This window comes from Callionymus lyra, chromosome 5 (genome assembly GCF_982586985.1).
Source record: "Callionymus lyra chromosome 5, fCalLyr1.hap1.1, whole genome shotgun sequence".
NCBI classification, from domain to species: domain Eukaryota; kingdom Metazoa; phylum Chordata; class Actinopteri; order Syngnathiformes; family Callionymidae; genus Callionymus; species Callionymus lyra.
In genome coordinates this window covers 10,668,102-10,956,459 of record NC_141822.1, presented here as the reverse complement: position 1 = coordinate 10,956,459, position 288,358 = coordinate 10,668,102, and the positions used below count along the sequence as shown (strand labels likewise).

General features: G+C 38.3%; 19 protein-coding genes across 27 annotated transcripts in view; 7 read left to right on the top strand and 12 right to left on the bottom strand.

Annotated features, from left to right (window-relative positions):
* The window catches only part of wbp1 (WW domain binding protein 1), a 7,563-nt gene extending 2,592 nt beyond the window's left edge, over positions 1 to 4,971 (bottom strand). The window contains exons 1-4 of the mRNA XM_087790773.1: positions 4,800 to 4,971; positions 3,342 to 3,444; positions 3,102 to 3,269; positions 1 to 640 (exon numbers count right to left, since the gene is read on the bottom strand). The exon at positions 1 to 640 is cut by the window's left edge and continues 2,592 nt beyond it. Of these exons, the coding sequence (XP_087646899.1) occupies positions 168 to 640; positions 3,102 to 3,269; positions 3,342 to 3,444; positions 4,800 to 4,862 (807 nt within the window). The 5' untranslated portion in view covers positions 4,863 to 4,971 and the 3' untranslated portion in view covers positions 1 to 167. The remainder of the gene's footprint in view (positions 641 to 3,101; positions 3,270 to 3,341; positions 3,445 to 4,799) is intronic.
* Positions 4,972 to 29,785: 24,814 nt separating this feature from the next.
* On the top strand, positions 29,786 to 41,904 carry pax8 (paired box 8). 2 transcript variants are annotated; one of them, XM_087790772.1, is made up of 12 exons: positions 29,786 to 29,875; positions 31,492 to 31,600; positions 34,286 to 34,427; positions 34,504 to 34,701; positions 34,760 to 34,836; positions 34,967 to 35,092; positions 35,665 to 35,840; positions 35,952 to 36,066; positions 36,180 to 36,416; positions 37,711 to 37,812; positions 38,703 to 38,792; positions 41,168 to 41,904. In XM_087790772.1, exons 2-12 carry the CDS (start codon positions 31,579 to 31,581, stop codon positions 41,233 to 41,235), a joined length of 1,353 nt encoding a protein of 450 aa, XP_087646898.1. In that variant the 5' UTR covers positions 29,786 to 29,875; positions 31,492 to 31,578; the 3' UTR covers positions 41,236 to 41,904. The 2 variants fall into 2 exon arrangements, with proteins under 2 accessions (XP_087646898.1, XP_087646897.1); XM_087790771.1 differs by having other exon boundaries at positions 34,262 to 34,427.
* Positions 41,905 to 54,463: 12,559 nt separating this feature from the next.
* LOC148079277 (PH and SEC7 domain-containing protein 2) lies at positions 54,464 to 71,617 on the bottom strand. Of its 3 annotated transcripts, XM_087790768.1 has the most exons (18): positions 71,450 to 71,617; positions 69,551 to 69,632; positions 69,348 to 69,449; positions 65,931 to 66,412; positions 63,949 to 64,030; positions 63,659 to 63,872; positions 62,312 to 62,884; positions 60,438 to 60,518; positions 60,265 to 60,377; positions 58,208 to 58,266; positions 58,058 to 58,147; positions 57,935 to 57,978; positions 57,688 to 57,860; positions 57,493 to 57,563; positions 57,076 to 57,224; positions 56,851 to 56,995; positions 56,593 to 56,739; positions 54,464 to 55,617 (listed from the first exon to the last, which is right to left on the bottom strand). In XM_087790768.1, exons 4-18 carry the CDS (start codon positions 66,336 to 66,338, stop codon positions 55,336 to 55,338), a joined length of 2,631 nt encoding a protein of 876 aa, XP_087646894.1. In that variant the 5' UTR covers positions 66,339 to 66,412; positions 69,348 to 69,449; positions 69,551 to 69,632; positions 71,450 to 71,617; the 3' UTR covers positions 54,464 to 55,335. The 3 variants fall into 3 exon arrangements, with proteins under 3 accessions (XP_087646894.1, XP_087646895.1, XP_087646896.1); XM_087790769.1 differs by lacking the exons at positions 69,551 to 69,632; positions 71,450 to 71,617 and having other exon boundaries at positions 69,348 to 69,532; XM_087790770.1 differs by lacking the exons at positions 69,348 to 69,449; positions 69,551 to 69,632; positions 71,450 to 71,617 and adding an exon at positions 66,954 to 67,073.
* A 119-nt stretch (positions 71,618 to 71,736) lies between these two features.
* LOC148079276 (uncharacterized) lies at positions 71,737 to 75,760 on the top strand. The gene is made up of 2 exons (XM_087790767.1): positions 71,737 to 71,926; positions 73,388 to 75,760. Exons 1-2 carry the CDS (start codon positions 71,737 to 71,739, stop codon positions 74,737 to 74,739), a joined length of 1,542 nt encoding a protein of 513 aa, XP_087646893.1. The 3' UTR covers positions 74,740 to 75,760.
* Positions 75,761 to 77,626: 1,866 nt separating this feature from the next.
* Positions 77,627 to 78,508, bottom strand: LOC148079275 (proteinase-activated receptor 3-like). Its single transcript, XM_087792277.1, has one exon. The coding sequence runs from the start codon at positions 78,506 to 78,508 to the stop codon at positions 77,627 to 77,629; it is 882 nt and encodes a 293-aa protein (XP_087648403.1).
* Positions 78,509 to 83,365: 4,857 nt separating this feature from the next.
* On the bottom strand, positions 83,366 to 84,366 carry LOC148079274 (proteinase-activated receptor 3-like). The gene has a single exon (XM_087792445.1). It carries the CDS (start codon positions 84,364 to 84,366, stop codon positions 83,482 to 83,484), a length of 885 nt encoding a protein of 294 aa, XP_087648571.1. The 3' UTR covers positions 83,366 to 83,481.
* Positions 84,367 to 89,931: 5,565 nt separating this feature from the next.
* On the bottom strand, positions 89,932 to 90,795 carry LOC148079273 (uncharacterized). The gene has a single exon (XM_087792276.1). The coding sequence runs from the start codon at positions 90,793 to 90,795 to the stop codon at positions 89,932 to 89,934; it is 864 nt and encodes a 287-aa protein (XP_087648402.1).
* Positions 90,796 to 93,616: 2,821 nt separating this feature from the next.
* Positions 93,617 to 94,708, bottom strand: LOC148079272 (proteinase-activated receptor 3-like). The gene has a single exon (XM_087792444.1). It carries the CDS (start codon positions 94,595 to 94,597, stop codon positions 93,710 to 93,712), a length of 888 nt encoding a protein of 295 aa, XP_087648570.1. The 5' UTR covers positions 94,598 to 94,708; the 3' UTR covers positions 93,617 to 93,709.
* A 5,876-nt stretch (positions 94,709 to 100,584) lies between these two features.
* On the bottom strand, positions 100,585 to 114,192 carry sapcd2 (suppressor APC domain containing 2). Of its 2 annotated transcripts, none has more exons than XM_087790765.1 (6): positions 113,283 to 114,192; positions 108,937 to 109,067; positions 103,835 to 103,981; positions 103,653 to 103,754; positions 102,589 to 102,711; positions 100,585 to 102,514 (listed from the first exon to the last, which is right to left on the bottom strand). In XM_087790765.1, exons 1-6 carry the CDS (start codon positions 114,049 to 114,051, stop codon positions 102,386 to 102,388), a joined length of 1,401 nt encoding a protein of 466 aa, XP_087646891.1. In that variant the 5' UTR covers positions 114,052 to 114,192; the 3' UTR covers positions 100,585 to 102,385. The 2 variants fall into 2 exon arrangements, with proteins under 2 accessions (XP_087646891.1, XP_087646892.1); XM_087790766.1 differs by having other exon boundaries at positions 102,589 to 102,654.
* Positions 114,193 to 121,095: 6,903 nt separating this feature from the next.
* tmem141 (transmembrane protein 141) lies at positions 121,096 to 122,456 on the bottom strand. Its single transcript, XM_087792443.1, has 5 exons — positions 122,317 to 122,456; positions 122,162 to 122,228; positions 121,422 to 121,505; positions 121,244 to 121,354; positions 121,096 to 121,175 (listed from the first exon to the last, which is right to left on the bottom strand). The coding sequence occupies exons 1-5, from the start codon at positions 122,368 to 122,370 to the stop codon at positions 121,114 to 121,116; spliced, it is 378 nt and encodes a 125-aa protein (XP_087648569.1). The 5' UTR covers positions 122,371 to 122,456; the 3' UTR covers positions 121,096 to 121,113.
* Positions 122,457 to 123,024: 568 nt separating this feature from the next.
* Positions 123,025 to 125,255, bottom strand: LOC148079269 (cyclin-A1-like). Its single transcript, XM_087792442.1, has 8 exons — positions 125,167 to 125,255; positions 124,462 to 124,660; positions 124,277 to 124,392; positions 123,974 to 124,200; positions 123,700 to 123,901; positions 123,515 to 123,628; positions 123,303 to 123,436; positions 123,025 to 123,225 (listed from the first exon to the last, which is right to left on the bottom strand). Exons 2-8 carry the CDS (start codon positions 124,658 to 124,660, stop codon positions 123,153 to 123,155), a joined length of 1,065 nt encoding a protein of 354 aa, XP_087648568.1. The 5' UTR covers positions 125,167 to 125,255; the 3' UTR covers positions 123,025 to 123,152.
* Positions 125,256 to 129,588: 4,333 nt separating this feature from the next.
* Positions 129,589 to 138,451, top strand: LOC148079268 (uncharacterized). The gene is made up of 16 exons (XM_087792275.1): positions 129,589 to 129,728; positions 129,876 to 129,942; positions 131,477 to 131,558; positions 131,623 to 131,732; positions 131,818 to 131,871; positions 131,929 to 132,040; positions 132,098 to 132,187; positions 133,601 to 133,739; positions 133,807 to 133,879; positions 134,485 to 134,605; positions 134,739 to 134,823; positions 134,945 to 134,998; positions 135,084 to 135,194; positions 135,260 to 135,363; positions 135,432 to 135,640; positions 136,748 to 138,451. The coding sequence occupies exons 1-16, from the start codon at positions 129,589 to 129,591 to the stop codon at positions 138,449 to 138,451; spliced, it is 3,255 nt and encodes a 1,084-aa protein (XP_087648401.1).
* Positions 138,452 to 140,182: 1,731 nt separating this feature from the next.
* dnm1a (dynamin 1a) lies at positions 140,183 to 194,667 on the bottom strand. Of its 4 annotated transcripts, none has more exons than XM_087790758.1 (22): positions 194,344 to 194,666; positions 185,817 to 185,890; positions 185,089 to 185,238; positions 184,810 to 185,013; positions 183,742 to 183,840; positions 182,288 to 182,448; positions 182,074 to 182,216; positions 181,874 to 182,009; positions 179,681 to 179,748; positions 179,064 to 179,202; positions 173,131 to 173,217; positions 171,738 to 171,808; positions 171,625 to 171,676; positions 171,329 to 171,340; positions 167,753 to 167,866; positions 149,779 to 149,888; positions 149,065 to 149,176; positions 148,386 to 148,400; positions 147,775 to 147,945; positions 147,465 to 147,706; positions 144,961 to 145,155; positions 140,183 to 142,742 (listed from the first exon to the last, which is right to left on the bottom strand). In XM_087790758.1, exons 1-22 carry the CDS (start codon positions 194,502 to 194,504, stop codon positions 142,712 to 142,714), a joined length of 2,547 nt encoding a protein of 848 aa, XP_087646884.1. In that variant the 5' UTR covers positions 194,505 to 194,666; the 3' UTR covers positions 140,183 to 142,711. The 4 variants fall into 4 exon arrangements, with proteins under 4 accessions (XP_087646884.1, XP_087646886.1, XP_087646887.1 ...); XM_087790759.1 differs by lacking the exon at positions 140,183 to 142,742 and adding an exon at positions 144,704 to 144,740; XM_087790760.1 differs by lacking the exon at positions 148,386 to 148,400.
* A 1,073-nt stretch (positions 194,668 to 195,740) lies between these two features.
* ciz1a (cdkn1a interacting zinc finger protein 1a) lies at positions 195,741 to 207,969 on the top strand. Of its 2 annotated transcripts, none has more exons than XM_087790756.1 (16): positions 195,741 to 195,875; positions 196,127 to 196,369; positions 197,506 to 197,633; positions 199,397 to 199,638; positions 199,863 to 199,968; positions 200,034 to 200,121; positions 200,735 to 200,826; positions 200,905 to 200,978; positions 201,057 to 201,239; positions 201,326 to 201,456; positions 202,507 to 202,600; positions 202,668 to 202,778; positions 202,849 to 202,974; positions 203,684 to 203,759; positions 205,111 to 205,232; positions 205,304 to 207,969. In XM_087790756.1, the coding sequence occupies exons 2-16, from the start codon at positions 196,194 to 196,196 to the stop codon at positions 205,961 to 205,963; spliced, it is 2,409 nt and encodes an 802-aa protein (XP_087646882.1). In that variant the 5' UTR covers positions 195,741 to 195,875; positions 196,127 to 196,193; the 3' UTR covers positions 205,964 to 207,969. The 2 variants fall into 2 exon arrangements, with proteins under 2 accessions (XP_087646882.1, XP_087646881.1); XM_087790755.1 differs by having other exon boundaries at positions 199,848 to 199,968.
* A 103-nt stretch (positions 207,970 to 208,072) lies between these two features.
* Positions 208,073 to 209,431, bottom strand: bbln (bublin coiled coil protein). Its single transcript, XM_087790757.1, has 2 exons — positions 209,175 to 209,431; positions 208,073 to 208,456 (listed from the first exon to the last, which is right to left on the bottom strand). Exons 1-2 carry the CDS (start codon positions 209,248 to 209,250, stop codon positions 208,209 to 208,211), a joined length of 324 nt encoding a protein of 107 aa, XP_087646883.1. The 5' UTR covers positions 209,251 to 209,431; the 3' UTR covers positions 208,073 to 208,208.
* Positions 209,432 to 210,265: 834 nt separating this feature from the next.
* Positions 210,266 to 213,142, bottom strand: tdp2b (tyrosyl-DNA phosphodiesterase 2b). Its single transcript, XM_087792440.1, has 7 exons — positions 212,976 to 213,142; positions 212,801 to 212,895; positions 212,047 to 212,184; positions 211,864 to 211,955; positions 211,060 to 211,175; positions 210,823 to 210,993; positions 210,266 to 210,768 (listed from the first exon to the last, which is right to left on the bottom strand). The coding sequence occupies exons 1-7, from the start codon at positions 213,108 to 213,110 to the stop codon at positions 210,487 to 210,489; spliced, it is 1,029 nt and encodes a 342-aa protein (XP_087648566.1). The 5' UTR covers positions 213,111 to 213,142; the 3' UTR covers positions 210,266 to 210,486.
* Positions 213,143 to 213,772: 630 nt separating this feature from the next.
* On the top strand, positions 213,773 to 217,341 carry surf2 (surfeit 2). Its single transcript, XM_087792439.1, has 6 exons — positions 213,773 to 213,945; positions 214,057 to 214,208; positions 215,199 to 215,302; positions 216,392 to 216,574; positions 216,645 to 216,775; positions 216,833 to 217,341. The coding sequence occupies exons 1-6, from the start codon at positions 213,871 to 213,873 to the stop codon at positions 216,923 to 216,925; spliced, it is 738 nt and encodes a 245-aa protein (XP_087648565.1). The 5' UTR covers positions 213,773 to 213,870; the 3' UTR covers positions 216,926 to 217,341.
* Positions 217,342 to 218,152: 811 nt separating this feature from the next.
* On the top strand, positions 218,153 to 226,187 carry surf4 (surfeit 4). Its single transcript, XM_087790754.1, has 6 exons — positions 218,153 to 218,340; positions 220,999 to 221,185; positions 222,287 to 222,363; positions 222,428 to 222,471; positions 223,334 to 223,520; positions 225,084 to 226,187. The coding sequence occupies exons 1-6, from the start codon at positions 218,293 to 218,295 to the stop codon at positions 225,348 to 225,350; spliced, it is 810 nt and encodes a 269-aa protein (XP_087646880.1). The 5' UTR covers positions 218,153 to 218,292; the 3' UTR covers positions 225,351 to 226,187.
* Positions 226,188 to 227,052: 865 nt separating this feature from the next.
* ass1 (argininosuccinate synthase 1) lies at positions 227,053 to 272,102 on the top strand. The gene is made up of 15 exons (XM_087792438.1): positions 227,053 to 227,160; positions 228,694 to 228,804; positions 231,527 to 231,595; positions 237,656 to 237,844; positions 238,845 to 238,901; positions 239,002 to 239,076; positions 239,900 to 239,970; positions 240,052 to 240,082; positions 249,373 to 249,463; positions 255,945 to 256,029; positions 256,817 to 256,881; positions 261,815 to 261,946; positions 264,354 to 264,510; positions 271,808 to 271,873; positions 271,960 to 272,102. The coding sequence occupies exons 2-15, from the start codon at positions 228,703 to 228,705 to the stop codon at positions 272,006 to 272,008; spliced, it is 1,239 nt and encodes a 412-aa protein (XP_087648564.1). The 5' UTR covers positions 227,053 to 227,160; positions 228,694 to 228,702; the 3' UTR covers positions 272,009 to 272,102.
* The last annotated feature ends 16,256 nt before the right edge of the window (positions 272,103 to 288,358 follow it).

Genomic DNA, 288,358 nt, shown 5'->3' with positions numbered 1-288,358 from the left:
TCCATGAGCGTCTGCTGGTTTCCCCCAAGAAGCCGAAAGAAAGCGAAGCAGAAAAATCAACCAGGAGTCATTGTTCGTCCTCTCGCCGTTCGACAACGACGGCAACATTAAAGCACCCCGTGAGAAACAAGGCGTGGCACTGGTCGGCTGGTTCCTGGACCAGCGACTCACACCAGGTGGTCTCCGGCGCCGGTGTCGGCGGTCTGTCGGGCCGGCTTGTGTCTGCTGGCGCGGTGATGCCCGGAGCAGCACTGCCCGTCCGCCGCCCTGCACGTCTGATCCTCCACGTCCTGCTCCAGCCCGCAACCCTCGTCCATGTCCAGCCGGCAGACGCACACCTCGATCCCCGAGTCGCCCGTCACGTGGCGGCGCCGGGTCACCAGCTCCTCCTCGTCCTCCTCCTCGGGGTCCGGAGCGTGGGCGTTCTCCTCGGCCTGACCCGGAGGCCCGGAGGACGAGCCCGGGTCGGACGCCCCGGGCTCCTCTTCTGGCAGGGGCTGCAGCACCGGGACGGTCGCGGGAGGGCTCACCTGTGGCTGGGGGGCCGCTTCCGGGGGGTCCTCGGAGTACGGGGGCGGCGGTGTGGGAGGGTGACCCACCACCTCCTCGTAGTCGGGGAGTTTGCAGTCGTTCCAGAACCCTGAAAATGAGCGACACGGGTTTAGTTTCTGCACAAGATTCAGGCTTCCTGTCTGAGGTGCGTCGCCATCTTCAGTCGACTCTTTGAATCCATTCAGAGCCAGAAATAAAAGAAATAGAAGCATCTGTCGTTCTGTAGTAGCTTCATGTTTAACTCTTTTAGATCAGGTACCTTAGGGAGATTCTCTCCAATAGAATCACTTTACAGCAAAGAAAACTTAAGCTGAAACACTCCAGACAGAAGAACTGATCGACAGTATATTTAAAATGGAAAAAAATACAAATTCACACAAACTATGTCATAATATATGTAGGAAATGTACGCATTTAATGAGTTAAGAACATAATAAGAGATCCTTCGTCTTGATTTATAATGTTATATCGCATCAACCACTAGACTTTTTAAGTTCATCTCTTATACTGTCATGGATTATAACAGTAAGTTTGAATTCATTAATACAATTAAAACCGTTATACATATATAGTGTTTTATTTTTTTCTTGCTCTAACATTTTGGAAAGGTTTTTAAAGAGATTTAGATTTTCCATTAACAAAATAAAGAATAAATGTTTGGAAAACTTCAAATAAAAAAAACAACCTTTTTTAATGTTATCCATTTTTAACTGGGTTTTATTTGCTTTTGTCAAACTTGAAAAATACACTTTATCAGGAGCTACATTTATATTAAGTAAAAGTTGCAGATAGAAGAGGAAAAAAAAGAGGCAGAATATTTAGTTGAAACTCAAGTCTTGAAGCTTAAGATGTAGATCCAATGCTTGAAGTATGGATTTACAAATGCATCATGTCGTAACAAATAAGCAAAGAAAAGCGATTACATATTAAGTTATTTCATTGAATATCAATATTATACACATTTAACAGATTAAAAACACAAATAATTCTAATGAAAATGACAAACGTAAAAGTGATAAAAGTTATAACTTTGGGAAATGATGGATCTTAAACATAACCAAAGTACATTGTATTAATGGTAACTAGTAAAAGATACTCAAAATAAGAACAGCTTTTAACTGCTACCGTCTGACTTGTTAAAAACATTTGCACGAGGGTCTGAGAATCATGTGAATAAATAGACGCAGATAACGTTTCAAATCCTGACCCCAAGTCAAAGACTTCCGACCGTAACAAGTCGACACCATGTCACACTCATGTTCAGCTCGTAGACTCGTTATTAAGTTTCTGTCACCGCCTTGAAAGCAGCCACGAGGATCATCATCGTCTCATCATCGGACATGCGATCATGGGAATGCTCGGCCCGGACCGGAGCGCGATGATGGGACGTGACTTCACCGTCTCTCAATTAATGACATGCACTCGAGTCAAGAGCAGCTGTGGACAGAGTGGGGGGCCGGGGGGCTGGACGCCATGAAGCAGGCAAAACAAAAGCTGGGAGGGATTTGTTGAGGAACTTTGTGACACCACAGATGAAAAGAATTGATTCACTTTAAAGTTGCATCTTTCGTCATGTTCAAGAATCTCTTCTATAAAGTCAAAATTTGAACTAAAATTCTTGTTTGTCTTAATCCTTCCTACAGTGGATGTATTGTTATTAACAGACAGTTTGCTTAGTGCTGAGATTTAATATAAACTTTTAACTTCCTGTTTTCATGCGGTAACTGTGCTGGAATCACAGTAAATGTTCAGCTCACTTCTGGTGGTTGTCGACAGTGCAACAGTTCATTAATCCATGAACACTTCCATCATACATCTGGAGCACTTTCATTAAAGCAAACACCTCAACATCTGGATTGTAACTTTGAGCTTGATCGGTTCCTATGCTTACGCTTAGTTTCTTTGTTATTTTTCTTTGATCTATGTTCTTTACCTTTAGATTTCGATTGTATCATCTTGTTCTTTCTCTTTATTTCTCTTTGTTCTTATGTTATTTTGATTATTTTTTATGAAAAATTGCTGTATTTGCTGTGGCTAATTGGAAAAAAAAAACATTTCCTGAAGTAGACCTCCTGAGGGATCAATAAAGTTCTACCTATCACTAACCTACCTAGAGTATTCATAAAAAAACACAAGAATTACTGGACATCACTGTACAGGCAGAGTGTTTTAAACAGGTGAGCACATCTTTCAGACTCGTGGCTCGGGGGCCAAATCCAGGTCATCTTATGTGGCCCACCGGGAGGTTGATTCAAAAATAGATTAATGTTCATGTTGCTATGGAGACTTATAAAGATGCCAGTGTTTAAGACACAATCAGGAACATAGATTATGTCAGCAATACTAATACAACTTTCAGAATCATAAACTTTTATTTTTTGGTGAAGTAGAACAGAAATAATTCAGATGGATTGAAGACAATATCACACGTCCTCTTTTGTTTAGTCCAAGATAAGTACTGCTAAAATGTTTTGGCCCTTGTGTGACCGAGTTTAAGCAAAGCAACAAGTCAAGAAGTAAGATCGGCGCAGAGAAAGAGTTGTACTCACTCAGGTTGAGCGGTGGAGGTGAAATGAAGGAGGTGGACGCTCCCTGGTACGCCATGAGGCTGATCTCTCGCTGCCGCTGCTCCTGCTGAAGACGCATCTTAACCCTGCGGTGACGGTACGCACAGCAGCAGCTCAGCATGATGATCAGCGTCCACACCAACCAGAACCCTGCAACACGCACGCCGTCGTCTCGTCACGGAAGTGACTCACAGGTTTTGAATCCACGCCAGCGTCACTTACACCACAGCTCGTAGTAGTAGGTGCAGCACTCCGTCTCTCCGCAGCAGTAGCCCATCTCACAGCGGTACTGCTCATTGTTGACACCAAAACAGAACTCCTTCCCCTAAAACGAGCACTTGGTTAGAAGAGAGGAAATCTGACTCATATTTCAGCTAAAATGGTGCACAGCACATTAAAATGGAAGCTGAAAAAAAAACAAAGAAGGGGGATGAAGAAATCAAGCTCTTTCCATAGACAGAATTCTCTGAACTAAGAGGGTCTGGAAGGTAAAACATGGCAACCATTAGTAGCACTTTATAATCGGAATCGGAAATTTTTATTGCCAGTGTTTTGGGTGTCAGTAGAGAATAAAATAATGAAATAAAACAACACACAAAATAAGCATTAGAAAAACAGACCCGAGCACCAGTGCAGCCGTTCTACATATTAATATAGTAGTATAGATATTATTTGTCACTTTTTTGCAACCTCACTGTCTCAATTTAAACTAAAAGTGTTATTCACGATAATATTAAATACCTTTAAGTATGGCTTCAACTCACTTTAAATATATATAAATAGGTGTTTATAAAGGAAAGTGGTGAATAGAGTGGATAAATAAGCAGGTTTTATTCTTCACAAGAATGAAAGGAAGAACATTTATTGGTCATGATGTAGGTCAAAACTATAGTAACGTAAGTCCATTTGTTTTTGTTTGGTCCAATAAAAATATGCGATAAGTACGACTTTACAATTCAAAAGGTATAAAGTAAAAGATGATAAAGACAATAACAAGGAAATGGATGTAGTTGCTGAGGAAGGAGGTTTAATAACAGGTAGACAAAAAGTTTGTTTGTCCATTAGACTCCACTAAAATCCTAAAATACTGTTCATTTAAAGAAGAAGAATATTTAAAGTCTGACATTCACCAATGCAATGTTCTATCACTGGACCATGTATTGTTACATCCTACTTTGTCGAGAAAACAGTCAAATATTAGCTCAACAAATCAGGGGTTTTGTAAATAAAACAAGAATAACTGATAGAAAGCGTTATTTCCAAAGGCCTGTTGGACTCATATTTGTTCACACCAGTTATTTTTCGGGAAGAAAAACCTCTGGAATCTGGTGCAGTCCCAGCAGTTACATCAACAAGCAGGAATAAACAGGTCAGTGTGGCGGAGAACATTAGCAGCAGCTACTAACACTAGCTCTAATCTTCATTGCTTTTAAACCTACAACTCGAGGGATGAGGAAAATGTGAAAATGTTGTACAAAGACACGCATGTTTTGGTGTTTACTCGGGGAGTGAAAACTCTGACTAACTGACGTCATCTACGGCCAACACTCTCCGACCGAGTCGGTTTCTTTTGTGGAGGAGACAAAAAAAAAGGACCGGATGAAGGCCTTCACCCAGCCCCAAAGCCGCGACCTCTCGTACAAGCGGCATCCGACTCGGCGACCGCTCGCAGCGGCTTACCTGCACCAGCGAGGTCCCGGTGCAAAGAAGACCTACAAGGGATCCCAGCGCTTTCTGCGGCATCGTCCTGGGTTTTCGGCCGGTGGCGCGACGGGAATCATATAGTACGACGGATGTATGGATTTACAGGAGCCGTTAGCATTCAGACATGTTTGATGTCTGTGGACCGAGAAGCGGCGGTGGGAGTAATATAAGAGCGGATCCAGGGGGCGCTGTTGAGGCGCACGTCCGGGGTTCATGTCAGTCAACTTCGTCCAGTTCAATACGGAAGCTGCACTGTTTTATTCTTTATCGCTAAATATATATATTTTGATTAAGTTCAAACTATGTGTTGTGGTTAAAAAGTAAATCCCGGAAATGATGCCTTAATCTTTTTGTTTCGAAATTATGATTTGTTAGTCTTTTTTTTTTATTGAAATATTTATATTTTATTTGTATTTATATGCATTTTATGGTAAAAACTTCCTATTTTATTTAATGTATTCTATTTATGAATATCTGTTTGATTCCATCAATATTATTTTATTCTTCAACACTGGCAATAAGTGTTTTATGATTCTGAAAGTCAATATTTAATATTAAAACTAAAACAAAAAACGTCAAGAAAAGTCAGGCCTTTTACAATTGACCAATGATAAGTAAAACATCATTATGAACATGTTTTAAATTTCGGTATCGATCAATTTTAATACGGTATTGATCAATAAAGTATAAATCCATCATTCTACATAATACTTAATAATCATCAACTATCTAATAGTGCGTGAATGCTCCTCCCATGATGCAACACTAATAGACTCAGGGACTCGTTCGTTCCTCGTGCAATTAGATTGTATAATTCTGAGTTTGGGGGCAGGAATGTTCTATTTAGATCTTTTTATAGTTTTCTTTGTGTTATTTTTCTTTGATCTATGTTCTTCATACTTAGATTTTTGTCATTTGTATTTTTGTTATTTTATTGCACTTTGTTCAAATCTCCGGAGGGATCAATAAAGTGTATCTGTCTGTCTTTCTGTCTATTGCCTTTCATTACAACGCAATAAAAAGAGAATCATGACAGCTACTTCCTGTTACATCACTTCCACTCAGATGTTCTTGATATTCGTCTCAAATAACCTAATATCCTCTTCATGTGTAAGACATTCTTGCATCTCATTGTTTTTCATTCTTCGTCTCCCTTTTCCTGGAATCATCGTCTTCAACAATAAGTATGTCTGGCATGTATTTCCTGTCGATGCACAAACTAGAAACAGGTGAGAGACCAGCACTTAATGTTAGATCTATTTAATAGTCATTAATAATGATTAATTAGTAAAGAAATTATGAGCCCAGGGACATGTCACTCATCTCAGCATTGAATTCACTGTTTTGAAGAAGATATAAATATTATAGTTAATCATAGACATAATCCACGAAAAACGGATTTTATTGTTGGACGCTCTAAAAACATACACAATGATGAATCAGAATAATTGATCCAGATCCACTTATAAATGAATATATTGGATATTACAAACTAAGTCACTGAAATCAAAATTATTTAAAAACTTTAAAGCCATGAAAAAGAAAAAAAAAGAAGAAGGTTTTAAGGATAAGGCTAAGGTCGTAAACGTAAGCAAATGTTGTTCTTTATCGTTGCTTTAAACCCTAAACTAAATCTATTTAATCTATCTATCTGTCTGTCTGTCTGTCTGTCTGTCTGTCTATCTATAGCTATGTATCTTTACATTTTTAAACGTTAAATAGATTTACTATTGGAGCTTCAACACCAGAGGGCGCTCTTGTACCTTTATCCCACCCCGTCATCCCGATTGTTTTATAGTGTATGTTCGTATTTGAACATAGGTTTGACGTTACACTTGTTTTTGTTAATGGTTTTTGTTAAATATGTTTACCAATAATATAATTATAATATAAATACTATTTATTTATTTATTTAACTTAACGTACGTTATTTAGTTTGTTTTCTCCTTTCCAATATTTTCTGTAGTAAACTACATTTTCTCGTTTTACTCCCCGTATTTTGAAGATTTGTGTTTTTCTGCATATTCTTTAACTATAATATAAGGATTTATCTTTTCGTTTGAGATGACTTTTGATAACCAGGACTTGAAATCTACCAATAGAATCACAACAGTGAGTTTGTACACCATAGTTTTTAAAAATGTTTTTTTCTCCAAGAAGTATCTGCATTTTTAAAATTTAATGAAACGAATCTCCATCTCAAGTAGGACAATATTCCACTTATTCCAGTCTTTTTATGCAAGTTTGTTTGTGTCTTGTTGTGTCAAATGATATATATTTGTGATCCACAGGTTGATGGGGATACAATGATTCTGTGTTTGTGTAACTAAATAAAAAATATGATACTTTGTATTAATGCTAATTAAAGCAGACATGCATCACATTTTCTCACGAGTTTTTCCCACAACTATGCGGTAATAAGTAAGTAAATAATGAGGAGATCTGAGCAGCAGAGCTACACAAATATATGTTCTGTTGTGTGAATAACAAAGGCCACAGAAGCCCCGTGGACACTTCCTACCTTGTTCACCATGATTTACCATGTCGCAGTTTTCTCTCCCTCTGATTCTATTTTGACTTTTTCAGCACATTTGCCACACGAGCCACTAATCTGTACTGGCCGACTGCTCCGCCATGGTTCTGTGAGAGCATTTACATACAAACCCTTTCCAGGACTAATGGCTCTCCAATACAATTTGCATTTATATAGCCCCTTCATACCAACATGATTTGGCGCTTTTGCCCATGATAAAAATAAAACCACCTTTGGCCTGCACAGTTTTTGTGCTGCTGTAGATGTGTGTGTATGAAGGGACGTTTGGTTTCAAGCCTGGAACTGACAATGGTTTTTGAAAGTTTACTTTATACCAGTGTAAATATTTAGAATCTGAGGATGGATTCCTGCCACAAGGTCATTGTATGTAAACAAAGTATTAGCTTATGTTCAATCTTAAGACAACATCTTGATACTTTATTCGGATTCTATCCCATAACAAACAGTTTAAATCACTGGAAGTTGTACCATCACCAAAACTTTACCACATCAACCATCTGAGCAATATTCTAGACCATCTCAAGACCCGGGGGCTATACCTGGCCTGTTAAGTCATTTCATGTGGCCATTTTAGACAATACAGGTTAAAGTTCATGCCATTATAAGGAATAATTCAAAACCCAAAGAAGGGAATAAGTAGGAAATGCTGTTGAAAAGAATACAATAAAGATGTTGTTGAAAATACAGTATGTTGAGCATGTTAGCTAACATAGGACAAACAGATAGTTATTCTAGCAGCTAATATTGAAAACATAATGTTGTATAAGAACTTACATTTAATCCTGAAGTGCCAGGTAAAGATGGTAACATTATATTTAGGTTGACCATGAATAATATTTTGGCTCTTTTGTTGTGATGGAGTTTGACTCCACTGTCCTAGTCTGTCAACACCATCATCTGTACATGTTCTTTAAAAAACCTACAATGGCTTGTAAATCAAGTGACATATCAATTAAACACACAATTGTTTTGTGATTTGCTAAATAGTGTGTGTACCGAGGACATATTTTCAGTACAATAAATATGCTCATTTCATTTTCAGTATTATAGAATTAGATACAAAGATACAAAACCATGGAATGTTTTAAATAAAAAATGCAAAATCCACATAATTAAGTCCCTTTAACTATGGAATATTTAACCACTTAAAAGGGTGCGAGTGCAGTTTTTCGATCTATTGCAATGGATTCTGAAAAGTGTCAAGGGGTAAGAAAAAAAGACCAACAACTTTGGAAGAATTGCGACTTTTAAACTTGCTTAATATTATTATATTATCTTAATAACGATATTGTTATAATAATAAGCAATAATTATAAGTGTGGAGTTAATGCACAACAGATTCAGCCTTTTTGCCCTTTGCAGAGTGTGCAAGAGTGTTGTGTAGAATTCTCGTAGCACCCCTAAAATGGTCACCAAGCCAAGAACATGGTACGACTATTTAACTGCTGAAATGTCCGTCTCTGGTGGGCATTAAAAAACGTTCTGTTTCCATGTTTTTGTGCAATAATCACAAGGATGTTTTTGCCCCAGTGACAAGTGTTGTAGGGAGGATAGATGTTTGGTTAACAAGAGTCTAGACTCTTACACAGTTGAAGTAGATTTTGGATCAATTTATCAAAACTAAAAAATCAATGTTTTGAAACAGCTTAAGTGAAGTCAAATAAAAATCCTGTTTGTCTGTTAAAAAGGTGTTTTCGTTCCCCGCCTTCTCTACACACTGCCTGGTGAAACTTGAAAGTAATGAGTAAGGAAATGAAATTCTTCCATGTGAGACAGAGAAGGAAACTTCCCCTCCGACTGCTTAATCATTAACACCGAGTCCGATTCAATAATGGCCCGACTTTGTAGAAAAAACAAAAACAACAAACCCAATTACACACGAGACGCACCTGAATAAATCTCGCCGCCGTCACGAGGGCGTCGAAGTGGCGTCGATATCACGTCCATTAAAAGCTTTTTTTTTTCGGAGGGTTTTTATCTCCGGAGGTGAGAGTCAGTCAGGCCTGCAGGGAGGGCCGTAAATCACGGGACTTTCCCAGAGACCGGGTCCCGGTGCTGAGGCCTCCCACACATGAGAGCCACGAGACGGATGTGACTTCATTACGCTGGTGTTGCTCTCTTGTGTTCACCTGGTGTGCAGTGAAGCAGCGTCGCTGAGAAACGCTGTCAGACTCAATCCAAACCAGCTAGAATGTGTATTTATTAAACATTATACAAGTGTCTCTATGAACACGAGGTGTCAATCACACAAGGGGCCAAACTCTTATAGATATTGTAACAAAGTAATACAAAATAAAGGACAACATTATCAGGGACACATGTATTCTAGTTAATTGCACACAACACATCAGAAGAAGAAATGATTTTCAAGTACTTTGCAAGTATTCAAGCCACTGCAGAGACAGAAACGTGATATTTATGGAGACCAGTTAGTAAGAAAACGAGTAGACAACAGCGAGGGGAGACGACCAGGATGGTGTCAGTCGTAGTATCAGCCGATAGCAGACATGAGAAAAGTGTGGCCCTTTCGTAACAATAGATGGAAAATAAAACTGATCGTGTCTAAATGTTTCAGAGTTCAACAGTTTTATAATAGTACTTTATATTGAATTCCTCCCTCTTTCAAAAACACTTTTTTTTGCCTTTGAAAATAAAAGTAATTTAATATTTTTTATTGCTTTTATAGGGAAGTATTTCAGTTCCATCAGAATATTGAATTAAACTTAAACTTAAAATGTTATTGAAATGCATTCATTTCTTTCTTTTTTTATATAATTAAACTTAATAATCTCTATATTTGAAGGTTAAATTCGTTTTATTGACACATTCATTGTAAAAATTAAAGTTAATTGTCTGAAATAATTCGATCAACTACTGTAGTCTCTTAGTATTGTCTTGTGGCACGAGTACACCAACATTTTATATTGAATTTAAATGGCTTTGAGTAAAGAAATGTGAAAATATATAATTCAATTATTTAAATCAGACAATCAATCTCTATGTGTAAAAAATGTTATTTTAAATGTAATTATTTATTTAAAAAAAATAATCAAGTAATAGTCGGACGATCAATTGATTTGGACAAGGAAACATGGTTTAATTCAGGGGTCTCAACTCAACTGGCCAGGAGGGTCACCAGAGGTCAATTCTTATGGGGGGTCTTTAGCAGTTTTTCTCTGAACATATTTTAAGGATTTTTGTGGGTTTTACTTTTAATTTATGTCTAATTTTAAGTGTTATTTTATTTAATAAACCAGTTCCATCTTAACTCAATTTAAAAATATATATATATATATATATTTATAATTGACACTTGAATGTACATCCTGTGAAAACTTTTAGTCTCATTTGTATTTGATTCAATCTTTATTTTTATTTGTTATCAAATCAGTTTGTATTTAATATTTCATCTTTAATTCCATATGATTTATTTAGACTTAGGATTATATCCACTTTATTAGTGAAAACAACATGTTTTCATACTATTTTTATACATAAAAAATGGATTTAAAGTCTCTTCCTTAAAGTATAAATCATTTAATTTTGACACATTGAGTGACTGAATTTCCCACCTTTTTTCACAAAACACATATTAACCTAAATAATTTCAGAAAAAAAAATGAAGTCCTTTGCTCCGCCTGCACTCGTAGATAATAACTTGGGAAAATGTTGTTGGGTCTTAAAAAACCCAGGGCCACGGGGCTGCAGAGTTAGGGGCCACAAATGGCCCACAAGTTTGATACCCCTGCTTTTAACTATTTTGAAGTGGATTCAAAAAAGATTTTATAGTGACTCTACTAAAAGGAAAAGAAGTGGTGAAATCATTGGTGGTCAGATTGCAGACACAGCAACACTGCTCTGGGATCAGTTGACAGCTCATCCTTCAGGACAATCCTTTATGATTGAAGCAGATAAAAGTGCTGCTAACGGACGATAAAACCAACAACAAATGTCCACATTCCTCTCATAGCAGCTTTGATGGCCGGACCCGCCGTGCTCTAATCAAACTGCCGAGTCATAAAGCGCCGGCGACCAGGACTATAAAGATGATCAGCAGGACCAGGACTGAGGTTCACACCTCGGAGCGGGACCGCGAGGGGCGGGGAGGGGCCCCGGCCCGGTGGGGGGTCCGTGCTTGATGCAGCCAGATGAAGGGCGACGTCACGCTGGGGCTTCTTTGCTATTTGTTTTGTACTCAAACTTACTGGCCAAAACATTATGACCCCTTTGCGTTGTTTTTTATTTTTCTGATTATAAAGCTGATGTCATCATTTTTTAAATTACAACACCTTTTAATACAGCATGTTGAGTTTACAACACATGAATAATTAGCAAAACAAGAGAAACTATTTATCATCTCAAGCAGGAAATCATCCGCATGTCTGTCCTCGAGATAATTAAAAATAATGTATTTTTAAGAAAATGTTGAAGGAACATACATCAGTGGTGTTCTTGACTAGCATCTGGATCCATGGATTCTTTTGAAGGATTTGTAACCCTCAAACTCAATCACACAATGGGCTAAAAATCTTCGTTGTGAGGGCCAAACTAACATCATTGATTTTGATACTAACTTTTCATTCTTTGAGGCTCAATTTATCTGATTTATCTCCATGTTTGTCTTCCTTCACCAAACTAATACCGGTTTTACTATTATTGTTGACATCCATTACTGCGGTGCCTTTATCTTATCTTGAACACTGACATCTTTATGGCTCACCATATCAACATCAACATTCACATGACATGGTGTACAGTCAGCTTCATCCCGTGAGCCTCGATCCTACTGTGCATGTTGTGTGAGCGAGTTGTATCCATGATATTTCAAATGCTTAAAAAGTTGTCAGATTATACCGGTAATGTAAACATGAGGCAATATCTCCAGCAGCACCAAGATCCCCCAGTGGCAGTGACAGGTATTGACGTGTCTCTTCTATACCTTGGTCATGATGAACACAAAATAAAAGTATATGGTAAAATTCTTCTTGTTCCAGCGTGTTTACTTATGTTTCAGTGCACATTTGCTACGTATTATTATTATACAAATATATATTTAAATTGGTCCAATAGTGTAATATGAATGTAAATAAGTTTAGATTCTGTACTTCTCACAGTGGCTTCTAGTCCCGGGCGAACCAGAGTGTTGGCACGATCAATGTAGGAAAATAATTATAATCAAAAGAATAGTTTTGGAACATGGAGCATCGGAAACCATGGAGTTTAGACTAGATTTACCTTCTTTCTTACTTACTTACTTACTTACCTAACCGCACAGTAAAAGTAAGTAAGTAAGTAAGTAAGTAATTTTTATTTGTATAGCGCTTTTCCAGACCAGGGTCACAAAGCACTTGAACAATCAAAACAATACTCAATAAAGTATAGCTTGTTGGGCTGAGTAAGAGGTTAAATCAACGCAGTTGACAACCTTTTTTTTTCGAGTTTGTTAGAGACTTTTTTTTTTTTTTTTCAACTGCAATACTACAATTTACTAATTAATACTTTACCTTTCTTTTCATTTTGGTTAGAACAGTGTTGGAAATATTGCTAGTATGAATTTTAAAAGTATCTTAACATTAAGACTTAAATACAAAAGAGATGCATATATATACATGTATACATACTTCCTTTTTATATACATATATAAAATGTAAAAAATATATATATACAGTATATAATATATATAGTCTATCAATCTATCTATCCATCCATCCATCTATATACTGTTCCTATATATGTACATACATTTCCTGGTGGAAGTGGGGAAAAAGTTTTCTAAAGGTAATGTGGCCCCGCCTCTAATGGCAAGCAAGTGGGTTTAGACGAGCTGCTTGGCGGAGGTCTGCGCTGTCATAGTTCTTTTCTAGTTATATATATTGACAGAGACAATAACTGGCCAATATATTATAATACTTTATTGTATTATTATTACAGAGATATGAGCAGTTGCACGGCCTTATAGTTACCACATTCACTCATTTATTGACTGCCTTAACAGAGTAAAAGCGAACTGGGTCTAATCCCAGCTTCCTGGGGCGTAAGGCAGAGGACACCCTGGACATGTCACGAGTCTATAGTAGGGCACATATAGAGAGACATACACGTATGGTTTATTTAAAGTCATCACTTAATGTACCCTGGTCTAGAAAGGCGCTAAATAAATAGAGATTATTATTATTATTATTACTAAATTTGAACTGTGGGAGGAAACCAGAGTTCCCAGAGCAGTGGTTTGTCGACTTCCTCATTCAAAAAATGACAAAAACAAAAGCCCAATATTCATATTATACTGAAAACAAGTAATGAATGATCTTTAGTTTCTACATGATCGGTCCCACAAGTTTTTCTTTCACCTTATGAGGGCCACACAAAACATTCAAACCCTGATAACATGTTATTATGAATAATAAAGTGTCTACATTTGAAGTGTTTGCAAAAGAGCAAAAGGTTGAATATATAATTAGTTTCTTCTCTGACGACCTCAAACCACCTTTATCGACACCACGCCGAACAAGAACTCGAGCGATCGCCTCCAATCGAGGGGCGCATCAACCGACCCGAGTCTCCAGTAGATAATAACATGTAAACCGGGACGAGTCAATATCTGTGTGACTGGTGTTGGGGGTCAGAGGTCATACTCTTGACCCCCGGCTCACCCCTGACACCGAACCGCGGCAGGGAGGAAATAACACTTTCCGTCGTCCGCAAACGTTCCAGGCTTGACTGATCGCTCCCTTATCACTCGACGGTCCGGGTCTTACTCTCTCGCCCCCCCCCCCGCCATCCTCCCCTCACACACTCTCTCGCGCTCATAATTTGACTTTTTATCACCTCTTACTGAACGAGACCCGGGTGCCATTCGTCATTACGCCACACGCCGACAGCTCCTCGCACATGCATGGATTTTTACATTTGACTCGAACCGGCGACTCACTTTACTGTAACCGATTCAATATTCCTCAAATGAGCCGGCAGATCTATGTACACGCGGCGCGCCGCGATGGGATGATCTATGGCGGGGCCTTAATAGATTTCACAGGCTGGAGGGCCCCGCCACTTTAGCGGGAGGAAGTTGTAATTTGTGCAATGAAAACACAATTATTTATCTCACTTGGCTAATAATTTATGTTCTTAACGTGATGCGAGGAGGAAGGAGAGACTGGTGGAGGACGCGGGTGGTGTTTGAGTACAGCTCACATCACGGAGGATTATTGCCTTGCTCAAGGGGCGTGTCGGCGGAACAGATAACTTCTCGTCCTAAATCTGGATTATCGCACAAACTCGGGAGAGAAAGTTGAAGCGGGGGGAATATCACATTAAACTCAAGCACGTGTTAAATACAACATCTTGGTTTTTTTTATACATGGAAAATGACATTTAATAAGTCGAGGGCCAAATCTGACACTTTGGTTGAGGATGTCTGACAACCTGGAACATATTCTGTCCTTCTGAGGGAAATGGAAAATGGTTTGTGTCTTAGATTAACCAGTGACATGTTTCACATTAAGAACATTTTAACTGCTTTTATTCTGAAAAAACACCCCTGCTGTGTGAACTTCCTTCCTTCATTAATTGACTCAGTGTCTCCTTTAAAAAGAAATGTGACCAAAGATGACAAAAGTAGAAACAGAAAAACTATCAGTGAAATTAAATGAAGGGATTTTCATCATCATATATAACCATTCATTCTTTATCCTACAGAAATTAATTTTCTCTACATTAGACATGTTTTAATATTTTACCTCAAGTGCAAATGTTAAAAAGGTATTCATATTTTTGTGTTTTTTTCATTTTTTCATATATTTAATTTAAGTTAATCATTGCCAAGCAAATAATGCACATCATGTAACAACTATTAGTTGTTTTTTATTACGTTTATTTTAAATTGAAAATGACAAATACTTTAAATTGTTATTTTTCCAAAAAATATGGTGTATTTTATATTTTAATTGTAAACACATATTATTTAATTTAGATTATCAATTATATCTCCTATATTAGTGTTGCACATATTGACTGAAATAAAGAGGTTTTAATGCTAGTTTTATATCTTTACAAAAATATCAGAGTGGATTATAATCTCATTCTAACTGTATAAATCATTTATTTGGACACATTGACGGCGGTAATTTCCCACAAAACACATATTTAGCAAAAATAAATTCCGGCGTTACGACTAAAAACACCTTCCCTCCTAAATCTGCGTTTAACAGCGCATTTGTTGTGAGAATTCCAGCCATTTCCTCGTGAGCGGCGAGAAATAATGTTTGTGTTTTTATTCTGTTTATCTCTCCTCCTCCCTTGCGTTTTACTGGCGAGAGAGAGAAAGAGAGGGAGGGAGAGAGAGAGAGAGAGAGAGAGAGCGTTCTCAATTTCCTTCTAAAAAGAAAATTCATTTGCAGTTGCTAATGTAATGTCATCGTTGTGTTTACCGAGCGTGGATGATGTATAGGGGATGTTGCATTGAGTGAGACTGCTTAATGATGCATAGAATTAAGTCTGTGGCTTTCAGCTGAGCTCCACTCTCTCCCTCTCTCTCTCTCCCACACTCCCTTCCTCTCCTCCCATCCACCTCTCTCTCTCTCTCTCTAATCCACGCTCTCCTCCTTCTCCCAGCAACCAACCTCTCTCTTCCCCTCTTCAGTCGTGGACTGTTGGCCACACGATGCTCTGTGCTCCGCTGCCTCACTCCATCAATCACTGCGAAGGGGAGAGACGAGGGGAGGCGGGCGAGCGAGGGGGGAGGAGGAGGGAGGAGAGAGAGAGGGAGGTGATAAAACAGAATAAAAATAAGATATGGTAAAGGAGAGCAGGGGATGAAAACACACACAGAGTGTGAGACGTTGGTTTTGAGAAGCTGCAGGGAAGAGAGCAACAGTATCTCTCGCACTTAATGATCCGCTGTTTTGAAGGAAGTTATTCCTGATCATCATTCCAGTGTTATTACCGCGGAGATGACGCTCCGGAGGAGGGGGCGCCAGGTTTACCCTGATAAATAACAGCTGGAGGTAAAACACACGACAGGCTTCGCCACGTCATGACGGGGAAGATCAGCAAAGTCACAAAATAAACTTTGTCTCTGAGAGTTTTGTTGCTGTGAGTCAGTGAAATGTGGGAGAAATAATGAGGGGCCAATAAGTAGAAATAGTAAAGAGGGGCCGAACACGTTGCACACCAAAGAAAAGATCCAATTCCTTTCCTTCAACCTCAGTTCTACTATTATTAGAAGAGTATAATTATTGACATTGGCCCCCACACATGCCCTGGGGCCAAATCCAACCATCAAAAGTCATTTTATGGGGCCTCAAAATCAAAGTAGATTAATAAAAGGAGATATAAAGAGAATAAAAACACAAACATTATTCTGAAATCACTGACTTTTTACAAAAGAAATCAGCAGATTTAGGAGGGAAGGTGTTTTTACTTGTTATACTGGAATTATGTTGGTAAATGGAAATGACTTCACTCAATATGTCAAAACCCATCAAGACTACAAATCCACTCTGATATAGTTTTAAATTTGTATGACTAGTATTAAAACATATTTGCATATGTGCAACACTAATAAAGGGGATTTATCCAATAGTAAATACAATGGACTTAAAGATAAAATATGAGATAAAAATGTTTTTTAACCCTTGTGTTTTCTGTGGGTCAAAGTGAGTACCTAAAACACGTTTGTTTTTGGGTCACCTTGACCCACAGAACCCTCTTTTTTTAAATAATTGAATTAAAATAAATGTAATATTTTACAATCTTTCCAATAAGGAGGGAACACATTGGTTTTCGTGCCACCGGGTCACTTTGACCCAGAGATAACACAAGGGATACCTCAAACACATTTGTTTTCGAGTCACCTTGACCCACAGACAACACAAGGGATACCTCGGACACAAAGGTTTTCGGGACTTTGGGTTACCTTGACCCAGAGACAACACAAGGGATACTACAAACACATTTGTTTTCAGGCCTTCGGGTCACCTTGCCCAGAGACACTAAGATAACACTACGGTGAATGAAAAACAGTAATAAACTCCAAGTTATCACTGGAGTACATTCTTTAATTTGCCTTAAAGTACTTAAAATGTTATTCAATAGTCAACTTGAGCCGTTATTGAACTCTGGGGGATCAACGAGTTCAATAAGAGATTTGCTGAGATGTTTCTCATGTTTAAAATCATCTTTAGGAACGTGGTGTTGAGTGCAGACGTCTGTGAGACACTCAGAGTAGAACTATTAGTTACATCTTCAGTGTGAAGGAGACGAGAGAGATGAAAGGTGATGAGGGAGAGACAGGGGAGGGAGAAGAGAGAGAGGGAGGACAACATAATAAAGGAGAGAAAGAGGGAAACAAGAAAAATACTAAGTGGAATCAGATGAGAGAAGAAGGGAAATCAGATTGGAGGAAAATGGAAATGGAATCAGGAGAAGAAAAAGTAGTAGAAGAAGAAAAGAAGAATCAAAGTTGCAGAAAAGACAAGACAGGAACAAGTAGTAGAAGAAGAGAAACAGGTTAATGTTGTGGACAAGTAAAAGAGAGGAGGACAAATTAGAGGGAAAGAAGGGAAAACCCGGAATAAGCAGGAAGAGAAAATGAAGTAGTTTGAGAAAAGAAGAATGAAAGAAGAAGAGGAAGAAGTGGTGAAGGAAGGTATATGAGAAGTTATATGAAAAGAAAAATAACCGAGAAGGAGAAGAAGATGGAAGGATGAAAGATGAACAACAAGGAGACAAATAAATAGTAGAAGAAGAAAGAAAGAAGTCTTGTTGTCCAAAATACTGAAAACGTGTTTATCATCCCTCCATCATTTCACAAAGAAGCCTCTGCTGAACATTCTTCATCAGACTAATTCCTTCCACAGAAGAAGAAGAAGAAGAAGAAGAAGAAGAAAAAGAAGAAGAAGAAGTTGTGCGATCGATCCACGCCGGACTAACAACGTCCGTCTCTCAACTTCCCCAGAGAAACATTCTTCACGTACTTTTGCTCATAAAGTGCCTGGTGTTGTCCGGCGTTGTTTGCTTGTTGATTTTTACACTTTGGCGCTCCCATCCTTCATCTTCTCCTCCTCTCTTCACTCACTCCAGCGCTCCATTGTGATCCAGCTGTCCGGCCTATTCATCATCCCGCCACTCTCGCCCCGCCGCAGAATTATTGTTTCTGTGATGTGTTACTAGTTGAAAACAAATCCATTTCTCTGCCCGTCGATTCATCATTTGGAACGCGGAGTCACACTTGAGTTGTAGGGCGAGCGCCTTCTGCTGCCGCTCCCCACGTGCACGGGCGTGTGTGCGTGTGTGCGTGTGTGTGTGTGTGTGTGTGTGTGTGTGTGTGTGTGCGAACAAGAGCCATCGTTTCACGTCGTGCAGGTGATTTCTTCACAACAGCAGAAGAGACTGAGAAATATATATTCAATCGAAACTAATAACATATTTAATGGTTAATATCAAACTTAATCAAATAAGTGATCAAAATATTAAAATAATAAATGTCATTTTTAAGCAATACGTGGAGCCTTTCATTGCTATCGTGGGCTTGAGAATGGGGACACCCTGGAAAGGCCACGAACAAAAAGGACAACTTGCTACGATCCAGCAGTTGCACTTCATGTTTTTGGACTCAGAAACTTCATAAATATATTTTAAATGTAATTAGGAATTGCAATATTGAAAAATGGCAATACATTTAAAAATACATAAATAATGGAGATAAAAATAAAAATCTTCATATCAAAATGATTTCGTTTTTTTTTTTTACACATAAAGTTTGATATTCCAATTATTTAATTAAAACATTTTCAAAATTCAATATTTTTTAAATGTCATTGCTAGACAAGGGATACCTCAAACACATTTGTTTTCCCATGCCACCGGGTCACCTTGATCCAGATTTTGGTGTTGAGAATGTGGTTCTGAACTGATACAAACATTGATCCAAGCTCTTGTCGACCAAAATTCTATTTTGGAAAATCTGCTTCTTCTTTTGTAGATTTATGAATAAAACAAAAACATAACATAAATAAATCTACAGTTGTGTCATCAAAGTGATTTTTAATTTCCTGGCTCTCGGTTAGTTTGTGTTCAGGGATTACAGGTTAATTTTTATGTTCCGGTTCATTACCGTGAATCAAAGTAGATTAAAGTGAGCGATCAAGACGCTGGTGTTTAAGATAAGATAAGGAAGAAATCATGGATGTGAACAAAGACAACAATAGCAAAAGTAATGTTTTAGCTAAACAACATGTTGTTAAAGACAGTTTGATGAATATAAATCTGAGTTGGATTGAAGGATATTTAACTTCACATTTCACAAACAAATATATTAGATTTTCCATGTGTGCGAGGGGCCAACATTTTATTTGCACTCTTGGTTTAGGGCCAAACAATTACTGTTATTTTAAGTCCATGTGTTAAACACACATCATCTCTGTTCATTATATCATCTTAAACATTAGCATCAATAAAATTCACAATATCCTAAAAACAGTCTAGTTGCACATCTGCAATCTGAGGCCCCACCATCCGCTCTCTCAGGCCCCTACGTTCGAGACAGCTACCTGCTCTCTCAGGCCCCTCCACCTGCTCTCTGAGGCCCCTCCAGCCGCTCTCCAACATCAACATGAACATTTATTTACTTTGATTTTGAGCCGATCATCCAGGCGTCAACATAAGTTGACTTTACAGGCCAGATGTGACTTTGACACATATGAGTTGAAACTATGAAACAAATGTTAACCCCCTAAAAATATATATTTTGAATGTAATTGAGTCATTTCAATATTGAAAAAGGCAATATATTTTTTATTTTATTAATAGCAAGAAGGTTGCTGGTTCAGTTCCAGGCCGAGACAACCTTTCTGTGTGGAGTTTGTATGTTCTCCCGTGTTGCGTGGGTTTACTCCGGGCACTCCGGTTTCCTCCCACAGTCCAAACACATGCAGAGGTTGGTTGAGAACTTTGGGAAATTGTCCGTAGGTATGAGTGTGTGTGTGTGAATGGTTGTCTGTCTTTGTGTGTCCTGCGACAGACTGGCGTCCTGTCCAGTGTGTCCCCTGCCTCTCACCCTATGATACTGGGATAGTCTCCAGTCTCCCCACGACCACGACCCCCGGTATAAAGCGGTAGACAATGAATGAATAATGGAAATTAAAAATCTTAAAAATAAATTACTTAGTTTTTTACACATAAAGTTTAATATTATAATTAAAACTATTTAATTTATACATTTCTAAATTCAATATTTTTTTAAATTATTAGCCTTTAACATTTAATATTAAAAATATAATAATAATAATGATAATAATATTAATAGTTAATCCTGACAATACCAATAAAATAGCAATTATCCATATATAGAAATGATTGAATTAAACTATATAAAAAATAATATATATATATATTTAAAAAGGCTTCAACATATGTAATGTTAAATTCAAATATTGATGTAAAAATACTTCAATATAGTGTTTGTGTCATGGATCAGAAACACTAAATGATTAAACCAACAGTTTGTATGTTTCTGCTTAATTGATAATTCAAAATGTAATATCTACGACCGACGGAAATCTTTTGAAATTGTATAAAAGAATGAAACGTTCTTTTAAGAAAGTACGAGTGAGGAAGTGTGTGTGTGTGTGTCGAGGGGGGAGTGTGTGTGTGTGGGCTTCCCTCTTCTTTGAGTCGCCCTTCTTCACCTAACGTCTGTGATAATTTATCACTCCTGCTAGCTCGGCTGACAAACTATTTGCAGGAAAATGAGTTTTTCCGCCACGGATTTGTCCTCTGGGAATAGAAAAGGGCTGTGTTTTTACTCCATCTCACACACACACACACACGCACACACACACCAGACACACACACTGACTGGGGTCTCCAGTATTTATTGGGGGGAGGAGGGGCCCTTAAGATAAATGAGGTAAATTAATAGAGTCACTGAGGGAAGAGATCTGCTTCCGCACCAGCAGATCCGCGACTGACACGCAACAGAGATGAGCAGCAAACACCTCGTTCTCTCCACTTCTTCCTCCTTCACCTGCCTCGCTCCCTCTCTTTTCTCTCGCTCCCTGCGCTCTCCCCCCTGATCCCTTGCTTCGCCCTCCCGCGGATGACAAATGTAAGACTCAGACAACAGCGATCAGGGCCATACGGCATAATGTCAGCTTAGATCAACACTGGGACAAAAGCAAATATCACAACATCAACACAGCTTCTCTCTCTCCCTCTCCCTCTCCCTCTCTCTCTCACCCTCTCTCCCTCCCTGGGTGTGTGGGAGGGCCATTATTACAGCGGCGGGCCCGGGTCACTGGATTCCAATCTCACTTTCAACCTCATCAACCAAGATATTGACAATGTGCTTGACGGAGAATTACACGACAGTAAAGGCCTAATTACGTTGCCATTACCGTGGGCCATCCATAATCGTCCAACATGACATCATCAGCGGGACCTCGCGGCGGTAAATCTGCCGCCGCCGCCGCGCGAGCCTGTTAGCAGCGCGCGTGATGGCGCTCAGTAGCACGCCGGTTGACAGTGAGACCAGACAACGTCGGATACAAGCGTGTACACTCGAGGCCCCCGGGGGGGCCGCTGTTCAGCCGGTTAATCATACATGGATGTCACCTTGTTGGGAACCTTATTGCAAGCCTGTTAAACACTCAAACTACAAATGCACTGCAACAGATAAAAAGCTGAGCGAAACAAAGCTTCCAATTTCACTCAACTAATCTGTAGATTTAAGTGTGTCTAAAATAGATGTTGGAAATGATCTTAAGCCCCACCCACTTAAAACATTTGGTTTCATAACCACACCCACTCTGCTGTGATTGGTAAAACAACAAGGTTTGTCACAGCCCGTCATCAATCCGAGAAGTGTCTGCCTCCAAGGGACTCGTGGTATAAACAAAGCGGGGTGTGATTACATCTGGCTGGAGGAGGAGTGGAGTCCATTATGACGTCATAATGGACTCCACTCTCGTAACCTCTCGTTTGCCCAGATTTCAGATGCTTGAGAACTTTATAAAGTAATAAGGTCAAAACATGGTCATGATGAGGGACTTACTGCAGACTGTGGCCCCTGATCTGGCTTCATACATGATCGTTTTTCTGCATGTCCATCCTCTTAATCACTTCAGTATTTGCAACTGTGTTTTTGTGTGTATTTCAACAAGAGTATGGATGATTCTTTAGTATGTTTTTTTTTAAACATGGTAACATTGTTTTTATCTAAAAAATATTCTATGTTTCTCCTTTTTATGAGCTAAAGCTGTTTTACAACAGTATGCAATGTGCTTTAGAAATGAAGTGAACTTTAGGTGTGCTTGCAACAGAGAGCATGTGTTAAAAAATGAAATTGTAAAGTTATCTTTTTATTCTTAGAGGTTTAATCTATCTTAACCATCCATGTTTTGACTCTTCCCCCAAATTCCTTCCCTTTGAAATGAGCTTTACCGTTATTGGAAGTCTGTATAACTGTCGATATCCATAATCTACGGTATGTTCCTTATCTTATCTTAAACACTGGGGTCTTTATAGGTCAACATATCAACATTAACATACTTTTATTTGATCTCCAATGAGCAACGTTAAATCATTTAGAGGGCTGGGTTTGGCCCTTGTGTTCGACACGTGCGATAAAGAATTCGAGATCTAAATAATAGTCAAAGATTTACAGAAAGATATATAAAAAGTTTTGCACTTAATCATGTCTGGTAACATCAAAACTGAAAGTGCAGTTACACATTGAAACTCCAAAAATGTTGTTTATTGTCGAGTATTCTCTGATAAAAGCTTTTTAAAAGTCAATTATTAGAGGTTAGGGCATTAAATATGAAAGATACATTTAAAATGATGATGTAATATTATAATGCAAAAGACAAATCTTTTATATTCAAGAAGAGAATATAAGATTACGAATAAAACAGAGAGAGAGAAAACCAGTCAAAAATGTTGAATACGCATCATGGTTAATGGCTACAATAAAGTTTGGTCAAAAATAGTAAAGGTGAAAGGAATAGCAAGTGTGAAAGAGGTGAATATTTAAAGGTGAAAACTATATAAAAACATGTAAGACAAGTGCTCATAATTATTGTAATAGGTTTAAAATAAAAACCCTAATATGGACAATAAAATGCTTTGACAAGAAAGTCAAATTATGAGACACCAGGTCAGAAATATATACAGGTCAAGTTGAAAAACCAATAAATAAAGATTAAAGTGTGGTCTAAAGTTGAAACTGATGAAGATGTTTAATTTCTTCACGACTTTTCTGAGATCAGGTGTTGAAATCTGTGAAGGAACTCTCGCCGATGTTCTCACTGCGGCGATGGGCGTCTCCGTGGAGACCACCTCTCACCGACTGGCATGAAGACAAGGTCCAGCAGTCGCCTTGATGCTGCGGCTGCAATTACCGGAGTGTGTCGACGAGGACGTTGTGTTCCATGTTTTTGTGTCGTTGGATGCGGACGTCGTGAGGCCAAAACTTTCCGGGTCACAACGACGACGACGATGACGACGACACTGAGGAGGAGAACGAGGGATGATGGTGGGTTGAGAGTCGTGCCGGCGTCGACAACAGACCACCAGTTCACCCCGCGGTCCGAACAAAACAGAGCCGGCCGAGCCTCTCTGTTGCTAATGGCCATTACAGCCTGTATGCTTTTGTACGCGCCACAATAGAAATCACGCTGGGATGTTGTGTGGAGCTTGCTGGCAACAGTTATTAGCCCCCAAAAGACTCAAAGGGGGGGAGCAGTCAAGAGAAGAACAAGAAGATTTGGGGGGTTCGGGGGTGGCCCGGGCGGCGTCAGCAGGAGGGACGGGGGAGGACAGGGCACCCGGGTCAGAGGGCAACACCAAAGCGGAAATGGGAGGCACAAGGGGGGGACAATAGAAGAGGCAGGGCCGCGGCGAACAAAGCCGGAGGGAGGGTGGACGGTGCGCCGAACACAGGAAGACCAGGAGAGGAAGATGAGGGGAGCCAACACAGATGGTAAAGGCTGGGAGAAGAGGAAGGGGCGTCACATGATGGGAGGGGGGGTGGAGGGGCGGGGGGCTAAAAGGCTATTGGCAACACATGAATCATGACAGTAACAGCGAGAGTGGACAACCGAAACATGACTGGCCTCCATATGGCAACAAGAGCGGAGCATTGAAAGTGAACAGATCCTCACAAGAACAGTGGTGTCCTGTGGTGACCTGCATGCTGACATATTGGTGGCCCAACAGGACCCTCTGGAGCAGCACGTTTCTCAGCAAGTGGAAGGTGGAGAGGACGGAACAGGAACATCGATTCAATGCCATCTAATTTCAAGTGGTAAATCATATCTTATCTGAAGATGTCAAGTTAAAATCAAAGTATATAAGAGAAACTGATCTCAGGTAAACACAAGGAGGAAGCGTTTCCTTATAACAGGCAGAAACCTCAAGCAAAATCAGACTCAGTGTAGGCTGCTACGATATGTTCTCTGTACACTGAGATAACATTTTTAAGGATTAAACTGATTTTATTGATTCATGATGTCATAATTTTCTTTAAAGCAGCCACCAAAACACATTTCTATGTTGTGTTGACTGAAATAATACAATATACTGATTATTAATTATATTGAATACGTGGAATTAAATAACTTAATTATAATTTACGAGGTCCAGAATCTTATTTATCTTATTCATTGCCTTTTTTTTTTTTGTTTCCAATAATTATTGTTTTTTTTTTGTGTGATTATAAACATCAAGATAAATGCACACATCATCTGCATAAAGAACAATTCTGATTCTTGTTGTCCATGTTAAAAAAAAAGTTTAAGGCATTAAATCTCTTGAGATCCGAGGTAAATCTATTAAACACAGACTAGGACCAGTAAAAATAAATTAACCAACAACTGGCACTGCTTCACTTCCAGGTCTGATTGAGATTTTTATCATTAGGGGCTCGATCAAGCATATTTAACAAAATAAACTAAGGAAGCTCAAACATTCACTTGGTTTCCATTGAATTCCATCTTTTTACATCACTTTTATTTTATTTTTAAGAAGAGTTAGTATATAAGTTGACCCAAATAATCTTTGTTGCTAAGCTAAGCTTAAACATCCTTAATAACATAAATTGATATTGACTTTAAATTTGACAAAAAACCTCCAAATTAAATGATTCGAATGGCTAGAACACGTGCGCTATGATATCGTTTTGCTGTAGGTTTAGACTCGTGAGTTAAAAACAGTTAAAAAAATGCTTGTCCATGAAGTCAGTTTTAGCACAAATTGAAACGCTAACCTGCTATAGCTGCTGATCGTCAAACTTGCTATGGATGACACAGCAAAGTAACGACAACATAAAGTTGAAACATGATTTCATAAAACCCTAAAACAGCCCATCCATGCACAGAGCAACATTCCAGCACTAGGATCTGCATAGCAAAGACGGGGGACTCTTGGAGATGATATCTGACGTAGAGGAAATGGAGCTGTCCAAGAATTGACCCCTGAGGCGCACCAAAGTTAACGAAGCAGTTCGCAAACATTTGATGGAAGAGATACGCCGAGCGAAAAAAAAACAATGACGTTTGCTGTATTTTTTAAAACTGTCATTATAATCATAAAAACAAATAATAGACCTACATGTTGCCAGGTCAACAGGTCGGGTTGCCAGGTTAATAAGTTACCGTTTGTTTCCTATTATGTTAAAGTCGACCTTGTTTGTTCTGTCGTTTTACATTGTAAGTTTTTATATAACTTATTGTTCAACTTGTTAAGGTCAAACATTTGTATTTCTATTGCTTTAATAAGAATACTTTAGTTTTTTCCCTAAAGTATTTCTACATGTATATTCCAAATATTTAAATAAAGTAAATTTTATCGTTTTGTCTTGTTATTAAACGCTCTATTATACAAATATGTTTTGCAAATTACCTTAACTTATTTTTTCTATGGATTTTTTTTAAACTTGTGGTTGGACAGTGAAACTAATGGAGCGTTCCACTTGTCATCAGAGCTGGCTTGTTTGTGTTCCAGCTGACGAGTTGAAAAAAGGAAACACAAGTGTTACTCACTTCATCACAACCACCGACTAAAGCTTGAAGAGAGACGGACACAAGGTTTCATGAACGCTTTGATGCCATAATACAATAGAACATTAGGCACTTAAAATTATTTTTTAATACAAAACTTCACAACCCTTAACTGTAAAAACCTCAGACGAAGGTTGGCAAACGACTTTCAAGAAGAAAAAAGCTTCTTAGCTCACCATCCGGACTATTTCTACAGCTGGCTCTTCCAGTTCCATTGAGTTATATTTCTATATTCCACAGAAAAGAAAGCGAAGAACGACATAATCCAAACTAATTCATTTACAACTACTAACAACACTTAAATTTTCGACTCTATCTTAAGTCAAGGATGAGTCTGGGTACTGGTTGGGGGTTCAATTCTCTCAAATTCAACTTGACTGATATTGCTAATATGTGTTGGCTGACATGACAACTGACGGTGTAACAAGAAAGAGCTTAAGAGTACATTCGTAAAGGTGGTATGAGTTATACTATTGAATAAAGTGAGTAGTTTTCCGTCTATATATACAAGTCCCGTAATCTCCCCTGCCTCTCGCCCTATGTAGCTGGGATTGATTGCCGCCCTTCAGGAATAAGTAAAGAAGAAGAAATTAAATAGTTAATTATAGTAATAGTGTTCATTTATACTTATTTATGAACATGGATAAATACATTCAATACGTTAAATCTCAAAAAGTATTTTTTTCCAGTATTTTGGACCTAGAAGTTTTTAATGTCGCCATTAGTACGATTATCAACACATTGCTGAGCTCATCTCGACTCGTGTGTTCGCATGAATTTAGTAAAATTATCAGACGAGTTTTTTTTAGTTCAAGTTTCTTTAACGGAGGATGTTCTTCACCGCGTGAGCGTGCGCGTGCGCGCGAGGCACAGACGCGCATCTAAACGTCACACCTGCGACACAGTTTTCCTCCAGTTCAATAAATCGTATCATGAAATGACAAGTTTGATTTTCTTTTTAGAATTTTAAAAACGACTCTCTTGACGGAAGTTTTGATTCACACAGTGAGCAAGTACACATTCTAGCTACACATTTTTTTGTTTCAATAAAACATCAACTTAAGACAAAACCCTTTTTGCATAATAATAATAATAATAATAATAATAATAATAATAAGTGAGTATTTTTTAGTCACTACACTCGTGTTTATCCCCCTGATGTGTATGTTATATACGTGAACATGTGTATTGAACTTGTGCTGCATTTTGTGAGTCTTGAAACGTGTATTTAATCTCTTACACGTCCTTGCTTTTGAAGTATGTCAGTTTTAGTTGTTGTACTACAGTTAATTCTTGTGTCACCTTCATATATATTTAATCGTCACATTTTGTGTTTTTTTCTCCTTCTTCACAATGTCATCGCTGGTGTCATTTCTGGCTATTTTGAGTGTGATGATCGTAATGTGTGATGATGATGATGATGATCATCATCATCATCTTCCGCCTGTCAGCTTTGGATCGATGGCATCTGACCATCGTTTTCCTTAATTACACAATTAATTAGATCTACTATTAGCGGCCTAATGACCCGCAGTATTACCTGCGCCCGCGCTGTCGCCCTGTGGAAATGTTGTTTTTGAAAATCTTGATCAATGACGTTCGGCCGGATTCGGGGGCGGCCGGGACTTGTGGCCCCTGGCGGAGATGGGCCACATAATTGCGTGTGTGTCACAGAAGAGGTGAGGCTGATACCGATCTGCTGGGTTTTAATCCCGTGTTAAACTCTGCGTCACCTCTCGGCTGCTCTCCCCTCCGGGCGCTGGTCCCGGTCCAGAACCTTCACAGTCCTGTCACTTGTATTTATTTGGAAACACTCGCTCTTTTGTGTTCGCTGATCAATCAGAACTAGATAAGGATCCAGCCATCGGAACCACCTTCCAACGCCACTCTGTTTTCAGAACTATTTCCCCGTGTGATTGATATATGAAGTTTTTTCGGGGCTCAGCCCGGGCCCGTCGCTCGTGGTTCTGGAGGTGTTTGTGTTTGTTTAAGCCCACTGGGACGACAACAAGAGGAGCGTTTTAAGTGCGGACCCCCTGCTGAGATCACAGCAGCTCCGATGGGACACTTTCCACAGGCTCGCATTCTTAGCGCTGTTATAACACACGTTTCTTTGCGCAATTTTATACACGAATGACGTCACCCTAACAAAACAGTCTGCGCATATAGTTTCTTTTTAATTTTTGTGGGACAAATATTTTATTTTTGTCCTTTTTAATCCCCCAAAAATACACATTTGTTTTATAATTCTATAAATAATCTCTGAGTCATTAAAAAGTGTATTCTTGTATTTAGTAAACATGGCTGTTAATACCTTAATATTCTTTTGAAAAATAATATACTATTATTATTATAATTTTAAATAAATAACCTGTTTACTTATTACTAATCAAAAAAATCCCATAAGAAAATAAAAAATACCACAAATGCGTGTTAATGTCGTGAAACATTGACCCACATATGATAATAAAGTTTACATTTTATTGTTTTAGAATTAAAAAAAAAAATATATATATATATATATATAGTTATTCAGAGAATAACGAAGGTGGTAAAGTAATTTAAAATATGTTATAAATAAAAAAAAACATACAATATTGCTGGAGTTAATACTAATAAACTTCATAAATACACATGACATTTTCTAGTCAGTTATCTTTCAAATAACGGTGTAAAGAGCCTTTTAAAAATAATATTGTTTTTATTTACGTTTAAATTAAGTTTAGTTTTATCGTGTATAATGAGAATTTTAAAATGACCTGAAATAAATTATTATAATTTATTTTGTCATTTAACACGTAGAGACTAAAAAAAATGAGGGATTAGTTTGTGTACGTTTACATTAACGAAAGACCTTCAGCATCTTTGTTGCATTAAAAACATGATATTATTTCGGTTGATCTCACACACACACACACACACACACACAGGATGAACTACAAAACTGAGTCGCACTCATTTTAAATTAATATGCGTGTAATGTTCGTGGCCAAAGAATTTCAATGCGCCTCGGTTGATTTCCAGCCTGTCTCGAGGCGATATAATCCTGAAATTAATCTGTAATTTTCCTCAAGTGCGAGCCGTAATCTACCTGTCAGCGGGGAAACTGTGACGGATCGCAGCGAATCAAACATTCAACTGTGTGTAAAAGAGAGTTTAGCTGTGGATGGAGACAAAGTCGTCTACCTGACACAAGTGTGTGTGCGTGTGTGTGTGTGTGTGTGTGTGTGTGGCTCCTCCCACTGACTCTCCTCCTCCAATAGCTTCAGGCCTGCGTCCAGTGCGCAGCGCCTGTTGGATAAAACCTGGAGCGCACACACACACTCGCTCAAACACACACATCAGCCGCTTCTCGTAACACACACACTCTTGACACGGAGTGCCATCACTTGGATATTAGCAGAGACATCTTCCGGAGTGAATATTCTAGCGGGGAAAAGGTAAGAACAACCGTTTTATTAACGTCGGATCGATGCATAATCTCAATATTAAATGGTGGAAGAATGAGATTATAAACCGCGACTCTCTCTGCAAGTGTAACGGTGACATACGAGATTAAAAACACGAGAAAATAAACGAAATAAAGTGAAGGATTACGAATATCAGAGGAAGGTGGAAGACGTCAAAATTGGGATTATTTTTTTAATCCATTTAAACGACAATCAATACTGAAGTGCGTTTCGCGGGAAAAACGTTATTTTATTTACTTATGTTTAAGCATCATTTTCAAATTACCAGAAACATTAAATAAAATACAAAACAGGGTTTTGCTAAAGTACGTTTGTCTAAATAAGAAAACGAAGGAAGAACTTGAAGGAAATAAACGTTTAATTTAAGTACCAGAAAGTGACGCGTAACGCGATTTAACAGAATTCAAATAGTTGCTTAAAATAATGTGAATAAAAAAAATACGCATCAATTACAAATATATAAAAGCGAGAATTCAACAAAAGCGGTTTTATGTGACGCTGAAAGTGAACTATAAAATAACATATAGCGCAGAAACAAAAATGTAATGTCAAAGGAATATCAAAAGTTTAAAAACAACTCAACAGACAGTAGTGGATTTTAGATCATTTAATTTAAATTATATATTTAATTTGAATAAAATCCAGTTCAATAATCGTTGTTACTTTGCTTTGAGAGAAAAGGAAACCTCATTTTTCTTTTAATTTAAAACGTCTATCCGTAATGAATATTAATTGTTTTAAATTAATTTGAAATGTGGGTATTTTATATTGTCTAAACAATTACCTTCATGTATCAAAACTAAGAAGAAAAAAAAGTGATTTTACAGAAATGTAATGAGTACAATTCATTGTTGCTGGACATCACCATGACAAAAGTTAATTTAAGCACAGTTGGATTTAGCACTGGGGAGTTAATCTTGTTAGCAAAACATCCACACAGTCGGAGTCCAGTCAAAACTTCCGCTCTCTGGATTTTTTTTTTTAGATCACACACATACATGGAATTAACAAAAAAAAAAAAAGAAAAAAGATATATATTATATTTTCCTGTTACAACATCCATCCAGGGAAAGAGTTCTTATATGCAGATGATACGCTAGTGTTGCCGTTTTTCTTAATAACATGATTTATGTCCCTGTCGGCAGTTTTAGTTACACATGGAACAGGTTGGAGGAGCAGACGGAGTAAACAAGACTCACAGATGCACGGCAACAATTGACAGAGATCATTTATGTCACATATAGCTCTATTGATAAGATATTATTAATGGTGCCTAAATTGGAAGAAGATTTAGGTCCAAAAACAACTAGTTTAATAAAACCACTGATGAAATAATGAGTAATAACTGTTATTTATAACATATTTAACTCCATTTAAATACTTTAATTTCATGCTTATTATTACTACAATATTTTGAAAACGTGTTTCTCTACCAATATCCAGGAGTTTTAATTGAATAATATTTAGCATTTATGAACATTAGTGGGTCCCGTTAAGCGTAGAGTCTCCGAGACCAAGCGAGGACCTCCAGCTGTGAGTTGATCTTTCCAAAAAGTCAAGCGCACTCATTGGTTTCTCTCCCGCAGCGTTGGCGCGTCAAGGCGGCAGAACTGATGCCAGAGCAGGTGAAGTGAAAACACTGTGTGACGCTCTAGACCCCAGAACTCAGGGATATGTCCAGTAACTCGGGAAGAGGTAAGTTAAGGGAACAGATTATCTTGCTTTGTTTTTTTTTTTTTCATTTAGTTAATACCTTCACATCATCTGGGGTTAAACGACTACTTTATTCTTTACATTTTTAAACTTTTATTTCTTTTTTTGTGCTTAAAAGTTTAGCATTTGCCCTTTAAAAGACGTCGCAATATTTTTAAGCTCTGGGACCGAGCGAACCATAATGTTTGTCTAGTTGTCGTTGCTGTGTAGCAGGTGTATTTCAATGCAAATAGTAATTTAAGTATTTGATGCATTGTTGCAAGACATTGTCATTAAATGAGAGACGATATGTTATACTCAAGTATTTGTTTCAACAAATACTCGTAGTCGTGGAGTTTTCAGTCACGCAGAATCTTATAAACTAATGATATATTGTTTCAATTACACAATTAGGAATAACATGATTGTATTTATTTAGTACCTTTTTCACGTATTGTACATATTTTAACTCGATATTTGTTGATTTTAGTTTACTGCAGTTTCTTATGATATTTTGAGTGTAACTAAAAAATACAGAGAAACGTTTCTGATATTCGACACATCTGCCGATGACGTCACCATCATTGTGCGACTGTGATTTTTCTTTCCAGGTATAATATCATGGTATTATTTGGCACATAGGTTTAACACATAAAATCGGTATCTCCGTATCTCCAGGAGCGTCTGAGCAACATGTGGTGTGTTTCTAAACTCTCGTGTTTATTGCGTTCATCTGTCAAATACGGATCCGAAAAAAACTTAAAAAAGAATTAAATCTGTATAATTAAGAATCTGTCTAACGAGTATATATTTAACTTCTGGTCTTCGACGATGTCTGGCGTCATTGTAGGTCCTAAAGACTGATCGATCTTTATTTCTACGCTTTGAAAGGGTGCTTTGTTGAAGTGTGCACGTCAGTTTTGAGCACGTGCACATCCCCCCCCCCCCATCACCCCCCTTTCCATCCCATCTCCTCACCCCTGGGGGGCTGCTCCTCTTTAATATCCTGCAGGTTGATGAAGCTTGGCGGGGAGATTTTTTTGCACACTCGGCTGGCAGCGTTAATAGACGCTCCCTCCTTCTGCCTCCACGTTTGATGTGGAAATGAAAGCTGGGGAGGAAGAAAAAAAAAGGCAGCGGCCCTCAATGGGTTAAATGAAAAGGAGTCGCCGGCGTGCGCGGGACTGATAGTTCAGGAAGGCTGGAGCTGCTGTGATGCAGCTGCTCTGAAGGCTTCGCTCAGACACAAGCGTGTTAGAGAGTGTTTCTGATGTGCCTTCAATACTGTTCCAGAACGTTCATGCTGCTGTTCTGTACTTCGGGTGATGGCCCCGCTCAGGGGTCAGCGGGGTCACGTAACGACGGACTTTTAATTATTATATTCCCACCTGAGGAACATCTGAGCTGGGAGTAGCTCACGTGCATCGTTGTGTAGGATCAACAACGTACAAAGTGACACGTTTATGCTGCAACATTAAAAATCCATACAACATTCTGCCAGAACAACATCACAAAAGGTGCTATAAGTAGTCATGAAATTAGATATCAGGGAAAAAATATGTGCGTGGGCTTAAGAATATAATAATGTTGTTTTTAGTGTAGTGATAAACAATTTAAAAAACAGTTTAAAGTTAGAGTCAATAATAAAAGATACATATTGCGAGAGATAACATTAAGCATAAAACATCCAAACAGGAAATACAAATTATTAATTATTAATTTAAGGAGAACTTACTCATAGCAAAAGCAATTTCTTTAAAAGCAAGAGCTAAAATGATGAGGGAAATTGTGCCTAAATATTTGAAGAAACTGAATTAAAATGGATTAAATATCAGGGAATTTTATTTTTTAAACATGAGCACTTAATTTTCGATCTTACAATAAGCCTTTTTAGATCAAATAACTCAAACTGAAAATATGCCTAATATGTTCAAAAAAGATTCTATTACGTTGTAAAAGACTATACTTCATCCTAAATTAAGCAATATTAGCGTCACGCTTTTCCAAGCCGCTATAAAGAAGGTCTGCGTATGTTGAATTTATCCATTGCATTTAGATTTTTGATTCAATCAAACAAATTATTGAAAAATAACCACAAACCTACATTCCAACATAACATTGACTCTCTCAGAATATTCAAAAATGCATCTAAATTATCATAATTTTCACAATGTATTAATCTAAGAACATGTTTAAACTCATGGGAGGAACCAGAATGACCACAAAAACACAGGAAACAAATAAAAATGACCAGAAGTAAATGGATTTGATAGGACATGATGTATTCTAGTTTCTTCTTCAATTATTTCTTGGTTGTTTTAAACAATTTTTTAAGAAGTTGATCACAATGACTCCAATTAATATTTAACCTTACCCGTGATCCGTCTTACATAAGTTGGTCAAAAGTTCAACAGGCTGCTCTGGGACACTTAACCTTGTCAGTCCAAAAACATATTTTTAAACAAACCATTTATCTAGTGACCCAACAGTAAAAGAACAAACTCATTCTCCACTGAGAGTGAAGAAAGATTCATTAGAATTCCACCGCACTGGTCGTGGAACATGAACGCGTGTCTTAACCTAGAGGGCGTATCCATGTGTTTTGAGTATCCGGAAGTCTTGTTCCTCGACATTTATAAGTGTTCATCCCCCCTTCCCCCCCAGGTCATGGGGGACTTAACCAACTAGGTGGAATGTTTGTTAACGGACGTCCACTCCCGGAGGTCATCCGGCAACGCATCGTAGACATGGCCCACCAGGGGGTCCGGCCTTGTGACATCTCGCGGCAGCTCCGGGTGAGCCACGGCTGCGTCAGCAAGATCCTGGGACGGTGAGAGACCACCCCCTGACGTTTTGAGGGTCTTCGACCGGTGCGGGTTCTGACCGAAGTTCACCGGCTCTTTCAGATACTACGAGACCGGCAGCATCAAACCGGGCGTGATCGGGGGGTCCAAACCTAAGGTGGCCACACCGAAAGTAGTGGACAAGATTGCTGAGTACAAGAGGCAGAACCCCACCATGTTCGCCTGGGAGATCAGAGACCGACTCTTGGCAGAAGGAGTGTGCGACAGCGACACGGTGCCCAGCGTGAGCTCTATTAACAGGTAACACAATCAATTATTTCTCTCCTCAAACAAACTCTAAATGTAACCTCTCTTGCAGAATAATTCGAACAAAAGTCCAGCAGCCGTTCAACCTCCCAGGGGACGGAAAAGGCCTGAGCCCCGGACATACCTTAAGTAAGCTTCTAGCATCAACCAGAACCATCACGCTGAAGGATTAAGATTAGAAATAAAGCGTGCTCACCGTTCAGTGGGATTAAACCTGTGACATTCGACTCGCTGATATCATTCTTTTTTTTTTTCCTAGTTCCGAGTTCAGCCGTCACTCCCCCAGAATCTCCTCATTCGGACTCGTTGGGTTCAACGTACTCCATTAACGGCTTGTTGGGGATCCCCCAGGTCAGCACGGAGGGCAAGAGGAGCCACGACGACAGTAAGAGTTACATCAGGATGATGTTCTGTCTATCGGTGCCTCGTTTATTAGCCTGTTAGCTTCACTAAATCTTACGATGGTGGTCGGAGAAACTACAATTTCTAGTTTGGAGCAGATGGACAAGGGATAGTCGAACACATTAATTGATTTAAGGTCTTATTTATTTATTTATTTATACTTTCAGTGAGACAAAAGTGTCAAACTCAACCATGCAAGGGGCCAAAACCCTTTAGCAGTCAAGAACTACATTTTCCTTTACCAGGAAGTTGTAGTCTGTTTGTAATTTTTTTAAATTTTGGAGGTTTTGATACATATTAATAATTTGTGTTCGTCCTACTTTACCAACCACTCCCATCAAATTCCTTTCCCTCGCCGTCAGTTTTAGTCATCAGGAATCTACAGTAAAATTAGTTACTTATCTTAAACACATATTTATTACACATGTGGTATAAGAGGTCATTAATCTGACATTTGATGGCGGGTGGAAATTTCGTTGTCGAGGTGATTTTTTTGTTGTTCTTTTTATAAACGAGGGAATCAAGTCATCATCGCTTTCCTCTTGTGCCTCTCAGGCGACCAGGAAAGTTGCAGGCACAGTGTCGACTCTCAGGGAAGTGTTGGCGTTCCCAGAAAAACCATGAGAGTCGATCACTTCTCTTCCGCGACGCAGCACCTCGACTGTGGCTTCGATCGGCATCACTACCCCCCGGATTCCTTCGGCTCCGCGTCCGGCAGTAAACCAGAGCAGGTACTGGATCGCTGAGAATCCGTGTTATTGTTGAAAGACTTCTATAAAAAAAAAAAAAAAGGCTTCCTTTGCACTTTTGCCAAATAGCTAATCTTTTCTCATCCCCTGCAGACTTTGTACCCACTGTCCCTCATTAATGGCAGCTTAGAAGAGGCCAAAACCAGCCTCTCATCATCCGGCTCCGCTATTGGACGGAACCTCCACCAGAGTTACGCCATGGTGACCGGTAAGACTCCGCGGACCTTTGAGCCGACCATAGTTCATCACTTTTTTGTTTATCACGCCACTCATCTTTCATTTCTGTTTCCTCATACGTCGGCACGCCATGCCCCCCCTCAGACTCCCTACAGTCCCTGCCGCTCTGTTTGAAACAGGAACTGTCCCCCGAGGTCACGAGCACCAGTCCGTCACCAAACATGGTGTCGTCCAACCTCGCCTTTTTGGAGATGCCGTCGCTGCAGAAGCCCGTCAGCAGCAGCTGCAGCAACTCCAACCACCATTTCACCAACGCCTTTAACTCATTCTCCCATCATGCACCTGTTTATGGGCAGTTCAGCAGTCAGTCTATCATCTCAGGTAATGATGCCATCCATGTCATTCATGTTCATACGAGAACTTGACGCTACACAGTCCATCAGCAAATGACTTCCATGTGGATTCTATCAGTGCATTCATGGGTGTTCTTTGTTCATATACAGCAAACTGAATTGTGTGTGCATGAATATCAATTCTGTATATGTTATGAAGCCTTCTTGTAGCTACTGTCTAGCTACACAGTCTTAGATAGCATGGAGTCTTAAATCCTGATCTAAATCTTTACTATACTATTAGCAGTTAAATCTTGCCAGAGTCATCATAATGCTTACAGCCTTTCTTAGGGCGTCTCCATACAGGGCACTGGTATGTTTTAATTTCTAAATAAACTACCACTATGTGGTCAATATCATATAAGAATTTGGTAAGCACTGAGCCAGTGCATACCCCTGCCAAGGTATGCTATACAACAGGGCTATTCAACTAGGATTTCCAAAGGGCCTGATTTGTAATAGGATGTCCAGCTTGTGGGCAAACACATTTAAAGTAGATTATTAAAGTTATAAATCATTTAGCATGTATTGAAATAGCAACAAATAAGTCTCTCCTCACATAATACTCCTTGTTCAATGACACGAAAGGCACATGGAAACTTTTAGGATTTGTTGTGTAGACATTTTCCTGTCCATTCACCGTTAAATATTCTGTTCCCGTGTCTAACTTAACTCACTTCAAGAAGGACAAGTTAAATTATCTATACTAGAGATCCTTGGATTACTGTACAATGCGGCCAAAAAGTGCTGCATGTCAGTGAAACTACACTTTCGTAACACATTTATTATTAATAGGTAAATGGGCTGTGGGCCGGTGCAAATTGTTTACAATCAAAAGGGTAAAAAAATTCAGAAGAACAATTTAAGAATACAAGAATTGCTCACAGATGTGAGGACGAGTGCAGCTTCACTACACAGCCAGGTAGAGTAGTTAGCTTCAAACTTTGAAACCTTCTTCAATCCAGATGGAATTTAAGAACACTAAGACCATATTATGGAGTCAACCTTAAGAGGACAGTACTACGTGGGGATGAGTCGTCCCAAAATTTGGAGGAGGCTACATAGGAGGAACAATAATATAGGCGTTAAACGTGTACTTTAGATTCCCGAAGAGACACTTAACCAAGGCTCTAGGAAATACTAAACGAGACAGACTCCCATAATAGGATGAATACAGGTAAAATAGGTCGTGGCTTACTTGCAACAATATTTAATCTCTTCTCAATTCAGATGTTGCGCTTGAATTTTTCGCGCATAACGATTTGTCTCCATGTTTTTTCAAGGGCGTGACATGGTGAGCTCCACCCTCCCGGGCTACCCGCCTCACATTCCCTCGCCTGCTCCGACCGGATACTCTTCTTCGGCCATAAGCGGCATGGTAGCAGGTAAGAGTTCAATCCGGTCCAGACAGTGAAGAATGGCGGGGATGAGGAGGAAACCCTGGCAGAGATGGAGGCTTGTAGATAAAGAAGGAGACAGGCAGAGTTAATGAGTAGCCTTACCAGGTTGGTGAAGTGTGCAGTTGTGTGTGTGTGTGTGTGGGTGCACATGGGCCCAGGGGGTACAAGGAACAGGCTGGGGGTTCCGCCCTGCTGCCCACACCCCCCACCCAGACACCTCTGACCACACATCGCCATGGGAACCAGGGGGCCCGAGAGGGAGATGCAGGGGTGGCGGAGGGGCTGTAAGCCTGGTATGAACGTATGGGAGGAGGTCTTTGTGATGTGTGTGTGTGTGTGTGAGCGTGCATATGAAGCGTATGCCAGTGTGTGTGTGTGATGTGCAGTTTTATTTGAAGTCTGCCCTTCGAAGCGCGAAATGAGAGGGTCTGATTTATTATTTTTCTGGTGGGCTCCGCTGTGTGGAAGCGTTGATACACAATTACTGAGGGAAAGGGGGGTTAAGGACAGGAGGAGGAGGTGGGAAGCACAGGGATTCATTCCAGCCAACATAATTACCAATTAGATATTGGAATGTTAAAAAAAAAAAGGAGTACCAACGAAAGGCTAAAGCAGGAAGTGGACGGGCAGGGAAAGAAGGCGGAGGGCGAAGGGTTTGAGCGATGCGAGGGGCTGGGATGCATGCACCACTGAGCTCCTGGATCTCGCCCTCCACCGTCCACCTGCACCACAGATTAATGGTTTACAAGCTCCACTAACTGTTGGTGAATTATGAGCCAGAGCCGTGCAGACGCCCCGACACAAAAATAAGCTCGCTCGCACACCGTCCAAGTAACACGTCTTTGGATCTGAAAGTGTTTTTTTTTTTATCCCAGCAGGTGCAGACTACTCCAGCCAGACCTACAGCCACTCGCCCTACAGCTCCTACAGCGAAGCCTGGAGGTTCACCAACTCCAGCATCCTCGGTTAGTATTCGCTACCTGTGAGTGAATGTGACCTTCGAGACGGAGACCGCGGCTCAATGACACGTTTGAATGTCACGCAGGAAGGAGATTAAACTTTATGACTCATGCGGTCAAAACTGGATTATGAATAACCAGCTGCAGGAAGTGACCTCACTTTAAAACCAGGACTAGAAACTATGAGTCACTTTACTACGATCATGACTGTATATCAATTATTAAGTTTAGCAAGAGGTTGTTTTTTGTTAAATCCTAAGTTACGTATAACTATCAAAGCATAACAGTGACATCAGAAAATTGAATAGTTGAATTTTAACAATAAAACATTTTATTTGAATAATTGAAGAAAATAATATGTACATTGAAAGGTTTGTTTTATTGAATTCATTAATTAAATAATTATACAAGTTTTATAGTATATTGAATGGCAGAATTTGTCTTTTTAAATAATTAAATAAAAAAAATAAAAAAATGAATTTATTTTAAATAGAGTTTGATACTCTAATTCCTATATATATATTCAATATTCAAATTTCAAATCTTTTTTTTTGTATTTGTTGTGTTTAAAATTCAATATAAAATTGACAATACGAAAAACACAGACGTTCAACCAATAATGCAACGGACAGACGACCGTATCATCTGTGTACTCTTGAGAATATTAATTTATTAAGTTAAATTATAACAAAATTTCAACGCTTCAATAAAAATACTACTGAATTTAATCAATAACCGAATTATTCAATTCGTAGTTACCTACATAACTAGTTGACATTAACTTTAACACGTGATACTAAATGGTAAATAATAAATATATGTATTGAAATATAATGTTAAAAGCTTCTTTAACAGTTGAGTATTGGTTGTGTAATTGGAAAATGTAAAGAAAAGCTAGATGCAACATGCTCTTTGATAACTAGTTCCCTCAACAAGGATTCCTTAGTCAGAGTTGGCTGAGATGACCTGGTGTTAAAAGAATAAACAAATTGAAAATGAAGAGGTGTGTTGTGGATTCCCAAACAATGTCCCAAAGCGTCCAGATAATTCCAGCGCCGACATGTCTTCCTCTATCGAAGCATGGTAATTATCATTTAAACTTCATTCAAACTTTTCAATTCAAACATAAACTGCGTGCAGAAATAATTTAAAGTAGCAATTAACTTTGCTTTTCTTTGCTAAGGAGCTTTTTTTAAATTAATTCTCTCTGGTATTTTCAATAGCTGGAGGCAAAAAATAATCTCTTTAATTAGAGAAAGAGCAGATATACTGTACATTTTAGAGGAGTAATTGCTTTTTTGCTCATTAGTAAAAACAATGATGGTGAAATTAGAAAGCTGTTCGGGTAAAACTGCTGTGGGCTGAGATTACTTTGTTACGTGGTTCCATCGCACGACAACATAGTATCAATATATATATATGTCTATATTAGGTCATTAAGGTATTAGTGGGAGGAGGGAAAAAACTGTAACTATATGGAAAATTTTAAGTATTATCACCTTCTTATGTACTTTCTTATTCTCTGATTTGTATGTGGTTAAGAAAAAAACTTTTAAAAATGCCCTAAAGTGCAACAAAAGCCTGAATGGTTGTTGATATTGTGATAGAAATCACTGTCAATCATTGTGTTCAAGCTTCATGTTCAACCGTTTCCTATACAGAGCAGATTAATCGGTTAATATGGTTACAAAAGTAAATTGATGGATATATATATATATATATAGTATATAAATAAATGTATATACACACGTTTGTCTTTCTTTTTAATGGTGTTTCAAATTAAGATGTTATTATTTATTATATATACAGAGACTGTGAGGAAAATTAGTTTCAGAAAGGCCAACAAATACGAACATAATATAGATAAATCGAGCCTCCGAAAAAAACATAAGGCAACATGATCAGAGTTATACTTCTGTTACAGAACTTCTGGTAAAAATTATTTTTGTTCAAAGTCGACCACGACTTACAAAATATTGTATCCATTTTGTATCGTGTAATTTGAGGTATTAAATAATTATTTAAAATTGAACAGTTCATAAACACATTTTACATCAAAAGTGCTGTTTTGCGTTACGTTGATGCCATTAATTGATCCTAAACAATCGCGTCAGTGCCAAGTTACGTTTGCAGTTTTTTCACAAAATGAACCGATTCAATCCGTAAAGAAAATTGTGTTTTAGTAAAATCCAAAACACTTCTGTCATAAAACAAATTGCGAGAACTCACGAGGCCTTCATAAAACATTCACATTGGAAAGTCACTTAGAAGGACCAACATAAAGGGAAAAAAAATAGATTATCCACCATTTTGACGATTACGAAGCACAAAAAAGTTGTATCCATAGACTCCTCCTAATCACTCTCTACCTCCCCCTACAGGTTCACCCTATTACTACAGCACGGCGTCCCGTACGGCGCCACCCTCGGCCGCCTACGACCACCTCTAGTCTCAGCTGGAAACGGGGTCAAAGAAAAGACGCGAGACACAAACGGACTCCACAGTTCCTGCTCATTATTTATTTTTTTGGGGGGATTTCCATCCACGTTCCAGGTTTACACATCAGCTGAACTCCCAGAAGCCTTATTTTTCACACGGTGCATATTCTTCTTCACGCAGTTTTTTGGCCAAAGACTTTTGTTTCGTCAAACACCCACAGCACGACGCCGGTGAACTTGGGGATATGCAACTTTTGTACTGAACTATGCCTGCTTCTGTTTACGATGTTTTCCTTTTAGCGTTTGGGTTGAAAATGATTTTTAATGAGTGTCTGCTTGCAAAATTCACCGTTTGACTTTCTAAATCTCAATCCCCGGACGGCCGACGCTCCTCCGAACGCCCTCTGAGGACCACGTATACGTTGAGCAATATGTAAATATTGTAAATGATCGATGACCTATAGAGGCGTGTTGCGCTCGTGCTCAGAGGGGGGCCCGGAGTGATCCGGCCTCACAGGACCGACTCGTCCGGGGTTCCATTTCGTTGTCATGCTGGTGTGTGTTTCTGATTTCTGGCAAGAACTGTGACTATTTTTTGGTAAAACTGTTATTAATATTGTTGCAGATGTACATAATGAATTTCTAAAGAATTATTTTAATTAAAGCATGAGAAAGGAGAAGTATTTCTGCGGTGGTGTCGTTTGTGGTTCCACAGTTCTCACCCAATGACAAACTTTTTACAGAGTAAACATCTCATCCTAGCACTAGAAATAATCACCTTTAAATTAACCAAGATCACTGTTTGTGTTTACGGTCGCTGATCACAGGTGTGTTTTACTAGGTTTACCATTGATAAGTTAGCACAAGGAACAGTTCACTCGACATGATTCATCCGTCTGTTCAACCTTCTACATTCAACCGCGTGATAACTAAATATACAATTTCCTTCTCCCACAAAACACAAAAGTAAATGCCACAAATCGTATATTAAATGTCAATATATATGTTGAATATATTTGTTGACTTTTGCAGATATGAAAGAAAAAAACTTCTTTTTTTGGCATTAGAATTACAGGATTACATATGTTTTTTAATTAATTTTTAACTTGGGGGGAAAACAATACTCAAAGAAAAATGACAGAAATTAAATATATATATATATATATAAAACATTGTTTCGTTTTTTTCAAGCAATATTTAATAACTAGATGTATTAAATATATAAGTTACAATAAAACAGATCCACTTTTAATATTTAAACTTAAAAAAAGAACAATAAAAACAATATTTCTAAGTACTATAGTATCATCAAGGCTCTTATTAATACTTTCAGTTTTAAGTACCTATAAAGTGGTTCACAGGAATTCTAGGTAAATTGTATGTTTGATTGTTTTTTTAAATAGAAATAACTATTATATATTGTTATTTAGGAAATGTTTCATTTATTTTACTGTCAAATAAAGAAGAAAATAAAAGGTCAAAGTAGGCTTGATAGTTAAAAATAATAACGGTTTATCACTCATTTCAGACTTTTTAATAAAAAAAAATAAAATGGTGACAATGGTCAGTCATTATGGTAAAGTTGATATTCCTCCAAATAAACTATCATTACCACTCGAGTCGTATTTTACGTGGTAACTACACAGTCATAGTTTTAATGTCAGTTTGAGTCAAAAACAAAGTGTCGAGAATCACCGGAAATGTTTTGGCTGCATTTGCGCTGTTCAGCGATTTGAAAGGACGAAGAAATGATCCAGAAAAAGTGCGCATCTGTTTAATTTCTCTTGTATTTTCTGCATCATGTGCTTTTATTTCAGCTCCTCATTACTGCGCGCGGTAACGATCCTCGGTTCGATGCCGCCGCGCACCTGCTGCAGGCTCGCGCGAGGCCGCGGGGACGACCGGAAGGAGGCAGGCGCGTGACCCGCGCGGCGGGGGCTCGAGCGCTGACACTCGTCGTTTACAGTAATGCGTCGACGCGAGTGTCGGCTTCGTATCGCTTCAGCACTTTCGTTATAAATTACTCTGAATTAAGCGTTTTCTTTGATTTTTTTTTGGAAAAATACATTGAATATGTTTCGTGCAGAAAAATACATATATTTGTATATAAAAAGAAAACTTGATAATTACTTCACCAAAATTCACATTCATTTTTTCAGATATGATTAAATTACTAGTTTTTTATTTGTTGCCTTATATATATCTTAAGACGTTTTTTATTTGTTCAGGCTTTTCCTTGATTTTCTGGAACTCCTGTTGTATTATCAGTTTTATCTTGACCTTTAAAGTATATACTTTATTGAATATTGTTTTGATTGACTTACTTATTTACTTACTTATATCCTTTATATTGTGTCAAGTCCGACCGGATTCGAATAAAGTTTTATTATTCCCTTATTGTAGATGTTTGTTCAATCTAACAACCATTTTATAGATGGAAAAAGGATAAAAATAGTGTACGAATAACATTTAAAAACAGCATTGTACGAACAATGTGTAACTTGATATCTTTATATGAAAAAAGGACGTTTTGTTTAAATCTACAAACTCCATTTTAAAAGACTTTATATTATGGTTTAGGATACAATATTGTAAATTCTTAGCAGACTTTAATGTATGGAGATCTATATTATTATTTTACAAATCCTATACTTAATTTAAAGCGTTTTAATCTTTTAATAAGAGATTTAACATATTATCTTCACTAATCAGATCAACTTATTTTGTGTCGGGAAACTATTGATCTAACCGCTGTACAAATATAATTTACTTACTTACTATTTAGTTTAATAAAGCAGCCTTTTGCTTTAATTGTTTTAAAATTGGATTTTTCCAGAATATGTACAAATCTTTAAACAATTTGACACTTGAACTTGACTCACTGATATGCGTCATACTTGTGTGTAACACTGTTGTTCGGTCTCATTAGACCAGTGTAACCTCGGACGGTCAAGGCCTGGTCAGTCATTAAAGAAGCTCTCAAACCTAATTACACAACACTTGAATCCTTAAAAGTTCTCCAGATGAACAAGACTTGTTATCGGTTTGCTGATCTGGATCGCCTCTGACGTCTTTTTACTGTTGACACTCACTTCATCCTCTCCTCGTGTTTCGCCATTTCCTGCCCGCCGCACACACAGCGTACCTACCACGCTGTAAACTTTAAACAATAGTTGCACTTCATCCCATTGTTGTCCGAGTGTCCTCAGCCGCTCGAGACGGCCCATCAACTGACTGGACTCTCATTCTTTCCGGTTCCTTGCTCAGGCATGCAGAAACACACACACCATATACATTCGGCACCAGATCCCGGGGCCTCACAGGGAGCCCGGCACACCTTTAAAACCGAGGCGGGTTTTTTCCCGCGGCCAGCTGAGCGCCGTCCAGAGGAGTAATGTCAAAAAAAACCCGTCAAACATTAACAGCCGAGCTGCCAGAAGAGTTAAAAAATACAACATTAAAACGGCAACATGGAGGCCACAGCAGAAATGTGTTTCTCTCACTGGGCCTATTAGTGAGGAGGAACCGGGCCACAGTGCTTCTGGTAATGAGCCCGGCAGTACAATACAGGCACCGGGCCGGAACAGCTGAGGGCAGACAAAGCTGGCAGGACAGGCGACTGGGAGTCACTACATTTACCACAGCACTGTGGAGAGGAGACAGGAATGTTGGTGTGATATAACTGCAGAGGAGGCATGTGTGCCATTACCATTATGGGGACCTGCTCCAAGACAGAACAAGGGGCCCCTGGAGAAATCGCTGCCAAAAAGGCAGCAGAGGAGTGTGTGGCAATCAGTGGGATGACGGGTCCGGGTTGTCCTGCGCCAGTCATCTGGAAAGTTCGCCACTTATCTCCAGGACCGAGACGTCGGGCCAACCAATTCAGGCCGGCAAATAAGTATTATGTAGGCTGACAGAGTTTGTCAATCCAAATGAGCTGCGGAAAACATCGTCGTTATAAACTCAGAATGGCAGGCGGCCCCGCCCTACATACGGGCTTTTGTGGGCTTTTGAGTGCAAGCCGTCTGTTTACAGGACACTGACATTTTGTCTTTGGACAAAGCAACTTTAATTGTCTGAGCCTTTTATTTGATTCCATCAGACTGTTTTTGAATTTCTTCAGTCTAAGGATTTCGCCGCACGTTATCAACAACAAGCACAACTGCACCAACATCGTACTGCGATCAAGCCTCTTGGCGAATGAGCCGCAATTGGCCTATTTATGGTAAACTCTGAAAGAAGTCAAAGTGAAGAAGTCCAAAAACATACACAGGTTGATTGAGAACTTGGGAAAAATGTCCATAGGTATGAGTTTGTGTGAATGATTGTCTGTCTTTTAGTGCCCTGCAACAGACTGGCGTCCTGTCCAGGGGGTCCCCTGCCTCTCGCCCAATGAAACTGGGATAGGCTCCAGGCTCCCCGCGACCCCGATAAGGGATAAAGCGGTAGAAAATGAATGAATGAAAGATTAGCAGCGCATCAGCACAAACTCTCCTTCTGCCTTGTAATCCTCAATTATCGAAATTGTACCGTTTAAAATGCACTTGTGTTTTTCATAGGGTCGTATGAATTTGAACAAATACAATTAGTAATCCTTTTTTCCATTCAACATTCTAACAATTCTCGATTCCGATTCTTTAGGAGGCAGGGTCAGAAAAATGTACGTTGGTTGGCTGATGCATTTTGGACACGCTCAACTCGCTCAGTTATGATAACACTTCCAGTGGATACTGTTCAGTGGGTTTCTTCTTCGGGTTCGTGAACTAGGCATCGATAACAATTTAAAAAAGCTAGTCCTGGTTCCAATCGTTACTCAATTCTCAGTACATGACCCTAGTTATTATTTTGTACCATATCTATTGGTTGATTAAAACTAATTTAATTTAGATTTTTACCCAGTTAATAGGTTAAAGATAATGTAAAGATCTGATAAATCGATACGTTCCCTGAGTTATCGACTGCCATAGATCTCTATTAGAGGATAAAGTCTACTGTTTCACATACCATCATAACAATGTATCATAAAAATGTATAAATTCACAATTAAATCGTTATATTTTAAACCAACATTAAAAAAGGTCAACTCTTTCTTGAGAGCGTCTCATGAAACTATAACCTCATTTTTATTTTCTGAAACTTGGCATCCCTGTTGCAGTGCTGTTGAGAACTAGTGTTCACGATGGACAACAACTGGAAAAGTATTTTTTAAAACTGTCCAAACTATCTGGAATGCAGACAACGAAATTCTGGATTGATTGACGAAAGGTGTATTGATATTAAAATTCAAGCAGGATTTACTTTGTCACCATAAGTGATCTGGTTGACTCATCCGAAAGGATCTTGATTTCTCCACCACAGCAGGAGATGACGCCGGAGCGATCTTATTCACTAAAAAGATGAAGATGTTTGTCTCTTGGGGGTCGGGTGAAAAGACACCTGTGTCGACTTCAAATGACTTCCTACCTCAGATTTCAATGGGCTCATCTCATCTCCCCCACCTCTAACCATAATGCACCTGGAACAAACGTGCCAGTCAAACGGAGCAAAGTGGTCCAACAGAGGATGTTGCTGTGTGGGATCAGCGCCGGGGAAACACAGGTGCCCTGTGTTGGACCAGCCTATTAAACAACACACGGGCCCTGCAGGCAGGAAGCTACTATTGACTGGGAGACATCAAGAAAAACGCACCTTTCAAAGCACACACAGACACACACACACATCCAAACACTATACACACCGAGGTGGATACAATCTGGCAGGTATCAGGTACTGCCCCGAGGGAGAGGGCTGACCTGCACAGGCCAGGGGAGTCAAACACCACGCTGACAAATAGCTCATTCAACATCCAGATAGTGCTGGTCTATCAAGACGGTTAACGATTACTAAGAGTTCCAATTATTCATAGACTCTCAGTCGAGACTCTTAAAGGGCCAACAGCCTTTTCTCCGTAAAACTGATGAAAACATGTTACATATTTTTACGTACGAAGTAGCTTCCATGAATCAATATAGCATAATTCAGTATAAGGAAAAGGTATGAACTTAAGAAATGGCTGAATCTTTAAGTAAGATGGATCCTATTTGTTTGGTCATGTAGGCTTTAGGACACAGTCTCAAACTTAAAAAACAATTCTTGTGGAGACCAGAAAAAGAGGCATTTTTTTGGAAGCCTTGGATAAATTTGATTTATATTTTGTTTTGTAATTTGTTATTGATTTTAATTCCATGGATTTTGAGAAAGATATACTGTGTAAATATCTCAAAATCCATTAAATTAAAAAATAAATATACATATACCAACTGACATTGAACCAAAATGTCTGTTCTCTCCGTTCTCTCATAAAACTTACACAATAAATGGAGGGTTAAAAAAAATTAATGTTGAACCAGTTTGACACGCTTTAGAATGACAACACACCTATAATCGTAGTTTGATGTCAATCCAATTTAAATGTATTATAGTTGATAAAGTCAATTTTGTAATTTCACAAAAATATGGTCATAAACCCCATTTTGGACTTTGAATGTAGATCGTCAACTAAATTCATAAAGTATACCAAGTACCAAGTCAAGTATACCAAAAAATAAAAGCTTTAAATTGATAAAAATCTAAATTTTTCATCACATTAACTTTTTTCTTTCCCAAGTAAAAACAATAATTAGTGTTCATGTCATATTTTGCCATAAAGATGCTTGTCTTTAAGATAAGACAAGGGTGTGATATTACCAATGTCAACAATAACACCAGTTCTTCTAATAAGAGTAAAACTAACATTGAAGTCCAAGGGAGCGTTTGATGAAGATAACCAGGAAAAATTGAGCCTCAGAAATTGAAAAGAGAATATCGCACTCACACTTATACTGTTGAACAAAGGTTGGAAAATATAACTTGTTTTATTTCTATAGCAACGCTCTGATCTGTAGCTACTTATCCACCAATGCTGTATGTCCTCTGTTCACTAAGTATAAAAAACGTGTTTAAACCCATTAAAGAATCAGTTTAAAAAAAACAAACTAAATTGAGCAGATTTCAATTAAAAAAAAAAGAAGTTTCCAAAACTTATTTTAAACTATACATTTTCTGAGTAATTTGTTTCACACTGAAATTGAACCTTGGACCTGTTTTATTGTCTAATATTTAGGTAAAGAAAGTTTTCATTGCAATGTTTAAAAGCATTTTAGATTCATGTAATAGTAGACAAGATGGAGGGAGCAAACATAGGCGCTCTGAAGTTTCTCTTCCGGTCCAGTTAGGTTTGTTTGTCCTGCATCTTTAAGGTACCGAGTCTGTGCCCGAGGAGAGTGTATGCATGTGTGTGTGTGTGTGTGTGGAGGGCGAAAGGAGGTCATGCGTTTGAAATGCCCTTAAGCAAGGCACTTGCTTTAACTCTTACAATGAGAGGTTCCTCTTCTCCGGTAAAGGAAAAACACCAAAAGCTTTCATAGGCGGAGGCTGTGATGTCATCTTGACGGGTTTGATATCTGGGTTCTAGTGGCTTAAACAAGAAAGAAATAGTGACTTTAGATGTAATGAAAGATAATGAACTGACCAGAAATGCAAAGTACAAATAAAGAAAGTGAAAGTAGACAACGGAGTAGATTTGTTTTGTGTTTTAAAGCATCTCTTTTGGTTAATGTTTTACAAATTGCAACATTTGAATGTAAGTAAGTAAGTAAGTCATTTTTATTTGTATAGCGCTTTTCCAGACCAGGGTCACAAAGCGCTTAAACAGAATGTCATATTTTTTTTTTATAATACAATACTGTTTCCAAAGGTTTTGTATTATAAAAAACATGCACCTACTAGAACTTTGCATAGAGCTCAGACCTGTCAGGTTTTACATGATAAATAAATAATAATAAAATAATAATTGGATTTATATATATATATATATATATATATATATATATATATATATATATATATATATATAATATTTAAATACGAGTTAGTTGTCAGAAAAATACATTTTTCAAGTTTATAATTACATTTTTAGAAAATAACTAATATGAATAATTGGTTAAAATATAACAGGAACAGAAAGAATACATGTTTCGTTGTTTTTTTCAATTATGAAATTGTTGATGAAAGGACCTAAAAAAGTGTTGTTTTTTTAAATTAAATAATATTTTATTCTTTCTGAATGAAATCTAATGTTGTTTTAATGGAATACTCACACTAACTATACACCAACTACATTTTGTCATATGATTATATGTGTCATATTAAGACGATCATTACTATTGCAGATGGTTCTATTCCAAATAATAATAATTCAGAGAGAAATTAAAGAAATATTTGATTCTAAACACTAAACAACTGAAACAATCACAGGAAAAAAAACCTTCAGTGAAGTCAGTGAGATACCGAAACAAATAAGTCTATCACAATAGCGCCACCTGATGTTTCTAGTCAACGCACAGCAAGTTAAAGTAAGGAGGAAATATTTTCTTTCATAATCACAAAACACAACATCCTGCGTCAAGAACCTTCAAGTTGAAGAGGAAGTCATGTTCTAATGCGGCTGTTATCACATCAAGACTCGTAGTGATAACATCCGTCAATCATCAGATGGATGAATTCTAGTGAGGAAATCAATGAACCCTTCAGGAACACACCTGTCCACATATATGATATAAAAACATACCAGTTTCTCCATAAACAAACTACTTTGTGATATTTCTGTACAATTTTACATCAGGTTTTACAAAAGGTGATTAGTCGTTACTTTGTCCTAATTCAGATTTATTTTTAATTGTATATACCTGTGAAACTACATTTATACATTTGTGGTGCAGTTTATCTTGTGCACAAAAACAACATTTTATTTTATTATCCTTAAAGCAGTACAACGTAAATATTTGCCTTTTTCATATTTTCTGAGATGATTGGTTTATTTTTTTAACAGTCTGTTCTTTACGATTTCTTTGGGTTTTTATATAAGTTGATCTTTACAAAACCCATTTTTTTCTTTAGCAACCAAGCAAACTGTTTTACAGCAGTGGAGATGGATGTTGCATTTATTTCCACCATGACTTCAGCACTGAGAATACCCTTTGAAGATCCCAGGAATAGAAAACAAACGCAAACTTCTGTGGCTGAAGATGACCCTTGAGTTTTCAAGAAATTTACACTGATACAGTTACAACATTCTAACAGCATGGGCACCATAAACTAACATTCAAAGTTATGAATGTTTTACTTTATCTACTCTTCTTTTGAACTATTTTTGTTGTCTCTCAAGAATTCGGTTCAGAGATCACCTGGGGGATCTTGATTTCTCCACCACAACAGCAGATAATGCTCAAGCAATTGATCTGCTTTAAAGTTGTTTATTTTTTTTAACACATTTCTAAAGAAAATTATAAAAAACAACAAAAAGCCACTATGACAGCAGATCTCTGTGACCAAACCATGTCAGTTTTGGCCTCAATATTGAGGTTATTGTGAATGTATTATTATTGTAGTCATGGTAACAGACCCTTTTGCAAATGATGCACCAGCTGTCTTGCAGAAATGGTCAATTTCAATTCAACAACTATCTTTTTTTTTGTTACTAATGAAGGCTTTTTGTCCATTTTTCCTGAAGCACACCCTGCTGTCATTCCATCAGGAGAACGGGAACGACTGTTGCAACAAACACCGCGAGTGGAAAAAAGGAGTTAATATCATAGCAAGAGGGAGAAGAAAACAACTCGACGCTGAAGAGGTCCGCTGAGATTTCAAGAGTGCTAGATGTCTAAAAGACTGCAGAGGACGAGGAGGAGGGAGACGCCAACAAACGTTATTTGAATAGCTCAAGTGGGAGAAATCAAGTGTAAGTGCAGATAAGAGATAGGGAAGTAGCAAGTAGAGCGTGCGAGGCGTCAGCGGCAGCAGATGGAGAATGTGCGTCTGGAGTATTGTGATGAGGAGGAGAGAGTTTGTGTTGTTGGCTTATATTTGTGCCCCACCTAAGATGTTGCCCACTTCTTTGTTGTCTACAGCAAAAGGAGGAGCGGACGAGAGAAAGAGAATAGTAGAGCGAAGTGACCTTATATGTCGGGGTCTTTTTAGGAAACAGGGGAAAAAGAAGCCCGGCCCGGACAAGCCCCTAATGATCACAACTTGAGCTCTGGCCTTTTTAATTACCCAGCCAGGCCTGACTGAGTCTCACAAAGCTCTCCGTCTCTGAGAATGGAGTGGCACAGATGGAACAAAAAACAGGCCAATTCCTTGGGAAGGATGCCCTCTGAACCCAGCAGCTAATGCAGCCCCTGCTGCTCCAGCCGCTCATTATTGTTGTTGTAGAGCAGGAGAGAGACGGTGCTCACAACAAGGCCACCGTCGCTGAAGTCATGCTCCGCAGGCCAAGTGAAGAGTGGAGCTTTTTTTTTTTTTTTTCTTCAATAAAAGCTGCTTCAGATGTTGAAACACTATTAAACGTTACGATCACACAAACAAGGCCTTAGATCAGACCCGGGCAACGTGTGGCCCTGGGGCTCTTTTAGTGTATTAAGTGTGGCCCTTTATGATGTCAAAGATCATGTAAAAACTCACTTTTTATGTATATTGTGTTAAATTTCTATCATTCATTACTAGTTTTTCAATATGAGTTTGTTTTGGACTTTTGACTTTCTGCTCTTTGCGAGTATTTATATATATATATATTATATATTATATATAGTAAGTAAGTAAGTCATTTTTATTTGTATAGCGCTTTTCCAAACCAGGGTCACAAAGCGCTTAAACAATCAAAACAATATTCAATAAAGTATATACTTTAAAGGGCAAGATACAACTGATAACACAACAGGAGTTCCAGAAAATCAAGGAAAACTATAAACATTTAAAAAAAAATACATATGTTTTTAAATGAAATTGCTGTGAAATAATATTTCTTAGCATATTTAGCATGCTTTTATACTGTATAAAATGTGGCCCGTGAGGAAATCCAATGGTCCACCACTGCCTTAGATGGCCACCTAAATATGTCAGTGTTAGCCACACCCTTTCCTCTCAAAGGTACAGTGAGCGCCCCGGGGGGGCCCTGTCACTCACCCGCTCCATCAGTCACCTTCATCTGCAGAATCTGACTTTATCTTAATGAGCTGTTGTTATTCCAGTGGACGGGGACAACTTCCTTTCAGGGAACAACAAGCCGGGCATTATCACGTTAACTAGGCCCCACAGCGGATCAGTCATCATCGCCCGAAGTCCACGGTAAAAAAAACAAAAAAAACCTCAGACAACTCCAACTTTGCTCTGTTCAGACTCAAGTGTGTGCGTCCGAGTCCAGGCTTTGTCGTTTCATTTCCCGTCAGAACTTACCCGAGTTGAACGCCTGCGGCTTCTTTCCGTAGGTGTGTTGGGCGGTTTTTTTTTTTCAAACTTTACACTCCCGTTATGACCTAAAACATACAAATGGATGTTTTAAAACATGTATTGCTCACACAGACTTTCAACGTTAAGATTGGATTATAAATAAAAATATTTCTGATTTTATGTTTTAAATGATGCTCCTGTAATTTTGTATAGACAATGATACAGTGCAACTAAATATACTTACACTTGAATTATAGAAAATAACGTTAATGAATTAAAAAGAAAAGTGCACAATGTTAAAAAAGCACTGTTAAGTAATGCTATAATTAATGTTTTTTTAGTTGTAATTTGTTTCCATTGCCATTTGATTTATTTGTATATGTTTTTAATTATAACATTTTATTTCATCCATTTTGTTTTTATTGTAAACTTCATGTTTTGCTGCTACCAGTGTGAAGCTACAGAACCGACTTTAATTTGAGAATACTCTGACAAAAACGTTGTTCTTTAAAAAAACATTGAAATAATCTCTTTATTGTAAAGAAATTAGTTACATTACAATAATACTACCTCTGAATTGTTAGGAGTTATATGTATTTTATATTTATTTTGCATTACTTCCATAAACATATTTGTTTAGTATTAAAATGGCTGCATTCTTGAATCATTTCACATTAATATTGTGAAAGACATATTGTAACTTTTGTCATGAAACACAGGTTAACGATAGACCTACAAACTATTAGTATTAGTATTATTAATTTAAACCTTCATTCTGACTTGAAGGAGAGGAAAGGTGTGAATGTGTATTGGGAAGATAAACAAGCAAAAAATACTTCATAAGATACAAAAGTATTTTTATATTTGCAAGAAATACAAAAATCAACGTAAATTGCTTTAAATGAAATCAAAGTATCACTAATACGTCAACAGATGTAGCATGAAGCTAACAAAGTTGCTAAAGGTTTTACTCACTTCTTCAGACGCAATACTTTGAAGCCCTTGAAGAAAGTTACTTCTTTAACTGTAGAACATGCAGTAAATTTGTTGTCAGTTCCAACAGAACGTTCTCTCTGTAGATATTTGATCAAATATATGAAGATTGACAGGCTATACAGGAAGTATACAATTGCACAGCTTTTTTTCCGCATTAGCTTAACTAGCTAAACGACTTTGTATTGAAAAAAACTTTATTTAAAATGAAACGTAAGACAGAAACACATGTTTACCGATTACTATATCACAATATTACCGTATTTCTTGTAATACCTTAAAACCCTGCGTTACGGCAAAAAATACAACAAAAAGGTAAATAATAGTAATGCTTTACTTTAGTTTAAGTTAACTTACCCAACACTGTTAATCAACCCAGGTAGTTAACAGCAGCAGGTGATCGACGTCTTACCTGTATGGACTGGAATGTAGCGACACCTACTGTTCAAATCAACGCCAACGCTAGTAACGTTAAAAAACACAAACACACAAAAACATAAAAAACAAAATAAAGAAAGTATCAATAAATCGCGTGTTCATACATAAACAATATTTATATTTTAAATTATATAGAATAATAGTACAGTCCTTTTGAAAAATAATGAAATAATATCACCAAGCTAAGTATAATGATGCTATTGAATTAAAAGGTAATTAAATATAATGTAAAACTTGATTAAAAACACATGAGAAGATCTTTTTTCAACAAAATAACACACTACTTCAATAAACACATTTAAATAGTCATTACATTCTGTATAAGGTAAGGTATGTACTCGACTGTAAATGTATTCACAATCTGTAAAAATGTATTTAAAATAATTTTAAGTCACATTATAAATATCAGTTTTATAAAATACATGATCATTCTTCCGAAGGGATTAAAGTAATAAATGGGATCATTAAGATTTATTACTTTTATAGAAAAAGAGAAACAACTAGTTTAAGGATTTGAGATGTTTTATTGTCGGAGGATGATTCAAATCTTTACAGATTGAAGCGTTTTATTTTGGTGATACTTTTGATTTGGATGATTGTTTTGACGTGTCTTCACATCACGAGTCTCTCAACCTCAATGAGCTGATGGTAGAGATGCCAGGAAAAAAACAAGAACTCATGACATGACATTATGTAAAAACAGCATTTTGAGTTTACCTGAGGAAAAATGCTAACAATTCTTGACACGGTTCTAACGTCTAACCCTAATATGGCTTTATGTAACCCCAACAGTGTGAAGGCATCTTTTTAACACGCAGAAATCCTTCATGGATGAACAAATTTAAACACGAGATATTGTAACATGGGACCTCAAGATGTCAGTTTGTTGCATATTACCTGTGAATTAAGACATTTATTATTATTTACAGGCTCTTTCAGGAGAAATGGGAGATTTTTCAAGTAAACAAAAAACATCTTTAACAGCATCATACAACAATAAAACAAACAAAAGTGCTAATGACCTCTGACTAAAACGTTTAGCCACAACATAATGACCTTCTTTTTTTTCTAAAATCAGGACCTAAAACCGCTAACATGGTCTCAACGTTACTGTTGCCTTCATTAACAAGTCCGCTGCTACTACGACCTCTAGTGGTTGAACATTTTACAGCACTTTCGGCCAAAAAAACAGACATAAAAAACATAATCTCAAATTGACTGAAACAAATACAAAAAAAAGGTATAAATTACAACACAATAAAAAAAAAGGACTGCTTGGTCCAGAGAAAGTTTGGAATTTCCTGAGGTTTGGTTCGGGAAAAGTGCACTAGAAGTAAAAGGAGGAAGCTAATCAGATGCGTTTCTTTCGCCAGAGCTCATGCTTCTTTATTCCAGCGGGAAACCATGGGCCTGCGGTACGTCCTCCTCTCCGATATGTTGCGTCTGACGCTGATGACGCTGGGAGGCACCATCTCCAGCTCCAGAGACGGACTGGAGTGAGACTTCTTCAGTCCTCCCTCGCCCTCTTCGCTCCCCAGGTCCACGGAGACGACCTTCTCGAACAGATCCAGATCCTCGGATGTTATCGTGCCGTCCTCCGTCTCCTTCACCTTCTTCCAGGACTCCAGCACGTAGATGTAGTTCTGGTACCGACACATCTGCCAATGAAGAGTCAGAGATGAAGTCCACGCTCCAGCTGTTCGTCCGATTGTTCGTCAGTGAACAGTGAGGCACAAACTATGCGAGCTTCTACATCAACGGGTGTCTATTAAATAATGTTAACGGGGCCACCAAGAAGAAAGATACATTTTAAAAAATACATTTTTATTAAAATATAAAATATTTAAAAGTATAGATGATGAACAAAAAAACAATTAAAAAAATAAGTAAAATGGACAGATGGAGCCTTAAGGCTAAAATAAAATAGTTATTTTATTGTATTGTACGCCTTTGTATATGTTTATTTGAATATGAATTATGGACTAAAGTAAAAATAATAATATTAATATTGGTCACTGAATCTAAAATCTTATCTTAACTAGACCCATTTAATATGATTGTGATTTAACTTATGAAAAATAGATTTATTCAATGTGTAAAAACACATTTAAAAAAAAGGAAATCATTCTCTTTTTAACTTCCTCCTGAGAGATTAACGCTCGTGTATAAACACTTATATCGAGCAGCATGTTCGCATAATAATCTGCCCATTACTCTTATTTGTGCTTTTCCCTGATTTTCTGGGACTCCTGTGTTTGTTTTATGTGTCTTGATCTTTTAAAGTATATATTTCAACTATGTATTGTTTATGACTGTTAAAGCGCTTTGTGACCCTGGTCTAGAGAGATCTTTACAAATAACCATTACTTTACAGGAGAAATAAACAATAGGAAACATCCAGTCCAGAAATAAAGAATGTTTACTAAGAATTATCAAAATAAAACAATAAAAAGTAAAATCATTCAGTGCAATTTCTTGTATTAATTGTTGGATTAAAGCCTATTTCACAAGCAAGAAAACTACCAACAATTGACATAGTTGTAACTATACCTTTGTAATATTTTCTATATTTTTATATCCCTTGTTTTTTTTTTTTTTACTCGATAAAATTTCCGTTTTTGCGGCGCACTTACCTCATGCTGCAGGTACTGCGCTCTGACTCTATTCTCCTCCAGCTCTTTCGCTTTAGCTCTTCTGCCCTCTGGTGGCGGCTGCTGGAGGTGCGACAGGTCGACCTGGAAGGACTGCAACATTCCAGCTGCGGACTGAAGCTGACGATCCTGCACAGAAACAGTCACTGGTTTAATCTTCATAAATGTGTATTAAATTGTACATTCTTAAAGAACATTTTTTAAATAAATTCAGATATCGTCTTAGAAAGTGTTTTGTACCAGAGTGTCGGCGCACTGAGACGCCGGCAGGATCGGCCGACAGAACCTCCTCTGTGACCCGACGGCTGCGGGGAAGGGAGGCGAGGAGCGAAGCGCCGAAACCAGATTTATCCGGCTAATCCAGGAGTTCATCTCCATCTTGGATCTAAAGAAAAGAAAGAAAAACTGTGTTTGCTCAAACGCCCACGACAACAAGATCCTCGAGGAGACGAACAAACAACTCACGAGGCCTGGAAGAGGAAGACCCTCCAGTCGGCCGTCTGCAGGCGGAACACGTGAGGTTTCTTGGTGTAGTCGACCGCCTGCTCCGCCAGAGAGTGATGGACGCTCACCGCCTCCTCGTTCACCTGCTGCTGCTCCGGCTTGTAGTCGTCCTGAGGAGAGAGAAACAAATGATAGGGAAATTAAAAAAAGCACTGAGAAGGTGCATAACTCTGCCAAGGAGATAATTTGGGATATGTTTAAAAAACAGAAAACAACTTTCATTATTCAAGACTTTATCAACATCCCCTGATCGTTTCACTGAAAACATTTGGTTATTTTCATAGCAGAGAATGTGACATAATCTCCTTGGCAGAGGTGATAAAATAAAACTACAAACGAGGTTTTAATAGTAAAGACGCTTGTGACAGTGCTACCAACCTTTTTCAAATAAAGCACCATCCCCTTCAACACTCCATAGAAGGTCCTCCAGCTTCTCTTCCCCCACGGTGCTGAAACATAAACACCATAAACTCCATGAATAAACCGCAGGAATTTGAAGAGAAAAAAAACCCAACAGGAAGTGGATGAAAACGCCATTGAATGAACTATCGTCGACCGGAGCGTCTCACTCACTGCGTTTCCCATCAATGTCGGCGTGGATCTTCCTCAGCAGGAACCCCTGTTTGACCTCCGGCGCCGTTTTGTCGTGTGGAAGGTCCTGGAAGGGGTTGCTTTTGGAGCGGAGCGTCGCATCCTCGCCTGCTTCTTGCTCGCCCAGCACTGAGCTCTTCAGCTCATCGTCATCGCTGGAAAAAAAACAACGACTGTACGATCAGACGTGGAGGAGAAGATGAAGGAGGCGTGAGGGACGTGAACTTACACAGCCCACTTCAGCGGCGAACCCTTGATGGCGTTGTAAAGACTCTGGAACAGGTCGAAGTTGAATCATTTAAGGTTATTTTCGCAGTAAATTAAAACGTTATTAAGTTAAAAAAACAACTACCTTCAACATATCTTTGCTGAAGTTCTCTCCATTGTTCATCCCGTCCAGGTTGGACACGAACTGAGACGAGGACATGGATTTCCCCACGTTCTGTTGAGCCACAAGTCAACGGGGTGTAACAGTTTCATGATGGATGTGTGCGAGGCTCACCTGCCCGTGCAAGTCCGTGTTCAGCAGCATCAGGGCACACGTCAGAGCCAGAACAGCGCCTGAGGACACACAGAGGTAAACACACGTCTGGCTGCATCAACACAGTTGGGATTCGTGCGGAGAAAGAGACTCGTTCAAGTTCAACTAAACAGATGTTGGACTCTATTGTATCATCTGTGTCTGTTTGTACAAAACTCACTTTTCATTAAAATATTGACATTAGAAAATGATCTTAAGCCCTGCCCACTGAAAACACTTTGTTTTCCTCTACCTCCAAGGGACTTGTTTTATAAACAAAGCCGGGCGAGATTAAAGCTGGCTGGAGGAGGAGTGAAGCCATTATTACGTCATAATGGACTCGGCTCTTGTAACCTCTCGTTCGCCCAGATTTCAGACGGGGGAGAACTTTATAAAGTAATAAGTTGAAAACATGGTCATGATGAAGGACTTACTGCATCTTGGAGAGGAAGATTCAACATTTGAAACATGTGAGAAAGTCAAGACAGTGCTGAGTTTACTGAGAGGGAGTGGAACAAAAAGAGCTTGGTTTATTGAGTGAGAATGTGAGACCGAAAAGGGACTTTATTCTAGTATGAAGGGCCGTTGGGCGATCAGCCTTAGTCTCGCTGAAAAGCAATATTAGTTTTAGCTTTCCTGAAGAAGATCTTGAATTTAATCTAATCTAATGTAAGATTTGGTTCCAGAACAGTTTTAAGTCATGTCCCCTGCTAGACAACCTGTAGATGACCAGTTGTCAGGAAAACCGAATAATAAAAGGTCTGGAGAGGAAGTTTGATCTTTTCAATTTACTGCTTCATGACGGTTCACTTTTTTGCCAATAATTGATGGTAAATCAATAACATTAAACCTACATAAGGGGAAAAAAGGACAAAATCACTTACTTATGTCACTTTTTTTTTAAATAACTCAACAGCAAAATAAAAGGACAATTCTATAATGTGTATGTATACAATAGCAGAGGAAGAAGGGTTGAAAATAATAAATTAAATATTAAATGATTTAATGTTCTACGAAATAGAAGAATTTAAAATAGTGACACCAAATGCATATGTACCAAACATTCTGTAACAGGAAGTGTGGACTTCCTTAAATTTCTTATTGTTCAAACTCTTTGACAACACAAAATGATTTCCTTTGTTGTTAGTTTTACTCTTGTTGGAAGTCCCTCTGTAATTGTTGTCATCCATAATCTATGTTCCTTATCTTATCTTTAACATCTTTACAGTAGTGATGTATTGATGAAGCTTCATGAAGCAGTGTCATGTTGTTCAGAGGTCAGTAGGTAAGTAAGTAATATTTATTTATATAGCGCTTTTCGAGACCAGGGTCACAAAGCGCTTAAACAATCAAAACAATACTCAATAGAATATATACTTTAAAGATCAAGATAATACTGAGAACAACACAGGAGTTCGAGAAATTCAAGGAAAAGCCTGAACAAATAGAAACGTCTTAAGATGTTTCTTAAAGGAGTCAGTAGACTCCATCAAGCGCAAAGAGAGAGGAAGATCGTTCCAAAGCTTAGGTGGCGCCATCAGTTTAAAGATGATGTTTCATTGGATTACACTATTCATTAAAATAGTGCACTGACACCATCTAGTGTACTCTGAAGATATTGACACTGCTTCATGAAGCTTCATCGAACCATCACAAACGGTGTTTTACTTTCAGTTATCGTGATCTTTTTATATAAATAAAGATAACTTACTTACTTTACAAGTCATGACATCAACACTGACATGAATCTACTTTAATGCCTTGAGTTCTAGATTAAAGTGCAAATCTCCAGCAATAACAGGCACATACAGTAGAGTAGAAGTAAAGTTCAAAGTAAAAGTTAAGTAGGTCAAATAAAGTTTGTCAATGAAGAATGTTTTTATAATTTCACTTATTAAACCAGGGTTGTTAGAGAGGAATCCAGCCGGAGCAGATTTTAAACCAGATAATTCCTCAAGGCCAGATGTTTGAAACATCAGGAAGGTTTGTGTGAAAACTTTGTTTTATTCAGTTTATATGAACTTAAAAGGAGAGTTCACCTGAAGAGGAGAAGGCGTCCGGGTTGCACTGATGGAAGCGTCCGGAGAAATGCTGCAGCACCCGCTCTCTCTCCTGAGTCTCTCCGATCAGTACGATCACCTGCAGGAAGGACCTGACGGCAGAAGGTTGAGTCAGACGTCTGACAGTATAAACTCCTCCTCCTCCAACTCACCTGAGGGCCTGATCCAGAGTCTCTCCCGCAAAGTCGAAGAATCCCAAGTATTCCTCGCCCACAGCTCGGCTGTAGTCGTTGCTGAGGGAAAGAAAGGTGTCGTTACAAGTTGTTACAAAATATATATTTCATTAAACAAACTTTGAAAAATGCCTTCACATTTACTATCGTTGTTATCGTGAAGATGCTCGTGTTCAAGACAAAATAAGCGACAGACACGATGGAAGTAAACTATACGAGTGAAACTGATGTTGAAGAAAATACATTTGTTTAGTGACTCAGTAAATTATTATGACTGGAGCCTCAAACAATTAAAACGCAATCTTAATATCAGACTTGTGTTTCCTGTTTGGTTAATAAACATTTGTTTGGCCAGTGACTAAGACGGCTGTGTGATTGGATTTAACCCACATGATCGTAACTCAACTCTTAGCTGGTCGAGAGCATATTTTTCCATTTTAAATAAGCATCTCATTTTTAAATATATATATATATATATTTCTTCTAAAATGGTTGTTGTAGCTTAATTTTCTGTCTTCTTCAATGTTTGTTTTTTAATCAGAGACGTCATTTAAGTCGTTCATGTTGTCAAAAATCTTATAACTAATTTCCATGTAGCTCTGAGCGAGGGATACGAAACAAGTGTGGCAGGTTTTCTCCCGACAACAAATCCATTAAGTCAATCAAATAAAAAGATGAATTAATGCAACTGATACTTTCTTCTGGTCGCTGTATTTCAGGTCTTTCATAGTCAACTGACGTCATCATTATTTAGTTTCTTCGATTCCATCTATGACCTTCAGATCAGTGACTTTGGACAGATTACAACACGTCTTGGTGGTTTTTCAAGATATTTGATAAAACCAAAGATTACATGTAGGAAACAGTTTGATCTGAGGTTTTATCCAATTCCTGAACTTTTAAAAAGGTTGCCCAAAAAAAGTGTTTCAACAATTTTGATGGTCAAATGAAAGTGACAAACATGTATTAAGTCAATGTTGTTTTGGGGCTAATTTTTGTAGAGCACTTTTTCTAGACCAGGGTCACAAAGCGCTTAAAAAATAAAAACAATACTCAATAAAATATATACTTAAAAAGATCAAAATAACCCAGAGAACAAAACAGGAGTCTCAGAGAATCAAGGAAACGCCTGCACGAATAAAAGTGTCTTAAGATGTTTCTCGAAGGAAATTGTGTGTGTGAGATGGTTTGCATGACCAAAATGTGTGTTTGTTTTATCTGATGTTAAGTTCTGTTAATGTCGTGAACATTTTCTGTGTCATTAACCATAGTTTACACAAGACAAACTTCAGGTCTGGGGGCCAAATCTGGCCTGTGGAGTCATTTCATGGGGCCCGTCGTACGGCTGGATAAAATCAAAGTAGATTAATGTTCATGTTGATGTGGTGACTCATAAAGATGCCAGTGTTTGAGATAAAATAAGGAAGAGACATTGTGTATTTCAACAACACAGAAGTCCAGTAATATTAAATTTAACGTTGAAAAAGCGTTTGATAAAATAATGAGGATGAACTGAGCCACAGGGAATGAAAAAAAAGATATTGTTGCAATCAAACTCATACTTTCTGTTGAAGACAGTTTGGTAAATATATACATCTCTTAGATAAAGATTTTTCCCCTTGTGTGATTAAAGATTGACGGTCCTGCTCTAGTCATAAGTTGCTGAAAGGCCTTGATCTCCGTATGCAGAGATAAATCCGTGTCAATGAGTTCCAGTATGTAATGTGACCTGATAAGAAGGTCAAACAAGGTCTTCTCTTGTCCTGAAATATACCAACAGACGACCTCCACACTGACCCATATGGCTCTCTACTCACATTAGACAGTAAAATGATCTGTAAATCGATCCTTACTCTTTGTCCATGTGCTTCACCACATCCACCCGCCGGACGCCGTCCAGCTTGAAGAGCCGCTCGGCGAGACCTCGGGCCGACTCTCGGCCCCCCTCGTGTCCGTTCATGTGAGGGACGTCCGTGCGTTTGACGGTCCCTCCGTTCGTCTGCGCTGAGTCAGCCACGGGGTCCACCTGCTTTGAAGCGTCCATCTGCGTGACCTCACTCTCAGAAGACAGATGTTTCGACGCTCCTGACTCATGCGTCTTCTTTCGTAGCTGCTCCAGGGGCTGCTTCGGTCCCACCTGAGCCGACTCAGCACTTTTATCTCCTGCGTGAACGTCCTCCAACTCCAGGTAGTCGGGTTTTATCGACGCGCCGGTCGACCTGTTGCTGACGTCTTTTGCCGTCTTCTGGTCGCCAAGGTTTCCTGTCATGTTGAGATAAGTGTCCAGAGAAGAATCGCCCTGAACTCCGACGGTCGGGTTTCCCGGTATTTCACACTGAGCGAGAGTCTGTGAACCTTCCTCTGACCCGGACTGGCCGACAATTACAGCCGGAGCTTCGCTCGTGTCTTCTTGTTGTGGTGATTTCCTGGGAAGATTTTAAATTAATTAAACTCTACAGTTTTACAAAAACAACAACAATATTATTTGCATTACAAAAAAATCTGATATATTATGATTGTTTTGAAATGATCATATTTCGAAGAGACTTGTTTTATTAAAGCAAAAGTTAAATACTACCAAAGTGAATCGTTTTTTTTAGTTTGAGAGAAGATATGAGTTGAGAGGTGAACGTAAATGTTTATTATCTAATGTTAAAAAAGAAGTTAAAAGAGGAAGATTTCATTTAAAGGGCCTCAAATGGTTCTTTTGTTATGTCCAAAATAAAGATGGCCGGTATGTTTATTTATATTGAAAAATAAATAAGAGAAAACATGTAAGTTAGTGCTTGGTTCTGTTTATCTATTGTTTATTGTGTTAGTTATTTTATTTTATTATTTTATTCTGTACTGACAGCAAAAAATCCTATGGTGTGTTTACAACACTGGCAATAAATATTCTGATTCTGTATTTATGTGCTTGTATATGTATTTATAAATTATATGTTGTAGCTAAAGTTGTATAGTAAACGGGCATTAATAAACTTAGCTTCTGCTTGAGCTTTTTTCCAGTCAAAAAGTTAATTATTTTCTTTTCTGTTTCTTAAAAAACCGGAACTGAACTAAAGAATCATAACATTTCCAGTATTGTAAACACCTTTTTTATGGTATGGCTACATAATTAATAAATAGATAAACTAATATAATATTATATTAAAGCTGGTACATAACAATGAAAGCGTTTAAATGTGATCGAAACTCACCAAGTGTTCAGAATGCCTCCTTCTTCGTCCTCACTTTCTCCACACGTGTGGACACCATTAACTGAAATCAACTCCTTCTCCGCGTCACTCCTTCTCTTGGGTGGAACATCTGCTTCCTCTTCAACATCTGCCTCTTCGAGAATGTCAGCCAGAAGCACCGTCTCCACGTCACTCAGGCGACCCCTCCTCTCCCACGTGTTCTTCGGCCAGACTCCTGAAGCATCGTTGTAGACGAGAGTGAGAAACAAAACTTCAAAACACGACACAGAAGGTTTCGCTCGGATCAATACCGTCGTCGTCGTCGTCGTCCGTCGACTCGTGAAGCAAACCTTCCCTTTTCTGCTGCTCTTCCTCTTCCGCTGCATCACATGTCTGAAAATTGCAACATCGATGGTGAACTTGTGTTACGCGAGTAAGCTTGTGACCGCTCCGGTGGGAAGATGCTGGTCTGATATCATGAAACCAGCCCTTCAGAGAGGAACACCTCAGGAAACATGAGAATAATGAGACATATTTATCACCACAGTGGTGAGTGAGAGTTGTACTCGTGCTCCGGCTTTTATGATGTTTTGAACAAGAAAAAAAAAGGAAAGTTTTATTTAAGAAACAGCAAGTTTACATCTAGAAATAGATGTGTGTATACAGCAGTAAACAACCACATCATCGGCAAATATCTTCCCCGGGGTTGTTTCAAAACATTTAATAAACCCACGCAGCTGTGCAAACACATGGTCTTATTTCACAAGCTGTGATTTAAGACCCCGTATAAATAACGTTTAAGCTAAAGAAATGAGCAGATTACTGACTTATGTGGTGCCTGCAGTGGTCAGTACCTGATGGGGTTTATTAAATGAGAGAAAGGAGAAGCTCCTGAGACAGAAGTCATCGGTACGGAAGCCCAAACATGACAAAACACAACATCAAAATTAGTCAAACCTTTTGTTCTGTAATTAGTTTTTTCTATTGTAACTTTATTTTTTTTTTATTAATGTCCGACTGGTTTTGGAGGTCAACCGTGAACCAGACATTTATTTACCAGATCAGATGAACTCTCTTGAGACTCTTATGTCATCATACATGTATTATTTATTTGCCTTTCAGCCCCACAAACCCATTTCAGTGAAAAAACAATGGCAGGAATGTCAGCAAAAGACTTCTAAAGCAGCTTCTTAATTAATGGTTGAAAGATTAAGTCCCAATTTACAGAAAGAAAATCAATCTATTAATAATAAATTAGTAATAAAAATAGTAATATCTGTGGTGATAAACCAATTGTCATGTTACATAAAGACATTTGATCTTTTACCAAATACTAGTTTAATTTATTCAGTAATAGCAACTTCCTTTTTTGGCAATATTTTGCATTTAAACACGACTCTCGTCTTAAGTTGGCACGAGATTGAATGAGTCACTTCCTGTGTTAGCGAGTGTTGAATGAGAAAAACAGAACAAATACAGAAACATGCAAATGAACCAATGAAGACTGGCGACGATTCAAGGGACCGTCCTCCAATTAATAAACGTGAAAAGTGAGTAGAAATGGTTATACGTCTTAATAAAAAAAATAAAAATAAAACTAATGGTCGCTAAATCCATGTTAGGTATCTTCCTACTTTAAATAGTACAAGTTTTCCTTTTGTATATTTTTAGGAAAAAGTAAAATATAATATATTATTAATGACTGATGGTCACACTTACTGGATTATAGAAAAAGTTTTTTAAATGAATCTGGTACTTTTTCAGTTTAGTTTATGTATTATTAATACTCAAAATCCCCCACACATAATTCCAGTTACATTGAAAATAAATATATCTTATGTTACAACACAAAAATAATCAAATTTTCAAGAAATATTTTCACTCAAACCTTTGTTAAACACTTCTCAATACCTGAATATCTTCATTTTCTAATTTGAAATAAACATTATTTATCGTTTCCTTTTTTAAAAAAATACTTTTTGTTTATCTTTATGTTTTGATATTCATCTTGAAACTATCACTGCAAATTACAATCACACATTTTCTTTTTTTTTTTAGAATCCCTTATTTGTCCCGCGAGGGGAAATTCGGTAGTGCTTTTTACAGCCATTCACACATACTGATGGGAGTAGGCTGCACACCTGCGCCAAGTCTACCATCAGGAGCAATCAGGGTAAAGTGTCTTGCTCAGGGAAACAACGACACAAGCTTGTCTGGAGCTGGGATTGAACCTTCCAATCCTACATAAATCTCTCAATAAATATATACGTTTAAAGGTTTAAACTCGACTCACCTTGATGTGGTCGCCGTTCATTTCAGTCGACGTCCAAAAATCGACTCCATCTCCTTCTGTCGTGGGCTGCGAGTGAAGCTGAGAAAGCAGGTTTTGAGGTCGCTGCAGCGGCACGTGGCCGGCGAGGATCTCGTGAGACAAGATGCCGTCAGCCTCTGAATCTGCGCCGGCGTCGGGCAGATTCCACTGCACCGTGGCGAAGGACAGCGACGCCGCGCTGCCGGTCAGAGGTCGCGTCGACCAAGGCGCCTCCTCCCACCGATCGGCTTCATGTCCGGGTCCTTCTCCGTTGGATTTGTCCGTCGTCAGTTCTGGGTCGAACGGCGTCTCGAAGCTCACGTCGTCGTGATCCCCGTTTTGTCGCGGAGAATCGGGAAAAGCGGTCGAGAAAGATCTCTCCTCCTCCATGAGTGAGTCAGGCTTCTAGAGCTGCATGGAAGATCATCTTCTTCTGCCTGGAGAACATCACATCCATGCTGAACCTGGAGAAGGAAAATGTAGACCGTTACGTTTGTGGCCCAGACATAAAAAAACAGAAGAGACAAGAGCATAAGTGAGACGAGGGACGGTGATTAAGAAAAGTAAACCCTCACAACAAGAGACAAAGAAGATGATTATTGAAAATATCAGACAAAAAGACTGGAACAAGGAAATGCATTTGTTTAAGTATCAAATTGCACATTTAACAAGAGTCATCTTTTATTTTTAGAACCAAAGCCTTGTTTTTTAAAGTAAGTAAGTAAGTAAGTAATTTATATTTATATAGCGCTTTTCCAGACCAGGGTCACAAAGCACTTAAACGATCAAAATAATACTCAATAAAATATATACTTTAAAGGTCAAGATAACACACAGAGAAAACACAGGAGTCTCAGAGAATCAAGGAAAAGCCTGATTTAAGAAGCTGCACATCTTGATCTTAAAATACATTATTATTATCTTAACAAGAAGGATGTGTCTCGCCTGCAGTTCACTCAAAATTCTGCAGCGAGAATTCTGAGCCGCTCTAGTAGAAGAACTCACATTTCTCCGATCCTTAAATGTCTTCACTGGCTGCCAGTTTCTTTCAGGATCAACTTTAACAAAGACTAAGAATCTTCTCAACACTCACCCGTCAACTTGTGAGAGTTTGTGTTGCAGTGAGAAGGTGTTGACCACAGAGAGACGAAGCACGTCAGAGAGAGGATGTCGGTTCGGATTCTTTTTTTTTTTTTAAAGGAGGTGGAGTCGTTTCTGTCGAGCAGTTAAACTGTCTGCTGTCTGTGTTTATCATCGAGCTACACCGTGACCCTGCCCCGAGGAGAAGATTCTGAGATCCTTGATATCAATCCAGGGGCAAACGCTAACAATTCCAGAAGAGATTAAGTTTAAAAAAACATTTCAAATTAAACTTTATTTATACAAAACTAAAGGATAGGATAATTTTTTTTGAAGCTGGAGATATGAAGGAACCAGTGAAGCCTCGCCCCTGCATGATGAATCAGCGTTCACTTACAACACGACACACAAATATAGAACCTTCAGACCACATTGAGATTTAGCTTTGAAGCCACTCATCCATCACTGAAATCCTCAGATTGCGTTTCTGCACGAGCTCTGTTCTCAACAGAAAGAATTAAATTACAACTTGTCTCCAGGTTGACACACGATGCCTGCATCGATTCTCTCCGTCCTCGCTCGGCGCCGGCCGAAGAACGCTCGTCCTTGCAAAGACAGACCTGGGCCAGGTGTGGTGTTAGCGCACAGGAGTGACAAACCTTCTTGAATGTCAAGGTCAGCCTGAGATTTTGAGGTTTGGAGAGATAAAAAAATAACATTTTCTTTTCATCAAAATGAGGAAAAATATTCCTGTTATGTTACACAACCTTGTATAGTGAGAGGCTCAAGATTCCGAATAAGATATGGGGAATATCCCATGAGCCTCTTGGTCAAACTTTTCTTATGTAGCCAAGGGACTTCTTATTGAGAAAGATCAGATTAGTGTTTTTCTTTCCTTCAATTTCCCTTTTTGTTTAACCCATGTCTGGTGCTGTCAAGGTTTCTGCTTATAATAGCTCAACACCACTGATCATTGGGGTGTTAGAAAATATCCATACACATAATATTGCCAAATCACATTTTATATTTATCATAGTTATTATGGTTTATATTTCAATGAAGTGTGAATAACATGAATGATTATTTTTTTATTTAAAATTAATTAACAAATATTAATTTAACTGATTTTTGATAAGAATAGGAAGTCCGAATTAAGAAGAAATAAAAAAGGCCTTATTATGATAATGTTGTCAATCATTTTTAAAAATGCTATGACGTCACTGAAATCATATACATTCAGCTGCTTAAACGTATTTTTTTTTTCATAAACATTTGATTTAAATAATCATTAAACAAAACATGAAGAATAATGGGCAAAATATTATTAAGATCACCACAAATCATTTCAAAAATAGGTTTTAAAACGAATATCGAGGAATATTATTATATGATTAATATAAAGTTCTATCTATCTAACTATCTATTCACAGGAAATACTAAATCTAAATACTAAATTTAATTGTATAATAAAATAAGTATTCAACTAAATAACCCCCATGGCCACACTTTGAGTTAGACTAACACAAAATCAACCAACAGATACTATTTGGTCTTTTGCTGCCTAAAAGTAAACAGTGTTGCGTCTTCACGAGTGTGTGCACGTCATCTTTCTTCTGCACTTGTGTTTGCTTTACACGCACGTGCAGCTCCGTCTAGCAACTCTCATCATGTTAGCAAACTTGCATCCGCCACAAGTGTCGATTTCCTGTGTGGGTTCACTTCTCTCGGTTCCTGTGCCGGCCCGGAAAAAACTGCCGTGTCTTTAGACTTTTAACAAAACCATCAACTGAGAGAATAATTCTATTTGAATTCGGATTAAGTTGGATGTTTTTCAGTGTGTCTGTTAGGTTTGGACAACGTTCTGAGTCCATGAGTTCGTGGATATATTTAGACATTTTAATATTCCCGACCAGAAGTGACTAATAAGAGGGAAACACCAGAAGAAGAAGTCGGGTCTAATGGGAACTTCAAACTTTACATCATGAGCTGGTTCCGATGGTCGACGCCAAAGGAGAAGTTGCATTTGTCGAAAAATGAAAGGGACTTTAACTCACGAGGAAGTGATGTCAATGAAGGGAGCGATAAATAAAAGACACACGGAGAACCATGGGTTTAAACCACGAGGCATGACTTACCTCCCTGCAGGCTCTTTACACCATCATATGATCGAGCAGCGTGTGAGAGCTCTGACACACACCCTACACACACACACACACTAACACACACACTAACACACACACACACACACACACACACACACACACACACACACACACACACACACACACACAACATAAGAGTTGCTGAGAGATCACTCACGTTCGTTTTCTTTCACCAAAGTCCTAGTCTGGACCTGGTTCTTCTTCTTGCTTCCGGTCCATAATCATCGGAACATCAGTCTCTCCCTCTCAGAAGATCCGTCTGGACGAGGAGGAGAAGAAGAAGAAGAAGAAGAAGCAGCTGAGTCGTGACAAGTAGGAAGAGAAGACGAGCGTAAAGATCGCTGGACGGCCGAGAGCTACCTGAGAGGACCTGGGCTCCGCCCCCGGACTCGCAGGCATGCAGGCACACACATACAGGTCTGGTGAGGGGAGTGTCTCATTCCTGCAACCAAGATGTGGTGAAACCAGAAAAGAGTGAAGCAGGCGACACATGCATTATGAACAGGAGGAAACACTTTGTAGATGGTCAGAAAGAAGACTTATGTTCATCAGTTTGAGATGATTTCTTTATATAGTATTTCTCATGTTTGATTTAAGAAGCTGCATATCTTGATCTTGAACTTAAAATACATTATTATTATCTAAACAAGAAGGATCTGTCTCGCCTGCAGTTCATACAAAATTCTGCAGCAAGAATTCTGACCTGCTCTAGTAGAAGAACTCACATTTCTCCGATCCTCAAAACTCTTCACTGGCTGCCAGTTTCTCTCAGGATCAATTTTTAAATTCTGGTTCTTACTTTCAGATCTATTCATGGTCAGAGCTTCCAACAGTAGATCCTGATCCAGACTTACACCCCAGCTCGGGCTCTGAGGTCTGTGGATCAGAATCTACTGATGGTTCCTGAACACGCTTCCAGACTGTTGCTCCTAAGCTTTGGAACGATCTCTGTGTTTGATGATCTACTGACTCCTTCAAGAAACATCTTAAGACACTTTTATTTGTGTTTTTCCCTGATTTCCTGAGACTCCTGTGTTTGTCTTATGTGTCTTGATCTGAGTATTTATTTTAACTGTGTATTGTTTTTGATTTTTAAAGCGCTTTGTGACCCTAGTCTACAAAGATCTTAACAAATTACTATTACTTAATAAAATAATATATATTTCAATATTGTGCATTTTCATTCTTTGTTTTTCATAATATTAACTGAATTTTTCAGAGATTATTTTCTTTTTTTATCCTGAAAGGTGTAAATAGACATTTTTTCTTTTAATAGTAATGATCTACATGATCTTAGAGTGTTTTAAGTTAAATATATTTGGACAAAAATAACACCTTTTCACACCTTATTTCAGTGATTCTTTACGTCTCTACAGCTTGTTTAAAAAAGTTGCAGTCACATATATGTATAAATATGAAGAATAACATGTAAATTGTCCAGATAGAACTCTAAGAATGACTAGAACCAGACGGAGCATCGATTTTCAAAAGGTACTGACCACTGCAGCCTGCAGTTGTGGAGTAAATACACTGCTTAAAACAAGGATCTTAAAGCTTAAGACAGGTTAAGTTCAAGATTTCAATACCATTTGAAATTTAAGACCAACTCGACAATAAATAAATTAAAAAAACATTATGATTATAAATAAATATATTTATAATAAATTAAATTATAAATTATAAATCTGTAAATATTCAAATAATAAATATACATGTAAAAAATAAACGTTACTCGATATCTTGAGATTTTAAACTAACATAACATTACTGGTTAAGTGTTTATTTTTATGTAAATTTTTATTTAATACATTTTAATGCCGATCATGGCCTTAGGTTTGGATTCATGGATTTTAATGTATTTTAAGACTTTATCAAAGATCTGAGGAAACCATTTGAAAAAATATATATAACGTGCGTTTTCTGACGCACTTGAAAGAGCAACTGTAAATGCATTGTTAAGAAACACTAAAGGTTTAGACATAAATTGAATTACACTTATATTTGAAACAACAGAATATGTTGTTTGCGAGACGTAAAAGTAAATAATTTAAGCTTATTTTTAATTCAAACTTTAAAAAAAAGAGAGCTTTTTCTTGCTTTGGAATGTTTGGAATTTTTACACCACGTTACGGGAAACGTCGAGTCGTGTTTAAGGTTAAAACAAATAAAAACAGTCACGTTATGTTTGAAGGAAACAAACATATTTGAAGATAAAAGTGAGTGCATTAGCATCATTAGCATCATGGTACACAACATTACCTCCATCCTCGCAGCTTCACGCTCTTCTCCCGCCTCTCCGCGTTCCTGTTCCGTCAACAGAAAACTGCTCACAATCGCTTTAAAATTCCCATTTTTATTTTGTTTTTCGCTTTAAAAAATCATCACCGTTGATGCTGATCGACATCTCCGGACAAGAGTGTCGCGTCCAGTGTGTGTGAATGTGTGTGTTCACACTCCCGGCCGGCAGGGGGCGCCACCGGCCACCTTCAGTCACGGGAAAAAAGCCAGCTGTGTTTACAAAGCAGAGCGAGCAGTTGGAGTCCAACATGGCCGAGCCGCACCAGCTCAGGGCTGCCCTGGAGCAGTCGCTGCACGAGATCTTCCGGGCGACGGTGAACGATGTCCTGGGCTCGGTGGGGAGGACTCTGGAGGAATACGAGGCTCGCATGCGGAAGATGGAGTCGGAGAACGAACATCTTCGGCGGCTGCTGGTCGCGCAGGAGGCATCTGGCCGAGGTGGGTCGAACCTGAGCCGAACCCGAGCCCGGATCCAAAAACAACACCTTTGTTTTCTGAAGAGACGTGGACAGGAGTCACGTGACCATCACTCTAGACGAGATAAACAAGGGCGATCACTTGGGTTTAAACTCACTTGAAACCTGCTCGAACGACAAAATAGATTGATATTGTTGTTATAAATGTTTATTCTTAAAATAACATTTTATTAATTTGCCTTTAATCTATTACTACCAGTTGAAGAAGTATATTACTCAAAGACACTCATCTTTGGGCGTCTCATGCCCCCATGGAGATCTAAAGTTGATTTGGGGTCAATAGGTCAAATGTCCTGGAAGCTATTGACGAAAAATGTTAAATAATTATTCAGTTATAATAGTAATACTGTGCTGTAGTATGAGTCAGTGATTTTGGTGTGTCTCATGTCCCCTGAAGATTCCAAGTTTATTTGGAGTCAACGGGTCACATTTCCTAAAAGCTATTGACGAAAAAACTAAGGAAAATATTAGATACTTATTCATTAATAATAGTAATCGATATTGTGCTGTAAACTGAGTCAGTAATCTTGATGTGCCACGTGACCACTCAAGATTTGAAGTCAAAAGGTCAGAAAGAGAAGCTATTGACGAAAAACAAGTCAATTATTAGGGAATTATTAATTTATAATCGCATTCGATCTTGATGTCTAACGTGTCCCGTGAAGATTTGAGTCCAAAGGCGACATTTCATGAAAGCTATTGAAGAATTATATTACCAAAAATGACTAAATTTACCCGACAAAGATGCACTTCATGTGAGAAACTCTTCCCACGATCTGTGAGCTCTGCTCGGGCTTTGATCGGACAAAGAGTCGGATGATATCCGTTGAATATCTAACATCTGACTAACTTCTTCTGGCAGTTATTCAACACTACAGTGAGTCTTTGACCAGGAGTGTGAGAAAAATATTTATACCTTGATATTCAGCAGCACTCAAATTTAAAAATTAAAAATATATATATTTTCTCTTTAAAATCCTAATTTATTTTACCATAATAAAACTATACTAATTTTATTTTATATTTACAATTAAAATGCCAATATTCACTGTATTTGCTCACTTTGTTCCAATTTAACCTCAAATGGCATCACTCAGGAACAATGAATTTCTGTGAGATCCCGGTGATGACTGAGGACAAGAGGATACAGTGACTCCAGCAGCTTTTTAGGTTTGGCATATTTTGGTTTCAAGACAAATGAAGCAGTTACTGCATCAAATTCAGCAATACTACACATGTATCCTTGATTCTACAGTATCAAGTAATTTGTATTTATATAGCGACTCCAGGCCAGGGTCGCCTATGCATCGTGATATGTATTGTAGCCCCAGATTCGTGACAATACACACCTCTATCGACAGGATGGTCATTTAAAGGGTTGTTGTTTCACCTCGCTAATGATTTTCTGTCCTTATTTCTATAGATGTGATGGAACAAACTGCACCTGCCGAGAGTTTGACTACAGATTGGAACGGTCTTCCCATCAGCCCCTCGACCGGCTTGTTCAAGGTGTCGATTTGCAGCAGCGACAAGAAAAGCTCCAGGAGGAAGAACAAGGACAAGTTGAGGGACAACATTTCTGCTCTTCAGGCCAATCGACTGCTGGAGTCCTCCACTCCACCAGGGGCCGACATATCCACACAAACCAGCGAGACTATTAAAGTGGAGCCTGTCTTTCATTCCAGTGCTGCGGTTGAACATTCACCTCTGCTCCCTCTGAAGACAGAGGAGATCATCTTGGACTGTAAAGAGGAGTTTACTCCAACGTTTACTATAGAAGACTTTGTGGATCCTTTGAGGAGTGACGATGGGAAGACAAACGACTCAAATGAAGAGTTATTGAAGGCAGCGGACGAGGACAGATTGACCAGCAGCCCAGAGTTAGAAGCACCTGGTCAGGAAGAAGTTCCAGAGAATGTTAACATCCAGGATGATCTCCTTCCATGTCCTCACTGTCCGGAAATGTTGATGAACAAAAGCTCATTTGACCTGCACGTGGCGAGCCACGCCGGCGAGAAGATCTACACCTGCGGCTTCTGCGGCAAACATTTCAAACGGGCGAACGTCCTCAAGTCGCACCGACTCACCCACACGGGGGCGCGTCCGTACGTCTGCAACATCTGCTCCAAGACGTACGCACACTCCAGCCAGCTGAGGATCCACAAGCGCGTGCACACCGGGGAGAAACCGTACTGCTGCACCCACTGCAGCAGGAGCTTCAAAGAACTCAACCAGCTCAAGGTCCACCTGCGGACCCACACCGGCGAGAGGCCGTACAACTGCCGGGACTGTGGGAAGACCTTCAGCAACTCCGGGAACCTGCGGATCCACGAGAGGATCCACACGGGGGAGAAGCCGTACAGCTGCACCCACTGTGGGAAGAGGTTCACTGGCGTGGGGGACCTGAAGACCCACCTCAGGATCCACACCGGCGAGAGGCCGTATCACTGCAAGCTGTGCGAGAAGACCTTCAGCCAGACCGGACACCTGACCATCCACATGCGGATGCACACGGGGGAGAGACCGTACGGCTGCAAACACTGCGACAAGAAGTTCACGGTGGCCAGCAGCCTGAAACTGCACGAGAGGATCCACACGGGGGAGAAGAAGTTCATCTGCTCCGTCTGCGACAAGAGCTTCATCCGACTGGCCCACATGAAGCGGCACGAGCAGGTCCACGCCAAGGACAAAGTGTATCTGTGCAACCAGTGCGGCAAGAGCTACCGCGACCAGTCGTCGCTGAACAAACACATGAAGGGACATCGTCGGGAGTGAAGTGAACTCCTTCTGGATCCTCGACTCCTTAAAAAAAGTATTTTCCTGTAGAAACGTATTCTACACCCATTACCATCTGACGTTAATTCAAAATGGTTGTTATCAGAATGATTAAAGAAGGTTTTAGCCTCATATTAAAGCTGCAAAGTTGAAAGAAATGATTTGTGATAGAAAGCAAAATGGTTCTGAAGTTCATCACCCTCTTACTCGCATGTGTGCACATCCGGGCCGCTACTGCCACCTGCTGTCTCGTTGATATCATTGCTATAAACAATATTTCAAATTCTTAAAGAGGTTTTGAATTTTAATGAATCAGTAAAGGGTTAAATGAGTGCCTTGGTGGCGTGATATCTAGTTTTAAATACAACTTTTAAAAGTACAATTTAGACTGAAATAAATCTGCACAAATGTTCCAAATTCTCTGAATAATAATTCATCTTGGCCCTTACTGTAGGAATATTTAATCACATTTTTAACCATAAACATCAATAGCTTTAAACTTTGGTGTGAATCATGCCCGAGAACAAACTCCAACTGTTGCCTTCACTTCTTCACTGACATCCGAATTCTCTTAATAATGTGAAGAGTGACTCTTTGTTCTTCTCTCGCTCAATATCTGACAGTCTACCTCCAAATCCGCGCTGCTCTGGGATCTGTTGATATTTCACTGGGAGCGCAGAACATAGTAGAATCTCTCAACTTTATTATTGAAGCTGATCGTACCTGTGACGAATGTCGCTGTCGTCACACGTGTGATCATTTCCACAGCCTTACTGCTTATTATCTCAACGGTACATTCACTTTATTTTCTGTTTTGACATGTTGTTTATAAATTCAAATTCTATAGTAAACAGTTCAAGCAAACTGTTTTCCCAGAAAGTATTTAATTTATGTGATTATGGTCTTTAGACCTTTTCAAGAAGAACTGGAAATAGTTTTGTCTGTTCAATTTTCTCGACACTTTAAAGAAATAAACCGTGAATTGTGATTCAGTTTAAACAATAAAGTTCAATTGAATTGATTCTCTTGCTTCTTGGTTGTTTTTTTTTTTCTTTAATCCAATAAATGAACACTTTGATATTATAGTTATAAGTCCAAAGTAAAATGCTGCAAAGACGCCATCTAGTGGACTCTGAAAATAAGGACACTGCTTCATGAAGCTTTATCAACACATCACTAGTTTTTACTTTAGGAAAGACAGAAGAGAAAAAAGGATTTTTTTTTCAACCAAACCATTACAAGCCATTAATAAAAGCTGGAAATAATAATACATGTATATAAAAAATTGTAACAAAGTTTCATTTTTATATTGTTTGATTTTCATGATTTGTTTTCGTTCTGGCTCTACTAATATAATGTCAATATTGCATATACATTAACTAGTAGTAGAACCAAAATGAATCATCAAAATATATTAAATAATTAAGAAAGATAATATTGAAAGCCTGCACAATATGGTGACCGACACAAAAATTATATATTGGTTATTTAATATTACACTGAATTAAAGGCCAAATCTGACACCGTGGCTGCCGAATACTCCGATATCTCATAAAATATTCCTGGAACATCATGATTTTATTTTCATCAAGAGTAAAACTGATGTTGAAGACAGAAGATGCGGTTGTTTGAACATTTGGGACTTAACAACTGGCTGTTGGACCTCCTGATGGGGAGACCACAGACAGTGAGGGTCGGCAGTAACACCTCCAGCAGCATCACACTGAACACAGCCCCCCCACCCCAAGGATGTGTGCTGAGCCCCCTCCTCTTCACTCTGCTGACCCATGACTTCAGGAGAGTGCACACCCAGCATCGACCACTAACCATCGACGGAGCTGCAGTGGAGAGGGTGAGCAGCACCAAGTTCCTGGGTGTGCACATCTTCGGAGATCTGTCCTGGAGCCACAATACAGCATCACTGGCCAAAAAAGCCCACCAGCTCTTGTTTGTACCCTGCAGACTGAGGAGAGCAAGAGCCCCACCACCCACGATGCTCACCTTCTACAGAGGCACCATCGAGAGCATCACCGTGTGGTACGGCGCTGCAGCGCATCGTGAGAGCATTATTTATTTCATTTTGTTGGTTATTTATTTTAATTTATTTTCTTGAATGTCTTAATTAATGTCCTTTCAACCGTATTCATGTTTTACATCGAGGGTGTTGAGAGGACCACAATTTAGTTTATGCTGTAGGTCTCTATACATATTTTATTTGGGTAAATTGGGTTTCCAGTTCGGTACAGCAAGTTTCATATGAACAAGAACAAAGCACAAATAAAAGAACAAAGTGCAAGGGATGACAAATTCGAAACATAAAGAACATAGTTCAAAGGAAATAATGCAAAGAAAAGGATACACAGATTAACATACGAATAGAATACATCATATTTTCTACTCCTGTCCCCAAATTCAGAATTATACAACCTAATAGCACAAGGAATTAATTAGTCCCGAGTCTATTGGTGTTGCATCATGGGAGGAGCGTTCATGTTGTGAAAAATATGAAAATATGACTTGAGTTATACACTATTTAAAATTTGATGTATTTATTCTATTTATAACAAATTAGCACCACTGTTAACTTATTTATATTTATACTTTATATACAATATTTATAACGTTATCTATTTATTCTGTTTATACTATATTGCACTATTTTTAACTTATTATTTTTATATTTATACTTTTTATATATACATCTCTCTGCTGTGTTGCAACTAAATTTATTTCCAGTTTCACTGCTAGGTTTTCTGTGCGATGACAATAAAAGAAAGTCTAAAGTCTAAAGTGAATCGAGTCCAACTTCATCACCAGCATCTTCGGTACCTTTCGTCGACTTTCTGTTCTGACAGGAAATGAATCCTAAACCTTATTTGCGTTTTTTCTACGGCTCATGGCTGGTTCCAGTCTGGCAACTACACGGCATCTTCTCCTTGGACAGGTACAGCATGGGCTGGATGCTGCTGCTGAAGTCCATCAAACCAAAAACCGCATAGAGGACATAGCAGCGAAACACGTCCGGATGGAAGTGGTGCTGGAAAGGTAAGAGAGCGACAAGAGGGAAGTAGTGGAACACAATGATGGCCAGGATGACCAGGACCATCTTGAAGGCCCTCTTTTTCACCGGGTGCATCTCGTCTCGGCCCGGCCCGGACTGCCGAAGGGCCCATAGGATGGCGATGTTGCAGAAGACCATGAAGGCGAAGGCGGCGAGGATCAAGGCGGTGAAGACCTTCTCGAAGTTTAAGATGTTGTTCGCACTCTTGGCGGCGGCGTAGGGCAGGATGACCAGCCACACCACCATGACCAGGACGGTCCTGTGGCGCCGGTCTTTGAGCTTGGTGAAGGTGATGGGGTGCACCACCGCCATGTAGCGGTCCAGACAGATGCAGGAGAGGAAGAGCGGCGAGCAGTCTTTGATGCCGTAGAATAATTGCAAGACGTACCAGGGCGCGCTGCTGGTGATGAAGACATAGGTGGCCAGCTCCAGAGGAGGCACCAGGCAGAAGAGGAAGTCCAGGATGGCCAGGTGGAAGGTGAAGATGTCGGAGGTGCAGGAGACGACCTTATTCTTCTTGATCAGCCACAGCACCCTGATGTTGGCCGGGATCCCCAGGAACATGTTGATGAACTGAAGGCACAGGTAACAGATGAGAGCGGCCGGCCTCTCCTTGCAGATCTCTAACATCGTCTTCTCCCCGTCGGTCTGGTTGAAGGGCTTCTGTGAGACCCATGACATGGAGCCATTGAGGTGGAGTGTCTCCATGACGACAGTGCTCGATCTGTGAGAGGAGAAACTGTTATACTGTTATAAAATTAATATTTGAAAAAAATGAATGATTTTTTAAATGCAAAATTAAAAGACATTCTATGTTTATAGATTTTCTTTCAGTGTAGCAAACTTTAGCAGATTCATCACAGCTAGGATCTTCATTATCTTTTTTTTTTTTTTAAACATTTAATTTAATTTTTTTATTCAATTATTTTTATAAAGTTTAATTTAAATAATTAACTCTTTTCAAAATGAAACTATTTCCACAAAGATTCTGATATTCTAAAAGTGTATTTGAAAAAAAATTATATTTTTTTCAAAGCCTTTTGAGTATAATAATAAATAATAAAATAAAAAAAAGTTGGTATAATAATATCAGGAAATACCAAAATTGAACCGAGGTACTTAATCCAACTTTCAGCCAATCATGTTGCCGCTATTATACCAACAATTTTATATTGAATTTAACAGACAAATTTAACTATTTACTATCCACTGTTCTTTGTTTGTTTGTGCTGGCACACAAACTTACATCCCATTATGTGTTTTTCGAATCTTACCAAAAAGATTCAGTTTAATATTTTAAATGTTTAATTCAACCATTTAATATTCTGATGTTACTAATATACTTCCATATATCCTCGTCTACATATTTTCAAATAAACAACAATTCTTAAAACATTCCCTTTTTTAAGTAACAGTTTATTTGTATTTCCAATATTATCACTAGTTACGATTTTGTACACAGAGTTATAAAAATGTTATTAATAAAACGATGCTAAAAAGACATGCTAACATTAGCTACTTTTCATTTAGAGCATTTAAAAAATAACAATCACATTATTTAATTCACTTATTTGCTTTATTTATTAAATAGGGTTATAAGAATTCTTTAAAACTTGCTTAATGTGAATTTAATAACTTAGAACCTGATTAAACATGAGCAGCTTCAATAAATGTCATAATTGCTTTATTAAATTAGCTTTAGCCTAACTGATAAAAAGTATAAAAATGTCTTCATCTGTAGTCCGAAATATAACCAATAATATAGTTTTAGTTCATCAATGTAAGCGTCAAAAATAACCTTTAATGCTTGAAAAACACAATGATGCTAATGCTAACTGCTAAACCGAAATTACTTCCTAAAATACTTTTTCTTATAAGCTTTTTATCTTGTAAGTTAATATTTATTATTGTATTTGTGGGTGGCAGGTGCGTGATGAGGTTTTTTCATGTGTCTCATCTTATATATATATATATATATATTTAATATTATATATTTAAGTTTGAAAAGGAAATTAATGAAGAATATTTTTTCCGATGAACCCAAAATAATCTATGGTGAGAACCAATGAGGAACCATTGACTTAGAAAAAAAAAACCTTTTCTTAGAGCAGAAATAAGTTGTCGTTTGCAAATAAAATAAAAATGTCATGGTCTGGAGACGCCTCGTCGTAACCTGAGTATAAATGACTCAACGTACTCTTGTCATGTTGATGGTGTTGATGATAAAAGTTGCTGAATTCAATTTTATGTATTTTTAGAATCTTGAGGAAAGTCCCTCGAAGCTTCTTTACGTTTTTAATATATTTCTTTTATTCAATAGAATTGTCTTTTTGTCATAATTACCTAAAGTCTTTGGTTTATAAAAAACAATAACGTGAATTTTATGGAAGTGTACTATAAGTCTGCCATCAGAATATTTATTTTACATTATTTAACTCAATAATTTAATTTAAAAATTGTATTTGACATGGTTTAATTTTATTTTTTGATATCTTTGTCTAAATATAATAATTGATTATTTTTAATAATACATAAAAAAAAGTTTTTATTCTCATTCCAATAGAAATGTTCATTTTAATTGAATATTAAATTAAATATTCTGAATATCTGATTCCAATAATTCAAAAATACATTTTCAATTTTTCTTTTTTTTAATTCGTTGACTTTTAAATTAAATTATTCACCTCCTCTGCAGTTATGCAAATGGACTAAGTCTCTCGAACTTGATCTCTGCTCCGTGTAAAGTTGTAGTTTTTTATATTTCTGATCATAGTTTGGTGATCATTGAGCAGAAATGTTCGTTTGAACATGTGCATTTGTGTCGTCTTTTCCTATTTTGACATCAGAGTCATATGCAAATGAAGCGATGCAAATGTATCATTTCTAACATGCAATTCTTTGTTCTCTTATAGCAGAAACTTCTCTTCTATTCCTCATTTTCATTCAAAACTCAATGCCTTTTTACACAACGTTGGAATAAACATTCAAATTCAACTGACACTAAAGTTTTCTGACCAGAACTCTGAAGCGGTCAATGTCCACCATCACCAGCATTTCCAGGGTTAAAACCCAACACTATAAATTTGACAAACCTAGAATATGTTTATGGCACTGATTACTTCCAAAGAATTGTCTGATTCTTGTGTTCAACATCTGAAGGCTACTTGTTATATAACGATTAAAAAATATATATTATTAGTTATCAGAGAATAATATTCTTAAATTGTTTATATTCTTAAAATATGATTCATAAAAAGACTAAACTAATGCTGATCATTTTATTCATATAATTACAACAAGAAAATAAATAAATATAATATCATAAGATTAAAAAACATCTACAATATTACAATCGTTTTCTATTTTATTTGATAGATTTGACTTTATATAAGATATGTCTCGTCAAGATACATATTAGTTGTTGGTACAAACAATCAAACGATGACTAAAACATGTCCACGATAAACGAGTATAAAGGAGTAAAAGGTCAATATAAACAGCTGACACTCATTTATTCTGACACAGAAAACTTCTCTAAACAGTTTTAAAATCACAAAAGGGAAAGTTTTCACCAGCGAAGAGGAAGTTTCAGCCTCACCTATCGTCGCCTCATCTCCTGCACTAGAACCTGTTGCTCTCCTGCAGCCTCGGTGGATGTTTGCATGTCGTCCGCTGTGTTCAAACTATCTCCAAATCTCTCAAATCGGGCGTGTTTTCACCTGGCTGGCGGCAGAGTGAAGCTATTACGATGTCATAATGGACTCTGCTCTCATAACCTCTCGTTCGCCCAGATTTCATAAAGACTTTAACATTTCAAACATGTCAGTTGGTGTTTGACATTAGTTTACAGTTTTAAACGTTGAATTGTTTTTTAAAACTGTAATATAATACAATTAATGTTGATGTTTTGATGAACAATTTTATTCAATAATCTGTATATTTAAGGTTTAATTCATTTAAAACAATAATAACAAAAATAGTATTTTGAAAATGAATGATTTTTTTACACATAGAGTTTGATATTATTATTCCAATAGTTAAAAAAAATGCATTTTGAAATTCAATATTTTTTAATTCCTATGCTTTTACATTCAATTAACATGTTTATTTTGCATTTAAAAGGCTACCAATTGAAAATATTGAATTGCATTTTTTTTTTTGAAATAAGAAGATACATTCAGTATTTGTAAAAAAAAAAAAAAAAGGAAAAAAAAAGGGGTGTCTCATGCCCCCCTCGAGATCTAAAGTTGATTTGGATTCAATATGTCACATTTCCTATAAGCTATCGATGAAAAAAAACTTTTTTTATGAAGGGTTTGTGAGAAAATATTGGTACCTTGATATAATGCTATGTTTTTGGTCACAATACTTTATGGATATTCAACAGCACTCAAATTTAAAAAGGAAAAAAATATATATTTTCGCTTTAAAATCCTAATTTTATTTTACCATCATTTAATGGTTTAGATTTATTTAAGTGTGTATAAAATAATACACATTTTATTTTGTATTTACAATTAACAGGCAAATATTCACAGTATTTGCTCACTTTTGTATTGCAATTAAACCTCAAATGGCATTAGTCAGAAACAATGAAATTCTGTTTGATCCCGGTGATGACTGAGGACAAGAGGATACAGTGACTTGTATGTGTCGTGTTATGTATTGTAGCCCCAGATTCTTGACAATACACACCCATCGTGACAGAATGGTAATTTAAAGGGTTTTTGTTTCACCTTGCCAATTGTTTTCTGTCCTTATTTCTACAGATGTCATGGAACAAACTGCACCTTTCGAGGGTCTTCCCATCAGCCCCTCGACCGGCTTGTTCAAGGTGTCGATTTGCAGCAGCGACAAGAGAAGCTCCAGGAGGAAGAACAAGGACAAGCTGAGGGACAACATTTCTGCTCTCCAGGCCAATCGACCGCTGGAGTCCTCCACTCCACCAGGGGCCGACATATCCACACAAACTAGCAAGACTATTAAAGTGGAGCCTGTCTTTAATTCCAGTGCTGCGGTTGAACCTTCACCTCTGCTCCCTCTGAAGACAGAGGAGATCATCTTGGACTGTAAAGAGGAGTTTACTCCCACGTTTTGTGAACATCCCTTAGCATTAATTTAAGTATGGCGTATATGTATATAACAATTTTAATCTAAAAGAAGTAATTGTGTTAATAACTATAAAAAAAACATTGTGGTTAGTTATAGAAGAACTTCATTTATCGAAAGATTATCCAGATCCACAGTGGATGGAACGTTTCTCTTCACTTTATTAACCCCTCTGGAGATCTCCTTTGGGAAATTGGGTTTCCAGTTCGGTACAGCTAGTTTCATATCAACAAGAACAGAGTGCGAACAAAGGAACAAAGTCCAAAGGACGACAAAGTCCAAATATAAAGAACATAAATAAAAGGAAATAATGCAAAGAAAAGGTTTCAAAGATTAACATACAATAGAATAGAATACATCATACTTTCACACTGCTCCTGCCCCCAAAATTCAAAATTATACAACCTAATAGCACAAGGAACGAATGAGTCCCTGAGTCTATTAGTGTGGCATCTGGGGAGGAGCATTTGTGTTGTGAATCCAGTCCAACTTCATCACCAGCATCTTCGGTACCTTTCATCTTCTATCCTGTTCTGACAGGAAATTAATCCTAAACCTTATTTGTGTTTTTTCTACAGCTCATGGCTGGTTCCAGTCTGGCAACAATTCGAACATGGTATCTTCTCCTTGGACAGGTACAGCATGGGCTGGATGCTGCTGCTGAAGTCCATCAAACCAAAAACCGCATAGACGACGTAGCAGCGAAACACGTCCAGATGGAAGCAGTGCTGGAAAGGGAACAGAGCAACGGGAGGGAAGTAGTGGAACACAATGATGGCCAGGATGACCAGGACCATCTTGAAGGCCCTCTTCTTCACCGGGTGCATCTCGTCTCGGCCCGGCCCGGACTGCCTAAGGGCCCAGAGGATGGCGATGTTGCAGAAGACCATGAAGGCGAAGGTGGCGAGGATCAAGGCGGTGAAGACCTTCTCGAAGTTTAAGATGTTGTTCGCACTCTTGGCGGCGGCGTAGGGCAGGGTGACCAGCCACACCACCATGACCAGGACGGTCCTGTGGCGCCGGTCTTTGAGCTTGATGAAGGTGATGGGGTGCACCACCGCCATGTAGCGGTCCAGACAGATGCAGGAGAGGAAGAGCAGCGAGCAGTCTTTGAGGCCGTAGAAGAAGCGCAAGACGTACGAAGCGATGCTGGTGATGAAGACATAGGTGGCCAGCTCCAGAGGAGGCACCAGGCAGAAGAGGAAGTCCAGGATGGCCAGGTGGAAGGTGAAGATGTCGGAGGTGCAGGAGACGCCCTTGTTCTTCTTGATCAGCCACAGCACCCTGATGTTGGCCGGGATCCCCAGGAACATGTTGATGAACTGAAGGCACAGGTAACAGATGAGAGCGGCCGGCCTCTCCTTGCAGATCTCTAACATCGTCTTCTCCCCGTCGGTCTGGTTGAAGGGCTTCTGTGAGACCCACGACAGGGAGCCGTTGAGGTGGAGTGTCTCCATGACGACAGTGCTCGATCTGTGAGAGGAGAAACTGTTATACTGTTATAAAATGAATATTTGAAAAAAATGAATGATTTTTTTAATGCAAAATTAAAAGGCATTCTATGTTAATAGATTTTCTTTCAGTGTAGCAAACTTTAGCAGATTCATCACAGCTAGGATCTTTATTATCTTTATATATATTTATATATCTTAAGCGGTTCACCGACAAATCCAGTTCTTTTGTTTGTGCTGGCACACTACATATTTTCAAATAAACAACAATTCATAGTACATTCCCTTTTTGAATCACAGTTTATTTGTATTTACAATATTATCACTAGTTACGATTTTGTACACAGAGTTATAAAAATGTTTTGTTATAAAAATGTTTTATTAATAAAACAATGCTATAACGACATGCTAACATTAGCTACTATTTTTTATTTAGAGCATTTTAAAAATAACAATCACATTATTAATTTCACTTATTTTCTTTATTTATTAAATAGGGTTATAAGAATACTTTAATACTTGCTTAACGTAAATTGAATAACTTAGAACCTGATTAAACTTCAATAAATGTTATATTTGCTTTATTAAATTAGCTTTAGCCTAACTGATAAAAAGTAAAACAATGTTTTCGTCTGTAGTCCGAAATATAACCAATAATATAGCTTTAGTTCATCAATGTAAGCGTCAAAAATAACCTTTAATGCTTGAAGAACACAATGATGCTAATGCTAACTGCTAAACCGAAATTACTTCCTGAAAATACTTTTTCTTATAAGCTTTTTATCTTGTAAGTTAATATTTATTATTGTATTTGTGGGTGGCAGGTGCGTGATGAGGTTTTTTCATTTGTCACATCTTATATATTTAAGTTTGAAAAGGAAATTAAGGAAGAATATTTTTTCTGATGAATCCAAAATAATCTATGCTGAGAACCAATGAGCAACCATTGACTTGAAAAAAAAGTACTTCTCTTAAAGCAGAAATAAGTTGTCGTTTATAATAAACAATAAAAAAAAATGTCATGGTCTGGAGACGCCTCGTGGTAACCTGAGTATAAATGACTCAATGTACTCTTGTCATGTTGATGGTGTTGATGATAAAAGTTGCTGAATTCAATTTTATATATTTTTAGAATTTTGAGGAAAGTCCCTCGAAGCTTCTTTACGTTTTTAATATATTTATTTTATTCAATAGAATTGTCTTTTTGTCATAATTACCTAAAGTCTTTGGTTTATAAAAAACAATAACGTGAATTTTATGGAAGTATACTATAAGTCTGCCATCAGAATATTTATTTTACATTATTTAACTCAATAATTTAATTTAAAAATGTATTTGACATGGTTAAATTTATTTTTTGATATCTTTGTCTAAAGAAATTATTATTTTTAATAATACATTAAAAAAAGTTTTTATTCTCATTCCAATAGAAATGTTCATTTTAATTGAATATTAAAATATTTTGAATATCTGATTCCAATAATTCAAAAATACATTTTAAATTTTTCTTTTTTTAATTCGTAGCCTTTTAAATTCAATTATTCACCTCCTCTGCAGTTATGCAAATGGCCGAAGTCTCTCGAACTTGATCTCTGCTCCGTGTAAAGTTGTAGTTTTTTATATTTCTGATCATAGTTTGGTGATCATTGAGCAGAAATGTTCGTTTGAACATGTGCATTTGTGTCGTCTTTTCCTATTTTGACATCACGGTCATATGCAAATGAAGCGATGCAAATGTATCATTTCTAACATGCAATTCTTTGTTCTCTTATAGCAGAAACTTCTCTTCTATTCCTCATTTTCATTCAAAACTCAATGCCTTTTTACACCACGTTGGAATAAACATTCAAATTCAACTGACAATGAAGTTTTCTGACCAGAACTCTGAAGCGGTCAATGTCCACCATCACCAGCATTTCCAGGGTTAAAACCCAACACTATGTGTAAAAATATCAATTCAATTCAATTCAATTCAATTCAATTCAATTCAATTCAATTCAATTTTATTTAAAGTGTCTTATCATAACAACGTTATCTCAAGACACTATACAGTTAAAATAAGACTATAGTTGATTAAGGAAAAATAGATCCCAGCAATTCAACCAAGAGCAAGAAGCGAAACACTGTACAGCTCACTGTACAGTGAGCTATGGCGAGGCAACTTCCTTTTAGAAGGCAGAAACCTCGAGCGGAACCTGACTCATTGTTGACGGCCTGCCGCTTTGACCGGCTGGGAGGAAGGATGGGGGGGTAGACAGATGGATAAGGAGAGGAGTGAGGGAAATTATAATGAGAAAAAAGAGGAGAGTGTAAGAGAGTCCATGGAGGTGCCGGGAGAGAACTCGGGATCTGATGACGTGGTGAAGATCCTGGATCAGCAGCAGCTCTGGAGGTGGAGCCCTGGGAGAAAAATAAAAAGGTGTGGGTTTAAACTGCACAGGTGATGTATGGAATGTAGAAAAGGAGGATAAACAGAGCTCGGTGTCTAAAACTCCTCCAGCATTCTCAGCCTATAGCAGCTAAGATAAACAGTTAAGTTAGTTATAGGCTTTATCGAAAAGTAAGGTTTTAAGATTGTTTTTAAACATAGAGAGCATGTCTACCCTCCAGACTGAAGCCAGTAGTTGGTTCCACAGCAGAGGGGCTTGAAAACTGAAGGCCCTGGCTCCAAATCTACATTTACAGATTTGTGGTATAACTAATAGATCAGAGTTTAAGGATCGTAAGGTCCTAGAGGGTTAGTAAGTTTGGATTAAATCTTTGATGTATGTTGGTGCGAGACCATGTAAGGCTTTATAGGTTAGGAGAAGGATTTTAAATTGTATTGTAAACTCTTCAGGAAGCCAATGTAGGGAAGACAGCACAGGGGAAATGTGTTGGCGCCTCTTAGTCTTAGTCAGGACACAAGCTGCAGAGTTCTGAATGAGCTGAAGAGTTCTGAGAGACTTTTTAGAACAGCCTGACAGAAGAGAGTTACAATAGTCTAGCCTGGAGGTAACAAAAGCATGGATGAGCTTCTCAGCATCTAAAGGAAGGAAGTGCCTGATTTTTTAGATGTTACCAAGGTGGAAGTAGGCAGTCCGTGAGATTTGTTTTATGTGTGAGTTAAATGATAATTCCTCGTCAAAGCATACACCCAGATTCTTTACAGTGGTGCTAATAGCAGGAGCAAGTCCATTATGTAAAGCTAGATCATTAGTTAAAGATTGTCTGAGATGTTGCAGACCAACTAGTAAAACCTCAGTCTTTTCCGAGTTCAGTAGGAGAAAGTTGTTGGTCATCCAGGACTTGATATCTGTAATACAGGACTGTAGTTGTGTTAGCTGATTTCTTTCACCTGGCTTCATGGACAAGTAGAGTTGGGTGTCATCAGCATAACAGTGGAAGTTTATAGAGTGTCTTCTGATCGAGTCCCCTAGTGGAAGCATATAGATTGTGAATAGTATTGGACCAAGAACAGAACCTTGTGGGACACCATAGCTGACCTTAGTGTGTGTCGATGAGAGGTGGTTGACATGTACATAGTGCGTTCTATCCGACAGGTAAGATTTAAACCAGTTAAGAGCGGTTCCACGTATGCCTATATGGTTTTCTAGCCTCTGTAGAAGGATTTGGTGGTCGACAGTGTCAAATGCAGCACTGAGATCTAGAAGAACAAGAACTGAAACATGGCCCTGATCAGAGGCCATCAGTAGGTCTTTACTAACTTTTACCAGGGCGGTCTCTGTGCTGGGGTGTTCCCTAAAACCAGACTGAAACACCTCAAATTGATCATTGTCCTGGAGATAATCACAGAGCTGACTTGTTACCACTTTCTCCAGAAGTTTTGAAATGAAGACAAGATTAGAGATCGGCCTATAGTTAGTGAGAAGCTCTGAATCAAGAGTGGGCTTTTTAAGCAGAGGTTTAATTACTTCAACTTTAAAAATCTGAGGCACATAGCCTGATGTCATTGACAAGTTAATAATGTCAAGTATGAAAGTGCTTAGTAAGGGGAACAGTTCTCTAAGTAGCCATGTGGGAATAGGATCGAGAAGACATGTTGTGGACTTTGAGGAGGAAACAACCCGGCACAGCTGTCGAGGACTCACTGGTAGGAAGGAGTCAAAATATGTATCAGTCATAGTGTCTGTGACCGGTGAGGCTGCACCGGTTGTATTAGAAGAATCTAGGAGGTCTTGAATCTTTCCTCTGATTACAATTTTTTCATTAAAAAAGTTCATGAAGTCACTGCTACTGAGATGAGGAGGGATGGACTGATGGACTGATGGCTCCGTGTCAGCCTGGCTACAGTGCTGAATAAGAACTTGGGGTTATTCTTATTTGCTTCTATAAGTGATGAGTAATAGCTGCTCTGGCTTTCCGAAGAGATGCCTTGTATATTTTTAACTTATCCTGTCAGTCCTGGTAGAATTCATTATGTTTTGATGAACGCCATTTCTTCTCTAGTCGTCTAGAATCCTGTTTTAATTTACGTGTTTCCTGAGTATACCAGGGAGCAAGACTACTTCTGTTAACAGTCTTTTGAGTTAGTGGTGCAATTAAGTCAAGCGTGTTATGCAGCGAGTCTGTACAACTGCCCACAAAGTTATCAATGTCTGGGTGACTATGGGTAGAGTTTCTTGACACACTGAGGCTAGGCATTTTACTGAGCACTGAGGGAATTGTTTCCATAAACTTGGTTACGGCACTTTCAGATAGACATCTTTTGAGAGTGCTCCTGCTCTGTAGACTTGGGTCATTTATGATAAAATCAAAGGTTATTAATTGATGGTCAGAAAGAACTGAATTCTGAGGAGAGACAATAACATTTTTAATTTCAAGTCCGTATGCTAGGACAAGATCTAACGTGTGCTTAAAACAGTGAGTCGGTTCATGTACGTACTGAGAGAAACCAAATGACTCTAGGATAGAGTTAAACCTGTTAGCTAAGCTATCATGGACCATATCAACACGGATGTTGAAGTCACCAACAATAATCACTTTATCTGATTTAAGCACCAGGCTGGTCAGGAACTCCGGGAACTCAGACAAGAATTCAGAATAAGGTCCAGGGGGACGATAGACTCCAACAAAGAGAAGTGACTGACCTGAGTATAATACTTTCAAAAGAGTTGAAATCACATTGTGGTCTAGTAAAGGTTGACAGACATGAGTTGATGATGGCTGCGACTCCACCTCCTCGACCAGAGCGTCGAGGGGCGTTAAAGTTAGTGTGGCTGGGTGGTACTGATTCATTTAAAGATAGGGAATCATCTATAGACACCCAGGTTTCGGTTAAGCAGAATAAATCAATGGTTTTATCTGATATAAGTTCATTAATTAGTGCAGCTTTTGAGGACAGGGATCAGATATTCAACAAGTAATTCTCCTGTCCTCTACAATGGTAGTGCAAGTATTTATTTGCTTTAGATTTATTTGAATTCGATTTTCTTTACCAGCTCTTCTACTGACATTTTTTCTTGGTTTTATTAAGCGGGTCAGATTCACCCTCTCTATGTGGTTAAAGGCGGGTGGCTATTGTAGGAGAAGGGCAGAAGAGTGTGGAAGACCGCAGTTCTGCCTTCTGAGTCACGTTACACTAAAACTGTCAACACTGCTAGACAAGAGAGATGCTCCTTCCAACGTGGGATGGATGCAGTCTCTCCTAAGCAGACCAGGTTTTCCCCAGAAGGTTTTCCAGTTGTTAACAAAGCCAACCCCATTTGCGGGGCACCACTCCGACAACCAGAGATTAAATGATGAATAGCAAGTAAACATATCATCATTGGCCATATTGGGAAGGGGACCAGAGAACACTACGGAGTCCGACATTGTTTGTGCGAATGCACACACCGACTGAACGTTTACCTTGGTGACCTCCGAACGACGTAATCGGATGTCGTTGCTGCCGACATGAACAATTATCTTACTGTATTTATGTTTAGCTTCAGCCAGCAGCTTTAAATTTGATTCAATGTCTATCGCTCTGGCCCCAGGAATACAGACGACTGTCGCTGGCTTCGCTAGTTTAACGTTCCGAAGTATGGAATCGTCTATGAACAGAGCAGGTTCCTCGACCGGTGACTTGTCGAGTGGAGAAAATCTGTTCGAAACGCTAAGGGGTTGGTGGTGCTCCGTTGACTTTGGCCCGGAACTACTACTCCCACAAACAGTCACCCACTGACCCTGGTTTCCCGGCTGCTCGGGAATTGCTGGAGGACTACCTGCTAGGCTATGTGGCTGTGCACTGTCTACCTGACACTGGCTAGCTAGCGCTTTAGCTTCGACAGCGCACAAGCGGCTCTCTAGTTCAACGAGCTTCACCTCCAGTCTAGCTAACAGGCTACACTTCACACAACTACTGCTATCTCTAAAGGATTTCGAAGCGTAACTGAACATCTGACACACCGAGCAGGAAAGAACAGAAGAGGGAGAGGGAGAAGGAGGAGACATAGTGAGAGGAAAGTTTGACGAAAGCGCTCACCGGGAAGTTTTTCAAACTTGTCCTCGGCCCGATTCGACTCCGGAGGATGTTGGTCAAAAAATAAATGTAGATGTTCACGGATGCTCCAGAAATAAGGTGAACAAAAAGAGAAACGATTGTTCTGCTTGGAGCGAGAGAGACGCTGCACGGTGCTGCACTACGATACGACAGGCGCTATCTTTCATTTTGAAACAGATTTGACAAACCATACAATATGTTTATGGCACTGATATACTTCCAAAGAATTGTCTGATTATTGTGTTCAACATCTGAAGGCTATTTGTTATAGAACGATTAAAAAATATATATTATTAGTTATCAGAAGATAATTGTTCATATTCTTAAAATATGATTCATAAAAAGACTAAACTAATGCTGATCATTTTATTCATATAATTACAACAAGAAAATAAATAAATATAATATGATAAGATTAAAACAACATCTACAATATTACAATCGTTTTCTATTTTATTTGATAGATTTGACTTAGATATGTCTCGTCAAGATACATATTAGTTGTTGGTACAAACAATCAAACGATGACTAAAATATGTCCACGATGAACGAGTATAAAGGAGTAAAAGGTCAAAATAAACAGCTGACACTCATTTATTCTGACACAGAAAACTTCTCTAAACAGCTTTAAAACCACAAAAGTGAAAGTTTTCACCAGCGAAGAGGAAGTTTCAGCCTCACCTATCGTCGCCTCATCTCCTGCACTAGAACCTGTTGCTCTCCTGCAGCCTCGGTGGATGTTTGCATGTCGTCCGCTGTGTTCAAACTATCTCCAAATCTCTCAAATCGGGCGTGTTTTCACCTGGCTGGCGGCAGAGTGAAGCTATTACGATGTCATAATGGACTCTGCTCTCATAACCTCTCGTTCGCCCAGATTTCATAAAGACTTTAACATTTCAAACATGTCAGTTGGTGTTTGACGTTAGTTTACCGTTTTAAACGTTGAATTGTTTTTTAAAACTGTAATATAATACAAATAATGTTGATGTTTTTATGAACAATTTAATTCAATAATCTGTATATTTAAGGTTTAATTCATTTAAAACAATAATAACAAAAATATTATTTTGAAAATGAATGATTTTTTTACACATAGAGTTTTATATTATAATTCCAATAGTTAAAAAAAAGCATTTGGAAATTCAATATTTTTTAATTCCCATGCTTTTACATTCAATTAACATGTTTATTTTGCATTTAAAAGGCTACCAATTGAAAATATTGAATTTAAACTTTTTTTTTTATTATTGAAATAAGAAGATACATTCAGTATTTGTAAAAAAAAAAGAAAAAAAAAGGGGTGTCTCATGCCCCCCTCGAGTTCTAATGTTGTTTTGGATTCAATATGTTACATACTTTTTTTTGAAGGGTTTGTGAGAAAATATTGGTACCTTGATATAATGCTATGTTTTTGGTCACAATACTTTATGGATATTCAACAGCACTCAAATTTAAAAAGGAAAACAATATATATTTTCGCTTTAAAATCCTAATTTCATTTTACCATCATTTAATGGTTTAGAATTCTATTTTGTATTTACAATTAACAGGCAAATATTCACAGTATTTGCTCACTTTTGTATTGCAATTAAACCTCAAATGGCATTAGTCAGAAACAATGAAATTCTGTGAGATCCCGGTGATGACTGAGGACAAGAGGATACAGTGACTTGTATGTATCGTGTTATGTATTCTAGCCCCAGATTCTTGACAATACACACCCATCGTGACAGAATGGTAATTGAAAGAGTTGTTGTTTCACCTTGCCAATCTGTCCTTATTTCTATAGATGTCATGGAACAAACTGCACCTTTCGAGGGTTTTCCCATCAGCCCCTCGACCGGCTTGTTCAAGGTGTCGATTTGCAGCAGCGACAAGAGAAGCTCCAGGAGGAAGAAGTCGAGGGACAACATTTCTGCTCTTCAGGCCAATCGACCGCTGGAGTCCTCCACTCCACCAGGGGCCGACATATCCACACAAACTAGCAAGACTATTAAAGTGGAGCCTGTCTTTCATTCCAGTGCTGCGGTTGAACCTTCACCTCTGCTCCCTCTGAAGACAGAGGAGATCATCTTGGACTGTAAAGAGGAGTTTTGTGAACATCTTCAGGTGTGGTTGCCAGGCAGACAGAAATGTTTATTCTAGCGGTGATTTGACTCTAACCTGAGTTGAGCTCAGTAGTCAGTATGCATGTATGTTGATGTTGTATGTATGTATGTATGTTGTATGTATGTCCCCCGCTCTTAGCTTCAAGCAGAGTATATTTTATTATTCTCTTACTTTGTATTTGATTATCTTTTAGCATTAATTTAAGTATGGCGTATATGTATATAACAATTTTAATCTAACAGAAGTAATTGTATTAATAACTATAAAAAAAACCATTGTGGTTAGTTATAGAAGAACTTCATTTATCGAAAGATTATCCAGATCCACAGTGGATGGAACGTTTCTCTTCACTTTATTAACCCCTCTGGAGATCTCCTTTGGGAAATTGGGTTTGGTACAGCTAGTTTCATATCAACAAGAACAGAGTGCGAACAAAGGAACAAAGTCCAAAGGACGACAAAGTCCAAATATAAAGAACATAAATAAAAGGAAATAACTCAATGAAAAGGTTTCAAAGATTAACATACAATAGAATAGAATACATCATACTTTCACACTGCTCCTGCCCCCAAATTCAGAATTATACAACCTAATAGCACAAGGAACGAATGAGTCCCTGAGTCTATTAGTGTGGCATCTGGGGAGGAGCATTTGTGTTGTGAATCCAGTCCAACTTCATCACCAGCATCTTCGGTACCTTTCGTCTTCTATCCTGTTCTGACAGGAAATTAATCCTAAACCTTATTTGTGTTTTTTCTACAGCTCATGGCTGGTTCCAGTCTGGCAACAATTCGAACATGGTATCTTCTCCTTGGACAGGTACAGCATGGGCTGGATGCTGCTGCTGAAGTCCATCAAACCAAAAGCCACATAGTGGACATAGCAGCGGAACACGTCCGGAGAGAAGTAGTGCTGGAAAGGGAACAGAGCAACGGGAGGGAAGTAGTTGAACACAATGATGGCCAGGATGACCAGGACCATCTTGAAGGCCCTCTTCTTCACCGGGTGCATCTCGTCTCGGCCCGGCCCGGACTGCCGAAGGGCCCAGAGGATGGCGATGTTGCAAAAGACCATGAAGGCGAAGGCGGCGAGGATCAAGGCGGTGAAGACCTTCTCGAAGTTTAAGATGTTCCCCTCGCACTTGGCGGCGGCGTAGGCCAGGATGACCAGCCACACCACCATGGCCAGGCCGGTCCTGTGGTGACGGTCTTTGAGCTCGGTGAAGGTGATGGGGTGCACCACGGCCATGTAGCGGTCCAGACAGATGCAGGAGAGGAAGAGTGGTGAGGTGTCTTTGATGCCGTAGAAGAAGCGCAAGACGTACCAGGGGCTGCTGGTGGTGAGGAAGAGGATGCTGGCAAGCTCCAGAGGAGGCACCAGGCAGAAGAGGACGTCCAGGATGGCCAGGTGGAAGGTGAAGATGTCGGAGGTGGAGGAGTCGCCCTTGTTCTTCTTGATCAGCCACAGCACCATGATGTTGGCCGGGATCCCCAGGAACATGTTGATGAACTGAAGGCACAGGTACCAGATGACAGCGGCCGGCATGTCCTTGCAGCTCTCGAACACCGTCTTCTCCCCGACCGTTTGGTTGAAGGGGTTCTTTGAGACCCACGACAGGTAGCCGTTGAGGTGGAGTGTCTCCATGACGACAGTGCTTGATCTGTGAGAAGAGAAACTGAAGTTAGAGGTTGAACCAAAATGGCGGCAGATAGAGACTTGTACTTAAGATCCAATTTGACTAAAATCAATATTTGAAAAAATAAATGATTTTCTTACTGCCAAACATTCTATGTCTATACAATTCTTCTCAGTGTAGCATACTTTAGCAAATTCATAAAAATTCAAATTCATGAAACTAAGTTCACAAAGAGTTTGATATTCTAAAAGTGTATTTAAAAAAAAAAATCCCTTTTTTTATAGCCAAAATTAACATTAAAATATCATTTTAATAAAAGTTTATTTTAATATTGTTGGTAAGTATTACAATATCAAACTCTATATGTATTGTATTATTTATTCCCAGGGATGGGAAGGTTCGTGGAAGGTTCAGGAAGTGGAAGCACCAACAAGCTGTGATCGATGCAGAATCCCACTGGAAACACCAGGAAATTGTAGGCGTGGTATGCCAGGGACACCTGGGCCTTGGTCACTACAGAGGGAGCAGGTGGGGCAGACCTGATGAGTCTGGGAGGCAGCAGAAGAGGATTGTCGGATGAAGGCAATTGGACTGGCCTCTTAGGGTTAATGGACTCAGTGGGACCAGGCACAGGAGCGGCCACTGTCTTGGAAGGAGCTGATGCAAACCGACCAAGATAAGTTGAGCTTTCTCCTGCGTTCTGTGACCAACCTGAAGACCGTGGGAGTCATCAGCACCAAATGGCAAAAGCTCATTTTGCAGGAAGCACGGTTTCTGACTTCCTTTTCATAGTGGCCATGAACCTGCTACTAAAAGCAGGAGAGACGCAGTGCAGAGGCCCGAAAGCAGACGATGGCACAAGACACCCAGCCTGTCGAGCCTTCATGGATGACGTGATGGTGATGACCCCATCCATCCAGGGGACAAAGTGGGTTCTGAGCGTACAAGAGAAGATAGCAACATGGTCACACCTACAGTTCAAACCGGAAAAGTCGCGGAGCGTCAGTATTCTGAAAGGGATGCTAACCCAAAACACCTTCAGTATCCAGGGCTCCGAGATCCCAACAATTAAAGATCAAGGTATCCGATGCCTTGGAAAGCAATATGACAGCTCCTTAAAGGACCGCCACAATCTCAACACCACAAAAGCCCAGCTGAACACCTGGCTCAAAGCTATCGAGCACAGCCAGCTTCTTGGGAGATTCAGAAAATGGTGCTTTCAATACGGGATCATACCGTTCCTCCAATGGCCCTTCTTACTCTACGACTTTCCCATGTCCCAAGTAGAAGGATTGGAAAGACTGTGCAACAAGGAAAATGGCTGGGAGTTCCTCCATCCTTTAGCGCAGTCAACCTGTATAACAAGACATCCAAGCTTCCCTTGCCTGTTTCATCAGTGGTGGAGGAGTTCAAGGCCACTAAGGCAAGGGCAGTCAGTACACTCCTTCTGTCCAAGGATGGGAAGGTTCGGCATGCAAGCAAAAACATCAAATGTGGCAGGAAGTGGAAGCCCCAACAAGCTGTGATCGATGCAGAATCCCACTGGAAACACCAGGAAATTGTAGGCGTTGTATGCCAGGTACGCCTGGGCCTTAGTCACTACGGGGGGAGCAGGTGGGATAGAGCTGATGCTGGAGCCAAAAGAGGTCTTGTCGTGAAAAGAGTCTGGGAGGCAGCAGAAGAGGATCGTCGGGTGAAGGCAATTTGACTGGCCTCTTAGGGTCGATGGACGCAGTGGGACAAGGCACAGGAGCGGCCACTGTCTTGAAAGGAACTGTGGCAAACCGACCAAGATAAGTTGAGCTTTCTCCTGCGTTCTGTGACTGACCTGTTGCCCACCCCAACCAACCTGAAGATCTGGGGCAAAGAAGAAGGCTTATCTTGCAAGCAATGTGGAGCATCTGCCTGCATGCTTAATCACAAAGGCGCTGGCAGAAGGGCGCTAGAGAGGCATGATAAGGTCCTGGAAATTGCCAATTGGGTAGACCAGCAACGGGTCAATGCCAACAACAAACAAGCTTGTCTGCTTAAAGCCATAACCTTCGTAAGGGAAGGGGAGTTGTCTCATAAGACCAGCAGAATGGTAAAGCATCCACCGTCTATTCTGCAACGTGCCTCTGACTGGGAGATGAAAGTGGATTCGAACAGGAAGCTCGTCCTTCCACAGGACGTTGCAGCAACCCCACTGCGACCAGACATGGTTTTTCTGTCCAAGAGCAAAAAAACATCATAGTGGTAGAGCTCACAGTGCCCTGGGAAGAAAGAATGGACTTGGCTCATCAATTGAAGCAAGCCAAGAAGCAAGACCTGATTGATGAAGCCGTCCTAAAAGGATGGCACGCAACAAGCTTCCCCATTGAAGTCGGCTGCCGCGGTTTCCCCACAAAGTCGGTGCGTTTCTTCCTCCAGAGGATGGGGCTGGAGCCCAAACAACTGAAGAAGGCCAGGAGGGATATAGCCGCAGTAGCCGGCTGTGGATAAAGATGGCTGTGGATAAAGAGAGCTCACGGCTGGAACCCTTCCGCCGGCGAAGCCTAGTCAGTCTTGACTATGCCTGCTGACTATGTGGAGGGGTTTCACATGTGGCTGCTTGAAGGAACACCATACCAAAAGGACGACCTGCACCTGTTTTTAGACTACGGTAGTTCCGCAATAATAGCTTGTGGCAAAGCATCCTCAATGTTTACTTCACCTTCATCTTGACAAATAAAAATGACTTACTTAAAAAAGGTTTAATTATAATAAAAATGGTTGAAATCAATTTTACAAAAAAACAGTTTAATATTTGAAATGTTTGATTCAACCATTTAATATTCTGATGCTACTAATATACTTCCATATACCCCTGCTACACATTTTCGAATGTATTTCTTTTTCTCTAAACAACAATTCTAAGAATATTCCCTTTTTTAAGTAACAGTTTATTTGTATTTCCAATATTAACACTAGTTACGATTTTGTACACAGAGATCTAAAAATGCAGTTAAACACACTGAGATACAGAGTTGTATTAATAAAATGTTGCTAAAACGACATTAGCCACTTCTCAATTAGTGAATTTTAAAAATAACAATCACATTATTAATTTCACTTATTTGCTTTATTTAATACATGTTTTACTTGAATTTACTAACTTGGAACCTGACAAAACATGAGCAGCTTCAATAAATTTCATATTCGCTTTAATAAATGAGAAAAGCGCTATATAAATAAATATTACTTACTTACTTACTTTAGCCTAACTGCTAAAAAGTATAAAAATGTCTTCTTCTGTAAATATAACCAATAATATAGCTTTAGTTCATCAATGTAAGCTTCAAAAATAACTTTTAATGCTTGAAGAACACAATGATGCTAATGCTAACTGCTAAACCGAAATCTTACTTCCTGACTGAAGAATTTTCTATTTAAAATACTTTTTCTTATTAGCTTTTTATCTTGTAAGTTAATATTTATTATTGTATTTTTGGGTGGGAGGTGCCTGATGATGTTTTTTCATTTGTCACATCTTATATATATATAATATATTTAAGTTTGAAAAGGAAATGAAAGAGAAGAGATTCTCTGACGAACAAATACTAATCTATGGTGAGAACCAATGACTTAAAAAAATACATATATTCTTAAAACGGAAGTTAATTTGTGGTTTGTAAATAAAAAAAATAAAATGTCATGGTCTCGAGATGTCTCGTCGTAACCTGAGTATAAATGATTCAACGTACTCTTGTCATGTTGATGGTGTTGATGATATGCTGCTGATTAAAATGTTATGTATTTTTAGAATCTTTTTGTCATAATTACCGAAAGTCTTTGGTTTATAAAAAAAACAACAACGTGAATTGTATGGAAGTATACTATAAGAATTCCATCAGAATATTTATTTTACATTATTTAATTCAATAATTTAATTTAAAAAATGGTACATAAGTAAGTAATTTTTATTTGTATAGCGCTTTTCCAGACCAGGGTCACAAAGCGCTTAAACAATCAAAACAATATTCAATAAAGTATATATATATAACATGGTTCAATTATTTTTTTAATATAGTAAAAAATATTTATAATAATTTATTCTTTTTAATAATACAAAATTAATTCGAATTTCCTTTTACAAATGTTTTTATTCTAATACAGATGTTATAAAATTCAATACTTTGAATATCTGATTCATTGAAAAATACATTTTCAAAATGTTCTTTTTTAATTCGTAGCCTCTTAAATTCAATTTAAAATGTTGGTATAATAGCGACACCAGACTTTACAATCATAGTACAAAGCTACTTGATTAAATTTAAAGGGCCACGAATGATGAAAAGATATTGAATAGAGAACATTCATTTTCGAATAAACTGAACTAGAATATCAAACTCTACATGTTGAGAATTCCTCTCAGTCTAACTTGATTTATATACCGTTGAGAGACGGAAGTTACGCAAGACGACGTAGACGCAATTGTGAGTACAGACGGAGTCGTGGTTCTTTTCGATCACAACAGAAGTCAGAGACGATGTAAGTTTCAGAAGAAGAAGAAGAAGAAGAAGAGGAAGTTACAGCCTCACCTATCGTCGCCTCATCTCCTGCACTAGAACCTGTTGCTCTCCTGCAGACTTAATGAAACGCCGGCTGGATGTTTGCACGTCGTCCGCTATGTTCACACTATCTCCGTATCTAAGGGCGACACGTGACGGCTGCTCAAACAGATCGTCCGTCCTCGCGTCTGACTCGCCACGGCCTGTAAGGTCATCAAAAAAAAGACTCACCTGCTCGGGGTACGGTTCCCTCTGATGACAGCCGACTCCAGCGACGGAGAGGAAGACGATGACCTCTGCAAAAGGTCACTTGTCAGGCCTCCTCCTCCTCCTCCTCCTCCTCCTCCTCCACCCCTCCCTCCCTCGTGTGCTTGAGTATCTTCATTTAATGATCAAGGTTTGAAAACCTCGGCTGCGATCGGCAGTGATGCAACAAACCGTCAGTGCGGTGACGGAAAAAAAATCGGCGGTAAACAACTGATGCAACGGTTCATAAAAGAAAACATTTCTGATTCAATTCCGTGTAAGAGTGTGTAACATGTTGGTTCACGAGTGGGTCGCAGCCATCACGATCAGACTGTCTGTCACCATGGTTCTCGTCAGGGCGAGGGGGTGGATGTTGAGACGCGGTCGCTGCAGTTCCCAGGACCTGTAGGTTCTACTCCGAGGCTCTCACAGAGTTCAACTCATGAGGTGATTTAAGTGTCTAAAATCGATCTTGGTCAATTTAAGAAACAGGATCTTGGGTCAAGCATCAAGGTTTGTCACCCCGCGTCATTGATCCTGGAAGTTTCCACCTCCAAGGCACTCGTTGTATAAACAAAACGGGTTGTGATTACAGCTGGCTGGAGGAGGAGTGAAGCCATTATGACGTCATAATGGATTCCGCTCTCGTAACCCCTCGTTCGCCAAGATTTCATAAAGACCTTTTAATGTTGACATTTTTTGATTTAAATATTTATTTTTTAAATGTTGAATTGTTTTTATTTAACTGTAATAATAATACAATCGAATAATTTCAAGGAAATATGTGATGAATAATTTAATTAAATAATCTGTATATTTAATGTTTAATTTTCGCACATAGAGTTTGATATTCTAATTCCAATAGTTAAACAAATAAAAAAAATAATCCTATGCTTTTTCATTCAATAAACATGTTTATTTTGCATTTAAAATGCTACCAATTGAAAATATTTAATATATATATTTTCTAATTATTGGAATAAGAAGATCACATTGTATTTGTAAAAAAATAAAAAATAAACACAAAAAATATTTAAATTCAGTCGTTTAAAAAATAATTCAACTTTAATCTGACCACACATATCACCTTATCTCTCTCAAGTGTGACATAGAAGTGTGTCAGTTCCTTTAAACATAATATCAGAACACAAAGTCAATTGAAACTTCACACAGATGTTCCGTTTTCCTCCAAGAGTTTAAGTTTGATAAAAACAAATGAAGATACTTTTGGTTATTTATTATTTTTACATGTTGATTTGAGAAATCTGGATACAAAGCAAAAAGAAAAAAAAAAGAGTTTCACTCACAAAGTTTGAGCAGCATCAGAACAAAAACGTAAAAGGGTAAACATAACATTCGACGGTGTAGAACTTTATGTGCAGACGTACCAGCGGTACCGATCAGGTCCAGCCACACTTCCCATTTAAACCTGCAGGTGTCGCCAGAGAGGCGCGAGTGAGCCCCGAGCGGAGGATTCTATAAACACACTTTAACCTTTCGGACATTCACGAGACTGTCTTGAACGTGCAAACTTCCTCTTTCCCATCTTTCAACCACTTCCTTCTTTTTCTTAGTCTCACTTTGAATCTCCACACTCTTTGTTTAAAACAAAAAAACATCACTTTCATATACTTTTCAAAAACAAACCTTAAAACACTAAAACATTTACAGTACAAGCAACATCTTTTTATATATGTACCTCAACTCTTTGTTTTCCTGATGGTCAACTTCTGTTTCAAGACGTGTTACTCGTTATGCTAACAGTTAGCAAGTTTTATGTTGGATAAACAATGTTATCAATAAAAAAAAAGCTTTATTAAAAACTATGGAGTGTTTAGTTACATACTTCAAACTTTTTTTTTCCTATAAATGTTGGTCTGTTGTCAGTAAATGAAAATCAGTAAATACTGGTTAAAAAACACAGTATTTCTTAACATATATTTAAGGTTAAATGTATTTGAAACCTTTAAGGTTGTTTACACAAGTGGGACATACGATAATTTCCTTGCATTTTGATCTCACACTTGCATGAAAAACTACTTTTAAAAACACTTTCTATATTTCTGAAAACAGAGTTAATGTGTTGCAGTGTAAACTGAAAGGAACTATCAAAGTTTTAGGTTAACAAACATCACTTTAGAAGTACAACATACTTGTTCTGTAAATATGAAGTAAAGTGTAAGCATGTCATCAGGCTCTATTGCTGAACATAATTAAATTAAATGTATTTTTTATGTGCCCACTTAAATGTTATGTTGTATATCGCCATTTTATTTTATTAATCTTGTTTCATTTATATTTATGTTATTCTTCTTTTTTTTATACTCTCACCACAAAAATTCCTGTGTTGTGTTTACAATACTGACAATTAACATGTCGTCATTCTGACAGTAAAACTCAGGCGAAGGCTGTTGCTAATTGTTAGCATCAATAGCAATGTAAACAACCGATAAATGTAATAAAGAGTGGAATAAAAGTAAACTGAAAAGTATAAAAATAATTATAAATAAATTGTCATCAGAAAAAAAAGAAGGTCAGATCAGCTTTAGAAACTACTTCCCGCCTCCCAGATAACTTTTCTAGCTTTTTTCTGGAGGTGAAATGAAAGACTAACTTCTCTAAGATCGGCTGTGGTTCTACGCCGAGTCTCTCCCGGATGACTGAACACACTCTGAGACAAGTGGAAACAAAAATTGACCCTCAGGAAAGACGGACAGTAAACATTACATCATACTTCTGGACTTATCATCCTGGTACCGCAGGCTCAGGACGTGGACAGTAATATCTGATGAGGACAGGAAGTACGAGTAGATGGATGAGAGAAAAGGGGCGTGGCCAGGAGAGGAGCAGCAACAGTGACGTCGTTCCAGCAGGAGCTGGTTCTTGTAGGTAGTGCACGATGTGGTGTTGGGGTGGATTGGTCACGCGGTGGGTCGAAGAAGGTGCGTCGCTGACCCCCCTCGGCGGGTCAGTCGGGTAAACAAGCGTTCAGTCTTTGAGACTTGAACCACAGATGAGGTCTCAGATGAAGGTGGAGTCCAGGGTGCTGGTGTCCTGGGCTCCTCGCGCCCGGGCCTCGAACAGCTGTTTGATCAGAGCCGACTTCTCCTGCTCCAGCTGAGTGATCCGCTCGCTGCGCTCCGTCACCTCCTGCACCGGGAAAATAAGAACACCATCAACAACTGGACCTGGAGGCCGCGAGTCTGCGGCGGCGGTGGACGGACCTGAGTGAGCAGACGGTTCTGGTCCTTCAGCCTGAGGATGGCCTGGGGGGGGGCAGGAACTGGAGGCTGAGAAGACGAGGACAAACCTACAGGATGAGTGCCGGTTGGAGAAAAGGACGACGACTAGGAGGAGAGGAATAGTGTTACATGCATTTTAGGGGTCTGAGAAAATATTGATACAGTTTTTTTTAATGCTACGGTCTCAATTTTCAACACTATTTTATTGATGTTTTTTATAAATATTTATTTGATTTGAAATCATATCATGTTTTTTTTCATAGTTTACTTTTTAAAAAAGTGTGCATAAAATAAAATAATTCGTTTTTTATGATTTAATTTACAATAAACATGCAAATATTCACGGCATTTGTTCATTTTCGTGTCACAATTCAACTAGATGGCAGCAGTCATTACGTCCTCTGCAGTTAATAAAATAATGAAATCTGGCTATATCTCTATGATGACTGAGGACGAGAGGATACAGTCACCTGTGAAGCTGACGTTTGCACATATTTTGGTTTCAAAACAAATTCAACATTTATGATTTTCTCAAGATCTGACCAGGGCAAAGCCCGGGGGCCACATGCGGCCCTTTAACTGCATTTATGCGGCCCTCATGAGATCAGAGTAAAACATTGCAAATAAATCCTGTAGGACTGTCTCCGACGCAACTAACAAGATTAATTTGATTATTTTAATTATTCATTACAGTTACAACTTTACAAATAAAATTCTATAATGATATTTCTATCTCCTTTTTGTCAGTTGTTTCCTGTATTCATGTGGTCTGTAAATTCTGCAACGCCAGAGTCAAGTACTAAGACAATACTACAAATATATCCTTGTTACTACAGTATCACTTTATATTCTATTGTGATACGCATCTCCTTTTATATTTTTACTTGACTACATGTTCATACGTAAAATCACATCATAGTAATAAGACTTGTATTTAAGTAGAATAATTAAGAACTTTCCGCACTTGTGTTTAAAAAAAGAAAAAAGTTCCTGGCTGCAGTCTGATAAACGGACGCTAGAGGTCAGTGTTACGAACAGCGACTCACCACTCCTGTGCAGGTGATGAGCTCGTTCAGGCACCGGTTGACTTCCTGCAGTTTGGGAATGAGAACATTCATGCGACTCTGGTTGGCCTCCGTGAAAAACTCCTAAATAAAAAAATAAAACAACATAACAAGTCAGATGAAGTTAGTTACAAACGGATTCAAATAAAGGTCCTGGTTCTGACCGTGCTCTGGGAGTTCTGGCCGACCTGCCGCTGTCTCTCCGTGACATTGTGGATCTGGCCCTGGTACCAGTCCCTGGCCCGCTCCACCACCTCCAGACCGGCCAGCAGGGAGTCCTTCTCCTGCTCCAGCTCTTTCATCTGCTTCAACTGCGTGCAAGAGATAAATATTCAGAACCCGAGTCGCCCTTGTTCGTCCGTGTCCAGCCGTGAGTAAATCCAAGTCACACAAAGTCCCGTCTCGTCGCTCGGACATCTGCGGCGAACTCTTTTGTGCCCGAGGAGACAATGGCCGCCCGGCCATAGAGCCCAGCAGACCCCTTTCCCATCCCTGAACAATGTTGAGAGGAGCGGGCGCCGTGGCAACCGCACAGCAGCCCAAGAATGGCTGGTAAACATCCACTTCAGCCAGAGAGAACACAGAGCGCCGGGTTCTGCTGACTCAACGGCCCGACCCGATGCCAGCCTCCTGCTGGATCTCACACTTCCCAGCATTCCTCACTGTGTTCATCTGACATGTGGGCATCAAATACAGAGATGATGTAGAAACTTCCCTTGAGAAATACAATCATTCAGAATGGTTTAAGAAGTCAATTTATTACTTCTGTACTTCTGTAATCTGTGTACTTGTACTAATGTTTATTGTTTTTTTATTCACGAGTCGTTGTTTTATTTATTATTGTGTTCATTTTATTATAAGTTTATTTATCGTTTTTGAATATACGCACTGTATGTTTAATCTAATGTGTATGAATGTTTCTTTTTTTTGTGAATAAATGTCCGAAAAGTGGGAAGAATAAAGAAATATATTATCTTATATATTGATTTGTTGGTCACAAAAAAAAAAAATCCAGGTAATTCCAAATCTACAGAAAAAAACAAGTGTAGCAACTATTTATTTAATCATGGATCTCTGCTGAAGTTGACTCTTTTCTAGATATTTCTTGCCGTCTCATCATTAGTAGGTGAGTAAGTAAGAAATGGTCATTTGTAAAGCGCCCTTTTAGACCAGGGTCACAAATTACTTTAACAATAAAAAACAATACACAGTAAAAATATATACTTTAAAAGATCAAGACACATAAGCCTAAAGTTGTCGTTTGAATTGTGTTACATCGGTTTCAATACGGTCAGAAATGCGTGAAAGGATTTACAAATATATACTTGTATCTGAATTAAATGCTAAACTCCAATTTATGAATTTGAAATATGTTGATCCGGATCACAGAGGATAAGGTTTTATCTAAACAAACGGGGCGGTTCTGCCACCTGCTGGTGGAACTGTAACATCGCAGCACATACATCGATAGATCCACGAACCCAAATTAAGAACCGGGACATGAACATAAACACTTAACCTGTGTTACTTTTGCAAGTAAAGTCTAAAGTCTAAAGTCAGTGGAATGTCAAAACACAACAAAGACGTAAGAAAGGACCACAAATAGATGGGGTTTGCTATGAACGCACATTACCGTGCTCCTCCACTAGAGGTCCCAGGGCTACAGTGAATGGCAGATGTTTCAAACTTGTGGCTCGGGGGCCAACCCAGCCCCGCCAAGTCATTCAAAGTGGCCCGCTGGATGGTCGGGTTGAATTAAAGTATAATAATGTTGATGTTGATATGGTGGCATATAAAACTGTCGGACCTATAAAGTGTCTCCTATAAAGATGGAACATTCATAGGTAAAAGTAAGAGAATTCGCTTTTTTTTATTTTTAACCAATATCAGGAATATAATAAATGATCAATCACAGAATAACAATAACATCAACCCATTTATCAGCTAAAATAAACCAACTAAAATATCTACATTATCACGTTAAGCAACTTTTGTAAAAACAGTAACATATTCAAACACAATGTATGCATTTTTGGGGCGGTTTTCAAATCATAGACTATTTTTATCATAGTTATTTTATGGTTTATACTTTAATAAGGCGCGTTTAACACAAAATAATTTGATTTTTTCAATTTACATGCAAAAACACCGTGAGATCCCATTGATGACTGAGGACTAGAGGATACTCCAGCAGCTTTTAAAGCATTTTTTGGTTTCAAAACAAATGAAAGCATTTACGACTTCGTCAAGAGTCATGTGGTCTGTAAATACTACAACACCAGAGTCAAGTACTGGACAATACTACACATATATCCTTCTTACTACAGTATCACTATATATAGTATCGTTGATCCTGTATCGCAACACCTATGGTATCACCATGTTCTTGCCAATACACACTCCTCCTACACTAGAGTTGTCGTTTTGTTCTCTGCGACAAAACGACTCATCTCTCAAGAAGCAGTGGCGGTCTAAGGTTATTGGAATGTCAAAATGACTAACAAGAGAGGCAGAATTGTACCTTTGGTCGACGTAAGAAAAAAGAACTAAAGAAATCGGTGTTTCCTGTTATTACACAAAGATCCGTGCACTTCACAATCGAGCAGTCAAACCCACAACTATCAACTTTGTGAAGGGTTTACAAATAAAAGAAGTTTCAGAGAGTTTCCTGTTTACATTTAGGGACGGCAAGAGTTTGGGGCGAGGGGCCACGTCTAAAATAAAACCCCGACCCCGTGGGTGTGGGGAACCCCTGGACGGGGGAAACAAAACACACGTATGGAAAAGTCCTAAACATGCGTGCACGTTTGGTGTGTGTAACAGTGCCCCCCCGAAAAACAACAAACAGCGCACATACAATAACATGAGGCACAGATTGTTTGGTGTGTAAAAACACAAAGAAGAGAAAAGCTTTCCTTTCACACTCCGGCAACAAAAGCATCGCCCGACACCGGGCGCACAACAAAACAGCAGCTGGTCGTCCAAAAACTGCCGCCGGAGATCATTTAGAAGGACTTTTGAAAAGTCAATAAAACAAGAGTCGGAAACAAGGTTCGGATCAGGACCTTCTGGACCCTCTCTCTCCGACTCACCCACAAGAAGAAGTGCAGAGCTTCGCTGCTGTACAAGCTGCTGCTCAGCGGGATGAAGACGGTGGTGTAGGCCGCCCACACGGCCGTCCAGGACGGATCGGAACCACCTGGCGAGTCTTCCACCTCCACCAGGCCCCTGGGCCCGACCCGGCTCACTACCATCGGGGCAGCGGCGGAGCAAGAGTGGCCCCGGTGGGAGGGACGGAGGGAGAGGGAGGGGAGGAGGAGGAGAGGGAGGGCGAGTCGGTGGAGTCAGTCAGGGTCAGAAAAGGTGGAGGAGGAGGAGGAGAGAAGAAACGAGAGAGCAGAGGAGGCCGGAGGAGAAGTGGTGAGTCGGGGGGGGAGTCGTGGGGTAGCAGACTGGAGGGTGGGAGGGGCGGAGGGAGGGGGAGGGGGTGAGGGGGGAGAGAGGGGCTGTCGGCCAAAGTGACATATACTCGCCCAAATACTCACTTTCTGCCTCATTAACCATTCATTTCTCAAGAGAACGAACCTCGTTGACTCTCACAAGTATCTCATCATCAACTTAAACTGTCAAACCGTCCACCAGCAGATCGTTTTAGGTCCGACCGAATCTTTGAGCTGCTAATAATAAGAGTATCGTAACAACAAAGTTTTTCAGGCTTCACGACAGATCAAAAACAAGCTGCCTCTCTTTTTTGGCATTCCAATAACATTAGAGTGTGTATTGTTAAGAATATATGTGTAGTATTGTCAAGTACTTGACTCTAGTGTGGTAGTATTTACAGACCACATGACTCTTGACGAAATCGCAACTGCTTTCATTTGTTTTGAAATCAAAATATGTCCAAACATCAGCTTTAAAAGCTGTTTTAGTCGATTGTATCCTCTCGCCCTCAGTCATCGCCAGGATCTCACTGGATTTCATTGTAGCTGTAGCGGCGGAGGGCGTTTTGACTGCTGCCGTCTAGTGGCCGAAAGTTAAGTTGCAACACAATAATGAACAAACGCTGGAAATATATGTGCATTTTATTGGTATATCTAAAATGAAATAGATATTTAATCCATACTTTAATGAAATAAAAACCATTAAAGAACTATGATAACAAATAAAATATGATTTTAAAGCCAAAAAAATAAAACATAAAATAAAATAAATAAATAATAGATATAGACTGTTGAATATTGACAGTACTTTTAGTTGCAGTCGCTGCTACACATGCTTTGGAGACACTGACCTTCAAGAAACATCTTAGGACACTTTATTTGTTCAGGCTTTTCCTTGATTTTCTGGAACTCCTGTGTTGTTCTCCGTGTTATCTTGGCCTTTTAAGTATATATTCTATTGAGTATTGTTTTGATTGTTTAAGGGCTTTGTGACCCTGGTCTGGAAAAGCGCTATATAAATATAATTTACTTACTTATTTACTTTGATTAGATTCTAGAAAATATGATTCCAACATCAAACTTGTTATCAAACATGCGAGCTAGTTCATGTAATGAATTAATCATGTTTTTATTTAACTATGTTTAGGCATTAATGCAACTTAAACTGTATTTATATCTACGTTTACGATGGTATTTGTTACATGTAACTAAGCAAATCCCAATTAGTGGAACCCTCCACTAAAACTGAAATAATTCTAAATTCTGGACAAATAATTCTGATTTGTTTTTGTATCATTTATATTAACGTTGTTGTTTTATTCTTTTTTTATAACTGTGTAATGTGTGTTTTATTGTTTGTGGGAGGCGAGTGTTTATTCGATATTTCTTTTAAACTAAACAAAAGTTAAAAATAACATGTTAGTTTGTGACTTCTCTGTGGATCAAATCAAGTGTTTCTGAACTTAGACGTTTGCTGCTCAATATAACAACTACTCTGGTTCCATTTATAACGTCTGGCAACATGGGTTAAGTTTATAAATCAATGATTTAATTCACTCGCCCGTCACTGACGTGGTGAGAAACCCCAGTTATTAATTATCACAGATGTCATTTAGTTGTGACATCATCACCTGTGATGAATGAGTTTTGCATCACAGTGTGATGTCATCAACAAGTGCTGACCCAGCACCACGAACAGGGCGGCGACACCGGCTGAAGCTCCAGCAGTGAAAACACTCCCTGACCTTCGGCCCGGTTCGTGAAAGGCGTGTGAGCTCGAAGACAAGATCGAGATTGTTCGAGCGTCGACTCGCAACAACACTCACCATTTCATAATCCACTCCGTTGGAGATGGTGTGACGCCTCTGCTCGTCCCGGCTCCGCCCGGGTCTCCTGGTGACTCCAGAAAATCCCGTCGCTGACTCACTCTGAGATCTGGGTAAACCTGCTTTCACACCTGGAAAATAAATAAAAGTCAAACAGTCAATTCAGAACTATTCAGAAAAACAAACATTTGGTCCGACAAGTTTTAAATAATCTACTTTAATATAAACACCTTTAACGTGTGGACTAACGGAATTTGTTGAAAGGAAGAAGTTATTGTAACATGAAGTTGCCACACTCCACCGCAAGAGGGAGCCACCGTCTTCAGTCCTGTCCTGTACAAACAAGTCAGTGTTGATCCTAAAAACAAGCTGCTCAGTAAGTTCAACATATTATTTAAAAAAAAAAAAAAAATGGAGCGTGAGAAATAAATCACAGAGCAAAGTGGAAAGTTAATGCGTTTTTATCCACAGTTCTGGTTTGATTACTGGACCGGGTTCATTAGAGCAGAAGGAAAAATGTGAAGTATTTGAGCTCGAGGCGCTAAAACATGTTCGGTCCCACTAACACTGAACTGCCCTGAATTGTCAGAACCAAAATCCTCTTAAGCATTTAAATCGTCTGCACTAATAGTTTAGGTGTTGGATAAGGAAGGAAATATGGTTTCTTGTACATTTTCCTGTACTTTTGATTTATAAAAATGAATCAAAATATACATAAAGGTTGTTGTTGTCATGGTAACTTCATGCATGACGAAATTTAATCGTTATTAGCAAACCTAAAGTCATTAAAAAATATTAATTAAATGTGTTAAAAGTTTAACTATGACTGAAAAAAATGCAAAAAGTAAAAAAACAAACAAAAGAAACAGTAAACATAGTTGTAAAATATGACATGAATAATTTCAAACAACGTTTAATTTTGTTTTTAAACTGTTTTTCCAAAAAACTATAAGTCTTCTCATTTATTTTAAATCTTAAAATATTAAATATAGTCAGGATGGAATATGTTGGGATATTCAGACTCGGTAAACATTTCAATAGTTTATCTTTTTCTATATATATATATTTGTTTCAAAATGCTTTTAGTGGAATCCAAAAAAAAAAGATTTATTTTAAATATTTTGTGTATGTAACTCAATTACACTTATTATTAAATTATTTCAAATATCTTAATATGTCTTTAGTGGCAAGTAAGTCAAGACAAAACAAAACAAAAAATCAAAACTAGAACCAAACATAAATTAAACATCCAAAACTAAATATTTTATTCCATATCCGTGTTGACAGGAAGCTCGTAGAGACCTTGAACTTGTCTGGTGAAGTCCGAGGGCCGCGTCAGTGGTAGGACTTGTGTCGGGGGTGTTAGAGGAGGATTTCACTGCCGCTGTGATTTCATGAACCCCGGCTCTCTGGCTGTAATCTGGACTAATCCAGAAGAGAGTTTGGCTGCGGTTGAGGGGATTACGAAACACCACTGGACACACAAGAGTGGACCCGCAATGTGTGGTCGTAATTGAAGACAGAATTCTGCTTCAGCTTTTCTACTGCGTTTGATTAAAAACGTCAATTATAAGTCGGTCAGAAGTCAGTCTTGTTTGTATCACAGTCTGGAACCTTCTCACGAGAGCATCAGCCTTTACTCGACTCTATCTTTGTTAACAGCCTCTGATGAACTGATTTTTTCTTGCTGTAGTTCAACTCCCTGACTTGCTTTATTGTCTGCAGCTGGACAGAACTTTCAAACTATTCAAATAGTGTTTTTAATCATAGTTCTTTTTATGATTCATGCTTCAATAAAGTAAGGTAAGGTAAAACTTTATCTGTGTATCATGTAAAGTAATTTACGATGAACATGCAAATATTCACCACGTTTGTTCATTTTTCTGTTGCAAATAAACGCTCATTATATCGTCTGCAACTAAAGGAACAATGAAATCCAGGCGATGACTGAGGACAAGAGGATACATCGACTCCAGCAGCTTTTAAAGCTGATGTTTGTACATATTTTGGTTTCAAAACAGATAAAAGCGTTTACAACTTCGTCAAGAGTCATGTGGTCTGTAAATTCTGCAACACCAGAGTCAAGTACTCGACAATACTACACATATATCCTTTTTACTACAGTACTTTATATGCATGTCTAGGCATGTTATCCCCAGATTCTTGCCAATACACTCCACCATTTGTTTCTCTCCCTTCATTTTTGGCAAATGTTTTGAAAACTGAAGCGTCTCCTGCCCTGTCGACCGAGTCAAAAAATGTGGAATAATAAAATAAAATTGAATGATTCAAAGAACCTTGACACACTATTCTGGGTTACTTTCAAATAACATTTTTGTTTCCTCCATCAATTCTTACTTTAAAGTATTATTATATGTATTTGGTCTTTAAAGAGAATAAGTTAAAAAAGTGCTTTAATTATAGATACATTTATAAAGTTTCCCCCCCGTCTGAAACATGGGCGAACGAGAGGTTACGAGAGCGGAGTCCATCATGAAGTAATAATGGCTTTGTTTATACAACGAGTCCCGAGAAGGTGGAGACTTCCGTGATCGATGACGCGTGGTGACAAACCGCCACGCATGACAACGTGGTTATTGTGAACAGGATTTCATCTCCAGAAAGTTTTCAGTGGGCGGGGCTTAAGATCATTTTCTAATGTCAATATTTCAATGAAAAGAGAGTTTTGTACAAACACACACACACACTGATGAGCACAAAAGAGGTCCAACGCACATGCCTCACTTATGGGACCAAAAAAAGTGAACTCCCATGATGCTCTTCTACCCACTGCTCCATTAAGTGACGGCTGATTGGTCGATACAATACTGTATTTAAATTATATTTCCATGTTGTTGTGTCAATCATCACAGCTCAGCATAGAAAGGGTTTTAAAGAGCGGTGACATAATAATACTAATATTGAATAATATACATATTTATTTGACTGCTCTCAGGGAGGATAGTTGGAGAAATGGGTCAGTCATGGACTCAAACTCAAACAAATTAAAAGTAGAAGAAAGTGAATCCGTCGGCTCGTGTGTCCGTCGACGTGAAAACTAACGCATCCCGAAGTGATGTAAGAAGTTAAGCCCGGAGAAGTGGCCCGAGAAGGAGCCGGACATTCTTCTGGCTGATGGCTTCGGACAGGCCTGGCCGTCGTGGACTCCAGTGAGCGCGAGTGCAGGACAGTCGTGGCGAGAGGAGGCAATAATGAGGTTTATCTGCTACATCTGGGTAAAGAAGTGACCACCGGTGGGGGTTGAAGAAAAAAAAAAGAAACCCCCTGATGTGTGGCAAATCTCTGCAGGAATTTCTGACCTGGCCTGGAATTCACAAATGTTTATCTTGAGCCCAAGAGTATCAGAGAAGGTTTTATGACTCGAGTTCTTCCTCAAATCAAGTATGTTCTCCGTCAAGACTCGACCCTTGACCTCCGGTCGTTGAAACCGACACTTTAACATGCAAAAGGACGAGCCAGACTTCTTGTCATTCACGCCGATAGAATGAATTAAACGACAAAAAGAGTCATTTAACGGCTGCATCTACATGTCGGTTCTGGTCGGACTCGCTCATGTGTCGCAGCAGACGACGGGAGAGACTGAAGTTCAGGAGCGTCGAGGGTGAAATCCGAAACCAGTCACATCTGGTCGGAATCTCTGACCGTTAAACTCCTACGACGAAGAATCAATATCGCATTACCTTAAAGCTTTTAGTCAATTTTAACTACCCCTTCAACACCCTCACCCCGGGGTCAACGCAGACACACCCCGGGACCCAGGCTAGCTGGGATAAAGATTTAGAAAACGCTGCCTTTTCTCCGCAAAATACTTAATCAAATGGTTTAATGAAAAATAACTACTTGAACTTAACACATTTCAACATGTTTGTCTACAAAGTTTTTGCCGAACAATACATTCGTTTATGATGTATTTCATGAGTCAAGTCATGTGAGCAGCCGCAGCAGCAGTTAGAAGCCATACAAGTGACAACTTTTTTCTAAATCCACATAAAATCAGAGTCAACCACCAAAATTGTAATATAAACTTTTGCCAAGAATTTCATCCAAACGTGTTCATTACTCGTTTACTACACAGACTAAAACTTGGATCATAACCTCCTTGGCAGAGGTAATTGACTGTTTTGTACACCTGACAAGCAGCAGTCTAGTTCTACTCCAGATCTCTGCCATAACGGTTATATTTTTAATCCAATCTTGTACCATCTGTGCTCAGAACATCTGTCCATGTTATACAAACTTTCAATCAAGAAATCATGGATTAACAACTTTTAAATGGACTGTTTTTGACGTGTTTTAGTTAATTTTGATCAACATTTGACACTCACCTGGTCCAGGGAGCTGAGATGACTCCAGAGCCAGAGACTCGATGGATCGGACCCGACTCTGCGGCTGCAGCTGACCCGGTTTGCCAGGGTGACCCGGGTCCACTCGGTAACCCTCGGGCGCGCCAGGAATCCGCTCCAGACTCCTGCCGGGCCTCTCGAATCCCGCGCGGTACTGAGGCGGTCCACACGCGGTGAACCCGGGTCCCTCCTCGGACCGGGTCCGACTCTGGAGAGAAGACGCCCGGAGCGGCTGCGTGTTCATCAGGTTGCTGGGACCCAGCGGACGCACCTTGTTCTCGGCCCGGGTCGTCCCGACCCCACATGTGGCCAGAGGTGCGGGCTTCATTTTGGGCGCCTGTTGCGGGTGCACGGCGGCCTGGGCCTTGACGCCAGAACCGTTGTTCTCCGGGTTGAGCATGGAGTACCTCAGCCCCGCCACGAACCTCTCGAAGGTGAGGCAGCCGTGCGGCGGCGTGACCCGGCGCAGGCAGGTCAGCACCCCGCCGGGGAGACCCCGGGTGTCCGCGCCCTGCCAGCGGCTCTCGATCTCCGAGATGTGCACGTAACCGCGCGCGCTGTCGTCCAGGATGTCGAACAGGGTCCGCAGGCTGTGCAGGAAGGCTTTGGGGAGCCCGTCCGTGGAGAACTCCGGGTCCCTGGGCTGCATCTTGTCACTCTTAAAACTGACCCCCTTGACGGGACCTCCCTCCCGGCGGACGCGGGCGTAGATCGCCTGCGTCGCGTTCAGCTTGTGATCGATCAGAGCCATGAGTTTCTATCTTAACTTTCCCATGAACCTCGACACGAACGACGCCCGCCTCCCTCAGAGCCGCACAGACAATAGAGCGACAATAAAAAGCCACTTTAAGAGAGTTTAATCTGCTCCGCTGCTCTCACTGCTGCCGCCGCTCCACTCTCTCTCTCGTGCTCTGATAAGCCCCGCCCCTTCAAACGGCTGGGGGGACGAACGCCTCCTGAGGTTTGATTGGCGGAACGAGATTCGCGCTCGACGCTGATTGGCTGATCGTAGAAGTGAGCCGCAGTTTGAGTTTGTGCTTTTGTTATGAGTGTTTCAGCAGAGACGTTATTCATAAACCAGTGTGTTGTATATGATATATATGTGTGAGATAACCTGATCAAAAGGAGATGTGAGATCTACTCCTTTTGTTTTGTTCCGTTGTCAGAAGGAGTTTAACCTAAAACTGAGACTAAAACTTTGAGCTGTTAAAAAAAGTAAAATAGTTCTAGAGATCAACTTAAATCACTCTTTTGTCTGTATCTAACGACTGAAGTATTTTGAGATATAAAATAATATTCTAAAAGATTACTTAAATCTGCCTCACCAATTTTTATACTTGTTGAACTTATATTACTATATATTGTAGATTATTTATTTGTTATTTACTCTAAATGTTTGGAGATATTGAATTAATATCCTTAAAGTTTACTTGGGACTAACCCCCTCACGATTTTTATACTTGTTGAAATTATATTACTGTATATTATAGATTATTTATTTATTTACTTTAAATATTTATAGATATTGAATTAATATCCTTAAAGTGTACTTGAGACTAACCCCCCGCGATTTTATACTTGTTGAACTTGCATTACTGTTTATTGTAGTTGATTTATTTGTTATTTATTTTCAATATTTTGAGATATGGTCTAGAAAGGCGCTATATAAATAGAGATTATTATTATTATTATTATATGAAAATAACATCCTATTTTAACATGTAGTTAATTATGTATCAACATTTTATGGATTATTGTATATTTTATTTTCTGATTACTATTCAACTATCATTGTACTTCGTTTTTATTTATTTATTGTTTTTTTTTTTTAATCTGTACTGTATGTGTGTATCTAAGTATTCTGTTTTGTGAACTGCTGTGACTAATCAAATTTCCAATTAAATTTTTCCAATTGAATTTCAATGTATTGCGATTTAAGATGTGAATAGAAAACATGTTTACAAGTGTAAATGTGTTTTGACTTCATTTCAAATGAATGAAATGTGACAATTCAATGTAAAACACAAAAAAACAAGTTAAAATGAAAGGAGTAGACAAAGTCAAGACGTTTCTACTGGAGCTACTTGAATGGTTTCTCGTGAAGAGGGTGAAATATTTAATCCAACCTTTATTGATCAAGCTGCCAATACACCCAGGTTCAAATACAAAAATGGAGATGTCTTTCATTTCTGATAATAAGTCGGACCAATTCTAACCGGAATATGGTGCATTGATGTAAAAAAAATAAAATAAAAGGAAATGTTTTTAATAACTGTGTTTTCTCCTAAATCAAAAATAAACAGGAAACTCCTCCAGTTAGAAAACCTGTTCTGAAGACGTTGACTTCAAACTTGCCCGGGCTTGAACATTGTTTAAACTCCAGCAATGACGTGCACAACGATGTGCTGAAGAATGACTGTCATTGAACATTCTTTGTGTTTTTGCGACACACACACCGCTGACAGGCTCGATAACAGGAACTCTCTCTGACCCGGACAGTCGCTGACACACCAGCCGCTCTGGTTTACAAATAAATTAGGACATTGATTTGAACTCCAGGCCCTGGAGAGTAATAATCACACATCCAATAGTGCTTTTTCAGGTTATTGATTATACTTCAGGGTGGTCCAGGGTTGTCTTTATGTCTGTTCATGTGTTTGTTGCTTTGATGATGTGATATAATGAAGTGATCTAAATAACTCTTCACTTAGTTTGTCGAAGGTTATAGATATAATTTAGTGGATTACAGTATAAAATGTTGAACTTTGGTACAAAATGATAACATTTTAAATGTATGATGTACACAGCATAAAGATTGGGTATGATTTGAAGTCTGAAACTACCAAACAAATAATGTTATTTATAAACAATATTGTATCTAAACTGATTATAAATTGATATACATGGTAATGATGAATCAATAAGACAGCTGGATGGACAGACACACAAATGCAGGAAAGACGTGGGAAAAATGTATGAATAAGACAAAGAAAGGGATCAATGAGAAAAAAATGATGGATGGATAGAAATAAAGACAAGAGGGTTGAATGGATGAGACCTATAAAAAGATGGATGGACATACGAATGGTTGGATGAGAAAGACAGACATACAGATGGATGGATGAGAAAGACAGACATACGGATGGATGGATGAGAAAGACAGACATACGGATGGATGGATGAGCAAGACAGACATACAGATGGATGGATGAGAAAGACAGACATATGGATGGATGGATGAGAAAGACAGACATACGGATGGATGGATGGATTGATGGATGGATGAGAAAGGAAGACATATGGGTGGATGAGAAAGACAGACATACCGATGGATGGATGAGAAAGACAGACATATGGATGGATGGATGGATGAGAAAGACAGACATACGGATGGATGGATGAGAAAGACAGACATACGGATGGATGGATGGATGGATGAGAAAGACAGACATACGGATGGATGGATGAGAAAGACAGACATACGGATGGATGGATGGATGGATGAGAAAGACAGACATACGGATGGATGGATGAGAAAGACAGACATACGGATGGATGGATGGATGGATGAGAAAGACAGACATACGGATGGATGGATGAGAAAGACAGACATACGGATGGATGGATGAGAAAGACAGACATACGGATGGATGGATGGATGGATGAGAAAGGAAGACATATGGGTGGATGAGAAAGACAGACATACCGATGGATGGATGGATGGATGGATGGATGGATGGATGGATGGATGGATGGATGGATGGATGGATGGATGAGAAAGACAAACATACGGATGGATGGATGGATGAGAAAGACAGACATACGGATGGATGGATGAGAAAGACAGACATACGGATGGATGGATGGATGGATGAGAAAGACAGACATACGGATGGATGGATGAGAAAGACAGACATACGGATGGATGGATGGATTGATGGATGGATGAGAAAGGAAGACATATGGGTGGATGAGAAAGACAGACATACCGATGGATGGATGGATGGATGAGAAAGACAAACATACGGATGGATGGATGGATGAGAAAGACAGACATACGGATGGATGGATGAGAAAGACAGACATACGGATGGAAGGATGGATGAGAAAGACAAACATACGGATGGATGGATGGATAAGAAAGACAGACGTACAGACATACAGAAGGATGGATGAGAAAGACAGACATACGGATGGATGGATAAGAAAGATAGATCTATAGACAGAAAGACCAATAAATGAATCAACCCCTACAGATGACTGGATGAGAAACATTGGCAGACAGAAGGATGGATGCATGACTTTACAGATGTACAAGACTGACATTTGGACCAAACTGGAGGAAGTATTGAGACGGATGGACGAACGAGAAAGAAAGACACTTGTCCTGCTTCATCTTCTCATTCATCTCCTTGAAAGAAAGCTGTTCCTCCTAAAGTCCAGGTCGTCCTGCAGCTACAGCTGGACTCAAAGAAAGAGGAGAAGAAGAATCTCAGCGGCATCTCTTGAAGCACAGGATCTGACAAGTGAACACTCAAGTTCTTATCTGCTGTCACGCACTCACACACACTCACACACACACACACACACACACACTTACACACACACACACTCACACACACTTACACTCACAGCAGGATCTACACACTGTGACAGGCTCTCCAAAGACCAGTTCTCTGCTGCAGAGCCGCTCATCTCCTCCTCACTCCTTCCCCGAGTCTTCTCTCCTTCCATGGAGCTATTGTGCCGACGACAGACGATCTGAGAGCTCAGTCCATTCATGACGCTTCTGTCTGAAAGAACAAGTCGTTTCCTTCCAAGGCCCGAGACCGTGAATCGTGGAAGTGGGAGGATGACAGCGTGCCAGGGCGGGGGAGGACTCGGGCGGAACATGAAAGCAAGAGTCCAACAATGTTGGAAATAAAATAAAAACCTGTCAAAGACGGACGAGACGAGCAACACTGTCGAGAATATCCACAAGACTGTTGTCGTTTCCAGAGATGACATTGGTCCGAACTGACTCTGAGATCCACTGATCACTGCGGAGTTGATGAACTGCTCGACGTTTCTCATGCTTAACATAAAGCTGGTGGTCATAATGTTATGGCTAAATAATAGCTAAACAATACTGTATTGATCCTTTTTTGGCTTTCAAATCATATTTTATCTTTGATCAAAGTTATTTTTATGGTTAATAACGTCAATAAAATGTGTGTAAATACAATTATTCACAATTGACATGCAAATATTTACAGCGTTAGTTCATTTTTGTGTTGCAATTAAACGTCCACTAGATGGCAGCAGTCCTTACATCCTCCGCAGCCAAAGGAACCGGAGAAGACTGAGGACGAGAGGATACAGTCGGCTAAAACAGCTTTTAAAGTTGATGTTTTGACATATTTGGGTTTCAAAACAAATAAAAGCAGTTACAACTTTGTCAAGAGTGATGTGGTCTGTAAATTCTGCAACACCAGAGTCAAGTACTCAACAATACTACACATATATCCTTGTAACTAGAGTATCGCAATATTTCCTAATACATTGTGTTGATGGCCCTGTATCGTGATACGTTTCGTATCAACAGATTATTTCCAATACGCACCTGAACTCATTAGTTTACAAAGCATTGTACACTGCGGTTCAAGCCAATATTTAAGAGATGCGTGTTTTTGTTTGTGTACTTAATCTAGTTGCCATGGCAACATAACCATTTTATAAAAGATAATGAATCTATTCCAAATTCTATTCAAGGATTTTCAGCCGCTGAGTCTGGACTTTGGTTCTGTGAACGGCTTCATGTTGTTTAATCTCCTGAGAGACGTCATTGTTCAGAACACTTTAGTTTTAGTCCACAATCAATGATTTTCAGCCGTTAGACGACCAGATGAGGTTTACCAACACGAGCCAATAACCGATCGATCAATCGTCGTCCAAAAGTGAGGCAGGAGGTCGTGGATGATGTTGTTGTTGTGATGCGTGTCACATTTTACAGATGCTGTAAATAAGAAATAGAAATAGAAATAGAAAATGTTTATTCATCCCCAGAGGGGAAACACACTTTTACAACCGCACAGTTGAAAAAAAATAAAGTGCAAGGAAAAAAGAAATAATAAAAGAGATAATAAAGAAAAATAAAAATAAAATGATCTTAAAAATATACAGATTATTTACAATATTAGACATGTAACACTATTAACAAAATAAAATAGAATACAAATAAAATAAAATAAAAACAAAAAATAAAATAAAACACACGAGAAGAAAACCTACGGATTAGCATCAGGATATTTAAAGTAAAGAGTTAAATATCCTGACACCAGTTGGGATGAAGGACCTTCTATAACGCTCCGTCCTACACTGGGGGGGCCTGAGCCTGCCACTGAAGGAGCTGCTCCTCCACGGTCAGGTGCAGTGGGTGAAGAGCATTGTCCCTGATGGAGGATAGTCTGGAGAGTGTCCTCCTCTCTCCCACCGAGTCCAGCGAGCGGCCCAGGACAGAGCCGGCCCTCGTGACCAGCCTGTTCAGTCTCTTCCTGTCCCGGTCCGTGCTGCTGCTCCCCAGCAGACCACAGCGTAGTGGATATCAGAGGCTACCACGGAGTCATAAAAGGTCCTTAATAGTGGTCTGCACACTCCGAAGGACCTCAGTCTCCCCAGGAGGTGGAGGCGACTTCGGCCCTTCTTGTACACAGCGTTGATATGTGTGGACCAGTTCAGTTTATTGTTGAGGTGAACACCCAGGTATTTGAAGTGTGACTATGTCGAGACCGATTTCATAAAGATATAAACCAAATCAAATGTTATGTATAATGAATGGAATACCTTATTGCAGAATAATTTAAGAGGTGGTTCAATTTATACATTTTTTAAAGGTAACAAAAGTGGAAAAAAAGACTATTAAAACAAAAAGCTTGTAAATAAATACATATATTTAGAAGGTAAATTGTTCACTACTTAAGGTACCAGATCAATTTGGTACTGGTAGATATTAAAATGTTTAATAGGTATTTTTGTTAAACATTATTAAACATTTGGGTGGAATTTATTTTTGACAATGACACTGTGGGAATAAAACACTATTCAATTACGTAACATATTTTACTTCAGTTAATAATATATAGAGAAATAATATTGATATAAATATAGCTATAAAGACGTATGGTTTGTGATTTTTATTCACGTTCTTTACTGATAAGTGAGAAAGAGTGAACGTATTATGAATCAGAGAACTTAACAGGAGGCATGAATCCTGGATCCAGAACAAAGTTCCGGAGGCTTGTTTGAAGACTGAATTAAACCACTTTCCAAAAGTAAAACGTCAGAAAGTTTTGATGGGTCCTTAACTGAAGCAGCACAGTGACACCTGGTGGCAGATGATGATACTGCAGCGGTGTTATTCGGCAGAAATAATATTATTGTTTCATATACGTTTTAAACCAAACGTAGCAAACTTGTATAGATAATAATGATCTTTATTTATGTAGGACCTTTCACACTGATCGTAGTCACAAATTGCTTAACACAAGAAAATTCATTTAAAAAAAAAAAAGACACCGTGCGTCAGTGAGTTAGTAAAAGAAAAAGAAAAAGCTTGTTTCAGCACTGCTGAAATAATAAAGACATTTTTCATTTTATCTTAAAATGTTCGAAAACCCATTTACTTATCCAGGTAAAGTGTACATTAAAGTCGGTTGTTAAAGTGTTTTTAAAAGGTATTCAGAATGTTGTATACAAGTGTTCTGTCGTCAGGTCTTAAGACATAAGACCAGAGAAAACATTAAGGACAAGAAACAAATGCAATAAATAACATCATTTATTCTATCACGTCACCATATTTAGTCTTGCCGTCTGCCGGTGGTTTCTCTGCTTCTTGCACTGAAACAGACAGACTGACCATCAGTTTTCTCCCATCATGCAGTGCAGCAGACGTATCTCCGACTCACCCTTTGGGGGCCTCCTGTCAGGAACCTTCCCCGTCTCTATCAGCAGCCACAAGTCTGAGCATTTCTGCGTCTCCCAGGACGTGATGGCATAGCTGCCCACCGTGGCCCCCACTAGAGAGACAGAAATGTTGTTTTAATAAATGTGTTACAGGCTGAAACATGAGACGCACTTTCTTACCTACGGACACGAGTACATTCCACTGAAAAGTATACGGGAACTTTCTATGTATGATCTTCTGAAGAGTAAATAATCCTGCTGCACCTGAAAAAGATTTGCTCTTGAAATGCTATTTCAATGAAGCTATTATTAAGTCATAATGGACCCCGCTCTTGTAACCTCTCGTTCGCCCAGATTTCAGATGGGGGAGAACTTTATAAAGTAATAAGAAAGTAAGTTAGTATTATTGGTTAAGTGTCTTTCACAGACCAGGGTCACAAAGTGAGTTAACAACAAAACAATACTCATTTAAAAAATACATACACTTTAAAACATGACCATGAATTAATGCATCTTTGAGAAGAAGAATTTAACATTTGAAACATGCGAGTAAAGAGAGTTGAGTTTTCAAATGAGTTGACCTTTAAATAAGTAAGTAAGTCATTTTTATTTGTATAGCGCTTTTCCAGACCAGGGTCACAAAGCGCTTAAACAATCAAAACAATATTCAATAAAGTATATATTTTAAAGATCAAGATAAAACAAAAATAAGAAAATAAGTGGGTGATAATAAAAGTGTAATTTTTTTGTCTTTAAATAATGGCACATTTTTTTAACAATTAACTAAAGCCACGGCAGAAAACAAAACAGATAACATATATAGAATTGTAGTAGCGAATGAGTTAAGCACAAAAAAGGACGAAAGACTTATATTGTGGTAAATAAAACCGGATGAAGGTGAAAAAGCAAACATTACTCACCGAGTATAAATGCTCCAGTTCCCTTCATGAAAGCACCAGACTGACAGGCGGCGTATCTCTGCAAGCCCTGTTAGTACAATATAAATTAAATATATTAAACATAAATCCTTCTGTTATTCAGAGGAAAAATGACCCAAACTATCGTTTAAACTCACCGGATGTTTCGCTGCAATAGCGTCATCCACCCGAGTCACACCAAGATTCACCATTTTGTCTTCAAAATAGTGACATTTATATTACATTTGACATTAGTTTCTTCCTCATAGAAGGTTACAAAACGTCCTCGCCGCGAACCAACGACAGCATAACAACATAACATAATGACCAAAAGCAGATCTATCGCCAACTAGCGGATCGAGGGTGTAACTGCGGGTGCTTGCCTCAGTCATCGAGGTAAAATTATGAAGAAAAAAAATACTCAAATTTTTTTCCATGCTTTGTTTTTTATTCTATTAATTCTATTAGGGTTTCCTCTAAGGTGTTGAATCAATACAATCAATACGTTTTTAAAGGGTTGACAGTTCTACAGCAATATAAAAACAGAATAAGGTTAGATATTTCAAATTTTAAGGATCCTTATATTGTAAAAATTTAAACCATTGACGTACGTTTATGAAGACAGTCATGTATGTCTGTTTAAATTTTCGCAAGGTAAATAAGAAAACTTTTTTTTTCCGGCTTTCAATGTGAATATAGCTGTGTTAAAATATAAATAAATGGTATTATTATAATAAAATATAATAATAAATAATAAACGACTGATTCTTACATGAAAAAAGATGTTATATAAATGTATTATATACAAACACCCAAAGTGATAAGAAGATTGTGTCATTCAAAATAAAGAGACGAAGAAGCAGAACTCTGATTCAGTTTTATTGAGGAACTCAACACCAAACTTCAAATCTCATGTTTTGAATTTAAAAAAAGACTAAAAATAAATACAAATAATTCTATACGGTTAAAAAAAAAAGATCCAGTCCAGTCGTGTTCACCAAAACACAGATGAGTAGTTTGGTACACAGCAGCAAGTTGACCCTGGTGAACCGCATCGAATCAAAGACCTGCAGGGAGAAGAGCATTAGTATATATAGTAAATATATCCCAAGTATTGAAGGAGCAAAACTTTAATCCAACTTACATTGATTGTATGTATTTTGTCTTGGTCGCCTGTAGGGGGAGCTCTGAGTTAACCAGCTCCATCTTGTACATGGAGTCAACACACTCGGCCATGTCGTCCAAGGAGTACCCAGAGAAGTGCTCCAGATCTTCGGGCTGAAAAAGAGGAGATTGGAGGTGAACTCAGGGTCACTTCTATCTTTAGGATCCCATCATGCACCTGGACACACTTACCCAGTTCTCTCTGTTGACTCTGTAGTTGGCCATGAAGAAAGCTGCAGCCGCCACCTTAGACGAGTCGTGTCGCACCAGCAGGTCCACGTCCATCAGACTCAAGTCTGCCAGGAACTTGAATCAGAAGAAACAGGAGTCAGAAGAAGACACTCAGACATGAGGAGAAGACGGTTTGATGGACTCACCACTGCCAGGTTCTGTGTGGCCTCACTAACAGGGTAGATGGACGTGTACATGTGGAGGAAGTTGTTGGACGTGGGCGCTGACAAGGTCATGTCCAGGGTTCTGAGGAGACGCCACTCCATCTCTATCAAGTCTTTCTTCGTGTAGCTTCCATCTCCTGGAACAAACATCCGAGCCTTCGGGGGCTTCCTGCTCTGGTGCTTCCTAAAATCAAGAAGCACAGTCAGTACGTGTCTGTGTGAAGGTCAGAGGTCACAAAGTTCTGTTGGTACTTACGCAGCGATGAACAGAGCCGTCATCCCGATCAGAGTCAGATCCTGCACGTCCATGGATCTTGTCTTGGAGAAGATCCGGTCCAAGTAGTTGACCGCGAGATGCAGAGTCTCCGTATCCAGCTTCAGGTTGGTGCTGATCCGGTTCAGCCAGTCCACTGTGACGGGCCTGAGGTCCTTGAAGATCTGAGGGAGGTGGTCCATGTGGCCGATCTTCGGTCTGAACCGCTCCTGATGGGATGAAGGGTAAAAGTTAAACAAGAGGTCTAGTAGATTCATCTCCTCAGATCCAGAAGAACAGACTCACCTCGGTCGTCCTCAAGTTCCAGTAAATGTCCTCCACGTATTCAGAGGTAGAGAAGTTATTCTCTGACATCCCCTCGTCCTGGTCCGACTCGGTGGAAGAAGAGTTCTGGCTGGAATCTGCAGGAGTGAACAGTGATGAGGTGAACATCAAGAAGCGATTCATTTTTTTTATCTTCTCAAACTTACCAAGACATGACTCCAACTTGCAACATTCGTCTTCATGTGAAGAATATTCTGTATCCAGGTAGAACATGTCTGGGTTCACTTCATCTCCGGACTGGTCCAGAATGACTTCACAGACCACCTGCAGATGCTGCTCGGAGAAGAAGAGGTCACCGGGGGACATCATGTCCAGGACGGAGTGGAGACTTGAGCTTGAAAACATCTGCAGAAGAAAGTTAAAGTCAACTACAGCCTGTATTTCCATGTGAATATAATTAAAACAAGTACATGAAAAATGTATAGTATGAATGTTGGACTGGTCAAGATTCCATTTTATTTTTTGGACAACAGAAGATATATCAATAAATAAAGTTCTACCTAAAAAAAAAAGTTCTACATCACACCAACATAATAATCAACATATTCTGTGTCGATTGTAGTAAATTAAAATTAAAAAATGAGACGTTAAATGTTATTTTCAGCAAAACAAACAGATCAAATTGTTAAGTACAAGTACCATATTTAATTCAAAATAAATAAACATTATCTTCCCACGATGATAATATTTAATTAAACTTCGATTTACAAAATGTATTTGTTTATTTAACAGTTTCAGCCATTCATACTTGAACCCGCCGTTACATTACAACCGTTACAACAGCGCAAGTATTCGTAACAATATGTAAGTAGATTAAAATACAGAATAATTACTAAATTAAAGCTCTTTACCTTCGGTTCACGAGTGAATAAATCTTCGGCGGAGAAATAAAGAAAAAGGTATGTAAAATCGTCCGGTGACTTGTAGAGAGATGTGAAGATCCACGGAGACTGCATCCTTAGATTCAACGTCATTCATTTATCCTACAGGTTCGAAAACCCTCTGGCCAATCAGGACGCATGATCCTCTGATATGCTAATGAGCAGGACGGTGATTGGTCGGTGACTCTAAAGGTAAGAAGAAAGGAACTTTTACTTACAACTTAAAAAAATAACTTAATTTTACTGGACGTCACTTCTGGACGAATCTTGATTATATAAACGAATTCCTAGACACGAATATCTAAATAAACTTTATATAAAAAACAAATTTGACTTAGTTTTGTGTAGTTAATGTTAAATAAAGGGGGAATTAAGGGATGCATTTTTTTTAACATCTTAAATTGTAAATTTATTTATATCGTTGTCATGTGATGTATTAAAAAATCCGATAAAAACAGTAAAGGATCGAGTCAGTTACTAGACCCATAGTTACTAAAACCCGACTCCTTAGTTGTTTTCCTTAACTTTCTTCTTAAATAACCCTATAATATACAATATATTTAATTCTACTTAATTTTACTAAATATATTTTTTATTATTCTTAACAGTTTTGGCCATTCGTGGCACTTGAACCAACCGTTACAGTACAACCGTTACAACCGACATTAAAGCGAAACATCAGATACAATTTTAATACAACTCGAGTGTATCAGACTATTTTACATTTATGTTTGAAAAGAATGACAAAGAATTAAACCAACTCTTTCAAATCAAGTGAAAGCCAAATGTAAATGGAGGATTTAATCCTCATAATAATGAGAATCATCTGCTGTACTTCGACGACCATTCAGTGAATGGCTCGTAAATGTCCGATACTCGTGGAAATTAAGATTCATTTTCACCGCGGATTAAATCTTGACTTTGATTGTTGCATAAGTGATACTTTTAAATATGGTTAAAAACAATACTAGTTACATTCGCATAAAAGCAAAGTACGAAACCCCCTTTATTTTAGAGAAAAATAAAAATGGATCATCATGATGGTTTGTTGTCTAAACTTATCAGTTTTTAAAAAAGATATAAGAAACGTCATGTTTCATACATGATTAAAACAATATAATCCTTTGGGATTAAATCAATTAACCTTTTTAATACCAACGATAAAGAAACATAAATAATTATAATTCGTTATATTATTTTAAATTGAACAGACAACAACGTGAGTTTATCAACAGATTGGGCGTGTTTTAAGAGTTGCTAAAATCAGGTATCCCAGCTACCCAGGGCGAGATACGCTTGAAAAAAAAAGATTTTTATCAATAAAGAAAGAACACAAACAATATATTCATTATTATGTAATATAATATTTGAACTCTGGACCATTCACCTCTTTTGTGTCACATAAATACATCAATAATGCAGTAACACTTCTCAGTTACAGTTCAAATGTGAAATCATTAAATAACATGTATTATTCTTCTGACGAGAACATTTGTAAATGTAACTAGTTATCAGATACACAGTTATAAAACCATCACCCAATGCGATGTTTTACAAACCAAAGATTCGCTGTCAGAACGACATGAATCTGTTAATTAAAGTTTATAAAGTTATTTTAATGTATTTACTTGTTAACCAATAGATATTTCAAATGTATATATTTTAATGTGTCCCTTGGTAAAAACAACTGCATTGTTTACAGTTTAATCCAAAAGATATGTAAAAAATAAACGGATATAATTTAATGAAATACTTTTTATCAGTTTTTTCAAGTCTTTTTTATTTTATTTTTACCTGAATTATTAGGCGAATGTATTTTTATTAATACAAGTGTAAATTAATTTCTCTGCTTTCCGTTTGCTATTTCGATTTTATATATAGACCTGAGATTATGTTCAATAAATAATGGTTCATCTTGACCTCGATATGAACTGCTTTAAGTGTGAGTTTATTACATTTAGTAAGAGTTTAAATGATATTAAAGTGTGTGGAATAAAGACCTATAGAGGGTTTCGAACTCACAGACACGACCATTAAAACATGAAAAATAAATGATTTATTTTATAAACGTGAACATTGTCGCTGTTGGTAGAAGAATATATTTTAAATATGAAATGGAGGTTCAACGAAAATATACATATATTTTAAGGTATTTCTGTGTTTTATCGGATACTTATCAAATAGAAGATAATATCCGATAAAACACAGAAATACACATTTTTCCCGCCTCATCGTTCTTCTTATTCTTCTTCTTCTTCTTCATATTATTTGAGCGATCTTCTGTCAATCACGCTCCGCAAAACGTCACAGAGCCAAGTATTAAAATTATAACAGTATAAAGTCATTTTTTGGAAACTTGTGGTTTCGAAAACAAAAATATTTTACTAAACATTGATGGGTGAGTCTGAACTTAATTTAAAAAAAGAAGGATTTATTTAAGACTGTTTTTAACATTCATACTTTTATTATTTTTATGCCAGAAATAAATACATATTTATCTTTTCTATTGAGGTCCGTGACATGACATGTCTTCGTTTGTTAAATTAAATTCGATCTCAATATCAGTTGCCATTTAAGTGACTGTTTTCTACGTATAAATGCTTCGCTACGAAGATTAAAATCCTCTATAAACATACAACACAACGACTTTCAAGTGGAACTTTGACTCCATTAAACATGAAAGTCACAAAAGACGACGTTGAAAATGAGAAATATCTGCAGCAATAAAGTCCACCTCATACCTGCACCATTTAAAGGCAACAGTGACTTTAAAACAAATTATATAAAATAACACTTGCTCGCATTCCTGTGATGATTGACACTTTCACTTGTTCTAGTCTGTCCGTCAGAGATTTAAGAAGAAACAAGAAAAAGGAGAAACTTGTTCATTCGAGCTCAGAACAGTAGGTGGGAGTGTTCACCAGAGAAGAGTGACATGTTCTGTTGGACTGGAGTTTCTCAGAGCTGTTATAGAAGTGCATGATCATAGCTTTGATCACCAAAGAAGAAGGGAATAAGAAAACAAGTCGGAGAAGAACGAGGAGAAACTTTTATTCGTGTATGTTTCTTAATCCATTGCAAAGCGACACTTTTGAAAACACTTCAAAACATCAACCAAAATTGAGACAAAATACTGTGTTTTTGTTTCTGTGTTGTGTGTTCTAGTTTATTTGTTTGTGTCATCCTTATTTCTCTGTTGTGTGTTTCTGTGTTCCTGTTTTTGTGTGGTGTTTGTGCGGTCTTGTTTGTTTGTTCTCGTTTCTGTGTTGTGTGTTCCAGTAGCTTTGTTTGTGTCATCCTTATTTCTCTGTTGTGTGTTTCTGTGTTCCTGTTTTTGTGTGGTGTTTGTGCGGTCTTGTTTGTTTGTTCTCGTTTCTGTGTTGTGTGTTCCAGTAGCTTTGTTTGTGTCATCCTTATTTCTCTGTTGTGTGTTTCTGTGTTCCTGTTTTTGTGTTGTGTTTGTGCGGTCTTGTTTGTTTGTTCTCGTTTCTGTGTTGTGTGTTCCAGTAGCTTTGTTTGTGTCATCCTTATTTCTGTGTTGTGTTTTTCTGTGTTGGTTTTTTTCCGTTTTTTGTGTGGTGTTTGCGCGATCTTGTTTGTTTGTTCCAGTTTCTGTGTTTGTGTATTCCTATTTCTGTGTTGTATGTTCTAGTTTCTTTGTTTGTGTCATCCTTATTTCCTTGTTGTGTGTTTCTGTGCTGGTGTGTTCCTGTTTTTGTGTGGTGTTTGTGCGGTCTTGTTTGTTTGTTCTGGTTTCTGTGTTGTGTGTTCCAGTTTCTGTGTTTGTGTATTCCTATTTCTGTCTTGTGTGTTTTTGTGTTGTGGGTTCCTGATGCTGTGTTGTGTGTTTTTGTGTTGGAATTGAGTGCGTGTTTCTGTGTTAGGGTATTGTGTTTTTTTGGGGGGTCAGTGTTTGCATGTCTCAATGTTGGTTTACTGTTTGTTTCATTTTCACTGTTAGTGTAGGGTTTGTGTGTTTCTTGGTTTGGTTGTCTTTTTGTATTGAGTTGGTGTTTGTGTGTGTAATGTGGTGATGTATGAGTGTATGTGTTGCTCTGTATTGCATGGTGTTTAATGTGTCTGTATGTGTTGGAATAGTGTGTGTTTGTTTGTCCGTTTTTGTTGGTGTTTGTGTTCTGTGTTGAGGTGGTGTTTGTACCTTTCTGTGTTTGTGTTGTGTTATAATGTGTGTGTTTGAGTTGGGGTTTGAAAACACTTCAAAACGTCAATCAAATTTGAGACAAAATACTTGGATTAAAAGGAAAAGTCTTTGTGTCTTTACCTTATCAAACTACTCTGGTTTCCTCCTTTACCGCCATAAGAAAATATCTTTATAAATAACATCCTCTATTCTGACCTGAGCATGTTTAACCTCCTGTTAACATTCCAGACATGAATCAGGCAGAAGCTACTTTCCCTCGGCCCATCAGCGATGCCTTGCCCAAGGACGCGGAGGTCGTCAAGACCAAAGAGTTGGTGAAAACTCTCATTCCGTTCGGGATGTTCCCCGACGACGAGGAGCTGCGGAAAAGGTTCGATGTCTCCACACTTTTATATTCTAACTTCTCAGCGACTTGATGATGATTCAAATAAACGACGATATGAATGAAACTGTTTGTAAGAAGATAACGTGTCAGAGATGAACATCATTCCTTTATTTCCATGACATTTATTTGCAGGGAGCGGGTTCTGAAAAGGCTGGAGATTCTCTACAAGGACTGGCTCCAAGAGATGTATGTCAGAATGGTAAGACGAGAAGCTAGAAAAGAACTCAGAGGGTGCAGAGCTCCGCTGAGATGCTCTTTTCGGCCCATTTTAGCAATACAATTGATACATTTTTTTACATTTTATATATCGTAGATAGCAGTTAGCGTCAGGGCCGGGTCTAGGCAGAGGCAAGAGGGGGCCTGGCCCCCTCAAATAAATGTTGTGCCCCCTCAAACTTACATGTAAGTAAGTAAGTAACAGCACAATGCCCCCTCAAGATTTGTGGCTGCCCCCTCATACATGCCTGTCTAGACCCGGCCCTGGTTAGCGTGATAGTAAGGTGTAGAGTTATAGGCAAAAATGAAACTTAAAAACATCCAAATACTTCCATACCGCTCGTCTGTAACGTCCCTCTTGTATTGAAGCCACGACATGAGGAATTGTTCTGGAAAAACTTAAACGAGTCTGAATTTCAAGCAGCTATCTGAAGGCTAACATGCTACATATAGAGGAAACGCTCGGGGTATCATATAAAATAGATCCTGGTGTGGACTGTAGACACAGGAAGCTCATGACCCATAAGAACATACATGTGCTGGTTTATCAAGAATATTTTCAGGTTGATCCCTGATGACAAAACTCAACCAAACGACCTCACTAAAAACATCTAAGGAAAGTGAAAATGTTCATTAGAATACCTATAATAATATCAGTTATAGATGTATCTGTGAGTGAAAACACTGAATCAATTAAGAATACACCATAACTGTGCTTTATGTTCCATTACTGTATGTTGAAAGTTCAAATAATGTGTAGATTTAAGTGTGTGTTAACTTGATTTTGGACTTGATCTTAAGCCCCGCCCACTGAAAACAGTTTTTTCCTGAAGATGAAACATTGTTTACAATAACCACAGCCACTCTGCTGTGATTGGTCAAACATCAGGGTTTGTCACCGCGCGTCTTAAATCCCGGAAGTCTCCGCCTCCAAATGACTCGTTGTGAACAACTTTTTGAATATTAAGCAAGTTATGACATTTTAAAAGTCAGATTCAACCAAAAGTTCCGACCTAAAATATTGAACCGTATTGACTCAGACCCAGAAATATTGCATTTTTAAGTGGTTTTAATTATCTTAATATTAATCACAGGAAAGTGATACTTATATCACTGGAATCTTCTTTACAAGACCTGTCTAATAATATTATAGCCATTTCATAGAAATAAATTAATCTTTAAAATGTACACACATACCACATTTTTGTCTATAACTCTAAAAAGGAACATATTACTGTGAAAATAATACCAACCCTTAGTCGACATGAGGGTGAGTAGAAACTAGGTGAAGTTTGGGTGAACTATCAATTTAAAAAGTTTCTTAAATCCCCTTCAACCAGAGGACGAAACCGAAACTCAACTGTCTGAAACGCGTCCATCCGTTTTTGAGTTATTTTGCTGACGGACACAAACAGGATCGTGAACATCAAATCCATGTTTTTTGTGATTGAATTATTATTTTTAACGAAGTAAGAAACTGCAGTTTAATATGAACACTATCATGATCTCTTCTTCAGGGGGTCACAAAGTATTTTGCCAAAAGGTGTCGAGGCAGGATCATCCCCTACGGCTCCTACTGTCTCGGCGCACACGTGAAAGGTAACTCGACCGTCGACTCTTTCCAGATCTATCCGAGTCTTATTGTTTGTTTTATTTTGGTCAGAGGCGGAGCTGGACGTCCTGTGCGTCTCGCCGACGGTGCTCAAGAGGAAACATTTCTTCACCGTGTTCTTTGAGAAGCTGAGAGCGCTCCGAGAAGTCAAAGACGCTCTGGTGAGTCTTGTGCGAGCGAACACTCGTGGATCAACCGACCCATCAATCACTGACCCATCCCCCTCTCTCTCTCTCTCCGCTGCAGTCCATCGAGAAGAAGTACATCCCGGTCATCAAACTCTGGTTCGACGGGATTCAGGTAATTTCTCAGAGAAATATTTTGAATAAAAGACTTGAGTTTTGCCTTGTGCTGCAGGTGAACCTGGTTCTGGCGCTGCTGCCGTCCACCAAGCTCAACGACGAGAAGGATCTTCTGGACAAGAGTATTTTGGTGGACCTCCATTCCGAGTGCATGCAGAGTCTGAATGGTAGGGGGCGCTGTTGTAAGCATTGAGCGAGAGTGACTCAGACGCGTCTCCTGACAGGTCACAGAGTCACCGAGGCCATCCTCAAGTCCGTGCAGAGCCCCAGCAACTTCCGGCTGGTCATGAGAACCATCAAGCTCTGGGCCAAGTGTGAGATCATTGACTTGTTTTTGGCACAAACATCATCGTCGGTTTCATCGTCTCGTCTCCAGAGGAACTACATTCTGTCCATCACTAACTACTGATGTGATCATTGTCATCCTAACTGTAGTGTTCCTGCTCTGATCTGAGCAGCCTGTTTGAAACATCCTTAAATTAACACAACAACAATATATATAACCACAATGCAACACTTTTAACCAACGTGAATGTGCTTGTGCGTTGTTTTTGTGTTGTCACGGTTTCAGTGTTCCTGTTTCTGTTTTTATGTTCTGTGTTCTTGTTTCTCTGTTGTGTGTTTCTGTTTCTTTGTTGGTGTGTTCCTGTTTTTCGTGTTCCTATTTGTGTGTACCTGTTCATGTGTTGTGTGTTTCTGTTTCTTTGTTGGTGTGTTCCTGTTTTTCGTGTTCCTATTTGTGTGTACCTGTTCATGTGTTGTGTGTCCCAGTTTCTTTGTTTTTGTCATCCTTATTTCTGTGTTGTGTGTTTCTGTGTTGGTGTGTTCCTGTTTTTCGTGTTCCTATTTGTGTGTACCTGTTCATGTGTTGTGTGTCCCAGTTTCTTTGTTTTTGTCATCCTTATTTCTGTATTGTGTGTTTCTGTGTTGGTGTGTTCCTGTTTTTCGTGTTCCTATTTGTGTGTACCTGATCATGTGTTGTGTGTTACAGTTTCTTTGTTTGTGTCAACCTTATTTCTGTGTTTCTGTGTTGGTGTGTTCCTGTTTTTGTGTGGTGTTTGTGCGGTCTTGTTTGTTTGTTCCAGTTTTTGTGTTGTGGGTTCCTGTTTCTGTGTTTTTGTGTTGGAATTGAGTGCGTGTTTCTGTGTTAGGGTATTGTGGGTTTTTTTTTGGGTCAGTGTCTAATTTTTATATGTTGTTTTAATGTTTGTTTCATTTTCAATGTTAGTTTAGTGTTTGTTTGTTTCTTAGTTTGGTTGTCTTTTTGTATTGGGTTGGTGTTTGTGTGTGTAATGTTGTGGTAAGTGTATGTGTTGCTCTGTATTCCATGGTGACGTACCACGTTTGATCTCGTGTCTGTTTGTGTTGGAATAGTGTGTTTTTTGTGTTTGTTTGTATGTTTTTTTGTTGGTGTTTGTGTTCTTTGTTGAGGTGGTGTTTTTACCTTTCTGTGTTTGTGTTGTGTTATAATGTGTGTGTATGAGTTGGGGTGATGTGTGTGTGTGCGTTTGTGTTAGGCTATCCAGGTTTCTTTTTAGTGGGGAGTCTTGATAGAAAACAAAAACAAACGACCTATAGTCTAGGACATGTATACACTGTTGGTTCAATACTGTCTTTCCTCTCAACGTGTCCAGTCCAGGTGTCATTGGGGGTCGTAACACTGGATCAATTTTAAGGCAGAATCTTAATGATAAGTCATGAACACGATGTCTCTCTGCTCTGCTCAGGTCGAAACATCTACTCCGACAGACGGGGGTTCCTGGGCGGAACATCTTGGGCCATCATGGTGGCCAAAGTCTGTCAGTTCTACCCAAACGCCACAGCCTCCGTCCTCGTGGCCAAATTCTTTCTGGTCTTTAATGCTTGGTGGGTGATTTCCTACCTCACTCATATTACGACGACATGAAAACTGAAGTAAACATTTCTGTACCAGGAAATGGCCGAACCCTGTTTGTCTGAGATACCCAGAGGAGAGCATTTCTGGACTTCCTGTCTGGGATCCGCAGGTGACCAATAATTGTACTTTAATATTCCTAATGTACACTTCTGTCATGAACTGGAAGATAGAAAAGCAGATGTTAAAATAAAGCTTTGTGAGGCAGTGTCATGTTGTTTAGAGGTCAGTAGGGGGCGCCATCATTTTAAAAATGATTGGGTGTTTCATTAGAACAGTTGTTCAAAACAAAGGGAAATATTGAAAATATCGCCATCTAGTGGACTCTGAAAATAATGACACTGCTTCATGAAGCTTCATCAGACCATCACTAAAGCCACTGTGGTGCTGAGTTCACTGAGAGGGAGACAGCTGTGTGTCAAACCAACAGATCCAGATAGTTCATAAGGTTATAAAATCAGTTGGACAATAATTATCGTGGTCAATTTTTTCAAAAATAAATCGACATCTTATTATCGCTAAGAATCACTTGCGTTCTAAGCACTCTCCAACACTCACTCCCTCTCTGTGAACTCATTTCTGCCGCTGTTTTCACCTGATTTTAGATTGTCTTAAAATCTCTATATAGGGTTCAACTGTAAGGGAGTTACATTTTGGTTTGTTCATGAAAGAAGCCTCGTTTTTTTCATATATTTTACCCAAAACCAAACCCTGCAGAACAACGTGAGCGACGCGTCTCACCTGATGCCCGTCATCAAACCGGCGTATCCGCAGGAGAACTCCAGTGTCACCGTGTCTCGCTCGTCCCTCGGCGTCATGATGGACGAGATCAAACGTGGTACGTCCTCATACACAAACTATCCCACTCACTAATACATCCTCGTCCATTGAGTTTAGAGAATAAATTCATATCCCTTCTTTTATGTCTTCCCATCTTTTACTTCCTTCTTTCCACATGTGTTTCCTCCCAGGCCGCCTCCTCACCAAGGAGATCATGGACGGTAAAACTGAATGGGCAAAGCTGTTTGAAGTTCCAGACATTCTAGAAAACTATGTGTACGTACCATTTTAGAGCTGAAGAACAATTTCAGTAGCTCATGCTAACTAGCTAAGACTAGTGACATGTGATAGGAGTGCAGGTACTAGTAAAGTTTACATGGTATTTTTGTTTTTATAGGGATTTTATTTTGGTGGAAGCAGTTGCAGCCAAAGATAAGCAGCATCTGGAGTGGTGAGTGCAGACGAGGGCCAGATGAGCCTCGTAGATTGCAGGTGTAAAGTGGATCGCCCCGACATTGTTCACTGTGGTCACTCAGGTTCAACATCGTAGAGTCGAAGCTCCCGTCACTGGTGACCTCGCTGGAGAAAAGGTCGGACGTTTCCAAGTCCCACGTGAACGCCCCCTGGTGCGGGGAGTCCGAGAACGGGTGAGACGACTTTCTCCGCGAGTACTGACACTTTTTTCAGTGAGTTGATGGAAATATCTCGTCAGGAAGTGCATGATCTCCAAGTGGCTGATCGGACTTGAGTTCAAGGAAGAGGCGGAAAACTGCAAGAAAGATTTTTCCTACAACATTCAGTCCTTCATCAAAAGTGGTGCGTTTGTCTTCTGTCGTTGTTCTTCACCCGTCAAAAGATGAATCTCTGAAGGTTGTCCTTTGCAGCCAAGTCCTTGGCTCTGTACAGTTGCTACTTCCGTAAGGGGATGGACTTGAAAGCTGTGTTCAGGAAGAGAGACGACCTGAGGTTACCTCAGAACAAGAGCAAGTCCTCGACCTCGTCTGCAGACAATCCTTCCTGTAGCGGCGACGGACAGCAGCAGCCAGAAGAGACGGAGGTGGAGGTGGAGGCCCACGATCCTGCCACTGAAGAGGTGCAGTCACTCACTTCAGATCATTTCAACCAGCTTGTCAGGGTCAAGGGGTCGTTGATGAAAGAGGGAAACGTTTGGTAGTCAATGTGGTTCATGCATGGCCCCGATGATAAGACGTTTAAAGAAATAAGTTGCATAGAAATAGTCGTAAATCGTTGTAGAAAAAAAGTTGTATTAAAGTAGTCGTACATGGTACAGGTAAACTGTTTCATAGTTGTATAGAAATAGTCATATCGGTTTGAAAGTAAAAAGTTGTAAAAAGAAGAAAAAAGATGTATAGAAAAAGCTGTATATGGTTAACAAAAAAAGTCGTATAGAAATAGTCGTACGTGGTTGTAAGAAAATAGTTAGAGAGTAGGATAGAAATAGTCGTATCAGGATGAAAGAAAAAGTAGTTGAAAATATATGAAGAGTCGTATAGAAATAGTCGGACATAGTCGCAATGCTAGAAGAAGATAGTCACAGTGTGCTATAGAATCATTCCTAATATCAGAGTAATATAAAAATAGTCCTACAGGGATGTGTTGAGGTATTGAATAAGTCGTAGAAAATAAATTTTATTGCTTAAAGAAAAATAGTCACGGTGTTGTAAGTTCATAAGTTCTAATGTTAGAAGGAAATAATCACAGTCATAAAAAATGGTCATATATGGTTAGAAAAATAAATGTATAGAAGTAGTCGGAATAGTAGCAGAAAATAGATCCAGAGTCCTACTAAAATAGTTGTACATAGATAAAGAAAAAAGTTGATAAAAGTAGTGGTAATGCTAGAAGAACAAAGTCAGAGTCGTATGGAAATAGTCGTATGTCATACTCCATATGCAACTACCCATATGCATTCTCAAAGGAACTCCTGTGTAACAAATAGCATTTATTTAAATCAATATTTTGTTTTTATCTTCTTACTATGTTTATATTTAAGGTTCACCTGGTGATTCTAGCAGCTGTATTTGAGGTTGAGGTCCTCTGTGTTCATTGAAGGGGGGGTTAATACCAATATCCTATATCTTTAGCCGATAACTGATTTTTCCCCATCAACTCACCTCAATCATTTGTTTGTTACTACCATTAAATAAAGATTAACCCAAATCATTTTTTCTTTGCACAGGAAGCCGACTCAGCGGTGAGCAGTCCACTGACCTCGTCAGCTCCACACTCTTCCAAGAGAACTGCTTCTTCACCAACGGAGGAATTGACCGAAGGACCCAAAAGATGTTGCATGAGTGCAGCGGGGTCGACCTCCAGCGCCTCAGGAGGTCAGTCTCCTGTGGAGGTCACGAGCGGCCGCACCTCCAGCGACGACGAGATCACGTCTGGCGCCAACATCAGTCCATCCAAGGTCGCGACTGAAGACGCCGACATGGACCATACGAGCGCCAACGCTCCCTTTGAGGTCGAAGAACCTGTCGGTGAATCTCAATCGTCCTTTGTAGAAGACACCGATGTGGACCTTTCGCTCAGCGAGGCTTTGTTCGGGACCATCAGCAGCAGCTCCTCGGACCAGGAGGACAACGCTCCCTGTTTCTTCCCCGACATCTCACCCGACGATACCTCAGACAGTAAATATTCCAGCAGTGAAGAGAGTTCTTCCGAGGAGTCTTTCGTGGCCCCACTCAGCGAACCCTCGGCTCCCGAAGAGTCTAACCCTGAGGTTGGCACGAACGAGGCGGAACCCGACACGTTGTCCTGCACCGACAGATGCGAAGAAACCGATGGCGTCGAGCTCAGTCCGTCTCAAACCGGGAACTTCAACTGGAACGTCCTCAGTACTTTTCCCGGCATACCCAGCGACCTACAGCATCAGCCGTCTTCTGCCGAAGGGAGCTGCTCTCCGGTGGAGGGCGACGACATCTGTGCCGTACAGGACGCTACTCTTGGGGAAGAGTGTGAGCTGCAGACCCTCAGTAGCTTCACCAGTCCATCTGAAAGTCCATCCAAGACCACCGCTGGAATGTCGAGCACCGGCTTCACTCAGTGTATCTATGAGGCTATCAGCGATAGTTCTTCAGACGACGAGACGGATGGGTTCCGTTCCAGACCGAAAGGAACGTTTGACGGTCAACTTACAAGCTTTGGGAAATCCCTGGAGAACCCCTTACTGGACACCAGCGTCTGGTTCAGTCAGGCCGCGGTGCCTGAGATGTGTCGCAACATTAACACCTTTCACGCCGACCCCAGCATTTTACTGAACCAGTCTTTACTCGGGTCTTTGAGTTGCTTCACAGACAGTGAACCAAGATTCCTCTCCGGTCCCTCCTGCGACCGGACCACAGACGGTCCAGCTATTTTTGAAGACGTGAGTCCAGCAGCGTCTCTGAGCCCACCTGACGTCGTGTTGTCCACGGAGGTTACCAGGACTGCTGCTGAGCTCACGGGGTCTTCAGCCTCAGAGAGTTTCTCACAAGTTGAGCCCGATTGTTCCAGAAAGGACGACGGTGCCACAGAGAGCTTCTTACCTGGTCTACCTCCAGCAGAAGACCCTCAGAACAAAAGTCCAGCTCAGGTAGAACACTCCACAGTAAGCACTTTGAACCCTGAAGAGACCACACTCAGGGACGTACACGAGTCCCTAAGCAGCCAATGTTCCAGTGAGAACAAAGGTGCAAGTCCGGTCCTCCTGAGTCCACCTCAGGTGGCGACCTCGTCCATGAACTGTGCAGATTCAGAGGAGGCAGTAGAAGGTCATCTGGAGACAGAGACGGGGCTCACAAAGAGACCAGCACGACCGTTACGCCGCCCCTTAGGACCCCCGATAAGAGCCTCGCCAAGACTGAAGAAGCCAAATCTTAAATTCCAGCCTAGCTCAAATTGAGACCCTCAAAATAAAAATAGTCTTTTTTATTATTTAAATATACTTTGTCTTTATTTTTTAGCTACTTAGACAAACAAATGTGTACAGACAGAACATTTCTGGATGAAAATGTTCTTAAATCTTTCTTGTTTTGATTGATGGAAACTCAAGATTGGAGGAAAAGAGGAGAAAAAAACAGAAGAAAATAGTCTTGGTTTGGACATCGTCGTTTATGGTAAAAAAAAAGGTCAAAGTTGTATAGAAATAGTTGGTATAGTAGCAGAAATAGTTGCAGTTGTATAGAAATAGTTTTAATGGTAGAGGAAAAATGTTGTAGTTTTGTAGACATAATCGCAATAGTAGAAAACAATAGTTTTAGTTTCTGTAGAAATAGTTGTAATGGTAGAAGAAAGAATATTTCCTAATTGCAGAATGAAATACTCACAGAGTCGTATAAAATAGTCGTACAGGGTTGTAGAAAAAAGTAGTGGTATATGGTACAGGAAAATAGTCACAGAGTTGTATAGAAATAGTCAGGTTGAAAGAAAAAAGTTGTATAAAAGCACTTGAAATGCTAGAAAAAAAAGTCACAGTGTAAGTAAGTAATTTTGATTTGTATAGCACTTTTCCAGACCAGGGTCACAAAGCACTTAAACAATCAAAACAACACTAAAAAAAGCCCTAATAGTAGAAAGGAATAGTCATGTGTAAAAATAGTCGTATATTGGAGAAGAAAAATAAAAGTTATTGTAATGCTACAAGAAAATAGTCAAAGTGTTGTAAAGATGGTTTAGTAGAAAAATAAGTTGCAGAGACTTTTTGCTACAACCACATGTGACTATTTCTATTTTTATATTCTATTCTTTCAACCATTCAGAGCTTTTTCTACACATATATGTTTTCTTCGTTAATATACGACTATTTTTATATAAGACAATTTCTTTCTACTACTAAGACTAATTCCATACGACACTGTGACTATTTATACTAAAGGTAATCGTAATGCTAAAAGATAATAGTCAAAGTTTTGTATAGATAGTATAGTAGCAGAAAATAGTCGCAGATATATTGATATGTATGGACATTGTTGTTTATGGTCAAAGAAAGTAGTCTCAGAGTTGTATAGACATACAAGTCATGTAAGAAGAAAAAAGTCACAAAATTTAAATCTATATAGTCGTAATGGTAAAGGAAAATAGACAAATGGTCAATTAGAAATAGTCTAATTATAATTGTAGAAGAAAATGGTCAAGAGTCGTATCGTATGGAAATAGTCTAGAATAAAATAGTCGAAGAGTCGTATGGAAATAGTCCAGAATAAAATAGTCGAAGAGTCGTATGGAAATAATCTAGAATAAAATAGTCAAAGAGTCGTATGGAAATAGTCTAGAATAAAATAGTCAAAGAGTTGTATGGAAATAATCTAGAATAAAATAGTCAAAGAGTCGTATGGAAATAGTTTTGAATAAAATAGTCAAAGAGTTGTATGGAAATAGTCTAGAATAAAATAGTCGAAGAGTCGTATGGAAATAGTTTTGAATAAAATAGTCAAAGAGTTGTATGGAAATAGTCTAGAATAAAATAGTCGAAGAGTCGTATGTAAATAGTTTAGAAGAAAATAGTCGAAGAGTCATATGGAAATAGTTTATAAGAAAATAGTCGAAGAGTCGTATGGAAGTCCAAGCGGTCCACAAGTTGAAATACATGGTGTGTCTTACACCAGGAAAAGGAGCCAAAGAACCAGACAGTGTGTTGTGTACGCTGCAGTAGTTTAATGTCACATGAGCGCTGCAGGGTCATTTCATCTTTCAATCCACAGCAGTTCAGATTTAGGAGCAGTCGTTCACACCGTCCTGCTCTTCCACAGACAGAGAGAAGAAAAGACAACAAAAAAAAAAAATCCTGCTACACGCTAACGTATCAAACAAATCTTCCATAAACATCACAGCAGTAGATATTTTTAAATATTTCCCATATACACATATTATCCATAGTGATGTCAATATTAACACTAAACTCTCTAAACAACAGGACGTAAGATGCACCACACATATACAGAGTTACGTCAAGATATGTCCATCATAAACTATTGAATAATAAGCAGTGTGAGGGGGGGGGGAGCAGGTTTGTTGTGACTGGTGGGTCATCTATGAGGGGGCGGGGGGGCGGTGGGGGGGGGAACATCACTACACTGACATCTGTGCCGGGACCAGGGTTCGAGTCGATCACTGCAACTTTAGGGCGAGACGGAAGGAGCAACACAGACTGAGGTGGCATTTGTTTTTGGGGGGGTTTCACTCACCCCCGTGACCACTGAGAGGAGGAGCAAGAGAAGAAAGAAACAGAAAGAGAAATCATAATCGTCATCGTATCAGAAACAGGCAGGTTCCCTTTCCATGGTTCGAACGGACTCTAAGTGGTTCGTGGTTGGATGTCTGCGTGAAGACACCCCAAGTATTGCACGTTCTATTCAACCCCGCCTTGTTTAGTGTCAGTCGTGGAGCTACTCGTGAAGAAGTGGATGCTGGGAGGAGAAGGGAACCGTCTTTGTTGCATAGGTGTTGAGGAAGCTGCTGTGTGACGACAATCAAACATTCAGATCCAGGTTTCTGCTCGAAGAGAGGTTCTTTACGTATATCAAGTATATCAGGGCCATCAGAGTATTTGAACAATTCAAATAATCAAAACCTTTTTCGACATTTATTAAATCACTGAATTCCATCATTTGTATATTGAAAGTTTTTTTTAAATTATTAGAAATTTGAATATTAAAAAAACAACTTTATATTGAAATAGTCGTGATAGTAGCAGGAAATAGTAGCAGATAGATGGATATTTATGGATACAGTCGATTATGGTAAAAGAAAGTCATCGCAGAGTCATATACACTCATTTCATTTCAATAAAATAGTCAAAGAGTCGTATCGAAATAGTCTTTTCAAAATAAATCTGTTTACTAATAGAGTTTAATGTTCAAATTCCAATAAGTCATAAATACATTTTCTTAACTTAAATGTTTTTTAATTTATAACCTTTTATATTAAATACAAAAAAGTTGACACTATTATTGCAACATTTAACATTTCGCTATATTGATTTACATGATTAAATACAAATAAATTCAACCTTTAAATATAGAAATTATCCAATTGAATTATTTTAAAAATGCCTTAAAAAATTCAACAACATTGAATTTTAAAAAAAGTTTCAACCTTTGAAATGTTTAATTCAGCTATTAAATATTCTGATGGCACTGATATTCTTCCTCTGATCTCTAGAGCCCAAACAGATCTCAGTAACTCTGGTCTAGTAAAGATAATTAAAAAAGAATAATTTAATTGATCTGTTGATTTGTTTAAACCTCTGAACTTGAGACCACGAGACTCATTAAAAAGACACCACTTGAGGTGAACCTGGTTCCTCCACAAACTCATTTCTGAACAAACTGACAGGAGATAACATATGCACTCTGGCGGAGGAACATCTTGATCTCCTATGTAGTCACAGCTCGACTAGAAAAGGAGGTAAATATCATCTTGTTTTTTTTTGTTTTCGGCTTATTTTGGATCGCTAGAGCAGCAGCTGATCAGAAGGGGAGAAGAAACTGGATGAGCCAGCAGTTACAGGAGGAGTTAGTCAACTAGATTTTTAACATTAAACAAAAAAGTTTCCCCATTTGTCATTTTTTTGTTTCTTAGTCACTTCATCAACCAGAACCATTAAAGAAAACAGAACACGATGGAACCTTTAAATTCATGAGGAGTGACTTATAGATGCAACACCTGATTCTGCCCGACAGGGGGCAACATTTCTTGAAAAAAAAATCATTTTTGTATCAGTATTTTTTCACTTAATAACCTGAAATGCTGCAACATATTTGATAAACCCATCAAATGTTTAGAACTCAAGTCCCAAATCTTCATGTTGAGGCCAGCATTGCAGGATACGCTCGTGACGAATGATACAAAACCAGGTTCAACCAACAAAAAGACTAGTTCAGGAGATGCTATGCTAATATGCTAATCCTAAATGTTTGCATATATCCAACAGCAGAGGTTATTCTTAGTCGACTATATTTGTGTTTTTAAACCTGCAGTGTTTGCCAGTCATGCAGCTGAGGTTCAAGTATGTGCCGGGGGAGACGGGGGAGGTCGGGGGGGGGGGGGGAGGCAGACGTGGCTCGTTGTGCGAGGAATAGCTGAGGGTGATGGAGTCGACAGGAAGGTGGCGCTGTTGTCCATAAGCGGGTGGGAAGGAGGAGGGAGGGAGGGTCTTGGAGGTCTAATGCGTTGGAGAAGGTGGGGGTCTTCGACTGGAGGGACACACAAACACACAAGGTTAGCATGTACACAACTTCATTGCTTTAACAATGTTGTGTCGTTGTGGGTTGTTGTGTATGTTGTTGTGCTGTGCATTTTCAACTGCTGAGTATGCCATTATTTTATGTAGGTTTTTCTTTTATGTTTATGAGTTTCTTATGTGTATGTTTTTCTTATGAGTATGTTGTTTACGTTTTTTTTTTTTCTTACGTGTATGTTTTTCTAATGTCTATATTTTTTGTGTGTATCTTTTGCTTATTTGTATTTTTTCTTACAGGAACGTTTTTTTTTACGTGAAAGTAAATGTGTGTGTTTATCTTTTATGTATGTTTTTATGTGTATGTTTGTCATACACATATTTTTTATGTCTATGTTTTAAATGTGTATGTTTTTTTCTATGTGCATGTTTCTAATGTGTGTTTTTGTTTGGTGTATGTTTATGTTTGTACGTGTATATTTTTCCTATGTGTATGTTTTTAATGTGTGTTTTTGTTTGGTGTATGTTTATGTTTGTACGTGTATATTTTTCCTATGTATATGTTTTTAATGTGTGTTTTTGTGTGGTGTATGTTTATGTTTGTACGTGTATATTTTTCCTATGTGTATGTTTTTAATGTGTGTTTTTGTGTGGTGTATGTTTATGTTTGTACGTGTATATTTTTCCTATGTGTATGTTTTTAATGTGTATGTTTTGTTTGGTTTATGTTTATGTTTGAACGTGTATGTTTTTCTTATGTGTATGTTTTGTTTTGTTAATGTTTTTCTAATCTTATGTTTGTATGTGTATATTTTTCCTGTGCGTATGTTTTTCTTCTGTGTATGTTGTGTTTTTGAAATTGTGTTTTTGATTTTCTTATTTGTACATGTTGCTGAGGTGTTTGTGTCAATGCCTTAAGTTAGTGTGCAGTTTTGTGTGTTTTCGTTGATGTCTGTGGGAATGTTTTGACTATATATGTTCAAGTGTGTGTTTGAATGTCAAGGTGTGATTCTCTTGAATGCGTATACCTTGATGTTGGTGTGTTTTGTTGAATATCTTTAATTCCAGTGTGTGTTTAAGTGTATGTCTGTAGGTTAGTGTGTAAAAATGTGTTTGTTTTTCGACAATAGTGTGAACGAGTGATGGGAGGGATCAATAAAGTTTTACCTTACCTTATATGTTCAGATATCATTGTCTGTGTTTTAATGTTGGAGTGTACAAAGTTAAAATCTAAGGTGTGTTTGTTAATAATAGTGTAAGTTTAAATGTTGTGTTGTTGTCTTTTTTTTACACTCTGCCTTCCTCACTGTTGAATCTGTACTTTGACAAGAAATAAAAACACTTGTTGAAACACGTGTGATTGACATCCTTCCATACTTACACTGAGGCTACATCCACACTCGTCTAGTTTCATATCAGAGACATGTTCGTCCACTTGTTTCACGTCTTATAAATAAACACGTCTTAACGATGAACAAAAATATGTTTCTTCCTGATTTAAAATCACTCAACTGGTCACATGGGTTCATTTGTTTCCAGCACATTCTTGTATTTACGTCACATTATTGAAGTCCAAAGTATGAATTTAAAGCTCAGAAATTTGCGAATGAAACCAAAGTGGCGTGGATGTAGGTCAAAGGTCGTCACAGAGAAAATCTAGAACAGGAAGTCGTCGACCGACTGGACACAGAAAAAAATGCTTCAGGTGTTGATCGGTCATGAAAAAAAAAGGAACATTTAAGAGACGACAAAACGAACAAAGACACACAGGTTTCGGAACCACTGCTGGAACCATTCACAACAACGTCTGTTGCGATGGAGTCAAACACCTTTAGAAGATCCAGTGCGAGGAAGTTCTGCTCACACACACAAACACACACCAACTCTGAGCGCCTGTTTTTCATGCAGCTCCATGAAGAGAAAAAGAGAAAGAACATGCAATAGAAAGAGAGAAAGAAGATGGCCGACACAACCCGACGTACCGGAGAGTCTTCATTGGTCAGTGATAGTGATTCTGCGAAAGAACCAAAGTCGTGTGACAGAGGAGGGATGGAGAGAAGGAGGAGGAGGAGAGAGACGAGCGCAGACGGTTACATCCAAGAAGCCACATGAGCTCTGAAGGGATCGAGACCACGAGAGCGTCACACGGACGTGAAGAAGAAGAAGAAGAAGAAGCTTCTGCGATGACCTCCCTGACCCTAGTTCACCCTCACATCGCTCGTGTCTTCACTCACCTCGGGACGCTCGGGGGGGCACGGTTGGGCCGGGAGGGCACGGTGGGAGGCGGGCCGCCGTAAGGGTCCGGGGAGGCTCCCGGGCGAGACGGGACGGGAGGTCCGCCCGCGGGAGGAGGCCCCGGTGGAGGCCCGCGGGAGCCGGGGCGGGCGGGCGGAGCCCTTCTGTTGGGAGTGGGACTGGTGGCCGGAGACCTGGAGGGAGGATTGGACTCGATGAACAACTTTACACAGTTTAGCACCAGGACAGCTTCAGTCAACACAATGAAACCAACAACAACTTTCTTGATTGAACTGTGTTGGACGAACATCACTGCCATTGTAAATATTTAACGTTGAATTTAACATTTCAACTGTTAAAACTTTTGATTTATTTGATTTAAATGTTGCTTTTTAGCATTAAATTATTTATTTGTAATAGTAATAGTTTTTTTGTTCAATCATTTGAGTCAATCATGTCTTTATTAAAAGGTGAACTTGTTATCATTAAATCATTTTATCCAATTATTTCTAAATTGATATGTTTTTTTTTTCCAATTTATTGATTTTTCTGTTTAGCATTGATGCTTTTGATACACTAGTCCCCATAATTCATAAATACAACACCTGAATGAAATGTTTTTAAACTTGCAGGATTTTAATAATTTGTAATTTTAAAAATGCTAGTATAATATTGCCATCATTTTATATTAAACAACATATTATATATAATTATTTTTATATTGTATATTGAGTATTAGGTCCACTCAAAACATTTTTGTTTTGTTTTACTACAAGATTAAAGTCATAGGAAAATACTTTATCCCAGTTTAAAAGTCGTGGCAAAATACTTTATTACAAGGTAAAAGTCGTAGGAAAATACTTTATTACGAGGTTAAGGTAGTAGGAAAATACTTTATTATGAGATTTAAATCCTTGGAAAATACTTTACTATGAGATTTAAATCCTAGGAAAATACTTTATTACAAGATTAAAGTCGTGGGAAAATACTTTATTAGGAGATTAAAGTCGTGGGAAAATACTTTATTACAAGATCAAAGTCGTAGGAAAATACTTTATTACAAGGTTAAAGTTGTAGGAAAATACTTTATTACGAGGTTAAAGTCGTAGGAAAATACTTTATTACGAGATCAAAGTCGTAGGAAAATACTTTATAACGAGGTTAAAGTTGTAGGAAAATACTTTATTGCAAGGTTAAAGTCGTAGGAAAATACTTTATTACGAGATTAAAGTTGTAGGAAAATACTTTATAACGAGGTTAAAGTTGTAGGAAAATACTTTATTGCAAGGTTAAAGTCGTAGGAAAATACTTTATAACGAGGTTAAAGTTGTAGGAAAATACTTTATTACGAGGTTAAAGTCGTAGGAAAATACTTTATTACGAGATTAAAGTTATAGGAAAATACTTTATTATGAGATTAAAGTCGTAGGAAAATACTTTATTACGAGGTTAAAGTCGTTGGAAAATACTTTATTACGAGGTTAAAGTTGTAGGAAAATACTTTACTACGAGATTAAAGTTGTGGGAAAATACTTTATTACGAGGTTAAAGTCGTAGGAAAATACTTTATTACGAGGTTAAAGTTGTGGGAAAATACTTTATTACGAGGTTAAAGTCGTAGGAAAATACTTTATTACGAGGTTAAAGTTGTGGGAAAATACTTTATTACGAGGTTAAAGTCGTAGGAAAATACTTTACTATGAGATTAAAGTCGTAGGAAAATACTTTACTACGAGATTAAAGTCGTAGGAAAATACTTTACTACGAGATTAAAGTCGTAGGAAAATACTTTACTACGAGATTAAAGTTGTAGGAAAATACTTTACTACGAGATTAAAGTTGTAGGAAAATACTTTACTACGAGATTAAAGTTGTAGGAAAATACTTTACTACGAGATTAAAGTTGTAGGAAAATACTTTACTACGAGATTAAAGTTGTAAGAAAATACTACGAGATTAAAGTCGTAGGAAAATACTTTATTACGACATTAAAGTCGTAGAAAAAAAACTTTACTATGAAATTAAATTCGTAGGAATATACTTTAATACGAGATTAAAGTCGTAGAAAAAAATACTTTATTACGAGATTGAAGTCGTAAGAAAATACTTTATTACGAGATAAAAGTCGTGGGAAAATACTTTACTAGGAAATTAAAGTTGTAGAAAAATACTTTACTATGAGTTTTAAGTCGTAGGAAAATACTTTATTACGAGATTAAAGTTGTAGGAAAATACTTTATTATGAGATTTAAGTCATAGGAAAATATTTTATTACGAGATTAAAGTTGTAGGAAAATACATTATTACAAGATTAAAGTTGTAGGAAAATACTTTATTATGAGATTTAAGTCATAGGAAAATACTTTACTAATGCAAAATGCAATATTTAAAATGTTAAATCAATCCATTAATTACTCTGCTGGCTCTGATATTTTACATAAAGCATTCATGTTCAGAAGAATCAAACCAAACAACAACATCTTCTCTGGACTCGAACCCTCACCTTCCTCCGGAGCCGCTGCGCTGCACCTGCAGCCACGAGTCGTCGACGGGAGGCGGCATCGCCGTGGTGACGGTGGTGGTGCTGATGTCTCCGATGATGTTGAGCGCCTCTCGCAGGGCGTGGTACATGCGCAGCATCTCGTCGCGGTGCTGGGCCTGCTCCTGGGACTCCTCCATCAGGGAGTTCTGGTCCCCGCAGGAGTAGAGCTGAGCCAGAAGCTCAGCGTTGATGAACTCTTTCGTCTGCGACGCAGAAGGTGAGGATTGTTATTCAAGTATTTATTTATATGTTTAGCAATATCCACACTTACGTTGATGATCATCAGGTGCATGATGGTCTTGGGCATCAGGTCTCGCACAGTCTTGCTGACGATGGCCATGTAAGAGTCCACCAGGTTACGGATGGTCTCCACCTGCCGCTCCAGCTGAGGGTCCATGCTGTGCATGAAGTTGTCTGCGCCATTTTCATCCCCGGTGTCGCTCTACAAGTCAGTGACAGGCATTTTTATTAAAATAAATTAATAATCAATTAACTATAATTCAATCTTTTATCGTCTTAATGTTTAAAAAAAACTTTTTTTAAATTATTTTATTTACTAGGAAACAAAATTAAAGAATAAATCACTCGAAAAATAAAACAATTTTCATTGAATTCGTCAGCATTTTGCACACAAGGTGAGTTGAGTGTCAATAAAAGGATTTAAATTCCATTTTAACAATTTGTTGACTCTCAACATACCTTAAAAATGACATCATAAATTCAATTTAATTCTGTTTTATTTTTACTTTCTTCTACACATGCTGTCCCAAAGCATTTAAACTAAAATAAAAAGGAACTCATTTCATTACATTCATGTAATGAGTCTACGAGGAAGTGCAGAAAATGGATGAACGAAGGTGGACGAGGATGGAGTGAACGTACCTTTCCTTCTTTCTCCTGCAATGAAGAACGAGGACGTTGAGAAGAAGACAGATTTAAAATGAGAGACGAAACAACAATGAAAATGTTGAGACACAAATCACCACATGGTTTGCAACGACATTGATATTCATCTTAACACGTATGAATCCACAGTTTGATGTTTATTTTTAATATAGATTTCATTGATTCACACAGTGGTGGTTCTCGCTATCATTCTTTCGTTTACTTTCCTTCACTTCAAAAGGTTTCTTATCTAGAGGAGCCTTATTTAAGAACATAAAACAGGTCAGTCATGGAGCTGCTGTTTTCAAAAAAGCAAATGAAATTATCTTCAGGAATATAAAACATGTGAGAGCTGCCAAATGAAAAGCAGGAGCAGAAATAAACCTGGTTCTCTCTACACTCCCAAAGAAAAACTAAGAAATTCAGTATATTAAAAATGAGAAAAAGCAATATTCCATTATGCAAGGGATAATCAGATGGAAATAAAATGCATTTAAAATTGATTTAAATGTTAGAGATCGGCTACATTTATATCTGGACTAGCATACAAATGTGTATTTATCTTTCTTGTGAGTTCCATAGCCTCCATTTCAGGTCCAGCTTCCAGTCAAATATGAAACACTTAAGGGAACGCACAGGATTACAAAGCTCACGTTTATATCTTTCAATAAATTACCGTGACACGCTCGGGATAGACTCCAGCTCGCAGGAAAGAGGCCTTCCAGGCGTCAATGTCCTCCTGACTCTCGCAGGCCAACTCCAGCTGACGGTAGTCCTTGTACACATTCCTGCAGGAGGAACCAGTCGTCAGATAACAAAAAAAATTGCTTTATTTATGCTTCTCTGTATGAGAGCCACTTGCCACCAGGTCTACAAAAAAAAAAGTTAAAGAACAACAAACCAGAAGTTAGGTAAACAAAAAAGTAATATATATATATATATATAATTTGTAGGAAAATACTTTACTATGAGATTAAAGTGGTAGGAAAATACTTTAGTACAAGATTGAAGTAGTAGGAATATACTTTACTACAAGATTAAAGTCGTAGGAAAATATTTTATTACAATTTATTTTTACGAAAAAGTAATATATATATATATAATTTTTGCATCCCAGTATAGTAAGTTGTGAGTATTTCAAAATATAAAACACATTTATTTGATTAAAATAATAAAACCAAAGTGATTTGGATCTGAAAATTACTTGAATCAAGAGTCAAAAAGCATCATTTTAAATAAGAAGTTCACAAAAATCATTCCCTTTTCATAGTGAGTCTCTTTCTTTTCTTTTTAACTTAAAAATATTTTGATTATTTTAACCCAACTTTATTTATTTGTATGATAATGTGCTTCCACACCATTGCCTTCGGGTATTCTGCGGTTAAAATACCTTTGCTCGGTGTTGAAAAGCGCAAAAATCTGTTTGCTGGACATGAAGCCTTTCTCAACATCCCGCAGCTTCAGGTTGTCGACCTGCAGCATGTACTTCTTCTCTTTCTCCTGCAGAGGGCGACAGAGAGCAGCATGAGAATCATTGCGATCATTAAAACTTTTTTATTTAACGCTTTTAATTCATCCCAGTAAAAAGAAAAAGTGTGGGAGATCATTATTTTATCAGCTATTGTAAAATGTAAAATCCGGATTTGAAATATAAAAAAAGGGAAGTAGGTGAAACGTTGCAAGATGTAATGAAATGTCAAAGTGGTGAACAAAGGGAAAGGCATGAATGAGAGTGTGTGCCTTCCTCTTGTCTGTGGTTTTGATTAGGACTGTGGAGGTTAAAAAAAGAGGCCGAGCAACAAATGAGAAACACATACTGCAAAGAGAGAGAGAGAGAGAGCAGGAGAGAGAGAGCAGGAGGAGAGAAAAAAAAAGCAGAAACGTTTCCAACTTTTGTACTTGTAAATGTGCAACATATGATCTCCAGACTTCCAGCTATTTGTGAATCAGGGAACCTTGAATTTAATCACTCCAGTCCCATCCTCCGAAGATCTTCTCCTCTCTACACTGAACACACACTTCTATATGTGTCTTTTTTTTTGAAACTCTGGACAGTAAAATTAGAACCAAGACGACGCGACTAAAAATAGAGCGAGATGAGGTTCTTTAAACATATATTTTACGTACACACATGTACTTTGGTTTGTGAAGAGAAGCTGCGACTGAAGTCTCTAACTAACCTTAAAACCATCTGGAAGGCTGACCACAGGCCTGCCCTGCCCAAACCCGTGTGTGTGTGTGTGTGTGTGTGTGTGTGTGTGTGTGTGTGTGTGTGTGTGTGTGTGTGTGTGTGTGTGTGTGTGTGTGTGTATGTGTGTGTGCGCTAAAGCTCCTTCATCAAAGGATTTATAACCTGTGCAGTCAAATGGTCACCCCCCCCTCCGCCCCCCCCACTCCCTTTCCCTAACCCCCCATAAAAAGCACATTTGCCTGGATTGGTACATTCAGGTGTCTGCAACACAAGTCTTCAGACTGCTGACATAAGCGAGGTCACAGGGGTCGTTGTCCTTCGCTCGCATCCCTCGCCTCTTATTTTCTTTTCACTATTTCTATGTCTTCCACTTCCTCCTTTCCTCGCGCTATTTATCACCGTCCCCCTCGGTTGTTCCCTCGTTCGTTTTTTCTTTTTTTTTTTTTTTTCTTTCTCCAGTCTGACTGATTCATACATTTTCCTCTGTCTTTGCCAAAAAGGATTTGGGAAGGAGAGCCAGTGAAGTAAGAGCGGAGCAAACCGGGATGAAGAGTTTGCAATGAGGTCTCAGAAGTGGTGGAAGAAATGAAAGAAAATATTTCATTGCAAGTTTAAAAAAGAAAAAAAAAAAAGGCTTGTTTTAATAGAACGAAAAATCTTAAGCACAGCATGAGTGAATGTATTGATTTAAAGCAACAATACGTACATTTCAAATGAGATTGTGAGCGTCAGAAAAATGTTGATGCGTCGTTGCCAAATGCAGCATGAGGAATCTTAATAATAGTCATATGAAAAGAGTCTTCCAGGCAAAGAACATTGTTAAAATACAAGCTACTTCTACTTCCTGAGTCATTGATGTTCATTATATAGCCAACTTTACAATATTTTTAAAAGTAAAACAACACATTTTAAAGTAGTATTGTCGCTTGAAGACATATGTGCCAAACTCTTGGCCCAGGAGCCAAATCTAGCAAACCAAGTCCGTTTTTGTGTCTTTATCGAGTAGATAATTGTTCATACACATAATGAACATTATTCAAATATTGAGCCTCAGAGAACAAAAATACAATATTGAGGACTCAAGCATTTTGTTCTGCTCAAAAAAACTGTGAGATTCAGTTCGACACGCCTGCTTTGAGAGGAACATTTTTCGCTTTCCCAAAGTTTTTTAACCATCAACCAGATGAACAAATGATTCTAGCAAAAGCACAAGATTGGTGTGATTTTTTCAGGATGTTCTTAAAACTATAATTATAAGAAATATGTCTTTTAACCATTCTGAAAACCACTCTAATTTAGTTATTCATCTTTTTATCTCCACTTATCAGTTAATTGATGAATTCTAGAGTATTTAGGAAACATTATTACTAGACAGGCAGTAAGTATATCAAGTAAAATAAGGGAAAATTTAACTTATATTAAGCACTTATCTTGTGTTTTTTTAAGTTGTAGGAAATGAGCTCCTTGGCAGAGGAATCCACCCCCTCAGTGCTTTATTAAGTCTTTGTACTGTTGTAGTTAATTTTCATTTCAACCAATTGATCCATTTCATTTGAAGTAACTTAAAACTCCAGACAAACTTTTTTGAGCGAGGTATCATCATGTGTTTTTACGACTGGAACACTGAATGGATGGATACCCGCTACACTAAGAAAGAAAACACAAGCGAAAATAGAAATCTTAAGAGTAAACGGGAGGTATGACACACACACACACACACACACACACACACACACACACACACACACACACACACACACACACACACACACACACACACACACACACACACAACATGTGGTTGGTACACTAGCAGTTCTCTGAGCAAAAGAACTTTCCATGGTTTTGTTTTGTTAGTGAGTAATAGCAGACTCATTATGAAAAGCCAGAGAAAGTTCACTTTGGGGTTTATAAACATACATTACATCTCCATGTGCATCTTCCAACTGAGTCTCTGAAGGTTCAAAAGGTAGGCCAGGGGGGGAAAAAAAACCCTCGTAAATGAACACGTACACACACCGCGAGGGCTCGACACAAACCGTAGCCAATTAACACCATGAAACAAATCGGAGCCGTTCGGCGGGTGAAACCCAGAAAGATACAGCCGCGTTTACGGCGTCCATGTTGTTTTAAGAGCGGCATGTATCGCTGGTATGTGTGCTGGGAGTCTGATAGAAAAGTCCTGGTGACTCGGGCTGTGCATCAAAGAAGCCACACGGCATCTGGGAGCAATAACTCTGCCTCTAACCCTTCATTACCGCAAAGACCGGGCCCTGGGTGGCGGCCAGCGGCAATTTTCACAACCCGACTCCTCACCTCCCTCCACTTCTTTCCCCTTCGCTCTTCCGCGGCCGAGACTCTAAAAGTTCAACGTTGTTACGCGAAGGAAAACGCTTTTTTTTTTGGCAGAAGCGCACGTCGTTTTCAACACGTCTGATGAGACGAAGGATTCCTTCCCCGAGACGAGGCGTACGAGTTAATCGAACCGCGAGTCGCTCTGACGCCATGTTTCTATCGAAAGCAGAGGCGAGAGAATCACAAGCAGCCATTTGTTAGACTTGTTCTGAGAATATTTAACCTGCTTGATTGAAAAAGTTCTGTGTTACGAAGATCTCCGTTCCTGATTGGCTGTTTCACGTTAAGCCCCTCCCACTTTAGAGAGCGAAAAGGGGAAAAAGGAATCCCTGAAGACAGCGGACAGATTTATTATTGAATCGGGGTAAACTTCAGTCGGACACCACGATGGTTTGTCATCAATTTCAAATCCTTTTCTAAAAACAAATCTTTGTTTTGAGAAGCACATCAGGATGACTTGTAATAAAAAGCGGTCACAAGCCAAGCGAGGACAGAACACGGCTCCGATATAAAGACCTCAGAGAACAAAATAAGTTGTGAGTAGAACTTGAAACACAAACACGACAACAGAGCAGCTCTTTATTTCCCAGAAACAATGAATTCTTTGGAATAAGTCGACCATTAAATCCTTCTTAGAAAATTCACTTTTGCCAAACGGTGTTTGAAACTAGTTTTTATGAGCCACGATTAAATGACTGGGAATTCATACGTTCATAAACCAAACTAAAATGACAAATAGAACAACACACAACAGGGGATTGTTTTCATCTATTCTATGATATGATTTTCTTTAATCCTTCATTCATCGTCCACATATGAGTGCAGGCAGAGAATTCTCAACATTTTTCTTCAACATCAGATGATTAAGGAACAAAGATAATCAAGTTTAACGTTATTATTTATATATACAGGTATATATAAATAAGGAACAGATTTCTTAAATAAAATAAGATAAAAATTGAGCCCAAACATTAAAGAACAAAACACAATAAAAATCGTATTTGTCGTTTAGAAAAAAACTGCTGAAAGACCCCCCAGCGTGCCCCCCAGCCCAGTCTCCATAAGAATACAACTGTGGTTGTTAATGAAGCATAATCACTTGTTAATGTTATCGTTAGAATCTCCAAAAAAAACCTTTGCATCTATTACAGTTTTTCAAGACATGTCAATGCAAATTTGTATATTAGGTAAAAGGTTCAAAGGAAGTTTCTGCTGTAAACTAGGGTGTTTAAAATATCAATTCAGAGAGATATCACATGATTTTTTTCCTCCTAATACTCGACAACACAGTATCAATTTTATTTTGCTTTTCAAAAAAATTGCTACAAAATAGTACTTTACTACAGCAGACTTTTATGGTTCATATTTCAATAACTTGCGTTTGAATCCAAATAATTAGATTTGGAAATTAACATGCAAATCTTCATTCGTTTTTTCCTGAAATCCTTTGAGATCCCAGCGTTGACTGAGGACGAGAGGATACAGGCGACTCCAGCAGCTTTTAAAGCTGATGTTTGGACATATTTTGGTTTTTAAACAAACAAAAGCAGTTACGACTTCATCAAGAGTCATGTGGTCTTTAAATACTGCAACACCAGACAATACCGAATATATCACCATTTCCCGATATATCAATAAAATATTGTATCGTTGTCCCTGTAGTGTGATACTTATCGTATCTCCAGATCCTTGTAAATAGTAAGTAAGAAAGTAATTAGTATAATACACAGTTCTACTGTAAACATCCGCACATGGGTAATTATTTGGTTCCGTGTCTTATGAGTGGCTCTTTAGTTACTTAAAAATGTCTCCTGATCGTGTAGTAAATGCCTGACATGGGTTGATAAATGGTGCTATAGACCAGTTGAAGGTCTTGTGTGACCCTAACAATAGAACATTCCCTCAGTGGTCCAGTAAAGTCCAGGCTGGCCGGTTAGCGATAGCTTCCTGTTTGGCAGCTAATTGCTAAGTAGTAAATGACCTGCTCACGGTCAGCGTAACAACCCTGGATCCTCCCAGAGACATCTGATCAATCATTGTTGACCACCAACGCACATACATGCCAGCGTTTGTGTCAGTGTCAAGTCATTACAAGGAACCACAATCACAGCTGGATGAAGCCTGTAATGATCGTCGCGGCGACACCTGATCGTCCATCAAAACGCCAATGACTTCCTCTCTGTGTGTGAAATAGATATAATCTAAAATGGAGCCTAATTGTATCTATGAAGCATCTATTAAACGCTCACACATGAGCTTAAACACTCTCATGTGTGCAAGTACACACTCTTTGAAGTTACACGTGCACAGCATTCTGGCAGGAGCGCCCAAATATTTAGCGAATACACATATCGTTGTGCTCCACCCGACATGAGAGAACATAGAAGGGGAGGTTTAATCTGAAAGTGTGTTTTTGTCGAGCTTATCAATGTCACACAACTTTATACAATCATTCCACATTAAAAAACACACTTTTACGACATGGCGGGACAGCTGGTTCCTAAATTATCTTCTACGCCCGTTGATTTTTTTGTTTTGAAGAAAACAAAGACCTTGACTCATCAACCTTGACTCATCAACCCTTGTTTTATCTAGAATTTCCGTCTGAAATGTGCATTGTTTTGACAAAAAGATAGTTTTTTCTCAAAAGAAAAATTAGCTTGTTGCTTTTGACATGTCAAGACGCTTGTTTAAGTCAAGTTTACTGTAAAAAAAATAAACCTGTGAACTAGTGGAAATGAGTGAAGCACAAACTCTATACGATTTATTTTTACTCATATTTTTACGCCTTGTGGGGCCGCCATATAGTGATGGGCTGACAAGGCTTCATGAAGCAGTGTCGTGTTGTTTAGAGGTCAGTAGGTGGCGTCATTAGTGATGCGAAGTCATTTTTTTGTGGCCCGGCTGATGGTTGTCGCAATATCAAAGTAGTTTCATGTTCATGTTGATTCGATGATCTATAAAGTTGTCAGTGTTTAAGATAAGAAACAGATACGATCAGAAACACTTGATGGTAAAGGAAGGAATTTAAAGTGTTTTGATGGAGGACAAACAAAGAGAGAATAAGTACAGATTGAGCCTCGAAAAATGACCAGTTAATTTCCTGTTAAAATATAAATATACTTTTTGTTCGGCCGGCTCAAACATCACCACAAACCACTGACACGGGTACTCAAGAGGAGTCAGAACTGTGGTCAGCTGGTATGGCAAAAATGTTAAGTGTGTGTTTTTCCACACAAAACAGATCTAACACACATATACTTTTAATAAGAACATTATATATGCAGTGGATTTTCTTAAAAATCCCATTTTCCAATTCAAAAACGATCATGTTTTGCCACAGGTGGTAAATAATGTTCAGTCAAAATATTTATTGAACATATTTATCACACTGAACATATTTAGTGGGTAAATAATTCAATGTGTATCAATCAAGTGAGACTTGTCTTATTCAGTTATATCAGTTTCAACAGGGACTATATTTTAAACAAGGTGGGATGTGAACTTGTTTGTTATGCTAAGTCCAGTGGTTTGTATTTTTCTTCATCTGTTAGGATTTTTACTTTCTTTTCATGACCCCCTTGTCAGGGGGGATCCCAGACTTCTTTGTAAACCACTGTTTAAGACTATAAAGACGGTCGTAATAATGCATCGGTAAGAAAGCAAGTAATAGTTATTTGTAAAGCGCCTTTCTAGACCAGGGTCACAAAGCTCTACAATCAAAAACAATACACAGTTTAAAAATACCTACAAAGCCAATAAATAAGACAAACACAGGAGTCACAGAAGCCCGAGCTGAGGTGTAAGGCTGGATCAGAATCTACTGATGGAAAGTCTGACCATAAATAGATCTGAAAGTAAGAACCAGAATTTTAAAATTGACCTTGAAAGAAACTGGCAGCCAATGCAGAGTTTTAAGCAATGGGGAAATGTGAGTTCTTCTACTAGAGCAGCTCAAAATTCTCGGTGCAGAGTTTTGTATTAACTGCAGACAATACAGCTCATCAGGAAGACAACAGCTGAATCCAGGCACTGCTAGCGACAAAGGAATTTTATTTTTCAACTTCCATTACAGCCTTTTTAGTTCATATTGGACACGATGCTAATCCACAACATGAGATTATAGGACTATCTCTCTTCTATAGCGATAGAGGGAGGATTACCTTGAGTGTATTTGTTGCTTGTAGAGTAACTTGTCAACATGAGTTTTGTATTTGAAAGTAAGTAAGTAAGTAAGTAATTTTTATTTATATAGCGCTTTTCCAGACCAGGGTCACAAAGCGCTTTAACAATCAAAACAATATTCAATAAAGTATATACTTTAAAGATCAAGATAAAACTGATAACACAACAGGAGTTCCAGAAAATCAAGGAAAAGCCTGAACAGATAAAAACGTCTTAAGATGTTTCTTGAAGGAGTCAGTATTGTTAAGTTACAATGCAAACAGAGTCACATTTAATAGTTGCAATTTTAATTTATTTCTTAAATGAAAGTCATTTATTTGAAAACAATAACCGCAGTTTGTACATGTTAGGTCAGCGACTCAAAAATCGAAAGACTTCAAATCTTTTTTTGCAGAATGCCCCCTTGTGGACAACAGAGCAGAGAGTAGAAAATGTTAACACTGCCTCGGATCCTTAAACCCGGCTGAATCTTTGTCTGAAGTGTGTACAAGCGAGTTCTGTCTTCTCATAAAGGTTCCTCCCTGCCACCTACGCGCACGCTTTTATTTTTAAAAGCCAAGCTGCCAACTTGCGTACCCGCAGATCCTTAAGTCCTCCTTAGCTGTCGAACAACCACACCCGACAAAGAAGCGAAGGAAATAACTAAACAACCGCTTTTTCTCATATGCATCAGCTTTGCTGCCACAGACCTTAAAATAGTTGAAATCTGTTATTTAAAATACAGACTTTAAGAATGGTTTATTCAAATATCTGACAACAAAAAGAGTTGCTCACTTCTAACTCTGTTATCTCTGTGTATTTTATGAGCTGAAAAGATTGTATACATTCATTAAAACACTAAAAACATTCTTGGAAAACAAACTATTTTTGCATTTGATGGTACAATTGGAAACATACTTGTTTTACTTGGCTTTTTTGTGTTGTTTATTATAGTATGAAGGGGAAAAGAATTAAGGTTTAAAACATTAAATATATTTTTTATTAAAAATGTTGAATTGTTTTCCTTGGATACGAATAAATCACTGTCAACAAATAATTGTCCTCGTGGTTTGAGCAACAAAAAAAAGCTGAAATACCATAATTTATTGGTAATAGTTCAATAACGTCAACATGCTGACTAAACATTCTTCTATTTTTCCTTGATCATTTCCATTCTCTGTTTCAAATTATAACATTATTTTCTTTAATCCAACTTCCAAGCGTGTCTCTTGATTTACAATGTTTTTGATATGACGCAGAACTCAAACTCCGCCAACGAGTTCCAACCTTCAATGATTCCTGACTCCATGAAAATCTGATTTTTTGAAAATTGTTCATCTTTTGTCCACCAATAGACGGTCACATTAATTATTAGACTGAATTCAACCAGAAGAGGAGAAGAAATCCATGTTAAAAAACACAGTTATAAATTGTATCTTTCTCAGAAATGGAAGTAAAGTTTTCCAGCCATTCTGATATCTGGGTTTCTTGTCTTATGCTAATCCCTTGTTACTCAGTGAAGACCTTTTCTTTGCCATATATTCTCTCAGTTTCAGAGCTGCTTCCACTTAGCACGTCTATCTTGTCAACAGGAATGCGGTTGGAAGTGATGTGGCTGCACGGCCTCTCTGCCAGACCTCAACTTAATAGACGAGGTAAAACAAGGCACAACATAAACAAAAAATTAGACCGGAGGAATGTGTACTTTTTTTTTTTTTATGAATATCCCAGGGATGACATTATGGGAAGAGAAAAATATTTTTTTTAACAAGGAGACTGATTTGAATGATGACATAAATGGATAAACAGGATGGCAGACAGTGTTAACAATTAAATAGCAACTCATTTGTTGATTTAAGTGAATCATCAGTGTCTGTTTGTACAAAACTCTCTTTCCATTGTAATATTTACATTAGAAAATGACTGTAATCCCCGCCCACTGAAAACACACTGTTTTTCTGGAGATTAAATCTTGGTTGTGGTAATGGAAAATGGCTCCCAAAGCACTTTACACTAAGTTACGCATTCACCCATCCAGACGCACGATCACACACTGATGGGAGTAGGCTGTGACGCAGCACGGGAGGGAGGCAAGGGAGGCTTCAACATTTGAAACATGTGAGTGAGTCAGGAGAGTAGGGTTTTTCAGCTCCACCATCAGGAGCAATCAGGGTAAAGTGTATTGCTCGTCTGGAATTGACCACAAGTCGGCCACTCTACAATCTGAGCTATGACGCCCTTTACCACAACCACACCCAATCTGCCGTGATTCATCAAACACCGAGGTCTGTCACTGCGTGTCATCAATCCTGGAAGTCTCCACCTCCAAGGGACTCTTTGTACTTTATTACTATTTAAAGTATATTATTGCGATCGATTTACCATTTTTACGTTATAATAGTCTTTGATCTCGTAACCTCTCGTTCGCCCAGATTTTAGATGGGGTCGGGGGGGGGACTTTATAAAGTAATAAGAAAGTAATCAAAACATGGTCATGATGAACGACTGCATCTTGGACTCATGTGAGTGAGTCAGGAGAGTAGGGTTTTAAGTTGCCCTTTAACAGACACTTTTGAAAGTTACATCAGGTATACCTGAGAATGGAAGTTCTCCTGAGAGGTAATACAGTAGTATTCATATGTTCATGTGCACATGGAGTATGTACGATGCCTCCATTAAAATGAATCCAGGAAGTAGGGACCAAATAAGCAACATATATTGGAACTTGCAAACTCAACGTCGCATATAAGGTGTCCTCTCTCTAAGAAACGTTAACCTACTCTTGTAATGCTTTGCCGCCCAGCCACCCAATCACAGTACCTCCAATTCTCCTGCATGATCCTGTACTTTGTCATTTGTTCTAATGTTAAGAACAGACACTCTAAAAATCATCCTGTCAGTCAGTTATAACTTCAACACATGTCACTTCTCGCGTCACTATGAGAACCAGAGATAATTGCTTCAAGGTAGTTTGGCAACGATAGTCTAACATACTCTCTGTGACTATACATTCCTTAGTGTGACATAAAGGTTGGTTATATTGACAGTAAAAAGTTGCGGCGCTTCAAAAGAACAGCCTTTTGAAAGTATTTGAGTATTTTAAACATCTCTGATGAGTAGTCAGAAAAGGAAGCTGCCTGGTCATCCAAACAGTGGAAACAATGTTTGTGCGACCGCAGCACTCCCCACACCCAAGATCCACTGGTCGTTCTCTGTCTGTGAGTCAATTATATTTGCATTCTGGATAACAAATCATTCTCAAAAGTTCTTCTTTTTTTTTGTTCCAGAATGCATGGCTCTCCATTACATCCCTCCTCCTCTGGCAGGACTGCTGACTCCTCTCTCCTGGGATTGAGCCGCTTTGATTCGGGGATCAGAAACCATAGCTAAAACAAATACACAAGCCTTGACCACCTTGACACACACATGCAGGAACGCACACGCAGCAAATCACTCATACACACACAGATATGCGTACATGCTATGTGTAAGATGACAATGAAGTTGGAAGTTAAGCTGCTTTTGTCTGTATTTTTACGGGTTCACATTTTTGGGAACTAAATCTGTATGTGCAAGTAGGTCACAAGGAGGTCATTGCCGTCCACTCAAGGTTGACACATAAAAGCATCCATGTCAGGGGCCAGCATTTTAAACATGGCACAAGTCATGGACCGACAAATTTACTGTTTATTTTATATTATTATAACTATGATAAAATGATACAAGTAAGCAAAGTAAGTGAACAATCAAAAGCAAAACATATTTAAAAATAACTAAAGACTAAAAAGATTTAAAAAAAACTAAAGACACATAAGACAAACACAGGTGTCCCAGAAAATCAGGGAAAAGCACAAATAAAAATGTCTTTGTTTGTTGAAGGAGTCAGTAGATCATCAAACACAGAGATCGTTCCAAAGCTTAGGAGCAACAGTCTGGAAGGATTTCTCTCCTCTGGTCCTGAAGCGTGTTCAGGAACCATCAGTAGATTCTGATCCACAGACCTCAGAGCCCGAGCTGGGGTGTAAGTCTGGATCAGAATCTACTGATGCAAGGTCTGACCATGAATAGATGTGAAAGTAAGAACCAGAATTTTTAAAGTTAATCCTGAAAGAAACTGGCAGCCAGTGAGGAGTTTTAAGGATCGTAGAAATGTGAGTTCTTCTACTAGAGCGGCTCAGAATTCTCGCCGCAGAGTTTTGTATCAACTGTAGGCGAGACACATCCTTCTTGTTAAGACATGAAAATAAACTTACAATAGTCTAAACCAAAAGATACAAACTCATGGATTACAAGCTCCAGATCGTGTTGTGACATAATTTCCTAAATTTAGAGATTTTTCTCAGTTGACAGAAAAAGTTTTTGATCAGGATATAAGAGAAATGTCATAGAAGTTTGGCTAAGTAAAGTATAAAGCATTTCTGGTGCAAAAACAATATAAACCATGAACACTGTTCTGTATTTATTGTACTATAAAGGTACACTGGATTCTAAGTCGCAAAATCAAGTCCCCTGACAACGAAGCCTTAAAGTGCTCCGCGAGCCTCCTTTGCTACTATGAAGCACGTCTTGCTTTGGATTCGTAGCTTACCAAAGTTGCACTTTATGTTTTTAATTAGGATTACCGTATAAAATCAGTTTGAAATCAGTAAACACAACCCAAATTATTACATATACCGGACAGGATTATAAGACAGACTTCTAATTTTTGAGGAAAAAATGTGTCTTTTATTCCCAAAAATATGTTAATTTAGTGAGTCATGTGTGCACGATCTGGGTGTAATGTCGCTTTTCGGGGGCCAATTAAATGAGTAATAATCTTTTAACGCGACTCTAGCTAACTCAAGAATCAAGGGTTCTGTTGGAAAGAAAAAGACAGTGTACATTGTTGTAGTGTGTTGTATTGTGGGTTCAAGGTAAAGTTGAAAGAGGCAAACGCCTGGTAGTCTACGATGCTACAACTGTGAATCACACACTTTTATTGCCAGTACACACACAAGTGCTCTCACACAAAAGGTGGGGGTTAGAGTGACATACTACTGGTAAATGAAAACCAGAGCATGTGTGTGTGTGTGTTTGTGTGTGTGTGCGTGAGTGTGTGTCTGCAGAACTGCATAAAGGGCCCTTTATTCGCATCGGACAGGGAGAGGAAATCAGCTTTAGAAGTAAAAACAGAGGGAGCAGGAGAGCGATGGAGACCACAGGGCTGCACATCTGGAGTTGTTACAAGGCCTCCTCCTGCTTGCCAAGAAAACGCCGACATTCCTTCTCCAGCTACAAAGCCCACGAAACCTCTGCTCTCATCAGGCCCGACCTGACAAACAGATCCATTACTCAAACATCCCGAAATCGCCGTATCCTCGGACACAGACGATAGGACGGTCAACAATAGACCTTACGGGACGAACCACTGCCACAACGTTCCTTTAAGACCTTTAAAACCACACAAACGAAAACGTCTCACTTCCTGTTCACCTTTGACCTTCCACTTTCTCCTCAGAAGCCAGCAAGGGGGAAAGTTAATGGTAGTGGGCAGACGACGGAGGGAGGAGAGAAAGGAAGAAGAAGGGAGAGAGGAGAGGAAAAATGGGGGGCAGGCGAGCTCCTCCTCCTTCTCCCTCCATATCTCCTCTCTCTCTCTCCTTCCCTTTTCCTTCTTCTGTCTCCTGAAGGGGAAACTTGGTGGCCACTCGGTTGCCACGTCAAACCTCCGCTCGCTCCAACCCGATGGAAACAGGAGTGTCTGTTTTGACTCAGGGATGTTGCGGAGGACTCACCAGAGTGACGACAAAGTCTGCTTTTGCCAACTTTGCGTTGAAGGGTGAGGATGCTGCGAGGAATGGCACGACACACACCAGGAGCAAAGATGCCGGGATTCCAGGTATTTATCCAGGTATTGTTCAGAGAGACAAGGGTGTGAGTTTATATCGTGGCTTAGGTCGGCCTTTCGCGTCAATTAACGTTGACTTTTTTGTGCGTTTCCTCTCCAGATGGGCTGCTTCTGAAGAGCGAACGTATCGAGTCCGAAAAAAACGCCACCGCCCGACCCTTCCGTCTGTATTATCCTCCATCACTTTATCTCTATCTAATGATTCTTCTTCTGCAGCAGCTCCATCAGCCGACTCTTCGGACAAAAAGTAAGTACCGCTTCACGTGAGGACGACGCTCTTCAGCGTTCAGTCGAGAAGACCGAGAAGCCTCCTGAGGCCCGACCCGCCTGCCCAGTGTTCAGACTACCTGTTCAGGAAGTAGTGGTTGTACAGTAGTCTGCACATTGGTTAGGCTGGCTGGGGAGACACGAGACAGGCCGCCGAGGGAGAGGAAACAAGAGGAGGACGTCACTTCTACTCCTGAATTTCTCTTACAAGATATATGTGAACCTTTTTTCAGGCATTATAACCGTTAGTTTGCTCGATATGTCCAGAAAACTGGTAGAATTAAAGTGTATTGTCTATTGAAAAGATTATATTAACAAAGAAGTTACAGTTATAGTGTAGTTACAGTGGAAACTCAAATATTAACAGTTCTTTTTTCTGCCTTTTCATGCTTGTAAATACTAATCAAACGAATAAAAAAGTGTGAATCTGTTTCTGAAATGTTGGCTTTCCCCCACAAAACTGAAAATATCTGAACCAAAAGAATGATGTTGAAGGAGAACCAAAGCACACAGCAAACCGCCAACATCTCCTTTCGACCCAAAACGTTCAATTACATCTTTCCCTGTCCAGAGCTTCCCGACCTCAAATGTCACGGTGAAATCCTGCCACGCCAAATTTAGAAAAAAAGAACACCAGCCTTTCATTGTCTATTTGCCTTTTTTTTTTTCTTCTGTGAGTCTATCTATAGCAGCTGGAGCTCTCAACCCTGAGGTGACATCATGTTGGGTTCTTTAAGCTTATCAACCCCCCCCCCCGCATGGTTTACTTTCAACTCTGTTGCAGTTTATCTTACATCCTGTGAGGTGTCAGCCTGCTGCGTTTTGTACCTTTAAAAAAAGAAACACACACACAAAAAGCAGAGAAACATTCACACGGTGCTCCCTCTCTCTCTCTCTCTCTCTCCCTCTCTCTCTCTCTCTCTCTCTCTCTCTCTCTCAGTAACATCCACAGGAATGAAAAACCACAAACCAGCCTGTTTCCATTTAGAGCGCTGCAACCATCATGATCCGCTTTGGAGGAACGTTCACAAGAGCACACACACACACACACTCACTCACACACACCTTGTCTCTGACATAAGTCTGGGCAGTACGTATTAAAGCTCCTGCTCCCATTCAACCCTCCCCCGGGATGTTTATAGCTGGGATCACCGGGCGAGTCTGGCATTGTGGAAGAAAGTCATTTAACATGAATGGAAAAATGGGAAATAAGAACAATTCATGACTGAAACTAAAACTGTTGCAATTATCAGCTAATATTTAAAGCAATTTAATTATGCAGCTTCTACATTCACTAACTATTTCTTTAGTTGTTTTCCTTAAGTATGTTTTTTTTCTTCTTTAAATACATATCAAAATAGAAGTATTAGAATATGAGTCAGATATGACAAATACCCAGAGTTACAAAATAGATTTAATGTCCTCAATATTCATTCAAATGCAACAAGAATTAGAATTAAGTAATTAAACTCATCTGGAAACTTTTGGAAACCAAAGTAAATTGATGCATTTATCGTAAATTTTCGTAAGTTTGTGTTTTGAGAAGGAAAAAAAGAGCATCTTAGGTGGTAAATATATACATACAGTAATATATACAGTTGAACCTCTGAAATACTTTTAGATCAAATTTTTCTATTTATAATTATTTAATTTAGACCTTTGACCAGAGTAACTCAACAGACTGTGTTGAACACCAACGTTTATTTTCATTAAAGCATTAAAAGCTTTGTTTATAGGTTCAAATGCAAAAGTTAATGAAAGAAACATAAAACACATTCTACTGTTATTAAGTCACCACAGAATCATCAGTCAAAACAATAGAACAAAATGTGTTTATATTTATTTTATTTATAATAAATCATTAAGGAAAAGAAAAGTCTAATGATTTAGACTTTTTTAACATTCATTTAATTGAATTAAACAATCTGATTATCACAGCCGGACATATGTTGAGCCGAGTAACAAAGAGCATTTCTAGTTCTGGGGCCTCCGAGATGAAATGATAGCTAGTCTATAAACTCAACGTCATGTGGGTCTTTTTATGTGCATTATATAACTGAATATGTTGCTTTTGAGTAGCTGGATTCAAAGAATGGGCATGTCATGTGGTAATACAGACCAGAAGGTTCCTTGTTTCAAACACACACACACACACACACACACACTAACCAAAACATCCTGGCAGCATCAGTTGGGTTGGGAGTTATTATTAGTGTCTAGGGCTGGTGTGAGAGCGTGTTGCCAGACGACAGCCAGGGTTTTCCCCGCGACCAAACGCGGCCAATAAAACCCATTTGAAAGACTTTCATGAAGCAAAAATGTGATTTAAAAAGTGAATTGAATTCTCCTAATCAAGTGTGTGTGTGTGTGTGTGTCCGCCCAGATGCACGTGTGAGTTCAAGCCCTCATGAGAACCAGGATCTCAGGTAGACGGCTGACTTGGACCCTGTTAAACGCCTGAATAGAAAACATAACGGAATATTTCTCTGTTTCTTTCTCTTTTTTTTCTTCATTTTTTTTTTTTCTTTGGGACCGCAGGGCCCTCGCTCTGGCACGCGGCTTAAACGCCATTACTGTGTGTTGACTTAAGATCTCCCTGGACCCTTGCTGCCCAGATCTTTAAATAAATACACAAAAAAAGAGAGGCAGAGGGGAAACACATGTGAGGAAGAGAGTCGAGCAGACAGACACGCCGATGACAAGGAGACGTTTTGAGGATGTGAAAGGTAAGAAGAAGAAAAAAAAAAAGGACGGAAGAGCGACGTGAACTTTTCTGCTTTGCTTTGAATTAGAGAGATTTTATCCAGCGATTGTGCAGCTTCACAATTTCAGGAGAGTTTATTAGAAGCAGCTTGTGTGTGTGTGTGTGTGTGTGTGTGTGTGTGTGTGTGTGTGTGTGTGTGTGTGTGTGTGTGTGTGTGTGTGTGTGTGTGTGTGTGTGTGTAATTAGGACCAGGGCAGAGTAGGGAACTCTGGTATGCACATGTGTGTACCAGGTTTAGCGTCTGACAGGCTGGGGGGTCCTCCCTATGCAACACACACACACACACACACACACACACACACATACATTATTATATCAGCGAAGAGTCGTGGAGACAATGAGACTCAACAACTCCGTGAACCTACACGAGTGAAGTCGCTCGGAATGGTTTTTCCTAGCGTTGAACCTCTGAGGATCTCATCAAAAAGTGCAGTTAAAATACTTGCAGGATGATGCAGGAACAGACCTGCTCAGCGGGACATGAGAGTGATTCGTCCAAGTGCGTTGAACAAGCCATTAAAAACGAAAAAAAACACAAGCGATGTTGGTGTGTATTTCGTGCGGCGGGTGACAAAACCGGGGTCCCCCATCTTGTGGCTCCTGTGGCTGTTTTCCAATGTTTTATAGAACCCCCCAAATGTAGATTAAGGGAAAGTTTTTGTGTATGAAACAAGAAATAGCTCAACCTACTTTGGATTTAATTATTAGATCGACCTCTATGTAGGCCTCTATTTGATTCAAAACACTTGTGTTGCCTGGCAACTACCGTATTCTTTGGACCATGAGGCGCACTTATAGTTAAATCCTTACATATTCTAAAAAAAAACAAAAAACAATTAGCCTCCTGTTGTGCCTTACAAAGGAAATCTACACAATGCAATGCTCCATAATATAACAGCAACACTGCAACAGTCAAAGTAAGTAAGTAAAGGTTATTTGCAAAGGCAGTAGTACAAAATACACCCCATAACCCAGTGCGCCTTATTGTTTGAAAAATACTTGCTGTTTTGGTCAAAATACTTTCTACCCCCATATTTTTATTTTACATAATCCAATATCTTTTTTTTTAGCATTTGAAATATCATTGACAGCAATTAGCTCGGTGGGACAGCAGGTGGCAGTAGAACTCGGAAATTCACTTGCGACACACGCAGAGTAAAAGACTGAAAACTGTATCTGATTATAATCTTAGTTTTGTCCCTTTGACCTTAACAACATCCCCTTAAATTTGTGTGGAAATGTGATTTCTGCTCACCTTCATGTCGACTAAGGGTTAGGATTATTTTCAGAGTAATCTGTTCCTTTTAAAAAAATATTGGCAGAAATGTTTGTTCATTTTAATGTAGCAACGGATCGTTTGTAGCAGATGCTAACAGGCTACATGGACAGGAAACTCTGGGTAAATATCGCGAGCTCTTCCAGTGGAGACTGTTATGTTTTCCAGACGTTACAGACGAGCAGTACGGAGGTATTTGGATGTTTTTAAGTGTCTTTTTGGAGGAGGATGAAGACGAAGACAACTGAGCTCTAGTCGCTACATTAAAATGAACAACATTTGTTGTCTATATCTCTTAAAAAGGAACAGATTACTCTGAAAATAATCCCAACTCTTAGTGATAGTTTTGGGTGAACTATTACTTTAAGTTATTTTGTTCAAACACAGACGATCTCCTTGGCAGAAGTAATAAAGTAACCAACATCAAGTACAAGTACACGTCACCATGTGACCGTCTTACCTCGTCATCCTTGTACCAGGACAGAGACTCGGCGGTGAGGACGAACCAGTACTCCTTCGCTCCTCCCTTCATGATGCCGATGTTGTTGATGGTCAGCCAGCCCTTCCTGATCACCTGCGAGACAAACACAAACGAACAAGTTCATATTGGAACCTGTGATAGAAAAACACCACCATTGTTTTTTGTACGTCATATATTTACACAAGTCTCTATTCATATCTGGGGACGTCTCTGTTTCTAGGGACACAATCCTTTCACTCGTTGTCTAAGTGTTCTCTGCCTAGTTGTAACATTCTCTCCACTTCACAGAGACTAACGACACATACAGTACCAGACGTAGGTTATTTACCTTATACCGATCGTTAGCTCCTCTCTCAGGCTGAATGGGGATGTGGAAACAACATTTTCAAAACTACGCATATCTCTTTTAAATCAAGGCCAAATACACATTCCTGGTTTTGCGACCGGCGCCGTCGTAGCTGGTTGCCGGGGTAACAGAACGGAGGACAAGCAGGACGGGGTTTCGGGGTTTTATAGGGGATGCTCTGTCGTTCAAGTCAATCTGCCATCAGACCATGCAGTGTTTTTCACCTCGAATCTGTTTGACTCTATATTTGGATTCACGTGGATTTATTGTTTTAATTATAGCTATGGAGAGCTATAATGAGGGTAGTTAGAAAATATAAATACGACGATATATTACAGTATTTTTGCATCAATATTCAACCAAATAATAAATATAAATAAAGATTTATTTTGGCTTTTAAATCACTTTTTTTAACCATAGTTATTTTATTATTTATATTTAAGATGAAGCAAAATAAAATAATTTAATTTTTTAAATAAAAATAACAGGCAAATATTCACAGCATTTATTTCCAGTTTGTGTTGCAATCAAACTAGATGGCAGCCGTAATCATTTCCCCAAAGTGCCAACGAAATCCTGTGAGATTTTGGAGATGACTGAGGACTAGAGGATACGGTCAACTTTAGCCACTTTTAATGTGTGGATAGGAATAGTTTGGGTTCGAAACGAAAGCACTAAGAACCTCATCGAGAGTCTTTTCATTTTTTTTAAATTTTGCAACGCTAGTGTTAAATACTACAAGTATATCCATGTTCCTACAGAATCGCAATATATCGTATTGCTGTTCCCGTATCCTGAAACTAGCAACTAGCATATGCTAGCATTGGACACAGATTAGATCGAGCTTTAGCCTTAATATTAAGCCTTAACAGTTCTATGGCTTTTATCACTCAGCTTCACAGCTGCATGAACCTGCAGTTGTTTGGAACTCTTTATTTAAACCGACACAAGAGAACGCAAGACATTCTCATGAATCAGAATAGAAAGTTGACTTTCTAGAAGTATTACCTTCAAATTTAGTATAAAAACAACAAGATAATAGACCTGAATTAATGATGATTTGTTTGAGAAAATACTCAAAATGACATTAATACAGAACAAAACAACTGAAAACTGAGCAGTAATGAACACAAGAGACTGTCAGGGATCTGTATACGTGACGAGGGATGGCGAGGAAATAGGGAGCAAAGAATCCTTGTGGGTGCAGTAGCACAAATACATCCGTCTCCACATGGGAAGTGACACTGGTTTGTTTACTGAATCCCCCGAACCTTTAACCCCAAACTGGGCTTTTATGTTGTGACAACTGTGAACTGTGGATGTTCATTCTCATCTATCTTTGACCTTTGACCTTCCGTCAGGGAAAATTCTGCATTTGGGGGATGACAATTGGAAAGAGAAGCTCATGTCTACTCAGAAAAAAAGCAACAATATGAGGCAAATTGACTAACATCTATGTTTGCTTTAACTAAAAAGCGCAGGTTATTTGTGGGGAGAACAAAACTAAAACTGCAAGTTTAACCCGAGACAAGAGGGATGGCAGGTTTGCGGTTGGAAAGAAACGACTTAATTAGGAAATAAAACTATAAATTCTATTTAACGCTGCTTGGGTTATGTAAATAACACCAATAATAGTCGTAAATTTAGCTGCTACATGATTATATTTCGATGTATTACTTCACACTCTGCTGGAATATATTTCATCAGGGCAGGATTCAGAGCTGACATAAACATCAGCCAAACATTTATCACAAAGACAAACCAACTAACCATTACTAGTGCAAATACAAGAGTTTAAGTGCAACAAAGACGAACAGATCTGCTCTCAGACACTTAGGGCCAGTTAAAAAAATATATAATCTTTACTTTAATGCTGTTTTTTTTTTAACAACCTGATCCAGATACACCGTGACAACATGACCAGTTCTTTAAAATGAACAACATAACACAATGTGGGCTAATATTATAATCCCACATTGTTTTACTATTAGCCTAATAGTAATGTACACATCAACAGGTTATTGATCATTTGGGAAAATATTTAACTGTTATAATGTTCATGGTTTTACATTGTTTTTTGTACAGGTTAATCTGTGATTGTTTTTGTTTTTAATACAGTACAGGCCTTTCCATAAAGTGAATCATAAGGTTGTCCAATATGGCTGTATCAACCTGATTTCTGAGTACACAACACGTGATCCCAAACTCCGGCAAAATGCTCACCTTTGAAGTAAAAAACATTTCAGGTGACTATATTTTGAATATCTTGAAAGAATGCCAAAAGTCTGCATAGCAGTCGTCAGAGAAAAAGATAGACACTTTGATAAAACTTGAACATAACACAAGTTATTTTAGACTTTTCTGTGAAGTACATAATTCCACATGTATTCGTTTATAGTTTTAATGCAGTCATTGAGAATCTATTTGGTAAATAATCATGAAAACTAAGAAAAAAACGTTGAGTTTCTTATTAAACTCTGGTGGTTTATTTCAAGGGTACACAATCGTTTTCATTTTATTCTTACTTTACTATACTGAAAGGATGAATTGGTAGCATATATTTACTTTTTCTACTTTATCAATGTGGTAGTTGAATAAATCAGGTGCAGAATATAAATACAAAGTATTAATACAAAATAATACAAATAGATTTTTTTTGACCAATTTGAAAGGTTGGCTACATTTCCTTCCCGAAATACACCAATCCTACCCAAATGTTTAAACAACACAAACTAAAGGTTTCAAGTTTAAAACTAGGATTGGATTACATGATCTAATCTGGTTTAAAACCTTTTCTTTCCTTTCTGACCTTGAGTTTAACTTTGAGATGGTGCGAAAAAAACTGTCATCTTGGGTTTGTCGTAACCTATTTATTATCTAGTGTATCTTATTAAGTGTTTCATGGCTAGTTAGTCTTCCAGGCTCTATATAATCCTGCGGTGCATATATAAAAATGATCGAGTGCACGAGTGTCAGTGAGGACGCAGGATGTTTCGAATGGCAAAAGGGAAGAAGCCAAGCATCCTCCACCACAGCCACCGGCCTTTTTCTGCCGCCATTAAGCTCATTCACGCACCACGACACAATAACGCATTTCCAATCATGAGTAATAACATCGCGACACGAGCGTCGAAACAGAAGCACAGACACATGCATATAATCTCTCTTTCTGTCGCTCGCACTCAAACGCAGCCGCACATGCTACTCACCATGATCTCATCCTGGAAGAGGCGAGAGGCCACAGAGAGGACAAGAGCGAGAAGAGAAACAGCAAAAACAGAAATCATTCAGAAGTAGAAAACAAATAAATTGGAGATACCAGTGGGAGACGATAAAGGAAAAAGATACATCAGGCTGTGGAAAAATACAGGAAAGTAATAAGATCTGAAACAAGTCAGGAAAGCATTTGGCAGGAGATTCTCAAGATAAGTTTTTTCCTGTCATATTGATTTTATTGGTTGCTTTTAAACTGAAAGGTCATGATTTCTGCGTTCAACAAAAGTACCTGATTGCCGGCCGTCTTCTTTTTGTTCATCTGGTTGATCCTCTGCTGAGCGCTGAACCACAAACAACGACAGGTCAGGGATGTTCACGAGCGAGACATGGATTTCAACTTACTTCGCAAATCCGATGAAATCCTCATGGTTGGTGTTCATGTACGACAACTCAATGTCGATCTGCAGCAGCACCTGCGAATTATCATTGATAGCAAAGTGATTGATGGGACCGTAGGTAGCAGTTCCAAAGCTCGCTCAGACAACACACACTTTAGGCTTTTCAATACTTTTCTATTGAGCATAACTTTCAATCTTGCTACTGTGAGTATTAACTACTATAGTTTGCCACTTTAATTTACTTTTTTCGTCTATGCTTGTTAACGGTTACACGGATATCAAATCACAACCGTTCAGACAAATAAATAAACATGTTCAAGGTTGTTTTTTCTCTCTCTCTCCGCCTCCATGTTTATTTCCTACCAATATATAAGTGCCTGCAAGAGTAGGAGACCTGAAGCTGCTGTTGACCAATCAGATGTGTCGGTTTTGGTCTTGTGATCTGGGATGTCAGATTGTAGTTTGAACGCTTTAAGACTTTGACATTGAAAACTCACTCAATATTTTTTAAACAATTATTAATGGATACGACAGATACCACAATTGTATTCGTAAATACGTTTTTATTGTACTTATACAGGGTTCTTCATAAATTACAAAAGAAATATATTCAGGAGCCTAGTCAAGTAATACTATGAGAATCGCGGAGTAATTCTTGAGCGAAGCTTTGTTGTTTATCAACATTTTGACGGATTTCTGAACGCCCTGTATCAGGTAAAATCGGTTCAAGGTCAATAAGTAAAACCAGAATATATTCCTAAGGCGCACTGTCGATTTTTTTAGGAAGAAAAAGATTCAAAGTGCGCAGTATAGTCCCAAAATACTGTAAATCAACTTCTGTAATTAATCTTTCTTATATATTGTATATACAAGAATAAATCTTTTTATCTATAAGAAGAGTCGGAAGAGATTAGAAAAACCCTCCGGTGGTTACCTAACGCAACTGCGAGAGAAAGATGTTATATCAGAGATGATAAATGTCCGTCTTGTACCCGGTTACACTACGGCTAGAAGCTTCGATTACAGAAAAAATGATAAACGTTACAAAGATACTTTTTTTAACCCCTCTTATCTCTTGACTTGAAGCAAATGTACTGAAGATGAACTAAGTATTAAACATGTATATCTGCTAACACTGTGCAATAATGCTAGACCTTCCAAAAGTGTTTTGTAACTATTTTAAAAGTAATAATAATAAAATGTGTAATTAATTTATAACAGTGATCATTTGAAATAAACTTGTTTAATCAGAATAAAACGGCAAAAAATACTAGCTGCATGACAGTGTTTAAGCTAGCATAGCATTGTAGCTAGCAAGCTAAACAAACAAACAACAACGGGAGCGATTGCATGTCAAAAATCATTTTTAAAAATAAAGATAAAGGTGTTTTTTTTACCTGCTCTTTAGTGCGAGTTTCTCTGTCCCTGATGTGCTGGGTGACAATTCTCTCCATCTCCTCCCTAAGCAAGGGGTACTGAGCCAGCTGTGAGCATAAAACACAGTAGGTAGGTAGCAAAAAGCCAAACACACATGCTAGTCCACTCACACACACCAGCACACCACAACATCACTCATCTCACAGAACCACAACACACACTTCCACTATCACAACGACAAAAAAAACTACAAAATCAGACATGTTATGTTTGGAAAGGTTTATCCCAGACTGGACTCTATCTCTGCCGCCCCCCCCCACGGTGAAGATTTCAAGATTTTAATGCGTAAAAACGCCTTCGTGCTGCCCGATGTGAAACACAATACAGCCGGGTAGAGTGAAGTCTGAGATATTACCGCACAAACACAGAAAAAAAAACAATGTTCCTGGCAAGAAAAGCTTCTTTTCCCCAACACACTGTGGGTCTTTTTTTCCATGAGCTCATTGCAAACCCACAAACACAGACATTGGTGGGCCTCCAATGTGACACAAAACACATTTGAAGGAGTGTGAGGAAAGGAGAGAAAAAAAAGATTGAATCAAAAAGGAAAATCCCATAAAGAAAAGAAAAAAAAAAAAGCGTTCTGTTTTCTTTCAAGTCACAATGCATCTTTCATGCTTGTCAGAAGGTTTTAAGAAAGAAAGTACCTGAAGGGACTCTTAAGATCTGTTGGTTTTGTATTTTTTAACTCGGCCAAACAAACTCTGGACGGTAATTTAGGGATTTCTCTTTTTGTTTAAATGAATATCCTCAACGGTTTTTACAAGTCAACTAAAGCTCAGAGCAAAATCGTTTGTATGAGACTCAACGGGCTCTATACCCAAGTCGTGCCAAGAGACCCGAATTTTTGTTAAAAACGGTTTATTTGTCTTTTATTTAATATTGCATTATTTAAAAACCTCAAGTATTTTACAGCTCATAATGCTGATGAGCCACACACACACACAAACACACACACACACACACACACACACACAAACACAGTTAAAGTCAAAGGCTGAGGGCCACATGACGCCGTAGACCAGGGGTGCTAAACTTTATTTTAGTAGTCTGGCTCCTGGACCGAACCGTCCTTTAAAGGAAGGAGTGTGACACAATCTTTCCATACACTGTTAATTAAAGTTGTTTTTTTGTCCTCCATCAAACACCTCTCGATTGAAATGGAAGTCTTAGTATAGTTGTTGGTATTTATAATGTCCTTCCCTTACTTTAAACACTGAGATATTTCTAGCCAGAAAGTCTATTAGGTTAGGGGTAGGGGTAAGGGTCAGTGTTAGTTAGGGTAAGGGCTAGGGTTTAGGTTAGGGTTAGCAAGGGTTAGGGCTAGAGTTAGGGGTTCGGGGTTCGGGATTCGGGGTTCGGGTTAAAGTTAGGGTTAAGGTTAGGGTTAGGGTTAGGGTTAGGGTCAGGGTCAGGGTCAGGGTTAGGGTCAGGTTTAGGGTTAGTCTCTCATGGAAGGTTGTATTCCTCAACCCAAATAAGGGAAGCAATACTTGAAAGCCTTTTGAAAAAAGTTATTTCCATTCAAATGATATCAGAAAAAACGTTGCTTTTTTACACCAGTGTCTGCTTATCTAAGCTACTCTACATTTATAAATATATACAGTATTTTAAAGAGAGAAAAGGAACACAGTGTCAGTGACAATTTTAGTTAAAATAGGCCTATCTGGCATACAGTCAAAATTAAAAAAAAAAAAAAAAACAGTTTTGAAAAACTCTTGCCGGCAACTAAAAACATCTGGACTGACAGTATTTGAGTTCAAGACTTAAAACCCCCTTGAAATGACAAAACTCGTTCTATAAAATCACATTTTCTGACCGTGTATGAATATTTTTAGCAAGGAGTTAAATCATCAGTAGAGTCCTTGCTTGTTACTTTTGGTGTGTAACAGAAAGATGCTTTGCGACTTGAATACGAACTTAAGAAATATTGTCTTTTAAAAAACAGCCAGGATTTTTGCACCGATCCATACTGTGATCAAGCGATGCATGCAGACGCTCACACACGCTTAGACTGACGTGCCATGTGGGAGGGAGGGAGGAAAGGGGGGAGGATGGAGGTGGAGACTGTACATGTGGAAGGAAACTTCAAACTGACCCCTTTGTGGATTTTCCCCCAAAAACACTGTATATTAAAATACAGTCACAACCAAAAACTGTAAAGAAAGTGTAACGTAGAGGAGAAATCCAAAGGAGGTCGCGCTCCAATCTAGCTTGAAACTCTTAAAGGGTTAGAGGATGAGAGGATGAGAGGATGGACAGAGGACGAAAGAATAGTCAAAGAAGTTGTAATGAAGAAAAAAAAAAAGATGCTTGCAATGCAAAGATTAGTCAGCATGTGTGCGTGTGTGTGTGTGTGTGTGTGTGTGTGTGTGTGTGTGTGTGTGTGAGGAACTACACATTCAGTCACTCCACTAAAAGAAAACCAAAGCGACAAAGACAAAAACTTAAATAGATATTTTAAAGACAACATGAGGTCAATTAACAAACAAAAAAAGAAGCTAAAACAGGCAAATAAAATGATAAAAATATTTACATTTTGTACTGAACTCATAGGTGTTTTATGTCATATTGTACTAAGGATAGACCGATGTTTGCTGGTAATCTGATGAAAGCTATAATAATACATATTGAAATAATTTTCATGAAATACAAATATTTATTCGTAATAATATATTTCAGTTATTATGATAATCATTTTAAATAAAGAGAGACTTTTCTTTTAATCAATGTGTTATCTGGGTCTTTATTTTGTAATTATCTAGTCAAAAGAACACGGAAATTTCCAGCCCTGGTGCTTTTATCTAAAGGTTGCCGGTAACACTGCGGCTGAAATACAGCATTAAAATCCATTCATTTACTTTCTAAAGACCCTTTTTTCTTGTATAAAACCATTTATCTGACACAATCTTGAATTTTTTTTATAAAATCTCAAGTTGAGGGTCCATTTTAGCTTATATTGCAACAAGAATAATCTAATAATCAATAAAATATGATAATAAACGATTCTCAAAAGGTTTTAAATCTCTGACTAGCACTTAATTGGTGCTGATTAAGCTTCATGAAGCATGTATTATAGGTCAGTAGGTGGCGCCGTCAGTTTTAAAATGATGTGATTTTTCATAAGCACAGTTGTTGAAAACAAAGGAAAATAGTGCAGAGACTGCCACCTAGTGGACTCTGAGAGTAATGAGACTGCTTCATGAAGCTTCATCAGACCATCACTACTACTAATAAAAACCAAAACATAATCTTTCAGGCTATTGCAGAGATTTTATTTTAAATAAGGAAAAAGACAAGTTTTTATTAGGAAATTAAGTAACCTAAGAGAAATAATTATGATTTTAAAAAGGAGTCTGTCACAGGTTAGTATTCAAAATTAGAAATGGAGTCCCACAGGGCTCTATCTTTGAGCTATTACTGTATTCATTTAGGCCAATTACATTTTACCTAGAATAAAATTGAATAAACAATCACTAATACAATCTATATACTGTATATAAGCGTATAGATCTAACATGGGTTGTACTTTATCGATCATCAATATATCTCACAACTCGTCTAATTATGTTTATTATCTTTAAATAAATCTTTCTCGAAAATTGTCCCCGACAAATGTTGTCTATCCAGCAGCCGGTCTATCCCGATCGGAGCGTCCTACAGATACGATAAATGAAATAAAAATAAAAAACGAAAAAAAGAGGGTCTTATCAGTTATCTATGGTTTTACCTTTTGACTACACTTTTGAATGGTGAAGGTGAGCTCGCTCACCACCATATCTATACACTTCAGTGTGGGCGACTTCAGCTTTTGGATCTGCTTTTTCACTATAGCCTCAAAGGCCAGGTCAGGGGTGAACAAACCCGTCCTGTGGGAGTGGGCGGGCGGGCGGGCGGCGCGGGACACAGGGTAACACAAGAATAAACCAGAGTAGACAAAATAATAAGAATTCAAATTAAAATAAGAAAATGTGGAGTCAAAATGTGAAATAAATAATGGTAAAAAGGAAAGATGAGTAAAAGGAATGGTTGAAAAAAAAGAGGACGAGGTGACGATAAAACCGTCATGAAAAAGAAGAAACAGATTTGAGATGGAAAAAGACAAGGAGAGGGTGTGAGGGTCCGGAGGGTAAACAGCACAGAAGGAAGAAAAATGCAAGTGAGACATTTGGATTCCCCGGAAGCCATTCTAATGCAGGACAGCGCTGGAGCCTCCCTCCATCCAGTCGGGGAGCCAGGAGATGGACGGAGGCCCCAACCTGGACCAGACAAAACCACTTGAAGCCACGAACGGAGAGACTGCAGCAGCGCACGCCTTCAACCCCAGAAGACCCTCGTCTCAGATTCGTGTGAACCTCCACCTCCAGCTCTTGGTGTCTCACCAGACACTGTCAATATAATCCCAGATAACTGTTTCTTCTTCTGTGGTTCTGGTTGTAACCATGGTGCCCGACTGCAGTCTCACGCACAAAGTCTGGAAGCGGAACTTTTTTTTCCTACATGGCTGCCCGTGGACGTATGATTGGATTTGATGTGTTTGTACAGTTGGGATTATGAACCAGGGCAGGGTTTTCTTTCCAGTTCTTTTACTGAATATTTTTGAAAAATCTAATTTATAATTTTTGGTTTAATGTTTAGAAAGATTCTTGTTTGGTTTTACTTTGATTTTGAAACGTTTTCTCAATTTTATTTGTTACTTTTTACTTTAGAAATCCATAGTTACTATGTAATCAAAAACCATAAAACGAAGGCTGCTAAACATCATGTCACGAGTACAAATGGCTCATGTGCGGAAAGATTGAGATGTTTTTATTCTACGTATAAAAACATGATACACACACAGAAATATACATGACCTTCATGGTCAAAAAATCTAATATATGAATTCACTCTTTTATTTCCCTTTACTTTCTTTACTTAGCAAGTTTGTATTGTATTGTATAGGCTTCAAAAATACATGTACGTGTATTGTATATTTAATTTATAGTTTCATTTATTTAAAAAAAAACACATAGTACGTATTTTGATGAATAAGCAAATACAAAACAGCAATTTGCGTATTAATCAAAGTACTTTGTATTATATATTTAATATATTTCTATTCGTTTTTTATGTTGTTTTTTAAGACTTAACAAAAATGATAATTATTTGATATATTTTATTTTCATTTATAATGTATTTTCTTTAAAAATAATAATAATAAAATAAATAAATACTTTTTAATAAATTGTATTATTATTATTTTCATGCCAAATCTCCTGTTCAATGTTTATTTCTTGATCAATCAATAATAGATCGATCTATAATTGATCGAGGGGCCTAAAGTGGTTGTCTTAAGGCCTAAAGAGTTGTAGGTTCAATTTCAGACAAGGTCGTGTCAATGAGCTAATCTCTGACTGCTCCTGGCACGCTGCGTTGCGGCCTACTCCCACCAGTGTATGATTGTGATGTATAATAATTTGTTTAATAAGAAATGGTCCATAAATAATTCCATTCTAAAAGATTATTTGATATCACAGTAAACAAGAACACTCAGTAAATATGTTTTTGGTTCATTTTAAATGAGAAGTTAGTTTGATTTTACGTAAATTAAATGTTCTGGCCACAGAAAAAGGTCTCATGTTCTCCGCAGGGCAGCCATATATCGACAAGCGTTCAGCTTCCATACCAGTTCAGCACATCTTTCTAACACGGCCACTTCAGCCAAAAACCGATCCGATACAGCAGGCAGCACCGCCGCGACCCGCTCCAGCACTGAGAGCCGGAGCGGGCCGCTCGGTTCTGGAGAAGGGAGAGTGAACAGCAGGGGGGGCACTTTGCGGATGAAGGGGGATTTTTGAAAAACGAATAAAAAACAAAAAGTGCTATCCACCATTTACTTGTTTTCTGTTACCTTTCTGGTACAATTCCTAACAGTATTGACTAGCTCAGAAATGACCATGTCCACACATTTGGTGCACGGCTCTTTAATCTTCCCAATCTGCCTCTTCACAATGGTCTCAAAGGCCATGTCCGGGGTGAAGAGGCCAGTTCTGCTCGTGGCGGACAGAACCAGCCACAGGCAGTAAACAAAGAAGGACGGTGGAGAGACATAAAAGAGGGAGGAAGGTTGAGAGAAGAGAGTTAATTTGGAAGAAGCAGCTTCCATCCAAGAGTTATTTTCCTCACGACAACAGAACAAAAGGACCAGGGATGGGATGAGAACACACTGAGAAAATCTGTCCTATTTAAAGTCTGGCAGACAGAGAGTCTGACATGAAACATAAATGGAGGATTTTTTTTTTTTTAAGACACAGAAGCGACACGGACGAGACGAACAGACAAATGTATATATATCGTGCAGTTAGTCGTCGCCTATCTGATCCCAAATCTGCCGCCGCTAACAGTGAGCCTGGATCACACACTTGTGATGAGATAGGTCGCGTCAGTTAAGTGCAGACGCAGAGGTCGATGGGGGGGGGGGAGGCTGAAGGGGGAGGAAGGGGTGAGGAAGTCAGAGGACGAACGTGCCTGATGCCGTGGATGTTCTTGATGGCGTAGCTGATCTCCTTGCGCAGCTCTTTCTCGTTAAACTCCATCTGGAACACAGAGAGAAGAATCCAGCGTGAAGCTCCGCGACTCTTGATATGAGATGGAAACGTAAGCATCGAACATCTGCCGCGTGTTTCCTCGGCACTGCTTCTTATCTTCCACAGTGTTGCCTCCGCCTTTGCTCGCCGACGCTTGTTGTACGAGTCGTTTACATTCATTTTAATTTACCAAACACATTATTATTAATGAATCATACTTGCTAACTAATCTTTTACCAAGTGTTTCTTTTCATTCTCATTATTTGATTTCTAGCACCGGCATCTTTGTAATTACAATTTATTAAGAATATTGTTATTCTATGCATTTATTTTTAGAATTTAGAATATGTTTTCCATTTGATTATTAATCATTTTTCGCATTTTCTTTTTTACATTTAGTGGACTTTAAATATTGAGTGAATATTTTTTTTATAATTATTATTATATTTAAGATTCATATTTTTCATTTGCTTCAGAAACATTAATGAAGTATTTCATTTTAAAGGTAACAAACATTTGCAAACACCTTGTATACACATAATTATGATATAATTTAGGGATGCTTGATTATTATTTTTTATTAATTGAAAAAAATGCATAAACAATAATTCATAACACGTGTCCTGAATTGAGTAAAATTTAATGAAACTATTCTTAACTGTTAATAAATTATAACAGTATGTAATTATTTAAATTATATGATTTTTATTTACTTTTACCAAGTATATATATATATATATATATATATAGTAAGTAAGTAAGTAATGGTTATTTGTAAAGTGAGTTTTAAGGATCGGGAAAATGTGAGTTCTCCTACTAGAGCGGGTCAGAATTCTCACTGCAGAGTTTTGTATTAACTGCAGGCGAGACACATCCTTCTTGTTTACACACAAAAATAAACTGTTACATATATATATATATACTGTATATATATAGTTATAATATAATATAAATAATATCCAATAATAAAGGTGAATCATCATTTATGTGGGTTTATTATATGACACATGTTCTCTCTCCATAGGAAAGGCTTCACTGTGACTCATCTGCACAGAAGCCTCTATAATAACTCAGAGGTCACTCATCATATTAACCCTCCGCTGCAGGAGAGATGAAGTGGTGATGATGTCAGAGCGACAGAGGAGAACGAGGGACGTAAATGGAAGGACGAGGTGAAGGTCGTGTGAAGACACAGGGAAGGTCTGAGAATCAAGGACAGGTTATTTAAGATGATGTGAAACACGCGTGTGCTCACATGTGACCATGACTTGACGTGTGGTGCTTTCTTTTATCTCTTTATCTCTTTCTTCAATTCCTCTTTTTCTACCCTTTTTCCCCATTCACTTGACCTTTGACCTTCATTCATCTACTCACATTTAGAAACTTCATTCAACTTTAAAAATACCTTTGTCTACTTACTACTACTAATACTACTACTTCTACTTCTTCTACTCGGTACAACTACTTCTACTACTTATTCTACTTCTACTACTACTACTTATTCTACTTCTACTTCTCCTACTTATAATTCTACTACTTCTACTACTACTTATACTTCAACTACTAATTCTTATTCCTATACTTCTACTACTAATTGTTCTACTACTTATTCTACTTCTACTACTACTTATAATTCTACTACTCCTACTACTAATGCTTCTTCTTCTACTTATTCTACTTCTACTTCTTCTACTTATAATTCTACTACTTCTACTACTACTTATACTTCAACTACTAATTCTTATTCCTATACTTATACTACTAATTGTTCTACTACTTCTACTACTTCTTCTACTCCGAATACTACTTCTACTGCTACTAAAAACTCCACTAATTCTACTACTTCTTTTACTTCCAATATTACTACTTATTCTACTTCTACTACAAATTCTCCTTTTTTCTTCCTTTTCTTATATTTTCTTCTTTTCAACCTTTTTCACTTTATTTAAACGTTTAATCTACTTAAATACTAATTTAATACTTTCAGCAGAGTCAGCAGTAACAGTGCATTTTCTTCTGTAAATGCAAATTTTCTAGTTTTTCAAACATTTCTTCCTGATATAATTGTGTTTAAATTATGTTTCTACTCTTCTTCCCAAGTGTGAGTGTTTCACCTGCTCTTACAGAACCTCACCTTCACCAGTTCGAAGGGGAAGCGCTCGTGGAAGATGCGGTTGATCTTGGCTCCCCCCGAGAGCTCGGCCGTGTCGATCTGGTCTCCGGATCCTTCTATGCATTTGTCGAAGTCCACGGAGAACTGCTGCACCATCCTGGAGACACACACTGGTCAGAGACTTTTGAGGTCACGGTGCGGCGTCTCTTGGGGTCACTCACTGCAGCAGAGCTTTGGTCTTGCGTGAAGGATCGTCAGGCCTGAAGTTCTTGTACTCCTCCACCTCCTTCTCGATGGACAGAAGCTGACTCTGCAGCTTGGAGCGCAGGGCCGGCAGCGTGTCCCGGATGTGGTTGGTCAGTTGCTGGGGTCAAAGCCAAAAGGTCATGAACGCACCACGAGAAATACAAACCTTTCTGGAGCTCCTCCGCTCACCTGGTTGAGGACCTTCTGCAGGTACGGCGTGCCCATGCGATCGGCCAGGTGTCTGTAGGCGGGATGGGAGAGGAAGAACTTCCGCTCGGCTGCCATGGCGGCTTGGATGTCCTTCTTTCCGTCGATGTCCTTCTGACTCCTGTTCACCACGCCGACGTAGCCTGGACACCAAAACAACTCTCACATCCAAGTCTTTTGCAACGTCCAGGAATGTCGTCCAGCGAGACTGGAATGAATTTAAGTCTTGCGGTCGCAGTGGTGACGAGACTGGGAGACGCTGAGCTCTTCAAAAGGACACAAGATTCTCTACATGTGCAATAAGTTGAAGCAGTTAAACTGTGGTCAGACTCTCAAATCTAATACTACCATCTCCATATCCCCCATGATGCAGCAGTTCCGTGCCAGCCCTGTTTCTCCACATGTTGTTAAAATAAAAAAACATCGCCCTAAAATTCTAAAAAGTTCATGACCCACGATAAAAATGTAAAAAAAATGTATTATCAAGAAGCCAAGAAATCTTGAAAATAAATCACTGAAATATAAATTGATGGTCAAACAGGATATTTAAGGATAACATTTACTCTAATTATTGTTATTTAGATGTTTTTCTCACAAGTTAAAGTTAAAAAATATATATATATAAATACAAATTATGAAAAAAATAAGAAGAATCACTATTTCGGAGGAGTTTCAAATAAGTTTGCTTGTTTTCCCATTAAATATTTATTGTTTAAATAAGTAAATTATACATTTATAAATGTAAATTACAAATGTACATCCTCTATCTTTATGCACTAACTAAATAAAAGCCTGTCAACATTTTTCAAGCACATTTTTTATCTTCTTTTTTGTCAAAATGTACATTTTGACTTTATATAAAAAACACATTTCATTTTGTAACATAAACCCATGAATCTAATTAAAATACTACCAAGTTTCAAGGCTAACGCAGATCTTTTCCTGCACTTTATGTTTTTAAACTTCTGATTATTTTTGCATTACGATCCTGCTTGTGTGTTTTAAACTTTTAAAGACTCATCTTAGAGCTCGCTAAGAAAACTTGTGTGTGATCTGTCTTGAAAATAAAAATAATAATAAAGAAATAATGTCTGTATTTCTAATCAGAGATGATCTGAGTTGAGCTCAAGCAGATCTAGTTTCAGCTCCAGTTAAAACATCTCAAGCAGCTCCTCAATAAAAAAGCAGCTTCATGCTCCATAACTAGTGCAACTCTGGCTTGTAAATGAACATCCAGGGCTTGAGATGGAAAGAAAGGGAGGGATGGTGATAAAAAAAGACCTGGAAAATATTCAAAAGTACTTCTCTACTAAGCGGAAAAGAAAAGTACTGCGTCAGCACATTTGCTCGAGGACACAGTCCAGAGAATTCTATAGAATCTCCGTGTCTGTGATTCAACGTTTGACCACCAGAGGGAGACAGTGTTGGGTTCTCACCCCTCCTGAGAGGAAGCAGCTTGTTCTCCAGAATATCTTTGGCGTCCGTTCCTTCGTCCATCAGGTCCAGCTTGGTGATCACACCGATGGTCCTCATCCCTGAGATGAAAACACACGTGCAAAAGTTATTTCATTTATTCTATTTCATTTATTAAGACATTGCTGCTACATCCACAATCAGTCGGTGTAATTACCAATATATTAAATGAGTATTAGGGGCTTTAAATCACTTTGAAATAAAATAAACACTAAATAAATGAAAAAAAAAAGTTTTTAAATAACAAACTCGAGGCCTGGTATAAACACCATTAGTGATTTTTAAATACTTGAGTATCATAGAGCAGCAAAATAAATAATAATAAATACATTAAAATAAATAAACAACAACAGTAGAAAATAAATACATATTAACAACAAAAACAACTATACAATATAAATACATAGTAATAAATACAACATTAGAAAATAAGTAAATAATTATAAATATAACAATATAAAATAAACAATATTAAATAAAAAACCACAGAGTATAAATAAATAATAACAAATACAACTATAGTAAATACGTAATAAAAAATACAACAACCACAACTTCAACTGAATATTAATATTAATAATAAAAAATGTGAACCAAACTATAGAAAATAAATAAATGAATAGATAATCATGAATATAACCACAACATCTACAGAAATGTAATAACAACAATATTAATTTAAAAAAAAAGGTTGAATAAATAATAATACATTTAACAACAACAGCTTTAGAGAATAAATAAATAAAAAACTTTTATAATATTCTCAGCAGCCCAGTCTGCGTTTACTAAAACTTACCTTCAACATTTTACTAAGTTACATTTAAACCTCAAATGTATTGCTATGATGTTGATAATGGTTTTGTTGAGGATTAATTTGTCATTTTTTGTGTTACATTGTTGTGTTTTTAGTGATTCATTTCCTGGTTCGTATTGGATTTGAATGGATGAAGGTTTGTAGAATGCAGACACTACATTATAAAAGACTTATTTATATGTATGTTTCTCATATTAACAGAGATTCGAAGACTCACCCTGGGGGTCGACCTCTTTGGCGATCTTCAGGGCATCAGAGTTGGCCAGGTCAGAGTTGGCGGGGGAGACGGCGAGCATCAGGCAGTTCTCTTTGGTCACGAACTGACAAAGCATTTCTCGTATTTGAGCCTCGATGTCGGCGGGCTGGTCGCCCACCGGCACCTTGGTCATCCCCGGCAGGTCCACCAGGGTCAGGTTCAGCACTGTGGAGGAAGCAGGAGGAGACTGTCAGCAGAACAACTCATTCTGGATTTAAAAGAAAACAAGAAGCTGTTTACCGTTAGGGGAGTAAACCCGCAGGTTGATGGGAACTGGGGAAATTCCCTTGTTCGCGCCTGTGATTCGATCGGTTTCTGCCTCAATCTCTTGCCTCACTTCGTCAAAGTCTGTGAATTTTTTGCCTTTGCAGTGAAGAAACTCAGCATGTTCTGTTGATCAGAGGGAATGTTTGTCAGAACAAACCTGTGGCACCGATGAAAACAACATGAAAACATTTTTAATAATTAATTTGAAATGTTTAAACTATTATTATTATTATTATTATTATTATTTACTTTCATTCAATTCTAATTTGAAAATATAATATAAAAACTATCATTTTAATAAAATTTTTCAATGTGTTTATTTTATCTAAACAATATATTCTCTCTTTAAAATAAATTCTGTGCATATTTATGATCTAGAAACTGTATTTAACATAGAACATATTATGTTTGCTCATTTTTGTAATTAAATATTATTTACTTACTCAGCCTTTTTAAATTTTGGTGTGACATCCTATTATGGCAGTTAAGTTTAGGTACATTATAAAATGATTTTTATTATTAAGCAAAATAAAAGTGCAATCATATATTATTAACATGCAATTGAAAGTATATATACGTGTATATATATATATACTTTCAATTATATATATATTAAGATTTGGATTAATTCTGAGTTTACATATTTGAAATAGCTTGTTAAAAACCCAGATAACCAGTAAAACTAGAACTAGTTTAAGTACCTGTGGGACAGTTCATCAGCTGCAGAACCAGAGGACGACGGGTCACGATGCCAGAGCCACGAGGAAGAAAGTCCCTGAAAAAGACCAACAAAAATAAACACCATTTTTCAAAATCAATTAGTTGAAAGTAGCCTTTTATTCAATTAAAACAAAAATAATCCTGTGATAATTCAAAGTGTAAAAGCTTAAACAGTGTGACTCACACACTCCCTTGTGAGTCAGTGATGACAAAAATGTCAGCATGAAAACACTTTTGTGCGTCGGTTAGTGTTTGTGTTTAGCAGAGAAGAAACAACAAATCCTCGCACACCAGATGTTATCGACCAAATACCCCTTTGACAGACCATATTAGAGCCTAAAATGCTTCTTAAGTTTCACGCAATAAGGAATATTGTTGTATTTTTATTCTAGTGTTTCTCTCAGTCAGGAGATTAAATTAATTGTATAAGAAAAACCTACAAAACGTGATTAATCTGTTTAATCCCAACATTACTATTAATCCTATTACACAATGAAACTGAATAGCACGAGATTCAACCTCAACCGGATTTAAAGTCCAGATGATAAGATATTTCTGATGTTAAACTATGATAGTTACCAGTTCAACCATACTATATACTGTATAGTGATACTGTTGTAACAAGTTTATATTTGTAGTATTGTCGAGTACTTGACTCTAGTGTTGCTGAACTTACAGACCACATGACTCTTGACGAAGTCGAAACTACTTTCATTTGTTTTGAGACCAAAATATGTCCAAACATCAGCTTTAAAAGCTGCTGAAGTCAATTGTATCCTCTCGTCCTCAGTCATCACATGGTTTTGCAGGACTTTTATTGTCCCTCTAGTGGCGGAGGATGTAATAACTAGCTCTCATTATTTGAAACCCAAATATGTCCAAACATCAAATTTAAAAGCTGCTGTAGATCACTGTATCCTCTCGTCCTCAGTCATCCCGCAACATTTTTTTTGCTGCGGGGAATGTAATAACTGCTGTCATCTTGTGTCTGGAAGTTTAATTTCAACACAAAAAAGAACAAATGCCGCACATTTTTGTGTTTTAATTGTAAATAAAAAATGTGTATTAGTTTATTTTAAACACACGTTCTTATAATTTGAAAACCAAAGAAAGAAGATCAAATAAAGTTGATTTTAATAGTCCAAGACAAATAGCTAGAAAGACTTTCATTCAAGATGCGAAGACTCATATACGTTTGAGATCTTTGACAGTTTAACTACACAAAAGGAAGCTCGTTATTCGTCCATCTGCCGCGTTCACTAACGGCCTCCGTGTGACTCGTCTTCCTTCCACGGGAGCGAACAGATGGTTATAGGTGGAGATCTTCCTCCCCCATCACTCATCATCACCGTCAGTGTAAAGTCACTCGCTGAGGAGGAACCAGCTCCTCGTAACTCTTGCTGTTGAAGGGGGGAGAGAGTGTTCCTCCCCCGCTGGAGTCTCTCGAGAGTCACTCGACCAGCAGGTGCTGATAGTGCAGCGGAGGTGACTTGGCTTTTCATTACATTATTAAAATACAAGGGGAAATCCTGCTATTATCTGAGTCTGAAACAATAATAAGAAGTAATAACAATTGAGATTATATTCGTCCTCTAGATGAAGGTGATGTAGGTCACGGGGTCAGACTGGACTGGAGTCACAGCTGAGCGGCAGTAGATTTACATTATTGATTTCAATTCAGATCAAGAAAGGACGACATCAATCGAGGGTTTATGGGACTTATGTCATATTAATGTTGCTGAAGGATTAAGGTCCATGTTAAAACATTTGAGTCTGAAATTAGTGAAACTCAGATGGAGGATCAGCCAGGCCATTTAAAATAAATAAAAAAACACTTATTTTTATTTACACTTTTTAGATATTTACTAAACATTCATAGCATAGCATAGTTTATTATTATACTTTATTATAGTATAGTATAGCATAGTATAACATAGTATAGTATAGTATAGTACAGCATAGTATAGTATAGTACAGCATAGTATAGTATAGCATAGCATAGCATAGCATAGCATAGCATAGCATAGCATAGCATAGGATAGCATAGCATAGCATAGTATAGTATAGTATAGTATAGTATAGTATAGCATAGCATAGCATAGCATAGCATAGGATAGCATAGCATAGTATAGTATAGTATAGTATAGTATAGTATAGTATAGTATAGTACAGTACAGTACAGTTTAGTATAGCATAGCATAGCATAGCATAGCATAACTTAGTATAGTATAGTATAGTATAGTATAGTATAGCATATTATAGCATATGATAGCATAGCATAGTATAGAATAGTATAGTATAGTACAGTATAGTATAGCATAGCATAGCATAGCATAGCATAGCATAGCATAGCATAGCTTAGTATAGTATAGTATAGTATAGTATAGTTTAGAAAAGTACAGCATAGCATAGCATAGCATAGCATAGCATAGCATAGCAAAGATGGAGGATCAGGTGGGGTTTTATAGCATATTTTTGGACCTATGGAAGATAAAAATATTACTAAATAGCCTCAATCAACATTGTTAAATTAAATGATCAACAAAAACCAATTCATATAATAATTAAAAAAATTAAAAACCTTTATTTTTATTGATACTTTTTAGATATTTACTAAACATTCAGATGGAAAATTTAATCCGACAAACTAAACTAAGCCATGAACCAAACAAAAACATAAGACAAAACAATACATCATGTTATCTGAGCTTATTTTTATTATTCTTATTGTTTAATTCTAAATATAACTTTTTTAAACTATCTCTTTTCCCTTCTATTATTTGTCATTTTTTCAAATACACTTAAATATAATTTTTTATAATGTAAAATAATAGTTCGCAATATTTCAACAGATAATGTGTTATCTTTTTTCAATTATTTTTATTTGCTATTTATTTTTCTAATAAACAGGATTAGTAAGTTTTTGATAATTAAACCTCACAGTATATATCTTGACCCAAAAGGAAATGTAGATTCTGACCCAAACTCAAATGTCACTTCACTAAACACGATAATCTGGGATGGAGTCAAAGTGGAACATCCATGTAAATTATTGATGGAAGGTAAAGAGAATCAATCGAGCCAATCAAATTGCATTTTACGGGATGGTGGTCATCCCCGATTAGTGTGGAGCCAATGACAGAACGTTATGCTCCTGCGATGACAGAGATTAGTGCTAATCCTCTGCACTCGTATCAGAACAAATGGCGCTTCGTTCCCACAGACACTTTTGTCGCTCCTGCTGTGTTTCCGCTGCAAACACAGCTAACAGTGACAGGTGCAACTGTGTCTCTGACGCTCGTATGAATAATGAATCACTTGTTTATTACCATCAAAATGATTGAACAATCTGGTTATGAAATCACATTTGTATCATACGTGAGGAACATATGCACACATATACACGTATACACACACACACACACAACACACACACACACACACACACACACACACACACACACATACACCCACACAACACACACATACACACACCCACGATGGTCCCGTTAAAAGCCTCAATCTATTGATTTATTTTTATCTTATTCTCCATTACAGAAGCTCTCAACCTTTTGCCAGCTGTGTTCTCCTATGGCGTGTTCATTTCAGTTAGTGCCCCCCCTTCACCCTCCCCGCTGCCATCCAGATAGTTAGATAAACTATTATTTAAGTCTTATTATCATGAGTAGTAGTAGGTCTAGTGTCATTACTAAACTATTGCTATATACTTATATGAGGTTACATGCTTTATTATTATTATTATTATTATTATTACTGTTAATAATAATAATAACAATATTGTTATTGTTGTACAATTATTGTTATTATTGTTATTATTATTATTATTATTATTATTATTATTATTATTATTATTATTATTATTGTTGTTGTTATTATTATTATTGTTGTTATTATTATTGTTATTATCATTACTACAGCATAGCATAGCATAGCATAGCATAGCATAGCATAGTATATTATAGTATAGTATAGTATAGTATAGTATAGTATAGTATAGTATGGCATTGCATTGCATTGTATAGCAGAGCATAGTATAGTATAGTATAGTATAGTATAGTATAGCATAGATTAGCATAGCATAGCATAGTATAGTATAGTATAGTATAGTATAGTATAGTATAGTATAGTATAGTATAGTATAGTATAGTATGGCATTGCATAGTATAGCAGAACATAGTATAGTATAGCATAGCATAGCATAGCATAGCATAGCATAGCATAGCATAGTATAGTATAGTATAGTATAGTATAGTATAGTATAGTATAGTATAGTATAGTATAGTAAAGTATAGTATAGTATAGCATTGCTAGGCTATTGAATATTAAAATATCCATGATTACTAGTATAAATATATTTCCAATCAAGAACACAACGTTTTTTCTAAATGAATTCAAGTTTTAGGAAACAACTTTCAACCCGAGCACTTACGACCACTGTAGTGCTTTAACACAAATACATTTACACATTAGGGCAAAAAGATTCAGCTAATGTTAGTCCCTAATAATAACAATATTTGGTTATTGAGCTTTTAGTTGTAGTTGTTTATGTCAATATTTGAACAAAAAACAGCTGTAAATGTATTTAATCAGAAGCTATTCCAGGCTAACTCAGGACAGGTTAAACATGGAGACAGAAGCTAATATGTGAACCAAAAATAGACATAAATATCAGTTAACTATCGATATTTAAAGAAGCCTTTGAAGTCCAACAACTCTTTTGACATTTATCAGTTCGGCTTCATGTCGTGAAAAGGACGAGAGATGCTGTTCCGTCATTTCAACGGCGCAGTTCAAACAGAAGATAACAACACTTTCTTCTGGAATAACATTTTAGTCGGGAATAATAATCAAATCAAAACATGCTTCGCTGATCGTGTCGTGCACTTGAATGAAGCTGCTGCGACTCATCGCTGCTGCGGGCCAGCGCTCGCTCGCCTTACGTAATAAACTCAGCTATATATCGTGGAGTAATCTCAGGGTGGGGGTTGGTCGAGAGCGAAGGCATCACGGAGAGAAAATGTCTGTGGAGGAATTTTATTCTGCCGGTGCCAGCAGCTTTAGCCGACGACAGGATGTTTTGTAACCCATCTGGAATCGTTGGTTTCAGCACAACACGATTTGCATTTGTCATTAAAACTCATGCGTCACTGCTGTTCATCTTCAACTGAATCGTGAATCATTTCTAGAAATGTATTGATGATCATTGCAATTACAAATAAATAGTGTAGTAGAAGAGGATGAAGATGTGTTCATGGGCTTGTTTAAAGAGCTGTCCATGGTGCTGAAACGACTTCATGGTCTTACAAGTGCAAAATGGAATATAAACCTTAAGTAAAATAAGGCTTTTATATTCTGTCATTGTGTTAGAAGTTTAATCCATCATTTGTTCATGTCAATTCAGCACTAATCGTGTTTAAATTTGATTCTATTGTACATGCTGCATGTTGTTATTCTGTTCTAATGATAGTCAACAGTCATTTTCATCCATTAGGTATTAAATGCCTTGTATAATAATTCATGAAGGAAGCTCCTCACGTCGAAACGATCCAAATATCGATCGGTTGTTTTTAAAAGTAGCGACATTCTTATTGACACGTTGCATGACTGACTCGCTAAGTGAAGTAAGAATTTCAAGCTCAGGATAAAAAGCGCGAAGTACACTTATCAAGTTAACCCTTTCATTGGCAGTTTTGCTCCTATATCGCCACAATGTTAAAGTTGTCAATCAACCAATACTGCGGACATTTCGTCTCTTACATTGTACACTGCCACCTACTGGCAAGCTGTTGTAACAAAAAAAACCGAACTTTAACGTAAAAAAGATGGCTGAAGGAGGAGGCTAAAAAAAAGTATATATGAATATTAGTTTGGTTATTTTAGGGGCATTAAGCAATAAATGAAGTGAATTAAAGGGGTTAAAAATTTTCAAAATACATCTAATTTTTATATAATATTTATATAATAATATATTTATTCTTTTTTTATCCTGCGGTAAGAGTAATATTATGTTATTAATCTCTTGATGTTTGACCTTCTTTTCTTTTATTAATAAGTTGTTTTTTTCCTTGTAAATGAGTAATTAAAAAGTCTGTCTAGTCTAAAAATATTTAAAAAGAAAAGATTTATATTTACTTTTGTGAAATTAGGCGATTCAAGCTTCATAACTGGTGTTAAATTGAACACCTGGATGATTAAACCAATGTCATTGACATGTGTTGCTGCAGCTCTGCTTCCTGTTTTGTTCTCTTCTCCTGATTTGGCAGAAATCTCCCAATTTTCCTGCTCTATTATGATCTAACATTTTCCCCCTCATAACGCTTTCCTCCTATTATGACCGCCTAAACCCGCCATTCCCTCGAGAAAAGCGGAGCAATTAGGTGGAAGCTGTTACCACGACGACGGCGGCGGAGATAAAGCGGCACAATGTGCTCCTCGTGATGAGTTGGAAGACATTGTTTTAACAGATTAAATGTTCCGACTCAATAGAGTTACAAATCTGGTGAAATTAAACGTGTATGAGCACTTTCAAAATATGTGGATTCTCTCTTCCCTCACTCTTTATTATTGCAGTTACCTGGTCGATTATTTCATAGAAAGTTACATCTAACACTTGTAATATTATTATTCTAAAGAAGGGGTCTAAACTCAACTAGTGGGCGGGGGTCAGGAAAGGTCAACTCTTAAGGGGACTGGGCCACAGGTCTTTAAAAAAATTGATTCATATGTTGTTCTTCCACGTTTTATGAATTTTCATTGTTCATTCTTTGCCATTTTCCTCTCATTTTATGTTTTATTTTACTTTATGAATCAGTTTCATCCTAAGTACCTTTATAAATAATAACATTTAATGTGATTATCTTTTTTTTAAGCATCTAACTTCAAACACAAATGGAGTCCCTTGCTCCTAGACAATAAATGAAGAGTGGAAGAACGTCATACTCGGCAACAAGTGGACCACGAAGTTTAAGACCTCGGTTTAAATGGATTGCTTTTGAAGGTGTCTTAATATTTATGCTGCCTTAGAACTGAGACATGAATGAATCAACTTAACGTCTCAATGTTATCTCATAATAATCCATTAAACAGTGTTCGTATGTTCCTCTGATGCATTTACTTATCGACTAGTTTTCTAAATGTATGTTGCGTTTATTTATTTAATAATATTTAACATTGAATAAAGAAAGATTTATTGCTACTGCTAGTCTTTGGAGAGAATATTGCAACATGTTGTAAGTGTTGCACCAACAAAATAATCGTTTTAAGCAGATATTTAACTTTTATTTTTCTACCTTAGTTCTTTGTAAACATCTACTTAACCCCGATTTTATCTTTTTCTTGCTGCTTTGTCAAATATGTGAAGGAAGTACATGTCACTTGGACATGAAGGTATTGAATATTAATTCATTTTAATTAATTATTACGTGTGTATTCCACTTCGTCGTTTATTTATGTCTCTTTATTTATTTTTTTGAATTATTGTATCTTAGTTTAATATTAATCTGATTGTATTTCTATTATTTTTAACTGGTGGTTTTAAGAAATAACAGGAGAGGTTTAAATGAAGGACTCACTTTCATGAAGAACCTGGAGCTACTTAAAGAAAGGAGGATTAAAAACAGGTCCCATGGCTGGAGAATGTTTCCCACTAATGAAACTAATGTGATTTCGGTGGAAGTCAACGAGGTTATCACCTGTTTTCTTTAATCACAGTTGAACAAGGTTTTGGGTTTCATTCCCTCTCTCGGGGATTCACTGCGTTTTTTTTTTTATGACATTAAGGCTGTGGGAGGAGCTGAGGTTTGACACTTGGATCCAACACTGACCTTGTTCAAGCGACAGAGAGAGAGACAAAAAACGCCACGTCAGCGAACACACGGTTCGGTGTGGTCGACATTTGGAAGGTAAATAAACAGTGTTACTCTCGCCGCTTACGGTTAAGCTTCACTTACAAGTCTAAGCACCAGCAGGACAGATGGAGGAGCTGAGCTCGAGGGCTCAAAGCTCAGGTGGACTCACTGTCTCTCCTCCCCTCCCTGCAAGGTCACGATGCAGCACAAACACGTTTGCTTCAGAGCTGCGTTTATTTCATTCAACACTTTCACTGTGCTGGACAAAATGGTAGCCCACCCTCAGGGTAGTGGCATCTGCAGCAAATGTTCACACGTTTTTTTATTATTATTATTATTTTTAATCTCACATAAGTCGCATTTCTACAGTATATTTTGGTTTATTTCAAAGCCATTTATTGACAGTGGTTGCAATTCGTGACTGAACTCTGCAGGGAGGATTTCACAGGCCTTTAAAAAGAAAAACCTTCCAGCTCTGACATATAAATGTAAAGAATTATTTCCTATATTTGATCATTTTACTCGATGGTACATATGAGGGTGTGTGGGGGAGGATGGGAGTGTCATGTTAGAATCCACTGCGGCCGTTTTTTTTTCTGCGGGGAGCACCTGAGATGAACCGCAGGAAACGGGTACTCACCTCCCGACGAAGTTCTCCAGCACCGAGCTCTTCCCCGCACTCTGGCCGCCCACCACCGCGATCTGAGGCAGGTCCAGGTTCGCGTTCTGGCCGATGGCGGAGAAAGCATCTTGCATGCGGTTGACCAGAGGAATCAGATCCTCCATCCCGCGGTTCCCCATCTTGGCGAAGGACAAGTCCTGGTCAGCGTCACGAGGAGGCGAGAATTTTGGTGCTGGGTACCGAACCCTCCTCGTCTAGTGTGGCTCTGAAGATAGTCCCCCCCGGTGTGTCAGATCGTCATCGACACCAGGACACGATCCACCGCCGGGCGCCGCAGAGGGAGGATGAGGATGATCTGTTTCCTCAGGAAAAGCTCCCGTCAGTTCCGATGTTGGGCCACTAGGTGTCGCCAGTTGACGTCGATGCATCTCTAAATATGGCGTCTCTCTATTCCTCATTCATTTCTACCGCTTATTCCTTGAGGTTTTACTCAACCGATGCCTTTTGTTTTTATTTCAAATATATTCATAAATGTATTTATTATTATAATTCTTATTTCCATTTTTTTTCTTGTATATTATTTTTCATTTCTATGTATCCTGTTTTCACCAAAATTTAAATTAATTAAAAAAATACATAAATGTATATTGTTGATATATTTGGCTAATAATACTGTTTCCGGTTATGATTTCTAAAAATATATTATTGGGTTTATGTACATGTATCGCTAGCCATAGCTTGTTGCTAACAGCTCTCACTGCAGTTATCATGAGGGGAAATATATTATTAAATAATATATATTTTTTTATATTCATATCATATTTCAAAAAAAATAAACCATTAAAAAAACATAAAATCTGTTCGTATACAATGAGATACAAAAACGTATATTTTGTTATATAAAAAGCTTGATTTGAAATAAATGTATGCTTCACGCATCATCTATTCCGTAACAGGTATAATACATTTATAATAAAACGGTTATAACATTATTAGATGTACATTATATATATTTAAATATATATACAGTATATACACTGTATATACATCGCTGTCCTTGGTGCTGAATATGGTGGCGAAAATGACATTATTAAATCAGAAGTAAAAATAGATTAAATACGGATTAAATACCAACTAGGAAGTAATTAATTGATAAATAAGAGGTTTTTTTTTTCATAAACGTTCTTTTAGTGTTTCAATGTTGTTTTTTCCAGATATTTATATTTTATTTCAACAACAATAATACAATAAAAACAAACGAATGGAGATACATATTTAATTATTGTACTTTATTGTACCATGTGATGTATTTAATAAATAAAGAAATGAAACGAAATGACCTCTGGATGAAGCATCAGAACGATCCACCACCAGGGGTCACTAGAGTCCAGTGTAGCCTCGTCGCGCTACAGAGTCCAAGCTAGTAGTTCGATCTCATGCAACTTGAACCGGTTCGAAGCATCTTTTTTTCCAATCATAAGGGATTTCGTTGTTCAAATATTCACATCGATATCTTCGATTAACTCCTCGCAGCCCCCGCAGGTGAAAAGGTAGGAAAATAAACGAGGATATTCGTGTGTTTACTGGCGTCGAGTCTCGCTCTGTTGTGTAGCCGTGTGTGGTGATGCTAACCTAGCTTTGTTTTCATGGTGACTCTGGCGTTTTTATTGGTTTTAATTCCATTTTTAAAAAAAATGATCCTCCACAACCTCACTGTCTTCACCAAACCATGTGTTAAACTGAATGGAGTTTATCTTCACACGAGTGATGACCGTGACGTGAGCCGTGTGTTCCTCCCCAGGAACAGGAGTCAGTCCCCGCGGCTGCTGCTCCGTCAGTCGCCTGGAGGATCAACCGTTAGACTGAAGATGTTCAACCCGCACATGCACCACCACCAGCAGCAGCAGCAGCAGCAACAGCAGCAGCAGTTTCACCAGCACCTGCGGCAGCTGCAGCAACTGTTCCAGCAGCAGCCTCCGCCGCCTCCCCCGCAACAGCCGGCTCCCGGGCACCATGTAGGCCCGCATCACCACCAGGCGCCGCGGTGAGGAGAACCAGGAGAGACCGAGGCTTTGATTAGGGCCCTCTGGTCAAGCGCTTACATCCCGTTTACTCTTGGAATAAGTTGTATTTAATACTAATAATAAGACCACAGCCTCTCTTGTTATTATTATAACGTGTGTAATTATGCTGTCAATATATATTTTATTGCGATTTAAAGAAACATTTTACATTTTGAATAATAATGCTCTGAAGTAAGTAAGTAATTTTTATTTATATAGCGTTTTTCTAGACCAGGGTCACAAAGCGCTTAAACAATCAAAACAATATTCAATAAAGTATATACTTTAAAGGTCAAGATAAAACTGATAACACAACAGGAGTTCCAGAAAATCAAGGAAAAGCCTGAACAAATAAAAACGTCTTAAGATGTTTCTTAAAGGAGTCAGTAGATCATCAAACACAGAGATCGTTCCAAAGCTTAGGAGCAACAGTCTGGAAGGATTTCTCTCCTCTGGTCCTGAACCGTGTTCAGGAACCATCAGTAGATTCTGATCCACAGACCTCAGAGCCCGAGCTGGGGTGTAAGGCTGGATCAGAATCTACTGATGGAAGGTCTGACCATGAATAAATCTGAAAGTAAGAACCAGAATTTTAAAGTTGATCCTGAAAGAAACTGGAAGCCAGTGAAGAGTTTTAAGGATTGGAGAAATGTGAGTTCTTCTACTTAACATGAGAATAAGAGTAAGTTAGTAAGTAATTTATATTTATATAGCGCTTTTCTGGACCAGGGTCACAAAGTGCTTAAATAATCAAAAAATATATACTAAAAAGATCAAGATAACACCACAGAAAACATTTGTATGGCATGTTCACTGGTTTTCTTACCAATGTAACCTATTAACTTAATTATCAATTAATACAAGTACAACTTTGCCAGGTATTTTTTATTTTTTAATTGACAAATAAATGGCATAAAACAATTGGTCTTCTAACCTTTTGTCCATTAAGATACAAAACCAAAGCAGTTGTATTAACTTATAAATAAAGAAAATTACTCAACGATGGCATCAAATGTTCTCACATCTCTTAGTATTTTAGTCATAACCACATTTTAAATGTAACGAAAATGCATGGTTTCTCATGTTTTACATCTGAATTTCACGTTTCTATTTACAGACAAATGCCTGTGCCGCCTCAAGCGGGTGCTTCGCCTCGTATGGTGAGGATGTGCCAGGCCACCCAGACTACGATCATCGCTCCCAATCCCATGCTGCAGGGCGCCTTGATGATGCAGCAGATGCAAGGTACTGCCTTCATCTTTGAAATGAAAATGATTAATGTTCAACATAGGGATGCAACGATCTGATACTGGTATCGATTCACGGTCTGATCCAGATTTTCTAAGTTGGACTGGGTTTCGGTGAAAAAGCTGCGATCCTCATGTCATATCTGAGCAGTTTTATAAATATATTTGCGCCATCGCCTGTGAAGCAGCGGCTCTGCTGCAGAGAGGACGTGCAGAGGAAAATTCACTCGACTAGATTCAACACCATTAACTTAATGAAGCATCTAGAGAAGCATCACGTACAAGAGTATGAGCAGATCGAAGATAAAAGGAAGGCGAAGCAGTAAACTTTGCTGTCGTAGGGACAAGAGAAACTTTCAGTCGACTGCGTGAAAGTCAATAATAATAAACGTTCTTGTTTTAATGTTGACTTCATCATTGGAATCTGCCTCGATCCAATAAATAGAGAGTTTGTGTTTAATGATGTTGAATAATAGATGACAGCACAGAGTTCCATGTGTGTGACGTTAACTCTCCTAAATATAAATGGCACAAACTTCAGGATGATTAATGATGACACAATATGCATTTAGCAAGTTTAGTTTATAACACCGTTAAACGGTTAACCAACTTACTTTTAAATCGTGTTGATCACAGATCAAATGATGATCCTAGTTTGAGGATCGCGACAGAGTTAACTCATCATTGTTCAATAAATCCTGCACGACACAGTATCTGTCAATACTAATGTGATTATTGTGTGTTTCTTGTATTAAAATTGTGTCAGAATCAGAAAACTTTTATTGCCAGCGTTGTAAACACAACACAGGAAATACTGTTGTTCTAACATACGATTATATTGATTGTGCTTCTTTTATTTACATTTATTCATAAAACCTAATTAATTTTGAAGCAGGGAAGACTCCTAAGAGTGCTTTTATTTGACTTGTTTATATAAAAGTGTTATTATTATTAAGTTCTAGACTTTTTGTGTTCACCTAATAATCTTGACCCTTGCAGCGTTGTTTGCACTTTGTTCCAATTTTGCACTCTTAGTATTTTGTTTCACCAACTTGTCAACTTCATAGACCGTATACATATTTTTCAGCTAAAAGAGAAACAAAGTTAATACTTTAACTTTCTATTATTATTTTTTGTTCTTAAAATATGTTGTATCTATTGGTAATTGTGTCAAATTAAAGAGGACTGGTGGAAATGAAGGTCATAGTTCTGGTTGTGCTTTTCATATTCCTTGGAAAGAAAGTACCATTTCTCATGATATAAATTACAAACAACATTTCATTTATATCGCATGTTTTTTAGGCTGGTTCATGCAATTCAGAAGAAAGGTTCTTTTTGGAGCAGGATCATTCAGACGTAGAGCAATAAAAATCGAAGACTATTAGGAAAGTTTTCAAAATAAAACGGTGTAAAGGAACGGCAACCAATGCAACCAAAGTTGTAGTTCAAATGATTAAGGTGCAAATCGCAGCAAGAGCTGGTTTTCCTCATGTGATCAGACATGTTTTCTGACACATTTTATAAACGCCACCTCACATGATGAATATGTGAAGAGAAAACACTTTTATTCGATTCATGTCAAACGAATACGAGTGCGTGTTATGCATTTGGGCAAAATATTCATATGACATCGTCATCACTACTAAACACTTTAAGTTACTGGTTTGGAGTTTTATTCTTGTTAAACTTCATCTTGTCCAACAAGCTCCTGATCGTCTCCAAGTTCTCAAGAATCGTTTTGTTTTTGTGTACTTCCTGCAGCCGGCAGCATGAGGAGCTTCGGGATGGGTGGACAGCAGTTCCGTCAGTTCTTCAGTGCCGGAGCCAGGTCCTCGCTGCTGGGTCCCGTGCCCATGGGCATGACCATGAAGGGCCCTATGAGAGGATTCCCGGTTTCTAGACCCTTCAACCATCACCCACGCTTCTTTAACAACAACATCCCATCAACCACTGCCCCCCCCACCGCAACAACAACCGCAACCACCACGAGCTCAGGCTCCCAGGTGATTAACGCTGTGAAACCAAAGCTCTTAATTTGACGTCGCTGACACTTCCTTCCCTCGTGTGTGTGTGTGTGTGTGTGTGTGTGTGTGTGTGTGTGTGTGTGTGTGTGTGTGTGTGTGTGTGTGTGTGTGTGTGTGTGTGTGTGTGTGTGTGTGTGTGTGTGTGTGTGTGTGTGTGTGTGTGTGTGTGTGTGTGTGTGTGAGTGAAGGATGCTGATGTTCAGATGACTGACAGGAAGAGAGACAGTGAGCAGATGACAACAGCCAGTACTGAAGATAAACCAGCAGCGAGCAGCTCCACTGAAGCTCTCACAGGTGACGCCCAAACAGGTACGATCTTCACTCGGCTCCGAATGCATGAAGCAAATGTTGACGTTTAATATTTCACCGTGAAGGCGACGCACTGGGGAAAGTGAGTGAAGATGCTCTTTTGGCCGAAGACGTTTTGGAAGAACCTGTTGTGAAGAAACAGAAGACAAAAAGGTACGACACACTCTGAATGGAAAATACAACCATTTTTACACATCAGTACATCATAGCTTTTTAATTTGTAAATGAAGTTAAATTAAAACAAACTATTCCTTGTTATAAATCTACTTCAAATTGCAAGCTGTCCTGTAGAATGTTAAGTCATGTCAGTGCCAAAAGGTTTGATCAATTATCTCTGCACTGGTTTGATATCGTCTGCTGGAAGTTTTATATTGAATTTAAAAGGCTATGATTTACAAAATATTTTAGTTTCAGAATTATTGGAATGAGAATATCAAACTGTTTAAAAAAAATAGAAATAGTAAGTTCAAAAAAGATTTGATGAACTCAATTTGTACTTATAATGTATAATTGTGAATTCAAGTATTCAAAAGTAAAATGTATGCTTAACCTTCGGGTCACCTTGACCCTGAGATAACAAGGGTTAAAAAACCAACAACATTCCAATAAAAAAAAATAAAGTTTCATTATTTTGAATTCAATAATAGTCTTTGGAACTAATATAGAAAACAAACAACATGTTTAGATGAACAATCCTTTCCAGGATTCTTTTCAGGTCTGAATCTCACAAAGAGAAAAACATGAATCTTCCTTCACTCCGTCTCAGGTTAGAGGACGAGACGACGACCATCGTTGACACGGACGCTAATAACTTGTCCTCCGAGTGCAGCGACGCTGCGGACGGGAGTCTGGATGAAGGTGATGCACAAGTCAACTTATTCAGGAAACTAGCGACGCAGACATGTTGAGTTTTCTCACGGATGGTTTGTCCTTCAGACTGCATTCTCATGGAAGGAAAGAGTCAGGCTGTGGAGCGAGCGGTCGAGATGCTGGCAGAAATCTCTGCTCAGGTGCTTGTTCGACAATTTAAGATGATTCAATGTTTTAGTTCGAGTGTTGTTTAATCCTAGTTTCTTCTCGTTGGGCAGGCACTTGGCGATTCTTCTTTCGCGTTGACGTATCAGGGTTCAGGTTCTCAGCAGAGCTCCGGTGTTGAGACCAACAGAGATGAAGCTCAGGCTCTGCTGGACGACCAGGAAGGAGACCAGGAGCCGACGGAAGGCAGCAAGTTCTACTGCTACCTCTGCAGCGTCACTTGCACCAACCAGCAGGCGAGTTCGAAACTGACGAGGGAATAGTTTGAGTGTGATTTCATTTTTTTCAAAGGTTTTAATTGTCTTTTCTTTGTCTTTTTTAGAACTTCAAGAATCACATGAACAGTGTTGCTCACCAGCAGAGAATGATGGAGATTCAGCACGTGAGCAACGCCTGCCTGGTCACTCTCTTGCCCAGAGTTCAGGAGTCTCTTCTGGGAACCAGCAGAGAAGGGTGAGAACCTCAACACGGACCACATCTATGGAAGTGTATCAGTGACATCAGAATATTGAATGGTTGGATTTATCGTTTCAACAATGTTAAAACTTTTCTTGAACATTTTTATTCAATCATTTTGATTTTAAAAGGTTACATTTGTTTAGTTTTTTTGTGAAAAATCTTCAGAATATTTTGAGTATTTTCAATGTTTTTGATAGAAATATATTTTTTAATTTGCATAATTGAAATTAATTTAATTGGTATAATATTGACATTTTCAAAAAATCATTCATTTTTAAAGTAGGGTCAACTATGATTGGTTACTTATATGCAAGATGTTTTCAAACATTGTAGTTTTCTCTCAGTTTTACACATAAAGAAACAAACTTTTGCGTGAAATAAATAAGTTACACATTTTCTAAATTCCATATTGAAATATTCATAGCCTTTTTAATTCATTCAATTGGTATAAATAATAGTGCCAACATTGCCACATTTTTTATATATATATATATATATAGATATATATAGATATACATTGATTAAACATTTAAAAAATGATTCAATGCTTAAACAAAAATTTAAAGTAGAAAGAAACATCAAAGTTTCAACATTTGAAAATTAAACCGTTCAGTATTCAATTTCAGTTTATTTATGCCACTGATATAATTATATACATTCCAGTTTTAATACTCGAAAGGCCAGAATAATTTGGGCACAATGACGGGGCACACCACTTTTTGTTGTTTGTCTCTTAGTTTTATAGTTAAGCACACTTTTTTGTCAAAACAAAACGCCAGTTTTCGCTGAAAGTTTTTTTTATACTTTTGTTTGATTTCTTTAGGGAAGAAATGGTAAGAAAATGAAATTGTTTATGAACACAAACACATTAAGGCACAAAACATAAAGACATTTTTGCATCTAAAAAAGATTTTGTTAAAAAAACAAAAAAAACACTTATAATGTAGAAAATATTAGAAACAAGCTGGATCTTGTTATGTTTATCAAAAGGAACAGTTTATCCTTTTCGTTCAGCTGAACATGTATGTTTTCTATCCACTCCAGGGAGAAGAGACGCGGCTCTGAGCGATGGTGCTCTTCCTGTAACTCCCACTTCAGCGGCAGCATCAAGGACCATCGTCGCTCTGAAGAGCATCGAGTAAAGAACTACTGATAAAAAACGTTTCAATCTTCCCAGACCCTCACGTCCGACCTTCTCTCCTCAGCTCGCCAGCACATCGTCGGTCTCCTGCACGGTGTGCAGACAGCGCTTCAGAACCTCCCAGATGTTCGTGGAGCACCTGCAGACGCAAGAGCATCGACTCAAAGTGGAGAAGGTGATCAGCCGTGATGAGCACCGACGCCTCGTTGAGTTAGGTTTGTTTAAAATCCCCTCCTGTGTTCCAGCTTCAGGAGACCTTATCCAGGCTGACCTCCACGGATGTCGACGGTTTTTCACTAGAAGAAGAGGAAGAAGTCTGTGAGCTGCAGGACGACACGACTCTGAAGGACGAAGACTCGCTGGCAAATCAGGTCAGTTTCTGACAAAAAATAACCATCAACAATATTTGGAGTCGTATAGAAAAGAAAATCCCAATTATTTATTGATTGAGAATGTCGTTATATTGATCCTGAAATGATATTAAAAATAAAAATAAACTTATTTAACAATAACCTTATGTTTCTTTTTTCCCTCATTTTGACTCGTAAATTGTTTAGTTTAGTTATATTTCGTAAACCTTTTACTTAAATCTAATTAAAGTAAAATACATTTTTACCTATATATATGTATCTTAATCTATATACATTTTTAAATGCATTACACTTGTATTTTTCACTGTATTGCTCAGTCTCTATTTAGTACAACAAAGTATACAGACAGTTCAACATAGTTACAGTTACAAAGATACACTTGCCTTTTAACCTGATCATCTTGTTCTGTTTAAATCATTTATCTTTCTTAAATAAAAAAAAAAAAGTTGAAGCTTGAGTTAAGCCTTTTATTTTAATATAATTGTGCGTAACCGTGTGGTTTTTCTACTTTAAAGTAAGGAAAAGGTATCATTCAGTATTCTTATTTTCCATCAAATATATTTTTTTTTATTTCAAATTAGTTCTAAGTCAATCGGTGCAGTGACAGACTTGTGATGATTATACCTTCTCCATGGTCGTGGGAAGCCACAATAAAAATCCCAAGTTATCGTCCTGCTCTGGCCCTGACACACTTCTGCTGTGAACACAGGACGACTGGACGTCCAGGGAGGTGACCCTCGGGAACATGAGCAGCGATGAGCAGTATGACCCTGAGAAAGTCTATGGTAAGTTTACGAACATGTATATTTTTAGTCTCGAATTTAAAAGTCAAGTCACAGTTTTGTTATTTTTAGCAGAATAAACTGAGCCCCCCTGGTATGATAATTGATATGATTCAGTTTCACTTTTTCTACATCTGCCAGTTTCCATCTCCCTGTGTTTCTGTCAACTTTAAATATCAGCTGTCGCTGCTTGAAAGAGTTAGTTTTTTAAGAAACTATCGAGAAAGATTCATGTTTGTACCAAGATCTAGTGATGGTCTGATGAAGCTTCATGAAACAGTGTCATGTTGTTCAGAGGTCAGTAGGTGGCGCCATCAGTTTAAAAATTATGTTTCATTAGAACAGTTGTTTAAAAACAAAGGAAAACTGTGCAGACACGCCATCTAGTGGACTCTGAAATAATGACACTGTTTCATGAAGCTTCATCAGAACAAGTTCATTGAGAAATAAGAGACGACAAATCAAGAAGTTTTCTTTTCCTTTTCCATTATAGGTTAAAATAAAACCACTTTACTGAGAAACAACACAATTTCATCTCCCATGAAACCAAGACTTAAAAAATCTGTTGCCAAATTAAAGTATGCAAATGTGTTCAGCACAAATTTAATTTTGTATTTTAGTAATAATTTCAGTTATTTTTCTAACGTGACAAAAAAATCTGGCCTTTGTTTATGACATAAGTAGTTTAGTCTACGACAAATGAGTCGTCATTAATCTCCTTTTAAATGCTCCGATCACTTCACCAACCGCTTTGATTCAATCATCCTGTTTGGTACAGAATGATTGAATCATTTGTCAAACATCCGTTTTGACGAACCAGGAAACACGGCAGATGTTGAGAAATGTCCGTCTTTCTTTCCTACTCATGTCGTGAAGGGGTTGCATTAATAGGGGTCTATTAAAATATATTGTTTTTTAATGTGTTTTACCTTGTTTGGTCTGCAAGTGAGGCACCGCTCTGTCAGGCCTCATTCAGTTTCTGCCCTAAATAAGATCTTAAAATTCAGTTATTCTCAATAAATAAAATGTCAAAGAACTTTAGAATCATACTGTATATCGTAACACATCAGTGTAAAATATTTATATATATATTTAATTTTTAAATCATGATCCTCAACAACTGAGATTTGAGCTGATATGTATTAGCTTGTGTTAATGTTAGTTTGTTTTGCTGTTTGTTCCAAAATGTCTATGACATCATTTTAACAGATATTTCTGTGGGGGTTTTTTTTAAGTTAATGACTTCAAAACTATAGCACAATATTTAAACTTGTACACCTAATATTTAAAAGTTTGATATTTGTATCTTTTAGTTTATTTTTACAATAAAATAATGTGTTTTTTTCTACACCAGGTTCCCGATTCTTGGTCCCGGTGGCAGGATTCATCTGCAGCCTCTGCAACAAGTTCTATCACTTCGACTCCTCCGCTCTTCACACGCACTGCAAGTCCCTGACGCACTTTGAGAACCTCAAGGTTGGTCGTCGGCTCAGGCTGCAGCTCGTCGCTCAACTTTCGTTCTTTGAATCGTCCGTTTCCTTTCCCAGGAACACAAGTCTTCACTCGATCGAAAGGAGGAAGAATCAAATTCAGGAGAGACGGGCTTGGAGCCGGAGACGGGCTTGGAGTCAGACATTGGGTTAGAGCCGGAAACTGGGCTGGAGCCGGAGACCGGCTTGGAGTCTGACACTGGCTTGGAGTCTGACACTGGCTTGGAGTCTGACACTGGGTTGGAGCCGGAGACGGGCTTGGAGCCTGACACTGGCTTGGAGCCGGAGACGGGCTTGGAGCCTGAGACGGGCTTGGAGCCGGAGACGGGCTTGGAGCCGGAGACGGGCTTGGAGCCTGAGACGGGCTTGGAGCCGGAGACGGGCTTGGAACCGGAGACGGAACCGACCACAGACTCGTCTCCTCTGGTCACAGGCTTCAGCTCGACCTCTATCCCTTTCCTCAGTTCTGACGCGGGAGACGACGAGACGACCGCAGACGACCAGAACTCACAGATCCCGACCGCTCCAACCGTGGACTTGCCCGAGCTGACGCCCCAGGACTGCTCCGGGGAGCCTCTGGCCGATGGACTAGAAGCGAAAGCCGAGGATCACAACGAAGAGGAGGAGGTGGAGGAAAGTGACGCCTCAGCCGGGAAGAAGAAGAAAGCGAAAGCTCCGCCCACTCGTAGGTCAGGGAGGGCGGCCAGTAGACGCTGACCGTCATGAGACGGGAAGCAACGGTGAGCAGAACTGACCAGGTGAGTCGGCATCGACTCGACAAGAGCCGCAGATCAGGTACAGTGGAAGTTGTGACTCGACATAACAAGTTCAAACCCCGGAATTCATGTTAGCCCACCATGCTACAGATGCTAACAGGGACCAACATTTGTCAACATTAGCGTCACTGAGACCCGACTTGTCCCGCTTCATAGAATCAATACTGACCAGTGTTTTGAATGCAGCCATAGAGCTTGTTTAAAAAAACTTGTTTTCATGATTTATTAAAAGAATAGTTTTGAACGTAAAATAGGAAAAGGAACAGGTACATTTGTGTATGATTTGTTTTGATTATTTGGGTCATATAAGCACACAAATGACGTGTTTTCTAAATAGTGGTTCAACATTTCCTCCCGGAGAATCCCCTTTCGAAGTCCTGGATCCCAAGAGTTCCACAACATGGTCTCATCAATGTTGTTGTTTTCATATCCCAGTCATGTGACGACACTCTAGCGTTGAATCTTCACCTGAAAACAAAGTTGATTCAAGTGTTTACCGCTCGATCAAAATCTGTGCCTAGAAAACTCTAATAATATCTGATCTTGAAATATTATTGTGGGTAAAACAGAAGTTTAAGCGTCGGTTGAGCTCATTGAAGAGTTTTTCCTCGTGTGGTACGAGAGACTCATGAGACGTGTTTAAGCTGCGAGTCAAGATCGAAGCACAAAACTTGCTGCTGTGAAACTTGTGCTTTCTTGGATGGATTTTTCATTCAAATGACCAGGATTGTTAGTAATTATTTAAAAGTAAAAAGTCATTTAGTACTGTTTAGATTTGCGAGTGTTTTTTGTAGGTTTTATTATTTACTTTTATGACTTTTCACGAAGTAGCTCAAGAAATCACTACAATAAACCGACTTTCAAGTGATTCTACTCAAAAAATGTGTTGTTAAAGTTCTTTCTCTAACATGACTTCAGTTCCTAATCAGTGACATTTTAAATTAATAAACAGCTTTTGTGTCAAATTAGCTCCTTGGCAGATGTATGCGCTGTCTCAGTGCTTTCCTTTTTTCTTTTCTCTCTAATTTGTGATTTTGAAACGACAAATCATACACAAATTACAACATAACCAACGTGTTCAGTGTTCCATCTGTTGAATGTGAGTCTAAAGCAATCATCCAGGGAAGGACAAATGCAGAAAGAAAATCCTCCTGAATGTGTCGTAGTATATTTGTTTTATCAGTATTTTTTTCAGTTTCATTGATGAAATGAGACGTTGTGGGAGATATCCCTGTGGTCTGTAAATCTTGAAAGACGCGAGAAGAAACAGGAGCAGACATCGTCTATATATTTGACTCAAAATATTTGAAGGGCTGACTTACTGTGTTTCATTCTGACGGAACTACACACATGTTCGAGACAATTTCAGGACTTTAATGATGATTCTTCTCTTGAACTAAATTAAAATGACTATGATGTGTTGAATACTCGAGTTAAATGATGATCCATTCTTTAAATTCTTCCCATCTTAAGCTACTACTTTCTTCCGTGGACTTTTTTTTAAAATTTATTTATTTGGAATATTGTGTGTGTTAATCAAGTTGCCGTGCTGCGATACACTGGATAGAAGAAGCATTTCAGGCGTGTGTTTTGAGTGTTTAACAAAGAGATTATTTCCATCTTGAAGATCTGCTGTGTCACCTGATTCACTTCCTCGTTCGTGACCTTTAACATTTATCATCCTGCGGTAGATGCAGAGAAACTGAATCATTGGTAGGAAGCGCTTGTAGTCATGGCAACAACCATGAGGATCAGGTCTCGCTGATGGGACCAGCAGATCTAGGAGATTTGAAAAAAAAACAACAAAAAAAAACCTTTCCTATTGCATTTTTATTCCACCGCTCGTGAGACTGGTGTAGTTTTGTTTTTTTTTAATGCTGGAAGTTTATTGTATATTTAGATGTTTTCTGTTCAGGAGTTAATTTATATTAAAATATTGAAACTGTATCCGAGTGTTTATTTGATCTATCCGGACATTTGCCGTCAAGCCAGGGTTATTTTTCCAGGTGTGACAACTTCTAGATGCTTCTGGTATAGTCAGAGATTTGAGTGTCTTCATGATGGTAACTTTAATTTAACATATTTGGTCACAATAACACACGTGCACATCCACATCACTGACGATGAAAACATGGACAAACACAAGAAAAAACACGTCTGGATATCTCCACGACAACGAGGATTTTCTAGCTGCTCTTTTCACTGGCTTGTGAGCCGCTCGAGTCCTGGTCTTTGTCCGGCTCTCCGCCGGAGTCGGGCTTGTCGTCGACCTGACCCGCGGCGGGGTCCGCCCTCTGGGCTCTGAACTCCTGCCGAGCTTGTCGGTTCGACTCCATGAGGTCGTGCAGTTTCCCGTTCAGCGCGTCGTTCCGCTCCTCGATGCCGTCCAGATAGGAGTTGATCTGATCCAGCATCGAGTTGATTTCTGTGTACTCTGGAGATGGAGGAAGACTTGTCGTCACAATCAAAAAGCAATACACATTTCAAAATACCTACACAATTAAAAACTCTAAAAGGCCAAGACACAATAACACAAAAAAAACCTGCACAAATAAAGAGTGTCTTAAGATGTTTCTTGAAGGAGTCAGTAGATCATCAAACCGTGTTCAGGAACCATCAGTAGATTCTGATCCACAGACCTCAGAGCCCGAGCTGGGGTGTAAGTCTGGATCAGAATCTACTGATGGAAGGTCTGACCATGAATAGATCTGAAAGTAAGATCCAGAATTTTAAAGTTGATCTTCAAAGAAACTGGCAGCCAGTGAAGAGTTTTAAGGATCAGGGGAAATGTGAGTAGAGCGGCTCAGAATGCTCGCTCCAAAGATTTGCACACCGAGAAACTTTGTCAGTCGCACCTTTCTTGACCTCTGCCTGTAACTCTGGATGATCGACCCCCAAACACTAGTTTCACTTCATTAAAAAAAAAAACATTAAAACTATATAAATACAGCATTTTAAATATCCAAACAGCTGCATCCAAAACAACATTAATTTACACCTTAAATTATTGTGTCAATTTTAACATAGAAGTTATTAGACTGTGTGGATAATCGGATTGTGTCCAGATCTTTATCGCATTAAATGAAAAGATAAATCGGGATAAACTCTTCGCTCAATGATTTATTTATATCGGTAATGAAACACATGTTTACCTTCATCTTCGAAATCCTCTTCATCATCGATGATTTCTTCGACGGAAATATCCGGGTCACTGTTCGGTCCAGACATGTTGGTTCTTCTTAATGAGCTTAGCTAGCACGGTAGCATTAGCATACAGCTATCGAGTCCTTCACGTCGATCTCCTTTCTGTAGTTCAAGGAGAGCAATATGTCACAGAAACAGTGATCAGTGACCCGTGAACGCAGCACTAAAGAACATTTGTCTTTATTTACCTAAACGTGACGGGCCTGTACATAGATCCTCTATTTGAAGAGTGACACAACTCGTACACTATCAGCTGCGTTTGATAAAAAACGTTACCGTAAATGAACATTAGGAATGATGTTTGAAATTAAATAACATAGACGATAGATCATCTCAAATTACCGTTTATATATGTATATATATTTTTTAAGTTCATAATTTTGGCTTAGTCGGTCACCAGAAATAGGTGCAGCGTGAGCCATCTGTCTTTTTTTTTTTACTCTTTCATGAGTCATGTGGCTTCAGTCAGGTGACTAAGAGTCACGTGATCGTCGCTCATACACGCAAATGTCATTATTGTTCGTTCAGCTTCGTTATTATTCGTGTAAATATAAAAATATAATGTAATGGATTTACAATCAAGACCCAAACATTGTGACGCACTTTGAAAATAATCTTTCAACAGTAAATGACTGTTTGTCACCGTTTTTAATAGCAATATAAAGCAGATTTAACTTAATACATGAATCTGGTGGAACAAACACGTTTGTGGTTTTATTTTATTGTTTACATTTTAGGTGGACTTCAAATAAGCGCCACTGCTGGCTCGTATCTAACGCTAGGGGGCGCTCTTTAAGTAAAACCGAACCAATCATACGTTTTGTTAAAGGGGTATTAATATTAAATACTGCAGTAATAAGCTTGTTCTTGTACATCCATTCCATCACAACTATTAAACATTAATTGAAATTAACTTTAGTATTTTTAGTGATTGTTGTCAAGGCGTATTAAAATACTTAGTTTGCAGTACAAATGTATTTACATGGAGACGATTAAAAAAGAAAAATTAAAGAAATTGAATGAAAACAACATCTTAACATTTGGTCAACATTTTTAATTCAACATGACTTAACCAGTCTCACCTCATCACTTTATTATTGATGATCGAAGCCGATGAACATTTAAATTATATGAAAAATATAAAGTTTTTTTTTTTAGGATTAACATCATTTAAATTTTGATTCAAATAAAATAAATCATGCAACTGATGAATTGATATCATTCCAGAGCAAGATTGAACATTCAACAAAAACAATATCTCTACGAGGCGGAGAAGCAGCAGTACAGCCCCCAGTGGTCGCTGATGTGGCGCCGGCAGCTCAGCGGGTCGGTGCCCAGCACCGTCATGTGACTGGGGCTCATGCGGGCGACGCCCTCTTTGGTGGCCGACCGGATGTAGACGCGGTCGAAGCGGCAGCGGCTGACGTACTTGGCGTTTTTGTTGTGGTTCAGTTTCGTGTCCCACGTGTAGCGACAGTGCTCCGGCTTCCCAAGCTTCTCCCAGACGTCGTGCACGCCGGCCGGCAGACCCACCTGGGCCACCTGAGCGAGAGGTAAGGGTCAGACTCGGAGTCACGATGAGAGGTTTTTTTTTACCTCCTTGTCTCTCAAGTTGGTGTCTCCACCGAACACCACGGTGACGTCGTCAGGCGCGTTCCTCATCCTCTGCATCACCGACGTCAGCTGCTTCATCCGCGGCCCGGACTGATCTTTGCAGCTCTCCAGGTGAGACGTCATCAGGCACAGCTTCTTGCCTTTGAAGGTCGCCTGTCGGACGTTAAAAAAACGTCAAGGGTCGGATCGACGTCGTTGGGCGATGAGCGCGACACCAACCTGAACCACGAGGAGATTCCGCATCTGACTCGTTTGGAAAGTCACGATCTCACTCTCCACCAGGTCGACGCGGGTCTTTTTAAGCATTATACCGGTGAAGTAGCAGTCTTCTCCACCTGGTGACACAAACAACCCAATCGACATCTTGGAATCCCAGTTAGTCAGGGCGAGAGGCGGGTAATACAGTCAAACGACTTGAAGGATACTTTTAAATGATCAATCTCTAAGAATGAAATGCTTTATATGCCGATGAGGCTCAACAATGACAGCCATGTGTCAGAAATACAAGAGCAAACTTATTATTGTAATATTTTATTTAAAAAAAAATGTATTAGGTGCGACTCATAATGTAGCCACTGCTACAAAACTAGGGGAGTAAATGTAGTTGTTTTTTGGCTTTCAAAACATATTTTAATTGTTGTTTTATGGTTTATTTTTCAATACATGTGTGAAATAAAATATGCAATTAAACTTCGGTCAATACGTCTTCCACAGTGAAAGGAAGAAGGAAAATCGATTGATTCCAGCGATGACTGAGGACAAGAGGATACAGTCGACTCCAGCAGCTTTTAAAGCTGATGTTTGTACATATATATATATATATATTTTTTAAACAAATGAAAGCAGTTACGACTTCATCAAGAGTCACATGTTTGTAAATTCAGCAACACCAGAGTCAAGTACTCGACAATACTACACGTGTATCCTTGTTACTACACTATCAAAATATATCGAGTCGTTTCCACTATATCGTGATACGTCAGATTCTTGCCAAAACAAACCTCTATACAATACATGTCATACCTTGAAGAATGAGATAACTCCTTGCTCTTTTCTTCAGATAATCCACATAGGCTGGGATGAGCTCCTGGAAGAAGACAACATCAGGGTGATACCTGCAAACAAAGAAAAAACAAAAAAGGGAAACTAAATAGTCCAGCTCTTTTAAATCTTCTCACACGTGAAGCCAGAAAACACCAGTCTTACAAAGCCAGGATGGAACAGAGGCCTCTCGCCCGCTCTGGTATGTTGTCGAGGTCAAGGCCGTCTATGTTCCAGGAGATGAGTGACAGCTCCTCGCTATCTTCCGTTGATGTTGTTGGACTTTCTCCGGTCAAGTCGATGCTGTCGGGTTCAGAACCAACGATTAATAAGTGCACTTAAAGGGTAACTAATGTGAAGAGTCAACTCTCATCAGGACCATGTTTTAAACTTATTACTTTATAAAGTTCTCCCTTCTGGGCGAACAAGAGGTTACGAGAGCAGTCTAGTATGACGTAATAATGGCTTCACTCCTCCAGCCAGCCAGCTGTAATCACACCCCGCTTTGTTTATACAACAAGTCACTTGGAGGGGGAGACTTCTGGGATTGACGACATGCAGTGATGAACCCAGATTTGACAAATTACAGCAGAATAGATGTGGTTTATATTTATACTTCTTTATATACAATCTGTGATTTTAAGCAACCGGATTTCGTTGTGAGTTTTCACTGCTGTGTTCTTCTGTGCAATGACAATAAAAGTAAAGTCTAAAGTCCAAAGGTAAACAAGATTTCATATCTACAAAAACAAAGTGTTTTCAGTGGGCGGGGCTTAATATCATTTTCTAACGTCAATATTTCAATAAAAAAAGAGAGTTTTGTACAAACAGACACTGATGATACAATAGAGAACAACATTATTTAAGACACACTTAAAATGACACTTAAGTTGACCTTTAAACAAGTGAAAACACAAACCATTCCAAAGGTTTCTTCTTTTCAGGAGTCATCTTGGTCTCCTCAGGAAACTCGTCCACTGCAGTCGTCTGTTCATAGTAGTCTTCCATAGCTCGCTGAAAGATGGACACATAGTTATAGTTCAATAAATGTATAAATCAGACGAAGTTTTCAGAACTACATTAAAAAAACGCACTTCTAAAACCCAGTCATTTTTACGCAGGAACTTTTCAGCTACTTCATCGTCAGTCGAGGTTATTTCAACGAACTCTTTGCAGATTGAAGTTCTAACCACGTCGTCGGGTGGAAATGTTACTTCTGAAGATGCCATTTTCTCCTCTTTTTCAAGCACCTTCCTCTAGCGACACATTGGAAACAAATCTAAATGCGCGTTACCGCCACCTTGTGGTGAGGAGCATTAAACGTTAAATGATAAAACTAAAATATGTCAATCGTATGATTTCTTTTAACTCACTTTTGGGATATTTTCGGGGAATATTCGTTAATTTGATCAGTTTATTTTTTTTATATATATATACTTTGTGTTTATTTTTAAATAATTTTTTGTATTTCTTATAGTGTGTTTTGAATTACTAATTGTATTGTCTTCCGCCAACGGTGTGCGAAACGCAAAAAAATAAGTTAATTTTACACTTTCCAAACAATTTTGTTTTTTGACAATAGCTATATAATATATTATTAAATAAAATATACTTAATCTCGCAATTAGTAGAAGTATTGCGAGATCACTATACTATAACGTTTTCTTTCTTGTCCCCTTAGGGACTCCGTACCTTAGGCATAAGTGCAGTGTGGAATTTATTTATCTAAATAATTTAAATAAAATGTACAGTTACATGGTTCCAGTGATACCAAATAACCATAAAGTAATTTAAATTAATTAACTATTTGATTTTAATAATTATGATTCTGAAATTCTAAATAAATTGCGCACGGGTGTTTCGGCCGGACGATTATTCGGGAGCACCGATTTCCGTCTTGTCGTAAACAAGCACGTGTGGTCGCCGCTGTATCAGTTGGTGGGTGTTTCCATAAAGTGTCTTGTTTTCAGTGTTAAAGCGTTAAAGATCATGGAAGATTTACCAATGGACGTCAGCACTTTCCTCAGTAATCACCCGTTCCTTCAGCTGACAGATGGCAAAAAGGTCAGCTCGCTAAAAGCTACTCCGGAAGTTGTGTTGCTATATATAATCTTTGAGTTGTTGACATGGTTCCCTGTGAGCCAGAGTGCGTGACGTCATCTAATGTGTTGACAGATCAAATGTACCCTGAACGGACACGAGATGCCCTGCAAGCTCCTGGAGATTGAAAGCTTCACAAAAGGGAAGAAATACGAGAAACTAAGCGCTGCTGCGGAGTTTGACTACAGTCAGTACGAACCACATGTCGTCCAGAGTTCAAAACAAGAGTAAGTTGTCACTGTTGTCAACCTGGAGGAGGATTTATTATGATCAGAAATAATAAAGTCTTAAATCATGTTAAATTCTCTCACAGATCATAGCACACATCAAACTTTTAACAATATTTAAACTGGATACAACGTAAAAATCTCAGAGGAAGTGGATGCTATGCCTCTTTCAGTTTGTTTTCAAAATAAAATTATATTATTTAAAAAACAATTAATGATTCGTCTTTTTCAATGGGCTTTTTGGTCAAATCTGTAGTTTAATATTTTATGTTTTTAAAGCATAAACGTTAAATTTGTTTTATATTGATGGATCTACTGACTCCTATAAGAAACATCTTAAGACGTTTTTATTTGTTCAGGCTTTTCCTTGATTTTCTGGAACTCCTGTTGTGTTATCAGTTTTATCTTGATCTTTAAAGTATATACTTTATTGAATATTGTTTTGATTGTTTAAGCGCTTTGTGACCCTGGTCTGGAAAAGCGCTATAGAAATAAAAATTACTTACTTACTTACTTTTATTTATTTTTTCTTCTCATTGTTATTTTGAAATTTAAAAAAAATGCTTTACAGTAGTGGTCCCCAATTAGAAAACGTATATCAATAGTATTTTCAAAATGACTCAGGATTTTTTTTTGTGTGTGGTGTGGATACATTTAAAAATATCAATGAAATTAAATAAAATAAAAATGTCTTGTGCATTAAAGTTTGCATATAAAAAAACAAACAACGTTTGCATATTCCTTTTTTATATACAATATATATTGTTAATTTATAAGATGGTTGGATTTTATGAAGATCTATACTTTAAATAAATATTCATATTAATGTCTTTGTGGTTAAAAAAGCTACTTATTTTATTATTATTCTGCACAAGCTAGAGATGCGGCCGACCCTTTTTAAACAGATCTCTCTTTCCGACACCTGACTTTGTTCGGCCTCCAAAACTCACCTGTTCTGTTCTTAAGTGCACGTCTTTGTCTCCACTGCAGAAAGCAGCTTTTCTGTAAACTTACCCTCCGGCACCTGAACCGACAACCTCACCACGTTCTGAGGCATGTCAACGGGAAGAGATTCAAGAAGGCCCTCGCCAAATGTAAGTACATCTTTTTACACGTACACCAGTTTAAATTCTTCCTTTTACGATCCAGGTGTGCTTTGTCCCAGCAAGTATCTTATTCATATATTTTTTGTATCTTATTTGTAAATATTTGCTTTTAGATACTTGCATTTTTACTTACCCTGGTAATGTTATTACTCACTGTTTGTCTTTGTACATAGTCAATATACAAGTTTGCCAGTTAATTAAAGCTCATATTTGTGTTTGTGTTTAATTAAAAAAGTACATTTACTTGGAAACGTGTTAATAAATTCACATGAAATATTCCGGATTGTTTAGAATTTCTCTTTGAAGATTTGAACATTCCTTTTAATTGGCTTCTCACCAGTGCTGCTGTGTCCTAAACGATAGTTTTGTTGAATTTGAACACTTGAAGTAATACAAATAAAAAATAATGTCCTTATTATACAGCAGATCTGTGGGTGATTCAATCATTTCAAATGTAATCAAGTGTTATAATTACTCCTGTTAACATATAAAGTTGTTCTCTATCCCCAAAGATCACAATCTATTTCAAATATGAAGCAAGATCGACATTATCGTCCGTACCCTTCAGCTAGGAAGAGAGGGAGAGTTCAGATGATTGACGGATCAGTTGTCACTTGTTCTCAGAAATTGCTTCATATACTGAAAATAAATGATGATCTTTTGAGAAAGGGAACCAGTTTTTACATTCACAGGAGAAATTGGGAAACAAAGTTGTTCCACAAACTCTCTTCATCTCTTCACTGAGGATATCATGTAGCACAACTCAGAAGTTGTTTTTTTTGTTTGGTTCTCATATTGTTTCTGGCACATTTAGCATTTCAATTCAACAGAACAAACTTTGTGGATGATGCCAGATTATTTTCATTCACGATTCTTGCAGAGTTCCAACATAAAAAATGTAGTTTATAAAATAAAAAAGTATTTAATTAAAACAGAACCTCCCTCAAGTTATTAGCACTTAATCCTGATAATGAGGAACATTTCAACTAGTTTTACTTCTACTGTTTCTGAAGATAAATTGTCTATTTATAGAAATATATTGTGTTTTTTAAGAATCGCATTTGTATCTTTGGCCAGACGAAGAATGTGTGAAGCAGGGCGTGGAGTATGTCCCCATCAGACTTACACAGAAAAGGCCCAAGAACTTTGTAGATGTCGACCGGGGAAGGTCTTCGAAGCAGGGGAAGAAAATGTGGGAGCCCACGTCCAGTGGCGACGAGCACAGCGACTCAGAAGACAGCTTGAGTGACCTTTATCCCGGTCAGTTCCGTGTCCGCTGGTTTTCATCAACACGTCTAGAAACACACTGATCTTCTTGATCCTCCACTAGAGAAAATGTTCAGTCCGCAGCAGGAAGACGCGGAGGAAGAAAAAGCCGGAAACGCTGAGGAAGACGACTTCCAAACCGATGAGGAGGAGGAAATGGAAGTGGAAGTGAAGGAGCAGCCGAAACGAAAGAAGGTTTGACGCGTTACATTTTCTTGTTATATTCTTCTTTATGATGTCTGTGTCTTCCAGGTTCAAGGTGGCGGCTTCCAGAAGAAAAACAGAAATAACAACTGGCAACCATCGCGTCACAAGAAACACCCAAAATTACAGAATGGGAAATAAAAAATATATATATCTGAACTTGTTCTTTTGTCTTTTTTTAAGAGCTGAAATATTAGGTTAGGTAGAACTTTATTGATCCCTCAGGAGGTCTTTTTTTTTTTTAGGTTAGGTAGAATTAGAATAGAATATTAGTTTTGAAATATTAAGTGTTTGGCATACTTTTATATTGAAGTTATAGGAATATTACGAGCATATTTCGTTTTTTTTCATCAATAATAAAAGTATATTTTTAGTTGTTTTTCACTTCCACGTGATGCTTTCGAGAAATCACTAACTACAGTCTAGAAAAGATGACGATGTCTATCCATCTGTCACTGTCACGCTCCATCCTTCCTTCGATCCTCCACCTAGTTGTGTTATCAGTTTTATCTTGCCCTTTAAAATATATACTTTATTAAATATTTTTCTGATTGTTTAAGCACTTTGTGACCCTAGTCTGGAAAAGCGCTATACAAATAAAAAAATACTTACTTACTTACTAGTGAAGGACCTTCTTAACTCTATCCTGGTCGAGGCGTTCACGAGAACCATGGCCTCTGACTCGGGAGGAGATGATCTAAGAAGTAAGTAAATAAGTAATTTTTATTTATATAGCGCTTTTCCAGACCAGGGTCACAAAGCGCTTAAACAATCAAAACAATATTCAATAAAGTATATACTTTAAAGATCAAGATAAAACTGATAACACAACAGGAGTTCCAGAAAATCAAGGAAAAGCCTGAACAAATAGAAATGTCTTAAGATGTTTCTTAAGAAGCCTCACATTTCGTTCTTCTCTGGTTCAGAAAGATCATGAGTTATATAGTTACCTAAACATGTGATTAAGGTAAGGTAAGGCAAGGTAAAACTTTATTGATAAATTGTTTTACTTACTTTAATTACTACAATAAAACAATATTTAAAAAAATGTTTTTAATTATATTGTTAAACTTCTTTACGAATGACTTTAATATTGTTACTACATTTTATCCGCTATATATATTTTTAAATAAATAAATAAAGCTCAAAAATATTGGCGTTCGCTCCTCACGTTCCAACATATTAAAACAATAAATATAAAAACGCGAGGAATGATGGAAGGACGTTTATTTTTTTTGACGTCTTTTTGGGTTTTAAATAAAGTCAACAGAGATGCTGGGCCCGGGGATGGATCAGTGTACGTGGCACACGGCGGTTGCAGAGCCATGTAGGGGGGAACTGACTCTCCTCCCGTCAAATCGCGGGGCATTGTGGGGCGGAAGGGCGGCCTTTCTCTGGCGAAAACACAGTCGGTGCTTCTTCTAGTAAAAAAAAAAATAACGTGACGGCGGCAACGAGGACGCGACGAGCTTTTTCCTTCGCTGACAGAAAACCCTCTCGACGGCACCATGGGACAGGAGGATCTCATGAACACGGCCGAGGACGTGGCAGACCAGGTGAGTTCCACTTTAGCACCGTTAGCTTCGGATGCTACTCACTAGCGTCGCAAGAGTTTCGTCCACAGAAAATGACGCCGCTTTTTTTAAACGCATTTTTCTTGGTTTGTTTTCAACGCTATTTTATCCGGAGATGGAGATGACATGTGTGCTCCCTCCAGAGCTCTGGTTTAAACTCTTTAAGGTGTGACATCTGGTTCGCATGAAAAATATATTTGAAGTTTTTAACAGTTGTGACAAAACACACAGAACGAAACTGGAAGTTTACTTCAAAAATATACTATTTTTAAGGAGTAGTTACGTGTCATTTCCATTATTTGTTTATTTGTCCAAATGAATAAAGTATGTATGAAATACTGCAAGTCAGTTATTATCATCTGATTGACAGTACAATGAGTGGTTGACTTTTGAGTTTACTTCTCAATGAAAAGACCAGAAGTACCAACTTTAAAGTATTCAAATGATGATGTATTTCAAATACTATCTTCCTTTATTTTTATCCCAAATTAAATCGACTTCTCTGTGTATTTGAATATTTTCAAAACTACAAACTAACGTTTGATTAAACTTCAATAAAACAATAAATTATAGTCAATATTTTAAATCAATTATTCATACAATAAAATGGTTAACGATACAGTAAATAAAATAAAACATTTTACATGACATTAAGAAGAAAAAAAAAAACATTTTGTGAAATCAATGAAATAATAAAGACATAATATATTACCATATGAGTTCAAACGAACACTGCCTTTGTTACCTGGATGTTAAAACACCTGAAATAAGTAACATGTTAAGTTTCAGGCTCCCTCTGAAAACTGACTAAACTGACTAAAAATAAATTAAGTGACATGTAAAGGAACCAAACCAGTTTCTTGACTATTTGTAAAGGCATTTAAATTCAGGTTTTGTAAAGAAAGTCTGTTTATTTTACTAACTAAATTATTTCTTTCCACCAATTCCTGAGGCAATGAATCCTTCCGTAGTATGCGTATACGTATGCAGCAAAGATGGTAGATTTAATGATAATTTAAAGGTGTATTATTGTTCACTTGTGTAGTGTCGTTGACTTGTTAGCAAGTTTTATTGTAGAGTGTTTACAGATCTGGACTCACGTGCTGGGAATTTCTCCGCTCGATTTCCTGATCACAATGTTATATATCGATTAAAATGGGAGGATAAAATGAGATCGGCGTAGATTGACCCCATTTTTCTGAGGCTAGTGTGGATGACACGTTACATACACCTCACTTTGAGGAAGGGTCTATTTCCAGGCCGCCCGAGGAGCTTTGTCGGGATTGGCTCGCCGTGCGTCCATTCATGCCCGGCGTTGCAGTCAGACTGGGGAGTCGGTGGCGTCTGATAGGCCGAGGAGGGTCCGTCAGTGCTGATGTGGACTGCCGAGTGGGTGGAGACCACCGGTCCTTCACCGTGTCACAGGCTTTTGAGAAGATATGCGTGTTTCAGAGAAAAGTGTGAAGAGTTTAGTGGTTTCAGCAGAAGAAATCATCAAAGATGTATCAGAACATGCAGAAGACAGTGTTATAAATACGACAGGATTTTGTTGTGGTGATAACCGTATAGTTTAAACTAGTATTAAATATATACATATAGGAAATGCATTAAATAAAGATTGAATTAAGTCGTCAGTGATTTGAATCATCTTGTTGACATACATTTGAAAACGTATTCAATACATTTAAACTTTGAAACACTTTATTTTAATGTACTTTCCTCCAAACATTCCTTAAATAATGCTCTTCAAGTTTTACATGAATATAAATGTTATATACAGCACATACTTAGTTTTAAACATCGCACTGTTTTTGAGTCGGTGAGGAATTTAACGCAAATTCGATGATTATTATTGAAAATTATACATTTTTACACCTTAATATTTCCTGTTGCTGCATCAGCACTAGCAACAATCTACTTCCTGTTACCACAGGATGACCTATCGTGTATTCTTTCTTTTTTCTTTTTTTTTTGCTGCATCTCTAGTACTTCAAATGGTCTTGTGGACCATCACATGTCTCAATTGAATCACAAATCTATTGCAATTTTCACACAAATAGTTTAAAGATACCTTTAAATAAAGCCAGTTCATCTCGTGAAGTCAACACTGTGTCATCATCAGATCAAACTTTAGCATTTTAATAGTTAAAAACCTGAATAACCGGGATATCATTTGTGATGGATTCATGTTATTGATTGACTTATTCTCATGAAAATAAGTTTGTTCTCACCAAATTCCTCACTGCAGTATCTAGAAGTCTGTGGTAAAGTGGTTCCTGGTTTTTACGTGAAGAAGTGATGATGCAACTCAAACACGTTTTGTACATAATTTATGGCGACTTTGCTCTTTCTCCGCTGTCTTACAATTTACCTGAACAAATTTGGTTAAGTGAGGTGAACCGTTTGACTAAACTAGTTAAGAACATTGCTTACTCATCATGCAAAAGAACTAGTTGCGTTTGCTTAAGAACAGTTCAGAAACCTCCTCCAGGTCTGGACTATAATTCAGGGCTCAGACGGGGTCATAATTATCACGGGCGTCTTCATATCTTGCCTGAAGGTCTGGGGAGTGAAAATGAATCATTGTCCTGACACCAGACGTACAATGTCGTTTATCTTTTTGACTTTTGTGTCGTTCAGTTTCTGCGGGTGACCAAGCAGTACCTGCCACACTTGGCGCGCCTGTGTCTCATCAGCACCTTCCTGGAGGATGGGATCCGCATGTGGTTCCAGTGGAACGAGCAGAGGGACTACATCGAGGCCACCTGGAGCTGTGGCTACTTCCTGGCCACATGCTTCGTGCTGCTTAACCTTTTAGGACAGCTGGGTGAGCGACGACATGGATTTTAAATTCCTAAAATCTTGTTTAAAAGTTGATCGAGGCAAGATGCTGATTAAACTTGCATTTTTACATTTATTTTAAAAGGCTTATAATGTAAAACTACTGAATTAACTATTTATTAAGTATTTGAACATCAAACTTTATGTAAAAGTAATGAATCATGTTGAAAATAATTTCTTTATTTAATTGCATATGTTTTTAAAGTCAAACTTTTAATAAACATATTTTTGAATCTAATTGAAATGTATATACAGTGTGTATAATTTAAAAAATAAATAAATAAATGATTAAATTAAATAATTAAAAACAAATATTCAATGCTGAAGAGAAAAAAAAGTTTAAATAAAGAATGCAAAGTTTTAACATTGAAATAATTAACTTCAACATTCTGATGGCACTGATGCTATACTTTTGTACATGTCTAACAATAATCTTCTCCTGATTTGTTTTCATTATCCTTTATCGAAGAACTTTTAAACATAATCTAAACGTCTTCTTTTTTGTCATTTTTTAAATTCCTAATTTGCTTTCAAAATGCAGATTTTTATGGCTCATCACAATTGATTTTTATCATGAATCACAAACACATTTATCTCCATAATAATGGAACTAAAAGTACAAATCAATTATTTATACTCATTTATTCAGTGTTTCCAGGGATTCAAACTTATTTCTGACAACAAATGCTCTACTTGTATGTTATACTTGTATACGTGTATTTAAAGATCCTCTCAGAAATCAAATTTTTGGTTAAGCATCAATCGTATTTTGAAGCAGATGATCAAACGTGAGAATAATCATCTGCGATTTATCGTCACGCCCGTTTATCTTTGAAAGGCTGACGCTCGACATCCGAGTTCCACGGCTATCACTTACGACAGGTTCTGTGGTAACCCACTTACTGATAAATTCTCCTCTGTCAAGGTCTTTTCTTATCTTTATACACGACCAGATGGTGGAAGCAAGCTTTGACTTCTTATTTTTTCATTTCATTCTTGTAACAAGCCTCAGCAGCATTAAATAATGTTAGTAATTTTAGATGAATTCATAAGTTTATTGATCTTTAACCGGTTTCTCTCCTCACAGGCGGCTGCATCCTCATCCTCAGTAGAAATTTTGTACAGTACGCTTGCTTCGGACTGTTTGGCATCATCGCGCTACAGGTGAGAGAAACATCATCCACCGAATCTTGTGACTCCTCCGTCTTAACATGTCTTTCCTTTACAGACGGTCGCATACAGCATTTTATGGGACCTTAAGTTTTTGATGAGGTACGTCTACATTCCCCTGTTATCCCAGTGTTTGTCGCAGAAATATTTATTTGTATGTATTTAATTAGAACTAATTATTTCCCCACATTTTTAATGCATTCATATGTGTAACTATTGTTTTCTTTTACCTATTCTCTGTTAATATAGTTATATTCTTTAATAATAGTTTTGTTTTTTTCTCTGACTTTATTATAAAAAAAAAATTCAGGTTTGTATATGAGATTTTAAATCAAAAAGAGTATTTATTGATTTATTTATAGTTTTCATATGTATATGTGTATATATATATATAACTCCCTGCATTTGTACATCCGCCTCTCTCGAATTCACATATTCACATAGTTTTGTATAGTTTTTACTTTCAACATTTTTTCATGCAATATTTTTACATGGAAATGTATATATATATATATATATTGCTTTTACCCCCAAGTCATTCAATTTAAAAAACATTGCTTTTTATTTAAATGTTTTTATTATATTTATTTCTATTTATTCAAATGTATGACATCTATCTATTTTTAAACTAATCAATTTAAATGTTTTCTTTTTTTCTTTTTTTTAAATAAGAAAATATGAATAAAGTCTGTTTCACTGTATTTATCTTCTTACTATATGTGATCTATTGAGAATATATTTATGTATATTAAAAGAAAATCTGTGGGAAGGTTGTGTTATTTCTTGTCAATTCTGAGTCTCGCAGATATTAATATATGCTTCTGATGTCACCCTCATGTAGTCGGACCTCAACATTTACAAATATTGTCAAATAAAAAAAGGTTTTAAATCCTATCATCTGACAGAAGTGACATGTGACCCAGGTCTCCCTAAAAGTAACCCTCCTCTCGCCCTCCTCCCGCAGGAACCTGGCTCTGGGTGGCGGTCTGCTGCTGCTGCTGGCCGAGTCACGCTCCGAAGGCAAGAGCATGTTCGCTGGCGTGCCGTCCATGGGAGAGAGTTCACCGAAGCAGTACATGCAGCTGGGCGGCCGAGTGCTGCTGGTGCTCATGTTCATGACTCTGCTGCACTTCGATGCCAACTTTATCTCCGTGAGTTTTATCCACACGTTACTTTTTTGAACTTTGTTGAGCATTTAAAATGTTGACATTTAAATGGAAACTTGTTGAAAAATATACATTTGTTAAATAGGGGAGTATCTCAAAATACGATATATTACGATACTTTGTGACACTGTAGTAACAAGGATATATGTGTAGTATTGTCGAGTACTTGACTCTGGTGTTACAGTATTTACAGACCACATGACTCTTGATGAAGTCGTAACTGCTTTCCTTTGTTTTCAAACCCAAATATGTCCAAACATCAGCTTTAAAAGCTGCTGGAGTCGACTCCACATATCGCATTTATGAAAGTAAAACCTAAATAAATATTTGGTACAAGATTTGAAGCCTTCTCTACATCACATTATTATCATAATTTTAAATAAAATACTGCCATCTAGTGGACTCCAAGTATAACAACAGCCACTATTCTACAAGTAAAATAACGTTGTTGTAATAAAGTAAGTAATTTATATTTATACAGCTCTTTTCTAGACCAGGGTCACAAAGCGCTTAAACAATCAAAACAATACTCTAAAAAATATATACTAAAAAGATCAGGATAACAACCTTGATACTACAATTAGTGTACACAGATACAAACACAATCAGTATATTGAAGAAACGCAGCAATAAATAAAACATCTTCCGTGAATAAAGAACTTTCTTGGCTCTCATACAAAAAAGATACATATTTATCTTTTGTATGATGTCATAGTGTTTGTTTTTGGTTGCATTACTTTTGAAGAATGTCAATTTTAAAAATATGAATTTCGCTAAAGCTTAATATTCTATGTATTTACTACTTCAAACACAAGTAAAGATCATTAATAAATCAATTAATTTAAAACGAATCACTTGTTAATGTCGTACAATTACACTTTTAGAGTCTATTGATCTCTTTCCCACCAAACATTCATTTATGATTCCTTTAATGCTACTAGTTAAAACAAAGGTCTACTGGCTCGGGGGTTTCTTGCATTACGACACATTACGACACGTTGCGACAAGCAAGTTATTTTTATATGCATTTTCTTTGAACACTCGTCATGTCCATACGTCGTACATCTGTATCCAGATGTTACCTTCATCTTGGGGGATTTCAGTGACATTTTAGCTGCTGAGGGTATGATGACTGCTGCCATCTAGCGGCCTGGAAGTTTAATTGCGCCACAAAAATGAAAAAATGCTGTGAATATTTGCATGTATATGTTTAAAGATTTTTAATTGAATTACTTTATTTTAACACACTTTTTTGAAATGCAAAATAAAAAAATAACTATGATAAAACTAAATGATTTCAAATAAAAAATATTGAATTAAAACAATTATTTTGATAGAGTGCTGTTGAATATACAGTTAGGTGGGAATAAAAAAAACGTTTAACTTTATCAATATTTGGTTTTATCCCTTTTGTTAAATAAACCTCCGTTAGAGATTTTCAAGCATGTGGGTGAATGACCTTTGCGATTTTCTAGCTCACCACCAGAGGTCACTGTGGCCCACTGCTGCCATCAGCGGCCCACTATAAACCGTGTCTTCCCTCCTCAGGTCCTGCAGAACATGGTGGGCACGGCCCTCATCATCCTGGTGGCCATCGGCTTCAAGACCAAGTTGGCGGCCCTGACCCTGGTGGTGTGGCTCCTGGCCATCAACTTCTACTTCAACGCCTTCTGGAGCATCCCGGCCTACAAGCCCATGCACGACTTCCTCAAGTACGACTTCTTCCAGACGACCTCGGTCATCGGGGGCCTGCTGCTGGTGGTGGCGCTGGGGCCCGGCGGGGTGTCCATGGACGAGAAGAAGAAGGAGTGGTAGACTGAGCCGGGGGCGTCTGAGATTTAGAGGCTTGCACAACAGCACCACTAACTAGCCCTCGACAACTGGGACACAAAGACCGTCGGTTCACCCGCCTGGAGGAAAACCTTTATTTTCTAGATAACTCGTCTTTGGCCAAATCTTTAGATACCAACTCGCCTACCAAGGACATTGCCATGGTTTCTTTGTTTTTTTTTTTCTCCCCTTCTGTCATTTTATTTACAATATAATGTCTCATTTTGTAAACTTGAGTTGGAGAGTGGAGAGGCTCCTGTATTTCAAAGATCAACGATCAATAAATAAGTGAAAGATGTATAAATATAAATGTTCTGCGTGAAGAGATAGTTTTGCATTTTATGCTTCTTATTGTCATCAACGAGCGATTTCTCGAGCGAACCGGACGCGGTAGCTTCGGGTCTCCTCGTCAGTACTGATCCCTCTCGGCCCGCGGGAAGCTTCAAAACTTTACATTTCGACACTCAGCTAACAAGCCACGCTGTCTAAGCTAGAAAGAAAAGAAAAGGTGGATTGTCATTCTGTGTCAGGTCCAGGGATTTGTTGTCGGGCACATTGACGTGCGGGTCGTCGGCGCCGCCTTCATGAAACTGTATGATCAGGTGAAGCCTCCTCGGCCACTTTTAACATCCAGCCAAGAGGACGAAGCAGAGTCACCGGCCGCCTGGACTGACTTCGCTCGGTGTTTCTTGTCCAGTGTAAGAAAAATATAAATCCATGTATTGATTTTTTTCAGAGGTTTATATTGTATTTTTGATCATTTGTTATTTTGGTTTTTGGACGTTCATTGCAAACAATTAAAATAAAATATAAAAAAAATGACACATCTTTCAAAGTTTATAGATGCAATGGTGTCTGTGATCTTGATATTCTTGTCATATCGCATATATTTCTAATCGGTATAAAATTCGTTACCGCGAGATGACCATATAAAATGGGCTAAACAGCGAGCCCCAGTGGCGTTTTTTGGAACTGCATCTAAAATCCAAAATATTCTTTTAACTCTTTAATAGTTGGAACTAAATGAATTGGCATGATTTAATACTCAATTTAATTTAAATGGTCAAATCAGAACAAAATCATCTCTTTAAACTTTACAGTTTATGAGCTATATTCATAATACTTGTCCTCATAATTCATTCTATTAACTCTCGACATTTTCTTTAGAACAAGACCTTTTTAGGACATTAACGTTACAGATTTATATTTAGATCAAATATATTATATATATAATATAAGATTATTTTTTTAAATACAAACGCTTGATTCATACATTCAGCAGCAAAAACTTTTATGGCTTAGCTAGTTTAATTTTTTTCAGATAATTCTTCATATTGCCGTTGGAAATAAAGAAGAATTTAGGTCAACAGATTCTAAAATCTCACCAACAAAAAATCAAGCTTAAGAACCATGAGTGACGTCATCTATCGATTATGACGTCGCTTTTTGTAGCCAGGACTTGCTCAGGTTTTACGCGGGTGGTTTTTTAAACGGATTTGTTTCATATTGAAAATAATACTTGAAGAAAAAAAATAGTTTTTATATAAGATTATATCATTTTATATCTAATATTATTATTATTAGGCGCAGGTTCACGCCGAGTAAGCTTCGGGATCTCTCGGTCATCATCGGTTAATGACGCAATACCTGCTCGACCAATCGCAGCGCCGCACTAGCTCCACTCGGATCAAAATCGCGAGCACGTTGTGGTTTTATTCTTATCTGCCTGTTTCTGCTGGAATCTTATCAGCTGAAGCTCAACCTGCCGGCTCTTGTGACCGAGATCCACCGACTGGTGAGTGACCCTCTCCCCGAGGTTGGAGCCTTTATTTCCCGCGACAGCACATGTTTAGCAGCGCTAGCGCCTGAATTTAATGTCAAACCTCATTGTAAGTGATTTGGTGTCCATTGATCAGCGAGTTAACGTCTGTTGTTTCCCCAAATAACCTGTATTTTTATAACACCAACTTAAATATAAATATATGTTTTTAGATATTTTATAATATACGATTGTTTATCATGAGAATTTAGGTGTTTAGAAAAGTTTGGGATGTGATGATACTATTGCCTCATCCACGCCGTGACGTCATTAAAACGAATTTGACCAGATTCACTAAATTTACAAATATATTCGTCTTCATCACTTCTATTCGTGTTATAGTCTCACAAGATTGAATGAACACGTTATGTTGTGATTTACCTTCATAAAGGTTTTATCTTGGTTTTTATTTCCCATGTTTAGTTCTAATAATGAAGACATGTTGCTGCTCACACGCAACTGGAAAATGACTTTAAATGTGAAATTCCATCTTTTTTTTCTTCTTTTTTTGCGATATTCAATAACAAGTAAAAGTCCACTAGTTTTCAAATGGTTTCAAGATAAAAAACTTTTTTTTAAATATATAAATTCTTCTCATGTTTAACATTGTGTTTTTTGGTTTTTAATAAGAACTTATACATATTCTTTGACTCGATCGACTAACAAGAACTTATAGAATATAATATTGACAGAAATAATATAGAAAGTTATAGAATAGTGAATTGGAAATATTCTTTGCTCAAGCAATCAAGCCAATCCTATATTTAAAGTATAATATATATATATATATATATATATATATATATAAATAAAATGGTCCTTAAAGTCTTTGAAATTATTACATAGAAAATTGAGCTGCACTTTCTTCATAAGTAATAACACTTTTTTTTTTAAATGATAAGAAACACATTTTTCTTGTAGATCTTCTGTTAATATATTTGAATCTTTGTTATTTCAGAATACTTATTTATTCGGACCCTCGCCATCTAAATTATTTTGTATTAGTATCAAATGTTACTAGTGGTTGACTTAAAACAAGTTGACAAAATCATGACTAACTTATAAGTTTGTTGTCTTGACTTTCATTAAATTGACTAAAAACTCTTCCAACAATGTAATATTCCTTGTAAATCATCAAAAGACTGAGAATAAAAGTAGCAGACATGCTGGAAAAACCTTTAAAGTCACAAGTGACTGTCAAAAGTCAGTTTTCTATGTGTATAGGGCGGGAAAGCGGAAGCTCTAGTCTGAGACACATTCAGTTTTATGTCTTGATGAGAACCAGGGTCTCAGACTTGGAGCAATAAATGATGAGAAGCATGACCTCCATCTTTAAGGTTGCAGCTAGAAATGATTAAGTGGACTTTCGTGGAGTTTTGTGATTGAAACCAAGTTGTTGTGTAACCAGGTTTAGTCTATACAGTCGTTACACTTTCACACTTCCTTCCTCTGGAGGTGTTTACGGGACATTCCTGCTCCTGCTAACGTGTCTGAACTGTGTCCGTCCAGAACCCCACCATGAGCAAAGGAACCGTGGTCCTGGCCTACAGCGGCGGCCTGGACACCTCATGTATTCTGATGTGGCTGAAGGAGGAAGGCTACGATGTCATCGCCTTCCTGGTGAGTTCATACGGATCAGCCTGTTGTGTCTGAGTCAGCGAATACTTTCTTTTTTTCTATAGTGTCTGCAACAAAAGAGTTTTTCACTGTACGAGCGAACGATTCACAGCTGGATTAGGCTTCATTATGAGGCTGTGAAAGTAGCAGGAGAGCTTCAGGGCGGGTTAACTGCACGACTGGCACATTTTATGTTTGACCCCCCCGACAAGCACACACACACACACACACACACACACACAACTCGAATGAAGAGTTGCACAAAGACAAAGTTCATCAAAGTGTGTCGAGCATATTTGTTCACTGGGATGGAGATCGACGCTAGAATAAATTGTGTGGTTGCATAAAAAAAGCATCGTTGCTGGCGTATACTATAAGTGTTGTATTTTAAAATCAAACATTAAATATTATTTTAACTGTTTTAAAGTTTAAGATGGATGGATAGATAAATAAACTTTATTTCCCGAAGGAGACCTCCAGAGGGATCAATTGTTATTCCAGCACACGGCAACACAGACGATAGATTCATTAAACAAAAACAAAGTGCAATAAAAAGACACAATAACAAAGTAAGTAATTTGTATTTATATAGCGCTTTTCCAGACCAGGGTCACAAAGCACTTAAACAATCATCAATGAACAAAATTCAATAAAGTATATACTTTAAATGTCAAGATAACACAGAGGACAACACAGGAGTTCCAGAAAATCAAGGAAAAGCCTGAACAAATAAAAAATCTTAAGATGTTTGTTGAAGGAGTCAGTAGATCATCAAACACAGAGGAAGATCGTTCCAAAGCTTAGGAGCAACAGCCTGGAAGTGTGTTCAGGAACCATCAGTAGATTCTGATCCACAGACCTCAGAGCCCGAGCTGGGGTGTAAGTCTGGATCAGATCAGTGATGTAAGAAGAGTCTGACCATGAATAGATCTGAAAGTAAGTAACCAGAATTTTGAAGTTGAAAGATAAAGAACATGGCTCAAAGAAAAATGATACAAAGATTAACATAGAATAGAATAATCTTTTCACTTCAGTCCTGCCCCCAAACTCAGAATTAAACAATCTTATAGCACGAGGAATGAATGAGTCCCTGAGTCTTAGTGTTGCATCATGGGAGGAGCATTCGTGCTCCATCTGCTTCTCTGATGACAGTGTTCAGAGGATGATGTCATCATCCATGATGGACAGTAGTTTCTCCAGAGATCTCCTCTCTGAAACTGCACGATATTGTAAATATGTGCGTTATTCTATATTGGTGTCTTGAAGTGCGATATCGATATTAATCTGATATTTTTTCCTTCACCTAAAAATGTAGTCGCGCGCAGTCGAGTCCTGTAGGGGAAGATCCAGGGGGTTTAGAGAAGGGAAACGATGCGATATTTCCTTTTCATTTATTTCCACGCCTGTGTGCCGACATGATCCTAGAAAAAATATCACTGATAACGCTCAGTATCGCGGGACTTGCATCGGTTTCCCGCAAAACTGAGTGACATCAGAGAGGAGCCACCGGCGCGTCGTGATATCACCAAATCAATAATATATCCCATCTCCTTGTACACGTAACAGCTTATGAATAACCTTAGGCTAACAACTTAGTTCATTAGCATACGGCGAAGACGGACAGGTTTACACTTGTTTGGAAGTTCACGATCTTATAAGAAAACAACAGAGACGAGATGAAAAGTTCTTACATTATGTTGCTTTTGCAAAGAGGGTTGAAAGGGATGAGTGACTGGATCACTAGTGATCAGAAGTTAGTCTTACTTATGTGTATATACTGACCCAGTCAGAGCACCAGCAAGACGCGTCGCCATAGCAACAGAGCCTAGCAAGCTGCGCCGCACAGCTGACAGACAGACGGACGAAGACGAAACGACAACGAGACATAGAAGTACAAATTGACAACTTTACAGAACGTGACACTGATTTGTCAAAGTGTGCATTTAAGAAATGCTTGCTTTGACTGATTAATTGATCAATGAAAAATGATAAATTATTGCACATGTTTTCGATATGAATATATCGCAAGTGCTAGTATCGATATTCTTTTGATACATCGTGCAGACCTACCAGTGAATCCAGCTTCATGCCAACCACAGAGCCAGATCTCCTGATCAACCTGTCCGACCTGTTGACACTCCTCTTGGACACGTTCCCACCCCAATTCAATCAGATATTCACTCTTACTTTTTCCAAATGTCCTCTTTGACACCGCTAGATGCAACGAGTAAACTAAATAATTCGAAATAAACCAAAGGAAGATCAGAATTATTTGTATTTTTAAATTTGCAACATTAATCTAGCAATGTATTTGTAATATATAAGCTATTTAGGTGATGATTAAATTATAATGCAGTGTGATAAAGTTCTTTAAAATTACCTACATATTTTTAATTTTTTTAACTCAAATGATGGAACATAATTCTTCTGTTCATTTGGAAGCTGCTTGAACTTTTAGTGAGATTTTCAATCTTTGTTAATGTTTTATATTTGTTGCTGGTTGGATCACAGTTGCAACCTTGCGTTTGGCGTATAAAATCATGTCATTGTCTCACTAAGTTACATATAAGAAGTAACAGTGTTGAAACTCTGAAAACATCTCTCCACATGCAATTCAACTCTGTTCCCAATAAGAAAAATGTTTGACCAGGTTTAACTGCCAAGTGTGACGAGAATAACCGCGACTGTGAGCGACGATTAATGAGTTTGTTGTGTTTCTTCTCAGGCCGACGTTGGACAGGAGGAAGATTTCGAAGCTGCTCGGGAAAAGGCGACTAAACTTGGAGCGAAAAAAGTGAGGAGACGCAAAAAAAACCTTTTTTTTCAATCATACAAACCTTTCATTTTGTGTGATGCTGGTGTACATTTTCAGGAATATATAAATGAAGTTAATCCAATTGAACATCTATGATAAGGTATATAATAAATGAGCAATAGAGCCACATGGTTATAGCAAAATTAACTTGATTTTGTTTTGGGTGTTCCAAGACGTTTTGAAGTTATTCCTTTATAAAGTTCTCCCCTGTCTGGGCGAACAAGAGGTTACGAGAGTTCACTATGACGTAATAATGGCTTCACTCCTCCTCCAGCCAGCTGTGATCACGCCCCACTTTGTTTATACAATGAGTTCCCTGGAGGTGGAGACTTCTGGGAATAGATGACGCGCTGTAATTAACCTTGATGTTTGACCAATCAAACCAGAGTGGGTGTGGTTATGGTCAACAAGATTTAATCTTCAGAAAAACTAAACTTTCCAGTGGGCGGGGCTTAAAATCATTTTTTTAATGAATATACTTCATTGAATGTTTTGTACACACTAACAAATACTAATTTAGTATTGGAGTCATAGATCAATTTAAGATACACTAAAACCTTCAATGGTACTTGATGGCATCAGTTCTGATATCAAAGTTAGAATCAAGAACAAACAACAACCCAAATTTCATTCATTTTTCTCATCTTGAAAATCTAAAGTAGGAACCATTTCCTTGCACCTGATCTGAGCACAAATGAACCATAAAATAACTCTGTTAAAATGGAAATGAATCATAAAATCCTAATACAGACGAAGTCTGTTACAAAGGCAACAAATGAAATCTAAAATAATAAAAAATATTTGGTGCGAGTACAGTTTTTTCACACACTGGTGGGGGTTGACCTTCGGTTGGCAGGAATAAGACAAGAACCATCTACAGTTTGTTGATTAAACGTCATGGTATGTGGTTTTATCAGTAAAGATGCACAAGTTGTATCAGTCATGATGCACAAGTTTTATCAGTCATGATGCACAAGTTTTATCAGTAAAGATGCACAAGTTGTATCAGTCATGATGCACAAGTTGTATCAGTCATGATGCACAAGTTTTATCAGTAATGATGCACAAGTTGTATCAGTCATGATGCACAAGTTTTATCAGTCATGATGCACAAGTTTTATCAGTAATGATGCACAAGTTGTATCAGTCATGATGCACAAGTTTTATCAGTCATGATGCACAAGTTTTATCAGTCATGATGCACAAGTTTTATCAGTCATGATGCACAAGTTTTATCAGCACAAGTTTTATCAGTCATGATGCACAAGTTGTATCAGTCATGATGCGCAAGTTTTATCAGTCATGATGCACAAGTTTTATCAGTAATGATGCACAAGTTTTATCAGTCATGATGCACAAGTTGTATCAGTAATGATGCACAAGTTGTATCAGTCATGATGCACAAGTTTTATCAGTAATGATGCACAAGTTTTATCAGTAAAGATGCACAAGTTTTATCAGTCATGATGCACAAGTTTTATCAGTCATGATGCACAAGTTTTATCAGTCATGAGGCACACGTTTTATCAGTCATGATGCACAAGTTTTATCAGTCATGATGCACAAGTTGTATCAGTAATGATGCACAAGTTTTATCAGTCATGATGCACAAGTTTGATCAGTAATGATGCACAAGTTTTATCAGTAATGATGCACAAGTTTTATCAGTCATGATGCACAAGTTTGATCAGTAATGATGCACAAGTTGTATCAGTCATGATGCACAAGTTTTATCAGTAATGATGCACAAGTTTTATCAGTCATGATGCACAAGTTTTATCAGTCATGATGCACAAGTTTTATCAGTCATGAGGCACACGTTTTATCAGTCATGATGCACAAGTTTTATCAGTCATGATGCACAAGTTGTATCAGTCATGATGCACAAGTTTTATCAGTCATGATGCACAAGTTTTATCAGTCATGATGCACAAGTTGTATCAGTCATGATGCACAAGTTTTATCAGTCATGATGCACAAGTTGTATCAGTCATGATGCACAAGTTTTATCAGTCATGAGGCACAAGTTGTATCAGTCATGATGCACAAGTTTTATCAGTCATGATGCACAAGTTTTATCAGTCATGATGCACAAGTTTTATCAGTCATGATGCACAAGTTTTATCAGTCATGATGCACAAGTTTTATCAGTCATGATGCACAAGTTTTATCAGCACAAGTTGTATCAGTCATGATGCACAAGTTTTATCAGTCATGATGCACAAGTTTTATCAGTCATGATGCACAAGTTTTATCAGTCATGATGCAAAAGTTTTATCAGTCATGATGCACAAGTTTTATCAGTCATGAGGCACAAGTTTTATCAGTCATGATGCACAAGTTTTATCAGTCATGATGCACAAGTTGTATCAGTCATGATGCACAAGTTGTATCAGTCATGATGCACAAGTTGTATCAGTCATGATGCACAAGTTGTATCAGTCATGATGCACAAGTTGTATCAGTCATGATGCACAAGTTTTATCAGTCATGAGGCACAAGTTTTATCAGTCATGATGCACAAGTTGTATCAGTCATGATGCACAAGTTGTATCAGTCATGATGCACAAGTTGTATCAGTCATGATGCACAAGTTGTATCAGTCATGATGCACAAGTTTTATCAGTCATGATGCACAAGTTGTATCAGTCATGATGCACAAGTTTTATCAGTCATGATGCACAAGTTTTATCAGTCATGATGCACAAGTTTTATCAGTCATGAGGCACAAGTTTTATCAGTCATGATGCACACGTTTTATCAGTAAAGATGCACAAGTTTTATCAGTAAAGATGCACAAGTTTTATCAGTCATGATGCACAAGTTTTATCAGCACAAATTGTATCAGTAATGATGCACAAGTTTTATCAGCACAAGTTGTATCAGTCATGATGCACAAGTTTTATCAGTCATGATGCACAAGTTTTATCAGTCATGATGCACAAGTTTTATCAGTCATGATGCACAAGTTTTATCAGTCATGAGGCACAAGTTTTATCAGTCATGATGCACAAGTTTTATCAGTCATGATGCACAAGTTTTATCAGTCATGAGGCACAAGTTTTATCAGTCATGATGCACACGTTTTATCAGTAAAGATGCACAAGTTTTATCAGTAAAGATGCACAAGTTTTATCAGTCATGATGCACAAGTTTTATCAGCACAAGTTGTATCAGTCATGATGCACACGTTTTATCAGTAAAGATGCACAAGTTTTATCAGTCATGATGCACAAGTTTTATCAGTAATGATGCACAAGTTTTATCAGTCATGAGGCACAAGTTTAATCAGTCATGATGCACACGTTTTATCAGTAAAGATGCACAAGTTTTATCAGTAAAGATGCACAAGTTTTATCAGTCATGATGCACAAGTTTTATCAGCACAAGTTGTATCAGTAATGTTTTACTGTAAAGTTTTATCAGTCATGATGCACAAGTTTTATCAGTCATGATGCACAAGTTTTATCAGTCATGATGCACAAGTTTTATCAGTCATGATGCACAAGTTTTATCAGCACAAGTTTTATCAGTCATGATGCACAAGTTTTATCAGTCATGATGCAAAAGTTTTATCAGTCATGATGCACAAGTTTTATCAGTCATGAGGCACACGTTTTATCAGTCATGATGCACAAGTTGTATCAGTCATGATGCACAAGTTGTATCAGTCATGATGCACAAGTTTTATCAGTCATGATGCACAAGTTGTATCAGTCATGATGCACAAGTTGTATCAGTCATGATGCACAAGTTTTATCAGTCATGATGCACAAGTTGTATCAGTCATGATGCACAAGTTGTATCAGTCATGATGCACAAGTTTTATCAGTCATGATGCACAAGTTTTATCAGTCATGATGCACAAGTTTTATCAGTCATGATGCACAAGTTTTATCAGTCATGATGCACAAGTTTTATCAGTCATGAGGCACAAGTTTTATCAGTCATGATGCACACGTTTTATCAGTAAAGATGCACAAGTTTTATCAGTAAAGATGCACAAGTTTTATCAGTCATGATGCACAAGTTTTATCAGTCATGATGCACAAGTTTGATCAGTAATGATGCACAAGTTTTATCAGTAAAGATGCACAAATTGTATCAGTAATGATGCACAAGTTTTATCAGCACAAGTTGTATCAGTCATGATGCACACGTTTTATCAGTCATGATGCACAAGTTGTATCAGTCATGATGCACACGTTTTATCAGTCATGATGCACAAGTTTTATCAGTAAAGATGCACAAGTTTTATCAGTCATGATGCACAAGTTTTATCAGTAATGATGCACAAGTTTTATCAGTCATGATGCACAAGTTTTATCAGTCATGATGCACAAGTTTTATCAGTAATGATGCACAAGTTTTATCAGTCATGATGCACAAGTTTTATCAGTCATGATGCACAAGTTTTATCAGTCATGAGGCACAAGTTTTATCAGTCATGAGGCACAAGTTTTATCAGTCATGAGGCACAAGTTTTATCAGTCATGATGCACAAGTTTTATCAGTCATGATGCACAAGTTTTATCAGTCATGATGCACAAGTTTTATCAGTCATGAGGCACAAGTTTTATCAGTCATGATGCACAAGTTTTATCAGTCATGATGCACAAGTTTTATCAGTCATGAGGCACAAGTTTTATCAGTCATGATGCACACGTTTTATCAGTAAAGATGCACAAGTTTTATCAGTAAAGATGCACAAGTTTTATCAGTCATGATGCACAAGTTTTATCAGCACAAGTTGTATCAGTCATGATGCACACGTTTTATCAGTAAAGATGCACAAGTTTTATCAGTCATGATGCACAAGTTTTATCAGTAAAGATGCACAAGTTTTATCAGTCATGATGCACACGTTTTATCAGTAAAGATGCACAAGTTTTATCAGTCATGATGCACAAGTTTTATCAGTCATGATGCACAAGTTTTATCAGTAATGATGCACAAGTTTTATCAGTCAGGATGCACAAGTTTTATCAGTAATGATGCACAAGTTTTATCAGTCATGATGCACACGTTTTATCAGTAAAGATGCACAAGTTTTATCAGTAAAGATGCACAAGTTTTATCAGTCATGATGCACAAGTTTTATCAGCACAAGTTGTATCAGTCATGATGCACACGTTTTATCAGTAAAGATGCACAAGTTTTATCAGTCATGATGCACAAGTTTTATCAGTAAAGATGCACAAGTTTTATCAGTCATGATGCACAAGTTTTATCAGTCATGATGCACAAGTTTTATCAGTCATGATATACAAGTTTTATCAGTAATGATGCACAAGTTTTATCAGTCATGATGCACAAGTTTTATCAGTCATGATGCACAAGTTTTATCAGTAATGATGCACAAGTTTTATCAGTCATGATGCACAAGTTTTATCAGTCATGATGCACAAGTTTTATCAGTCATGATGCACAAGTTTTATCAGTCATGAGGCACAAGTTTTATCAGTCATGATGCACAAGTTTTATCAGTCATGAGGCACAAGTTTTATCAGTCATGATGCACAAGTTTTATCAGTCATGATATACAAGTTTTATCAGTAATGATGCACAAGTTTTATCAGTCATGATGCACAAGTTTTATCAGTCATGATGCACAAGTTTTATCAGTAATGATGCACAAGTTTTATCAGTCATGATGCACAAGTTTTATCAGTCATGAGGCACCGACTTGTGAGGGACAAACATTTTGATCACTTAAATTCTTATAACAACCCTCCACATTGTTTTCATGTACTTTGTTGTTTCAATAAAGTTTTGAATGCAAATGAAAGGTTTGTTTTTAATTTCTCAACCTTTCTCTCAGCACAATGAAGTGTAGCATTTAGTTCAGATTAAAATCAAAATTATTTTCTGCCCTTCTGAGAAAATGTGTCCAGTGATTCCAGTGATGTGGTTAAAAGGTTTTTTTCCTTCAGTGAAAGTCTTCTTGATTTAATCCCTAGAAATAGACGCGTTTATTTCAACATAATCCTCAAAAATGTCTTCATCTGTAAAACGACTTCCCTCCATCTGGGTTCGTAGGTCTACATCGAAGACCTGCGTCAGGAGTTCGTGGAGGACTTCATCTGGCCGTCCGTCCAAGCCAACGCCGTCTACGAAGACCGGTATCTCCTCGGCACGTCCATCGCTCGCCCGTGCATCAGCAGGAAGCTGGTGGAGATCGTGCGCAAGGAAGGAGCTCAGTACGTGTCTCACGGCGCCACTGGAAAGGTGAGTGTTTGCACATATATGATGCGTAACATCATGTACTTCAATATTTATTTCCTGCACTTGGAGGTGCCAACTGACAAATTGGTTTAACCTATTTATATACATATGTATGTTATAAGCAGTGGCGGCTGGTGAAAGATATTCTAGGTGGCGCTCTTTTCCAGTACATTTTCCTGACTATACCATTGAAAGAATCAGTAGAAAATAGTCTTATATTAAAAGTAGACAATAATAATTACATGTGGAAATCAACACTGAAAAGTTAATGAAGGATAATAAATGTTTATTATGCTCCTTGTTTAGATACACATGAAAACATTTCAATTATTCTAAAACATAAATCATACAGAATAAACTTAATTATTTTAAGACTAAAAGGAAGACTATTAACAACCTGTTCTCTGTTGTTATATTTTCACACACGAATACACTGCAAATGACAAATAATATATATATTTTTAAACTTGTACAGTTGTGTCAGTGTGAAGACCTTTAAAAACATACAAAATGATCGATGTTGATGTTTATTTTCAATCTAAAAAAAGGATAAAATTTAATGAACATTTTAAATTAAATTAATCGGTAGTACTCCAGCGCCCTCTATGGGCCAGCCGCCATTAATTCTAAAATGAATTGCCCAAAACTGCAATACTGTAATACAGTCGCAAGGGGGAGACATTTACCACATTATCGACGCATGTGCCACACTGACGTTATACGTCGCCTTATTCAATTTGATATGACAACTTAACATACACAAAAATATTAATGTTCAATGCCTGTAGTTGTTGTTAATGTTTCATGGTATCTAGTTTTCACGAGTAATTGATCATAATAATTATGAAATCTTGTGATCAAACAAAATTATTTTACTATTATGTAGTATTATGGCATAAAGACAATGTGAACCAACCTTAACTGTGTATTAATTTAAAAAATATATATTATGTTATAATGAAAAATAAAGGACTGACAATGATTTATCTTTACATACTTCCAGGGTAATGACCAGGTGCGGTTTGAGCTGACCTGCTACGCTCTTTATCCCGATGTAAAGGTATGTTTTTCTACTCTTTGAATTTTTTCTCAGAAATATTTGAGATAATCGAAAGAAAAAAAAATGAAATGGTAACTAACAAATGTTTCTGTTGGTTCAGATCATCGCTCCTTGGAGGATCCCCGCGTTCTACAACCGCTTCCGAGGGAGATCTGACCTCATGGAGTATGCTAAGGTACCTGTGGCTCAAAATGACTCATTGATGAAGATGTTTTGTCATTTTATTTGATCATACGGTTTATTTTTAAACCTAAAACTGCAGTCAAACAACGTATTGTTCTATTAGCAGGAGACGGTTTTGTTTTAGTTGGATTTGCTTTATTGTATTTTATTTTACATGCACAAGAATTTACTCATGAAATGAAAAATACTGTCTCATCCAGTATAGTTCCCTAAACAGTTAAATATCATGCATTTTACACCAGTTATGTTATTGAAAGTGCTGCATGAAAATGTCATATTTGACCTTTATAATTGATTTATAATCGCAACGCTGGAATAAACGTTATCATTTTAATACAAGCTGAACTGGATTTATTCTGAAACGGCTGCCTCGGTTCTTGGTTCTATCACTTGTTTTGTGTCTTATTTCATTCTTTTATTCTCATACACAGATATACAGACTCCACAAACAAAATCTTATTTATCGAGTTAACAACACTGGCAATAAAATAATCTGATTTATTCTTGACTATTCTTTTTGTTGTCTTTAATGCAATTTTAACCTTTTACAGCTTCTCTACAACAAATACCAGCTTTTTAAACTAAAAGTAACATCTAATTGTTTTCAGCTTTTGTCTAATTAAATGCAATTTACACCGTCAACAAACCAGCACGGCTGAATCTAGTTATGTTTTCTTCTCTGTATGATAACCGTGGGTTGATTTTTTTCCTTTTTTTTAAACTGTATAGTTAAGAACTGGAGGCAGAAGCGATTCTGTTCGATCAATGTTAGACGACGACCTGACATAACGGTAACAAGTCATTATTATCCACAGAAACACGGCATCCCTGTGTCCGTGACTCCTCGCGCGCCGTGGAGCATGGACGCCAACCTCATGCACATCAGGTGAGACGTCTCTCGTTGCTTCTTGTTTCATTTCGATGTCATTTGTGAGGCGAATCTAATCCCCGGTCTCTTCCTGCGCAGCTACGAGTCCGGCATCCTGGAGGATCCCAAGGTAAGACACGTTTGCTGCAAATAAATCCACAATTAAAGAGAAAAATTTCACGTCTTGTTTGCATCAAGGACCGCTTGTGTAGGCGTTATGTTTAATGGACAGACTTTTAGATAAAAACTACAAAAATAGAAACGCATGACTTGCAGTACCAAAAAAGTGCAGGGGAAAAAAAAATCTATATTTCATTCTAATGATGAATAAGCAGGAGCTTCTCTTTAACAAGATGGTCCCATATACAGACTTTTTTACTCATATTTGCTAGTTTACCAGCTTGTATTTCTAGTTAACTTGACTAAAACAAACACCCTGACATGTCAAGAGTCACAGGCTAATGTTACCTAAGAGGAAATCTGGTGTTTTTCTCTGAAAATGCAACAACTTTCAGACGTTGATGATCAATACAAAAGAAATGGTTAAAATGATTTTTCTCTTTCTTTGCATCCCGTTTAACAAATGCCTCGCGGACCAGAACCAGGCTTCAGTCCGGTGGTGGAAACATTGAGGATACAATGAAACGCTGTTCAGATGATCTAGTCGACGGGTGTTTCATCACCCTGTCGTCTCCGCCGTTTCCTCCTTAAACTAATTTGCAGAGGAAGTGTCAAGTGCAGCTGGTAACGCTGCACAAGAGCAGCCGTCTTGAGGTGAATGAGTGGAGCTGTTGAGAACAGGAAGTTATCGCTGCTGCTCAGTGTTTATTTGATTGTTCTCTGATAGTTAGTCTCTCGGAAAGTTAAACCGATGTTTGGATTTAAGTCTTGAATGGATGTTGTAAATATTTCAATGAAAAGAGAGTTTTGTACAAACGGACACTGATGATACAAAAGAGGTCCATTAGAAAATGATCGTAAGCTCCGCCCACTGAAAACACTTGTTTTTCTGGAGATGAAATCTTGTTCGCGATAACCACACCCACTCTGCTGTGACTGGTCAAACATCGGTGTTTGTCACCGCGTGTCATTATCCCAGAAGTCTCCACCTGCAAGGCACTCGTTGTATAAACAAAGCGTTGCGTGATTACAGCTGGATGGAGGAGGAGTGAAGCCATATTACATCATAATGGACTCCACTCTCGTAACACTTCTTGCGCCCAGATTTCAGACGGGGGAGAATTTTATAAAGTAATAAGTTCAAAACATGGTCATGATGAGTCACATATTTCAAATGTTGAAGTCTTTCTCTCCCCAAAGTTGTAATTCAGTATGTGAGTTTTCACATTAATTGCCCTTTAAAGTCATGAAGAATCACCAGGATAAAAAAGATAGTTACATAAACAGGCTGGCAAAGTTCAAAGTATTAAAGCTTCTACAGTTAAGAAGAGTTTTAATGTAATATTGTAAGTAAGTAAAGGTTATTTGTAAAGCGGCTGTCACAAATAAGAATGTCTTAAGATGTTGCTTGAAGGAGTCAGTAGATCATCAAACACAGAGATCGTTCCAAAGCTTAGGAGCAACAGTTCTGGAAGGATTTCTCTCCTCTGGTCCTGAAGCGTGTTCAGGAACCATCCGTAGATTCTGATCCACAGACCTCAGAGCCCGAGCTGGGATGTAAGTCTGGATCAGATCACTGATGTAAGTTCTTCTACTGGAGCGGCTCAGAATTTTCACTGCAGAGTTTTGTATGAACTGCAGGTGAGACAGATCCGTCTTGTTTAGACACCAAAATAAACTGTTACAATAGTCTAAACGAGAAGATACAAACACATGGATTATAAGCTCCAGATCGTGTTGTGACATCATTTTCCTAAATTTTGAGATTTTTCTCAGTTGATGTACTGATGAAGCTTCACGAAGCATTATCTTCATTTTCAGACTCCACCAGATGGCAGTCTTTGCTGTATAATCTTTGGATTTGAGCACTTATTTTTCATGAAGCTTTACATTATATTAAAGCCTAAAGCATCACCTACTGAGCTCCAAAATATGATGACACTGCTTCATGAAGCTTCATCAGCACATCACTAGATATTACCGTATAGAGCACACGTGTCAAACTGACTAATGTTCTTTGTGACTTCTAATGACAGTAAAATGTATATCAGAGTAAATACATTTGATTGGGAAAGGATGACAAAAGGGTGAATAATTCAGATAAATCAAGATCTCTTTAACTGGAAGTACGACTCTCACGCTGTTGTCTTTTAATTTTACACGCTTTGGGAAATGTATATTTTGTTTGACCTTTGACTCACAGTTCATTGTTAAAATATTTTGGCCCCTTGTTTAAGTTTGAAACACTGGTATACAGAGTTCAAGAGGCTCTGATTACCACGTGGTCTGGATACATCTCCAGTTCTCCTTCGTCTCCTCGTCAGATTATGGTTTATTTATGTCCCAAATGGATGGACTTTGGTCTTTGGTCAAACAATAGAATGGAGATCGGCCAAAAGAAAACTGAAGTCGTGACCTTGAATATCCCAAATTCGAGTTAATGGTGAAAATCTGCCTCACACCGAGACCTTAACATACCTGGGTAGTCAGTTACTGTATGATGGAGGTGCAGATAAAGAAATAATTTACCGTCTTTAATGACTCTTTAAAGTGAGTAATTGTTCTTCAAATTTAAATAAGAGTGTATGGAAACTTTTATCTTCTGAAGAAGTTGGAAATTGAAAGGACACGTGGTGAGGAAAGACCCAAACGACACATCAAGAATGGCACTAGAGAAGGGAAGTGAAAAACCAAGCCGACCGAAGAATACATGGCGACGAACTGTGGCGAGAGAACTGCAGTGATTTAATGATACTTTGAATAATAATAATTGGACTTTCTCTAATTCCAATACGAACAAGTTCGGTTTTGGTCAGGATTTTAAACCATAAACATGTAAGACAACAGGAAGTTCAGGGCGAATGAGCCTCCCTCTGTTCAAAAGCCTGAAAATTGACCAAATTGTGAAGCTTGGTTGAGATTGTTTTAGGTTTTCTGGAATCAAATCTAGTGACAAGTCGAGTAATGAATACACTTTGATATGAATAAGTCAAATCTAACAGATGTACTGGGATCCTGTGGCCATTTCCAGGGATTCTTGTCCCTCTCAGTCCCACAGATGTCCATCATCCTCTGTGAATCAACATGAAACTGGCCCGACAGCAAACCCTCTGTCCCCTCTGTTGACCCACCCCAGTACCATCGGAGACAAACACAACCTTCTCTCCCATGGAGTTCAATTTTCCTGCAGTCGTTGGAGGTCAAAGCGGTACACGCAGGTTGACCTTGGTGACCCCCCCGCCCCCCACCCCAACACTCGCATCTCATGGCCACTGTGTTGGAGTCTGTCTCTCGCCTCACCCAGGGTCCTGGCCGGGCCCTGGGAAGAGCTCGGGACACACAGACACTGACTTGTCGTCAGCAACGCTTCGGCTAATTCCCGATTTCATGGGAGCCAGGGAAGGGGGGCGGGGGGGCGGGGAGGGTTAGGGCACCGCGCCCCGCTGGGGCCTCCTGAGTTCCAGCCCCAACTCATCGGGGTCCTCATTGTCCCGCTGGTTGCGCCGCCGCGGGCTGCGACGTGGGAGGGGAGCCATTTCACCGTGACACCGTGACACCAAAATGTCACCAGTAACAGTAAAGTACAAAGAGCGCGCACCAGACGGATGAGCCTCCAATGGACCGGGTGTCACGCGGAGGCGAGGGGGTCCCGCGCTGCAGGAGTGGAGGTGCAGGGGCAGGGCCACTGTAACTCAGACCTCTATCTCTCTGGCCCTTTTCCCACCCCTCCAGTGCCCCTTTAGTGGTCGGCCTGTTTACAAGGTTATGAAAAGAACGGGAGCCGGCGGCTCAATGGCATAGCGATATATGATGACAGTATTGTTCTCCGTCGGGCCATTTATTCCCGTATTGAATTCAATTAACGACAATGAAATATTTATGGTGCAACGGGTTTAGCGTGGAGAAAAAAAAAATGGAATCCCTGTGATCATAATAACACAATTATAGTCTGTTGGCTCGATCGAAGAGATTCAGTCCAACATCCTGTCGCGTTTATACATTTCATCGCTTCATCAACATGTTTTGCTAGCGGCCGCTCGGCTAAAACTCCATCAATTTGGCGACCTTGAACTCACGCCCGGTTTGCATGGCAATAGAAGCGCTTTCGTTTGAGATGCAGTGTGTGTTTGACACATCGTCACCACCCAAGTTTGAAAAACGTGTGAGTGTGTTCACACTCGTACTGTGATGATTCTTTAATTATATATATATATATATATATTTGGTCAATAAACGTGTGCGGGTAAAACAAGAGAATATTGTGCTGCTGTGGTGGAGAAATCAAGCTCCCTACAATAGACAACTATTGGAACAAAAAGTAACTAGGATCAAATAAAATGGTAATTTCCTCTCTTAAGGATCTCAATAAACAAGGATTGAAATTTGCTTTAAATGTGAAATCAATGCTTACTACAGTGAAACTACTCTGGTGTTCCTTCTGGTCAGAGCCTGTGGAGCGTCCACTGTAGACGATATTAATTACACTTATTGTTTGTTACAGTGGTACCTTCTTCAAGGAGGTCATTAAAATGATAACCTTATTATTATTGCTTGTATTTTGTATTACTTTCATATCAATGACTGGGCCCTAGAGACACTCTTTTTCTCCAATACCAGTGAATATAACTAAAATATAATATACTGTAACTACTGGTACCTGTGTAAACATGCACTACTTTGGCTCAAAGTCAAAGAAGATCTTGAATCATAATGATTTTTTAACTTATTACGATGCATCTGTTTAAGATGAGACGAGAGACTCGGAGTAAAACTGATGTTGATGGAAGAGAATTTGAAGGCGAAACACAGCGAGAGTTGAGGTAGATCCATCCCTCAACAGTGAAAACAACAAGATCACAATCAGAACATGGTGCAAACAGTTTGGTTAATCCATGATTTGTTCGGTGCTTCGACTGTTAAAGGATTTTCGGATTTAAAGCCCTGCTTCAAAGCTTTACTCACGCACTGTAACATGATGCAATTAAATCTTCATTTATTGTGTAACATGTTTATTTTTTCAACTTAACAATTGGCATCTCTACAGATTAGGATGAAATCATAGAGAAATAATCTATTTTAACTGTGCTCGATTACTAGTTGAATTTAAAATACTCTTGTCACTAATTTGATGCGACCGAAAAACAGTCTTTAGGCCTCTTTTTTTATCCATGCACGACTTCATTAAAACAAGTTTCCTCATCTCAAGTATCCCATCTTTTATCAGCTGCGTCTTGAGTTTCAGCCCCGAAGGCTAAAGGCTTTGACCCGGGTCTCCCCCCCTCACCTGTGGCACAATGCCCCCCTCTGATCAACAAGGTCAGATTAGGGAAATGTCCAAATGGTCGATCTTGTGTCCTCTTGTAGATAACATTCAGCAGAGTTCAGATTACTCTGCGATTACACTTCCTGATAGCCCGGGTCCATCCTGCCCCCTTCGCTCAAAACTTCTGCCGGCGTATTTTTTTTTTCCCTCTCCTGGGGTTCAGGTAACGACGACGTGAAAACCATCGGGAGTCGCACTCCCTGTTGTGATTTTCAATTAGACTTAATTATAACTCTTTGTGGATTGTCAGCCGCCGGCACAATCTCCCGCTTACCTGTCGCCGCTGCCATCACTTCACACCCCGGCGGTCGCGTCTCTCGCCCCGAGGCGTCCTGACACTCGTCGGGAGTCATTAAAACATCAGCTCAGTCTTAATTATAGCTTCTGTCAGCGAGCTTCCCCTGGCCCACTTTGTTCTTTGATCGGGGCCACTGCTCGCGTTGACCAGAAGTAAAGGAGCGTATCGTCGTGCACACACACCCCCCCCCACACCCCCTTCTCACTTAAGAGGAAATAAAAACGTGTTGCTCGTGGGCGACTAGCTGCGAGCGTGGACGGACTAGGGGCAGGAAGTGAGTTGTGTAGTTTTAAGGAAGAAGGTCAACGTTTATCTCTTGACGTCCTTCGGGCGTATTTAACCTTCGACCGTCGTCTCCATCTTAATTCCATCTTTAATATTAACCAAACGCCTTCTAAACGGGTCTCGCCTTTTTCCCCCCACAGACTTAAAGCAGTGATTTATGTGGGGGGGTTTTTTTTCCCAAATCGTCGCATCTCAAATATGTTTGCCTCTAATAAACCTCCTCCCCCCGTCCCCCCCCCTCCGTCGGTTCGCTCTGTGGATTGAAAACCAATGAGGCAACTAATGCGCGAGAAGATAGAAATGTACTCGCGTCAAGTTCATGCAGCAGCTTTCGCTCTATGGGCCACGTTTAGCACAACAATATGGCTGCAAAAGGAGGTGCTCTCTGCTACATGATGGTGCGCTTCACGCCCCATTTCCCACCAATACTCGCTGCCCCCCCCCCCCCCCCCCGTCCTGCCCACCCCACCTTCTCCATCGCTACCTTTCCCTCCCTCTCTGGGCCACGGCTTTGGTGCAGGTCCACCTGCAGGGGGTTTCAATTGAAATGCATTGATCTTTCAGACCCTTTTCACTGGAAAACGAGCCCATTCTCTTACTTTTTCATTTTCTCTTTGTGCCCGACCAGAACATTAGTCTGAGCTCTGGCCTCTGTGTCGAGCTTCGGTTCGTGAGTTTCTAAACGTAGGCCTGACCTTTTAAGACCTTTTTAAAGGGTTTCAGGGTAGAAGTCATGCTTGGCATCGTGTCGGACTGTAGCTGTGCTTTATATCGGTTTAATCTGGAGTGAATTCTTTTAAATCACTTCAAGCATCGATCACAGCATAGATTTTGTTGGGGTTCATCGATCTCTCCTGATCTACTTCAAATGTTACGTAGTACTGCTTTAAGTTTGTGAAACATTGTAACCTTTTTTTATGTTTTCTGTGATGGTTGATCAGTCGTTACTAGTTAAATGTGACCACAAAACTGCTTTTACGGCAGCATTCATTTCAATGGCTCTACTGAAATAATCTTTTAAGGCAGAATAAACGGGAAACGAACACCAGGGGGCGCCAGAAACAAGTGTCATTTGATTTGCTGAGCTTCAACAACAAACTTTTAAGACCAGTTTACAACAGATGCAAGATTTCTTTTTCTGTCGATGACAAAAACGTATACATTCAGCTGAGAACGAAGGGAGAGGAAGTAGAGCAAAAATAGAAGCTTATTATTACCTTACTTCATGAATAACGTTTCTTTTATTTTGTAAGTAAGTCATTTTTATTTATATAGCGCTTTTCCAGACCAGGGTCACAAAGCGCTTAAACAATCAAAACAATATTCAATAAAGTATAAACTTTAAAGGTCAAGATACAACTGATAACACAACATGAGTTCCAGAAAATCAAGGAAAAGCCTGAACAAATAGAAACGTCTTAAGATGTTTCTTAAAGGAGTCAGTAGATCCATCAAGCGCAAAGAGAGAGGAAGATCTTTCCAAAGCTTAGGAGCAACAGCCTGAAAAGATTTCTCTCCTCTGGTCCAAGTGATCAAATTGATTTAAAAAAAAAAAAAAATTTTTTAAATGCATCATTATTTAACTTAATTTTTATCTCTACCATATACAGCTTGTATAACCTAGTCATCGAGTTACGTGGTGGATGCACTGTTACTGCAGACCAAAGTGTAGGCAAATGCAGCCCTTTGGCTGTATTCGAGTGAACAAAATGGATGGATTTTGATGGATAACTATCACATTTATTTAGTTCTTAAATGTTAATTCCTCATTTAAATGTAATTTGTTAAATTTATTTGTCATATATGTCATTTTTCCTTTTCATCTCTTCAACATGTATCAAAACACATTTTAAACACCATTTATTATGTGAAGTACCTTCATTTTTGATTGACATGTTTACTTTACAGTTCTCGTAAGATTTTAATTGGAGATATTCAAATCAAACAAATGTTAAGAAAAGAAATGGAAATAAAACGACATGTTTTGCTTTAATAAATAACTCTTTTTGCGTGTATAAATTTACCATCATATTACACTCTCTTTCTTTCCCTGTTTCCTTTGAAAATTTGAGAATTTCCTGATAACTCTATTACTACTAGTGGCCCATGGACCAAATTTATTTCACCAAATTCATTTTATGTGGCCCATCAGATTCCCACCAACAGTTTTACAAAGTATTCTAGTAGGTAAAACTGAAGGTGAAAATGAATTAAGATCAATTGACCGTCAAAGAAAGGAAAGACGATATTAAAATTCCAGTTTGGGTAAAATATACATTTTGTTCCAACCTATGATTTAAACCACTAAATACTTTCAAACCAGTTAAACACAAACATTTACAACATGCGACGTACATCTCTGCTTAAAATTCAGTCGCTCTTCCCCCTTGAGAAATATGCATCAAAGGCTTTTTGGCGGTGCCATTTCCCCCTCGCTCTCATTTGGCATCTCTCAGGGCACTGATGCAGAAAATAAAGAAGAGGGAGACGGACGCCTTCTCAGTCAATTTTCGGTGTTTAGTTAAAAGGAAGGGAAGTGATTGCGCCGCTCGTTTTCTCCTCCCTGACAGGCGAGAGGATGCCGATTAGTTATTGTATGATGATTTTGTGTCTGGTAAAGCTTTCCATTTAAATGCACCCAGTAGTTATTTTGCATAGTCCCCCTGCAATTTGCCTCAGCTCAGGACACATTGGCCATCGTGCTGTCCTAATGCTGTGTAATTGTTGAAGGAGCCGACGCTCTTTCATGTCCCACCGGATGAAATCGCTCCGGGCTCCCGCCAGCTGGAAAAAAGACAAGCGTCCGTCTCTTTCGGACGACTTTTTAGTGGATCCTAAAGGGATGGAGATTTGTCGTGGGCACACTTTGTCTGACAGTAAAAGAGGAGCAGAGGATGTCGGCCGACGGAGCCGAAACTGGAAGATTATAGTGGTGCAGGGAAGTGACGTGTTGGAATCGGCGGGTCTGAGATTTGGCTTCAGACAGGTAGAATATTATCAAGCACTTATTGTTGCTCCACTAGCTTCTGTCAGAGTATCACCAGGTGTGCTTTGACTCACTATAATTGTGGATGTGAGTCGTTTCTTTTCGTTTGCCCTTTCACTGTCTCCTTCTCAATTCACCTTCGCTATCCTTCCCCTGCAGCGAAGGGCAACTCGGAGAGAGTCAAGCCAAATAGAGGAGAAAAATGGAACATTGATTTCCTTTTTTTTATATGCTGGCTCCAGATGGCTTCTTTAGATTCTGCTTCTTTACGCCTCATCTTTTCTTTTCTTCTCCCCGCCTCGTCTCATGCCGTCCATTATCTCCTCTCACAGAAGTCATTTACGGCTCCAACGTTTGGTCTCTGAAGAAGTTATCAAAAGCCTTTTTTTAATACCTTCTGTCTTTCAGAGCCACGCTCCGCTCGACCTCTATCTGATGACCAGAGACCCCAAAGATGCCCCCGCTACTCCCGATGTCCTGGAGATCGAGTTCAAAAACGGTTTGTGTTTTCACTTACATTCCACCTGTTGATCTCAACCACACTCTCTCCCAGTCAAGTGAATGTTCTGCAACATTATCTTAGGACAATTATAACTAAGAACATGAATGGTATTGATCCTTTAATAGGAAAGGTCTCAGATTTATGGGTACCGTATTTTCCGCACTGGATTATAAGGCGCACCTTCAATGAATGACCTATTTTAGAACCGTTTTCATAAATGGGGCGCACCGGATTATAAGGCACATGGAATAAAAGATGCAGTCAAACGTTTGACCGGGGTTGCGTTATGCATCCAATAGATAAAGCTGTGCTAAAGGGAATGTCAACAAAACATTCAGATAAAGTCAAAATTTAGTAAGCGTTCTGACAACTCCGTTCATTACCATGGTAACGATGTTCAAATGATTTTTAAAAGGCTTCAAGCAGTAACGCGAGAGACTGGTGTTGTGAGCAGATAAATGTTGACTTCGCAGCAGTGAAGTTGAGCGCGTGTATGACAGCTAGAGCACGCGTGTATGACTGGTTGAGCGTGCAGCAGAGTGATTTTGAGTGTACAACAACCAAGACACACTCGCTCAAAACGGTGGCAGTAATCTTACTCAATAGACGTCCCCCATGATGTTGTTGCGTCGTAAATCGGGGCAAAGTCATGAGTGTTTGTAAACGAGTCACCCACCAGGTAATGTTCATATATAAGGCGCTCTGGATAATAAGGCTCACTGTCGTTTTTTGAGAAAATTAAAGGTTTTTAAGTGCGCCTTATAGTGCGGAAAATAAGGTAGTATTTTACGAGCCTAGAATATTGTGTAGCCTTTACGATATTAGCCGATACACACAGGAAGTTTACCCTTGTGTTATCTCAGGGTCAAGGTGACCCGTAGGCCCCAAAAGAAATGTTTAAATTGACCCTGAGATAACACAAGGGTTAATGTCTAGTAAACCAAAATGCAACAAATAACTGCACTAAAGTGCAAAAGTGTCTGGAAATAATATATTAAGTAACTTCCTCATGAAGGATTGTAATCATGACTTAAGAATAATAATAGAAGAAATTATCTTACAGCAACTTATGTCATTTTATCCAAATGTATTTTATATCCTTTTATTTATGTTTTCTTAACTAGCTTCTTTAATTAGCTTTTTTTAAATCTAGTTCTTATAGTTTATATTTACATAAAGTGTGTGTAAAATACATCAGATTTCTAGTTAAAGGAAGAATCAAATCCTGCGATTTCCTGGCGACTACTGAGGACGAGAGGATACTGTCCAGCCGTGTCCAGCTGCTTTTAAAGCTGCTGTTTAGACATATATTATGTCTTTTAGTGCCATTAATTCAACCAAGATTGCGGTGTCACTGAAAACCATTAGGAAAATGATGTAACATCCTGAACATATTTACGAAAATCTGGCCCTTGGGAAATTTTTAGTGGAAAAGCCTTGGTGTAATGTCATCGTGTTTAATAAGCATATGCTAGATGTCACTAGAGAGCACTAATGAACAGAGTTTAAAAAGTGCACAAGACTTTGAGTAGTTAAAGCAAGTTTAGTTTTCTTTGCTTTTCCCTCTGTAATTATTTTCACAGTAACTTGTTTATATTATTATAGACAAAAATGTTTGTTCATTTTAATGTAGCGACTGGAGCTCAGCTGTCTTTGTCTTCATCTTCATCCAAATAGACACTTAAAAACATCCAAATACCTCCATACTGCTCGTCTGCAACGTCCATCTTGTATTGAAGCCTTGACACGAGGAATTGTTCCAGAAAAAACTTTAAAAATCTGTATTTTAGGCTTCTTTGTAGCAGAAGCTATCACTGTAGATCTTGCACACCTGCAATGTGTTAAAATAAGTATACAATTGGAGTAGAACCTAGAATTATGAAGCTTCTGCGACAAACAAACTACAGATTTATTTAAGTTATTTCTGAACACTTTCCTTTGTCGAAGTTTCAATACAAAATGGACGTTACAGACGAGCATTATGGAGGTATTTGGATGTTTTTAAGTGTCTTTTTGGACGAAGAGGAAGACGAAGAAAACTGCGCTCCAGTCGCTACATTAAAATGAACAAACATTTTCGTCTATAACTCTAAAAAGGAACAGATTACTCTGAAAATAATCAGTCGACATGAGGGTGAGTAGAAAATGACGTTTGAATTCTGGCTGAACTATCACGTGAAGGGTCTCTGGGGCGTTCAATGACGGGTGTTGCCGTGTTTCAAATGAGCTCAGTGTTTACGTGCTGGTACTTACCGCCTCCTTCTCTTACTTAACGCTGGCGGTTTGGCAGCCCTGCAGCTCCGACGCTGACCCAACGCCACTTTATCACCCTTCCTGACCACCCAGACGTCCCCACGAGGCCTCCCTGCATTACGTAGTCCGAACCTGCCGTGTTCCGCCCCGGGGTCCGAACACAGGCCGGAAGCATTAAGTCCCGCTAATACTCCGAGGCCCCCCGAGGGTCACAGAAGCGCTCATTAGATATATTGCCACCAGGGCCTGGGATGAATGGTAGAAAGTGTCACATGTTTGTCCAAAGAGAAAATGGAAGGAGAAACATCCAAGCCCGAGGCGAGCGGCACAGATGTCCCTTCATCCGGGCCACTGGTGGAGGCTGAGGAGCAGCGACATCAATGAGCCCGGAGACACTAACTCTTCACATCGGACACCGCTGCACGCCTTTATGGGTCACGGTGCTGATGGGAAAAAAAGAGTTCGGGAAACTGTCGGAGGCCTTATTGGGAAGATGTGCCAGTGAAAAGTGTCAACACTTTGAAATGTGCTCTTCAGAGGCCGTTATGAAGCGAGAGCTGTAGAGATAAATCAGCGACCGTAACATTATGACCACCTACCTCATGGCCTCCCACTTTGGTTTAAAACTGTTGCAGTAGTTTTGGATCATGATGTACATAAAGTCTGTTTCAACCATTTATCTGTTTACATATTAACACGTTTTTTATTTTATTTATAGTATATAAGGTAAGGTAAGGTAAAACTTTATTGATAAATTGTTTTTTTCCAATAGCCAGCAATTTTTCATAAACAATACAAAATAATAAATAAAAATAAAATAAGAAGAAGAACATAAAGATAAAGAACAAGATGACACAATCTAAGTCTAAAGATAAAGACAAAGAACATAGGCCAAAGAAAAACAACAAAGACAAAGGATACAAAGACTAACATATAACAGAACATCCAGATACTTTCACTCCACTCCTGCCCCTGAACTCAGAATTGTACAATTTAATAGCCCGAGGGATGAATGAGTCCCTGAGTCTATTTGTTTTGCACTTGGGTAGGAGCATTCGTGCACTCATTCTGCTTCTCTGCTCACTGATGACAGTGAGCAGAGAATAATAGATGAGTTGTTTTCCAAACTACACCCCTAAACCGTATGAATACAATTAATACTTTAAAATTAGAAAAGGAAATATTCAAGCTGGTCATAATGAGGATAGGAATACCTTCCATGGAATGTTGATATTGGGACTTGGAACAGGTTAATTTATTTTGGTTGTGCTCGCCTTTCATATTCAGGGATGAGGACGGCTATTTTCACTTGGTAGAAAAACTGTCACTTCTTACCTTTCGTACATAGATGCTTAAAATAACTTATTTTTAAATAGTTTATCATTTTCATTAAGAGTTTTACTTTAATTCTTTCCATTCTTAATTCTACACTGAGGTCAGACGAGGCAACAAATTGTATTTCAAGTAACCATATCTGAGTTTATTTAACTGTCGACCTAGATTTAAAGTTCTTGATCAGTAGAGAAATGGTGAAATTTTTGTTCACGGATAAAAGTAAGATTATAAAAACCTTGCAGGGAAGGTTGATAACGAGGAACACATGACTTTATTTTAGTGGTGTTTGGAATGACCATCTGGACTCCCGATTCATTTGAGGGATTCATGACCGTCTGTGGTCCAGAAAGTTGCTGCAGTGCAAGTTCCCTCTCTTCTTGTTACCACTGTGTGTTGTGCAAGTAGGTTCTGAAGCTGCTGGTGCAGTGTTAAAACACGTCTAAAGAAAAGCTTTTGAGTCGTGTAGATACTGTAAAATAAATATAATAAATAAACTACATCAGATCAAAAGTATTGCAATATGAGTGCAAATGAGCTGCTTGGCGGAGGTCTGCGCTCTCTTAACTTGATGCCATTTAGATGACATATATAAATCTTGTGGCCCCGGGTCTGAATTCCGTCTACAAATTCATTTAAAGTGGTCGGACAGACTGCACACAATCGAAGTAGATTGATTATTATGTTGATATTAAATACGATGTTGAATCTACTTCCATTTTGTGCCAATATCTTGACCTGTAAAGATGTCGGTGCTTCATAGAAGATGAGGAACATACAGTAGTTGGGTGTGTAAACAAATGCACAGAAGCTACAAATGAATTGAATTTTTTGTTTTTAAACTGTGATGTGAACTCACTGGATGATAACTGGAGTTATGAACAGATGCTGTATCTGAATAACTTGTTACTTCTTAACTTGTTACATATGTTTTGATAGAACTGTGTATTAAATGCTGGGGATTTATATACAGTATATTATATATTATATATCCCCAATACATTTTCTGCACGAGCGAACCACTCCACCTGATAACTTATCTTATTAGTAATTATTACATGGACATAAGTGGTTTTGGCGAAAGATGCTGAAATATTTCAAGCATTAGACGTGATGCTCAGAAACGTGAAGAAAATAAGCTTAAACTTCCTGAAAGCAAATTGTAAAAGTGACTCGTAGATTGTTGTCTTTTAAGTCTCAAACTAGTGATTTAATCCAGAATGAACACTTAAAGTGAGATGCACAGAAAAAAGTTTGACTTTGTTCTTCAATCAGTAGATTAACGTAATATATATTTCTTAGAAGTTGTATTTGCAAGAAACAAACGTGTCTCTGATCACGTGAGTCGTTGTGTGTCGTGATCATCATCACACTCGGACCTGCGTTTCCGTCATTAACCGCCGATTAATTCATTAATGAACTTGTTTCCAAAGCATTCCTCGGTGATTACGAGCCGCCCTCGTCTGTATTCATCCATCAGGCGAAGGATTGTTTTTACCAGGCTCCCCGTGCACATGTTTAACCACAAAACAAGCAGGTTCAACAAAGTTCAGCGCGAGCGGAGATGGCTCTTTGTACGCCCGTGATGGAGTAGTATAGCCTCACACGGTTTCGCGGGTTCTCCGCTGGCCTTCGCTCCATTTTCACACATATTCTCTTGGCCTTTTATTGAGCGCCCGATGACAAAAGCTGTTTTAGTTGTCCACACAAAGGCCTGAGCCTACTCCTCCCTCTGAGCACAAGATCAGCACAAGAATGTTTCATTTCATTCCCCCTCCCACCTTTTCATCCCTGCCTTTTCTCACCAAAGTTTTCTCACTGATTAAAAAAGAATATTTAACAACAGGAACCTTTTCCCCCGTCAACCACTCTCCTCTATCCCTCCCTCCTTTCACGCCAGAGAGGTGAAGAGGAAAAAGAGACAGAGAGGGAAAAATGTAAAGCAGTAATTTTTCCTACAACTGTGTCTGCGCTCCCATTGTCTGCACTGTTAGGCAGCGGAGAACTGAGAAAAGGGGATCACGGCGAGAAAAAGAGCGCCGAGTGAATGATGAAACAGGCATGATGGAGAGAGCGAGAAAGAGAGAGGCGAAAAAAGGCCATTCTCACACGTTCAGACACTTAATTTATTGAACTTTTAATCTAATTATTGGCAATATGGGAGGGGGGCGGCGTTTCCAAAAGTAGGCGATCCTGCGCCCAGAGGTGTTCCCACCGAGATCCCAGCGACAAAGCCCATAATGGTCAAGACCTTCACATGCCAGTCCAGGGGTGCTGCTGCTGCTGGTGGTGGTGGTGGTGGGGGTCCTTCTGCTCGGCACCTTCTCTTTCGCTCGTGTTTCTGTTGTGTCTTTTAAACGTGGATGTGCGACAGTGATGGATGTGCACTCTGTGAGAGGAAGTGTGTGAAGGGGAATGTGTGAGTCTCGGGACCTCTTTTAGGTGCACCTGAAGAAGAGTTTTTTGGCGACGAATCTGCAGACCGAGGGGTTTGCGTGTCGGCGCACATGCATGCGAGCGCTCGGCGGTGTGAAAAAGACTGGCAGCACTAAAGAGAGCGTGGTTGACAAAGCAGCGTGTGTAATTGAATTAGGTGAAGGCCTGCCTCGATTTCACAGGTTTCTAAAGAGCTGCAGCCTTTGAATTTATTAGCCCTTTTTACCGCCTCCTTTGTCCTCGGCTGAAGGTTTGCTAATTTCACTTAGTGAGAGATCCTGACACATATTCAGATGCTCGAAGATATTATCAGTTTTATTTCATGGTTAACACTGTCGTTCTTTGACTCTGAGGTCAGACGAGACCATCGATTTTTAGATTTTGTGTAACAATATTTCAGTATTTTGACCTCAAATGAAAGTTGTCGCTCAGAAATGATGGATGGATTGTCTTGCAGGCGTGCCCATCAAGGTGGTCAACCAGAAGGAAAGTGTGACAAAGGAGACGGCGCTGGACATTTTCCTGTACCTCAATGAAATCGGGTGAGTTTAGTTGAACGCCAAGTGGAGGTGAATCAGTTACAAGAGTGATGGATAAGTAATTAACTAAACATTAACTAATGTTGTTCACTATGACTCATTCTATTTAGACTTTTAGTTTTCCTTTACATTACACTAATATTTTGACATTTTCTTTTCATGCATTAAATAAAATCAAAGGCTAAATTCCTTCAGTCGTCGTCGTCTCAGTGCAAACTAATTAATGTGTATTTGTCAAATATGATTATATGATTGAGATATTATTTTTATTCTTGGAGACTCAATATAACTTTTATTCAATATAACCTTTATTTAAAGGCAAGAAAATTAAATTTCTTATTGAAAGGATCTGATCAATAGATGTTTGTTGACATCAATTATTTCCTTATCTTCTCGCCGTGATGTATGGGTTTACTCCGGGCACTCCGGTTTCCTCCCAGATCCAAAAACATAGAGGTTCATTGGGAACTTGGGGAAATTGTCTGAAGGTGTAAGTGCGTGTGTGACAGACTGGCAACCTGTCCAGGGTGTCCCTCGCCTCTCGCCCAATGAAACTGGGATAGGCTCCAGCCTCCTGCGACCCCCATATTGGGAATAAGCTGCACAGGAAATTAATGAATAAAAAATAAATTAATCTTAAACATTAACATCTTTACTCATGTTATGTAGAAGGAATTAAAAAGCAGATCTTATCAATTTGATTTATAGAAAAATTGTTCATCCATTTGCTCATTAACTGTGGAACGTTCTTGAAGAACGATTGACTGCAGACTAACGGTTTCTCCCTCAGAGGGAAACATGGCGTCGGTCGCATCGACATCGTGGAGAATCGCTTCATCGGAATGAAATCTCGAGGTAAGACCTGCGTCGATGACATGTGGACACGCACTTCCAATCCAAGGACTTTTTAGATAAAGGTTAAATCATATTTAAATGAACTAGATTCCATGATTTTTCTCTCCCGATCTAAAAATGCAAATGAAAACATGAATTTAAACATGATTAACAGTTATATTTGTTCATTTTAAACCTTTCTCAGATGGATCACTTAACTTAATTTTAAATAAATGCACACAAGCTCTGGTGTTAAATGTAAATGTTTTCTGACATTCATCTGAGCAGTAAACAAGGACGCACGCCACCTTCAAACCTGTTGTGAAGTCTGAACTTTCTAACGCTCTTTTCATTATTGATGATAACATATGAATGTTGACGTGGAACAGCATGTCGTCAGGTTTTTTGTGCGTACGATCTTTTAGTTCATGAGGCTCCTGGTTCCATGGTTTAGAATTACGCTTAAAAAAGGTGAACCAACACTGACCTACTATGACTTATAAAATCCACTTTACCGCCTAATATTCTAACTCGACTAATATTCACTCGCCTCTACCGTTCTCCCTTTGTCTCACTCCCTCACAGTGAACTCATCTGTTTATCTTTTCTTTTTTTTTAAATCATATGTTACAACAGAAAAGCTTTTGTTTCCTTTCCATGTTTGTAATGGCACTGTTTATTAGGATTTAGAGGTGTAAGAAAATATTGGTACACATATATATATCGATATTCTTTTTTTATATTAATTTATGAAACCGGATCAATATTCAACATAATTTTTTTCACTTAATGGTTTAAATTTTAGTGTCTGTAAAAAAAACTTTTTTTTTTTTTTTACAATAACCATTCGACCATTCACAGCATTTGTTCATTTTCGTGTTGCAATTAAACCTATTGATGCTAGATGGCAGCAGCGAAACCAACTTTCTTGCGATGACTGAGGACAAGAGGATACAGTGACTGCAATAGCTTTTAAAGCTGATGTTTGGACATATTTTGTTTTGAAAACAAATGAAAGCAGTTACGACGTCGTCAAGAGTCATGTGGTCTGTAAATACTGCAACACCAGAGTCAAGTACTCAACAATACTACTAATATATCCTTGTTACTACAGTATCACGATACATCGCAGCGTTGTATCAAGATAAGTATCGTATCTCCAGATTCTCGCTGGTATCCGCTCCGTGTTTACTAGTGCCGAGGGTTATATTACGACGCATCTTAAGCGTCTTTCTCTGCTTAAGGTTTGCGCGTCAAACGATGTCTGCAGCGACATGATCGTCGATGAAGAAACAAACCGCTTCTCTTTGACTCTTCGGTCCACGTTTTGGGGGAAATTGTGTGGCTGAAAACGCTGCGGTGGGACTTGGCAGGTAGAAATTGGAAAATGGGGGAGCCCACTTTTCTCTGCTCTTACCTAAACAAAAGATTAAAGCATTTTTCCTGCCTGGCAGCAATATAGAGAGGAGGAGCATGCGGCGAACAAGTGGTGGGATAACAAGCTTGGAGTGTCGCTGCAGTCTGTTGCTGAGCGGCACTCAGAGCAACAATGGACGACAGCAGTGATTGCAGGAAGGACGTGTCATACTTATTGCCGACGGGTCATATTTGTTTGGAGACGGTCGCACGGGGACGTGGTGGTTTGTCAATAATGTTGTCGCTATCAGACAAAAACCACTTCCAAGTCTTGTCCGACTTGCATTTCCCAGCTGTCAAACAGTTGTCGACCTTTGACCCCGAGATCTGTGATAGAGTGAGATCGTTATTTTCATCCCTGCCGTGGATTTGTTTGCACTAAACTGTGGAACAAGATGATAAAAGATAGTGGGGAAAAAAGTGAAATAAGACCGTAAAGCTAAAGTTTGCATAAACTAGACATTGTTGTTATTATTGGTTTAATTTTGAACAATGTAGTAGAACTCTCGAGCCATATTATTTTCTTCCTGTTAAATTTAGATTTTACTATAAAACGGGAAACTGACCCATTGAGAGTCTTTATCAAGTTGTTTAAACCCACTTAACGGAGAATTTACGACACTGTCATTACAATATCCCAACACTAGGGGGCCAGCGGCGGCATTTTTAATATGACCGATGGGATGTTTAATAAAAATGTAATTGTAAAGAAAACGTATTATTAAATAATAAAAGAAAAAGGAAACCTGCTTTGAAATCGTAGTTTTTCTTATTTAATGTATGTACGGATCATTTTATAACGATGCAATTTCTCTAATAAATAAAGCAGCTTTTGCCTTTTTTAAATTCTAAATTGTAATTTACCATAAAAGAAGAGCAAGAATCTTTATTTTTTTTAACTGATGTCAAAATACTTTACTTTGAGACATAAATATTAATTGATCAATAATGGATTATTAACTCAAACTTTATGTTGTTATTACCAAAAAAACAAGACAATATGTTAGTGTTACTTTATAAATACTACATAAAATAGTGCGATAAATTCTATTATTATCATCTCTCCAGGGTGAGTAAAGCTGATCCCGGCAGGAAATAAATCCCGTGTTGAGGCGCTGCAGGGCTGTGGGATGGTTAGCATACCGAGGGTTGGCATCTCTCAAGATTAAAACTTCAAAAAACCTCTGGAGGTGTTTCCTCTTGAAGCTTAACTCAACTTCCAGTGTTGCAGATTACCCAGATTGCATTTCATTGTTGTCTCTCCTCCTCCTCCTAAGCTCGCTAACTTTGGGCGCGCTTAAGCCCAGTTTGTGTTCGGGGGCAGTTTTAACTTATTTATCTGATGGAGCCAAACGGAAACGTCCCTGCGCGTCCCGACTGGACCTCGGATCATCGAAAACTGCCACGAGCGGTCTTTGGCACCAGAGGCTTTAGGACAATTAGCAGCATTGCTAATCTGTGTTTTTGGCCGAAAGCATAAGAGCGTCTCCTTTTTCTAATGGGGATGAAGTGTCTTTATTTGGGGCAACACTGGTTTAACTGCAGCTTCTTGATGTGACATTTGTGTTTACCTGATTTCAAGTGTTGTGTTTGGCAACGTTTGACTTTAGTAACAATGTTTTGATGAAGTGAAATCAAATGTTTGCTCTTCACTTACTTTCTACTGCTTCATATCGACACGATCATCAGAATTTAATGGTTGAATTAATGATTTTATCATGTTGAAACTATTGGATTTATGGATTGAAACATTGCTAGATTTATTATTGAATAATGGAATTTAAAAATCTTACATTTTCAAAACTAATTACATTTATTAATACGCAGATTCAGAAAACAATTGATTTTTTTTTTTTTAATTAGTAGCCTTTTAAATTTGATATGGTATAATTATAAAAAAATTCCTTCAACATTTTTCTTTCTTGAAATTCACTTTTTAATCGTTAGAATTATAATATCATTATATTACATTTAAAAGGCTACACTTAAAAAAAAAATGTAATTTAAACATTTATTTATTTTATTATTATTACATATCAAACTCAATTCATACTTAAACTCATATCAACTATGTGTCAAATAAAAAAAAAGTATAAATAAATCATTTTGAAAAAGAAAAAAAAATTAAACATAAAATTAACTTATTAAAAAAACGAAACAAATTCAACCTTTAAGGATATAAAATTCATTTAAATGATAATATGAAAATAAATGTAACCTTTCAATATATAAAATATTGATTTAAATGATAATATGAAAATAAATGTAACCTTTCAATATATAAAATATGGATTTAAATGATAAGATGAAAATAAATTCAACCTTTAAATATAAAAAATATTGATTTAAATGATAAGATGAAAATAAATTCAACCTTTCAATATATAAAATATTGAATAAAAAAAAAAAGTCAACCACATAATATAGGAATTAAATTGAAAAAAGGAACGCTAAAGAGGATACACTCATCTCTACATATACTTCTATAGAATATTTGTGATATATAGAAATATACTGGCAACCATTTTTTGAGTATTGTTTTGATTGTTAAAGCGCTTTGTGACCCTGGTCTCGAAAAGCGCTATATAAATAAATATTACTTACTTACTTACAATTATCTGGTTTCTATGGATGGTTGTAATTGGTCATATATGTCCCTCGAAAGCACTTTTTTAAGTGCATTCCAAGTACCCTGAATCTCACCTCTCGCTAACGCTAAAGCCTTTTATTTTCGTTGTCAGATCCGCGTCGTTACGTTTTCCCCGAACCCTCCTTTTTTTTGTGCTGCTTGACGTGTGAGTGACAGCTTCATTTCTCCTGTCATCTACTCCGTCTTGCCTCCCCTCAGCTTCCCTCCCTGTCCAGAGGGGGTAAATTACAGGTTAGGGGGAGCCCTGGTCGAGGCTGCAGGCTGGCAGGGGCCTCCTACCCTGTCATTTAGCCGCGACACCCTCATCCAGGCTCGGCGAGCGCCGCGTACGCCTGTCACTCAAAGCGCTGACGACTAATAGAGCTGTCGCCTGCGCGTATATATGTACGTATATACGGCAGGACGAGATAAAAGTTGGGTTTACGTGTCCTTGAATAGATGTTTACCGTCAAGGTGCCACTTGCTGTTACTGACGACGGTTCTTGGAAAAACTTCTCAGATCCATACGTACAACACGCTTGGCAAGAATAATTCCACATGCAGGGAACTCTGGAGATTTCAATGTACATTTGTGATTAAAAAAACAAAACAACTCCTGCAGTAAATATCCTTAAATTAAACAATTTATTGAAATACATACAGCCATTTGTTTTTTCATATACATTAGATTGGCAGTTAATCAAAAAAATATTAAACGTATATACACATTGGAAACATGCATTGAAAATACATGTAAATACAATATAATAAAAATAATAATAAATATTAAAACAACAATAAACTGCAGTACAAAAAATGCTACAGAAGTGGATGATGGAGTCAAAATAATAGATCCAAACGTTATCCTTTTTATTTATTTTTAAATCTAACCTAAATCTATACTTGCAGGGATATACGAAACCCCGGGAGGCACCATCCTCCTGCAGTCCCATTTGGACATCGAGACCTTCACCATGGACAAGGAGGTCAGACGCATCAAGCAGGGACTCGGGATCAAGTTCTCAGAACTGGTCTACAACGGTAAGTCTCTCAAATCTCCCGTCCTTGGCAGCGATTCACGGATTAGGAAAATCAATATTTGACCACTGATCTTTTTTATGCCACTCATTGGGAAAATCCTTTATAGTTCAATAATCGTTGCATATTTCCTGAACGATTCTGCCGCAATGCATCATGGGCATGTCATGTTGTTGGCACCATAAGTAAAGGGGTGATGCTGTTGCTCCTGTTAATTAGCTTGTGCACACATTAACCTTGTTTTTTTCTTATCTTTACCTTCTTTTCAAATGTAACTTATGTGTGTGTGATGTGCAGAGAATGCTGGTGATATTAAATAACCAGTAGTCGATTGAATATTTGGGTAAGAAACATCTTAAGACCTTTTTATTTGTTCAGGCTTTTCCTTGATTTTCTGGAACTCCTGTTGTGTTATCAGTTTTATCTTGACCTTTAAAGTATATACTTTATTGAATATTGTTTTGATTGTTTAAGCGCTTTGTGACCCTGGTCTGGAAAAGCGCTATATAAATAAAACTTACTTACTTACTTTTATATTTTAAATTTAAAGAAGTCAGTGCATCAATAACTATGAACCTCAATGACGTCACTGAATCCTGTTTTTCATTTGTGTTTGTCTGTTGCCAACATATCTCAAATCAAAATTATCGCCAGGAAATTATAAGAAAACCAGGAACAGATAATCAAATCTTCACTTCCATCTGGATCCACAAACATTTTGAAGTCTATACGTCTATTGCAGAGATTTCAAACTCCATCACTCGAGCAGGGTTTCTATTGTTTTCTTTCCTTTTATCCTCGATACTGCAGTTTTACCTCATTTTTAAACGTCATAAACTATTTTTTTGTGGCGTCGCCACACGCTGATCTCCTAAGTAGAGATTTGATTTAAAGAGTAACTTTGACACCGCGTGTCTTTATGTCTCTGGATGTGTGAGAGCTTTTCTCTTGGCTCAGGTGTCTTAATCCTCCGGTCTCCGGTCTCCTGCACCTTCATCCACATAATAGGATCAGAGCCATTAGAGACCGACGGCGAGTCTGCCTCCATTATCGCCTCCAGAGACGACGTCCAGAGACACACGGTCGTCCAAACGGTGTCGCCTTCGAGAGTTTTTAAGATTAAAGGCAGCGGGGATTAAAATATGTGATGACTCGCATGCTGGTGTCAGTAATGGTCATTAATGGTCACAATTTACTCGCCATCTGTTTGGGCTTTAATCCTCGATTCTGATTTTCCGAGTCGGATCGGTGTGTGTGTGTGACGTGTCTTCACACACCGTCGAGGGAGCGAACAAAAGGGAAGTGCTGGTGTTAGAACATGGACGGATCAGCTGCTGATGAGAGCTGGACTCCCGCTGAGCGGTTCTTGACCTCCGAGCGCGGACACTCCACGATTGTCCATCTGCCTCTGCTCTGCTGGACGGGTCAGAGGAAGACCATTAAAGGATGGGAATGAAGAATGTGCTTGGACTTTAAAGGTGGCCACACAGAGAGGAAGTTTGGGTTGAGCTTGTGTTGGCTTCAGATAAACGAAGATTAATGTCCATGTTGAGATGTTGACCTATGAAGATGCCAGTGTTTTAAGGTCAACTAATGTGAAACTCCAACTCTCCTGACTCGCATATTTCAAATGTTGAATCCAAAATGCACTCATCTTGACCATGTTTTCAATTTATTACTTTATAAAATTGGTCTGAAATCTGGGCGAACGAGAGGTTACAAAAGCGGAGTCCATTATGATGTCATAATGGCTCAACTCCTCCTCCAGCCAGCTGTAATCATGCCCCGCTTTGTTTATACAATGAGTCCCTTGGAGTTGGAGACTTCTGGGATGCGTGGTGACAAACCTCAATGTTTGACCAATCACAGTAGAGTGGGTGTGGTTATGGTAAACAAGATTTCATCTCCAGAAAAAAGTGTTTTCAGTGTCATTTTCTAACGTAAATATTTAGTTCTGTACAGAAAGACACATATTGACTAGAACAATAGAGTCCAACATCTATTTAAGACTCACTTAAATCATACACATTAGTTGACTTTTGAAATAAGAAATTAGAAACGGAGATTATTAATGTCAACAATACGAGTAAAACTGGAATTTCTTTGAAAGAAAATAAATTCAGTAATAAAATTGAACCTATAAAGAATGTAGATAATGTCAAAAATCATACTTGCTATCAGACAAATATACATTCTGTTTGGCCCACGACTTGGATTGGTAAACCATTTTGGCCTCTTGTGTGATTGAGTTTAACACCCCTGCTGTACTTCTGCAATTAAGAAATTCAAGAGTTGAACAAAGGTGATCATTTGAGAATAAGATTTTCAATAAAACACAGAATGGTTTAAAGGAAAATTCTCATATTTAATGTTTTTAATACCGTGTGTTGTTGTTGTTGTGTGCGCCCAGGGTTCTGGTACAGTCCGGAGTGTAACTTCGTGAGACACTGCATCTCCAAATCTCAGGAGGACGTGGAGGGTAAAGTCCAGCTGTCGGTCTTCAAGGGTCAGATCTACATCCTGGGCCGAGAGTCGGTCAAGTCCCTGTACAACGAGGAGCTGGTCAGGTGAGCGAGACTCTGGACTTTCAAAGTATAATTGATCGTTTTTTGGGATTTTTCCTTAATATTATTATCGATTTTCACAAATATACTACAGGTGTAAGTATAACTTTCTTGGTTAACACAAGATTAACAAGAGGTTAAGTTCACCTGATGACCAACATTTATTTTAAACAAACAAACAAATACATTGAGAACTGGACAAACCAGCTGTAAACCAAGAGGATGGAGACCTCACTGGTGAGTCGAGCTAAGAAGCTATTGACTGCAAAAGCATCTAAAATTATAATAATAAATGTAAGAGAACAAAGTCTTCTGGACTTCATTTTAAATAAATAAAAAGTACAAATATTTATCGTTGTCAGTAACTTTACGTCCATTAAGTCAAGATCTTGTCAGGTCTGTTATCTTTAGCCTTAAGTGCCGATGTCTCACCATCCATAGATGTTCATAAAAGGGGTAACAACGAGTGCAGAACTGTCTTGTGTACGTGTGTGTGGTTTTGAAATCAGGTGTCGTGTTGTGTGACTAGTGTGTGATTGTAGTGTGTGTGTGTGTGCATGCACGTACAGCAGCTGCGAGCGACTCTTCCACATGTTGAGCCAGTTGTTAGGTCAGCACACTTGTCTGCCGCTGACCTCCACATCTACACACTAAACCGTCTCTTCCTCACAAAGACATCAGAGAAGTGTCAAGCTCGATTCCTGGAGGGCACCCTAACCCCCCCCCCCCCCCCCCCCCCCCAGCCCTCGACCCCCACCCCGACATTCTGTGGCCCCTTCACTGCGGCAACAGTGGGTTTGTTCAGGAGGCTGACCCCCGATGCCCTCTGGGCAGGCTCAGCAACTGACCAAAGTAAAACCCTCCATATGCCCCGTCCGTCTCCACTTCAGTCACACACTTCACCCGTAGCCTGCAGCCACGGGCGCTAATGGCGGTTTCGGCCGGAGCAGCGAGCTGGTTCTGGAGGCTTTTAAGGAAGGAAAGTGACCGACTGTCACGCTTGTTACGGAAGGTCAGGAAGAGCAAAGCTTCCACTCGGACGATCTTCCACTTTTGCTCTTATCGTCTCGCCGTCTGTAACTGAGAGAATCAACACAACAGAGAATAAAATGACCACAAATCTGACCAACAATTCAATCGAGAGCAAACTTCCCTCGAGAAACGTTGCATCTATTTGGAAGCTTCTATTTCAATTACCAGCACTTCGTCTATTACAGTAATTTAGAGATTTATCTTTCGGATTATAAACCACAATATAAGGTTCTCTGGATTATTGGGCTCCGTGGTGTCATGTGACCGTGTTGACCCAGGGATAGTTTTTGTTGGCCAACATAACATGAGCTTATATTAGAGAGTTTACAGTTGATGATCACAAGGGTTTGGATGTACAGAGAGAGAAGGAATGAATTTTAAATGGACTTGTATTTACGGTTATATCACCAACATTTTTGACTGATTTGTTTTGCCGCTTTGCACTATTTAAAATTGTTTGTACGTAAGGATTTTAAGTGCGCATCGTCCAAAAAATAAGTTATGTTTAGGTAGTTAAATCATGATAAAAGTAATGCACAACAAATATTAAAACACTTTTAAATATTGCAAAACACAAAGTGAAGCAGTATAAAAACTGAGGGAAATTCATAAAGTAGAAAGACTCATTTATTAATTAAAATATATATATATATATATATATAGAATCACTATTTATTCATCTCCATCAAAAGATTATTTCAGTATTTGTGAATTTTTGTTGAGACGCATGTTTTTTTTTCAATCTTTCAACATTTAAATCCATTACAATGAATGGATTAACTTTATTGATCCCTCTGGAGATTTCCTTCGGGAAATTGTTGAAAGAAAACGCATACGATAAATCATAAAAATAATTAGCACTGAGATGAAGCATACCTCCCCCAAGAACATAATTTTTTCAAAGCTTTATGAAAACGGGGCATAGAATAAAATCAATAAAACAACAGGTTAGAAACCATCCAAGTGAACGATGACTTCAAAACTGTCCCTGATTCCACATGGAACCGCAGAACAATAACTATTATTTTAAACCTTTGCTGAAAATGTCATAGAAATACATTCATCCATCATTTTCTTATCTATTAAATAATCACGGCAATCCCATAATCTCCTTGGCAGAGGCAATTAAACATATCCTGAATATATAAAAATGTGATTCTTGACTAAATAAAATCTAGCCAAAAGCTTTAATACTTTTAATTAACCTCCGTTTTTCTCTCCGACTCCATCAATCTGATGATCCTCCTCATGCTTGTCTAAACGTCACACACAAATCTGTCTCCCTGGAAGAGATTCCGGCTCTCAAGTGACCGGCGGTCAGTGTCTCGCACTTGTGGAAAGATAAACAAGTTGTAATTCATCCAGCTCGTTGCTAAGGAACCTCGTGTCCGACTCTCGGCGACGGGCTCGTGTTCTCATCTCAATACTTCACCTTGTCGAGGATCATTACTCAGCGGGACGACACGTCACTGTGACAAGAGGGCTTGTGTTTCGTCCGAGTCCTCGGGGGCCACTGACAGATGGAGCCAGAAGTTCTGCTTTAAGAGAAGCTCCTTACAAATGTCCCACAACAAAGTCTCGACAACCCCTGGCACAGATGCGGTCGCAGATACTTTACCTGTAGAGGAGAGCCGTGATTGGACGGAAAGTGTAGGAAGCGTTTGAATCTTCAAACAAGTGGATTAGATCTTCTAGGATTCAATACAGTGTTGAAAATGATACCAAAATAAGTGATTTTTGAAGTAAATGAAATCACCTGAAATATCTTAACATAGAAAACATAAGAAAAACACACTTAGTATTTAGAAAACAAACCCCACTACTGTTAGAATCATCAACTTCCTCTCCCTCTGTGTTTGATGATCTACTGACTCCTTCAAGAAACATCTGAAGACACTTTTATTTGAGCTTTTCCCTGATTTTCTGGAACTCCTGTGTTTGTGTTATGTGTCTTGATCTTTTAAAGTATTTATTTTATTGAGTATTGTTTTTGATTGTTTAAGCGCTTTGTGACCCTGGTCTAGAAAGATGCTTTACAAATAACCTTACTTTGTCGTGGGTCACCTCTACCCATTCCACCCGACCTTCACTCTCTTCTTCACCTCCTGCAATCTCTGTCCATATTACCACTGCTCTCCTGGTCTCACACATTTATTCTGTCTTTATCCAACTGGCTTCCTCGATGTACCTCCACTTGTCCAACGTCTTCTTCTCACAACTATATCACCATATCATCAACAAACATCATCATCCAAGTGATTATCAGCTCGGCAACTCTTTACCTCTCAAGCCCACTATGTCTTTAAATCATCAAAAACAACTGTCATATGGGAGAAAAAATAATGTTTACCTTGTATTACTACTGACCAGCAAATAAATAGAGAGATCTACGCTGTTGATGTGAAAGTGAAGAAGATTTTTCTTCTTTTCCTGGAGTTCAGAAATTAATCACTATTTTCCTTCAAATTATTCAAAAAAAGGATAAACCGGTGCTGTGTCTCAAGCTGAACACTGCTTTACAGTACACTGTAAGACAGTGCTATAATGTCGACAGTGTAGTACTGTGTCAAATCAAACACTGCTGTTACACACTTACAGGAAATGACTCGACAACTTCTTCTTCTATTACTTTTTAACGCTGATTGCAAATGGCTGTTGGGACACTATCACCGACACTTTTCGCCAATCTAAACAAGTTGTTAAGTTGTGTTTCAGTTTGTTATTACTTTTGTTTTGTGGTAAAATTAGAGTTGATTCTCGAGACATTTACATCATTTAGCGACGTAGCTCTAGACTAAGATGGCGGCCGTTGAGGGTGGAAAGTGTCCATCGATCCACACTCAATTTTCTGGATGCTTGAGTGCGAATAGTGTACTTCATCTTCGCACAATGTTCAGCGTGAACCCACTTGAGTACTCAAAATATTGAAGTGCACGATTCGGGACACACCACAGGTTGAACAAAAAATAAAATAAATGGGACAAAAAAACACTGACACAATGCATGCATCTGCCAAGGAGCCAATTCCACATGACACCCTACTTTTTTCTTTTAGCTCCCACTAATGTACCAACACTAAAGCATGTCTTTGAATACGATTTTTGTAATTATAATATACACTTTCTTTCCCGATAGAATGGCAAGCTTTTTTTTTAAATTGTTTTGATACTTCTGAACACGGCTGGTACCGTGAGCAGCAGCGGTTAGAGACCATACAAGTGCACAATGAAACCTTTACATCCAGATGAAACTGACATTTGCAAAGAATCTGACAAACACAACTGTAAGCAGAAGAAAACAATTCATTCAGAGCATTTTTAGTTAACATCACTAATTCATATTATCTAATGGAATCTAAAATATAGATTATTATTATTATTATTATTATAGTAGTGTCCAAACTCTTAAATAACATCAGGTGCAAATTAGAAAAGTGACATTTCTATAAAACGACGTTGCTTGACCGCAACACACCTGCAGCACGTCCACACACACACACACACACAAACACACACACTCATTTCATCATTACACGATGACCCGCCAAGGCGACACACACGCACACAGAGCAGATTAGGCATGACTTCCCTGCTGACTTCCTGTTGGTTCCCGGCGGGCGTCGGTAAACGGCGTCATTAACGCAGTGGTAACACGGGGCGGCCACTGCGCCCGTCTGAGACTGAAATGTCAGCCTCCCTCGCCCGCCCGACAGCTCGGCTCTCAATTAGACGGCAGGGGTTTCTGCTGGGAGTCGCGCGCACACACACACACACACACACACTCTGCTCATGTTCAGGTGGCAGGTAGGGAGCCTCGTATTGAGAGTCGATGATTTAGTTGTCGTTCCTTCTACTTACAGTGTTTATCCTATCATTTGTTGGCAATTTCATCTTTGGCTAAGTGCTCCCGAAGAATGACTGAAGACGCCGGAGTCGTGGGTGCTGGAGGCCGGGCGAGGGGAGTGTGTTGGGCACGGCAGGTAGAAACTGCACATAATTGCACGTCGCACACACTCTTTGTGGCGACGCACTTTCGACGGAGGCACGAAGGCAAACTCTGTGACTCCGTCTCCCGCACCGGCCTGTAGATCCTTCACTTAGATCGAGGCTCGATCTGATGGGATTGTTTTAAAGCGAGTCTTTTGTGGACGACAAGACTCGTCATCGATTCTCCGTTAGCATAAACAATGCTAAGCTGCGGCGCGCGTGGAAGGAATCCGATCGACAAACACGACACCTTGTCAATGATCCAATTATCTCAGCGGTTACCGTCTTATTCCGCTTATTATTTCCACTTTAAATGGAGCCACTTGATGCCTGTAAGTCTGGCGAAGACTTTCATTTTCAACAATCTTTATTTGAGGTAGACACGATAAAGAATTGTAACACATGAATGACATGCATCACACATGTGTTATATACAGATGAGAGAAAACACTAGTCTGTACACAATCACTATCATTAAATTTTCCAAATGAAAATGAGAAAATGAATGAAATAAAAAGTCAAAATGTAGATGATAATAATGAAAACACCCTCAGTTGGTCGATAAACAAATATTATAATACTCAAAAAAGGAATTATAAATAAATTGTTAACTACAAGTTGCATGTGAAGACATTCTTTGAATCCATCAGTCAAACGGACAGAGAGGCACTTTGGAAGTGCAGACCTCTGCCAAGCAGCCTTTTAATTTAAATCAAATATTTTTGTCCCACTTTTAATTCATCACTGACTCTGGGGAAAAAAGAGTTTATCTCCTTTGTAGTCAAAAGGTGGCAGTAGCGTTCCCACGTAGTAGCTGGTGCTGCCGACACATTCTTCAAAAGTCTTGTGGGTCCAGATGGTAACGGCAAACATCGACACAAAATTATCCGTTTTTTTTTTTTTTCAAAACTGGGTAGGAGTATTAAGTAGAATGTAGGTGGTCAGAAGGACCGGCTCGCTCACTGTCATTTCAAGCTGTGACCCATATTGAGGAAAAAACAATATGAATGTATTTCAATATATATTGGAGTAAAAATATACCAAATCTATATTGATATTTTGTTTTGGTTTCTATATTCAACCGCACTATATCGATTTTCTTTTAGCTTTCAAATCATATTTTATTTTAATCAGTTATTTTACGGGGTTTTTTTTCCAATAAAGTGTGTGTAAAATAAATAATTTGTTTTACTTCATTATTATTTTATTGTTATTATAATTATTCAACATGCAAATATTCACAGCGTTTCTTCATTTAGGTGTTGAATTAAACCTGGATCATGAAATAATAAAACACTCAAAGGCTTATTTTAAACCTTGTGAAAATAGTGTGTTTCCAGAAATCTTCAACATTTCAATTCAATTTTATTTAAATTCGTCTTATCATAACAAAGTCATCTCAAGACACTTTACAGTTAAACTAATACTATAGTGGAGAAAAAAAAACGGATCCCAGAAACTCAATAATGAGTGAATCACAGCATGGCAATGGCGAGGAAACCTTTTAGAAGGCAGAAACCTCGAGCAGAACCAGACTAAACGGTCTCCTGCTGGGAGAAATGGGGGAGGTAGACGGATGGATGGAGAAAAGAGTGAAGGAGGATTTGGGTTAAAATGTTAAACGTTGTAACGCATCATAAACGTCAACCGCGTGATTTTCAAGACGTGTTGTTCAAGCTAAATACTGAAGAATATTAGGATTTTCATGGATTCATTTGTTGCTCATTTGAAATCTTTCTGTGTCGGAGAATATGCTTGTTTACATCCACATTATTTTTATTTTCTTATTTGTGCCTAAATTCCCCATTTTACTTTGTGGCTGAAGTCAGTTTTTACACGTATTTCGTCAATTATTTATTAATAAAATAACCCAATACTGTGAGAGCTTTTGTCACACACACCTCCTCCTTTGAAATTCATTCATTCATTTTTCTGCTCCGCTTGTTGGGGGCTGCGGGGGGTGGAGCCTATCCCAGTTTCTCCAGGCGAGGATAAAGGGACACCCTGGACAGGATGCCAAACAAACAACCATTCACACACACACTCGTACCTATGGACAATTTCCCCAAAGTTCTCAATCAACCTCTGTATGTCTTTGGACGGTGGGAGGAAACCGGAGTGCCCGGAGTAAACCCACGCAACACAGGGGAAACTCCAAGCGTAAAAGTTTCAAGTTGGTTCCCTCCTGACCTGGAAGCGAACCTTCAACCTTGTTTTGCTAAATGTTTTTTTGTCCTCCAAACCATGTTGATTCAATTTAAAATGGTTATTTCTTTCTAAAGCATGGACGTCCAGGGAGACTACGACCCGTGCGACGCCTCTGGCTTCATCAAAATCCACGCCGTCAGGTCAGTCTTTTCTTCTTCTTCTTCTTCTTCTTCTTCTTCCTGAGGCTCCGTGGAGAGATTTTCTAACCAGACCTTCTCCGCCTCAGGCTGCGGGAGCACCATCGCCTGCAGGGTTTGTCCAGCAGCAAACAGTAGAACATCTCCCTCAAGAACCATCAGGTCTTCAACACGTGAAACCTGATGTTTTATGATGTTTTAAAATCACCTCAGAATAAAAGAGTCTCTCATTCGCCGTTTACGTCTTTGACTAATTCTTGCCTGGTTAAAGGAGTATGCAGATCATGGCAGGAGCGAGGCAGAGGTCAGGCTCGGCCCCCCCTGGACCTCCTCATGCAGAAGCGATGAGACCATCTCTGAGCACAAATGGCACAAGTCAGATGGAAGGAAAACCAATATGTATATTTTACTTCTCAGCATGGGGTCTGCAGGCGGAGGAGGAGGAGGAGGAGGAGGAGGAGGTGATGAGAAACAAAGATGGAGAGATGTCTCGCCCAGTGGGGGGGAGAGAGATATAGATCCACCAAGATTGATATCAGTCCAGTTCAAATCAAGACCCTCGGATCGTTGAGGTGGTTTTGGTGAGTGAGGAGGTTGATGAGGAAGACTTCGTTGTCGTCCCTGAAAATACTTCGTATTAGACGTTTTTATGACTTTATCTTTTAGATTTAACTTAAAATCTTTTAGATTTAACTTGAAATGTATTTTCTGAATCAAACGTGTCGAACTCGTGGCTTTATGAACGACGATCAATTAAGAATTTATAGATGAATGAATATATTGTATAAGCGTTTGGCCGGACTTATCAATTTCCAGGGAAATGTCGACATAAATAAAAGTAGAAAAATGTAAATGAATAAATGGCAAAATTTATAAATGCATGAATAAATGTTGAAATAACAAAATGCATTAAAAATTAAATATAATATAATATATAATCTCTATATAGCGCCTTTCTAAATTAACAAATGTTTCAGATTTAAAATGAAGGTTTTTTTTTAAGCATCAAGTTATTTATTATGAATGAATTTAAATCGATAGTTTCTATAGTAAAAAAGTAGATTTTTATTGTTGTTTTGTGAAATAATTGAATTAAACTCCATATATAAATATAAAGAATAACGTTAACAATTAAATGAAGAAATAAACAAATGTTTAACATTGGATATGTTGAATGTTTGTTGAGGGTTTTAAGCATTTAATTATATATTATGAACAATTTAATTCAATTGTTTCTATTTTTTTTATTACTATTATCTTTTGTGAAATAATTGAATTGAAAATATGTTCAAAATCATGACATAAATAAAATATATAAAGTACATGAATAGATAAATGTTGAAATGACAAAATAAATGAACAAATAAATAAATGTTAAAATGCATGAATAAATAAATGTTTATATAATCACAGAAGCATTTTTTTAAGCATTAAATTATGAATCATTTAATTCAATTGTTTCTATATTAAAAGGTTGATTATTGTTATAATTATTATTTTGTGAAGTTTTTAAATGAAACTGTTCGAATATCTTCAAATGTATAGATAAATATATTGTATAAACATTCGGCCAAATCCATCACCAGCTTAATGTTAAAATAAAAAGATGAAAAGTAGAAAAATGGAAATGAATAAAGAGCAAAATATATAAATAAATGAATAAATACATTTTAAATGAAATAAATAATTAATTAAAAGTACAGTTAAATAAAGGTTTAAATTAATAAATAAAAGTATATATTTAAACAGGAAAAAGTAAATTAAACTTTTCACTTATGTATATACATTTTCAAATGTTTTCATACATTTATTAATGTATTTATAATTGTGTCATTTATCGTCCTTCAAGGAAAAGTAATTTATCTGTCTTTGATCAAAAGAAACTGACAGCCAGTGAAGAGTTTTAAGGATCGAATAAATGTGAGTTCTTCTACTAGAGCAGCTCAGAATTCTCGCTGCAGAGTTTTGTATGAACTTCAGTCGAGACAGATCCTTCTTGTTTAGACATGAAAACAAACTGTTATAATAGTATAAACAAGAAGACACACACACTTGGATTATAAGATCCAGATCGTGTTGTGACATCATTTTCCTTTTTAAAGATTCTCCTCAGCTGAAGGAAACTGATTAAACTTCTCTTTAACATCAAAATGATTCCTTGAGGGAAAACCGTTGAATCCGTGTAGAAAGTTCAGGGAGTTTATTGACACAGAAGGTTTACTCTTTCCTTGAAAGAAATGTCGGTTGATTCAATATCTCGTTCCGGGATCAGGACGAACCAGCCGGTCCGGTTCTGTCCAACAGCTCGAGGCAGAATCAACGTGTCTTTTCTGAATGTTTTTTTCAAACTTATTTCAGCCTCGAAGCAAAAGAGCTCGAGAATAGAAGTGAAGACTCTTCTGTGCGCGCACACACACACACACACACACACACACCTACACACCTACACACCCACCCCCACACACCTACACACACACACACCTACACACCTACACACCTACACACACACACCTACACACACACACCTACACACCCACCCACACACACACACACCCACACACACACACACCTACACACACACACACACACACACCTACACACCTACACACCCACCCCCACACACCTACACACACACACACCTACACACACACACACACACCTACACACCTACACACCTACACACCCACCCCCACACACCTACACACACACACACCTACACACCTACACACACACCTACACACACACACCTACACACCCACCCACACACACACACACCCACACACACACACACCTACACACACACACACCTACACACCTACACACCCACCCCCACACACCTACACACACACACACCTACACACACACACACACACCTACACACACACACCTACACACCCACACACACACACACCTACACACACACACCTACACACACACACACCTACACACCCACACACCTACACACCCACTCACACACACCTACAAACCCACACACACACACCCACACACACACACCTACACACCCACACACACACACCTACACACACACACACCTACACACCCACACACCTACACACCCACTCACACACACCTACAAACCCACACACACACACCCACACACACACCTACACACCTACACACCTACACACCCACCCCCACACACCTACACACACACACACCTACACACCTACACACACACACCTACACACCCACCCACACACACACACACCCACACACACACACACACCTACACACACACACACACACACACCTACACACCTACACACCCACCCCCACACACCTACACACACACACACCTACACACACACACACACACCTACACACACACACCTACACACCCACACACACACACACCTACACACACACACCTACACACACACACACCTACACACCCACACACCTACACACCCACTCACACACACCTACAAACCCACACACACACACCTACACACCCACACACACACACCTACACACACACACACCTACACACCCACACACCTACACACCCACTCACACACACCTACAAACCCACACACACACACCCACACACACACACCTACACACACCTACACACACACACACACACACCTACACACCCACACCTACACACCCACACACACACACCTACACACACACACACCCACACACACACACCTACACACACACACCTACACACACACACACCCCCACACACACACCTACACACCCACCCCCACACACCTACACACACACACACCTACACACACACACACACCTACACACCCACCCCCACACACCTACACACACACACACCTACACACACACACACCTACACACACACACACACACACCTACACACCCACACACACACCTACACACCCACACACCTACACACACACACACCTACACACACACACACACACCTACACACACACACACACCTACACACACACACACCTACACACACACACCTACACACCCACACACACACACACACACGAGTCATTGATCCACTTTCAGTTTTCTAACTTGGTTTCAAGTCGGAGGATGAAGTTGCGTCTGAAATAAATGAACAGAAACGTCAACACGACGCCTGAGAGAGATAATATTGAGATGATATTAGAGAAAAGTAGTCAAAAAAGTTTAGTGTTTTCTTCTATAATCGTAGCAGATCGACGGATGTTGTGAAAAGCCGTCATGTTTCACAACAAACTTCAGGAGTCGTAGAAAAAGGGAAGAGAGCGATGATGACACACGTCAGTCGCACAAGTCATCGCACTTATTTTGACCGTAGAAGTATTTGTTTATATTGAGAGGTTAAAACTTTTTTTTTAATGATGAAAATAAATAAAATTCTAAATTAAAATTTTTTTTTTGTGTGTGAAAATATAAATGCATATAATTAGAATATTTTCAAATAAAAATATGTAGCATTTCATATTCTTATAATAATAATTTAAATACTTAATTTGCTTTTTATTTATAGCCTTTTAACCCTTGCGTTATCTCTGGGTCAAGATGACCGAAGGCCCCAAAATGAATGTGTTTGAGGTATCCCTTCTGTTGTCTCAGGGTCAAGGAGACCCAAAGGCCTGGTAACAAATGTGTTTGCAGTATCCCTTGTGTTTTCTCTGGGTCAAGATGACCCAAAGGCCTGAAAACAAATGTGTTTGTGGTATACCTTGTGTTGTCTCTGGGTCAAAGTGACCCAAAGGCCTGAAAACAAATGTGTTCGTGGTATACCTTGTGTTTTCTCTGGGTCAAGGTGACCCAAAGGCCTGAAAACAAATGTGTTCGTGGTATACCTTGTGTTGTCTCTGGGTCAAAGTGACCCAAAGGCCTGAAAACAAATGTGTTCGTGGTATACCTTGTGTTTTCTCTTGGTCAAGGTGACCCAAAGGCCTGAAAACAAATGTGTTCGTGGTATACCTTGTGTTTTCTCTGGGTCAAGGTGACCCAAAGGCCTGAAAACAAATGTGTTTGTTGTATACCTTGTTTTTTCTCTGGGTCAAGGTGACCCAAAGGCCTGAAAACAAATGTGTTTGTGGTATACCTTGTGTTGTCTCTGGGTCAAGGTGACCCAAAGGCCTGAAAACAAATGTGTTTGTTGTATACCTTGTTTTTTCTCTGGGTCAAGGTGACCCAAAGGCCTGAAAACAAATGTGTTTGTGGTATACCTTGTGTTGTCTCTGGGTCAAGGTGACCCAAAGGCCTGAAAACAAATGTGTTTGTTGTATACCTTGTGTTTTCTCTGGGTCAAGGTGACCCAAAGACCTGAAAACAAATGTGTTTGAGGTATACCTTGTGTTGTCTCTAGCACAAACACATTTGTTTTTCAGGCCTTTGACCCTGTGATAAAACGAAGGATGGAATCTTTTACTTCAATATTTTCATACACAAAAAAAATCAACCTTTCAATATAGAATTGTATTTATTTTCATTATTCAATAAAAACAAATTCAACCTTTCAATATACATTTTTTTGTGTTTATTATTTAAATAAAACAAAAACAAATGCACGCTTTCAATATAGAAACTAGTGAATTAAATCGTTCATAATAAATCATTCAATGCTTAAAAAAGCCTGTGAAAGTTTCAAGAAGATCAGACATTCGAGAGAAACACGAAGTAACTGCTCGTCCTCACAGAGGATCCAGTCGAAGCGGCTCGCTCACATTGTTAGGATTCCTCCTGATTCAAGCCTTCGTCTGCACTTGTTAACAAGGAGGTTGTTGATGTAACTGATGGAGATTATGCTGCTTATGTTGTAGTTGTCCTGTCTATTGATTTTCTGAAATTGAGAAATTGAATTAGAAGGGATTTTTAATTGAAGATGGAAAATCTATTTGGTCTATTGAAGCAAAAGAAACGAGTCTCTTGTGTTTGTGTTGATGAAGTAATTCATGCTAAAGTTAGCATTAGCAACCAGATAATCCAGTAAAGGCTTTTAAAGGTATTTGACTGAAGCCGTTTCAACAAGTAGAAGTTGTTGTTGCAGTTTAAGTTTTTAAAGAAGTAAAAGAAAAGATGGAAGCAAAGGTATTTCATTGTTTCAATAGCGGCAGAAGTGTCTCTGTGCTAGCAGGTGTCGCATTAAATCTTTTGAACATCGCATTTAGTATCAGTCGAAGTAGATAAGATATTAATATAAGCAATAGTTGTAAAGGTTTTAGCAGTGGTTGCTACGATAGAAATCACTGCCAATTCAACAGATTTTTATTTTCCAAGAAGGAGGCATTTTCTCGGATTTAAAATCATCATTTTTATTGTGTCCAAGAGACTCAAATTCGGCTCAAAATGGCGGCTATCGCTGTTGTTGACGAGCTAAGCTAGCAAGTGCAGAGGAAGCAGAGCCGTTAGCATTTTTAGTTAGCATTGTATGGACTAGTCACAGTAGAGGTATCACAAGTTAAGGTAAAACACTGCAGTAATAGCCGTGTTAAACGTGTTCCTGTAGTAAAAGTACACATATTTAGGGAGGTCACAGTGAGTACATTTTAAGTTTAAATATTTAATACTAAATATGATATATTTTCTTTATTATTCAATTTAAAAATGTTGCTTCAATCCTAAAAATATATTCGATAAGAAAAGTTGAATGTATAGGAAAAAAATGTCTTCATTAAATTTGTTTTAAGCTTCATTAAATCCATATTCTTTCCACGAAAAGGTAATAATATTTTAAAAAAAAAGTTGCTTCAATCAAAAATAATATTTACAACTACACAAAACTTGAAAATATTAAGAAAATGTCTTCAATCGAGAAATATTTGTGATTTTAAAAGAACGTTGCTTCAATCAAAAAATGTTTCCAATTAGAAAGAAACGTTAAATCAAAAAAAATATTAGTATTAAAAAAAAAGATGCTTAAATAAAAAAAAAAACGTAAATCAAAAAGGTTGCTTCAAACAAAAGGAATATTTTGAATTTTTATTGAAACTTTTTTTTTAAATAATTTAGTTTGTATTAGGGCCATTTTATTTTTAGGACATTTGTGTCTTGATCCTAAAAAAGTAGCTTTAATCAGAAAAATTAATTCTTATTAAAATTAAAAAAAAAAAAATTCTTAATGAAGTGAGAGGTTTTTATATAGATTTATTTTACTTTATTTTGCTTTTTATTCCACCGATCCACCTCCATACGATCGTTGTACCTGCACACGTTGCTGGTGGAAACATAATTGAAAGAATAAATGTTGAATTCTTGATCAGCAGCAGCTGGGAGTGTGAAAAGGTGTCGCTCCTGAATAGAAAGTAGTGTGTGGACATCACGGGCGAAGTTCACACACAGGAGACTCCCCGCCAGGTCTGGAGACCCCCTGCCGGGTCTAATGGGCAATGAGGGATCATCGGACCCTTTCAGACCTGCCCGAGTCTTGGCGGCCCCCGCTCAATTACACGGCAGGCGTCTGGGCCCTTCTCCTGGTCAATTACCAGTCGGGCCCTGCATTTACTGTCGGGCACACGCGGGTCTGCAGCATAATCAGGGTCCAAAATTGCCCCCGGATGGAAGAAGAGATGGATTCATATCAGCCAGTCATGCTGAAGGAAGGAAGGATCTGGAGGGGTTTGTGCTCCTGGAACATTTTTGACTCGTTTGCTCCGATGAATATTGTATCATAAATGTGTGTTTTGCACACACTCTTTTCCCCGGGTCTCATATTCCGTCGCCCTCCCACCTGCCCCCCCCCCCCCCCCACCCCTCCCAGCTCGGCCAGGTATAAAAAGCCGACACCTGACCGAGGGAATTAATCATCCTTGACCCCGCACCAATTACCCCTCATTAGCCGCCCCGTGTTCACCTCTCGGCGCGGACCCGGAACAATGGCCTCGACATGAAAGTTGGCAGTGTTACAGGATTCGAGCCCTAATGGACACTCCTCCTCCGGCACTCCTCCGGGGTTCAGGTCAACTAACCTTCAGGTCCTCGTCGGTTCCCCTGACGGCAAACATACAAAGAGGCTATTGTGTGGCGTTACCTCCAGAGGTGAAGAGAAAAAACTACGCAGAAAAACTTTTACTTTAACACGGAAAACAAATCGGATCTGGTTTAGAGTCGCACGCTTTACTTGTACAAGTGAGAAAAGAACAGAGTTTCCATGTCTGTCCGAATCATTTCTGAAGCATTGAGCTGTTAGTTCGCCGTTATATCTTCGTCACAGTTTCACAAGCTGTTAACTATCTTTATGAAAAGGTTTCAACTTGTACAAGTTCATCTTCAAGGTCGGGGTTAGCGACAAGTGATGACAAAAACATTCACTGAGAGAATATTCATACATGTGGTTAAATAAGTTTGATAAACATACTTTAACTTGGGACTTTCACATCACAAACTCATGGCCAGTGGGCCAAAATTGTCCCACTAAGTAATCTTATGTGGCCCAGCGGATGGTTAAATAAAAGTAGCTAAAATAAAAGTAGATGGATGTTCATCTTTATATGGTAAAGTATAATGATGTCAGTGTATAAGATAAGATAATGGACATGGTTTAGGGATATGTCCCATAACAGTAAATAGATATAGGAAAACAAAAACAAAGATTATTAAGATATATTAAGCCCACAACATTATAAAACAACATCGCATCAGACTTCCTCATATGGACGGTTTGGTTAATATACATTCAGTTTAGCCAAAAAGTTGGATGGCTGAAGGATTTCGCAATAAACCAAATCCTGCAAAAGTAGTGACCATTAATTTTTTATTATTATTACAATTTGCAACATTATTTTTAGACATTTATTTGAACTTGCAAACTCTATATTACATTTGACGTGTCATCAAACTTAACAACCCATCAAGAGGCTTTGCCGCCCAGCCAACCAATCACAGCTGTCGATCACTTAGCATAGCAACTTGTACTTAGACGGTACTAGATACTTGGACGGTACTAGATACTTAGACGGTACTAGATACTTGGACGGTACTAGATACTTAGACGGTACTAGATACTTGGACGGTACTAGATACTTAGACGGTACTAGATACTTAGACGGTACTAGATACTCAGACGGTACTAGATACTTAGACGGTACTCAGACGGTACTAGATACTTAGACGGTACTTGGACGGTACTAGATACTTGGACGGTACTAGATACTTAGACGGTACTAGATACTTGGATGGTACTAGATACTTAGACGGTACTAGATACTCAGACGGTACTAGATACTCAGACGGCTAAATTATTTCTGCCCCTTGTGTGATTGAGTTTGACACGACTGACACAAAACAAGCTTCTTAATGTGTTTATTTACTGCGGCCATTAGCACAAGAATGTCGTCGAGCTCACTTTGCAAGACTTGACCTCCTCATCTGTCGAAATGTCTCCAGAGAAGCTTCTGCCGTTTCAGGGCAAATGTTTGACGGACAGGTGGTCATAATGCTGACTCAGGGGGCGACAGTGTTTTTTTTTTCCCCCTCGCCCTCAGAATCTCAGCCCGACACACAATCTGCTGCTGATCTACGTCAGGAAGCATCCCGGTTCACTGACCTCTCCTCTCGCGACACAATGGGACGAGAACAATGACCACAAGGAGGTTATTATCACCAATTAGCCCCGAAAATGGCTTCACTATGAGTCGTATGTAACCCAAGAGCTCGAGCTGGAGACCATGTCGTACGAGTTCCCAGAGAGAGGTAGACGTTTTTTTTTAACTCTTGAGCACTTTTATATTTAGCTCCAGTGTTCTCGTCTCTTATTTCTCGTCGTTGTGATGATGTTCTTCAGGTCATGGACCGACCCGTGGAAGTCCAAGTAATCAATGGCTTGGACGTCACTGCAATAATACACAGGATGAACTTTAAATATTGATAAAACACAAGAGAATGTTGTTGTCGTGCAGCATCTTTTGATGGAAGTTATCATAATAAACTGAATGATTTTATTTAAATAGTACCTTTCAGACATTCAGTGTCAGCCCTTCCTTTACGTAAAAACAAAAATAAAACATACATTGTTCATTCAAAACTGAAAAAGCAAAATGAGAACTGAATAAAATATTATTATTATAAAATAAAGTATAAATTCCATCGCTACAAAATAGCACACTAGACTAAAGTAAAGATTATTAGAGATCGTAAAAACCCATTCGTGAATCCAGCTAAGAGTTAAATATATGTTTTACTCGAGAGCAACTTTAATTGCATCCTTGTATATTTTGAATGCAAAATGTGTTTTGTGTGATATTGTTCATGAGAGACAGACAGTTGAAGAAAGAAGAGAGCGAATTATTATCTGTGGAAAGGTTTTAAAAAACAACTTTAGTTTGTCAGCGCGAACTTTCTGTGTTGCTGTTCTTTGTGGTTGATATTTTGCCCCATTGATGAACGTTATAGTGATGATGGATCGTGTGATGATCTAGTTTCAACTCCGGGGGACAAGATGTTGTAGTGAATACAAGACAAGACTCTTTCCAATCCTTTTTGTGATTGTTTTTCATTATCCTTTTTTTCATGACTAACCCAGAACCACAATATGGTTTAACTATTTTATTTTATTTATTCCTTTAAACCTATTGGAAACATTTTGTCATATTTTTTAACTTGTGTGTATTTTTGTAGATTTATTTCACTTTTTTTTTTTCATTTTTAGTTGAATTCAATTTTTAATAATTTCCTCATCCAAACTCTAACCATAAACCCCATGAAGTGTATTTCTTTATTTAAATGTATTTGTCTTTATATTCCTTTTAACATATTTATCATCTATTTTTCTTTGTATTTTTTTTTAATTATTTAATCTGTTTGTTCTTCATTTTTTCGTAATAATCCGTACTCTAACCTTGCCAAAAAAAAATTGCTTTTTGTTATGCCTTAATATAAATTTGAATTTTTTTAAAAACGTCTTTGTATTTTTGGAAAATGTATTTTCCAAAAATAATTCTTTAAAAATGAATACATCATTTCTAATATATTTTCTCATCCAAACCCTGGACTCTAACTCCACCCTCAGCCTGAACAAGAAATGTACTTTTTTTTTACCTCATCTTTGAAAACATTTAATTAAACTTCCATGTATTTTTTTATTTATTTTATTTTTTAATTAATATTCAAATTTGATTTCATTTTATTATCTTAACTGTAAGCCGAAAACATAACTTAATTTTTTGTATTATGTTTTACTTGAGACCTATTTAAAAAAATTTGAAATATTGTAAAATAACAAAAGTAAAAAGTAATTGGTTTGTTTATTTCATACCCCTTTTTAACTGGATTCTCTCATTCAAACCCTAAACCACCTATATATACTTATATATATATATATATACTATATTATATTATATTTAGAGCACAGATTACTCAAATTACACCCAAATTCTGATTATTTGAAATTTATAGGATTAAAAAAAAAGTTTTATTTTATGTCTGTGTCGTCGCCTAAATATGATTTATTTCGTCTACATCTACAGCAGGTATTGAACGTGCGCAGCTGAGTAGTTTCTCTTTGACCTTACACTAGACCTAAGTGACGATTGTCATCGCTATCATGACTCGACACAATAAAGCCTTGTGTGTCTGTGATTCTCTGGCTGGAAACACGATCCGCCTGCGAGAAGATCACAGCGCCATCTGTGAGGAGCCATCAAACCAGGATCCACTTTGCCTTCCAGGCCCCGCTAACGCCCGGAGATCCTCACGCCTGTTAAGTCGCGTCGTCCCTCGACGTCCAAGCCTTATTTTCTGGTCAACATACGTTAATCTATAGACAGATGGGGCCATTACGGTCAGAGCTTTTGTTGGTCCTGAGCCGGTGATGAAATATTGATGGAAAGAGAAAAGAAATAGCAATATTTTGCCTGCTGCTGCGTGTTGAACATCATGGAAGGTTAATGAGTGTGACGAGTGTCTCCTGTTACCGTCGCATGAGGCAGACTGGCTCTGGCCGGTGGGCTCCGCGGGGCCGACCCTCGATCGATAACCTTTTTCACAGCTGGATTAAGTTACGCTGCTGTAATTCCTCTAAAAGCTCCATTCTCTGCGCTGCTGTTCGGCGGGGTGCTAATTGTCTGACATTTGACGTTGAAAGGAACACTTAGCTGAAGGGTTTTCAACCTTTGAATAAAAGCTACTATTTTCTTACCTTTTCAGAGAGAAGACCAAACTTTATTTGAACATTTGAAGTGACGACAAGGAAATGCTGAGTCGGCCTCTTTGCTTTCTTTAGGATTCATTTCCAACAGAGAATTTACATTTTTCAAGTGATCGCAAATAACATTCTGGCATATTAAATACTTACTTAGAGAAATAAATTAGATTTATCTATGGAAGTATATCCATCAGAACATTGTATGGATGGATTAACTGTTGAATTCAATCATTCGTGTGGGATATTTTTCTTACTCATAAAATCAAAATAAAAAAAAATGTACACACATTATATTATATTATATTATATTTTAAATCCAATAAATCAAACATATATTTTTAATAAAATATGTGAATGTGTTTTAAATTAATTACAAAATGATTGCACTATAATATCAAGTTTATCATATTGAATTAAAAAAGCCGCTGATTAATTTAGAAAAAATAATTACGCGTTAATAGAATAAGAATATCAAATTCTATGTGTAAAAAGAAATCCATTGGAAAATATTTGATTTTTTATATAAATATATATATTTTTTATTCAACTTTTCAATATAGAAGAAATAGAATTTGTTAAAAGAAATAAAAAAAAACTGCTTAAAAAAATAACATTTAAAAATAAAAAAAGTTTTAAAGTTCACAGTTTAAATTTTTTTTAATTTTTCTAAAGTCCAACTCTCCTATGTTTTCAAATATTGAAGTCTTCCTCTCCAAGATGCAGTAAGTCCTTCATTCAGACAAACTTATTACTTTATAAAGTTTGTCTGAAATTTGGGCGAACGAGAGGTTACTAGAGCAGAGTCCATTATGACGTAATAATTGACTGTAATCACACCCCGCTTTGTTTATACAACGAGCACCTTGGAGGTGGAGACTTCCTGGATCTATGATGCACAGAGACCAACCTTGATGCTTGACCAAGCACAGCAGAGTGGGCGTGGTTATTGTAAACAAGATTTAATCTCCAGAAGCCTTTAAGCCTTAAGATAATTTTCTATTGTCAATATTTCAATGAAAAGAGAGTTTTGTACAAACAGACACTGATGATACAATAGAGTCTAAGATCAACACACACTTAAATCATACGTATCATTATGACCACCTCATTCATGTAGTTAAACCAGGAGACATACATCTCGCATGTTAGGTGGTCATAATGATTAATTCCATGTTCTTCCTTCATAGCTTCACAACAAAGAGTGTCCCAGCCACTTGGGGTAAGAGGCAGATAATACCCTGCAAGAGGTGAAAATATGAGTCAGATCTGATCACAATTCAAGTTGAAAGGTATGAGTTTCAAGAATGGCTTTTTAAAAGGTAGAAGTAGAAGACCTACGTGACATAAGGTCAGTGGTCATAATGATATGGCCAATTACACAATAGTTAGTGTCCAGATAAATGACACACATATTTTGGACTGATGGAGACACACGTCTGAGCTCCGTCATCTTTAGACTCGGAGTAGAGCACCTGTTGAAAAAAAGCCGAAAACATCTGAATGTTTTTTTCAAAACTATCCTCCAGGACTTGTGTATCAAAACTGCTCAAAGAAAGATTTCAAATCTTGCAGTGAAACCTCATCACGGCTCTAAACACACGTCCCCCCCCCCCCCCAAAACCAACCCCCCCTGGGGTGGGGGGGGTCAGTAATGTAGCATGTTGTTCTCAATCAATAGAATTATTTGCGAGGGGTTTTGCTGGTCCCCGCGGGGGTCCGCTGCTGGGGTTTGTTTGCTGGCTCAGACCCTTTATGTTCTTCGATCTGTTGCTCCGCGAGGTGCTGAGTTGTTGACGGGCCTATCAGGTTCAAGGTGCCGGTCTCTGCTGGCCCGGTCTCTTTGTCCGGCGCCTCTTGGATGATCTAAATGTTTAATGGTGCTGGTTATTTGGCTGCTTGATGGGGGTTTATGTAGTGCAGCGTTTTCCTCCTTCTCTATCAGCGTCTGAACGATACTTCAGGGCATTTGTAGACTGTTTGTGTGAGTGTTTAACAACATTCATGATGATGACATCATCGAGCAGACGGATCAACCCTGTGTTCTGTTGGCCGATCATAAAACTGCCTTAAATTGTTTAAGTGTATTCTCAATTTGATCCAATTTAATGACTAATTTTAAGACGTTGAATAATATTTTTTAAATGAAATCCTAGTTAATTGGTTTTATATTTGTCTGTTGGTGTTATTTTTGCTGGATATTCTTTCATAAGTTTTCATCTTTTTGGTGTTTTTGGACCAAAGATAGTGAACCAGGTGTTAGCTCGGTGGTGGTGTCAGACTGCAGACTCTGCCATGTTCATATTGAAAGGGAAGCTTGACCTGTTGGTTCTTCTACAGCGATATCTGCACATATATAACAAAATGTTGTTGTTGCTTTTTAACTTAATTCTTAATTCTTTCCTGACTTGCATGTTTCAAATGTTGAGTCTTCCTCTCCAAGATGCAGTAAGTCCCTCATCGTGACCATGTTTTCAACTTATAACTTTATAAAGTTCTCCCCCCGTCTGAAATCTGGGCGCAAGAGAGGTTACGAGAGCGTAGTCCATTATGACGTCACTCCTCCTCCAGCCAGCTATAATCACGCCCCGCTTTTTTTATAGAACGAGTCCCTTGGAGGTGGAGACTTCCAGGATTGATGTCGTGTGGGGACAAACCTTGATGTTTAACCAGTCACAGCAGAGTGGGTGTGGTTATGGTAAACAAGATTTAATCTCCAGAAAAACAAAGTGTTTTCAGTGGGCGGGGCTTATGATCATTTTCTAGTGTCAATATATCAATGAAAAGAGAGTTTTGTACAAACACACACTGATGATACAATAGAGTCCAACATCTATTTAAGACACACTTAAAGACATTCATTAATTTAAATACATTTTATAATGTTTTCAAGGTTCTATACAAATGAAGGTTTATTCACTGTATTTACTTCTTAATTTGATTTCTTTAAGTACTGTTACTGCTTAGTTTCTATTGATATATATATATATATATATATATACATATTTTAACAAACACCCATCATACATATACAATGTTTAAAAATGTTCTGATTATTACCTGTTGAAAGGCAGAAAGGGTGAAATTGAATTTATATATGAATATTACAAGGAATACAAGTACAACTTGTGCCATAATAGTATTTGATTCCTAAATAGAAAATCCAGTTTAATGGGGGGTTTTTTTCGAAACACTAGCACATACTGATCCCGAGTTATTTCAGTCAAATTGGTGTCTTTTCTACATTTGTTCAAACATTTTTCACGTTTCAATTATAAACTACAAATTTATGCGAAGATTAAGCAGATGATTGATGTATTTTTACTGACAAATTAAACTTGAAATATAACTTGGTTGTGATAAAAAAATTTTAAAAAAAATCTTATTGATAAAGAAGTCAGTTTATTTAAGTTTTTGTCCATACATTTTTGTTTCTAAAGTTGCCCCAGACTTTTCTAAATCTTATTTATCACGTGAGTATTTTTAATAAATGTTACTTTGTATGCAGCGACAGGTTCCCGTCGACACCGGGAGTCAAATCTCCAAGACTTATCTATGCATGGAATAAGAAAGTCAAGGCAACTGCGGGTGTTATTTTTTTTCCCCCCGAAAACCTTTAAACCGACGGCGCCGTCGCCTCTGCTTGAGCATTACTTGCCGCTTCGCACTCACAGGTGAGTTTGAAAAACACAGCAGTAGGTGAAGGTTTCATCTCAACGGTGCAGAATCCACTTTAGGGCGAGCGTCGTACCTTTGCTCGGCTTAAAGTGCCGCCAAGAATCACAACACAGTTTCCCGCCGGGGTTGAATAAAAAACCAAGCCATTTTCTGCGACTCTGCCCGCCCGGCCCGACTTTTATTTTCCTTTTTCCATCTTTCGCCTGGTGTTACTTTTTAACAGCTCCTCTTGTTGTTCCTCGCCCGGAGTCGGCGGCCGATTGTGCGTGACAGCCGCAGATTGCCTGCAAAACATTCTTTGTGGGCTTTAGAGCTCACAAACAAAACCATTTAGCTATTATTTCCTCTCAGTCGAAGCACCTGAAAGCAAACACTTATCAGGAAAAACATGTGCCGGAGAATAGGACAGGTGGGAGAGAACGGCCAGGAGAGATGGAGGAAGAAAAGAAGAGGAGGAGGATGAAGAGGGAGGGGGGGGGGATAGCACATTGAAGCTTGGGAGGGGGTCACGGGGTCCCGGCGGAGAGAAATAGTAGAAAACATCCGTAATTTTCTCAGCGGGACGCGTTGTAATTGAGTCATTTAAAATACAGATACAGAGCTGTATCAAAGCAAAGTGGCTGCTGCAGCAGGAGGAGGAGGAAAGTCAAACAGAAGGAGGTGAAAACAAGTGTGTGTTCTATTATTAGACAAAAACTGCTCTGTTTATCTTTGTCGTGCTGTCA

Excerpts from the sequence above, each read along its gene's own strand:
- LOC148079272 (XM_087792444.1), bottom strand. The coding sequence starts at position 94,597 with ATGGAGACACTCCACCTCAACGGCTACCTGTCGTGGGTCTCAAAGAAC.
- pax8 (XM_087790771.1), top strand. The coding sequence starts at position 31,579 with ATGTCCAGTAACTCGGGAAGAG. Across the intron at positions 34,702-34,759 it reads AGCGTGAGCTCTATTAACAG|AATAATTCGAACAAAAGTCC; the intron begins GTAACACAATCA and ends CCTCTCTTGCAG. Across the intron at positions 35,841-35,951 it reads CCGGCAGTAAACCAGAGCAG|ACTTTGTACCCACTGTCCCT; the intron begins GTACTGGATCGC and ends CATCCCCTGCAG.
- LOC148079276 (XM_087790767.1), top strand. The coding sequence starts at position 71,737 with ATGGCCGAGCCGCACCAGCTCAGGGCTGCCCTGGAGCAGTCGCTGCAC. Across the intron at positions 71,927-73,387 it reads GCAGGAGGCATCTGGCCGAG|ATGTGATGGAACAAACTGCA; the intron begins GTGGGTCGAACC and ends TTATTTCTATAG.
- LOC148079274 (XM_087792445.1), bottom strand. The coding sequence starts at position 84,366 with ATGGAGACACTCCACCTCAACGGCTCCCTGTCGTGGGTCTCACAGAAG.
- surf4 (XM_087790754.1), top strand. The coding sequence starts at position 218,293 with ATGGGACAGGAGGATCTCATGAACACGGCCGAGGACGTGGCAGACCAG. Across the intron at positions 218,341-220,998 it reads CCGAGGACGTGGCAGACCAG|TTTCTGCGGGTGACCAAGCA; the intron begins GTGAGTTCCACT and ends TGTGTCGTTCAG. Across the intron at positions 223,521-225,083 it reads TCGATGCCAACTTTATCTCC|GTCCTGCAGAACATGGTGGG; the intron begins GTGAGTTTTATC and ends TTCCCTCCTCAG.
- tdp2b (XM_087792440.1), bottom strand. The coding sequence starts at position 213,110 with ATGGCATCTTCAGAAGTAACATTTCCACCCGACGACGTGGTTAGAACT. Across the intron at positions 211,956-212,046 it reads CTCTGTTCCATCCTGGCTTT|GTATCACCCTGATGTTGTCT; the intron begins GTAAGACTGGTG and ends CTTTGTTTGCAG. Across the intron at positions 210,994-211,059 it reads GGAATCTCCTCGTGGTTCAG|GCGACCTTCAAAGGCAAGAA; the intron begins GTTGGTGTCGCG and ends AACGTCCGACAG.
- LOC148079277 (XM_087790768.1), bottom strand. The coding sequence starts at position 66,338 with ATGGAGGAGGAGAGATCTTTCTCGACCGCTTTTCCCGATTCTCCGCGA. Across the intron at positions 60,378-60,437 it reads ACTCTGGATCAGGCCCTCAG|GTCCTTCCTGCAGGTGATCG; the intron begins GTGAGTTGGAGG and ends TTCTGCCGTCAG. Across the intron at positions 57,979-58,057 it reads TCAGCAAAGATATGTTGAAG|AGTCTTTACAACGCCATCAA; the intron begins GTAGTTGTTTTT and ends GACCTGTTCCAG.
- sapcd2 (XM_087790765.1), bottom strand. The coding sequence starts at position 114,051 with ATGGCTCTGATCGATCACAAGCTGAACGCGACGCAGGCGATCTACGCC. Across the intron at positions 109,068-113,282 it reads ATCTCAGCTCCCTGGACCAG|GTGTGAAAGCAGGTTTACCC; the intron begins GTGAGTGTCAAA and ends TTTATTTTCCAG. Across the intron at positions 103,982-108,936 it reads ACGGAGTGGATTATGAAATG|TTGAAGCAGATGAAAGAGCT; the intron begins GTGAGTGTTGTT and ends TCTTGCACGCAG.
- ass1 (XM_087792438.1), top strand. The coding sequence starts at position 228,703 with ATGAGCAAAGGAACCGTGGTCCTGGCCTACAGCGGCGGCCTGGACACC. Across the intron at positions 237,845-238,844 it reads CTCACGGCGCCACTGGAAAG|GGTAATGACCAGGTGCGGTT; the intron begins GTGAGTGTTTGC and ends ACATACTTCCAG. Across the intron at positions 240,083-249,372 it reads GCATCCTGGAGGATCCCAAG|AGCCACGCTCCGCTCGACCT; the intron begins GTAAGACACGTT and ends TCTGTCTTTCAG.
- dnm1a (XM_087790758.1), bottom strand. The coding sequence starts at position 194,504 with ATGGGGAACCGCGGGATGGAGGATCTGATTCCTCTGGTCAACCGCATG. Across the intron at positions 173,218-179,063 it reads TTAGGAATTGTACCAGAAAG|CTGGCTCAGTACCCCTTGCT; the intron begins GTAACAGAAAAC and ends TTATGCTCACAG. Across the intron at positions 149,889-167,752 it reads CCTGGTACAAGGATGACGAG|GAGAAAGAGAAGAAGTACAT; the intron begins GTAAGACGGTCA and ends CGCCCTCTGCAG.
- LOC148079268 (XM_087792275.1), top strand. The coding sequence starts at position 129,589 with ATGAATCAGGCAGAAGCTACTTTCCCTCGGCCCATCAGCGATGCCTTG. Across the intron at positions 134,606-134,738 it reads GATGGACGAGATCAAACGTG|GCCGCCTCCTCACCAAGGAG; the intron begins GTACGTCCTCAT and ends GTTTCCTCCCAG. Across the intron at positions 134,999-135,083 it reads GATAAGCAGCATCTGGAGTG|GTTCAACATCGTAGAGTCGA; the intron begins GTGAGTGCAGAC and ends GTGGTCACTCAG.
- LOC148079269 (XM_087792442.1), bottom strand. The coding sequence starts at position 124,660 with ATGTTTTCAAGCTCAAGTCTCCACTCCGTCCTGGACATGATGTCCCCC. Across the intron at positions 124,201-124,276 it reads GGAACTTGAGGACGACCGAG|GAGCGGTTCAGACCGAAGAT; the intron begins GTGAGTCTGTTC and ends TCATCCCATCAG. Across the intron at positions 123,902-123,973 it reads ACGGCTCTGTTCATCGCTGC|GAAGCACCAGAGCAGGAAGC; the intron begins GTAAGTACCAAC and ends TCTTGATTTTAG.
- LOC148079273 (XM_087792276.1), bottom strand. The coding sequence starts at position 90,795 with ATGTCTCCTCCTTCTCCCTCTCCCTCTTCTGTTCTTTCCTGCTCGGTG.
- surf2 (XM_087792439.1), top strand. The coding sequence starts at position 213,871 with ATGGAAGATTTACCAATGGACGTCAGCACTTTCCTCAGTAATCACCCG. Across the intron at positions 213,946-214,056 it reads AGCTGACAGATGGCAAAAAG|ATCAAATGTACCCTGAACGG; the intron begins GTCAGCTCGCTA and ends ATGTGTTGACAG. Across the intron at positions 214,209-215,198 it reads GTCCAGAGTTCAAAACAAGA|AAAGCAGCTTTTCTGTAAAC; the intron begins GTAAGTTGTCAC and ends TCTCCACTGCAG.
- bbln (XM_087790757.1), bottom strand. The coding sequence starts at position 209,250 with ATGTCTGGACCGAACAGTGACCCGGATATTTCCGTCGAAGAAATCATC. Across the intron at positions 208,457-209,174 it reads AGAGGATTTCGAAGATGAAG|AGTACACAGAAATCAACTCG; the intron begins GTAAACATGTGT and ends CTCCATCTCCAG.
- LOC148079275 (XM_087792277.1), bottom strand. The coding sequence starts at position 78,508 with ATGGAGACACTCCACCTCAATGGCTCCATGTCATGGGTCTCACAGAAG.
- ciz1a (XM_087790755.1), top strand. The coding sequence starts at position 196,194 with ATGTTCAACCCGCACATGCACCACCACCAGCAGCAGCAGCAGCAGCAA. Across the intron at positions 199,639-199,847 it reads CCACGAGCTCAGGCTCCCAG|GATGCTGATGTTCAGATGAC; the intron begins GTGATTAACGCT and ends GTGTGAGTGAAG. Across the intron at positions 201,240-201,325 it reads TCACTTGCACCAACCAGCAG|AACTTCAAGAATCACATGAA; the intron begins GCGAGTTCGAAA and ends TGTCTTTTTTAG.
- tmem141 (XM_087792443.1), bottom strand. The coding sequence starts at position 122,370 with ATGGTGAATCTTGGTGTGACTCGGGTGGATGACGCTATTGCAGCGAAA. Across the intron at positions 121,355-121,421 it reads GAATGTACTCGTGTCCGTAG|TGGGGGCCACGGTGGGCAGC; the intron begins GTAAGAAAGTGC and ends CTGTCTCTCTAG. Across the intron at positions 121,176-121,243 it reads TGACAGGAGGCCCCCAAAGG|TGCAAGAAGCAGAGAAACCA; the intron begins GTGAGTCGGAGA and ends TGTCTGTTTCAG.